This window comes from Pezoporus flaviventris, unplaced genomic scaffold (genome assembly GCF_033815535.1).
Source record: "Pezoporus flaviventris isolate CSIRO_AGI_PZ_B2104156 unplaced genomic scaffold, CSIRO_AGI_Pfla_v1 ptg000001l, whole genome shotgun sequence".
In the NCBI taxonomy this organism is placed as follows: Eukaryota; Metazoa; Chordata; class Aves; order Psittaciformes; family Psittacidae; genus Pezoporus; species Pezoporus flaviventris.
The window spans coordinates 46,868,280-47,086,236 of NW_026892549.1; the positions used below are offsets into that span (position 1 = coordinate 46,868,280).

At 40.0% G+C, this 217,957-nt stretch overlaps 9 protein-coding genes and 3 long non-coding RNA genes across 25 annotated transcripts; 5 read left to right on the forward strand and 7 right to left on the reverse strand.

Annotated features, from left to right (window-relative positions):
• Positions 1-12,201: 12,201 nt before the first annotated feature.
• STRADB (STE20 related adaptor beta) lies at positions 12,202-21,523 on the reverse strand. 3 transcript variants are annotated; one of them, XM_061456182.1, is made up of 13 exons: positions 21,394-21,523; positions 20,348-20,449; positions 19,153-19,209; positions 18,729-18,809; positions 18,258-18,357; positions 17,496-17,617; positions 16,917-17,025; positions 16,313-16,436; positions 15,574-15,745; positions 15,309-15,413; positions 14,861-15,090; positions 14,277-14,319; positions 12,202-13,797 (listed from the first exon to the last, which is right to left on the reverse strand). In XM_061456182.1, exons 3-13 carry the CDS (start codon positions 19,162-19,164, stop codon positions 13,645-13,647), a joined length of 1,251 nt encoding a protein of 416 aa, XP_061312166.1. In that variant the 5' UTR covers positions 19,165-19,209; positions 20,348-20,449; positions 21,394-21,523; the 3' UTR covers positions 12,202-13,644. The 3 variants fall into 3 exon arrangements, with proteins under 3 accessions (XP_061312166.1, XP_061312176.1, XP_061312185.1); XM_061456192.1 differs by lacking the exon at positions 20,348-20,449 and having other exon boundaries at positions 21,394-21,467; XM_061456201.1 differs by lacking the exon at positions 21,394-21,523 and having other exon boundaries at positions 16,917-16,995; positions 20,348-21,364.
• LOC133270710 (uncharacterized) lies at positions 14,474-18,868 on the forward strand. The gene is made up of 3 exons (XR_009743877.1): positions 14,474-14,597; positions 15,916-16,004; positions 18,732-18,868. It is a non-coding gene; the product is annotated as an uncharacterized LOC133270710 (long non-coding RNA).
• An 89-nt stretch (positions 21,524-21,612) lies between the features above and the next one.
• TRAK2 (trafficking kinesin protein 2) lies at positions 21,613-50,078 on the forward strand. 2 transcript variants are annotated; one of them, XM_061456159.1, is made up of 17 exons: positions 21,614-21,740; positions 28,705-29,028; positions 30,030-30,224; positions 33,858-33,911; positions 34,732-34,790; positions 35,438-35,554; positions 36,774-36,983; positions 39,278-39,356; positions 41,042-41,172; positions 41,359-41,433; positions 42,071-42,208; positions 42,734-42,813; positions 43,490-43,693; positions 43,830-44,128; positions 44,989-45,261; positions 45,479-45,578; positions 46,072-50,078. In XM_061456159.1, the coding sequence occupies exons 2-17, from the start codon at positions 28,992-28,994 to the stop codon at positions 46,748-46,750; spliced, it is 2,730 nt and encodes a 909-aa protein (XP_061312143.1). In that variant the 5' UTR covers positions 21,614-21,740; positions 28,705-28,991; the 3' UTR covers positions 46,751-50,078. The 2 variants fall into 2 exon arrangements, with proteins under 2 accessions (XP_061312153.1, XP_061312143.1); XM_061456169.1 differs by lacking the exon at positions 41,359-41,433 and having other exon boundaries at positions 21,613-21,740.
• A 3,927-nt stretch (positions 50,079-54,005) lies between these two features.
• Positions 54,006-69,879, reverse strand: CASP8 (caspase 8). 3 transcript variants are annotated; one of them, XM_061456221.1, is made up of 8 exons: positions 59,053-59,391; positions 58,408-58,513; positions 57,355-57,490; positions 57,215-57,271; positions 56,824-56,891; positions 56,167-56,302; positions 54,781-55,282; positions 54,006-54,498 (listed from the first exon to the last, which is right to left on the reverse strand). In XM_061456221.1, exons 1-8 carry the CDS (start codon positions 59,358-59,360, stop codon positions 54,363-54,365), a joined length of 1,449 nt encoding a protein of 482 aa, XP_061312205.1. In that variant the 5' UTR covers positions 59,361-59,391; the 3' UTR covers positions 54,006-54,362. The 3 variants fall into 3 exon arrangements, with proteins under 3 accessions (XP_061312205.1, XP_061312217.1, XP_061312209.1); XM_061456225.1 differs by lacking the exons at positions 54,006-54,498; positions 54,781-55,282; positions 56,167-56,302; ... (3 more) ...; positions 58,408-58,513; positions 59,053-59,391 and adding exons at positions 62,507-64,014; positions 64,789-65,278; positions 66,275-66,386; ... (2 more) ...; positions 69,217-69,322; positions 69,550-69,879; XM_061456233.1 differs by lacking the exons at positions 57,355-57,490; positions 59,053-59,391.
• Positions 69,880-72,832: 2,953 nt separating this feature from the next.
• LOC133270772 (caspase-10-like) lies at positions 72,833-88,725 on the reverse strand. Of its 2 annotated transcripts, XM_061456264.1 has the most exons (11): positions 88,390-88,725; positions 83,941-84,273; positions 83,703-83,802; positions 83,030-83,165; positions 82,187-82,275; positions 80,501-80,537; positions 79,208-79,296; positions 77,606-77,717; positions 76,465-76,749; positions 76,245-76,344; positions 72,833-74,651 (listed from the first exon to the last, which is right to left on the reverse strand). In XM_061456264.1, exons 2-11 carry the CDS (start codon positions 84,249-84,251, stop codon positions 74,480-74,482), a joined length of 1,431 nt encoding a protein of 476 aa, XP_061312248.1. In that variant the 5' UTR covers positions 84,252-84,273; positions 88,390-88,725; the 3' UTR covers positions 72,833-74,479. The 2 variants fall into 2 exon arrangements, with proteins under 2 accessions (XP_061312248.1, XP_061312240.1); XM_061456256.1 differs by having other exon boundaries at positions 76,245-76,749; positions 88,390-88,723.
• A 3,788-nt stretch (positions 88,726-92,513) lies between these two features.
• Positions 92,514-112,937, reverse strand: CFLAR (CASP8 and FADD like apoptosis regulator). 2 transcript variants are annotated; one of them, XM_061456276.1, is made up of 10 exons: positions 112,709-112,937; positions 104,653-105,084; positions 103,711-103,816; positions 102,645-102,780; positions 102,378-102,475; positions 101,290-101,341; positions 99,915-99,964; positions 98,763-98,841; positions 94,247-94,760; positions 92,514-93,777 (listed from the first exon to the last, which is right to left on the reverse strand). In XM_061456276.1, exons 2-10 carry the CDS (start codon positions 104,946-104,948, stop codon positions 93,639-93,641), a joined length of 1,470 nt encoding a protein of 489 aa, XP_061312260.1. In that variant the 5' UTR covers positions 104,949-105,084; positions 112,709-112,937; the 3' UTR covers positions 92,514-93,638. The 2 variants fall into 2 exon arrangements, with proteins under 2 accessions (XP_061312260.1, XP_061312270.1); XM_061456286.1 differs by lacking the exon at positions 112,709-112,937 and adding an exon at positions 112,537-112,655.
• A 4,934-nt stretch (positions 112,938-117,871) lies between these two features.
• NDUFB3 (NADH:ubiquinone oxidoreductase subunit B3) lies at positions 117,872-121,803 on the reverse strand. 2 transcript variants are annotated; one of them, XM_061456308.1, is made up of 3 exons: positions 121,567-121,803; positions 120,022-120,163; positions 117,872-118,122 (listed from the first exon to the last, which is right to left on the reverse strand). In XM_061456308.1, the coding sequence occupies exons 2-3, from the start codon at positions 120,159-120,161 to the stop codon at positions 117,966-117,968; spliced, it is 297 nt and encodes a 98-aa protein (XP_061312292.1). In that variant the 5' UTR covers positions 120,162-120,163; positions 121,567-121,803; the 3' UTR covers positions 117,872-117,965. The 2 variants fall into 2 exon arrangements, with proteins under 2 accessions (XP_061312292.1, XP_061312285.1); XM_061456301.1 differs by having other exon boundaries at positions 121,550-121,801.
• Positions 121,804-130,369: 8,566 nt separating this feature from the next.
• On the forward strand, positions 130,370-133,166 carry LOC133270803 (uncharacterized). The gene is made up of 2 exons (XR_009743912.1): positions 130,370-130,643; positions 133,061-133,166. It is a non-coding gene; the product is annotated as an uncharacterized LOC133270803 (long non-coding RNA).
• Positions 133,167-144,233: 11,067 nt separating this feature from the next.
• Positions 144,234-199,437, forward strand: LOC133270844 (hyccin 2). 6 transcript variants are annotated; one of them, XM_061456439.1, is made up of 25 exons: positions 144,234-144,362; positions 146,463-146,541; positions 149,525-149,626; positions 154,914-155,093; positions 157,254-157,334; positions 157,964-158,079; positions 158,681-158,776; positions 160,489-160,605; positions 161,297-161,384; positions 166,700-166,859; positions 182,702-182,845; positions 183,132-183,218; positions 184,520-184,609; positions 185,376-185,401; positions 186,551-186,608; positions 187,471-187,655; positions 188,209-188,307; positions 189,958-190,067; positions 191,926-192,058; positions 192,500-192,596; positions 194,289-194,435; positions 195,491-195,662; positions 196,000-196,061; positions 196,826-196,944; positions 197,601-199,432. In XM_061456439.1, exons 2-25 carry the CDS (start codon positions 146,491-146,493, stop codon positions 197,685-197,687), a joined length of 2,607 nt encoding a protein of 868 aa, XP_061312423.1. In that variant the 5' UTR covers positions 144,234-144,362; positions 146,463-146,490; the 3' UTR covers positions 197,688-199,432. The 6 variants fall into 6 exon arrangements, 5 of the variants coding, with proteins under 5 accessions (XP_061312423.1, XP_061312390.1, XP_061312415.1 ...); XR_009743940.1 differs by lacking the exons at positions 144,234-144,362; positions 146,463-146,541; positions 149,525-149,626; ... (5 more) ...; positions 161,297-161,384; positions 166,700-166,859 and adding an exon at positions 181,644-181,736 and having other exon boundaries at positions 197,601-197,802; positions 198,466-199,437; XM_061456417.1 differs by lacking the exons at positions 144,234-144,362; positions 146,463-146,541; positions 149,525-149,626; ... (5 more) ...; positions 161,297-161,384; positions 166,700-166,859 and adding an exon at positions 181,644-181,736 and having other exon boundaries at positions 197,601-199,434.
• On the reverse strand, positions 166,884-168,233 carry LOC133270880 (uncharacterized). The gene is made up of 3 exons (XR_009743954.1): positions 168,112-168,233; positions 167,493-167,574; positions 166,884-167,024 (listed from the first exon to the last, which is right to left on the reverse strand). It is a non-coding gene; the product is annotated as an uncharacterized LOC133270880 (long non-coding RNA).
• A 1,446-nt stretch (positions 199,438-200,883) lies between the features above and the next one.
• Positions 200,884-205,989, reverse strand: NIF3L1 (NGG1 interacting factor 3 like 1). The gene is made up of 6 exons (XM_061456452.1): positions 205,520-205,989; positions 204,631-204,796; positions 204,061-204,184; positions 203,557-203,695; positions 202,189-202,272; positions 200,884-201,258 (listed from the first exon to the last, which is right to left on the reverse strand). The coding sequence occupies exons 1-6, from the start codon at positions 205,953-205,955 to the stop codon at positions 201,074-201,076; spliced, it is 1,134 nt and encodes a 377-aa protein (XP_061312436.1). The 5' UTR covers positions 205,956-205,989; the 3' UTR covers positions 200,884-201,073.
• A 264-nt stretch (positions 205,990-206,253) lies between these two features.
• Positions 206,254-212,296, forward strand: PPIL3 (peptidylprolyl isomerase like 3). The gene is made up of 7 exons (XM_061456466.1): positions 206,254-206,272; positions 207,120-207,167; positions 207,885-207,959; positions 208,817-208,910; positions 209,498-209,565; positions 210,019-210,137; positions 211,824-212,296. The coding sequence occupies exons 2-7, from the start codon at positions 207,165-207,167 to the stop codon at positions 211,948-211,950; spliced, it is 486 nt and encodes a 161-aa protein (XP_061312450.1). The 5' UTR covers positions 206,254-206,272; positions 207,120-207,164; the 3' UTR covers positions 211,951-212,296.
• Positions 212,297-217,957: the final 5,661 nt, after the last annotated feature.

Consider the following 217,957-nt stretch of genomic DNA (forward strand, 5'->3'; position numbering starts at 1 on the left):
GGTACTTCCAAAACAAGGTATTACACTGTTTAACAATGTTCCAATTACTTGTCTTGCATTATTTATTCTACAAGGGAATGCTTCCGGCCACCTTAAAAAAGTATTCGTTAACACCAACAAATATTGGTCTCAGTAATTCAGAAAAATTTATTTGCCAGTGCTGTCAGTTGTACCAATTTGATTTCTATTTTCTTGAGACAGAGCTGATATTGTCACTAATTGAACTATGATATATAGATTCCTTCCTGCAATTTGTTCATCTAAGTATTTATACAAAGACTGGCTACCTCAGTGAGTTTTATTATGTTCCTCCTGAACTAGCGTCCAGAGTTGGTCAGGGGATTATAATTCTCCCATCAGGTATCTGAACCCAATCTTCTTTGTTTTCCTCTCCTTTGAGATCTCCAATCGATTTTCTATCCTCCTTTGAATATCTAGGTTTAGATTTCTCAATTGTTAGTTTGCCGTCAGGGATTAAGGGAATGAGTTTGGATTGTTAAAATCAGCCAAATTTCACCTTGGCTCGATACCCTCGACAATACATAATAGCTACTTCCTCAGGTAGCTGAACAGCTTTCAGTAGTCATAGCATGTTTAATCTGTTTCTCCTGTGTGTTCAAAGGTCCTCGCTCTTTCCAGATGGCACCATGTGCATGGACCGCACCAAATGCATATTTAGAATCAGTCCAAATATTTCTCCTTTTGTCTTTAGCCAATTCCAGGGCACATTCCAGGTTTCTTTCAAATCTGGCTGGCTTGAATATACAGTTTCATATAGTGGCCAAGCAGCTGTGTGTTAATATTTGCTGGATTGACAACATTAGTGACCACAATTTCTATATCATCGTGTTGCACAAGGGTGGCCTGGTATTTTAAAAAACATTAAGGAGATAACCAGTGGGCTTCTTTCTGTTCCAGGAATGCTGGTACAACACGGGACACCAGTACAGTAATTTTTGTCCCAGGGTAAATATGCGGGCTTCTTCAATATTCATGACAACTTAAGCATCCGGGCCATCCTTTGCTTGCTTCATTCAGCTGTTTTGAAAAATACACCACTGTTCTCTTACAGGGTCCTAGTTTCTGAGTAAAGACCACCAAAGCTATTCCCTGTTCTTTATAGGAATATAACCAAAAGGATTTAGTCACATCCAGAAGTCAGAGCTGCAGCTCTCATTAGCTCTGCTTTAAAATTTCTAAAGCCCTCCTCTGCTGAATCAGTCCATTCCAAAGAGAGAGAGGTTTCTTTTAACAGTTCACATAGGGGTCTTACCAGAACACCATAATCATGCATCCAAAGTCTGCATCATCCAGTCATTCCCAGGAATGTCTGGAGCTCCTTGATGGTCGACAGTCGTGGAGTTTGACAAGTGGCTTCTTTTCTAGCAGTTCCAAGTTTTCTCTGTCATCCTAGGTAGGAAACTTGGGTTTGGATTAGTTGGGCCTTTTGTCTGTTTACCCAATAACCATTCAGTCCCAGAAAATTCAATAATTCCCCCATTCACTGGACACATTCTTCCTTTGTTTCTGTGGCAATTAATAGGTCATCCACATATTGTAACAGAGTCCCTGTCTGAGTGGGTGGTTTCCATGATCCTAGTTCCAGTGCTAACTGATTTCCAAAAATCGTTGGACTGTTTTAAACCCTTTAGGTAATACTGTCCAAATTAATTGGGTTTTCCTTACTGTGTCAGGATGTTCCCATTCGAAAGCAAATAAATTCCGGTTTTCTTTGGCCAATGGTAAGCAAAGGAAAGAGTCCTTTAAATCCAAGACGGCAAACCATTTCTGATTCAATTTAGTCAATAAGGTATACGTATTAGCTATTACTGAATATCCTCTACAAATTTGTTGATTCCTGAGATCTTGAACCAATCTGCAACTTTTCTTTACTGGCAAGGTAGGAGTATTATATTCCAATTCACATTCAATTAAGAATTTGTATTTTAAAATTTATCAATGATTTTTTAATTCCCTTTCCTGCAATTTTAGGGGATATTGTTTTATTCTAATTGGGCAGGCCCCCTTTTTTATTTCTACTTTAACAGGCAAAGCATTTTTTTTTGCCTTACCTGGAACCTCAGATGCCATACTCCCAGATATACCTGGATTAAGGATTTCTTCTATTTCAGGGAGGTCCTCCTGTTTGCTTTTTCTGTTGAATTAAAGATAAGCTCAAAACTGCAATTAATTGATTTTTAACTCTTAATTCCATTTTGCCTTCTTTAAATGTTGCTTCTTGCCCTAATAAAGATTTTGGAGAATTTAGTATGCATAAAAAATTTATGCATTCCTATTTGTTTTCCCAATTTGTACTTTAAGGTTTCAGAAAGAATGCCTCTTTTTGCCTTTTTTTTTTTTTTTCTTTTCCTTGGTGGCCAGTAGCTCCCACATCTGTAACAAATTCTTTTCCCTCTGAATTAATGGTGAATAAGTTGCTCCTGTATCCACTAAAACTCCACTTTATTTCCCCTAGTCCCTAGTTTTAATTTAACCAGTGGATCTACTAGAGTAGATTCCCCAAGTCCCTTGTCAGTCTAGTTCCAATGCAGCCACCGGAGCCACCCCATGGCACTCCCCCCCAGGCAGTCTCACTTCCAACGTCCAAAACTTCTCACAGCACACACACACCGATCCGGTCCCATAGGAGAAGAACCCACTTCCCCCACCTTTGCCCAACATTCCTCCTCCACCAGTTTCAAAGCATTCAACAACTCCTCAGTCCCGTCTATCAACATGTCTGTTCCCACTTGTTTGCCTGCCCCAGCACTCATCCCGTGCTCAAACATAGGAGCTGTGTGAGCTCCCCTCCTTTCCCCCTTGGTTTTCCCTTTTTTTTTTTTTCTTCTCACAGCTGCTCACCCTGCTCTGCAGGGGTTACAGATGCCTGCCTCTGCAACAGCACTTCTGGTTTAATGTGAATGTGCTGCTTGTTGCCAGTGACAGAATCTCCTCCTCCTTATCAATATCGGATAGGACAGATATAGAGGATGCTCCTCTCAGAGGTATCTGTGATATATAATTTGTCTATTTATTTTCCTGATTATTGTTTTTTTAACTTTTAAACATCATTCCCCCAATATCACAGGCTGAACAACATCTCTCCAGCTTAGCTTTCTGGTTTTCCCTGTCCTTTTCCAAAGCCAAAATTAGGGATCTGGCAGAGCTATATTAATTTCACATTCTGTCTTCCACTCTGGGTGGTTTCTTAAAGTGAAAAACGTATCTGTATATAGTACTTCATTCCATTTTCCTGGCCATCGCAAAACCAACATTAATTTTAACAATGTATTATAAATTCAAAGTTCCATTTTTAGGCCATTTCTCCTGATCACAGAATTGTAGAATTAACCAGGTTGGAAAAGACCTTTAAGATCATCAAGTCCAACCATTACCCCAGGACTGCCAAAACCACCACTAAGCCATGTCATTAAAGGCCTCATCTCAATGTTTTTTAAACACTTCCAGGGACACTGATTCCACCACTTCCCTGGGCTGCCTGTTCCAATGCCTGATCACCTTTTAGTGAAGAAATTTTTCCTAATACCCAGACTAAATCTCCCCATGCCCAGCTTGAGACATGTCATTATGAGATTAAAATGTGGGTTTTTTTAAATCTCTCTCCTACAATTCAACCATTTTCATTGCTTTATCTAATTAAATTCACTAAGAGTTACCAGACAATGGGAGCTGTAGCCCCATTTTCTGATCTGACAAATTTAAAATAAATAAATTATTCATGTACACACTGCCGTAAAGGATCCTCTGCCTTAGGCATCAGACATCCTTAAAGAACTGCTATCAAACCCTAACATACGACAGACAGAAGGAGGAATCCAAGCCAGGGAAAATTCCATATCAAATTGGAAAAATGCTTAGCAATCTCCAGATCCAAGTCTGGAAAGGCAAATCAAACACATTTAATTAATATCACTGTTTCTTTATAGATGAAATGAAAGTTCAAGTATTGACCATGGGAAAGAGCTGTTTCATTGACACACTGTTCTCTTTCTATATCATTCCTGAATGTCTTACATTTTTTTACGGATGAGCATATAATAAACAGGGGGGTAATACCTGTCCTCTGCTACTTAACTTCAGAGACTTCACACCAAAATCCCAATTAAAACTTTCCCCAATCTCATAAACAATCACAAGCTTGGCAATTAATTTTTCAAAAGCAAGCTTTTTACACTCACAATATTTTTACAGATACAATTCATACACAGATAGGAACATCACAGTCTTCATAAAAAGACACACCTGCACACAAGACCTGATATTCCATACATACGCATCAAGTACTCAACTTTATCCAGAGAAGTTTCCTATCAAATTTTACAAATTAAAAATATCAGGGGTGTACATCATGCAAAATTACAGGAGTGGAGAATTGTAACTTGGTAAGTTGGCAACAGTCTAACTAAAACCAGGCATTGGTTACAATATTTTATCAACGTTTTCTTGTTTACTGAACCCCCAGAAGACCCTCCCAGGTCTTTCCAGTGTGCCAAAATGTAAACCAACAGGCTTTTCTTCAGAATTCCCTTGTTTTGCCCAGCTCCCATTTCAAACAATCTTTTACAAATCTCTATAGCTTCTCTTTCCCAGTGCTCTGCAAATGCACTTAAAAATATGAGAGCACCTACACACAAGTTTTATGATATTCTCAGGGGTTCAGTAAAATATCTCTGGGTTCTGCAGATTAACTCCCCTGTTCTTAGATCATAGTTTCGGTTCCAGCAAAATTTACACTGTCCTAGTATCCACAGCAGGTTCCACTGTTCAAAAGTTACTATGCACCCATATGTGAGGCTACAAGCCTCTGGTACTGAGTGTAAAGTCCAGATCTCAAGAATAGGACTACAGATATTAGAGGTTATACTTCTCTTATACAGCCACTGGGGCACAGAGAGGGAACTCTTCTTAACCCCCCCATGAGCCACAGTTTTGTCTACTCCTCCCCCACCGCTTAAAACACTGTAATCTTTAACACTAACGACAGACATATATACACACAAAGCACTTAGGCACAACACAAAGATGCTTCGTCCGTCTCCGGCCACTCTCATCACGGAGAACATGGAACTGTGGATCAGGACTCCACACTTGCTTTGTACCTATGCTACGTCTCAGTTGCACAGAAACACAAACACACATGGGATCCCGCACACTCACACTATGGTTCCGCCTTACCCTTCTCCTGCTTCTTATGGTAGCAGGTCCCTCCTGGTTTCCAGAATTTGAGATGCAGCGGAGACCCGGTGGGTTCGCCTACCCTTCACCTGCTTCCACTATGGTCATTAGCAGATCCTTCCTGGCTCCCAAAACTTGGGATGCAGCGAAAACCCAGACTCACCCGATCCACCCTCAGGATTGCTAGGGGCCGCTATACCGGTCAGCGGATCCCCTGCTTGCAAGCCCTACCTGCCAAGGGGAACTACGCTGTGCGCCAGACGTCTCTGCGCACCTTACCAGCAGCCCTGGGCCACGCGTACGCCTTACAGGCCCCCTAAATTTCAAGCTTACTGTTTCTCCGCAGCCAGCACAGGTTGTTGTCTGTCCTTGCAGTGAGCGGATGAGGAGCAGAGCTCCTCCAGGCAAGTGGCCTGGGGTGCCTAGGATGTCCGCCCCTCAGCCCCGCTTCCTATTATAATGAGTTAGAAGGTCCTTTGCGCCTGCACAGTGCCCCCTCTGGTCATGGGCAGGGGTCTCAAGATGAAGTAAATGAGTCTTCCTTCTGCTGGTAGGGGTCTTCAAGATGAAGTAAATTAGTCTTCCTCTTCTTGAACTTTTCACCTTTTAGTCTTCACATAGGGCCTTAGGGTTTGGTTGGTGTCCCAGCCATAAGCCATCTGCTTCTCCCCCTTCAGGTGTCTGCTTTTCCTTATCAATAGCTGCTTATCAGTAGAATCAGTCTGCTTTTCCTTGTCAATAGAACCAGGTGTCTGCTTTTCCTTATCAATGGATAGTGCCTTTGTTCTGCTTAGTAGGCATGATAGGTACAGACAATATTTTTGTTTAAGCAAGCGAATTCCTCTACCTCCCCCTCCCCCCCGTACAACCTGTACATTGTATTAACCCTGTATCACATCCTTGATCAGCGGATTTTCTTCTCCTCCTCCTCTGGGGACCTTTGGCCTTTGTTCAGTCATTATCTACCAAAACCAAGGCAATTCTTCTAAACCTTGACAGATATTTACGTAGCTTCTTCTGGGTTACATTTTGAGCTTCCTGGGGCAAATTCAGCATCATGCCCATGCAGCCTGAGCAGCGGTTGGACCCAACGGTTCTGGACTCCCTTTGAAGCAAAACTGCTCTTAATTTGCTTCTGAAAATGCAGTCATTTGAAATTTGGTTTGAATTCCAATTGTTATTCTCTTAACTCAGCTTTCTCAACATGAAGCCAGGTGGCATGAATTTGAAAAGTGTCTTTTAAAGTTGTGGGGTTTTTTTTCGTATTGCCGAAGTAAACTTCAGGAGGATTATGGTTAGGTCAGGATTATTGGCTTACATCTTTGCAGAATTCACATAAACGACTGAAGGCTTTAGGAGAATAGAATAAATCATCAGGTGTGTAGATATCACTACACCTTACCTTTCTCCTCCTTTTTCCTTATAGTGGTGGGGAAAGTACTGATCCGCTCCTCAGTGCGGTAGTGCCTGAAACTGGCCTGTAAGCCTACAGACATTTAAAGACCAAGTCTCTTTTTTCTCCTGGGTGTTAACGATGTTCCATGTCAACGGGGTTGCTCGCTCTCCTCATGGAGGGCAGGGAGGAGAGGTCCGTTGCCCCGACGGCTGCTGGTTCTCGGACAGGTGCTTCTGGGGATGTTTCCTCCCTGCCCCCGCCCGTCGGGGACAAGCGGTGTGTCGTCGTCCCCTTCCGGCTCAATTTATCTACCGATCCAGCTTGGCCATTTCCTATCCCGCCGCCTTCCACCTCAGCCCGGAGCCGCTGCCTTCCGCCCCCTCACGGCGGGTCGGCAGGGGGCGTGTCACGCGCGCGCAGCGCATAACGGCCGCTGGGGCCGCTGGCGGAGCCGCCATGTCAGTCCCTGAGGCCCGCGGCCGGGTTGCCAGCGGTGCCCCGACCACCGCGGCCCGCTGCCTTCTGCCGCCCGTCGCTGCAATCCCTCTGCCTCAAACGGGAGGGCGCCGAGCGGAAGGCGGCACCTTCAGAGGGATCCTTCAGGGGGATCGAGGTTAAAAGAGCAGCTTTATCCTGCACCACTGCGCCCAGAAACGGCCTTTCTCTCCTCTTACTGGGTGTCGTGCCTGCATGCCTGCCTTTGCGTCTGAGAATGCGAAGATTTCTTTTGTCGTGGGTTCAGAGCTGGATTTCTCTGGCTCTTCTATCCCGCTTCACTCGGTAATGGCAGCCAATGCATGCCTGTGTAAGTAGCTGTAATCGAAACAGGAAACTCAGTCAAAAAGAGAAAAATTCCCATATATGCCTACACACGAACAAAACTATTTGCTTTAATTCTGTATTTTAAGTTAATACAATTTTTATTCAAACTTATAAGTCTTCCCTAGCTATGGCAGTTTCCTGTACTGTACTGAATAAAATGGAAGAGAGCATGGCATTTCAGGTTGGTGCAAGCAGGCCCTCAGACAGATAAAGGAAAAAACCCATCTTGTGGGTAAATTTCCACACTACTGTGTTACCCTACAGAGTGAAAACCAGACAGTTTAATGTACTCTTGGGGAAAACAAACAAGCAACACCCCAGAAAAAAAACACCAACCAACCAAACCCACCGGCTAAACCCTGAAAAAAAAAAAAATCCCACCAACACCCACTTCTGAAAAAAGAAATGGCAAAAAAATGAAATAGCACCATAAAAGATTTTGGAATTGTTAAAGCAAAAGTCTCATGGTGAAAGAGCAAGAAGAAATACCTATGCCAGTAAATTCTCCTTCCATTTTTAAATGTTTGTGATGACGTTATTTAAGCAGAATACCACTGAATGGTATGGCTCACCTTTCCAAAATGCATCTTCCGACAAGCATGAGGAAAAAGTCATCAAGAAATCCTGAGTGGAAGTCAAAAGACAAGTGATGTAGTAAGGCTCCTAGGAAATGTGCCATGACATGCCACTAACATCTGGGATGAATATTTACAAATATACAATTTAAGAAGGAAAAACAAACTAATTTGAGAAAATGTAGTGATACTGTAAAGAAAAAACATGGAAGTATGCTGAACCAGCTCTTTCAACATCATATGCTCGGGGTCAGGGATTCAAAATCATCTGTGTTCTTCCATAGTAAGGAAAACTTGAAGCAGAAAGCAAAGCAAGAAAAAGAACATGATAGCGAGCCAAACAAAGCATTTAAGAATGTCTGTGATTGCTCCATCAGCAACTACAGAACAGCAGCTACCTCAAACCATGAAAGCATTCAAAGAAAACTTACCTACAAGTGGCTTTCTAGATTTCACATGGGCAAAAGGAAATTTGCCTGTAAGAATATTTTGCTTTTAGTTGACCACATCAAACATATGAGAATGAGAAAGATTTACAGGAAATACCATCAGCTTGAAGTTTGAGAATCAAAACATTCAAGCAGAGCATATGGAAATCAGTCTTAAGAAAAGAGTGAATAAAAAGGGTGGGTTTCTTGGAGAAACATTCCAAGATTTATTACTGGAAATTGTGACACTGCAAAATGACATGGGAATCCAGAATACCCTTCCAAAGAAAAGTGAGACGGCAAGGAAAATCTTATTTGGGAGTCTCACTTGGCAAGATAATGTTCTCAGGTTGTGATGAAGAAAAATAATAGAGTCATTAGTAGTAATAATGGTAGCAATGATAATAATAGTAATGTTCTTGCAATATCTTTATTGCATCTTTCACTTTAATGTGTTAACCAACATTAAATGTGTTTTCACATTGGTTACAGGTGTTACATAGCTTTTCTGGCTTTGGTTATTTGCAAAATAAGGAGTTGCACACTGTGCAATCTTAATCAGAATTAATTGATGTGATAAACTAACAGATTATGCAAAAAGACCAGACCATTGCAAGAAAAAAATTGCTTTGATGGAAAATGTGGTTTTGCTATCAGAATAACAAGATTCTGTTGCATTTCAGAGATGTAAAAGTATGGGAAAGAAAAAGTATGTAGTATTTAAAAAAATGAAAATATTTTCAAGTGTATTTTTTCTAATGTGGTTAGTCAACATTAACTACAGTATAATAGCTACAGTGAGTGAGAGCAACCGTTCTGAAGGTTCACAGAGTTCTTTCCTAGGTTTGTTTTATCTACTGTTCCTTTTTTATTATTAGTGTGTCAGTTTGCTTTGCCATAACCTAAATTTTGAAAGCCCTGTCACATGTGAGATTTCAGCTTCTATTAGTGTTCTGCTTTATTGCAGGTAGATTTCATGACAAGACACATACAGATTCCATGAACCTGGATTTGTGGGTAAATCCAGAAGTAATGGCTTATACAGTAATCATACCTAAAAATAAAACCACCACTCAAATGCAGCTAATTTCATATGAACCTTTTTAGTCATTTTTCAGGAATTTTGTGGGACTTTTGGATAAGTAACATGCATTTATATAATCAATTTATGGAGTTTTCATTTGGAAATGATGGAAGTTTCCACAGGAACCTGTTTAAACCTTTATTTCCTTCATCCTATCTCAAGTTTATGTATAAGTTTAACTATGCTAAATACCATTCTGCTAGCTGGTTATTAGTAGACCACTTTGATTTTTCAGTGCTTTCTTTTTAAAATTATTAAGTCTTTCCTGGTCTGTTAACAGCAAATAGCATTATTTCATAGTACGGTTCTTAGTTTTCTGAGGTCTGTCTGCATGGGTGTGTGGTGTGGTATCTCTGAATTTTAGTTTTAACTCATACATACAGAACAGGGCCATCAGGACAGGTCATTCCAGCTATCTTGGTTTAGATGATTGTTAGATAACCTAATATACTTTAGCAAAGCTACTTATTAGCATTAAAGATGGGGTATGTAAGTCACCTACTTAGGTGTCTTGCCTTTTGTCAGAGACATTTGGAACAATGATTTTCAAATGCTTTCCTGTGATTTTAGCCATTCTGTAGGTTAAAAACTGTTTTCATAGCACTTGAGGAGGGTGGGGAAAAGGGAGAGGTAAGGTAAAACTCCTATTTATTTATTTATTTATTTACTTTTGTTCTTTAAAAGCATTGAGTAGGAAAAAACATTATCTCTTCAATGGTTATTTATTGCATTGAGACTTTATAAAGTGAGTAGTTCATACAGCAGCTCAAATTGATTCTGAGTAAGTCACACTTTTTCCTGTGTTCGTCCATTCATTCACAGACTGCTGTGATATCAAAGCAAGACGGTAAGAAAAAAACTCAACATATTGAGTATACATTCAGGATGTTAATTAAGTCTTCTATTGTTACAGGTATTTCATTGTTTTATGTAGTGTTAAATTCTAGCAAATTTTTTTTTAAAAAAGGTGACAGCAAAAAAAACCAAAACAACCCTTTGTGTTGTGTATTGCAAAAGTAACAAACCTATAGATTTCTGTTTCAGTGGCTGTGAGATTTTGTAAATGTATAAGTGTTTTTGGAGGATAACCTGGGTTAAGCAGTAGTAGTCATTTTTCTCCTTCTTAGTAGCTGGTACAGCGCTGTGGTTTTGACTTTCGGCCTGGGAACAGCGCTGATAACACCAATGTTTTTAGTTGTTGCTAAGTAATGTTTAGTCTGACCAAGGACTTTCTGAGTCTCATGCTCTGCCAGGGAGGAGGGGAAGCCAGGAGGAAGCAGAGACAGGATATCTGACCCAAACCAACCAAAGAGGTATTCCATACCACAGCACGTCATGCCCAGTATATAAACTGGGAGCAGTTACCCAGAAGGGTTAGATCACTGCTCGGGTCGGGCTGGGTATCAGTCAGCTGGTGATGAGCAGTTGTGTTCTCTTCCCTTGTTATTTCCCTTACTATTATTGGTGGTAGCTGCAGTGTTTTGTGTTATACCTTAGTTACTGGACTGTTCTTATCTGAACCCGTGGGAGTTACATTCTTTCGATTCTCCTCCCCATCCCTCTGGGAGCAGGGGGAAGGACAGGGGGAGTGAGAGACTAGTGATTCCGAGTTACTGACTGGACTTAAACCACAACAGAGGGTGTGGAAGGTGACTTCTTGACCCAATTGGTGCGTAAGCTACATAGGGGAGATGCCTGGCTAGATTTGCTGTTCACAGATGGAGAAGGACTGGTGGATACTGTGATGGTTGGAGGCTATCTTGGGCAAAGCAGAACAAATGGCTGTTTCGAAGAATGTTTTTTTCAGAGGTAGTTGAAACTTCCTTAACAATATGATTATGCATGTTTTTTAATGTAAACTAATTATTTATTTTGCATTATTCCTTGATAGTATTACTATTAATGAGCAGACCAGAAGCAAACATATTCCACGTCCTAGTTTCAAGTATTTCTGGTTATTTTAAGAATTACTATAGGTTACAGTGTCTCTCAATTGCTTTTATTTGAAAATAATGAAGTTGTTGAAAAGAATAGTTCCAACAGGAAGGACTTGTGAGCTTTTTAACTTACAAAATGGTGTTTCATTTTCTTCTTAAAAGTTATGTCAGTACAGGAGCTGGACCAGTATTTAGAGGTATTTCCCTGCTCCCCCCACAGAGAGACACCAGCAAAGTAACTCCACTGGAACACCTGGCTGTTTAACTGAATTTACAGCGATTTTGTTACATCCAAATTCATTTTTATAGAGTGCAGGGCACTGTTGTTTCAAGAAAAGCTTGCACATACTAACAGTTAAGCTGCCTGAAATTTTCTGCAGTTTTTCTTCAAAAAAGTATTAATGTTTATTCAGAGGTATGTAATCAAAATATGTACAACTTCATGTGTGTTCTCACATATTTGACTCGGTTTTTACATGTGCTGTTAGTCAAAAGTTATTTGCAGATGCTACACATGTATTTGATTTGAAAATACTTGGAATTTGTAGTGGTTAAGAATGTGGGGTCCATGTCAAAATACTATCGTCTCTCAGAGTAAATAATATTTTTATGATCAGGTAAGTTTCTAGTTTAGACAACTATTTTCTTACCTAATGACTGACATACATAAATATGAAACTTCTCACCTGCAGTAACAGCAGCTATTATGACAAGACCAGTGAAAACAGAAGTACAAGAATTACAGAAATAAATGGAGACAGAGTAAGTTTATTGGAAGTTTTTTAATCTGAAGTTTCACATATTAAGATTTGAAATATAGAGCTCTCTCTTCACAGCATAATGAGTAGAATCAACTTTTTTGTTAATACTTTAATGTGGTCAGTTAGAATTTTGTGTCAGTCTCAGGCTTGTATTTCAGTCATTTGGTCTTCAAGGCTTTGTAGTAAAGCTCCTGACAAAACAGCAGTATTCTCAAGGCTTGTTGCAGACTGGCTCAGCTATGGAAAACTTAATATGAAATGCTGTTTGTTGAAAATATAAAATACAGACATTTGATAGCTATTTATACTTTTTTTTTTCTTTTTTTTCCTACGGACATAACTTGTATCAGTAAAGTACTAGTGGCTTTGGGACCCAACTTGCTAAAACACAGCTTGAATTGCCTGGTACAATATAAGAGATGACAACTTACTGAATTGTTGGGAGAAAGACAGTTTTTCATCTGACTTAAAACAGGTAAGTTCACTAGGATCCTAAGGAGGTTTATTAGGTTTTTGTTATGGGTGAATCTATCCATGGGAATTTAAGCTCTTGCTTGCCAGCAGCAGTGCAGTGAAGCTTAATGCACGTTACCTGTTCTTTTAAGAAAACAGTACTAGGTTCTGGTAAGTCCTGGTGAACATGAATACAGTATAAATAAAAATATGTACAATAACTTCAGATTTTTTAATGTGGTTCTTCAAACTTAACCCGTACTGTTGTAACTTGAGACTTTTATTGCATAGTAAGAGATCCTCAGATGAACTGCTAAAATGACAACAATAAATGGAGATGCAAACCCACAAATTTGTATTAAGAATGTAGACAAATGCAAGAGTATGAGTCACATTTCCAAGTACCTTAACTTCTTTGGGAAACACACAGTATTAAAACTGCATGAAATATTATGCATAGCTAACTTTCGGCAAGTATGACAGCACAGCAAATGATAAAAATGCCTTTTGGATGTATGAAAAGAGAAACATATATCTCCATAAACAATTAATTTGTGCAGTTTCAAATTTAGACTTGGAAGTGGAAGATTTCTCCTCACTAAAATAATTCAGGTGATAATGAAAAGACAGATTGTTTCAGCAAGATCCCCATCAAAACCCAAGCCTGAATTCAGAAAGGCACATGGAGTGCAGCAATATGAGCTGAAAATACAGCACACAGTAAGATTACAGCAGGAACTCTCTTAAGAAATATTCTGAAAGGTAGATAAGCATTCAGCTATTCTCTACATACAGTTTTCCCTATGGTCAGAAAGGGAGGCACGCTGCATTTCATTATGCCAACAAAATAGTTAATGAAATAGGGCCACTTCAATGGCATTTTCAAGTATATCTCATATTACTGTATCTTAACCATACAAACTAAAGCAGCAAATAAAAATCACATTTTCCTTCTTTGAAGCACAGGAGAGGTATGATTGTTTGGTATTTATTTAGAATTCCCAGTCTGTATCATCTTGATTTGCAGTAATATGTCCAAGTTCAGTCCCAACTGTTGCTGAGGGCAGTGCCAAGAACTCTGATCTGTTATTTTGAATAGGAGGTGGTAATAGAGACAGTAGTGAATTCTGCGTTTGTTCTTTTATCTAGAAAGAAGAAAAGTTAAAACAAGGCTGCACATAAAAGTCGACATAACCTTGCATGTGGCTTCATTAAAAGCATGTCAAAATCGCAGGCATGTTCTTGCATGTTACAATACTGAAAATAATAGGATGACGGTTTTAGTTTTCTTCACTCTAGAGTAAGTTGAATTAGTCTTTGAAGACTAATTACAATAGCTATGGAGTTTTTCTGCTTTAAATCAAGAATATTAACCATTATTCTTATTAGTTAGACTGTCTTTAGTTAAAGCAACTTTATCAAAGGGGAAATGGATTACTTATGCTTGCCATACTCTACCAAATACCATTTTGTTTAAGAAAAAAAAAAGTAGTCTGAAACAGATATGCTGTTACAGGATGGTTTTTGGCTCCAGCTAACTTATTTTTTTTGTAATCCAACTCTTAATATTTTGTGGCTTATTTAGGCTATAGCTATGTCATTTAACAAAATATAGTAAACTCACCTGTCTGAAGAACGTATGCGAAAGCAAACTGCTTGCTGATGGCCTGGATCATAAAATGAACAATATAATTATGTTTTTGAAATTAAATTCTGCTTCTGGAAAATGGGCCAGTCTCACAGATCAATTTAAGCCCTGTGTATTTTCATCCACAGGACAAATGTGAAGCATGAGAAAAGCAGCACAGGATTCCAACATTCTATGCCTCAATTTGTAGTGAACACACTACTAAAGAAACTATTTCAAAAGGCTTTAATGCCTCATTCGAAAGAGACATAGTACTGAAAACATATACTTCAGATTTCTGTTTTCTTCTTGGATAAAGTACGTGCTTAAAAATTAATTCTACTTGTTACAGAGTACACTTATATTACAAGAACTTCAGGAGTCAAACAACTTTAAAAGCATGGTTCCTTTAACAGACAAGGTAATTCTTAAATTACAAAAGCAAAGGTAAGTGTAGTGTTTTGCATAGTACTTTCTGGTCTGAAATTCTGACTTGAATGGTATTCAACTAACTACTGTACCCTAACTGTGCTTAGTCTTAGATCGAAACTACAGAAAATTAGTTTTCACCAGAATGTTACCTTTTCTCAGGGTCCTGTTGCAAGCAGAGTTCCACCAAGTTGTGGAAAGCAGGTGAAAACGTTTTGGAAAAGTGAATTTGTAGTCTTTCACTGGTCATTGTGTGTGTCATGCTCTCACCAATTCCAGAATCAACACCTGACCGGGAATTCTTTATCCTGGATTCCCCACGAGGAAATGTATTTATATCCCAAGGAGAGTATGTGGGACCTTTCAGCTTTTGCAGCAGCATCTAGTAGAAAGGAATAGCAGTATAAGAGTTCAAAAGCTATCCCGACCTATTCAGGCTAAGATGTGAAACTCCAGTAATGGAAAAAATTATTTAGTCTAAAAAGCAGCATGTGTACTTGAAGTAACAAAAACCAGCCACCATTTCAGCAGGAATACTACTGGTTTCTCTGAGTAAGACAAAAAAAGTTCAGTGTTTTGAAGCAGAATTTAGCATCATACCTGAGTGCGAGGCATATCTTGAAATGGAACATGTCCATTGGCTAATTCACATGCTGTAATTCCTACACTGTAAATGTCAGACTTCATGTTATACCCAGATAAATCCTATGAGAGAAAGAGATCTCTACTTGATCACTAATGCCATTGAGCAGTGCTGACAAAAAGACAAGAGTTGCCTTGTTTCAAGGCAAGATTCTAATACCCTGTTATCTATATGGGATTATCTACAGGACGGATTGAAAAATGAAGTGCAATTTATACTAACCTGTCTCAGTAGTTCAGGACTCAGCCAAGGAAGCACAGATGTACTAAACTGGGGGAAATCATATACCACCTTTGACTTTTGTCCATTGTTGACTAAACTGTAGAGGTTGTTTAACCCAGAGAGAGAAACCAGCCCATCCCGTGAAATCAGAATGTGGCTAGCTTTAATATTCCTGTAACATAAAGTGGTAAATTTTAGTTATAGGAATTACTCAAAGCATTACTAGAGTAGAAAGACTTTCATATTTCATTAACTTATAATAAGATGTTAGTGTGCAGCTCTATTTAGCAGATTATGTTCCTAGAAGTTCTTCACTCAGTATGAGTTATCTTTTTAATACAGCCGCAAGAAAGAGCGGAGATTGGAGAGGTAAGAGGAGGGAGCAAAGGCAACCAGAAGAAAGGGCCCTCTTTCCCTGCAAAGGGTGTAAAGTAAGGAAACCCTTTCTACAACTCTGATTCTCTTCTGCTTCAAAGAGACAAAGCCAAACAGATGTATAATCCCTGTAGCAACTGGATTTAAATAATGTATGAATACTGTTCTTGCTAAGCTTCTACAAACTTGGTTCTGCTCTATTATTGAAAAAAGAAAACAGAAAAGGTTCTGCACTGTCTGACATAAGAAGGTAAATAGAAAAAGGAAGGAGACAACACTAGCTGAAAATGAGTTTTGAAGCAAATCTAAATTCTTAATAAACTCGATGCTGTAATCTGTTTCTTACCTATTGACATTCTCCTACCTGTGAATGTAGCCATTCTGGTGCATGTAATTTAATCCTCTGATTGCACCAAATAGAATGTTCCCTATCAAAGCTTCACTCATCCCTTCAGGAAAATAGGTCTTCAGCAGGTGTCTAGCTGAACCTGGAAGTGAAAAAAAACTAGCTAAACCTAACAAGTCTTGTTAAATTACTCCTTTGTGCTTGCTTCATTGTATACATTCATCAAGAGTGGCATTCTCATTGTTACTTTGACTGTGGGACATCAAGAACAGTTACATGCATCCATCAGGCAAAGATCAATTCCAGTCATCATCAAACCTGTATTCAATATAGACAAGTTTTCTGTTGGCAAAATCCAAAGTTGCATAAAGTTAAATAAGTTTCCCAGTTACCATTCCTCATGTGGTGGGTGTTAGGACTAAGTGCAATTTAATGCAGTTCGAATACCAGTCTTCACTGGGAAAGAAGATTTTATACAGAAGGCTTCTCTAAAAAGTGGTTTGGGAAAGCTTGTTTTTTCTACAAGACTGGAGATGCTTTAAGAAAAACCTGTCATGGACCATGTGGCCAAAATTGTATCCACCTTTTTTACTATTCCAAAATTGCAATTAACAGTTCTTACCATAGGCCATGAATGGGGAGATGACCCAAAGCCAACTACCAGCTGTAAACACTGTCCAAAGCGTCATTACATTGGGATGCTGGAAAAAGTGGGATAAAACCACTTCATTCTATGAAATTAAATGAAAGTGGATTTGTTAATCACAAGACAACAGTCTTAAGAGCATTAACTACATCAATAATCAGTAGAAAGAACTGTTCCCTGTGTGAATTTATACAAAGTTGCAGGTGATGTACATAGCCTGCAATAGAAAAGTAAGTAACTTGCCTGTAATTGCATTTGTCTGAAGTAAATCTAGTTTGCTCATAGTCCAAAGTTTTAGTGTAAATACAGAGTACAGAACATGTTTCAAAGAAAAGGTTGTACAATTACAGAAGTATTTCTAAAACATTTGTCAGCTGTTTTCTTCAGAAAGCAACTCTCAAATTTACACATGCCTTGTGTTTATATTCTACTCCTTTGGAGGAAAAACTTGACTGAAATAAGACAGCACAAACACAAAGGCTACATCTGTTTAGTAACCTCATATAAATTCATCACTGTCTTCACCAGACTTGTGCAGAAATGCTGTTGCTTTACCTGTAAGGCTTTCAAATGCTCTTCAGAGCAATTTTCTAGGTCTGTGATCCTTACAGCAACTTGCATGCCTGTAGGCGTATGCCGTGCAAGGTAGATTGAAGTTAAGTTGTTGAACCTCCTTCCTGAAACCAGAAGTGGCTACCTTAACACTGGAAAATATAATAATCCACCACAATTTCCTTCATATTTAGAGAAAATTTTATATTCCTAAAACTGCAATTGATAGCAGCATTGCCTTTTCTTTAAGAATGTTGAGAACTTAAGTAGTTGCAGCAGAATATATCCAGCAAAATTAAAGCATGGCTCTGCTATTCTTACAACTTAAAAGTGTTGAAACACTTTTCAGTATCAATTACACATCTAAATGAACAACACTTTTAGCATGCATATTCACATAAACATATGCATGCACAGTAGGATTGAGGGCAGCTGCCCTTAGGACAATCACCTCAGGTAGCCAAGTGACAAGACATGATGTTACTTAATGCTGTATTTATTGTCCACATAATACAGATTTAGAAAATTGACATGCACAAAAATCAAGAGAAAAAAAAAGGTAATTACTGATTTTTACTGATATCTTAAAATAGGGATCGCAAATATGAGAAATGTTCTGCACTTTTCTCAACTAAAGAGACATAAGAATAGTTCTAGTCAGCTGATAATACATTTTCCAACTTAGTATTTACTGCAGTTAGCAATAACCTATTGAGAGCATGCATCTGCAGGCACAAGAAATATTTTAAGGTATGCTTATTTTACCTATTTGCAGCTGGAGTTCATAGTGAGAGACATTAGAAGAGCAAAATACCATTTCATTCCTTCCTACAGATGGGGGAATCCAGGCTAGATCAGAATCAGCCTAAAAGTGAGAAAAAACAATTCTCAAAATGACTATGTAATTTTAAACATTTGCATGTTAATGTAGAAATATCAGTAATCAAAATGCTAAGATCAAGTCTTCAAGTTGCAACATTCAAGCTGTTGCTTCTACCATTACACTGAGACTCAGTTTTATGAACTACTTGTTTTGTGTGTGTGTTTGTTTTTAAACTGGTACAAGATTGAGAGTAACACTTTGTTACCTATAGTCTTCTTCCATAGTGAAAGTCTGGAAGTACTCTGGTTACTTTTGCTATTAACATTTTAAGAAGTACCTCTAATAAGATTATTTTTAATATGTACCAGCTTCATATTTAATTCTGCCAGTTAATGTTTCTATTTTTTCCTTACTAGGCATTCATGGATGCTGCTCTCAGATAGCTCTTCTGGTCTGATTGATTCAACTGGTGTACGTAGAATACAGGAGCAGTCCTTAAGAACAGAAATAAGTGAATGTTACTGGAGTTGCTGTAATTTATTAAACGCAGGCATGGGAAAACATCAAAAAGTAACCCTGTAAACAGGAGTTCAGAAAGATTTCTGCTACAAGTCAGTCAAGCAAAAGGTTAAAAACCAGCACAGAACACATACATGGCAGATCTAGGGAGGAGAGGTACTGAACAGTCTCCTTCAGCGAAAGTCAATACCACGATGTTTAAATACCTCAGCACTGTGGAAATCCCCTCAAGCAAGGCATTTCACCAGAAGTTTTTCACATTAAGGTAAGACTTGGTAACAAGGTACAAGAGCTAAAGGCTTTTAAATACAAACTTACCAAACAAGACATGGAACCGCTTTAGATCAGGGGAAAAGACATACACACCCATTTATCCTAGAAAAAATAAAGTAGCAATGTAAAATTGTATATAAACCTGTGATAAATGTCTCTAATCAGAACTGTGAGGCATTCCAGTTGGTTAACACACACACAAAAAAAAACAAAACTACAGCTCTGGGAAAGCCTGCTTCTGTCGAGCCTTTAAGCAGTATATAGATTTCAAACTCCATACTGAGGATATGCAGTATATATTCAAACTCAAGCTTTCCTTTTTTAATTATGGGTTCCTTTTTTTAATTATGGGTTTAGAGGTGTTATTACCACTTCTGAACAGACAATTTAATTGCAAGTTAACTGCATAAGTGCAAAAAGTAAAACTGAATGGAATAATGAATTGCTGTCAGTTTGTAGGAAAAGAAATAATTGTCTGTTGTTTTAAAGGAGCACAGTTCTGCTGGTGAGATCTCGGCCCAGCTCTGTGCAGCTGAACTAGCTCACAAAAGAAAAACCTACCCAGAAGCAACTGCACTTTACATTTCACAAGTGAGAGAGGAAATACTATTGTAAGGGACTTGAGTAAAAAGAAAAAAAGGGGGGGGGAAGAAAAAAAGGGGAGCTAACTCTGATAATTTTCACTCCACTTAGAATACAGAATCAGCATTCAAACACCCTTACGTACCAGAGTAGCCACTCTCAAAGTCCTCCATCAGACTTTATGTCTGATGCTTTGAAAGTCTGAACAGTAAGGAGAGAGAGATATGACTATGTCCAATAAGCATATCAAGTCTTCTGAAGCATAGAAAGGACTAGTTAATCTACTTTAGCTACAAGCAATTCTCCTTCCGTAATGGATCCTACCTGGTGGCTGATGGAAGTCATAAAGTTCCATGTTAATATGCAATTATTGCTTGAAAGTTAACTTTCAAAAGGTGAACTACTATATCAGAAACTGATAATTTTATCAAGGAGCTAAGCTTGATTATATCCCACATTTAGGTATGCTATGTAATCAAGGCAACACTTTTAAAAAGCTAACAAGCTCCCATCCACTGCCTCTCCCAATCCTTAATATTTTTACCCTGAAAGTCTGTTTGAAGAAATACTGTAATTTCTTATTAAAGATAACAAATGGAGACAAAAGGAGATCCTTAATAAGTACTGGGCACCTTCAGAGGATCAGGGCTTGACTTACCCAACTTCACTGAGGAAGTGTGGCAGAGTACAAGAAAAGAATAAATGCAGGTGCTTCAAGATACTGTCCAGCACTGTAATGGCTGCAGCATCCTTCTCCTACCTGGAAAGAGACACCTCATTCCATTATACAAGATAATTTATTCTGTTTCTTGGAATATGAAACCACAAAAGCTAAGGTGAAGAATAGTGGCATAATAGCTATATAAACTGAGTCAAATCCTAGTAGAATTTGTTTAAGGGGGTATCGCCAGCCAACAGAATCACCCATGTTCCACAATTGGGCAAGTAACATTACAAATGTAATATTTTTATTTTTTTATCTAGTTTTAACATTGCTTCCATTTTTAATGCTGTTTTGGATCATGTCCCTACATAAATCTTTTCCCCATTTCCACATTTTTCTTTCTGTACTGCAGGCTTTTGGCTTTGTTTTTTTTTTTGTCCTGCAGATAGTGACGGTATTGCACAGCTGAACTCGCACATTCATTCCAGCCTGGCCAAAGCTTCAAATGCAGTGAGCGATATAGGGGAAAAAGAAAACCCGAAAAACATGCCTTTGAGCCGGAGGAGTGCGAAGGCTCTGGAGCCCAAAGCCCACGTACCGCGAAAGCACGTTACTCCGGTTCTGCTGACGCCGGGCAGCTCGAGTCTACTTAAGTGTTTGGAGCAACGGAGACAGCTCTCGATCGTGTATCTCGAGTTAGATGATCCGTCCGTGGCAGAAGTAACGGAACGCGAGAGGCCGACTCCCCGCGGCTCTCTCAGCAAAGCGCTTCATTGCTCCGTTACACCCGCACTCCGCGGCGAATCCCCTCCTCCCTCGCCAGGCGCCCGTTTATCGTTGCCCCCGCCTCTCCGCTTCCTCCCGCGGCTGCCGGGACCGGGATCCGCCGCCACTCTCCTCAGCCGGCTCTCGGGCTCGGCGTGCTCCGCTTCCCCCTCCCCGGCCCGCCTGGCTTCCCCCGTCGCCGTGCTGAAGGCGCCGCTTGCCGGGAGCCCTGGCGTGCCCGGGAGGCCCTGCAGGGAGGCAGGGCCCGCTCCTACCCGCCACCACCTGAGGTTGGGGTCAGCGGCCGGCGGGCCCGCCGAGCCGATCCGCTAGCCCTGGAACCCCACCCCGCTTCCAGCCCCTGAGGAGCCGCGGGGCGTATCGCGGCCGCCCGCGCCAAGCGGCCCGGCGCATTGTGGGGCTCGTCGATTGCGCCGGCGGGAGGGGGGGCGGGCGGCCCCTCGGCGCCGCGCGGTGAGCTGGGGGCTGTAGTTCGGGAGCTGGAGCCGGGCGGAAGCCATCGGCGTCCTTCCTCAGTCGCTGATTTATTACATGCTGGGCTATCGCCCGTCGGCCTCGGGCAGCGGCGGGAAGGAGGAGCGCCGGAGGAAGCGCGGGGCGGGTAAGAGGTGCTTGGCGGGTAGCTCTGTAGCCCCAGGGATGAGGGAGTGTACTGCCGCCTCTCTACCACACGCGTTAACCCCTTCGGTGCTGCGTCCTTCAGCCGTTCTCCCTCGGGGCCGTTCCCCGCTGGGCCGCGGCACGTCCCACGCTCCCCTGGGGAAATCCTCGGTGCTGTGCCGGCATAAAGAATTCTTGTTCCGTTCGTGTGTTGCAGCTGACGGAGCTATTTTCACGGTGGTAAGGTAGACTGGTAGTACATTAAGCTTTATGCGCTCAATATGTGTGCTTAGATAGGAGTCAGATGCTGGGCTTTGGCTGCGCATGATGGCTGTGGCTGCAGGCGCGGTGGCGGCGTGACCTTCAGCGAGCTCCGGAGTTCCTTCCTGCCTTGGGAGTACCCATGGCCGTATGGGCTGTCCTTGCAGGATTCTGCCTCTTAGGAGGCAAAGCTTGATATTTTAGTTGTGGTCCTGCTTAAATATGGATTTGAGGGCAAGGAGATGTTGGCTTCTGTCAGCTGTTTAATCACATTGTTAGATTCGGATCAGCTGATTAAACTGTAGTAAGACTATCAGTAAATGTCTTCTATCCTGTCAACTGTCCTAGTGAAAAAGTCCTATGTCGTGTTGCGTCCTTGTTGTTTTTTGGTGGTGGTTTTTTTTTTTTTAATGCAATCTTCGGTTGTGAGCTGTTGCATATGTGTTTGGTTTTTGGCTGTTTCAGAGTTACTGTTGACTGATTGCAAGAGTCTGATGCAAATAGTAACTTTTCACACAACATGCTGTTTAGGTTTTCTTTCAGATACTTGTTACCTTTTAAAAGATGTATTTCTGAGTAAAAATAGACTTCTCTTAATTACATTTACACTGAACCTAAATTGGGGGGAAATCGAATACATGGAATTTGTGAGCTGTAGTGGTGGTGTCACCTATTAGAGTTTAGTAATCAGTGTATCAGGTTTCTATTATGAGTATCTGAAAATGTGGCTTAACGAGTAGAGTGTTGGAAAATCAAAGACTTTTCTGATCGTGGTTTGCCTCTAATAATGGGCTTGAATTAGTCTTGTGTAGTAGTAATCTTTCAGGAATGATAAATGTAATTCATTGATTATTTTTGCAAGAAGATACAAAAGTAGCATTTTCACAGAGTTGGTTACAAAAGAAATGACTGATCCTTTTATCTAGTTAGGTTGGTAGTGATACTCTGGTGACTGAGATCTGCGTGGTTTATTCTAGTAAGTACAGAATTGTAATTGAAGACTGAGCACTAGCTGGGGTGTATTTTAAGAAACTTAAACTACTTCCTTGGGTGAATTCAGCTATGCATCAACTGGAAGTATTAATGATTTCAGTTAGCTTAAATGTTATTTTAGTCCACTTCAAGTATATAGAGAACAAGCTTCAACTTCAGCTATATAAGGAACAAGCTTCAACTTTAAAAGAAGCTTCTAACAACCTTTATAATGAAATAATGGCACACCACTTGCCTCAAGAGTATATATTACTTTATTGTACACTCTAGCCAACAAATGCTCAGTTAATGACAGTTCTTTATTTTCTGAAAAAAACCCAAAAGATTGGTTCCCCTGTGATTGTAACATTACTATACGTATACATCATTTCTTGCAGGTTCTTTTTCTCCAGAAGAAAAAATTCTACCTGAAAGAAATCATGTATACCTGTAGCAATGTTATAAGGGTGAAATAGAATTAGGAATTAATAAAACTTGATACAGGTATTTCATGTATGTAGCCTTCATAGTTTCAAAGTTAGACTTCAATTAAGCATATGCTATTTTTACACTGTGTACTAAACATATTGTAAACAACCTCCAAGCATGTAGGCCTTAAAAAGTCTTAACCATCAAGCAGTGGTATTCAACAGTGTACATATATACATAAAGCATATATACATGTAGTTAACAGGTAGTTTTGCCATTTACGGAAAGTATGGGTTATTGCAGATGACCGACAAGGAGAAAAAGTGAGTCTGGCTTGGCATAACTCTGCATAAATAGGATGAAGGAATCTTTTTGGCCAGCTTTATGACCCCCTTGATATTCATCATCCTCTAAGAAGTGTTTGTGGCTTCATCTTTACACTAAACCATACCACCCAAGGCATCATCCAACCTGGTCTTGAACACTGCCAGGGATGGAGCATTCACAACCTCCCTGGGCAACCTATTCCAGTGCCTCACCACCCTAACAGGAAATAATTTCCTCCTTATATCCAATCTAAACTTCCCCTGTTTAAGTTTTAACCCGTTACCCCTTGTCCTATCAGTACAGTCCCTAATGAAGAGTCCCTCCCCAGCATCCCTATAGGCCCCCTTCAGATACTGGAAGGCTGCTATGAGGTCTCCATACAGCCTTCTCTTCTCCAGGCTGAACAGCCCCAACTTTCTCAGCCTGTCTTCATACTAGATGATCTTGAGGTCCTTTCCAACCCTAACTGTTCTATGATTCTATGATTTTTGTTTTGTTTTCTTACAGTTCCTTTCTTATATTTTTTATGTTTTCTTACAGTTTTCTTACAGTTCCTTTCTTCAATTGTGATTGAAGGTCTGTTGCAGGTTTGCTTATGATTATTACACTTGTTATTAGGATTGTCATGGCATACTCTTTTAAGTGATGCTTTTTTTTTTTTCCTTACATGAGAGAAACTCAAGCACTAAGTGGATTTCTGTAGGGATAGTAGTGGCTGAAAATAATAGGTCTGAAGCACACAGCAGGTGTTAATTGTGACAAAGTTTGTGTTCACATAGATTTGTTTTTTGGTATATAGTCCTTTGTCCTTCATCTCATACAATATAGTGTTGAAGGATTTGGCCTCTGCTTCTGAGCACTAGTCATAGGAATGTTTTGGCAGCAACTCAGCATGGTCAGGTTTGCTATGAGAATAGAACCGTTTTATTAACCTTGAAATGCAAAATATGTTTCTTGTTATTAGCTGGCTTGACATTATCCCAATTGTAATAAAAAAGTACTGTGTTAATGACTTGATACTTCTTTTTTTTTTTTCTTTAATTGCATATTTACATAGCAGTAAAATTTGGCATCCCAGGAAAATTGACTCATTCAGTTTCCTTTTGGAAAATGGATGGTGCCTTCTCTCTTAATCATAAGCTAGAATCTTCTTTGCTTTTGAAAATTTGTGTTGGCTGTGGCCTGGTCTCTTGCACCCTGTAATTGTACAGAGAAGCAAATCTAATGTAGTCTTTCCATGTACTTGTGAGAAGTCAACTCATGTGTTGCTGCTCTCAACAAATGGAAAACAGGAGAAATAACAGGATATTTATGTTTGAGTTTTGATGTCCTCAGTATAGATGCCAGTATTCTGGATATGTTTTTAACTTTTTATGCACAAAGAAGTTAATGCATACATTTGTTTGTCTACAGTTTCCAATTGTAAAAGCAACTCATTTCACCTTTCTGATAATTCAAATTTGAATTAGAGCTCTCTAGAGGTAGAATGTCTTCAGAACAGCAGTCTGAAATAAATAGGCACAACTTGAATTGTTCAAAGAGGTAGTTATAAAGATAAGGCAATAATTTTTAAGCTCTTATAGCCATTTCAGTTTCTCTAAGGCTTTACTCAATATTGCTTTTGCAAGTTAATCTTGGATGAGATCTTCTGAGTCACTGAAGGAGAAATTAATAAAATCTCCTGTCATGTGGTCAGGAGAACTTATTTTATCTCTTTGTTATTTTGGTTATGCTTTCATTTTTGTACAGTTTTTATCGGGAGTTTTGTCAGCTCTTGTTACACCATGGGTGAACAGTAAGAATATTGCTTGAGTCGTAAGTGATAGCCCTCCACACTTTAAAAAGTACTTCTTGGTGTGAAGAGGCTCCAGCATTGCCTTTCTTTTTGAGTTTCTCTTTCATTTTCCATGCACTGATGATCTAGCAAAATTCAGAGCAGCTTGGATTCCATGGGGCAAATGCAAAAGGCCAGGGACTAATTCTCACTTCTACAAGGATCTTTTTCTTGAGAGAGCTATAAGTACTCCTGGTTTTAGCTTACTGTTTCAAGCCACATGATAATTGAAATGTTGTTGTGGTTTAAGCCCAGCCAGCAACTAAGTACCACGTGCTGCTCACTCACCCCCAAACACATTCCAAGTGGGATGGGGAGGAGAGTTAGAAAAAGTGTAAATGCCCATGGGTTGAGATAAGAATTATATTATTATAAGAATAATTTAATAAATAAAACCAATAATAATAATAATAGGAAATAAAGAGAGAGCAGGAGAGAAGAAGGAATGAACTCTGCCCACCCCAAGGGAAAAAAAAACTCACAACACAACCCCAAGTGATGCACAGTACAATTGCTCACCACCTCCTGTGATGCCCAGCCAGTGCTCAGTAGCAACCAGGCCTCCCCCAGCCAACTCCCCCTAGTTTATATACCAAGCAATATACTGAGCATGGTTTCTATGGTATGGAATATTCCTCTGGCTATTTCAGTTATGGCTGTGCTCTCTCTTAGCTTCTTGTGCCCCTCCTCATTGACAGAGCATGGAAGACTGAAAAGTCCTTGATCCTTGATAAGCACTGGTTAACAACTAAAACGTTGGTGTGTTATCGGCATTGTTCTCATACTAAAGCCAAAACACAGCACCGCACCAGCTACTAGGAAGAAAATTATTTCATCTGAAACCAGGACAAATGTGAAACACACATCATGGAATAAAATTTAATTTAGAGAGCACGGAAATATGCAGATCGAGATAGGTAAAATGTTGTTTGATACTTCCATTTCTCTTGAGCTTTCCCTGAAGAAAGCCACCTGAGAGCACCACTCCTGCATATAGGCCCTTCTCCAGTATTTGAATTCCCCTTGTTTTTAGTATGTTCAATTAATCTGTAAAAGATTCAAACATCAATGGGAAATTGGCATGTGAGGGAGTAGGGGGACAAAACTGCTAAGTACATCTGTGTGAATATAGTAAATTGACAGTTGACATCTTTATAAATCAAGTTTAAAAATAATACCTTAGGAAGTTTTGTGGTTTCTGTTTTGTGTGTGTCTTTCTGCATGATTTAATAGTTTTAATTTCTAGACTATTTTTTTATAGCACGGTCATGTATTTTAAAGCCATGTTGTAAATTTTATGGGTTTTATCCAAATGTATTTAATTATAGTTGTAACTTGTGGGAGAAATCTGCACGTAGGAAATGGTTTTATAGCTGCAGAATAAAAGGGTCATGGAGTCACTTTCAGGGTGGTACTGCACATTGCATTAGCTGACTGAATTTACAGAGAAGTAGTTGCCCCACAGCATACTAAACTAAACTGTGAGAAGCATTGGAAATGTGAGCATTAACTTTTATGGTGTTTGCTTATCTTCCAAGTTTCTCCAAGGTTTTACAAATGAGGTTGCCCTTTCAGTTCAATAGCTATGTGTTGGCCTGATGCTCTAGAAAACTTTGAGCCGAATTATTTTATCTTTTTCCTTTTTTTTTTCCCCTCTGGCTGAACTGTGATTGACCCACAATAAATACTGTTTCTGCTTTGCAGTACTGAGAAGAGAGATTAAATCCAATCCTGAGAAGATGTAACATGCATTTTTACATTATTAAAACTCAAACAAAAAAGATTCAGAGTTGTGAAGAAACTGTCCTATGCTGCTGAATTTTGTCTTGCTATACAGTAACTCTTTTTATTACATGATAACGTCATCTTGGTTGTGTGGATCTACAGCAGTCTTCATAAGCATATTCTGCTGTATTGAGTTGGTTTAGAAGGGTGTGGGTGCAGTTAATGCTTTTCAGTAATCCATTTAAAAAACAGCCTCTCAAAAAATCACAAACTAATGTTGGAAGCAGCTGTGCTTTCAGACAGCAGATGTTTCTGAAATCTCAGTCTTACTGGTTTTAATAATTTACATATGGATAATAATTAAAACTGGTAAATAAATTATAATAAATATAAAGAAATAAATGATGAAACAAGAAAATAAAGCTCACAAGTATGAGCTGATCTTAATAAAGTTCTTTTTTGGTCTCTGGCCAAAGTCTTCAAGCGGATAAACTGACAGGCTGTAGGCTTTCTTTAAAAAGCTCCTGCACTGTCTATTTTAAAATTGTCAAATGAGGGGTTGCCACAGACAGGGAGATGAACCTCTGATTGTTGTGCTTGGTGATGGGAGATCTTGAGCAAATTTGAAATTGATGTAAGATTTCAAGATAATTTTATATTTACTGTATATAGGAAGAGGGAAAATGAGACTTCAGTTCTCTTCCATTTTATTTTTTTTGGTCATCCAGGACTACTGTGGTATTTTACATGGGAGGTGATTGACCAGTCTTGACAAGGGAACAGCAGAATTATTACTTTATTAAACTGTTCTAATAGGTTATCTCAGTTAGTCATGGCAGATTCATTTCTGGCTTAAATGAGACCCTGCTGAACAGAAAACACAAATTTTGTCATGATCAACAAAGTAAATGTCTGATAGATCCAATTTCTAATTAACGGACTTCTAAAGGGGAAGAGATAAAAGCAAACAGTACTATAAAACGTTTAGGTTTTAAGGTTTTTTTTTTAACAATCAAAATGCTAGGAATGATGGGTTTGAAATCCTGCCTTTAGAATCCATTGCTTTAAATAAATGTAGTAGCCTGAAGAAAAATTCTGTTTAGATGAAGCTGCTGTCCTTTAGAGTAAAAGGGAAATGTCTCATTTCAGTGAATGAGCCTGTCATGCACTATTACATGGAAGAGGAGGAATAGGTAATTGACAAAGTGCGTGCGTGCTGAAGGTGACATGCTATGTCTGCAGGGAAAAGTCTGCAGTATTTTTAACGCTACGTTTTACATGTAATGTGTAAACTGGAAATTAATGTTCTTAGGGTGATAGTACAGGGAGGAAATTCAGACTGAGACATTAATTTACCTATCTCCTTTGAAAGAGCACTATCTGTTAAAGTTTGGCATTCTCTTTGTTTCATTTCTAGATGATGGCTGAGCTGAGAAGTTTGTGAAGCTTACATGAAATATACTATAGATACTTCTGATCAGTGGTAGCCAAGATGAAATAAGCATGTTCTTAAATAGCAATCGATCCGGAGTCCAGTCTACAGAAGTGAGCTGATGTCGAATTTAAGTGTCTCAGTGGCTTGATGGCTCTCATTTACTCTGTATTTAGACCAAAGCCATCTTTCTACCAAAGCAATAAAGGGACAGCGCACAATCTGACTATAGAATGCTATTTCCAAAGAAGTGAACTGTGAAGAAAGGACTCATGAATTTTGATCACAGGGGCTTGGAGAGCATCTCTGGTAAGTTGAAGAATTACTGTTACAAAGCATGAATATATCTAACATGTTACAGAACACCAACCTGAAAACAATCTTAAGTTTCACATTCTTTGTATTGCTTCTGTGATATAGCAAATGAACAAAAATGGTGAGTCCTTTACTAGCTTGTAAAATCAGCTTCCACTGTAAAATGTTGTTTGTAAAAATTCTCAGTGTCAGTAATCAACATTGGCATTTTTCCATTGAAAGTTACTGAAGATAGTGTTCATCTTTAGTGGAAATGTTGGAAAGAAAGTCATTGTATACCTTCAATATGCAGTATTTTAGCAACTTAGAATTAATGTTTCTTTGTGTTTTGTTTTGTTGGGGTTTTCCCCCAGTAATTGTGAAGGGATTAAGGGGGGAGCTTGACACAGGAAGTGGTAAACTTCCTTTCCTGGATTTTAAGTATCATGTTTCTTGGAGCATGACTCTGTATCATAATAATGGATTTTTATATTTGTTCCCTGATTTCAAGGCATTATTCTGTTCATTTTTGTAGTTACTTTAAGATTATTTACACCTGTGTTCCTCGCCAAACAAAAAGATAAGCAGAAGAACAAGAAAACTGAATTTCCTTCAGAAAAGGGAAGTGTAACTATGCCAAAGCCAATGAAACCGTACAAAGTCAGTAGTGGTAGAATGTAGTTCTGTAGTTTAGCTCAATGAAGAGGAAAGGCTAGAAATGGAAACTTATTCCATACATCCTATTAAAGAAGTCAGAGGGGATCATGGCTAAACCAGCTTTCCAGGAAGTTGTGGAATCAGTTGGGAATGAGGAACTTGCAAATATTACAATGTAAATCAAATGCTGATTTGGTAAGTATTCTGGTAGCTTGTTCCAGTATAGAATAATTATTTTCAAATTTACTGAAGGTTTAGAAACTATTTTACTGTATACAGAATGTATACAACTATAGCAATAGGAAATATATGTCATTTTTAATAGAAATGTACTATTATTGGAATTTATGCACTTTCAGATGTCTGCTCCAGTGAGGATCTTCCTGAGGTAGAGTTGGTGAGCATGCTAGAAGAACAGTTGCCAGATTACAAGTTAAGAGTGGACTCTCTCTATCTGTATGAAAATCAAGACTGGATTCAGTCCCCTGCCTGCTGCAGCCATCTTTCTGAAATCTCTTCTCCAGTTCGTGATGAGGAGCCCTTCCATTACATGAGTGAGTATATCTGGGCCTAGGCTATATTTTTTTCCAACTATTGAAGAAAAAACCCTATATATGAAATAATTTTTTTTAATATTATAGTGGTCAAATCTGGAAGGCTTTAGACAGGTGGAAGAAAAAGCTGAGTTCAGGGGAAGTGCTTGTAGTTCAGCAGTGCAATTCTAAAGGCTGACCTAGCATGTCCTACAAACTGCCTGATCATTAGATTTCACACAGAAATAAGAGTGGAAACATGTGACACTGAAAAAGGGGCAGGAACCTAGAACTGCAATAGATTAGATGCATTACAAAGAAATATGCAGTATGGAGCTCTGTTTTCAGGAACATTAGTGAGGCTGTGGTACTTTTGATTATGTTTGCCCTGAATGTTTTTGGTCAGTGTTGCTTTTGAAATGCCTTTAATGGTTTCTGCTGGAGACAGAAATGCTGTGAATGCCAGATCGGTGGGTACTAGATCAGTGTTGATCACTGCCTTCCAGTTTTGGAAATACTTAACTTATCCGTAAACCTAGCAGATCATAAGGAAGAAAACAGGCAGATTCCACTTGCCTCAAGAAACCTTTAATTTATTAAAAATCAAATGTATAGAAAGCTACCAAAAGAACTGAAAACTTACTTGTGTGTAGTTTCAAGTGTTTTCCTGTGGAAAGAGATGAATGCATTACAGTCACTTTAGAGAAATGGGGAAGTCCTGTTTCCACCATGTATTAGAACTGTTAGAACAAACTACTTGGGAGAGTCAACTTTGTATTTATATACAATCTTGGTATTTGTGAACAACTGTACTGGTTATATCTTCCTTGTACATTCCACCTCTGAAAAGTGTTTGTTGTCAGTTGTGCTTTAAGCCTCTACCCAGGGTATATAGCAAGTGAGTGGTAAAATACTACCTCCTAAGAATGCAGTATTTGACAATTTAAAGCAGACTTGTTACCAGTTGAACTTGCAGGCTTGAAACTCTTTTTTTTTTTTTTTTAACTGTGGAAAGTGCTTGGAAGGCTGCTTAATGGTTATTATTCAGTCTGATAATAATACTGAAAGCATAAATGATTCTTTTAGTTGCTCACTGGAAGCAGTTGCTTAGGCAGTGGTGTGTGTACTTGCATCTAAGTTTTAATTATAAAGAGGTGGGATCTGATTCTGCCAGTGCTGGAAGGAACTTTACATCAAATGTGGTTCTGCTGAAGCTCTCTCTCTGGTCAACACCTGCCATTCAAGCATGATGAAGCACAGAGCTCTGAGAGAGGGACTTTTCAGGCAGTGTGGGCCTGCATTTCCAAATGCAGTGGAAGGGTTTTATCAACAATATTTTGATGAAAGCAGTCATGTATTATTTGGCAGTCAAGGTACTACAAAAAGTGGTGTCTTTCTCTTTCACCTAGTAAGAAGTTCTTTTTAACTATAGAAAATGTCCTGTGGAAATAGTAAACTATTAGTGAGAGTTTTTTGACCAGTTGCCATAAATGCTTTCTTGACATTATCATAAATGAGCTGTCACAATAATGGCAATTAAGTTAAAAGATAACTGTTAGGCACTATATACAGAACACTGTCATAACTGCTGAGTCATATAAACTCAAGATAAATATGGCTTATGTGTCTCCTAGAAATTGTCCAAAGAGAATAAATGTAGTAATCATCATATTAGCTTACAGGGAGATATTGGGAAGATCCCAGACAAATACAGATATGAATCAAGATGTAGTTATAATCATTGATGAATAGCTTGTTAGGTGAAATGTTAGGAAATAAATGTGAGAATCATACTCTTGAAGCATAATTTGGGGGTTTTACGTATATCTCTGCCCCTCACCATATTGGTATGGAAACATTTTTATAACTTTCCTAGAGATTGTTAAATTCATGGTTTGAGGGAGTTTGTAGCTGACATCCAAGAGAAAAATACAAACCACCAACAACAACACAAGAGTTACTGTACTTGAGCTCCTCCTCTTTTTATGACTCCTGCTGCCTATTAGAAGGTTTATCCAATGACCAGTTGAGTTACCATTGACAGTGTTTTCAGTGAGGTGGAAGAATATATTCTACTTCAACTGTGATAGCGTAAGAAGCCCTGAATTACAAAGCATCTGTCTTTAGAACTACTGTGTGTGTGAATAAAGGGACATGGCACAACAGAATAAGAATATTAAGCAAAATGAAGAGTTGCTCGCAGCTTTCACTTGGCAAGGTGAGTGAAGAGAGATTGCATGTGTGCGTGTTCACAAGAGAGAATTAAACTATGTATAATTTTGATCCTGTACTGTGCGAAAATAACAAAGGTTGTGTATATATAGAGCTAAGTTTTGAAGCTCTTAGTTCTGTGATTTCATTTATCAGAGTAAATATATTTGCTTTCAATTTTAGGAACCTACCTACCTGAGTAACCTTGTGGGTAAATCTGTATTAAGGTGACTTAGCACTGGATAGATACTTTTAACTTGAAATCGTTTAGTAGGAACAGTTACTGTAGGAGAACTGGCTATAATATTCTGCCTGTAATGGCTGAAACTTATGTATTTGCAGTGAGTTTTCCTAATAGTAGTAAGCCAGATGAGTTTGGAGTCCCCTCTCAGCAACCAGTATCAGCAACCAAGCGATACAGTAAAAGTGACTTCCCAAATGCACATTATTCTACTGATAGATGAGTACTTTAAATTTTGTGAAGAGTTTCTATTTTTGCCCTGCTTAGAAATACAACTAGTAAATGACCCTGCTGTAAGTTCACAGCTCCTGAATAGTTGAAAAGCATGTGTTGGGTTTTTAGGTCTACTGATCTGATTGACAGAAAGTGTTTGTTTTGTTAGTATGATTTTTTTGTGTGTGTTAAAACCTTAGTGAAAGAATTAAGTAAACCTTTTTCTCCTACATTGTTCTTTCTGTTCTACTGTCTTTTAAGACTGCAAGACAATTTCTTTGTATGCTGAAACACAACTTGGCTTTGTTCCTAGCATAGCCCCTTAGTGTTATGTTTTAAAAGGTTAATTATGGGCATTATGTATATAAAGGACATACATAGCTCATAACATCTGTAAATAAATTTAGTGTTCATTTCAGCTTGGTACTTCACTATCTTGTAACTAAACATGCAGTTCTCAACAAGAACAAACAAAAGCTGTGAGCCAGTAGTACTGTATATTCAGAGTATGAATCAGATTTAAACAAGGTAGAAGAGTCAAGAAATCTTCAGAAATAGGTTTAGACCAAATCCATAGTAATCTTGTTTTGCAGTGCAGTGATGATGGAATTAGTTTCAAATCAGGTTAACTTAGACCTTCAGTTGAAGCAGATACTCTGTATTTGTTAAACTTACATTGCTGCCTTCTTTACTTTCATGATCTTGATTCCATAAAGCAAAAATAGCAGATTTCTCTTGGACTTAGACAAGGACAAACATCCATCACCTGCAAGTGAGATGTATAATTCTGTTTCTGAAGGGAATCGTGTTTAAATTGTTCTTTAAAAGTTCTAAGAAAGATTTACTAGTATAAAAACTGTGTTTGCACATGCATTTATTTTTTGGTGGTGGTGTATGCCTGCAAAAAAGTCACATATTTCCGTACATTTTAATTCTTTCTCCTCTTTTTCTTCCCTCCCTGCTGTATCTTTCATTTTCTGTCACTCTAGCTCTTATTGAACTTCCTTCCTCCTCCTTGGCTGGATCTCACGAATTTACACAAGGTAATAAAGATTTCTCCTTTACTAGCATCTTCTGTTTCTCAGGACAAAAACTAGAGCAGACCAGTTGCTTTGTGTTTCAGCACTGTGTTTTGCTCAGAGTTCTCACAAATTCTTCATGCTTTGGTTATTTTTCACTCAGTCCTGTTTTTCAAATCCTACTTGTTCCTAGTTCTGTAATAGTTTTACAAACTCTTCTAATGTCAGTCACTCTCATCAGTAAGATAGGATTTATAGCTACATTGAAAATGCAGACATACATTTTCCCATTTCTTTTAAGCTGTTTCCAAGAAGATCGAGCATTTAATAAATACATTTTCATGATTAGTCTCTGGGGTCTCAGTTCTTGTGTATAGATGTCACACATGCTAATGGGAGTTTTGTTTCAAGGGTAAAGTCTGCAGGTGTGTTCAGCTATATTTGCGTATGCTCCAATACACTCTTCCCTCTTCCACAGCAGGTTTGATGATTTAATAGTTTAGCTGTATTAAAAAAGTTGATCTTAAGAGATTTTTCTCCTTTTCCTAAATCTGAAGGATGTGCAAGTACCTCAAGTTTTAGCTAATATTACTGAAAGCTGTAAATGTTCAATACTTCACTGTATCAGTCTCTCAAATGAGCATTGTTTTGTATTTCTGAAGTTAAGATGCATTTTCATAGCCTCTGTTAGTTTCATTAACTAGGTAACTACTGTGTTTATATGTAAACATCATCCTTCTGAGTTTTAACTCTCTCCCTTCCCAGCAGTCGTCTTTAAGCTACTTTAAGCTACTCTTAAGCTACTTTAGTAAGTATGTTTCTCTCTTCTCAATTCTTGGCACAGATAATGTGGAGCAGAAAGCCTACAGTGATGCTGACATGGTGAAACATCTGTTAGCTGAGGTATGCTCATCTCTGTAATGCAATGTCAATATATTTCAGGACACGTACTTGAAGAAGGGCTTTTTCAGCTACTGGAAATTTTAGTTCAGTTGTCTTCAGGGGCTGCTTATCAAACATATAGGTAATGAGAAGCTGCCCATTTAAATAAAAATCAGAAAAACTATGGTCACTCATGGAGCCGGTGAGTGTAAGAAAGAAACAGCTTTCTTCTGCTTTCCTGTTGCTCCTTTGCTTTACCCTGTCATCATTATTCAAGTTGAGCAGCCTGTTCTGGAGAAAGTGTCACTTGAAAGACTACAGGTCTAATTTAATGTTGCTTCTTCATATGATTTAACAAAGCCCATATAACATCTCCAGTACTCAGGACAAAAAACAAAACTGTCCCCAGGTTTGGTGCTTTCCCCTCACCCTGTTACTGCATGTGATTGTCTAAGAGAATGTGCTGCATTAAGAAACACCGTTATGCATATGTTCAGGATCCAAATAATGAAGCATTAGTCCATTGTTTTAACAATGTTGCTCCATTTGAGAGTGAAGGGGGATCTCAGAGTAGTGATTATTAGACAACAGCTAGAAAAATCTAAAACTACTCTGAATGTAAACCTTATCTGATCAAAAGTAGACATCAGTTCTCATTTTATGAGCAGAAAGATCGGGACCTGGAACTGGCAGCTCGAATTGGACAAGCCCTCCTTAAGCGAAATCACCTGCTGACGGAACAGAATGAAGCACTAGAAGAACAGTTAGGGCAAACTCTAGATCGAGTGAGTGGATCTTCCCTCCCCCAACCCTTTGTGGTTTTGTTTGTTTGTTTGTTTTTGGTGTTTGTTTTTTTATTTTTTCCTTTTTTTCCTTTTTTTTTTAGTTAATGAAGGTAAGGCATTGTGAAAGCAGGTGATTGCAGCTCTCAAACTACAGAAGTATGCTTAGATGTCATTCTCCTAATTGTCATTGTTCAATCAGCTTTTTTAGTCCAAGAATTGACTGTGAAGACTACATATTGTAATTACTGAGAAATTATGAGAATGTTAGGTATTATTATGATATATCTACAGCAGGATTACATTTTCAAAGTGGTTGTTTTGACCATCAGTCAGATACCCTACCATTAAACTAAGAAGCTGATAATCTAAGTCAAAATAAGTGGCTGGTGTCTGATATGACCTGCTACGTAACAACTTCATAGGACAGGAAACGGCCAGAAAATGAGCTGTCTTAATGGGATGCTTACACCAAGAATAAATAGGTAAATGAAATGTAACAAAAACTGAATTCTGCTCAAGGTCTTTACTCCGTCTCTTCAAGCACAGATTCTCAATCTAATCTTTTCTTAGTTTTTCTTTCTTAAAAAAGAATAGTTGACAAATGATAAAGTATCCCAAGTTTTTTAACAGTGGGGTCAACAGATATAGTCTAAGTACAGTGAAATCAATTCAGCTGGTTGTATAAAACAGTTTGCTGGTAATAAAAACATACTCGTCAAACATACTTGTGATTAGGTGTAGGACAGTATGAACTTACGTATTTGTATAAAAATTTAGATATGCAATATAGAACATATCTAAATGAGATCTGTCTCTTCTCTTGTTTTTATTTGCCCTACAGTTCATTTAATGTATAGCCTGGGAGTCCCAGGAAGTTACAGTTCAGAAAAATGGTCATAATCAAAATGATAGTATGTTAAAATGTAAACATGTATTAAAGCAGCTGGAAAATAATTTTGAAGTAAATTATTAAAAAAGTAGGTTTTGTTGTCCAATTTTCAGTCTCCCTTACATGTTAAACTTGTGATTTTGTGAACTTCCTATAAAATAGAGGCTCAATCTCGTGTGCAAATAGAAATAAATTGATCATGACCTGTGAGTTATTTTTAATCACATTTTAGACTGAAGCAATGATGTTCAAGAGGCTGCATAATTAATACACTGCAATATTGTGTTGCTAAAGTGTATTTCACATGCTGGTGATCTTCTTTTGTCGCAGGTTAACCAGCTGCAGCATGAACTGTCAAAGAAGGATGACCTGCTTCGTATTGTTTCTATTGCTTCTGAGGAGAGTGAAACAGATTCCAGCTGTTCCACGCCACTTCGTTTCAATGAGTCTTTCAATGTACCAAATGATCTGCTGCAGCTGGATGTCTTGCAAGATAAACTCAGAGAGCTGGAAGAGGAGAACCTCGCTCTGCGATCAAAGGTATGTCATACTTACAGTGTATATCATCTATGCTGGGTCTACACCGGGGTCGCAGCAATCCCAGGCACAGCTACAGGTTGGGCAGAGAAGAGATTCAGAGCAGCCCTCCAGGAAGGACTTTGGAGTTTTGGTCAATGACAAACTGGACATAAGCCAGCTTCAGTGTGTGCTCGCAGCCCAGCAAACCAACCGTATCCTGGGCTGCACCAAAAGGAGCGTGACCAGCAGGTCGAAGGAGGTGATCCTGCCCCTCTACTCTGCTCTTGTGAGACCTCACTTGGAGTACTGTGTGCAGTTCTGGTGTCCTCAACAGAAAAAGGACATGGAACTGTTGGAACAAGTCCAGATGAGGGCCACGAGGATGATCAGGAGACTGGAGCACCTCCCGTATGAAGATAGGCTGAGAAAGTTGGGGCTGTTCAGCCTGGAGAAGAGAAGGCTGCGTGGAGACCTCATAGCAGCCTTCCAGTATCTGAAGGGGGCCTATATGGATGCTGGGGAGGGACTCTTCATTAGGAACTGTACTGGGGTAACGGGTTCAAACTTAAATAGAGGAAGTTTAGATTGGATATAAGGAGGAAATTCTTTACTGTAAGGGTGGTGAGGCACTGGAATGGGTTGCCCAAGGAAGTTGTGAATGCTCTGTCCCTGGCGGTGTTCAAGGCCAGGTTGGACAGAGCCTTGGGTGACATAGTTTGGTGTGAGGTGTCCCTGCCCATGGCAAGGAGGTTGGAGCTAGACAATCTTAAGGTCCTTTCCAACCCTAACTATTCTATGATTCTGTGATTCTATGCTGGATATGAAATAGATCAGGATGGTTAAAAAATCCAGCATCTGAGTTTTTCTTGATGTGTATAACTATTTTGTATCTCTGTACACAAGTCATACCCAAACACTTTCCTTCCACCCCCACATCCTTCTGTTTTCTTCACTATTCCTCATTACTTCCAGAGTCCTGTAGTAGTCCTTCCTTAATGCCCTTATGGTATGTGAAAGAATATGTTAACATATGTAAGCACCCAGCAAAAGTATACGGACCCATCAGGCCCTTAAGCTTGTGCAAGCTGTTTTGCTATAAATTGTGATTAGTAGTATTGTGGGAATTCCACTGTGTTGCCATTACGTTTTTGTCAGTCATTCAATTGTAAGGATTAATAAGGTTCTACTCATATTCTTTTAAAGACTTGGTTTTGTCAATATGATTAGTCTCTGTATTTTAATTGGTCTGTCTTGTGTATAAAACATGAATACGGGCACTGTGCCTTTACAAGGATACAGACTAAATGGCCAGACAAAATAATAGCTATGAAAGTCATGGAACCAACAGCTGGAGTTGAAAAGAGACTGCTATAAATCTGTGATACCATGTAACTTCCACTGACTTCAAATAGCCTTTTTTTCTTTTTCATGTGGTAGCATTATGTAAAGAAGTGTGTTTGTCTCCATTTGTGTAGCTGTACCTCTACTTGCTTGTATAATCTTTAAACCCATGTACTAAGTGTTTTGATGAGTCAGTGGTAAACAATCCTGAACAGAGAAGACTTACCTGAACAGTATTATCATAAAATCATAAAATCATAGAATCAGCTGGGCTGGAAAAGACCTTTAAGATCATCAAGTCCAACCATTACCCCAGGACTGCCAATACCACCAGTAAACCATATCACTGAGGGCCTCATCCACACAGTTTGTGAACACCTTCAGGGACAGTAATTCTACAACTTCCCTGGGCAGCTTGTTCCAATACCTGATCATCCTCTCTGTTAAGAAGTTTTTCCTAACATCCAATCTAAACCTCATATCATCTTCACAACTGAAAAGGAGGTTATAGTATGCTCAATGTTATTTAGACCTGTTGTGATACTCAGTCTCTGGCCCAGAAAATTTACACTCTAGACTATTTGGGGAATATGGACAAAAGCTGTTCTACTGAGATCTTTTCAATGCCATAAAGGATATGGCTAACATTATTCAGTTTTCAAGATTTCTTGCCTTAAGAAGTTTTGAAGCAAATTCAGTTGCTTACTCTGATTACTGTGTATTGGTTTACTTTCCCTACCAAATTGCATGTTTTTGCAACATTTTTTGTATTAGGAGCAAGAGGTCAAGTTGTGTTCATCTTGTCTGTCTTTCACTCAAAAGACTCATGCAATTCAAGGACGTGGGGCGGGTCGAGATTCATAGAAATGATAGAGGGGAGACTCTTCACTTTCAAGAATTTTAGAAATAAGAAATTATAACATTAATATATTTATAGCTAAACTGAAACTGGAATACCAATTATTTTCTTGAAGGCTTGTCATCTGAAGACAGAAACCATTACATATGAAGAGAAGGAACAGCAGCTGGTCAACGACTGTGTTAAAGAGCTGCGTGAGTATCCAGGCTGTATCTTGCAATGCCAAAATGGTATTTTAAATACCTTGTGCCTACAGCTTCGTAGTTATCACTGTAATTTATGCCAATTACTCAAGTTTTGCTCTTTACCCAAGTGCGAAATTGTCTCTATATTTCATAAGTTATGTGTACTGTGTTTAGAGAGAGAAAATGAACACAATAGTTAATGTCCATTAGATTGCTAAACAGAAGCCTACAGGCACTGAAAAATTAAGAAAATACGCTTCCTGAATAGAGCGTTTTGCAAAATTGACACCGAAATGTATCAGTGCACAGACTCTTAAATGCTCATTCTAAATTACTGTATATCTATAAACACATTAGTTTATTTTTTAAATACATATTGTGAACCAAAGCATTTAAATTGATGAGTGCTTTAAGTTTTCTAGAACACTTGCCCATATGTGCTGTGGGGAGTACTTATTTGCAAAGAATTGCAGCTGCTCTTATACAAATGCCTGTTAAGTATTCTGAAACAATAAGAAACAATCCTTTTGTGTGGTGATTGTGTAACCTGATGGTACAATCTTTTTATCTGTAGTCATTTGATGTGTGCTCCTTCCTTTGCCCAGAACCTTAAGCTTATATTTTAAGATTTCTTTTTTCTGTACAACCACCATAAAGAAGGCTGGGTTGCTGCTTGATTTTTCTTGTTCCAGATGACCATAAAATACTATGAATTGATGCATACTTGGTTGTTATTCTGTCCCTCTGAGAAAATATATATCCTTTGCAAACAGGAGGTGTTTCGTACAAGCTCACCTATGAGAATATCTGTGATTTTTGTTTTGTCTAATTCTGTAGCACATGTGGGCATCCTAGGTACTTTTGTCTCACAGAAACAATCTTCTCTTGAAGTATGTCTAGTCAAAATCTGTATCTTCAGGAGAAAGGTATTTGACTGTGAGCTTAAATGACCACAGGTCCATGGGCAGGATCTTGTTCTGCAGTAAACATGTGACGTACAATAACCACTAAATTTGTGGTATCACCTTTATGCAAGATTGGTCAAAATTAATATGACTTTGATATACTTCCAGGGCAAGTGTAGAAGCCAAACTAACTGCATAAAAATATTTTGGCTTTTTGAGTTGCTTTGTCATATCATTTGATGAAGTGCTTGCTCAAAGCAAAAAAGAAACGGGAAATTGTATGCCGTAGGTCTTTGGGGAATAGATAGTGACCAGAATCAAAACCTAGATAGGTGTATGTTAATAATCGACATGGTCTGACAAAATGCCTTTGCTTACAGGAAATCGTAGTTAATAACAAGATCAATTCAAAGGCTGACTTCTTCAGCATATTCCAAATCTGGCCTTGTCATGAGCCAGTATGTAACTTGACATTGTTTATAGGAGCTTACCTTGGATTTTATTATGGTCATTTCATATACTTGTGATGTGTATTTCAGGTTCTACATAGCTCTTAATATGTTACCCCTGCATTTGAAGTTACCTCTCTTTCTCCTCCTCCTCACCATTTAACTTTTCCTTATGGAAAAACCATAACAAAGACATCCAAAGACAAAGATTTCCTAGAGTATTGGTTATGTTGCAGATTTTTGTTTACTTTCACTGATCTTTTCTGGGTTTTGTGTTTGGTTTGTGTTTTTATCATATGTTAGGAAAAGCTCTCTATTAAATTACTTTTATGTTTTGTAGGGCAAACAAATGCTCAAATCTGTAGAATAACAGAGGAATTATCAGAGAAGAGTGAGGAGTTGGTTCGCTACCAGGAAGAGATCTCATCCCTCTTGTCTCAGATTGTTGATCTCCAACATAAACTCAAAGAAGTAAGGGAATTCTGATGAGAGTGTTTGTGTGTGTGTGTATGCACACCAGTGCTTACAGCCAGTAAAACTTGACTTGCAAGCCAAGGGGTTACACTGCAAGAGAGTGGCTGTTTCAGGAAAGTGTGGCAGAGGATCAACTGGGGGAAATTGGCTGAGAAAATGATGAGCACCTCTTTGTGCTTTCAGCATGTGATTGAAAAGGAGGAGCTGAAACTTCACTTACAAGCTTCCAAAGATGCTCAGAGACAACTCACAGCAGAGGTACTTAAGGCTTATACATATATATATATATATATATATATATATATATATACATTTACATAAATGTTTGGAATAGGATACAAGAGGAAGAAAACTAAGAGAGAATGGGAGCCACTGTTTTTTTATTATAGCCTTTTCATTTTTCATTGTGGTTGGAGTCATATGATTGGCAGAAAAGAATAATTATATAAGTCTACACAGATGCTTTTGTAGTTCAAAGGAATATGAAATGCAAGGAATGTGTTCCAAGTAGGGTGGTCTTACAATTCATAGTACTTATGAGAAAAAGAGCATTTTAGTATTACAACAATACTGTAGCTCATTAGATTTTAAGGAAGTTCTCTTTTTTTGCTTCGTTTGCTTCAGCAGTTACTGTATTTGCAGAGTTTTCTGATGTATTTTCCGATACTTTTGCCTCTTTCAGGTCTTAATCTGGATTTTGTGCTTCACCATTAAAATTGGTGCAGGTGCTATGCTAACTATTGTCCATTCCAGATGTTGGCATGTGCCATGCAGTTGGAAATGTATTACGGTGTTGAATCAGTTGTTACAGGTTTCTGTAGGAGTTAATTAAGTTTCACTCTGCCTTTTCTTTGAATGTTTCTGGCATCGTGTAATGGTCTCTCTTCTCTTTCAGCTACATGAGTTGCAAGATCGGAATGCAGAGTGTTTAGGGATGTTGCACGAATCGCAAGAAGAAGTGAAGTTGCTATGTAGCAGAGCCAGATCTGTTGCTTGTCTCTGCCACCCCCAGTCATGTGGAGCATTTCTTGTGGTAATAAGTACTGCTAGTATTGCATGCACATATGGGCTGTAGTATCATACAACTATATGAGTAAAACAGCCATTACAGGAGCTGCAGCAGTAGTAGGCAATGGTTTTTTAATTGTATGTACTGGGGAAACTAATCATTCACTTTACACATTGTGATATTAAAATTATTTTTCCTTTTTGTATGCCTTTTCTGTTAAATAAGGGAATTGGCATGTGCTACAGCTAGTGCTCAGTTTAAGCAGTGCTCTTAGCCTATCTTAAGAAACCAACAAAAAGACTACCAAGAAAATGAGATGTTGCTAATGAGAACTGAATCCATGCTGGTAATATATAGGTATAGTTATGGTGAATAACTACCGCCAAGTCCTTCCTTCAGAGACCAAAAGATTTGTCCAAAACATGCTGGTATCGGCGATACAAATGGAGATTTTTTGGGAGTATTTTTTAGAGGAATTTTCTGCTAAAATAGTTAGGAGGAAGACTTCAGTCTAGTTTGTCAAGTCTTCTGGTTTCCGTTTTTCTCTAGGATTCTCTTGCAGCAGAAATCGAAGGGACAATGCGGAAGGAATTGAGTCAGGGTGATGAATCTATTCTCTCCAAGCAAAAGTATGTTTTCAAATCTTTGTGCTATTTCAATATTTTTCCATATGCTTGTATTAAGTAAGATGAAACTCATCTCTGGAAATCTATAGAAGTGAATATTCCCTCTATAATAATTTTTCTACTTAAGAAAAGCTTTGTAGTGTTTGGTAATCTTTAAAACTTTGGTAGCTACTGTTCTTATTTGATTCTATAAGGAAGTTGGGAATTTGCTGAAAGGATGTTTTTTCATTCTTTAATTTGTGAGATTTTTGATGCAAATTCTCTGAGGCACAGCACTAATTTTATCCTTTTTAATACTTATAGAAAAACTCTTAGGCAAATGTAATTATAGGTGAAAGAGTGATAACAGTTTTCAAAGCCCTGAAAACCTCTTACTTCTGAGCAAGAAGTAATAAATTCTATATATGCTTCTGACATAATGTAGAAATTAAATAACTAAAATCCATGCTCAAGTGGTTATCAATAAAGGTCCAGGTCTTTCAGGTCAGACTAAGTGGTAATTCTGATATTTAATAGAGTACTGAAAACATGAATGTCTTAGGCAATCCTGCTTTTCTGGGCTTAAATCTTTTTAGTCAGGTCTCTGCAGACGTATGAAACTCTGGTTTTCAGAGCTTTTTCTTTATTATATCTTTTTAAAAATTGATATGAAAACCACATTTGCTTGTCTTTTCTGCAGGGATCAACAGAAACGAGTATTTGACACCGTCAGGGTTGCTAATGTCACTCGTGGCCGTTCCTCTTCCTTTCCTGCCCCATTGCCAATCCCTGGATCTAATAGGTCAAGTGCTGTTATGACAGCAAAGCCCTTTCAGTCTCGCATACACCAGTTGGAGAGCCATGCACGAATGACCCAGAGGAGCAGCTCTGAGAAGAATTTGAAGTAGGAAACACAGCCTGTTATCTTCTTTCTAAACTAACTGATTCAAAACTGAATCCAGAGTGGAACTCTGCTGTGCAGGAGAGAAATAGTTAATTTAATGGTCTTAATACGTATTATTATTTGACGTTTCTCACAGAGACACTCGTAATCCTGGCCAGCCGGGAATCCCTGGAGACAATGACTTAGTCACAGCTCTGCACAGGCTCTCCCTCCGTCGTCAGAACTACCTGAGTGAGAAGCAGTTCTTTGAGGAGGAATGGGAGCGAAAAATGCATTTGCTGGCTGATCAGAAAGAAGGGGCTAGTGGTTGTAGCACACCCACAGAAAGCTGTTTTTCCTTGGGCACAAACTCAGAAGTCACTGATCTCTCTACCAGCTCCAATAACCTCCGTGTTCTCCTACCAGAAAAATTGCAAATTGTCAAACCCATTGAAGGTAAGAGGATGGTTTTCCTTCTCTCATCAGCAGACAAGGATTTTATATTATTTTGCCAACTAAGTCGTTGTTGGTGTGTGTATAGCTAGGTGTGCTATGCAGTAAGAGGAAGTAGTAGTATATGGTAGGCTACTTGCCAACTAGCTCATCATCACTTTCTACTTGGCTTTTTTACATGGTGCTAAATGTTGGGCTTTTTCTTGGCAGTGCCATCCAGGTGTGTCGTGTACCACAGTGTTGACACCAGTTGGCTGGAGTTGTTCTGATCATGAATTCACTTGGAGCACTGTGTGCAGTTTTGATGTCCTCAATAGAAGGACATGGAACTGTTGGAGCAAGTCCGTAGGAGGGCCACAAGGATGATCAGGGGGCTGGAGCAGCTTCCGTATGAATTGACAAGCTGAGGAAGCTGGGGCTGTTCAGCCTGGAGAAGAGAAGGCTGCGTGGAGACCTCATAGCAGCCTTCCAGTATCTGAAGGGGGCCTATAAGGATGCTGGGGAGGGACTCTTCATTAGGGTCTGTAGTGATAGGACAAGGGGTAACGGGTTTAAACTTAATAAGAGAAGTTCAGGTTAGATATAAGGAAGAAGTTCTTTACTGTAAGGGTGGTGAGGCACCGGAATGGGTTGCCCAGGGAAGTTGTGAATGCTCCATCCCTGGCGGTGTTCAAGGCCAGGTTGGACAGAGCCTTGGGTGATATGGTTTAGTGTGAGGTGTCCCTGCCCATGGCAGGGGGGTTGGAACTAGATGATCTTAAGGTCCTTTCCAACTCTAACTCTTCTATGATGCTATGAATTCTTGTAACTCAATACAGTAGTGGGTGATGGCTCTCTGAGACTTTTCTCTTTTGCCTCACCAGGATCTCAGACCCTTTTTCATTGGCAGCAGCTTGCTCGACCCAACCTAGGCTCCATTCTTGACCCAAGACCAGGTGTTGTTACAAAAGGTTTTACCCCTTTGTCTGATGATGCTGTGCACCACATCTCTGACTTGGAGGAAGATGATGAGGAAGGAGGAGGTATAACATTTCAAGTGCAGCAGTCTGTCCCCCAGGAAAAGAAATGTACAGCAGCAAAGCCAGTGGCAGGGATTTTCCTTCCCCCTATTACTTCAGCAGCAATACCACTCACTGGTAAGAAGCATGGTTAGTGTGTTTTCCTCTTTTTATTTTGCAGTGTTTTTTTCTCAATGGAAAGCATTTGACTTTGTGACAGTGCTGTCTTTGCTGTCTTTGTTCTTTATTAAACAAAAAAAAAATAGCAGTGATAATAACATTATCTTAAACTTTGCTTTGGTTCGTTCCTATCTGTATCTTTACCCTCAATGGATGTAAATTCTCCACATTGCAGCCTCAAATCCAGGGAAGTGTTTGTCTTCCACAAATTCTACGTTTACCTTTACTACCTGCAGGATCCTTCACCCATCTGATGTCACTCAAGTTACTCCCAGGTATGATGACTGCTGCTACCCTCAGTGTTGTTGTGTAGGCTTAAACAGTTGCTTTCTGGCTTCTGATATGTGAACTGGTTTTAAAAGATACCAGGGCAGCTAGGCAACATATCGGATGTTACTCATACAGGTAGTTGTAACAAAAATGGGAAGCTTGAAATTGAATCCTTTCCAGTTCTGTCTTTTTTTTTTTTTTTTAACTAAGTTATTACTGGACATCTCTGTTGGTACTTTGTCTAATACAGTATATTACCTTCTGACCACAGAAGTAAATTCATTGGTACTTAGACCAAAACCTCTTTATCAACCTACTATCTTCTAAGTATTTTGTAGAACAATAATACAAAGTCTACTAAAGCTGAAACTGTCACAGTTAATAGCAGTAGTTTAGTTTTTCTCAAGCCTTCTGTATACTAAAAGGCAAATACAGACCAGAGCAGGTATAAAGGTGTCTAATGTGCATCTTCCCTGTTTCATTCTTATTTTATTTCAGCTCTGTGGGTTCCCCATTTTCACTTGGAAGCAGTGGCAGCAGTATTGGAAACCCTGTAGTGAGCACTCCAACCATGTCTTACAGGCTTAGTATTGGAGAATTTCTCACTAACAGAAGAGACTCAACCACTACCTTCAGCAGCACAAGAAGTCTGGCTAAACTTTTGCAAGAACGAGGCATCTCCGCCAAGGTTTATGATAGCCCCATATTAGAAAAACTGCCTCTGCTTCAGCCCCCTCGAACTCTCCCCATTCCTTCTACTCCACCAAATTCTCCCTCGCGCTCACCTTGTCCTTCCCCTCCACTGTTTGAGCCTCGGGTGCATCACTCAGAAAATTTCCTGGCTTCTCGACCAGCAGAAACATTCTTGCAAGAAATGTATGGCCTGAAGCCCTCCCGTAATGCTCCAGATGTAGGCCAGCAGAAGATGAACCTGGTAGACAGGCTGAAGAGGCTGGGTATTGCCAGGGTGATCAAGCCCCCTGAAACACAGGACTGCAGGAATGATCAGGAGCCAGAGGTTAGCTTGCGGAGACAGGACTCAGCTGTGTTTTTAAATGCAGGTACCAACTTAATGGCAGGGCTGAGAAGAAACCAGAGTCTTCCAGCCATGATTGGAGCATTGGGAGCTCCAGTTTGCACACAGTCATCAAAAATGGATATCCTAAAGGAGGACTGACTGGTCTGAAAAATTACTGACTTCTAGCATAGTAAATAATATATGAGGGAAAAACATCCAGTACAGGCATCATTAGATGTGTTACAGTAGAGTTGGGGAAGGCACGTGCATGTGAAAGATGTGGGAGAGAGAAGTGTTTGGATTGAGGGCTAAAAGCACATTGTTTAGTTTTGAGGAAGAAGGCTTTTGTGGAAAATAAGGAAGAAGAAACCAAAGCTTAGTTTTGAGGCCACCTTCAGCATCTGTCTTAGCTTAAGCAAATATAAAGACTACTGTAGACATTCTCAGTGTTTTAACCTTTTAAAGGGTATATGTAAGACCTGTCTTACAGGTGCTGTGATATTTTTTTTTGTTTCCCCATCATATGGCCGTAGTATTTTATTAGTTAGCAGTCAGGCTGTATCATTTAAATGTAACTTTAAGATAGCAGTCAGTCTGACCAGCATTATCGGTCCAAGTTCCTCTCTGTAGAAAACAAATATGAAAACTTGGATTTTATTTCTTTTATTGTCTTTTCCATTTCAGAAGCTGTACTCTTTTAAACTCCTCTCCACTTGGAGAAGCCAGGAGAGAACCTATAGCTCTGTGTAAGATACTTCTGTTTACAAACACAGAAACTGGTGGTCAGGATTTACATTTTGAAAGAGTGAAATTGTACTAGTGAGGTATTAACAGAAGTTGATTTCTTTCCAGAGCACACAGAGGAAGGTGCAATGAATAAGGATTAAGAAGTAAGAAAGTATGTATTAAGAGTGAATCATTCAAGCTAAGAGATCTTTCCAAAGTGTGCTGTGCATCTTTTTAAATGGGAGCATTTTTGCGTGCACACAAAAAATTCTCAGGCACGTTTCGGTGTTGCAAAAGGATATAAAACCTTGGTGCTTGATTCAGGGCTTCTTTTATTTTACATAAGCAGAGAGCATTTACTGTAAGACAAGTGTTAGAAATTCAGTATCCTGACTCTTCTCTTGACAGGTAGACATTATGTGTATTTGCGAGTTCTGCAGTAAACTTCATGCCTTTTTTGATCACTTATTTCTGATTTTAGGCAGAATTTTGTTTAAAATATTTCATTCAAAGCAAAATGTACTATTTTATATTTAGAAACAGGAAGATGAAGGCTAGCGTTCTTTCTAATGAACATCGATTTTGTCTACACTGAAATGCTGTGTTTTGATGATGGAGAGTGGTTCTGAACCTGTTTCTGAACAAAGATGAGGCAGACTTTCCATGTCAAAAAAGAAGTCCATTTTGGAAATCTGATCTCTTGAGTAGTAACCAGCAAACTATTACTGCCCTGCTGCTTTTTTGATTCCTTCCTGTCCAAGGTTCTGAATAATCTACAATAGATTTATAGTGTAACTTAAAGTTTCCATATGATTAGGTAAAATGGTCAAAATTTACCTCACTTGTTACAGTGTATGTGGGACATAGCTGGTACCTGTGCGTGTGGTGTGAAGCATCAGTATAATTACACTGATCTACATTTGCTGTAGGCCACATCCACCATAACAGGCACCCTTGTTGTTGCAGGGTTGAGTGGAGTAGGGCAGGAAAAGAAAGATTCTTTACAAATTTCCTATAAACCAGGTTATGTGGCCTTTCTGCTTTCACAGTTCTATAGATCTTGTGATGACTCTTTTGATACAACAGTCTTTTTTTAAAAGGAAAAGGAGTAACCACCTCAAACTCGCACAGGAATTCTTAGCAGAAACTTGTCTGTCAGCAGCGCACAGAAATATTCAGGAACTCCTGGAGTTGCCTTTTGCTCTCTAAGCAAAATTTTACTCTTATAAAAGGTGAATTTTATTTAAAGTATTATATACGGGTTAATTCTGTTTTTTAAATGAAATATATTTAATTTCCTCATGTAAGTATTTATGTTTGTATGTACGTCACTATGCATGGGGTCTTGCCTGGGTAAATGAGGTAAGAGTGACCGGGGGAGGGAGGCAATTTTGCTCTCCCATGAACCAAGACAAGTATGTCTGTGGTGTGTTTGTAACTCTAGGGAAACAACAGGAATGAGTTAACAAGATTAGATAGGTTGGTATCAACAGGGAGGTGTATACTGTGTCAAAAGTAGGTCCGTTTTATGTGTGTATATTATAGGAATATATGTAAGTTACAGAAAATATCTTGAAGGTATACACTGTGTTTCTAACCAGCTTCGTTAGATGGCTCCAGCCATTGGATCATTCTGTGTGTTATCAGCAGAAGTAGCAAACCAGCTAAATCAGAATTCCTTTGGCGGACCAGGTTTCAGTTAAAATTAACCTAAAAGCACAATTTGATGCATGTTTCTCTCTGGGACACTTCCATATTCCATAGCCAAACAATATCAACTGGTTCAGTTCAAACAATACTATGGAGTTGTTGAGAAGTATGTTTGTTTGCTGTAGGATCATGTATCATCAGCTACTTTACACAAGGGAAGAAGAAAATGGAAGAATTTGTATACCACTGTGTTTGTGTGTTTATCCAGTTGGTTGATGCTGCAGTGCAGTGCTGTTGAAATTCTGTCATGTATTCATACCTTTGGATGGTCACATGCATTTTGTACATAGAGTCATGGTCTGGGTTGGAAGGGACCTTCCCTTCTAATCCAACCGCCCTGCAATGAGCAGGGGGACATCTTGCCTAGCTTGCAGCAGCAGGGAAAATTGGTACTTCTTCCAAGTTCACTGCTTTGCACCACAACCTAGAAGATAAACTTTTTTGAACAACATGCATGTTTCTGAGAACATAGTAAAAGTTGCTGTCATTCTAGGAACTGATTGCCTTCTGTTGCCTCCCCTAAGAGAGGACACAAAATTGCATGACTAAGATAGCTGATATCCTGCACAAGTGTAATTTCGTTCAGTGGGAGGTAGAATTAGAAGGAATGGAGAACTGCATTTTGGAAGGGTTCTGTTACCTTGCAGGTCTGAGGCAAAAACAGATACTAGAAAGAAAGGACTTACCTTTGTGAAAGTTTCAAGAGACAAAAGGAAATTCTTGTAGTATTTACCTTTATTCAGGTTGGCTTAAACCAAGCACAAATTTAAATCTTTCTAGTTTCACTATCTTTGATAAACTCAGTGATGCCTGCATGCTCAGAGTACCTGTGGTCAAAGATAAAAGTCTACTGGAGTTAAACAGCAGCAGAGAGGGAAGGAGAATACTGGGTTGGAGCCTCATTTGGCTGTTACATGAAGGGATTACACACAACGTTTGAACAGCTCGAAAACTTCATGGTATTTTTTCCATCTGCTTTTTGCACTTACTGTTGTTTCATAGTGGAATATAAATTTGGTAATAAACATGTATAACATGTCATTTTTCAGTATATTCGTCATCTTGTGTGGTTTGTTCTAGATGTTATCTTTTATACTGTAGTGTTCTATAATAAACCTAAAACTTGGTCTTGGCGGGGTGGGGGGGGAGGTAAACATTGGTTGTTGTACATGTGCTTAGTGAATTGGTATCTGCACAAGTGGTGGCTGTAAAAAGCTGAGAAATAGATTGACAAGCTTGATCAGGCTGTTCTGGGCTGTTTGCTGTTGTTTGTACCTAAGCAGTTGTAGGTGACGTGCAGTACAAGCTGTGGTCTGACTGTGCAGTAAATGTGTGCTGCATAAAGCTAGAACAGAACACTTAGAGAGTACCTTCTGCTGCAAGCCTTTTACTTGAGAATGAAGAACTTCACAAATGAAGAATAGCTCATCAAACTCTAGGCAGAGTATTTTGAATGTGAGCCTTTAATGAATGTATTCATGTTTGCTGGTACTTTGGGGGTTTGTGTGGATGGGTGGTGTTTTGAGGTTTTTTCCTCCTGTTATTTTACAGCAGATAATATGTTCCTTTAGTATTATAGATAACGCCAATGTTGCTTTTCCATCTGAATAGCTGATGTCATGTCAGGCATCTGTGTTTGTGGTAAAATGGGGGTAGAGACTGAAGCCAACCTGCTTACCCTTGAAGATCACTCCCTCTGTGTAGGTCTCATTGAAGTTCTCTTGGCACAGAGGTGCCAAATTCTTGCCAGTCATGTCAGCCTGAGGCTGTGCCTACCACCTGCAAGCACAAGCCCCAAGGCTGGAAGGTTCTGATCATTTTCCCCAAAACACTCAGTTTCTTTAGTGGTACAGAATGGGAACAACGTTGATTTACAGTTAACAGGTTATTTGAATTAGTGTTTGCTGTAGTCATCTATGTGCATGACATCTCAAAGAACCAAGAATCACTGTTAATCCCATGGTAAGTATCCTTGTCCAACATGAGAAAAGGAAGGTCTTGTGCTCTCGTCAGACTGAAGTAGACTTTTCAGTTGTGAAGCTTTTCTTAACTGAAGCTTATGAGTTGGACACTTTGAGGAAACATTCTCTTCCCACTGTTCTCTGTAACTGTCACATCTGTCACATCTATAAATGGTCAGGCAGGATCAAGCTGCGAGCTGGAACACCCATTCAGAGCTGGGTTGCAAGAGATGTTGACCCTATTTCCCTCGCTAGCAAACAGGCAACTTACTTATTTACACAGTTTCCTAGTATTCACTGTACTTACACACATGAGAACTTAACGTGTTTACAGCTGTATTTGCATGTCCTCAGGACAAAGGCCTGTGTTACTGTCGTGGTTTAAACCCAGTCAGGCAACTCGTTCACTCACTCCCCCCTACTCCCGGAGGGACGGAGAGGAGAATCAAAAGAATGCAACTCCCACGGGTTGAGATACGAACAGTTTAGTAACTAAGGTATAACACAAATCACTACTGCTACCACCAACAGTAATAATGATAAAGGAAATAACAAGGGAAAAGAATACAATACCTCACCACCAGCCAGCCAATAACTTGTGTCCCCCCAGCCTGACCAAGCACCAACCGATACCTCCTCCAACCCTGCAGTCCCAGCCCTTCCAGGTAACTCCCAGTTACATCCTGGGCATGACGTGCTGTGGTATGGAATACCTCTTTGGTCAGTTTGGGTCAGGTGTCCTGCCTCTGCTTCCTCCCGGCTTCTCCTCCTCCCTGGCAGAGCATGAGGCTCACAAAGTCCTTGGCCAAACCAAAACATCATTGTTATCAGCTCTGTTCCCATGCCGAAAGTCAAAACACAGCACTGCACCAGCTACCAAGAAGGAGAAAAACAACTGCTACTGCTGAACCCAGGACAGTTACCAACATGATTAACTGATGTTACAGAAGCGTGCCCCACAGTGGGGAAGCCTTATGGCCATAGGCAGCTACATGGCACCAGAGGAAGGTTCAATATTGGTAGATCTGGGATTTCTGCCTATGTGCTCTCTCTCATCAAAGCTGTTCATGGTGCATATGGAAAGAAAATGAACATCAGTGTCCAAGTTCCTGCTGAACTCAGGAGATTTCAGCTGCCCTGAAAAGGCTGAGCCTGAGGAATACAGTTGGCTGTCACTCTGTACGCATGTACACGCTGTGTGAGAATGTAAGAGTCTGGAGAGGGCTTTTTTTCCCACTTTTTGTCCTGCGCTTTCCCTGTAGTAAGGAGAGTTGTAACCCCTTTGAAGATGCAGGAAAAGAGCTAGAGCCACAAAAGCTCAGGTGTACCTGAGAAAGGTGCAAAGAAGAGCTTCCTGAGAAAACAGGTTTATTAAGCCACCTAAGTCAATGGGACTTTTAGCAATTCCAAAACATTCTGGAGTGATTCTGCACAAATGAGACTTGGAAGTGGCTTGAATTCCTTTCTGGTTTTCCTTTCAGTTGGTGACACTGCTAAAAGAAATACTTTTGACAGGCTCCCAAGAATAAGGGCCTTTAAATAGCAATTTATACAAGTGAGAAGTGACTGCAAATAAGGCCTTTTGTATGGCTTGTGGAGTCTCCACTTGAAAATAGCTAAAACACTTGCAGTTGAGCTCTCAGTGTCTAGATACCCCAAGAGAGGCTGTGCTTTTAGCAGAAATTTCCAGTTTAATTGTAAAGATGGAAATCCCATGTACTGTTTTTAGCTGGAGTAGTTGATTTTCTTCACAGTAGCTGGTGGGCTCAGAGTTGGTAACACACAGATGTTTTCCTTACTGCTGAGCAGTGCTTACACAGTCAAGGCCTTTTCTGCTTCTCACTCCACCAGCAAAGTAGGCTGGGGGTGCACAAGGAGTTGGGAGTGGACAAAGGTGGGACAGCTGACCAAAGGGCTATCCCATGCCATACAATCTATTGCATTTATGATCTTAAAGGTCTTTTCCAACCTATGATTCTTTGTCATGCTCAGCATATAAAGCTGGGGGAGTAAAAACGAAGTGGGGGGACATTCAAAGTTCTGGTGTTTGTCTTCCCAAGTAACCATTACAGGTGATGGTGGCCTGGCATTTTGGAGATGGCTGAACACCTGCCTGCCACTGGGAGGTGGTGAATGAATTCCTTGTTTTGCTATGCTTGCGTATGTGGAGTTTTTTAATTACCTATTTGTATTTGCTGTATCTTTTTCTTTGTGATACCTAGGGGAAAAGTTATCTATGTGAGCATGCTGTCAGTCAGACACCTCTTGAGTTCACAGTCTCTTGCCTCAAGCTTTGTCAACAATGCAGACCAAAGAAGGTCCAGCCTCCGCCTCTAAGGGAAAGAGAACTGTGAAAGTTCAGTACTTGTGCTCTGCCTGATTCCCAGCTGGATCCTCAGTGTGACAGGAAGAGAGCCCAGGGTCTATGCACAGAATTGGAAGTTGCTGATGGACACAGGTGACATGTAGGAGGTAAAGTGCTGAATAGTATGTGTGGAAAGAAGGGATCAAGGAAGAAAACCCACAGGAAAGCAGGTTCCATTGATAATCCTACCCATGGAGTAATATGCTTGTTTGCTTATAGTTTTTATTCAATATTTAGGAAAAAGAAAATTGTTTTCCTTCACTTGGATTGCACATTTCTGATCCTATCCAAGTAACAGACAAATTTCTGTACATGAGCTATCCTCGCTTCAGCACAACTCTCAATGGTTTCACAATGAATCCCTAAAAGAGTACCATTAAGTCTTGGAAAATTAGTCCTAGAATTTGGAGGCAGAGATTTACCTGTTCCTGTAAGTGCTTGCTGCATCTGCCACTTGCTAAGGTTCTAATCAGTCTCACAGTCTATAATCTCTCTGCCCTTATTTCTGCAGGTCACAGCCACATCCTGCTGAGGATGCTGGAGGGCAAGTGCATAACTTTTCCTTGAACTGTACCAAGCCACCAAAAATGAATGATTTTAAGTGGTGAGAAAAAGTAACAAAACACACTGATGTAACTTGATAATATCCTAGAAAATTTCCAGTGTTCTCCCCTTTATTTTGCAAAAGTCAGGCATAGAAAATACAGAGCTTCGTAACAGGTTTTTTGAAATCTGCATTGGAAAGATACCTTACTAAAGCAACAGTAATGCGGTACAGCTGAAAAAGGAACTGAGCTAGTGACCCCCAGCTTGGGGCCTAGCTCTGAGAGGTTCAAGTATAAAGTGTGACACATAATAATAAAAACTTCTTAAGGCTGTACTTTGAATAAAAACATTGGCTCCTGTGGTAAGAGCTGACCCTAGTGATCTGTTGTTTTACCAAATTCTTGGCTGGTAACAGCCAATTCCAGGATGCTCCAGCTCCCTCTGCCACGCAATTCTCTCCCATTCAGTTGACAGGAAAAATGAGCCTTTTTCTCAATGTGAAAGTGGGTTGTGGCATCTGCTTCCTTGAATTTGGCTGGCACGTCTTTTTGCTCACCTCCCGATTCACTGCTGTCAGGATGGTGAGAATATCTTCACCTCTGCAAAAACAGAAGTATGTTTTGTAGTAGGAGGCAGTTAACATCAGAAAAATTACCACGTTCTCATTTATCTAATGCTAATGGCTCCTGTTCTAAACAGGCTTCAAAGCAGTTAGCTAAGCTGCTTTCAACAATCTGCATGGTGTTGCTCTGTCCTACGTTACTGTTTTTACTTTGAGCGGAGTGTTCCCACTGCATATCATCTCCCTCTGCACCCAAATCAACTCCTGTCATTCATAAGGAAAATACAGGTGTTGTCAAAAAGTTCATGGAAACACTTACCGAGGACAGCTGTGCTCCAAGTGGTGGCACAATGCCTGGATGTACCAGGTCCCATGGTATGGACTTCTGTAGGAAACGTAATCTTGCAGGGTAGCCATGCCCAAGAGGAAGTCTGCCTCTGTGGGGATGCACTCGAACTGAAATCTTGCATCTGTTTCTACAGAATCATCTGGCTCTTTAGAATCTGTTTCTATGTTCACACCTTCCTGGCAAGCATCACCTTGGCAGGCCTGAACAAAAAAGACTTTTGGTTTTCCAGCAAGTGAGTAGCAATTCTGCCCGGTGAAGGAAGTGGTTAGTTCCCGGATAGGTACTTCCTGCCCATCAACACCATATATCATGCCTTTTTTCCCATGAGACAGGATACAGCAAACAAAACAGTCTTTGTCCTTGTGGTCTTCGCAGCGGTAGATGTTCACAGTCTTACGGATTTCTTCTGCAGTGAGATCTCTATATTCCGCTATTGTAAAATGAAGCTTGCTAAAGACTCTCTTCAGAGCCCCTGTAAAGTAAACAGAAAGGGAATTGGAGACATTTCATTATATGAAAGTTGGACTCTGTGACTGCAAATTGTATTTCTAGAGAGAAACTTTTGTTTGAAATCCTACTACACCACTATTCAGGAAGCTGCACTCCTGCTCTGAAAATAATCTAGTAATCTACTAATTACACCTCTACCGCCTTCCCCCAACTCTCATTAAAAGGCTTCCTCCCAATCTTGCCTCTTACTCTGTCTGAAAAGTTCTGTATGAACTATTAAACAAGCTGTATGTCTTTCCCCCACCCATGTCACAGCTAGTCCCCTCTCTCAAGAGGACAAACTTTGCACTCTGATTCTTGAATTAACTTGCAGTTCAATTCAACCAGCTCCTTGATGGCTCTTCTCTCTTGCCATAGATAGTGCAAATACATTAATCTCTTAGCCGTAGGACCTGCAATGAGCTATGCCACAGCAGGACAGCCCACTAAAATCAAGGCCCCTGAACAGCAAGGTAAAAGTCCCTAAATTCCAACATCCTCCTTCTTTGACCACTAACCCCCAGTTCTGGTTCAGCAGCAAACGTGTTTGTGATTCTATGAATTTTAGAGGTAGTACGCGTAAGACTGATACACAGCTAGACTAGCCTGTAAAGTCCAGACTGAGGTTGCTGCTTAAGACTGCAATAAACTCAGTACAACTGCAAAATGATAGTGAATTTGTCCGAGTCAGTCAGTAAAAGCTTGACAAATTGATTAAGTTTTGTCAGCACAGGCAACAGAGCTAACTCAGCCTCTACGACAAAAGTATCTTAGGATGAAGACTGAAACTCAGACCTTTAATATGGAAAAAGAAATGAGGTTCCTATTTTTGAAGATATGCAGACTTATATTTGATGTTCACTATACCTGCGTCAACGTCTGTCCCAGTCCGATCATTCATGTCTTTCAGTTCTGGCACTCTTTCCCTGGCTTTTGCAAAACTGTGATTATTCAGGATGAGGCACACTCCCCGGGGTCGGCTGGTCATTTTGTAAGCTTGAACCTGTTGAAAAGAATGACCAGCAGTGAAAACCACTGCAGTCTCCTCCAGGTACTTTTCTGCCCTTGCTGATGGCACAGCGGGGTAAAAGAGAAAGCCAGCTGGCTTTTTCTCTAGGTAGGCCTCGCTATACAGCTTTGCTCCCAGGATCTGTCAGTGCACTGCCCCATGGCCTTTGGGAGTCTCTGCACAGCATGACAGCAGCCCTCAGCCCCACAGTCATGCTCAGCCCACATGGGTGCTGCACTCACCCACTTTCCCATGCTCAGCCACCTGCCAGCTATGTATTTCCTGGTATAATGAACTCAGCCTGTCCTACTGTCCTTGTGAATGTTTCTCAAGTTTTAACACTGCAGCGGCCACTGCCTGCAACTTAGTTTCACAATAAAGGTTGTTACAGAGTGGTGCGTTTTTCTTTTTCTAGACAGTGCTTTTAACAGTTGAGCTAATAATAACTGTTCACCTTCTAGAGGGACCATCACTTCTAAGACAAAATTATGTTTCTAAGAAACCAACTGGCTTACCTGGGAAGTTTCATTCTGTCTGTCGGGAAAATCAGGTGCCACAGATGACGCCAGGTATCTGTTATGGGCTGAAAACAGACAAAAAAGCTTTAAGTACAAAATGTAGGGCTAGAGGTAGAAGAGAAGCTCTGTTCCTATTCTCCATCCTCCCAACTACCTCCCAGGGTAAAAATTTTCTCTGAAAACTGAATTGTGTTTGAACAACTATTCTTGTTAGCTATAAACCACTAGATAATCAATTAAAAGGGAGTCAAATGTATTGTGATTGGTTAATAAGTGGATGCTCAACAGGTTTTAGAGAGGCAACTGTGTAAAGAAGATGCCAGTGGTGTAGTCTGAAAGCTGAAGAGCAAAAAACCTAAACATTAAGTTTTTTGAGAGTTTCAATTACCTTCAGTGCCTCCTGTGCTGCCCCTCTGTGCCTCTGTGACAACCATCTCTTCTTCACCTGAAAAGTATTCATTGTTAGTCCCGTGTGATACCCATGAGTCACTGCAAGAATAACTATGGGAAAGAGGCCTTTTGTTTTACCAAATTTCAATTCATACTCTTCAATTGTCTTCAACAGGCTGATGTCAATTTCTGCACAGAGACTCTTCAGGACACTTAGGTTGTCTTCTCCCAAAATCCCCTTCTTCTCCATCTCAGTGAAAACGTCAAGCATTGTCTGGGTAATCAGAAAGGCAGTTTGCTCTTAGGGCACATCCATCCTGCACTGTGAGGGAAGTGGCAGCATGTGCACCTAAGCTTTAAGGTACTGTAGCAGTACTTCTTGAGCAATGGCAAAAGTGGCTATAACCATGCAAGTATGGTGTAGAGATTGCTCTGAAGAAAAAGGGGACCCAAGGGACAGGAGCTCTTGCCAAACAGTGAGTGGCAGAGCACAGTGGTCACTCAAGGATCTACCAGAACAGCTATCATTAGATAGTTACAATCTCTCCTCTAAGAAAAGAGGGAAAATGCTACAAGTTTCATTAGACAGAACAAAAGAGCCAGGAGTCAGAAGTGCAGACTGAGATAGTATAAGAGCAGCTGATTGCCCACAAGGCTGTTTGTAAACTCCAAGCTTTCGGGCCTTAGCCTTGGTAAGGATCTGTTATTTAGATCTGTATTTTTCGAGTTTGGAAATGAAAAGAATAAGAGCATGAAGTAACAGCCACAGTGACTGATTTTCTGTGTCTGAGAATGGCTTAAAAAGCATCTAAAAGAAAATCAGTTGGGCAAGATGAGTGAATATGCTCATCAGTCTTTCACTGACCGAAGCCACTGAGTCCCCTAGAGCCTTATGTGGTGCTTGGACACGAAGGCTGCTCTGCCTGGCACAGTGCTTGCCCATGCTCTCCAGGCCTTGACACTGCTGCAAAAGCTACACAGGACACTAGCATAGACAAGTCCCATATGCACCAGAGAGCAAATAATCCCTTTCCAGGTGTAGCCTTCTCTTACGGTGTTTTCATCATAAGAGGGACACCACGAGGAAAGTGATGCTCATTCCCCTCACAGCAACCCAAATGCATCTATGGATTATAACACTAATTTTTAAGAAGAGGGGGCAGGGAGGAGAGAGTGTTAAAGAATTCTTACAGCCTTAGGGATTAGCCTGCATTTTGGTAGTTCTTGCCCCAAAAGAAACTTGAAAGACTTCAGCTCAGGTTCAGTGATGTCTTCTGACAGCTGAAAGAGCAGGTATCTAGAAAGAGAAGCAGAGAACACTGTTTCATCCTGTTCCCAAGACCGACCCTTAGCACAATTTGGCTCTGTGCTATCCAACCCCTTTAACCTTTCACTTCTGTCTTCCTCCCAGGCACAGACGTGTCTCTCTTATCTTTTAAAACGGGGGACGTGGCTCCCGGGACAGCTTGAAATCAAACCATTTTCAGCTGCAGTTAAAAAGATCTCAGTTTTCCTAAAATCAAAACCACGCTGAAACGTTCTGGAGTCGAGACCAGACTCGCACCCAGCCAGGGTTGCACCCGGGCAGGGAGGGAGGCCTTTGGGGCTGTACAGTATTCCAGAAAGGTGCAGCTTTAGTGTTCTGCCTTTTACTGGGCAGAAACTTCAGCTTTCCGCATGGCTTGTAGCTGCTTTCCCCTGCAAGATGCTTGCTTGTTTCCGAACCTCAGCCTGGCCTTGGTGCCGTCAGTAAAGGCTCACGCCGACCCCACAGCAGGGCAGACGGTCCCAGAGGGCGGTGCCAGGGGAAGCTCAGCCCGACCACCGGTGACTCACCTGTAGGGTGACACTTTTGCCCTGCCTGGGATCTGGAGCTCCCTCTCCATCTCCTGTCGGCTGGTGCCCAGGCGGGATTCCAGGAGGTCGATCCGACGGATCCGATAGAGCAGCTCCTTCAGGAAGAAAAGGTTTTCCTCCTCGATCATGCCTTTTTCCTGCAGGGCTTCGAAGAAGTCCTGTGCCTTCTGGATGGCTTCCAGCTTCCTCATAGGAATGTGTCCCCGGCTGAGGAACTTGAGAGCCGCCAGGTCGCCCTCGCCCAGCTCCTCGCAGACCATCAGCAGCCGCCGCCGCGGAAACTCCATAGCGGCGCAGGCGTTAGCCCGTGCCCGGGGCGAGGCCTCTTCCGCCCGCCGCCAGGATGGGGCGGGCAGGAGGCGGCGCTCGGGCGGTGCAGCTCCTCTCCGTTCGGAACGTCAGACAATGAGAGCGGAAGTCGCCATAGCTTAGCTTAGAGGCGGCGCGCTGGCAGAGAGGCTTCTCCCAGGCGCAGTTTAGCCCCGCCTTCCCCTGCCAGTCACACTTCCCGGAGCACTGGCTGTGCCCGACTCCATACTCGAGAAAACGGAACGTGGTTGTGCGGGGCTCAAGCTCTCACTTCGACCCACGCTTTTCCTGCAAGCGCCTCTCCCTGGTCTAAAGGCACAGTTCATTGCCTTTCAATAGACAGGGCGGAGAAGCTTGTAACGCCACTGATCTGACTTTACAGGAGCTAGCATGCCCTCAAGACAAGTTAAAACAAGTTCTTCCTAGTAAATAGGATGCAGGAGGTACAGATCCTCCTCTGTGCACTCATGTACCTGGGCAAATAAAGCCTAAACACAAAGCAGTTGTACAGATATAAAACTAATAATGAAAAGATCTAAGCCAAGCCCAGAAGACACGTCCATAATGATGTTCCACCTGTCTAGAAAAGTATTACAGTTGGTACCCAAAAGAGCCAACCACATTTGGGACCTGGGGAAGTCCTGTGGCTGTCAAAACCAGAATAGACACAGTAACAAGCAAAGGCACAGTTACAGAAAGGATGCAAAATTACTCACTGGGAATTCCCAAAGACCTCAACTGCATTTTTTTAGCACAACAACACTGTTGCAGATTAAGCGTGTCATTCTCTGTTCATAATTTGATGTATCTCTAGTGAAAAGAGGCAGATCTGACTGACTTCCATGAGTATATGGCAATCTTACTAGGGGTCAGAATAAAAACGGTAACCATCAAGGGCTAAACACCCTTAGCATAGCTTAATCTCCTAAATGGTGTGTCTTTTCTTTCCACTTCTCCCTGGCCTTCAAGATTTCCTGCAGGAACTCTTACAGACCACAGACACAGCCAACAGTTCAACTAACCAAAGTTCCACAGTACCTGAATATCTCACCACTTTGAGAACTAAGAGTGAACCTTTATATAGACGGTGGGAAAACACATACTTCCAGCAGCCCCTGTGATGGAAGAGGCCAGCAGTAACCTGAACACAGGCAGGCTCCTGATGTGTACCACTAACCCATCCCAACAGCAGCACATTAACAACTCACCCTAAACACATTACCATGGAGAAAATTACCAGCTTCCCAAGGTAAGTGGGTGCAAATAGCTCTCTGGGAAACTGATGTTAAACTGAACAAGTAGGCAGCAAGATACAAATGACTGGGCAGAGATTTATGCCACTGAAAACATTATTTCTGCCTCTGCACCTAACAGTCCCCCTGAACATTCTTCTAAGAATTTCCTTTTTCAAACAGCATCACTCTGGTTTTGCCTGCTTTCAGCTTAAGCCTGCAGGACTTCAACTCACCAACATCACTTTTCTACCAATCTTCTGACTACTTTTTGGTGGCAGTGCTTCTGCTGGCTGAAAACAAAACACAAGATTAAGTGCCAGGATTGTTTTGCTACAGCATTTGGTTTCCCAGCCAGGACTTGAAGGAAAGGGAGGACAGGCAAAGTAACTGTAGCTGAGGGCCTTCAGAGAGGAAAGGCGATTGCCCATCACTGTTCTCCAAGCTGTGCTACAGAGGAAAGTCAGAAGATTGCAGATCCAACTTCCTTGTTACCTCTCAGTTCTGTGGGAGGGCCACAGATCCGTGCAGGAACGTATCAGCCACAGGTCTGTGTGAACCTACTTTTGCTCAAAACCATAAAACTGAAAATGTGTTTTCTCCTTCCTTGACCACTGCATGAGCTACATATAAATTCACAGTATGGTTACTTCCTGCAGTCCTTTAGAGGATTTCAACAGGGTTTTATCTCCCTTCTAGTAGGTCTTCATCAGCAGGCAATAATGTTAGCTATGGAAGTGGCCTAATTTTAACAGGTAAAACAAACTCGCATGCCATCATGGTGAGCAGAGAGAGATGGGTAATAAGAATCGTACTGTGATTCGACCGTGTATTACAATTGCTAAATTATGCTTGTGTTCAGATTTCGGTATGCTGCCGGATCACTCTGCTAAATCAAAATCTCACGTAGCACCAAATACACCAAATAAGTAAATTTGACGTCCAGTTCCTCCTCAAGTGGAATATCTGAAAGAACTTGGTCTGAGAGTACTGAAGTCTTAAACAGAGAAATAGGAGAAACCAGAAATGCTGTAGATTCACAACTCCACTACTGGAGCAGCTGCCATGTTCCCGTAAGTTTCGCCTAGAGGAAACAGTTATCTCATTTAAGCTGTATTTCCTTATCATAAAACAACATTTACAAATCTAATTGCTACATTCATTTCAAGGTCTCATTTACAAAAATGTTACAAAAATGTAAATGAACTGTTGTCACATTTCCTAAATGGTTAACCAAATGTCAGCCACAGAATTGTATCATACCTGGCAATAGCTTCTGCTAACTCTTGCCACAAACAGCACTCTGCTTTACATAGATACAAGCATTATTATTGATGAAACCTGTGTGAACAGAGCTGTGATTCTAAGAACAAGCATTCTCCCTTTTACTTGGAAGATGAGAAGGGATAAGGGGAGCAAAATGCAACTGCCAACACATTGTGTGGAATTAGGAAAAAAACAGTTTCACCTCAAGAACACAAGCAGGATTGAACAAAAAACTCCTGCTTTATGGGTACACATGGATTTAAAAAAAAAATAAACTAAAAAAAAAAAGGCAGAAATTACAAAGTGTCTCCAATCATCCTTTATCATGTTATAAACTCAAAAGGAATACAGACATTAGAATCCCATACAGCTCCCAGACACCACCTGCAAGACGAAAATAGCCTCACCGGCATTAGCTGCCATTATTAGAAAGTGCTGAACTTATTCCTTCCGACCATCTCTCCAGCTCCTAATGAAGGGATATCAATATACTACCCCTTGGGGTGGCTGCCATCAAATATGTCAACATAAGCAAAATAAATACTTCTGCTGACATAGAAGTGTTTGCCATGCTGACTGTCTCTCAGTCAGCTCATCCAAAAGAGAAACACACCACAAAGGCGGTGTGAAAACCAACAGTATTTATTACGACAGAAACAACAGTCCACAGGAGCTATGGTCAGTTGCCAGGGGGAGAAGGCATCTCAGAGCAGTGGACCTAATTCTGCCGCTCTGCTCTGGTGAGACCCCACCTGGAGTACTGCATCCAACTTCGAAGTCCCCAGTACAGGAAAGATACAGTACGTACCCTCTCCTATTGGAGAGGGTCCAGAGAAGAGACACAAAAATGAACAGAGGGCTGGAGCAACTCTCCTATGAGGAAAGGCTGAGAGAGGTGGGGTAGTTTAGCCTGGAGAAGATTTCAGGGGGACCTTATTGTGGCCTTTGAGTACTTAATAGGAGCCTGTAAGAAAGATGGGGTGAGACATTTTAGCAGGGCCTGCTGCAATAGGATGAGGGGTAATGGTTTAAAACTAAAAAAGGGAAGATTCAGGCTGGATGTGAGGAAGAAATTCTTTACAATAAGGGTAGTAAAACACTGGGACAGGTTGCCCAGAGAGGTGGTGGATGCACCATCCCTGGAGACATTCAAGGCCAGGCTGGATGTGGTTCTGGGTAACTTGGTCTAGCTGAAGAGGTCTGTGCTTGCTGGTTTAGATGACCTTTGAATGTCCCTTCCAAACCAGACTATTCTGTGATTCTGTAATTCTGTAGTGGAGTGGGACCTTCCTTCCAGAAGTTAACAGCTATTCAAAACAGACTGTCCCCTCAGAGCTCTGGGAGAAAACAGAGTCAAGAACTCTTATTAAAAAACCTAAACAGCAGTGCTGTTTAGCCAAGTAAATTAAAACCAAGGGAAACCAAATATTTGGAGGAAAAGAACCAAACTTGTATTATCATAATCATCTCTTCTTTCTTTGGTCCTTCTGCACAAGCATGTTATTTTCCGTGAAAAATTACACAGCTTCCAGAAACAGCCAATGATTCACCTGTGGCCAAGTCAGTTACAATCTTGCACATGCTCCCTCGCAAGGGATCAGCATTCTGAATCCATCTGTTCTTTTCTGCAGATTTCAGGGACTTACAACAACTTGGACAGAATTAGGACTTCTGTTGCATTTAGTAACTCCTAAAAAAATCATTACACTTGCAGGTGCTTCCTCCCTTGAAGTGCAGATTGAACAGACTCCACTGCTATGCAGGACAGAAAGTCAGATCTGTACTCCTTTGTGGCCTTCCCAGGCTGCTGCAGATCCAGGTTTCAGGACACTGATTAAACATGGGAATCGGAAAATTTAGATGCAATGGCCCCTTGAATGACTGGGGCCAAATACATAGATCAGGATAATTTCACTTGCAAATTCCTTTCCCCATGAAAGCCCATTTCAGATGTGATTCCTAACCGAGTGTATTCTTGTTTTTCTCCATTTTGACTGACTGACATTATGGAATTTGGAAGATCAATTGCTTCCGTAGGGTTGATGTTATCTTTGGCATCTGCTTCCATCCATTTAAATCTTTTCTTCCCACTTCCTTGCTCACTTCTGTCAGGATGGTGAGGAGATCCTTGCCACTTGAACAAAAATGAAGAAACATTACATTGAGATACACGGTACTTGCGGCTAAGCCAAGAGGCTGATCTGTGTTTGGTCCAATAAAATGCTATCTCAGGGAAGGCTAGTATTTTCCTCTCACCCTGCCTGTCCTGAAACGGCACACTCTAATGTGTAACCACTGATTTCAGTGTGTTTGAGGGAATAAAAGCATCCTCCATGTAGCACTGCTTTACCAGCAAACACAGTCCCCTGCTTTGGTTACAGTTGGAAGAGCACACTAAGGTGAGACAGACTCAGACCTATGCATTCTACTGAATTCTACATGCCCTCTTCTGGAGAAAGTGATGTCTGAAGAGAAATTCTATTTTCTGAATTGAGTTTATGATGGGGACAGGAGGGAGGCAACAATGAAAGTTATGACTAAGGAACACTGATTTTTTTTTTTTTTCATCTGTGTAATCACTCAACAAATTTGCCTCCCATCAGGTTTCACTGGAAGAAAAATCATTTATCAGTCAAAAAATATTAAAATACATGCACACACATACACACACTTGTCTATAGGCAGTGTTCCAGCATTACACCCCAGATTCTTTCACAGGCAAACTAGGGGAATTCACTTATGCTTTGGTTCATCTCTAGAAGAATAGCAATGCCTAGTTCCAGAACAATTACTGCAGGTGAAAAGCATTTTATAGCACAAATGCAAAACACTGCTGTTTCAGCACAGCACAGTTATGAATGTATGCCTGCAGCACCCCAAATGTACATGGATTAAAAACAGTACTTACTGTGGGCAAAGCAACTTCATCTTTTCACAGAGGCATTGTATATAAACACTTCCAGTGTTTGTACAGCGATAGCACTTGTAGTGTTCCACTGTAGCCATGCCAACCAGAATATCAGCCTCATCAGGAATGGAAATCAGAGGGGTAGCATCCATCTCAAGGTGGCTATAAAAGTCTTCTTTTACTGTGACAGGTGGGTGATCTACAGAGCCTTGGCAAGCCTGGATGAAAAACAGCTTGGGTTTGCCAGCAAGAGAAGGGCAATTGGATCCACTGAAGCAGGAGACTAAATCTTTAATATTTACAAACTGATCATCAATGCCTTTTATTTTGTCTTTTTCACCATGGGAAAAAATGAAGCAAGCGAAACAGTCCATGTTACTATGATCCTTTTCACTGTATGTTTTAACTTTCTCATATATTTGCTTTGCTTCTAGATCCATGTGCTCAACTGTCTCAAACTGAAGCCACTCAAAGACCCTCTTCACAGCCTCTAGAAAAAAAGCCAAAAGGCACTTGTTAAACAGTGACAAGGAAAATGCTGAAACATCAGTGTTTGTGTGATAATCAGATATTACCAGGTGTTCAGATCCCAGCAATAAACTCACCTGACTCTTAGCCTGCCAAATCTGATTAGAAAAACCCAAATGCCTGTTTTTTAACACAACTGGGTTAAGCATCACACTATCTACCCCCCCCCCCCATTTCAGATTATCTAATTGGCAAAAGCTAGTAAAGTTTACAATGTTAAATCAAGCTTTAACTGTGCATTGCCTAATAATCTCAGATACTTAAGAACAACACCTAGCAATTTAAAGAGATAACTCTTTAGAATGACAAACTCTGCAATCTTAAGTGAATTAGGTCCCTCATCCTGTGAGAATTATCAATACAGCAAGAAGGAAGAGAGAGTAACCCTCTAACAAATGCTATGCACACTTATAATCAAATGTAGACTAAATGGTTGTGTGGGTAGTGACAAAGTAGCTGGGAAGCAAGCAGCTTGTAAACAGGCTGAATGGAGTTCAAATACCAGTGATGTGTGCTTTCATGAAACAGATTTTACTTTAAGATAAATTTTTGTTTATTTTAAAAGTGACTCTTGCAAGAAGACAGGCTTTAAAGAAAATTATAAAGCAGTAGCATTTGAACATTAAAGAGAATTTAAGGACTTAAAAACTTAACTCCATAATAACTAAGAATTAAAAACAACCAAAAAGTGAAAAGGCACAATAGTAATGCCTCCTTCACTATTTGGATGATGCTTCTTACCTAGAACAGAAAACAGTTCCTTCTTTTAAGCCATCAGCTGAACTGCTGGAAGTGGCACATTTCTGATTTCTACAGTGACTGTCACTCCAGTTACTCTGGAGGCAAAGGAACTCAGTGGACATGATTCTTCTTCACAGGAAAGTTTAGATAATTCTGTTAGAGAATTATTAGAGGAGAAAACCAAACAAACCAGTAACTGGATTAAAAAAGTATTTACCTCCATCTTCAATTGTTCCTTGTCTGATTTCACACGCATTTTGAAAAATGTAGTTGTTAAGAATCACACAGTAACCATGAGGGTTATTTTTCATTTTATATGATTCCACAGACTGTAGAAACAAAGAAAGTGGATAAGAAAGCAGTGCCAAGCATCCAGAAGAGAAATATGCTATACACAGATTGTTGGCCCTTCATGTCCAAGAGCAAAAGAATTCATGAGGGCCAAGATACAAGAAAGGAAAAGCCTAAAACTAAAAGCTAGCTACAGGAGAGAGAAATCTGCTTTGTCTTTCTGAATCCTCCCTCTCCTTTCACTCTGTGGTTAGGATATGATTTTGGCATGGGAGAAAGCAAGTATCCAGAAAGGTAAGTTGACATGTGCAGAGGAAAAGTTCCTGCACCTTACCATTCCCTCTAAAAGTCCTGGTGGGTTTCTAGTGAGGTAGCAGATTCTGCTGTTCCCTTCGCATATGTCCAAGAATGTCCTGAGCAGGACTTCAATATCCCAGTCTCCATTATTCTTAAGATCAGTTTTTTTCACACAACAGCTACTCCTTCATTTCTTGCCAAAAGATTGCTGACAGCCAGGTCCTCAATATGGAACAAGGGTTGGTCTTGTTTTGAAATGAGGAATTGTTACAAGACCTACATATAAAGCCAGAATCCCTAGCTTTCAGCTTGTCCACCTGCTCAGTCTTAAGAATTTATATTGCCCCCTCCCAGAACTTGGATAAATACTTTAAAAGTAACCTTGAGGTATTTCTCACCAGGTGTTGTGTCTCACTCTCTGCTGTTTGTTTTGCTGGATGCACAGATACAAGCGCCGCATAGTGGAGTTTTTCCTTAGGATCATTTTCTATAAGGGAGAAGATAAACAGAACATTTTAGGTCTAAAACCATAAATCTTCCACTGTGCATACTTCAGCACTCAAAAAAAAAAAGTAGTACAAGGAGTGAGCTGGAGAATGGTTCCCACACCACTGAGACACCATCCTTTTGTAGAGCTGGGCCAAACATGGTCCCAGTTTCACAGACTACTGGTTATTGGAGCTCTGCAGAACTTTGTTCTTCTTCTCTCCTCTATTACTGGTAGCAAGATAAAGGGCTGAATGTCAGTAAGCACCCCAGGCAAGCCATTCACTACCATCTCCATTATGGGATATGTAAGTAAAAGAGGAGACGCATTTTTGCACAGTGATATACTACAGCTAGTTCGTTTACTTCTGATGCCATTGTCTCATCTCCAGAGAGCTCTACCGTTTGGGTGGACACACCAAAGATGCAGAATACCTGTATAACAGAGGATCTCCTCAAAGCAGCAAAACACTTCTTCAAACACAAGTGTCTGAAGTAAGTGAAGAAATCAAACCAATGACTTTGAAACAAAGGAAACAGATTTTTTTTTTGGCCTTTTACAAGTTACACATATGTGTTTAAATGGAATTTAATTATCAGGGCATCAAGATCTATAAGACATGTTCTTTTTCTGCTTATCAAGGGGGGCAAAATAATAATAGCAAGACTAAAAATACGTTCCCCTGACAAAGGGCTTAGCAGTTTTCTTCTGCTCTTTTACAGACACACAAGCACAGGTCAGCAGTGCAAAGACATGCTGGGGAAACTGGCTTGTGTATCTGCAGTAATGTGTCTAAGGAAACACGTGACCTGAGTCATCCAAAAGGCGGTTCTGAGGAAAAATTTAGTAGGTCTCAGCTGCTGTTGGTCGATACATCCTGTTTCCCAAAAAGAGAAGACCCACTTGTGGTGGAAGAAGTCACCACCTCACCTGCAACAGCCCAGATATACTTAAGTCTTTGAAATCTCACATCTAGTACAGAAAGTTAATGGTTACACACTAGCTAATGGTTACAAGAAACAGAAAACTTCAGAAACTGCAGGTACCAAGAGCCACTCTGCCTACCCTAGGATATTGTAAGGTCTCTCTCTTACCTCTGGACTCCTAAGCTGCCAAGGATGAAGCCACAAAAATCACACACACAAACATAGACACACACAGACACTAGTTCTACTCTGAAACAACAGGTTAAATAATTTACCTTTTTTTTGTTCTTCAAAGGTAACAATTTTTTTCATTATGTCAGCTCTAAATCCCTTTAATATATCTTTCAGCATTGACAGGTCATCTTCTTTAATTAACGCTTTTCCTTCCATTTCCAGTAAGACCTTCAACATTGACTGGTAAAACAAACACACATAACCCAAACTCATACAGCGACCGTCATTAACTGCAGTATCAGGCACATCTGGACAAAGCAGAAGATATCATCATTCCCAGAGACTGACCAGCTAAAGACTGGGGTTTTTTCCCCTTCAAACCTCATTAAAACAAGGGTTGGGATGCAATGCAACCAAAGAAAAATATCACTAAGGTTGCATTTTTATAACAGATCATTAGTTGCAATACAAGTATTAAACAAGCTCATCAGATCTCTTCATACTTTTGTGGGGGAGTTAACAAAATGCTGTTATCCCAAATTACAATAGAGAAGCAAATGTACGCAGTGACACACAAAAATTTACAGCTGAACTCGCATTAAAACTTGATTTTTCTGTCTCCCATTGTTTTTCCTCCAGCAAACATCATTCTTCCTAGATACAGCAGATACATGTCTTATAAACGCCAAGCAAAGATGAAATGAAGAGAATGATGGATTTTGCAAGAAGAAAAGATTAGGGAGACTGGTGATGGTGGGAACACAGGAAACAGAAAGCAAAAAAGGGCAGAGAAAAAATACAATGAGGAAAAAAGGGTCCATTCTTTAACACAGCACCTATCAGCTAACATCACAGTTGATCCAACAACAGATTTTAGAGAGAGCAGACTGCTTTCTCTTTCCTTTCTTATAAGACCTAGCAAACTCTTGAACTAGCCTTTCAAGAAACTTAGCAAGATCACTTGAGCAAGAACACTTTGCATACAGCATTATCCTGGAGTTTGCTGTTGGGTATTCGTTTTCGGAGCAGGAACTTCACGCACTTTACATCTTCTGGAGTCAAGTCCTCTGCAATTCCATATAGCAGTTGCCTGGCAATAAAGAATAGAAAAAGCCTAATTATGAAAGTTATGAGAAGTAAACACCACAATTACACATGTGAACTGCAAAATGTAAAACTCACAATGGCACATAGTGGTGTGGCGATAAATACAATTCTGCTGGGATATTCATAAAACGGCGGTGCAGACAGAAAACAAGACAGGACACAAAACTGTTGTACGTTTTGCATGCAAAGCTTTAATACTTCTCCGCTTACCTGTAGGCTGACACCTTTGCCCTGCCTGGGATCTGAAGCTCCCTCTCCATCTCCTGTCGGCTAGAGCCCAGCTGGGTTTCCAGGAGGTCGATCCGATTGATCCGGTAGAGCAGCTCCTTCAGGAAGGACAGGTTCCCCTCTTTGATCATGCCTTTCTCCTGCAGCTCTCTCAAGAAGGCCTTGGGCTCCTGGATGGCTTCCTGCTTCCCCATGGGAATGTGCTTCACGCTGAGGAACTTCATAGCCGCAAGGTCATCTGCGACCAAAGCCTCAGAAATGTCAAAAAGGAGTTTGTAGAAGTTCGTACCCATTTCACACCAAGATTTGGATCTAAACACAAACAGCAGTTGATTTGTCAGTAGGAGTAGCGCAACACATGGTTATAAAAGGCATCACATCATTTAGAATAGCCTAAAATAATAACATGCTGTCGAAAGTACTTCAGTGGAGAGGGGCTGTCTTGCTATCACAGACTCTTAGCTGCTGTTTTAGTTTTGACTGGGTTTTTTTAGGTTTAATCCCGTTTGGGAACATGAGCCACTTGCCAGTCTCAAAACCAGAGTACGTGGTAAATGAGACTGTCAGGTTTTACCCCATAACAGAGGTAAGATATATCTACCTAAGAATCCACATGAGTAAGTCTTCTAAGCTATCTGGCTTCTCCTTTCCTTATACAGTGTTTCTGACCTTGGTCAGAACAGCTAAAGCACCTCTTCCTGCTTTGGATTATCTGCATCAAATCAGCTCTCAATTTCTAATATTCAAATAAAATACAGGTCAGGATTCTGTTAGCAAGAGTGAACATAGAACTGAATCTTAAAACTTTGTCTATCAAAAACCTGATAAAATAGCAAAACATTTGCCTTGTGATAGAACATGCGATTCATGCTCTGCCCCCAAATACTGTTCCCTTTCAGTTCATTCAAACTAACTTTTAAACAAACCAGAATCCATACCACAAAACCATTAGTACCTGAATGAATCATACGTGCTTAACCTCACAATTCAATTATCTCAGATCTGACTGTATTATTTTCTATGATTCTATTTCTATACCCACACAGGAAAAAAGAATACTTTTTTGGTACCTAGTTATGAAATGATCTTCTTTCTCACATAAATCATGTGTTTTGTTTAAGATACAAGGCATGTGCTTATAAAAAGTAAGTCTGTCTGGTAAAGGAAGTTTTCACTTTTATTTCTCAAAGGCTGTTTCAAACCCACAGAATTATCACAATTAGAACAGATGTGACACCTACACTCTCTATTTAAGGCTGCCTGTAAATATAGGGAGCACACTAAAACAATGTTCAATTGCTTCTTTTTCTCTCACTCTACTAAGATAAAGACACAACAACCAAACTATTTAATACTAATACTACTACTAATAATAATTTCACATCAGTTACATACAAGGACAGGCTGCAATTTCTTGGATGATTATTTCCTAAATTATTTAAAAGTCAACTATTAGTACCAAATTCACTAGCAGTGAATACAGGGAATTGGAAGGCTAAACATTCCTTTGAAATTACTGACATAATATACTTCCCTGTTTAAAGTGAATTTAAGCGGTAATAATTAACTTTTGGCATTTTCACCCTCTGAAGCACAGAACTCTGGCTCCTACGATAAGGTTCTGAGTATGACCTGCTGGCCACCACAATTTTCCCTGCAGCAGAAAATATATGATTAGCAATCAGTACAACTACCAGACACTGAGGCTTGTGAAGTCAGCATTATAAAAAGAGACAGGTAGGAGAACCAAAATCTGTTAAAATTTTGCAAGGAAAAACAAATCATTCATTGATTTCCATCCATCCATCTTTACAAACTCAACATTGTAACATACCCTTCAATACGATGAGGTGTGCAAATTCCTCCCCAAAAGTGTGTGCTAGTAACAGGTCAGAAAACGTGTGACTTATTTCAGTCCAGGAGTTGTCCTTTTATCCAAAGGCTGGGAGCAGTGCAGAGGGGCACTACATGATCTTCAGGTCCAAAATGGTTCTATTTCCGTGTCATCCCATGCCTCAGTGTCTCTCTCCCTGAATCAGTTCCTCTGTCTTAACTGAATCAAGACTCCAGTTTCAGTTTGAAAGATGAAGCATGCTGAGAATCAGCACTGTGTAAAGTATTTGCAGACAAAACCAAGCCCAAGTTGGCTCTTTCTAGATGTAAGTTTCTCCCATCATTCTCCAGTTTCGAGGACCAGCCCTTCTGGCACTGCTCTTCCGCTTTCTCTTTTCTGTTTCACTTCTTCTTCTCTCACCCTTCCCCAGAATGTTCCTCTCCTTTTGTTAACTTGGTCTCTCCAACTTTCCTCAGCTCTCCTGCATCCAAATCTTGTCCCTCCAACTTCCTCTGGAAGTGTCTCAGTGACCCAAACTATTCCTTGTGAAGAAACCTGTCAAAAATTCACCTCTCCCAGAAAGGCTGGTCTTGAGGAAGCAAAATGCTAAGGCTACTTGGCTACTCAACAACTGTAGTGACTGTGGCCTCTACTGGCACAAGGCAGGATAGACATTCTCCTGCACAAACACTGAGTCAGGAGGGACTGGATACCAGAGACTCAAAAATAAATAGGGTAATAAACCCTCCTTTAAGATCATGATCTATCTAAGCTACAAACTTCACAAACAGACTTTTACACTAGTCCCACTTGTATCTGTCTAAACAAGGCTTGCACAAGTCACAACCCTTCTTTAATCCTGTAGGTGGAGAGCATGCACAAGTGCCTATGCTTCTGTAGAGAAGAAAACCAACCACTTCTGTTTGTTTGTTTGCGGCTGATTTCCTTCTGGCACAGCTCTACATTACCATAGATTACACAGCTATGCAATCTGCATTACGCAGTAACACTGAAGGTGTATACTGCAGATAGCAAGGAGTAACTAATATCCAAGTTGCATAAAGCCCACCCACTTTGCCCAAGACTTTCAAACTGCTACCTTAAAATACACCACAGGAGATCAGGCAGAAACATCCAACAACACTGCTGAATGGCAGCTGCAATTACAGTGATAAGCTTACCCCACCTTCCACCTTTGGGCTTGTGCTGACAGAGTACCGCTGCACACCCCACGTATTACAGTGTTCAAGCCATACAAACACAACCCTCAGCACACCCAACCAAAATATTCACACTGAATAGTAAATATAAATCACGGTAGTGTAAACTGTGTTTGAACAAACATGATCAGTGAGGGAGACTTTATCAGTTTTTCCTATTTCACGAGTGGTGGATCCCTCTCCCCAGGTAACTCAAGGCAGAACTCAGCTCAGACTCTTCTGACTGCTTTTACTTACATACGATTACACTTGAGATTACCCACACAGAAGTCTCTACAGAGAAAGCAAGACGACACAATGATGTTCTCTGTCCACCAAACTTAAAAATGAAAGAACCCACAAAACAAGGTCAAAATTATGTTTACTCTGTAGTGATAAAAATTCCACTGTCACCCAAACATACAAGAGTGCACCAAGTACGAGCAGTAATTTTGAGCCAGAAACTTTGTGATTCTACTACAGTATGTTATAAATTCTACTAAAAGGTAAACCATTTTCTGTTTTGTGGCACAGATGTGACTTCAAGCGTGGCAGCTCAGAAGACTCAAAATGTGATGGGTCACATACTATCATGATAAAAAAACAACCATTACGTTTTGGCAACTGGCTGCATTTCAATGCTGTGTACGATGCAAAGCTCCCCTCCTACAAATCCTGAAGAGTACAAGCTAAAAATTGCATTCAACAGCACTACACAGCCCTCTTTCAAATCTTCACCCTAAATTACAGTTATTAATCATCTACAACAACCAGTGTTTTGCTGAAGTTTCACCTCAGCTTAAAGCATGAGGTATTTAAAACCCACAGACTAAAGCAGTGCCCAAACGTGCAGGGGCCAGTCCAAAACAAAGATAAGGCTTACCCCAGTACATTATTTTTACCTCTCCAAGCTCTCAAAAAGAAGTATGAATTTAATGCAGTAACAAACAGGAAGGGCACAGGCATACGTAATAAATACTCATAACAAAACAGCGTGACAAATTTCAGTTAACTCACAAAATGCTCTATTACAAACTTAAGCAAAGAGCTCTGTTTCTCATGTGGCTGCATTTTAGATCTTAAAACAGGAAATGATAATCAGAAAATTTAATGCTTAAGATAGTTATTCAATTTGATAAACCTATACAGATACGCTACTGAATATCATATTGCACAGTGTGCAAATCTTCTACCCTAACTCTTCTTCCAGAAGTGATGGGCGAATGACAGTTCACAAGGTTTCACAAAGGAAATACTATGTAGCATCTTGGCTTTAATCAGTTTTGGAAAGATTTCGTGGTACATGAGGTTTAAATTAGCCATTAGATTGTACCAGTGTGCATCATGTAACAAACTACTGATCTCAGTACTTGACTAGTTCTCCATTAAGTAAAACATAATTTAAATTAAGATGAAAGTCCTTTTCCACTTACTAATTAAGCTTTCTCCTCTTCCTTCCCACCTTTGTCTTTCTCTGTGAATATACCTAGTGGATTTGAAGGTGGGATTTGAAATTGACAGCCTGCAAACTAAATCACAATGAGCCTAAACCAGACTGCTAACAATCTTGGACTAGATATAGAAAGCTACCTGCAACCCTCCTGCTGTCAGAAAAAACACTTTTGTATCTGTAATCTTTGCAGGTACAAAAACATTTAACATGACTGAAGCATGTTTCTCCAGCCCTGATATATAGATGATGTAATTAGCTAGCACATGGATTGTTTTAATTGCATCTCCTCCAGTTTCCCAGGATGGAAAAAAAATTATGACACTTTGTCTTGAAGCTAACAGTTCCTCAGGATTCTGGATACCTGCCTTAAAACAGGTCGTGTGGTGAATTGCATTTAAGTGAAATGCACTGATAAAAGGATGTATTTCAAAAGCCTCCGTATTCCTGTGAAGGAGGAGGGTCTCTAGGTATTGGGAATATAAGTTTTCTTGTTAAGGTATATGCTGGTAGGGGCATCTGCTTCTTTGTGCCTAAGCGGTCAACACGTCTGGCCACATCTTCATTAACTTCTGTAAGAATCGACAAAATATCTTCACCCCTAGAGACATAAGGAGAGCAAAAGCAAAAATAAAAAATAGTTATTAACAAGCAGAAGGCACTCCATTGAACACCTCCCAGATCACCTAGAAGGTACAGTACAAACATTTAAAACACAAAAACCAGATCCTTTCCTCCAAATTTCTCCTCTTTTGTTCTCAAGTCATATGAAAAACAAAAGACCTTTTCTTCCTGGCTTGCTTGATTTAACCAGTAAAGAAAAATAATGGATTAAAGTATTTTTACCTAAATCCAGTCAAGAAACAGACGTTTCTGCCTTAAAGATAGGAGGTTTAGAGAATTTTACAGTAAACTTCACATCCCTCAGATTATCTCTATGGCACTAGCAGGGTTAATATTTTACTGTGTTTATGTGGCAGTGGGAAGGGAGGAGTAGCTACAGGGGTGGCTTTTGCGAGAAGCTGCTAGAAGCTTCCCCTGTGTCCAACAGAACCAATGCCAGCTGGCTCCAAGGCAAACCCACCTGCAATAGTGGTAGCATCTCCATGAGAACACATTTAAGAAGTGGAAAGAACTACTGAGCAGCAGCAATTGCAGCTGGAGAGAGCAGCAAGAATATGTGAGAGCAACAGCTCTGCACACTTCAAGATCAGTGCAGAAGGAGGGGAGGAGGCTCTCCAGGCACCAGAGCTGGGATTCCCCTGCAGCCCCTGGGGAAGTCTGTGGTGAGGCAGGCTGTGCCCATGCAGCCCATGGAGGTTAATGGGAGAGCAGATATCCACCTGCAGCCCATGGAGGAACCCACACCAGAGCAGGTGGGTGCCCAATAGAGACTGTTTCCATGGGAAGCCTGCACTGGAGCAGGCTCCTGGCAGGACCTGTGGATCCATGTTCAGAGGAGCCCAGGCTCGAGCAGGTTTGCTGGCAGGACTTGTGAAGGCGTGGGGGACCCACATGGGAGCAGTCTGCTGCTGAAGGACTGCACTCATGGAAGGGACCTATGCTGGAACAGTTCCTGAAGAACTGCAGCCATTGGAGAAGCTTGTGGAACACTGTCTCCTGTGGGAGGGATCCCACATTAGATCAGAGGAAGAGTGTGATGAGTCCTCAACTTGAGGGAGAAGCAGCAGCAGAAAAAAGATGAACTGACTGCATCCCCATTCTCTGTCCCCCTGCACTGCTGCAGGACAGGCGAGAGAATTCAGGAGTGAAGGTAAGCCCAGGGAGAAGGGAGAGGGGAGGGATTAAGGTCTGGTTTAATTTTTTGGTATCCAATTCTGCTCTGATTGGCAATAAATCAGATCTAATTTCACTTAAGCTGAGTCTGTTTTGCCTGTGGCTGTAATTTGTGAATTGATTTCCCCCTGTCCTTATCTCAACTTATGAACCTCTAATTATACTTTCTCTCCCCTGTACCACTGATAGAGTGGCTTTGGTAAGCACCTGGTGTCCAGCCAGGGTCAATCCACCACAAATGTAACTTTATCAGCGCAAGCAAACAAATCATCAGTTTAAGTAATACTGTCCACCTCAGAACACGGGTTAGAGTTCCTATGTGAATTTCCCTTTGGAGTTAAAGAGAAGGGCGAAGTTCCTCCCAATTCTTCATGGAAGAGCTAAGCAAAGTATTTACCTTGGTACCAACAGCTGTAGCTTGCTACATAGGGCCTGAATATACCAAGCACCCTGTTGAATATGCCGGAAGGAGACATATCCATCAATTGTGGCCATGCCTAAGAGGAAATCAGCCTCTTCAGGAATACTTTCAGAAGGAGAAAAGCTCTGTTGCATGGAAGACGAGTCTGGAATTCGTGCATCAGTTTTAACAGGGACAGCACACTGTATCTCTTTACCCTGGCATGCTTGGATAAAGAACAGTTTGGGTTTTTCTGCCAGCTGTGGACACTGTGTTGCAGTGAAGTAGGACATGATTGTGCGGATCGATACAAGCTCCTCATCTTTCCCATAGACTGCTCCTGACTCTCCATGAGATAGAATACAACATATAAAACAGTCCCTGTCTTTGTGATCTTGCAACTGCTGCCAAGTTTGCATGAGTTCTTTAATCTTCTGAGATGTCAGATCTGTGTAAGTCCTCACATCCAGACCTAGCCATGTGAATACTCTCTCCAGTTCCTCTGTAATTTAAAATAAAGATAAAAGGAGAAACTGAGGCACTAGTAAACAATTTTATAAAGTCACTATGCAAATTAATATGAACCAGGAAAGACCTTACACCTTCTGCAGATTCACCCTTACACTATATAAAGGGTATGTGTGTGTGTATATATATATATATATATATATATATATATATATATAAAACCTTTAGGATCAACTAAAGGTGTTATATATATATATATATATATATATATATATATAACCTTTAGGATCAACTAAAGGTTAACAGGAATAAAAAAAGATGGCATCAGCTCAGAGTTCCTGGGTTTTTCTAGAAAAGTTTCAGAAAATATAATGACATTTTACAGTGTATAATGACATACTAAGTGAGCTCACAAATGACACCGGAAAATATGAGGAGTCCCCCCATCACAGTTTCAGTTAAAATTCTTCAAAACCTTCCTCACATCATTACTTTCCAGTTGCAGTTTAGTGAAACTAATATTAGAGTTTCATACACAATAGATAAATAAAAGGAACAGAATAAGAAGTACGCACAGAGTTGCTTGATTATGGAATTTTGCATTATATGATGTAGAACGATGGCTTTAGTTTTAGTTCCTTATTATATAGATAAAGGGTAAGTAAAGAGATTCTCAAAATTATTCAAGAATGATCCAACTGCGTCAGAAACTGTAGTTACTTTTCCTTTAACCCTTTCTCCCCTAGGATACACAAATGACAAATTAACATATATCATTTTACTCTTTCAGAATATTAACTAAAATACAGACAATAAAAAAACAGAGCAATATTTGACTCGCATGGCAAAACAGAGACTCATCTTCCAAAAATCACACTTCAGTAACTTACCAGCATCTTTGAAAGAACCCTTCCTTTCACTAAGAGACTTATCGAATTTAACATTATTAATAACAAGACAAAATCCTCTGTGTGGTCCATCCATCTTGTAGTTTTTCATCTTCTGTAGAAAGGAGAGGAAAAAAAGCTTACAGCCTCAATTAATTTATTCAACTTACTCCTATTTCCTTAATACGCCTCAAAATTGGCATCCAAAAATTAGAGGCACCTAAAACTGTACGCTACTTTTGAAAAGCTGCAACTCAATGATGCGTTCTTGTGTGAAAAGACATGGGTGAAACCTTGAGCACACTCTGTCACCATACTATCAAAGTGCAGAGGAAGGGTTTGGCAGCTGGGTTGGTCATCTGTATGGAAAAGGGAGGATCCAGCAGCCAACTCTGCAGTCTGAACTGGTGATGGGGACAGAAGTCCCCAATGTTTCAAAGGTCATGACAATGTTTTAACTTCAGATGGCAGAGGGCTCACAATGAACCTGTATAATGTTAGACATCTGAGTTGTTTTTTTCAAAAGCAACCATGAATACGTGGAGATGGTGGCTCACACTGATCCAATGGAAAGGCATACAAGCAGAACAGAGGTCACACAAGTGCATAAACATGCTACGCTACCAGTTTTGCTAAGACTTAAAAAGCCACTTCCCACTCTTAAGAAAGAACATTTTAGAAACTGAAAAGTCACCAGAACTTCAATGACCATCACCATCTCTTCAAGTTCAACCTCGGACTGAAATCAAAAACTTTCACCACTCCAGTTCCTTTCTGCTCACTAAAGAGCAAAGCACACCTGCTTTTGTGCATTTTAGTAGAACAAAATGAAGGTAGCACTCCAAGCTCCTGCAACAGCAGGAACAAGTACCTTTGCTACAGAAGTCTAAAAAGCAGTTGATGAAAAGATATGTTACAGCACAGAACTTCAAAAAATTAAATGACTATAAACCACCACAGCAACTTACTTCCTCAATATCCATGCCAGAGAAAAAAGCTAGGGAGAGAATTCAGTGGTTACACTGCTGTGCAAGGTTAATGAGTGTACACAAGGCTTCTAAGAAGGGATCTCACAGAAGAGGTATTTTCTGCTGTACCTATGTTTTACTGAGGAAGATTGTTATAAGCCTGCAGTAGCTTACTAAAAACTCTTGCCTTCCCTTATTCTTCTCACAAGGTCTTTGCATACTACCCCTTGTGACTTAATTTCAAGATGTTCTGAAGCTTTTTCTAAGCCAGATTCAGAAAGAGAACTGTGAAGCTACGTTTTTGTCTTGCCCATTCTGCTGCCATCTCCAAAATGCACAACCTAAGAAAATGCCACTGTTTTGCCTGTAGCAGGAAGACAAGCAGGTGCACTAATGTGTGGATAATGTCAAAGGTATTATGCCTGTTTTGCCTCCACCACACCTTCCAATACTGGTAAATTTCTGGTCTCCAAGGTTAAAATATTCTCTGACACATTCCAGTTGACCAGACAATTCAAAAAACTTCATGAGACACACACATATCTCACGTGTCCTTGCATGATCAATGTCATTACACACCTAGACCTCACACACCCAGGTATTCAAAAAGAGAAAGATTTAAGAGATTGTCTCAAACCTTGGATTCACTTTCTGCATTGCTGAGTCCTCCAGGTGGCTCCACCCTTATTTCAGAGAAGCCTTGGGTAAGACATGCTTCTTTGTTATCTAGAAAAAAAACAAACAAACCCATCAAACCAAAACAGCACAGATATTTATGAAGAGAAATCCAATATTGGTGGATGTAGCAAAAATGAGTTTAGCTATTGTACTGTATTTTTTGTATTTGAAATACTGTTTCATTGAAAGGAATAATTCCTCCATACATGATAGCATCATCATGTCCAAAGGACCTAATCTGAACATGTCTCCAGTTATTTTTTTTATATATATTATTTTTGTGACAAAGGCAAGGTTTCTATTTGTATTGGCATTGTGGAACAAAAGCATCCATGGTATAAGGATAGACTCTGAGACATTCAAATTAATTTTTCATTTGCAAATCAGCTTAGAAATTAACTGTCTTGTAAGAAGGATCTGCAGTGTAAACTAATGAAGCTCCCACTAGAGATATGCTTTGTTCTGTTTTGTTCCCAAAGCACTGATACCAACTCTCAGACTGACTTTCAGAGCAAGGCTGCACTGACACAGCTTAAAAGAGGATAAGAGTTGACAGACATTGTACTGCTACACTTTGCAGCTGGTCTATTTGATGTGGAGTCACAAAGATGAATGCAAACTACTCACTGTTATTTGTACAGAATCTTTTCAGGGAGCTGATCCAAAAATGTAATTTTATTTATTGCTGCTTCATTTACTTCTCCTTCTGAATGCCCTAAAATGCTTGTTTCCCTTTGTACAATTCATACTCTAATTAATGCGGTCAAAACCATCCATCTTTAACATGCAACAATCCCAAGCTCATCAAAGTAACAATCCACGCAGCAAAAAAAGTTACAGGTGAAGACCTGCACCCAAAAAATTAACATCACAGTTTTATAAACAATCGGAGTGTCCCGTTCTCTTGTCCTCCCAGCCATATTTAAACAAAAAACTTGGTTTTTGTTTTCAGGAAAGAAATAATCTCTTTGCTTCTAATCAGACCACCGTTATTTCACTTTCCAGAAAACGCATTAGTTTCTAGTAAGTGACTGGCAAAATACAAAGGATTTGCCAATTTTCTCCTGCCTCTTTTCTCTAAGAACTGAAATCCTTCACATCTATATGTGCAGGAAGCAAAACAGCCTTCCAAGAAGACAGCAGAGTAAGTGCGTTGCATTTATCCAAATGCTAGAAATTTCCCAGAGAAAGTAAAGGGATGCAACATTATGTAAAGAAAATAAAAACAAAACATACTTTCAGAAATCCTTACCATTGATATTGGAACCGATAGACTTGATCGAGGTCTCCTGTATTTTGAATATGGGGAATATCATGTTAAAAATCCTTATTATATGTAACAAGTTTTCATCGCAATTTTAGCAAAATAGGCTTAATACAAAGCTTTTTAAGTAGAGAGTAGGAAAAATACTGAATTCCTAAGAACAGTAAAGCATTTAATAATGAAATTACAAAAGAATTCCCAATTACAGCAAATCTCACAAAGGTGGAAATAACTATGTTTTTTTTCTGAAAGATAAAGGAAAACAGCAAAGAATTTTCTTTCACTTCCAAATGATTCTCTCACTCTAGGTATATGCAGTCACTATAAACAAAATGAAAGTCCCAACATGGTCCTATAAAAATTGTCTTGGATAGTGAATTCTATAAAAATATAGAATTCATAGAATTCTATAAACTGTTCTAAGTAGAAACATCTTCTAACAGTAAAGTGTCAATGGTTTATTATACAGCATGGAAAAAAATGTATGAGTTCTCATCATTTGAAGGACAAATCAAATACAATCATCAGGATTATGGAAACACTCACTTATTCTTTTAAAATTCTTTTAAATCTATGCTTCCTTAATAAAACTACATTTATTTTCTTACTGTGCCAAGTGCCACGCATGAAGGCTTCCCCAAACCCTGGGGACATGTAGAGCAAATACAGCTCAAAGCAGAAGTAATGCAAACCCTTCTAATATGAAACAGCCTGCTTTCCTCAGCTCTTGTCTACTAGAACTTCACTGCTGGGAGGTATCCTTAGAAAGATCACTGGGTTTCCTCATCCACAGCTGGACTGACACCCCCTCCTTTCCTCTCCTTTTCCCCAAAAAAGACATCAGTTATAGCCCTGGTAAATTTCCCAGTGTGATTCCTCATGTTGCAAGAACGGTTTAACTGATAGGACCGGTACACTGAAAAACTGGGAGTAGTAATGCTGACCCTAAGTCAAGGACTTCTCAGTTTCCCATGCTCTTCCATGGGATGGGACACAAGAAGCTGGGAGGGAGCACCGCCAGGATAGGTGAGCTGAACCAGCCAAAGGAGTATTCCCTAGCCTAGAACATCAAGTTCAGTATATAAACTGGGGAGAGCTGGCTGGGGAGTTCTTGTTCATGAACCGGCTGGGCATCAGTCAGCAGGTGGTGGGCAATCGTATTGTGCATCAGTAGTTTTTCTCGGGTTTTATTCCTCTCTCTTTTTCCTGTTATTATTGTTATTTCCATTTATTTCAATTATTAAACTGTTCTTAACCTATTAGTTTTACATTTGCCTGATTCTCCTCCCCATTCCACAAAGCAAGGGGGAGAGGAGGGAGCAAGTGGCTTTGTGGTACTTAGCTGCCAGCTGGGGTTAAACCACAACACAGCACCAACTGACTAACCCATTCTCTAGAAGGCCCCATCTAGCTTTTGCTCTCAATCATCTCTCTTTCTAACATCATCCCACCCCCCCAGCTGCACATGACCAATAGTGGTTTTGGCTTCCACTATTTCATATTATATGCAACTGTATTTCTTACGTGCTGAAAAAAATACGCTTTTTCCATTCCTAAACTAAGTAAGAAGATTTAGCAAAAACACAGCCAGTATGGTTTCAAAATTAGGGCAAAAAAAAAACCCAACCCCTTAAACCACTAAAACCCAAGCTTGCAATATGTAGTGCAGTGTACCTCTGAGAAAGGGAATACTTTGATATCTCCAGTGTGAGACAGTGAAATTTCCTCAATGGGCAGAGTGTTCTCCTGCTGAGGCAGAGACACTAAGAGCAGAAAGAGACAAAAAGAGAGAAGACAAGTGCCTTCTAGTTAAACCAGTATGAATCTGCACATTAGGCAAAGGTGTACCAATGCTTACTGAGAGATATATTAAAATAGAAAGCAACTTTGAAATATGCTCAGAAAGCACATGGGAATGGAACTCACAAAACACTTGGTGCTGTTGCATCTATTGGGGTGCAAGTAGCTTTGTATTTCCCAGAACTTGCTTCCCAGTGCTTAAATAAATAGAACATTTTCCCCAGTATGCTTATAGTCACTTCAGGATGCTAAATGAAGGAATATTACAAACTGCAGTATAATCCCTGATAATACGTATCACACATTTAATAACAGAGCCTACCACTTCAAATACACATGCACACAGTGTGCTTCACTGTCTTATTAGCAGGCAACTGCCTTGTTGTAGTGCATATTCTTAAATCATTTCAATACTATTCATAGGGAAATGGAGAAGTGCAACAGAACTATAAATAGATTTTCAGTTTTCCAGCCTGTTCTGTATGTGCTGGACTGCTCTATTGGGCCTCAGATATTCCAGTATGTTGCTACAGGAATTCAGGTAGGAAGTAAAACAGGCTAGAGACTGTTAAGACAAATTTGTGCTTGAAGATGTGTGATCCCTCTCTAGCTCCTGTTCCAGCAATCCAAACATAGGATCTTGAGGTTCAGCTGCCCAAGCCCTTCTAGTACTTCCTGCATTCTAGCAAATGTACTTCCCGACTCTGAATTTCTCACCTTTTGCCCTTTTGTAGCAGTTTACTCTTTCCAGGAGATTGGGTGAAACATGCATACAGACTTCCTCCAGTATCTGTACATTGTTCTCAGTTAAAAGGCTCTGTTTTTCCAATAAAATCAGCAATTCCAGAGCAGACTGACAGCCAGAAAGAAAGAATTTGGTTATTGCTCCTTAGAACTCAAAACCTACACTATTATATACTTTGCTTCCTACGAACAATGTCCAAAGGGTCAGTTTTACATCACTGTAGAAGGTGGAAATATTGCTCCATGGAAAGCTACTGGCTGTGTTATTATTTGATATGGTCTTGTTCAAACAGATTCACCCGAACCATTTTAATGACTCTTGGCTTTAAGAAGGCTTCATTGCTGGGAAATGGTACTAAAGACATACAGACATGAATCTCCTTTGCAGATGGCTCAAGTCGGGCGAAGATTTGATTTGCCACCCTTCTATGATCTGTGGATTGTCAGTGACTGACCTTGGCACAAACCACCAAATTCCATATTTATCTGTCAACAGAAACCTCCTTGCTAACCCTATAAATACTGACCAGCCTAGCTGCAGATTATGCCCTATTCCACCAAATACTTTTCTCTTCATCCTTTTCCTCCTATTTCCCCCCTGCTTCTTCCATTCTCACCATATACATATTTGTCTCTCTTCACATACCAGAGTTACCCGTCGCTTTGGAAGACAGTTTTTCAGGAGGAATATGATATCCTTCAACATGTCACTGGTAATGTTCTCTGACAATTCATACAGCATCTGCCTGTAACAGAGATCCAGTAAGATAAAAGCAGAACAGAAGATGGTATAGAAACTAAAAGCTATCTGAGAATTTAAAAATGGAAAGGGAAAAGTGTGGCATAGATGGAATGGAGAGAGTGGAATCCTGCAGCAAGCTTACCTGTAAGGAGACACTCTTCCCTTCTCATGCAGACATTCCTGCACTTTCTCCTTGGTATAACCAAGTTTCTTGAGCAAGGAATGACATTTAATTGTGTATAAGAGTTCAGCTAGTAGGAAAGTATCTTTCTCGTTCAGATATTCTTCAGCCATGAGAAGCTCAAAGATGTCCACTGCTGACTTCACCCTTTCTAGTTTTCTGAAGGGGAGAAAGTCAGTACAGAGAAATTTTAAAGCTGCTACATCTTCAGCCACCAGACTTTCATCAATGAACAGAAGCTGCTGATGGAACTTCAAACTGACATCATCCATGTTGCTGGAACCAATGGTCTCCCTAACAGAAAGCAGAAAGCAAATGCTAGTAATACTAGAATCTTCAATATAATAATCCTTGTAATAAGATTTCATCCAACACCAGTGTGGATGAAATTCTCTGAGGAGTTCCCTTTCAAATAAATTTGAAACTTTCTTCTCCAAACACACGACAACAACAAAGACCAGATTTGGTCTTTGAATAACCCAGCTCTAAATTGGAAGTCAGCCCTGCTCCAAGCAGAAAGCTGGGCTACATGACCTCAAGAGGTCCGTAGGTTCTATTGTTTCCTTCAAACATCTCCCATGCTTATATCTTTGCTTCTTTCCATTGTAGGTGGAAAGAGTCCTTGCAGTTACTTTATTACAGCTCTTAGTGGAGAGAGCACGGTGGTTCACACTTGTTCCTTGATGTGCAGTCCAAGGGCTCATTATTCTCGGGCTGTAGCGGGGAGGTGTTCCTCTGTTACAAGGCTAACACCCAAGAAGGCTCCACACCATGAAGCTGCGGAGCATCCAAATATTCCCAGTCACATCTTGCTACCAGACAGTATTTCACCTTTGGCATAGGAATACCATAAAGACTCCCTTATAAGTATGTGAACAAAAACCTAACAGCATTCAGCACTCAGTTTTAGGATTCCTTGGTTCTGTCAAACCTTGTTTTCATAATTGGGCATCTGGACTCGGGGATTATATTTTCTATATGCCTCTGAACACAAAAATGCAACAATCTCTTCTATATCCCCAAGTCACAAGTCAGAGCCTGTGCACCGAAAAAATGATAGACTGCTTTTCCTGTACTTGGTCTCCCATAGCTCAATAATTGTTCTTCACATTCCTTCTCTACTCATATGAACTCCCATGTGTAGTTACACCCTCTTCACTTAAGCTGCTATCAGAAAGGTTCAGATCTCAGCCTGTTAGCTTGTCCTGGGTTCGGCAGTAGCAGTCATGTTTCTCCTTCATGGTAGCTGGTGCAGTGCTGTGTTTTGACTTCCAGCCTGGGAACAGTGTTGGTGAAACCGATGTTTTTGGTTGTTGCTAAGTGATGTTTACCCTGACCAAGGACTTTGTGAGGCTCATGCTCTGCCAGGGAGGAGGGGAAGCTGTGAGGAAGCAGAGATGGGGTGCCTGACCCGGGCTAGCCAGGGAGGTATTCCATACCACAGCACGTCATGCCCGGGGTGGGGGGTAACTGGGAGTTACCCAGAAGGACAGGGGCTTCCGGGTGGGACTCGTTTCTTGGCCGGTGGTATTGTATTCTCTTCCCTTGTTATTTTCTCTTATCATTGTTGTAGTTGGTAGTAGCGGTGGTGATTTGTGTTGTACATTGGTTGCTGGACTGTTCTTGTCTCAACCCGTAGGAGTTGCACCCTTTCGATCCTCCTCCCCGTTCCTCCGGGAGCGGGGAAGGGGAGAGCCCCGGTGGGGGGGGGGCCTTGATGGTTGTCAGCCCAGCACCACTCACTGGGAGTGAGTGAACAAGTTGCCTGACTGGGTTTAAACCACGACATAGCTATAACCAGAAATTATGTAACTTCACAGTAAATCAGACTTTAAATTTGTTTAGCTAAAAGCTACTTCAAAACCCTATTCACATGCTTTAATGAACTACATTTAGTAAAATAACTTAAGTTGCATTGATCCTTGCCTAAACAAGCCTATATAATCCAGGTACAAACTGAATTATGACTGTCCTGGGTTCAGCTGTAGCAGCCATTTTTCTCCTTCTTTGTAGCTGGCGCAGTGCTGTGTTTTCAACTTTAGCATTAAAACAGTGCTGACAGCAACAACTAAAAACATGTGTTTTGTAATGTTTAGTAAGTAATGTTGTTAAGTAATTTTTACTCTGACCAAAGGCTTTTTCAGTCTTGTGCTCTGCCAGTGAGGAGTGGCGCAGGAAGCTGGGAGAGACAGGACACCTTACCCAAACTAGCCAAAGGGATATTCCATACCACAGCACATCATACCCAGTATATAAACTGGGGGGAGTTACATGGAAGGCCCAGATCGCTGCTCTTGTCGGGCTGGGTCAGCAGGTGGTGAGCAATTGCATTCTTCCCTTGTTATTTCCCTTACCATCATTATTACTGGTGGTAGCAGTAGTGGTTTGTGTTATACCTTAGTTACTGGACTGTTCTTATCTCAACCCGTGCAAGTTACATTCTTTCCATTTTCCTCCCCCTTCCTCACAGAGTGGGGGGAGAAAGAAGGGGGAGAGTGAGCAAGAGGCTGAATGGCTCTGAGTTACTGGCTGGGCTTTGTACATGACAACGACAATTGAGAATTTAGAGTAAATTACTGCAGTTGAGTCAAAAAAAAAAAAGTTTTAAGAAAACAGGGGCAAGTTTCATTGTAATTTTATAGTTATTTCATTGTCAAATCAAACTGAAGCAAGATCCAGCACTAACACCAAGCTGTGTGGTTTGGTTGATACACTGGAAGGGAAGGAATGCCATCCAGAGGGACTCTGACACACTTGTGAGGTGGGCTGATGCCAGCCTTATGAAGTTTAACCATGCCAAGTGCAAGGTCCTGTGTCTGGGGCGGAGCAATCCCAGGCACAGCTACAGGTTGGGCAGAGAAGAGATTCAGAGCAGCCCTGCGGAGAAGGACTTGGGGGTGTTGGTTGATGAGAAAATGATCATGAGCCAGCTTTGGTGTGCGCTTGCAGCCCAGAAAGCCAACCCTATCCTGGGCTGCATCAAAAGAAGCGTGACCAGCAGGTTGACAGAAGTGATCCTGCCCCTCTACTTTGCTCTTGTGAGACCTCACTTGGAGTATTGTGTGCAGTTCTAGTGTCCTCAACATAAAAAGGACATGGAACTATTGGAACAAGTCCAGAAGAGGGCCACGAGGATGATGAGGCGACTGGAGCAGCTCCCATATGAAGACAGGCTGAGAAAGTCTGGAGAAGGCTGCGTGAAAACCTCATAGCAGCCTTCCAGTATCTGAAAGAGGCCTATAAGGATGCTGGGGAAGGACTCTTCATTAGGGACTGTAGTGACAGGGCAAGGGGTAATGGGTTCAAACTTAATCAGGGGAAGTTCAGATTTGATGTCAGGAGAAAGTTCTTTACTGTAAGGGTGGTGAGGCACTGGAATGGGTTGCCCGGGGAGGTTGTGGATGCTCCATCCCTGGCAGTGTTCAGGGCCAGGTTGGACACCCAGGTTGGGTGACATAGTTCAGTGTGAGGTGTCCCTGCCCATGGCAGGGGGGTTGGAACTTGATGCTCTTAAGGTCCTTTCCAACCCTAGCTATTCTATGATTCTAATTCCTTTAAAAGAGTTTCCAAGTCTGTGTTGCTGCCATTCTTGGAAAGAGATTTTCATTTCAAACATTGAAATACCCTTGTACATGTGCTGCGTTTACTAGCCGTCTGTAACCTCTCTTCCCCAGCTCTGCACTGAGGGCAGGCTGGGCTGGCCCTCTCTCCCAGCACTACAATGAAAAGAAACACTGCTCACTCGCCTGCACATCCCCTGCTCAGCTTACTATTACACTATTCTTAGAACACTCTACCAATTCATGCATTTGTAAAACACACGGTAAAAAAAAAAAAACGACGACAGAGTCCTAAAGCAAAGAAACAATCAATCAATCCCTATTCCAGTAAAACAACTTGATGCTAAGTACTAACACACACAGGGCCCAAGACCTACCTGCTCCCTAGGTTTGCCGCGGCTCACCCTAGTATTTACATGTAGAGCTAGCAGGACATTAGCGGACAGAACATTAACACGCAGAAAAATGATGTATCAGCGTTTCCAATTCATGTTCCGCAATATACCCAGGAAAGAAAAATCACACAAAATAAGTAATAAGGATTCTGAGAGTTACTGGCTTTTTTTTTTTTGTTTAAAGTTTGACTGATTGGGGCACTCCCAGGCAAAAATATTTCAAAATATATTAAAAAAACCAAACCCAACCCAAACAAAAAAAACAACCCGAAAACATAAACTAAGGGGCACAAGGAATCCTGAAGCCCAGCCCCACAACCAAGGGGAGCAGGTGGCTCCGGCCCCGCGGGCAGCACAGAGGCAGACACGCAATACCGGATGGAAGTGGCGAGGTTTTGGATTCGGGAGCTGAAACCTTCCTTCATTCCCTCTCCACTTCAGTCCCCCCTTCTTACCTCCTACGTGAATTTAGACAGACACCGTTCCCTCTCCCAGCAGCGACTCTAGGGGCGGCGCTCAGCAGTTCCCAGTTTATTTCCCGGCCAGTCGGCGGTGCATACCGAAGTGCTGAGTCATGATCCCGGCACTCCCTGCGGAGCGGCGCTAAACTCTACGCTCTGCCGAAACCGGGATTGTCCGCGCCACCAACCCGGGGCCGTGCAGGAAGGAGGCGGCATCCCGGTGCAGGGGGCGGGAAGTGGGACAGCGTCCATCTGGGAAAGGAGTTGGGAGAGCGTCCGCGAAGGGTTACACATCGCTGCGGTGGCTGGCCGGGCTCGGGCTCCCTCTCCCTCTCTCCCGCTCACGGGCAACCGGCCGGGCCCCTCGGAGCACTCGCCCTCAGGGATTGTGAGGTGCCTGCCCGCCCCCCGGCCGAAGAACTTCTCCAGGTAGTCTGAAAAATAGCCACGGACACCGTTTCCGGGACGAAACCAGCAACGCTTTCGCCATGAAGCCATTTTAAAGCACGCTACGTGGCACAAAAAGGCCCCGACAAAAACCCCGACAAAAACCCGTTTCTGGCAGAGGTTTTTTTCACCGACAGGCAGCTTGAGAGTACTGCGTGCATGAGAGGCCTTCAGTGCTGTTTTTATGCGGGTGTGTCCCCTCCACTGCCCTGCTGCAGAGTAAAGGGAGGAAGAGGAAGGTGAGGAGTGCAGTATAGCTGGCTCCTCGGAGCTTTCACCATTTCCAGCGTCCATCTGTATCCTGCCATACCCTCGGGTCAATGGAGCCAGAACAGTAATGGAGTCTCCTTGCTTTTGCCGAAGAGCTCCTGTCCAACACACCAACAATGGCCGAGTTGTCTGTTGAAAATAAAAGGCTTGCTGTCCTTTATTCAGTCAGCTCATTTTTATAGAGCTGTAAAACTTCACAGACAAACTTAACGAGCTGTAGAGGTCTACAAGATGAGTTGACCAAGAATTTCAGAGTTGTACTGTGACCTAAGAGACAGGGACAGCCAGTCTGACTGCATGCAGAAGTTTTCTTCAGAAACTCAGCCTGAAATACAGCATTTATAATTTAGTAGTAACAGCACCAGTTTTTCTAAATCATGCTGTTTTAGTAATGGCACCGATTCAAATCACATTTATGATCACAGAATCATAGAATAGTTAAGGGTTGGAAAGGACCTTAAGATCATCAAGTTCCAACCTTGTGGGCAGGGACACCTCACACTAAACTATGTCACCCAACCTGGGTGTCCAACCTGGCCCTGAACACTGCCAGGGATGGAGCATCCACAACCTCCCCGGGCAACCCATTCCAGTGCCTCACCACCCTTACAGTAAAGAACTTTCTCCTGACATCAAATCTAAACTTCCCCTGATTAAGTTTGAACCTATTACCCCTTGCCCTGTCACTACAGTCCCTAATGAAGAGTCCTTCCCCAGCATCCTTATAGGCCTCCTTCAGATACTGGAAGGCTGCTATGAAGTTTTCACGCAGCCTTCTCCAGACTTTCTCAGCCTGTCTTCATATGGGAGCTGCTCCAGTCGCCTCATCATCCTCGTGGCCCTCTTCTGGACTTGTTCCAATAGTTCCATGTCCTTTTTATGTTGAGGACACTAGAACTGCACACAATACTCCAAGTGAGGTCTCACAAGAGCAAAGTAGAGGGGCAGGATAGAAAGTGTAGAAAATGAGGATCAGTGTAGAAAATGAGGATCTGACATTCATGAATGCTGTGCAATACATGACATCCCCACAACTCCTTCGTCATTAAGAAGGCTGTGACCACTTCTAACCCAAGCAGCCAGACACAAAGAGACTCCCTTCTTCACTGCAAGGGTTACTTACAGGAGCCTCTGGAGTTTTCATTGTCACTTCTTAGGGAAGGGGTCATGCACCAAGGTGAAGAACACGTACACTTCATAATCCCCAAACCTACATAGTCACAAAACTGTCAGAAACATAATATATCCTATTGGTAATATTTTTAAGTAAATGGTTGTATTTGGTGACACTCAAAAAAACAACCACCAATCCACAAAGCCCACCACATCATTAGATCCTTTAAGGACAGCTTCTATTGTTCTTACTTTCTGCCTTATCTCCTTGTTTTCTTCTTTCTCCTTCCAGGACTGATGTTGTGTTTCTCCTCCAAATCTTCTTTTCCCTATTTGTTCTTCTCTTGGTCCTCCCTGCCATTCCCCTTCTTGTTCTTAATTGAAATTTTTGTATTTCTTTCCCTCATCTCTCTGCCTCCTCTTTGTTCCATTCTCCCTGCTTTTGGTTGTCTACAAGGCAGCAGAAGTGCTCATCGCATGCAAAAGCTAATAAGGGAAACGGGAAAAAGTGAAGTTAATTTATGAAAGACACCACATTTATTAACATCACGTTGCTACATATGGTAACTAGGAATCCTATCTTACTTCTACAACCACAGGAAATACTTGTTTCACCATTAGCTTCATTTGCCAGCCACTCCAGGAAGTAACTTCTAAGAGTCCAAACCTGTCATTTTATAATCCTTCTCTTACCCTATGAAAAATTAGCAAGGTATAGTTTCAAAATTAATTTGTTCCTTATTCTACGATAATGTTATTACGTATCTAAGTTATTAAATATTCAGGGTTAGAAATTAATGTTATTTTTATTACCTATCACATATAATATAGACCGTTCTGTTGATGCAGTGCAGTAAGTTCTCTACTTTAGTGTGTGGAATATATATGAACGTAGTTTTAAGACACAAGTATTTTTAAAGCCAGAAGCAAGATGGCACCAGTTTAAGAAAAAGACCAGTTCAATGGGCCCTTTCTTAGAAAACAATAAAATGGAAGAAAGACCTGACCCCTCTTCCTGTCCCACTATGATGCGTTTATTTCCACACCTAAAACTTAATGCAATCGGATTTAATATTTTTGCTTTAATGTTCATAGGGAACAAGCTTTTAGAGAATGTCTGAATTTTCCAAAAAATTCTTTTCTGTTTTTCCTCTTATGCCTGTGCCTACATAAAATTTCAGTTACACAAATAACACATTGATAACATGAATTTTTGGTCTACATTTCCCAGTTCAAAGCTGTAACAAAAGTATACAGAAACTTTTTTAAAGAGGACACTATCGCTTACTAAGTGGAAAAAGTATGGAACGCATAGGCTTGCAATACAGGTGAGTTACTTTTCTAAATTGTGCAAAAATTTCTTTTCCTCACAACCGTGTATGTAACTTCCTAGAGTTAGCATGCAAATAAAATACAAAATAAAAAGAGCTGAATTTTTAATCAAAATAACATAATATGTACTTCATATGTAATACAAAATAGTACATTAATATAAATAAATATATATTTTAATAGTAACATTTTATGTGGATAGTTAAAAGATTGTAAGTTAAAACCTGTTCAGTGGGTTTCTCCTCCTTGTATGCTCTTAATCTGGCTCTACATCGCATAATAAGGAAGGGCTCCTAAGCACTTTTTAAATTTTGATATCTACTCTTTGCCACATAAAAAAGATTTTTAATTTCAATTATAGTGGCTGCTTGAAAACACATTTGTGGGTTGTTGTTTTTTTTTTTCCTGAATGAAACTTAAGAAACATGGTTTTAAAAGAAAGTTGATAAAACTGACATAATTCTGTGTAAAGCCAACATCTAAGTACAACATAGTATCAAGGAATAAAAAAAAAATTACTGTTATTGGAGTAAATTTACTGGCCAAGCACTCCTAATTATTCTCAATATACTGACATATACTGATAGTATACAATGTACAACGTATTCTATCAATAAGCTAGCTGCCTGATAGACTTGGTCTACAATTAGAAGTATTGTTGGTGAAGTTACATACAAAAGCACACTTGTTTTTTGCTCAAATTAAATGCAGCTACTAGCAAAAAAAAAATCTTTTTGCAGTATATTTGCTCAAGGAACTAGTATATCCTGCATTAGCAAAACCCCCATTCTGCTGGCATGAAACACATGCCAGAAGGATGTACGGTGTGACTACACAAGAAACCAAGCAAGGCATGCCAAGGCCTTTATTTTTTTTCCTGGACAAGACACTGCATTAGGAGTATTAAAAGTTGTCAAATGGTCTACTTTAGGAGGAAAGAGAAAGCCATAAATTCAGTGAAATTAAGTTTTAATACAGCTCATTGAGGTTATACTGTTATATAACAAGCAGGTTAACTAACTTGTGTCAGGCATCTGCTCCACTGGAGAAAAAATTCTGTATTTATAGTTTTCAGTCATGCCTTTTTCAGAAGAAAAAGAGCAACTTGGAGGAAAAAAAAAAGAATCAATGAAGAAAGACATACACTTTTTCATGAGCAAAAGCAGTGAGGGTGTGGTGTTTAATTCACTTATAACAGCAAGTGGCTGCACACAACACAGGTTCAAATATGATAGAGTGGACTTTTACAACTATACCTGGTCAACAAGTGTGAATCATGTTTCAGCTTCCACAATTCCTGCCAAAATCCCACATTTTTTAACTGTGTGGTAGATTACTGTAAAGTCCTGCCACATGTAAACTCATTTCTGCATCACCAAAAAACATAGCTAGCCCACAACATGGCAGACCGTCTCATTTATTAACATAGAACAGAACCCTTGTGTGCTGTGGATAGTACTGACAGTAGTCCTGAGTGAGTCACCTTTAATGCAGCAAGCAGATGGAATACAAATTATTTAAAAGACCATCTCTCTTCTCCTTCTGTTATGCTGGTCTGTGAGGGCATGCAAGCCAAAACTTGTTAATGAAGAACTGGCATTGCTGGGTAGGGATTCTTTCCCAACGTGTTTTCCATTATTAGGTGCTGGGGAGAGTACCCAGTGCTTTTCAGCAGCCTGCACTGGCTTGTATTTGTTTTAAGTATCAACAGAAGAACCTAGATCAGTGCACTGCTAATAGGTATGCTAAAAAGAACCAATGAAATAATACACAAAACCCTGGGAAACCAACAGGTTTTTAGAGCTCCTTCCAACCTGTTTACCTGTTATATATGTTGAAAGATCTGTGGCAGTGCTAAATGATAGCCACCATTCTCCTCCAAGCTTTAAGAACCTTCTGTATTAGATTATAAATCTAGTGCCTTAACACACTGAAATGCTTCTGAATCTCTGGAGTTGGAAGCAACAGGCACTTTAGACATACATGCAGTAACAATGCATAAAGTAATAGCATGTGTGAGGACTGTCTGGATCATAAGTGTTTCTCATTAGCCACCTCAGAGATATACTTTCCAACAGCAGTTAAGTGGCAGAAAGAAAAAGTTTCTTCCTCAGTGTGTGCTGGAGCAGAAGTGAATATTGTTGGCTTGGGTCAGCAGTCTTATTCCATTCATAGACTCTTCTGTTCAGTTCCGTATGGATATCCAATATAGAGAGCTTCCTGCAGCAACAAAAGTAAAAGCTTTCTATTAGAGAATGAAATAAGACATCATTTAAGAATCCACAAGTGAGAACACAACTTTAGACTCAGCAAGGAGAAAGTTTCAAATGTTAGTCTTTATTGCAGAGGTTACACCTCTAAAACCCAAGGCTGAATATGCATTTTGGAGACAATCTGTTACAACCCAAATCACTGTTGTGATACTGGTTATGCTAATATGATGATCTGTGATTTCATTACAAGGTTTTAGTGTTTGTAAAAAGGTACTAAATGTTAACGCCATAAATACCTTGAAAAATTTTCCTGTGTCATTGTTCCAGGATCAGGTATACCTGTCTTTTAACTGATGACACAGCATAACAAATGACACTTTTCAGGATCAGACAGAATGACACCTCAGGTTTCTCTTTCTGTAGGGCAGCAGGCTGTCATAGGAAAAGGGTTGGTTTTTTCCTCTTTTTTTATTTACCTTTTATGAGGACTGCAGAGTAGCTCAGCCAGGCAACGCAGATAATATGAGGATGAATTTGAGGATTTTTCTAGTGTAGACACGTTCACCTTGCAGTGACTCCAAAAGATGTCTGCTACTTGGGGAATAGTGACTTTCCATGGGGTTTCTGCATGAGCTAAGAAGTTCTCATTATTCCCATCTACTTCCAACAAACTAGTACATTCTTGCTCATTGTCTGGCACAATGTAGTTCTGAATAAAAAAAAGCTTCGGTTTTCCTATGAGTTCAGGACATGAGTCTGCTGTGAAGTATACCTTTACTTGTTCCAAAGGGAATCCAGAAAAAGTATGGTCTGTACAGAAGATACTCTTAGAATTTCCACAGCTGACCAACACGCAGATGAAGCTGTCACAGTTTCTATGCTTCTGCAACCTTGCAACTTCAATCAGTGTTTGATTCATGTTCTTCGTATTTAAATATTTGTGACAATGAACGTCATAGCCTAAGCATCTGAAGGTCTTTTCCAGCATATCTGAAAAAAGCAAGATGTAATTACATCATTGCACATCAAGACTCAATCTCAAGTATCTCGAATTACAGTATTTACAGTATTTCACTATTGCAAATAATTTATGTAAAATGCCTTACAGCCACAGGAAGCTGGGCTGTTCCTGGACTTCAAGTTTAACAATGCCAAATTTTCAGAGGCTATTTCAGAGCTAACTGGCAGCAAAGCATAAGTTGTACTGTCACACATGCCCATAGTGAAAACAAGGAACACAACTTTTAACTTTCCTCAGCAAAATACAAACTATACTATAGCAAGGTGCTAAACTGGAACTAGAGAGTTTCATTACAGTTCTGTTGGTCTGATTAAATTTTGTTAAATAATTAAAAAAAAAATCTGGATATTTTTTATTTGGAATTAGAAAGGAAAATCCCCTATATTTTAGGCAATTAAAAATCCTCTTCAAAATTCAGGTGGAAGATTCAGTATTAATACTGTTGAACAGTTATATACTCGATGAAGCACTTCATCCTTTAGAGGATAGTACGTATGCAAAAAGTTACAGCAACGAGAGCGCTTTTCCTGACACACTCTTAAGTGTCACAATTAAAAAAAAATTAAACCAAATAATCTTAGAGCTGGTACCTTTGTTTAACAATGAAACAGAAATTATCCATGGTAAGCTTTGGATACAGCAATTTTACCTTAAGGCAAGATAAAAGCTACATGCTGCAGCTTCAGATCACAAAGCATGTTTCTTCAACAGTAACCATCTCCCAGTAAACTTAAACTCACTTGGGAGCATTTCCACTCTACATACAAAATTTATAGTTTCCTCCCCTTGACTGTTTACAAGGTAAGGGTAAAAACTGGCTTCCAAGTGGAAAAGTCAAAAGCAGCTATTTACAAAACAGAATGGGCATTGCAGTTTGAATTTTATCAGCATGTATTGAGCACTACATTATTTACACTGAACATTTTCAACTGCTGGAATCCTTGAACATGCAGGATCTATTATTGGTTCAACTTTCTCAGACTGAATCTTGGGATAGCTACAGACTGTAATGCATACCACAGATAGAATTCTTAGTGTTCTCCCTGCCCACTTCTCTTTCTCTTCTATTTTCAGACTTCAGAAGTAGTGTTGCACAACTCTACACAGTAGTGAATGCCTTTCTAACAAGCTCCTTTAAGCAATGGTGTATATCCTGTCTCTCCTGAATTTCACTAGCACAGTAATTTATTTAAGTGAAAGTCTTGCTTTCTATCATGTTAAAATGCTGATGATGCACTGGTGACATTAAATGTCTGACACATATAGTGGTTTAACTGCTTCTGCATCCACTGCAGAATATGCATGGAGACTGAAGCACATTAAGACTTGCTTTGGGTGGTTTTGGCACAACAGCAGCAGAGCCATGATTTGCTAGTGTATACGACATGCCAAACACTAAACGTGATCTATTTTTATCCTCTCCAGTCAGCAGACTTCCTCTGTCACACTTACACTTTCTGTTCTTGTACAAGGACTGAAATGACTGTAAGAGCTCATGAAGATCACATGCAGTGGGGTTTTTTTTAATTTTTATTTTAAGCAATCTTTGTATTTAGTAGCAGTTACCATGACAAAGGGGTCTGCACAGTATAGTGCCTGTGCAAAAGATCTGTGCCTTCTAAGGAAGAATAGATCTAAATTTATGTATCCATGACTACAAACTGACGAAGTGGTTCCTGTTTTCTCCAATGTACACACCTTACCTGCTTTTGTACTTTGTTCCATTTAAAAAAAAAAAAAAAAAAAATCAGACTTGGCATAGTAAAACATTTTTGTTCAATAAACCAGGTCAGCACAAGCTCATATGCTGTTAGAGACAATTAACTTTACAGAGGGTTTTCTCATAAACAACACTGTTTCTACACCTCCTGTTTTCTTTAACTCCCCACACTTGTATTTCCCCAACAATCTTTTTTACATTTGCTTTTAAGAAACAGAATTACAAATAATAGGTAATTATTTTGGTATTGGAGCAGACTATTGTGCTACCTTTCAGATTAAGGCTGTATATCTTTCTTGCATCAACAGGGCTATTTGTTCTCTAAAGCTACCATAGAAGAGAGAAGAACAGGAAAGTAAAGAAGCAGGCAACAGGACAGAGCAGAATGTTCTCACGAGCTGCTCTCCTGCCCCCCAGGTTTTTCAGTCTTTGGCAGGTTGTCTTTGTTGTAGTTTCCTATTGGCCAAAGTCAGCCTTTTTTTTGTTGACAACAGAAGTGAAGAAGTGTTCTAGATTTTTTGTGTTCAGCAATTGCATCCTTTTTCTTTTTTTGGCCAGAGATGATTGATGTACTTGGTAGGACATACCGAAATCAGATGCCAAGCGTGCTTCCCAGTTTCATGTAACTGACTGAAGTGTCTTCTCTGTCCTTCATGTTCATTAATTGTGGGATTATGAATAAATTCCTGTTATCCTAATGACAAACTGTCTTGTTTTATATAATCTATGATCATCAAACATAAAAATTTTACTTTCTGTATCTATGCTCTGTATACACAGCTCCTCAAAGACTACATCAATAATTTTAGGTTGGTCCATCTGCTGGACCATTAGTTATGAGAAAAAGACACACTGACAAACCCTCTTCTTCCCCAACATCTCCTATCTTATTACAGAACTAACAGCAAGTACGCTCTTAATTTTTACTTTAGCAATATTTTACAATTATTAGAGAGTGGGTCTTTTTTGCTTATGCAAACATGTACTTTTTAGTTTATATAAAGGTAATCAGGAAAAACCCACATTTTAACCATAGCACTGACTATCTTGAATTTTACATGCAAATTGTTGGGCTTTTCTGGGGGGTATTTTTTGTTTTGTTTTGCGTTGGTTGGTTTGGGGTTTTTTAACTAAACCAAGAGAGAAGGAAGAAAATTCCTGTAGAGCTGTGGTGACGCTTTCAGTTAAACTGTGCAAGATGTGACAGAAGCACATTTGCATTATTAATAATAAATCATGTGCCTTCAGCTGTTCAAAATCTGTAGTGTCCAATATGATTACACTTCAAATCCACAGTTCTGGTTTTGTTAACTCCTTGAAAATGCCGCCTTTACCATCTCTGCCAATAACCTGCTGTATGACTGTACCTTAACTATTCTGTTGGTCTCTGAACATCCTTTTTCTCCCTCCCAAAATTCAGTCTATCTTCCTTACAAGCTCTTTCATTCAGAGATTCTGTGCCAAAAGCCAAACAAACATTGTCTGCAATAATTAGGATAGTTTGCTTTAACTTCAGATTGCGCCTTCCAACTGTGCTTTAGAAGACTTACTACAATGATAGACTAGCTGACTAGGACAATATTACTCTAGCCTGGTGTCCTGGGTTCAGCAGTAGCAGTCATGTTTCTCCTCCTTGGTAGCTGGTGCAGTGCAGTGTTTTGACTTTCGGCTCGGGAACAGAGCTGATAGAGATGTTTTGGTTTGGCCAAGGACTTTGTGAGCCTCATGCTCTGCCAGGGAGGAGGGGAAGCTGGGAGGAAGCAGAGACAGGACACCTGACCCAAACTGACCAAAGAGGTATTCCATACCACAGCACGTCATGCCCAGGATGTAACTGGGAGTGAGCCGGAAGGGCTGAGAGACTGCAGGGTTGGAGGAGGTATCGGTTGGTGCTCGGTCGGGCTGAGGGGGGGCAAGTTATCGGTCTGCTGGTGCTGAGGTCTTGTATTCTCTTCCCTTGTTATTTCCTTTATCATTATTATCATTGGTGGTAGCAGTAGTGATCTGTGTTATACCTTAGTTACTAAACTGTTCTTATCTCAACCCGTGGGAGTTGCATTCTTTTCGATTCTCCTCTCCGTCCCTCCGGGAGCAGCGGGAGGGAAAGAAGGGGGGGAGTGAGTGAACGAGTTACCTGACTGGGTTTAAACCACAACACCTGGCTAGCAAATGTACATCATATACTTTATGCTAAATTGCTTTAATTATCTGAGATTAAGAAAATAAGGAACTTAAGATTCCACAGACTTACCTGCACTGTTCCCAATACAGTCTATTATCAGGCATATTCCTAGAGGCTGACTTTGCATTCTGTACTTATCATCAAACACCTGAGGAATGTGAAGGACAAGTTCTTAGTATGTCACTCTCAACTTACAGACTTGATTCTTCTCTCACATTTCACAACCTCAGGTCTATTCAATCACATTGTTTTTCCACAGAATAGCTAGCAGAAGTCTACTGAGGTGCAGTATGTCCTATCTACACAGCAATAAAAAAATCAGGAGACATGGGCTAATGATTCCCACCCCCACCCCCCCACCCCCCTTTCTAGTACATGCTTTAATTTTTGCACCCTTGTGTTATGAAATCTTACTACCACAATGATCCTAAAACAAAGACTAAAAAAAGCAGCTATATGGGATGGAGAGACTTTTTAAAGACCTGGACTATGACAGCAATGACCCTTCTATAGTACTTCCAAATTAATTTCTTTAACTGTAACTGCTATTTAGATGTGAACTATAAGCTTCATATTGCCAACACAATAAATGTAGAGTGCTCTTCAGGTGTGCAAGCAAGCACTGCTTATCAGAAAAACATTTATTTCCTTATTCAGTGGAACAACCTCCTTGTTTCTAAATAATCTGTAATGACAATACCACAATACCTTTTCCCTTTAAAAATTACAATACTATTGCTATAGGTAATTCCCTGGTTCCTGGCCTACAGGGGAGGTAGTGGAAACAGCAGTCATTCATTCTTATCATTAATACCCAAAGTATGTCTGTCTTCCACCTTGAGAGCAACGGGCAGGGAGAGAATAAAGAACAAAATTTACTGCATGCAAAGAAGCCCTGCAATTTCTAATGCATACAGCAAGAGGTCTGACTTCCAACAAGTTTTGACTTAGCTTCCACTAATAAATACACAAGTTCTGTGTGCACATCATATGTACGTGCATTTTGCACACTCCTGCTTCTGAAGTAGTAGTAGCAGCAAGTATTTTATATTAAAACTATATCCTGCAAAAGCAAGTCACAGAACCTGTTTAAGGCTGAGGAAGATATGGGTGTACACATTGTTCTGTTTGCAGGCAATGAAAAGGAAATCTCAAAATGAAACAGAAAGAAAACTAAGGTAAATACCTGCTGAGGATTTTATTATATGCACAAGCACATACCTCATATGATGCTGGTCCTGATTCCTGAATGGACATGTGGACTGGTTCTGCTGCAGGTGAAACATACATAAGTAAACTCAGTACGTAGGAACCAGTGACATTTCTTTGACATCAGATCACCTGAAGAGAAACCTACCTAGTTCTCACTCATCTGGACTTCTCAGTTTCTATGTATGCTACTGAAGTAAAGAAAACCCCCAAAATTTCACTTCTAAAATGTTATGTGGATTGCATTCTATATTGTTTATAACTAGAATAAACAAACAATCTCCTACACTGAGATAATTCAGCCAACTGCTCTTCTAAAAATCAGCGTATTTGAGAGGAACTTTGCATTTCCATAAAGAACACAACACAGATGGTAAGAACCTGATACTCACTGGACAACTTCCTGGCTGGCCTGGTGGAGAGTTCACCACTGAATTGACACAGAAAGTTCCTACTTGAGACTTCAATTGCACAGCTACACTACATGACCTTCCAGAGTTGGCTAGTCAACCTCTTCCATGATTTTACTAACAAGCTATTTATTCTGCTTAAAAGCTATGAAAGTGGAAGCCCACAACAATTTAAATGAAGATCTGGCACAAGCAAAGCTGTCCTAGGTTCAGCAGTAGCAGTTATTTTTCTCCTTAGTAGCTGGTGCAGTGCTGTGGTTCTGACTTTAGCTTGAGAGCAACCCTGATAATGCACCCATGTTTTTAGTTGTTGCTAAGTAATGTTTACTCCAATCAAGGATTTTCTCAGTCTCATGCTCTTCCAGCGAGGAGGGGAAGCCAGGAGAAAGCAGAAACAGGACACCTGATCTAAACTAGCCAAAGGGGTATTCCATACATAGCACGTCATGCCCAGTATATAAACTGGGGGGAGTTACCCAGAAGGCCAGATGGCTGCTCAGGTTGGGCTGGGTATTGGTCAGCAGGTGGTGAGCAATTGTGTTCTCTCCCCTTGTTACTTCCCTTATTATTATTATTATTATTGGTGGTAGCAGTAGTGGGTTTGTGTGACACCTTAGTTACTGGACTGTTCTTATCTCAACCTGTGGGAGTTACATTCTTTCAGTTCTCCTCCCCATCCCCCTGGGAGTGGAGGAAGAAAAAGAAGGGGGAGTGAGAGAGCAGCTGCATGGTTCTGAGTTAACCAGCTGGGCTTAAACTCCAACAAAAGCAAACACAAGAGCAAATTTTCAGTATTTGAGTATTTGGGTATTAAGTATTTGGGACCTCAGTTTTCAGAGGTCCCAAATACTCTCTGCTGCTGGTGTTATCAACTGTATTAGACAAAACCACAACTATCAAACAACAGTCCTATTGATACAATTAAATTCATCTTTTGACGTTTTTAGATTATCAAAACTCAGATATAATGGTCTTACCCAGAATACGACTTTGTCCATTTTTTGATTTTTCTTTGTTCACATTCTGGATCTAAAATGAAGAAAAAGGTATCTTTTTCCTCTCTTGTTCAAGAATGTTCCAAAATATAACACAATAGTATTTTTTTTCCTCAATAAAAACATTGCGTATTTTAGATTCACATATATCAGCTAATTATAATTACAAAATAACAAGTAAAACAACCCCAGACCGTTACTCCTCAGAAAAAAAACCAAACCAGCTTGACATGAACAGTGAGGAAAAGCTTGTTCCCTAACATAGGAAAACAAATAAAAAACATCCTCTGAAGATACGAATTTTGTTTCCTATAAAGCAGCAAGGAGGAACTTCCACTGAATTAGAAAGGAAATAATAGCAATATTATCATAATATGGAAAAGTCAATGCAAACTCTTTCCTGTTAAGTACTCTGGAAAACAAAGGTGCTATGGCCTTGTTAGTAAAGACAGATTGCATTACTGGTGTCTTGTATGTGAGCTTTATACATACACATTTACTGAACACATGACAGAAATAATCTCATCAAATTAATTCAGCAAGGCTAAATACTTTAAGTAAGGTCACACTATCACAATATCAGACCTAACCCAAATATAAAGAATATTACATGCAACAGGATTTGATGACTTTCCACATACCAAGATTAAATTTCTTAAAGTAAGATTAAAACCAAATTAAAAAATATAAATCTGAAAAGTTCTCCCTGACCTTCCTAAGTTAAAATACTGCTTTTCCTGCAAAATCCAGAAGTACAAAGAGTAATATGTTCTGCAAAAAACAGTCAAAGCAAAACTTTTCGCTCCCTAGAGTAGTAGAAAAACTTACTCAAGATGCAATTTTTTTCATCTCCAACTAATAGGAAAAAATTCACAGAAGCTCTTCAAAGGGGACCTATTTTAGTCAGAAGATTTAAATCAGACCCTAAACTCAGCAAGTAACAGGAATAAGAGAAATAAAGTAAGTAGTATTTTTGTTCCTAGCAATCTCTCATTCCTGAGCCTCTGCAGAGATGAATCCCCTTTCAATGTCTGGCAATATTTAGGAAAGATCTGTCTATGTATACTTACCCCTGAATGATAAGGAGGATCAATCAGACTGAGATTAGGGAGAGATGCCTGAAGTGCGTTGACATATACTGGCTGAGAATGAGCAGAATATATTACAGCTGAAAACAGAAACATACAGAGAAATACACCACGATATACCAACTTGTTTTATGAACCTAAATCCATGAAGCATGCAAATACTCCGACTTGTAACTCATAATTTTGTCTTCAGTAAGAACACATCTGATCCTTGCTATCAAGAGTAACCAGGGGAAAATAAGATCTTACCTTCATGTTTGTACTTCTGAATCTTGTTAATCAGGTCTATCCTGTGAATGCTTCGAAAACAGTTTTCTATCAGATCCAGTTGATCAGGAGCTACCAAATTTAGTTTCTCCAGGTCAATCACAAGAGCTAGAAAACTCTAGAAAAGCAAGAGAAACCTAAACTGTCATATCAGTAATTTGTTCTCTATCAGTAAATAACAAAACAAGTCAGACAATAACATGTGGAGTTCATACAGGTTGTATATTCAAGAACTAGTGACATTACCTTCTGAAACACTAAGAAAATTATCTGGAAGGTGTAAGAATTCTTGGTATTACCGTAAGAGTAATGGAAGCTAGAAAGTCATATTCTCAAAAAAAAAAAAAAAAATTCTTTTTGAGGAAATGGGTTTGCATTACCTTGCTATAAGGATGACTTGTAATGTGACCTCACATGCCACAAAGCAAGAGGTAAGAAAAGCTTTGGTGAATTTGCAGGACCTCTTCTTCTTTGGGTAAAGAGAGAAAAAGGAAAAGAAAAGAAACCACAAAGGAAGAAGACAGAAATATGCAGTCTTCTATGCACTGTTGACAAGTTTTCTGAACCCTCTCTACTGAATCTCTGCTTTCTCAGAGCACTTAAACATTCAGATCACAAGTGTACAAAAAAAGATCTAATTAAAATAAAACTGTTCTTTTCTAAGTGAAGCAGAGCATGAACCTAAAAAGTGACCTTGTAATTCAAGATACATTTCATATGATTATTGGTTTGAGATCCTTCATATATAAACTTACTGATCAGTTACACTAACGAAAGACTTTTTTTAATGCCTTCTGCATGTGAGGATCATGCTAACAATATTCACTGTAGCAAGTCTTCACTGTTCCCTCTTACTGTTTCTCATGCATCTTTCCTTGAATTGAAAAACAAAAATTGAAATAGAAGCCATTACTCCTTCACTTCCTGACTTCTGTCTGCACCTCACAGCCTCACCTACCACTTTCTTTTCTAGCTACTTCTCTTTACACTTTAACCTCTCCTCTGCTGGTCTTCTCTTGCCCTAGAGAAGACCACCAGAAAAACGTACCTTATCTTTTGCCATTTTCATACGAGGTGCATAATCTCTGAGCAGAAAAATAAGAGAACCCACTTCTTCTTTTTCCAGATTCTCATTAATCTCCACCATTAGTACCCTGGAATAAAGTTGACACATTTCTGAAGGATTAGCTTTCAGCAAGATCCCACCCTTGCCCAACTACCCAACATCTCCCATGTTCCAATCTTAACGTACCATTTCCAATTAAACAGGAAAAAGCCAACCCTGCTCCAAGATTAAATTTTAAAATCCCTACTTCTTGCTAATCAGCACCTGCCATTACTCAGACTGACTGTGTAAAATCTGCTGCCAGGAAAACACAAGTCTTCTTAATATTTCAATAGGGATGAAGTGAAAGAATGAGGCAACAGAACACATTTGAACTTTTATGGCTAGTAGCTACAGGGGTTTTATTTCAGTGAGAAGTTAATACAGCAAAATCTTCCTTATGAGTATATGTAATTTTTCCTGAAGCCTCTCAAAGAAAATAACTGGAGCTTCTTAATTTAAGCCTCTTAAAACTAGAGAGTAAAATGTAGTAAGAGACACGTCCCCTGAGAAAAGCTGTACTACAAGGCTATGTGACCAAAGCAAACTAGAAAAGTATCTCTAACTAACAACGTTCCTCTAATGCATCATTTCTATCTGGTGATCTAAAACCGTACAAATATCACTGGTTTTATTAAACAAACAAATTTCTTAAAGATAGATGCTTCTAATGAAATGACTTGAAAGAAGCTACCAAGCCTTATTTTAGGGACTAAACTTGACATATTCTTTTCACTGTTACTCTAGATATAATGCCCTTTTCTGCTTTTCTTTCAAGACCTATTTAAAAAAAGAAACAACACATACACCCCCCAAACTCCAAAACAACTCCCACACATTTTGAACAAAATAGAATAGCCTTGATATCTGAAATAGATATAGTACCTGTAATCAGCGACAAGTCTGAGGCTCCTAGAAAGGTCAGCTTCCACTGTTGCCTTCTCAGTCTTCAAGATCCTCCTCAGCAAGTCAAACCTCTTAACTCTATACAACAACTCAGACAAGCCAAGCAAAGACAATTTCTCCCTCTCATTCAAAGCCACCAAAAGCTCTCTAAGGTCAGCATTGGCCAAGTCAGGAGCAAGGTCTCGGCACAGAAAAATCATAATCTCTTCTTCTTCTTCATCCAGTTCTTGTTCAATCTGGTGAATAAGGGCAGCTGGCACTTGGCACCTGGTCATCACTTTGTTGCTGTCCCTTTAAAATTGCCAGCCTACTGTTTTTTTAAACAGAAAGCCAACATGACATGAAGCACACTCTACCACAGCAGTTCTCTGGTGTTCATTCTTAACTTGATTCATTTTTACATAAGCAGTTCTGAGGAAGAGAGTTAAAATGTACTAAATCAGTGATCTGCAGCACAAGTTCACAGTTAACTCTCCTAGCTGATATATTTCACTTACAACTAAAATACCAACAGTCTATACAGGCCTCCTGTTCTCTAGGGGTTCTCCGAGCTGTTCATTGCAGAACAAAAAGTATTTGGTCATACTAATCAGAAAGAAAAAGGAAGTTATTTTAAAAGTAAAACCTTAATACAACTCTGAAAATTCCATAGGAAGTGAAAGATTATCAGCTTGCTGATGAGTGATATTTCAAGTGCTTGTGGAAATTAGTTAAGTTCCACAGCCATTTAAGTCTAAAGCTCTGACTTCTTCCCAGCAACCATCCACCTCTCTACTACGACCCTGTCTCCCTAAAAGTCTCAAGGCATTTTTCAGGAAGAGTTTTGGGAGCTAAGAGGTAGTTTAACCATACATTGTAGGCAAACCACTGCCATCACAGAATCATAGAATAGTTAGGGTTGGAAAGGACCTTAAGATCATCAAGTTCCAACCCCTCTGCCATGGGCAGGAACATCCTGCACTAAATCATGTCACCCAAGGCTCTGTCCAACCCAGCCTTGAACACTGCCAGGGACGGAGCATTCACAACTTCCCTGGGCAACCCATTCCAGTGCCTCACCACCCTCACAGTAAAGAACTTCTTCCTTATATCTAATCTAAACTTCCCGTGTTTCAAGTGTGAACCCATTACCCCTTCTCCTACCACTACTGTCCCTAGTGAAGAGTCCCTCCCCAGTATCCTTACAGGCCCCCTTCAAAACATGAACATGCTTTGCTTTAAATGCAGTCAAAATAAAAGAAGTATTAACAATCTAATATGTATCACAGTATCACAGTATGTTAGAGATTGGAAGGGACCTCGAAAGATCATCTAGTCCAATCCCCCTGCCGGAGCAGGAACACCTAGATAATGTTACACAGGAATGCGTCCAGGCGGGTTTTGAATGTCTCCAGGGAAGGAGACTCCACAACCTCCCTGGGCAGCCTGTTCCAGTGTTCCGTCACCCTCACTGAGAAGAAGTTTCTTCTCAAGTTTAAGTGGAACCTCTTGTGTTCCAGTTTGTACCCATTACCCCTTGTCCTATCATTGTTTGCCACTGAGTAGAGCCTGGCTCCATCCTCGTGACACTCCCCCTTTATATATTTATAGACACTTATAAGGTCACCCCTCAGTCTCCTCTTCTCCAAACTATAGAGACCCAGCTCCCTCAGTCTTTCCTCATAAGGGAGATGCTCCACTCCCCTAATCATCCTCGTTGCCCTGCGCTGGACTCTCTCCAGCAGCTCCCTGTCCTTCCTGAACTGAGGGGCCCAGAACTGGACACAATATTCCAGATGGGGTCTCACCAGGGCAGAGTAGAGGGGAAGGAGGACCTCTCTCGACCTACTAACCACCGCCCTTCTAATACACCCCAGGATGCCATTGACCTTCTTAGCCACAAGGGCACAGTGTTGGCTCATGGTCATCCTGTCGCCCACTAGGACCCCCAGGTCCCTCTCCCCTACACTGCTCTCTAACAGGTCGTTCCCCAACCTATACTGGAACCTGGGGTTGTTCCTGCCCAGATGCAGGACTCTACACTTTCCCTTGTTATATTTCATCAAGTTACTCCCTGCCCAACTCTCCAGCCTGTCCAGGTCTCGCTGGATGGCAGCACAGCCTTCTGGCGTGTCAGCCACTCCTCCCAGCTTAGTGTCATCAGCAAACTTGCTGATAGTACACTCAATTCCCTCATCTAAATCACTGATGAATATATTAAATAATACCGGTCCCAGTACTGACCCTTGAGGCACTCCACTAGTTACAGGCCTCCAACTAGACTCAGCCCCATAGACTACAACTCTCTGGCTTCTCTCCTTCAGCCAGTTCGCAGTCCACCTCACTACCTGATCATCCAGTCCACACTTCCTCATTTTAGCCGTGAGGATGCTGTGGGAGACTGTGTCAAATGCTTTGCTGAGGTCAAGGTAGACCACATCCACCGCTCTGCCATCATCCATCCACCGTGTTATTTCCTCATAAAAGGCTAAGAGATTGGTCAAACATGATTTCCCCCTGGTGAAGCCATGTTGACTGCCCCTCATAACCTTCTTATCCTTGATATGCCTTAAGATGGTATCAAGGATAAGGTGTTCCATCACTTTCCCAGGGATGGAGGTGAGGCTGACCGGTCTATAGTTACCCAGGTCCTCCTTCTTGCCCTTTTTGAAGACTGGAGTGACATTTGCTTTCCTCCAGTCCTCAGGCACCTCTCCCGTTTCCCAAGACTTGGTAAAGATGATGGAGAGTGGTCTAGCAATGACTTCCGCCAGTTCCCTCAGCACCCGCAGGTGCATCCCATCTGGACCCATGGATTTATGGATGTCCAGATTGCTCAACTGGTCTCTAACCCATTCCTCATCGACTAAGGCAAACCGCTCCGTCGACCTGACTTCATCTAAGGTCTCAGGGGTACAGGGCTCTTCAGGACTGCCCGCAGCAGAGTAGACAGAGACAAAGAAGGCATTCAGTAACTCTGCCATCTCTTTATCTTCTGTCACCAGGGCACCCATCTCGTTCATCAGTGGGCCTACATTGCCTCTGGTGTTAGTTTTGTCTGCCATGTATTTGAAAAAGCTCTTTTTGCTGTCCTTGACCCTTCTTGCCAGGTTTAATTCTAAGGAGGCCTTAGTCCTCCTAGCTGCCTTCCTACATCCTCTAGCAGCAGCCTTATATTCCTCCCAAGTGGCCAGCCCCTCCTTCCATGACCTGTAAACTCTCCTCTTCCACTTGAGCATACCCAGCAATTCCCTATTTAGCCACGCAGGTCTCTTGGCCCTCTTCCTTGACTTCCTACGTGTCGGGATGCTCCGATCTTGAGCACGGAAAAAGCAGTCCTTGAATGTCAACCAACTATCTTGGGCCCCTTTACCTTCAAGCAGCCCTGCCCATGGGATTTCCCCTAGCAATTGCTTGAAAAGGCCAAAGTTTGCCCTGCTAAAGTCCAGGGTTGCAATTCTACTTGGTATTCTACTAGTCCTGCCACACAAGATCCTGAACTCCACCATCTCGTGGTCGCTGCAACCAAGGCAGCCCTCAACCCTTACTGCTTCGACCAGATCCTCCTTGTTAGTGAGGATGAGATCCAACAGCGCTCCTCTCCTGGTCGGCTCATCCACCATTTGCAGGAGGAAGTTATCATCCATACACTGGAGGAACCTCCTGGACTGCGGCTGGGTTGCCAAGTGGTCCTTCCAGCAAACATCAGGGAAGTTAAAATCCCCCACGACAACCACGGCCTGTGACTGTGAGGCCGCTCTCAGCTGCCTGTAGAAGGCCTCGTCAACTTCCTCACCCTGATCCGGTGGTCTGTAACAGACACCTACAATAGTATCCCCCCTGCCAGCCTGCCCCTTAATTCTCACCCACAGACTCTCAACTCGCTCATCATCTGTCCCTGGACAGAACTCGGTGCATTGTAGTTCCTCCCGCATATAAAGAGCAACCCCACCACCCCGCCTGGCTGGCCTGTCTTTTCTGAAAAGGACATAGCCCTCCATGACTATATTCCAGTCATGTGAGCTGTCCCACCACGTCTCTGTAATTGCCACCAGATCATAGTCTCCTGACTTAACACAGGTTTCCAACTCCTCCTGCTTATTTCCCATGCTGCGCGCATTGGTGTACAGGCATTTCAGGGAGCGAGCTGAGCACACCGATTTCACCCTAGGATTGTAGGAGGCCTCCCAGTCTTCATTAATTCTGGAGCGCTGCCCCACTGGGGCAAGCCCAGCTACAAGCCCATCCCCCTTCGAATCTAGTTTAAAGCTCTCCAAATGAGCCCTGCTAATTCGTGCCCCAGCATCCTTTTCCCTCTCTCACTTGTCATTGTCCAGACTGGTGCCCTATAAAACCAGCCGTTATCAAAGAATCCAAAGCCCTGCCTGTAGCACCAGTCTCGAAGCCAATTGTTCATGAACTGAATCTTCCCATTCCTTCCCACATCAGTGGAAGATGGAAGGAGAGAGGAGAAGATCACTTGAGCCCCAGACTCTTTCACCATCCGCCCCAAGGCCCTGTAGTCTTTCTTCATCCCCCTCAGACTGCGGGAAGCAGCTTCCTCCCCACCTGTCTGGAAGACCAGCAGCGGGTAGTAGTCTGTTGGGTGCACCAGGTTGGGGAGCGCCCTGGTGATATCCCTGATCAGGGCTCCAGGCAGACTACACACTTCCCTATGATGAGGGTCAACTCTGCATATCGGGCCCTCTGTTCCTCTCAGAAGGGAATCCCCTACTACAATGACCCTTCTTTCTTTCTTAACAGAGGCAGTCCTGAGGTGCAAAGTCGACTCCCTTTTCCTATGTGGCCTTGTGGGCTGGCCTTGCACCACATCCTCACCTACCTCTCCTTCAAGATCCAGGGCCTCGAACCTATTACGGAGGGACACCTGGGGAAGCAGGGCAGGAAGGGGGGAGGGTTTCCCACGACGTCGAACTGGAACTCGCTTCCAACCCTCGTCGTCTTTTTGGTCCCCTACCTCTGCGCAACAGCTACAGGGCAGGGGGTACTTTAACAAATTATGACTAAATTCAGGAATGTGTGCATATTCTTATTTATTAGCATCATTTAAAGTGATTCCAATCTGAATTAGTTAGTAGGGTTTTAAGGATTCCCCACACCCCCTCTCCATGTTCAGAAAGATTCAAGAGCCACACAAAGAAAAAAAATCAACCTTACGTACACAAAATGGCTAACTCTGAAAGTATAGATAAGCCACAGACTCCTTTTCATGTGACATTCATGTTTCACCATACTGAAACAGAAATTAAAATTCAAACCTAGGAAAAACCCCACCCTCGTGATTAACATATTAAGGAGGGTGCTATGCTCAATTTCCACTGCCACCAACTACGGAAATTCTCTCTCACCTTCTCTGATCCCCATTACCTACATGGGGAAAAATGAAATGAGCAGTATGAAGACAAATCTTAGTCATTCCAAGCAGCTGAGTCACTATACTGCACAGTTTTGTTTAAACCATTCTGAAAGGCAAAAAAGCCCCAAACCAATTTGACTTCAAAGCCTAATACACGGAAAGATTCTAGCACCTGGATAACATTTTTAAGCATTTTCAGCCTTTTGTTACACATTCTGTGAGTGACAATCAATGTCACATACTATGTCTGTACATCAAAAAGAATGAAACTCATCTACAAGCCTTTAATTCCAATGTTGTTTAAATGAAAAGTAACTCTATACATCCACCTGACTTTGCTCAGAGTGAAGAGGAAAGAGAAATGTACCAATAGTCTGTGTATTCATGTCATGTAATTTGCTGCAAGAAAACACACAGGATTTTCCTCTCTAGTTCAATGGTTCATGTATTGAGTAAAGATTTCGATGTAAAGCTTATGGATCAGGAAGAGGGTTGAAAAAAGAAACCTAAAGTACCACACATTCTCATTTACGTTCTTGATTTATATGAAATCCACAATCATCCTGAATACCTGAAGTCTAATAAAACCCCCACTGTAAAAGGATACTGCAAGATCATGTGAGTATGAATGGGGGCAGGCCTACACATGGAGCAGCAACAATCAAATCTCTATTCCTCCTGTATTCAAAGAACCAGGAAAACCTCTGGCACACTGAGGGAAAATGGCTGGTGAGGGGAGAGTTTACTGTCACCCAAAATTTTCACAGAGAAAGAGCTCTTCTAGGAAATAGTCTTAGGGTCTCTGGTAAGGAAGTCACTGAGGAAGAGCTCTTCCAGGAAATAGTCAGGGTCTCTGGTAAAGAAGTCACTGAGGAAGAGCTCTTCTAGGAAATAGTCTTAGGGTCTCTGGTAAAGAAGTCACTGACTCTGGGGTGACTCATCTGTCCTCTTCCCACAAAAGACATCCGAGAAAAACCAGCTCAATGAGATAGTTCCAAAGTGCACTTAAATACAACCTTCTGGGTTTAGTTAACTTTCAGACTTTCCTGACATGTATGACACTCTCCAACATGTAAGATTTTAAAGCTGACTGATTTTTCACATACTGTACAACACCTTTGTCACAAGCATTAGACTTTAAGTCTGCGCTAACTTTTGAGCCTGGGTATTACACTGTAAACAACGTTCACAAGAAGAAACTTTGTAAGGTAAACACCCGAGAATATTAACAAGCCTATTTCCTCCTCAGACCACAAATAATTTCTGTTCCACACTAAAACAGGCAGAAAAACATCAGTATGTTCATTAGCTTCTGTGAAGCTAGTGAAGTTGTTTATACTCCTATGTTTTTTTTACTGTTTCACACTGCTCCCAAGCCTTACAGAATACAACCAAAGTCAGGGATGAATTTCCTCCTCCCTCCTCAAGGAGCAGGAAATAACACACTAAAGCTTCATGCACAAAACCACACAAGGCTTCAGTTAACTCCCTGCTAACAAGTGGAGAGCAGTATGCATGTACAAGCCTCAAGCAGTATTACTGTTTGCTGTTTTCATGACTGCAACACAAATGCTGAGCATACACAAATACCAATGCAATGATCCACGACAGAGAAGTATTAAGAGAGAAGGTCTTTCCAAGAGAAGCAGGGAAATACCTCACACTAAATATGGTCTGCAATGAATCTGTAATTTCTGGCAGCATTTGTTCCTTGAGAATTTCACATAAAGTTCTGCAGCAGCAAAACCATGATGTAACATTCGTGGGTGTGGTTCCGATCTGGAAATTGTCTTTGTTTTACCAAGATGAACTCATGTGAAAGCCTCTAGCGAGGAGCTTACTTTGCTACAGGAGGCACTAGCTGTGCTTCCAATCTTCTGATTTATTTGAAGAGGTAGAGGTGCTGCAGTGACACAAAGACGACTGCATTTTGAGTCTGTATCATCTGGCATTTTTCAAAGTAGTGAACTGTTTGAAGCATGCTCCACAACTTCCACATTTCTCTATAAAAGATTTTCTTACGAGATACTTAGGGAAAACAGGGAAATCCTGCAGTAATTCTCTCATTTCTGTATTAGGCTTAAATATTTTGATCTCAGCGTAGACAAGCAGTGACCACACTGATTTCTATTTGGAGACGCACTAGTTTAACACCCCAGTCTTCCTCATAAAAAAAAACAACAAACCCATGCAAACTAAAATTTGTTTTCCCGTAGGGTGCTTTCACAGAAAAAAAAAAAAAAAAAAAAAGTTCCACGCAACTTTCTATCACAGTTGGAAAAATTACGCGAGAGGGAACCCGCTTCTCAACAAACAGCTCGGGCGGACCAGCAGCGTCGCCTCACGAGAATGGTCAGGCGCCGTCTCTCCGCACCCGGCTAAGCCCGCTCCCGGTGCGGAAGAAGACTACAAAAAAGCACCCGATTTCGAACTACAGTGTGTTAGGACACCTACACTGGGAGCGCATGTTAGTGTCAGGGAAAGGAAGAGGGGAAGGTATAACGCACCCAGACGCGCCGGGGAAGTTTCTTCTACAGCAGCTGGGCTAGGTCCGGCATTGGCAACATGGAGAAGCAGCGGGGGGCGGTGCCGGGAGAACAAACAGGCTCCCCCAGCACCAGGCGTGGTTTTAAGATTTGCTTTGTCTACCCATCGAGAGGCAGAGTTTTTGGTTCCTACTTTTTCTGACTGCTGGAGGCACCTGAGCTGCCTCTGAGCGTAGACAGCACCGCTGTTTAAGACAGAGATCTCGCCAAGGGATAAGGGAAGTGGCTTTAGCCGCCGATCATTATACATCTGCCGAGCCACGTTCACTAACCCTTAGAATGTCATCGTGAGTCCGGCCGTTAGGTACTATGCTTTCGGTTTTGATTTATATTCTGCCTCAAGATATAGGAGTCAGAGAAGGCAAACCCATCGCCTCAATACGGCAGCGGAGCCCAAGATTGGCAGGAGAGACGTCTCGTCCCGCATTAGCGCGGCGCCTTTCGGTATCGCTGTCGCAGAAAATGGCTTCCGAGTATCTGTGAGGAGAAGGGCTTGGCAGTAGTGTGGTCGTGAGTTCAGTGCGTATACAGACGTTTATGAGACTAGGCGTTTTATACGGCCGCTAACATGAGAGAAAACGAAATCTTTTTTTACCAGCTCCAGTAGGTATCGATAGTAACAGACGGGTTTTCAGCGAGTAGTTGGGGTAAGTGTGGATATGTGTTCTCGCGAGAGTTTATACACAAGAAAGCGTTTACTTGGTTCATGTTCGGAGTTCGTTCATAGAATGATACTGTACAGGTGCGGGAAAGTTGTGTGCTTCCCATTTGTTTATATCTTCAGTAAATTTTAAGTAATGCCTTATCCCTGTAAACTGGGTGTTGTGATGCCCCTTGGTATAAACCAGCAATTTGTATGAAGTGACTTAGTCTGGTGTGCTAGTATTGTGACTGGAGTTGCTCTCTTAGAGGCTTAAAATCTGAACTTGTGGGCCATTTTATCTGCTGAAACGGACAAAATTCACGTCCCCATGAAGTGAAATTAGACTCATAATAGATAACTTTCACCTCAGTGGATTTGAAAGCATTTATAAAACAGTACTTTTTTTTTTTTTTTTTTTGGTGCTGCTAAATATACAGCAGTGTACTATGGGATTGCACACTTGTGCAAACTCTGTCCTTGGAACTGCAGGGAAAATGGGCGGAAAGTAATCACCTACACTAGGATTTGATCACTTTTTGTTCTGACAAAGAAAAAAAGCTGAATTCTTACTGAAATAGTGTGGTCAGGCTCTCACTTTAATATTAGTCATTTAAGGGCATTGCACTATCCTTGCTATTAAGGTGTAGCATTGGATAGGTGATGATTCATTTGGAAACCTACTGTGAATCAGTATGTACACTTCCTCCTTGGATCTATTTTATACAAACATACCGAAGACTTGTAAAGTCTAATAGAAGCAGATGGTATAGTTGCAGGCTTATGGAAGATTTTTTTTTGGTTGGTTGTTGGTTAGTTTTGTTTTTCCCCAAAATCATAGAATGGTTTGGGTTGGAAAGGACCTCAAGATCAACCAGTTCCAGCCCCCTGCCATGGGCAGGGACACCTCAAGCTAGACCACGTCACCCAGTGCTCTGTCCAGTGTGGCCTAGAGCACTGCCAGGGATGGAGCATTTATCACTTCTTTGGGCAACCTGAATAAATGGTTGAGTGAATGATGTAGCAATTTAACACAGCCACTCCTTAAGCGATCAGTATACTCTCATTTACTTTTTCACTTACTCCTTAATTTATTTAAATTTTATATGCTTATTACACAGTTTTCATGATTTTCATATTTATAGGCAGGGTTTATGAATTGTATACAAGCTTTTTCATTGTTCCACTGTTTCAAAGCTAAAGTACTACATTGGCTTCATCTGTAAGTTCTCATGTAAACTGAAACTGTAAACAAATATAATGTAAAACATACAGCATACCAGTAAAGTTAGATGTGATTGGGAAGAGATGGTACTATATGTTTCAATTTAGAGAGCGTTGCTTATAAATCTCTGTTTTGGACATGTCAATTGTGATATGCCTTCATAATAGGTTTGATCTATTTAATTTTGTAGATTCTCCTAGTTATATAGAACAAAACATTTTAATAATGCCTCTTAAAATATGAACTTTTATGCTGTGTATTTCAAAATCAGAGTTGGTAGGGTCAGGGTGAGTGCATTCCATGTGTGTATATAAATGGTGTCACTAGTTTTTCTTGTTATGTGTTGGTGTTGCTTTCATTATTACTAAAAGGCTAAGTCACTAAGGGAAGAGGCTGTTGTAAAGGGTTTTTCTTTTCCATTGGAACAATGGTAAAAGGATTATCTAACATCCAGATTTCAGATTTCCATTTGGCTTACAAATGAGAATAAAGAATGTATAGAGCACCTGTAAAATCAGTTCCCTGTCATACATGTTCTACCCATACACGTTTTCATACCCAAGATGAAATCAGTAAACTTAATTGGAAGACAAGCATGTTCCATGTAAAACCCCTTGAGGCATACACTCCTAGCTGCATGTAGAAAATGCACTTGCATTGATGTAAATAGTCTTAGCTAATAAATACTAATCTGGGAAAGATGTAATTGTGGGGTAGAAGCTTGTAGTTTTAGAGCTCAACAAAGATTTTTGTAGGAAGGTTTTCAGGAGAGATTTAAAGGCAGATTAATATCGAATGCACACAGTTATAGTTTGCTGTTTAAACTGCAACTGCCTCTCATGATGAAATGGTTAAGCCCTGAAATAGGAATTCCAGAGACATCCAATTTATACTGCAATGTAGTCAGTACTGTATTTTGCTACTTCTCTGTAATATACAAATTTGGAAGATTATGCTAATGATGTAAGTATTAAAGGTAGCATTAGCAAAACCAATAGATAAATCACAAGTATCTTTGCAGGTGAACAGAAACAGGTCTTTGACTACCGATGGAGATGGGATTTCTACCTGCATTTCAGAAAATGAAGCATCATCAGTTCTGGTTTTCAGAACTTAAGATACAGAAAGAACTTGCTGATTGTGGTGTTACAGTCATGTATGTTCCTCACCTGCGGGTTCCACTGCTGTTTGTGACCCTGTTCTTTGCACTATAAAATATCTGTGCTGGTAGAAAGGCTGTTCTAATGTAAAGATAGTAATTGTTATGGTTACAGTGAAGACAGATTTGGTACTATTATTTTAATACACAGGAAATACTCCATCCCCAGGCAGGATTAGTGTTACAATATTGAAAAAATTTTACTTCACAGGTATTTTATGTATAATAATGAGACATATTTATATTCTACAATATTGGCAAAATATATTTATCATAATTCTTAAGCTTCTGCAACAGCTGAAACAGAGTTGGGGTGTGGGAGCAGCTAGTCAGCATGCAAGTACTGCACGCCAAATTCAAATTATAAAGAGCAGCTGAAGTAAGCAGCACAAATCCTCCACATCTGTTTTTCTGAACAGCTATCTAAAATTCAGTTACCTTAAGTTGTTTAGGCTTGGGCTCAGACAGAAAACAAGCAGTGAATGCCAGCCTTTTAAAATGTGTATCCTGGGTGGGACTGCCTAAGGGACAAATATTTTGTGCAATGGACCTTACCCCGTAGGCTCTTGATTTTTTTTTTTTTTTTTTTTCATTCAATAATGCAACTGTATAGGGATTCTTGAGAAAGAATTAGGCAAGAAAAGTTTGCCCTATGAACAGTGCCTTGAGCAATGTCAGATGTGACAAATTCCACTGAACAGGGCAGTTGCACTCCCAAAGTAACAGATGTTGATGATTGGCTCTAAAAATAAAGCCCTGTTATGTATTCACACACAGCCTTCCTGAGCAAGATTTTATATATTAACCCACCCCACCCCCCACACTCTAGCTATGTTTGGTAGGACTTTCAAATCGTATGTAAACCTGCAATTTGTGACGTAACTTTACAGTTTCTTCACCATGGAAGTACACTATGTAATTGAGTAGTGGCATTTAGTTTCTCACTTGTTTGTCTACCAGTTTTGCTTTTCTGTTTAGTGACACTGATAGCCTGCTGTTGGGATTGAAAAAAATACATAGTACACCCTGCTTAGCTTATGTTAGTAATGGCATAACAACATTTACAATATGATATTTAGCCAATTCTAATTCGTAGTGCTGCAGAGGACATACACTGTAAACAGGCCCTTTTCTACTATAGTCCCCATTCCAGGCATTTTTAAAGTACTCCAAAAGCTGCTAGATAATTTAAGGAAAAAAAAAAAAAGAAATGTGAAACAAATTACTGACTACGTTCTACTCTGTTTTGTGAATATGGCATTGAGGTAGCAATATAATTTTTGGATATTATATAGCAGATTATTTTGATGCATAGTGTCTGCCAATTCTTCAACAGGATTAAGTATAAGCTTTAGTATTTTCATATAGCATAAAGGTAATGGTTCTTTTTACTTAGAGGCACAGGAGTTAATAGTAACTGTCATGGGTTCAGCAGCAGCAGCAGTCATTTTTCTCCTTCTTAGGAGCTGGTACAGTGCTCTGTTTTGACTTTTGGCCTGGGAACAGCACTGATAACACCAGTGTTTTTAGTTGTTGCTAAGTAATGTTTAGTCTGACCAAGGACTTTCTGAGTCTCATGCTCTGCCAGGGAGGAGGGGAAGCCAGGAGGAAGCAGAGACAGGACACCTGAGCCAAACTAGCCAAAGAGGTATTCCATACCACAGCATGTCATGCCCAGTATATAAACTGGGGGCAGTTACCTAGAAGGGCTAGATCACTGCTTGGGTCGGGTTGGGTATCGGTCAGCGGGTGGTGAGCGGTTGTATTCTCTTCCCTTGTTATTTCCCTTATCATTATTGGTGGTAGCAGCAGTGGTTTGTGCTGTACGTTAGTTACTGGACTGTTCCTATCTGAACCCGTGGGAGTTACATTCTTTCGATTCTCCTCCCCATCCCTCCAGGAGTGGGGAGGGGAGGAAGGGGGGAGTGAGAGAGAGACTGTGTGGATGGACTTAAACCACGACAGTAACAACTTCTAAGAAATGACAACTCATTCATTACCACTTACTAGGAAATAAACATTATTAAACCTGTAATTAATACAGTACAGTTTTTTCTCTTAATAACAACATGCTTCTCAATTTCATTTAATAGAACATTGGCAGGGCTTAGAAGAGCTGTCCTGATAGTTTGCTCTGTGCTTTAAAGGATGGTACAGAAAATCCAAAAGCGTATGTATGTCTTGGGCTTTTTTCCCCTGACTGAAGTCAGGTAAATTGCTCCAGCAATGTTTTTTGATCCTTCCACAAAAATATAATAAAAGCAAAGAAAAATGTTTTTGGCTGTGATAGTCTTTAATATGCATAAGTACAGAGTGAGACGCATGCTTATATATGTTTCAGCTAATTAAGTTGTCATACTTGATCTTCAGTGATGGCCCCCATTCTTCTTTGGAGGAAACAGAGTATATTCAATACCAAGAGCGATGACGAAGGCTGCAAATCCCCACTTAAGTCCCCTAGTAAAGACTTCTGTTAAGGTGACAGGTTTTGCAAAGCCACCCATGTATCTCCAGGCTTCATTACTAAAAGAAAAATAAAATCAAAAGAGTAAGATCAGTGGAGCCATTGTGATAAACATTAACAAGAATATCTTTGTTCCGGGAAAAAAAAATAAAAAAAAAATGAAGGTGTTTCAACTAGATACACATTGAGACTGTACCATTTCTATCACTGAAATATCATTTAAGTAACAGGAGTCACCACATGTAAAATACATATTATTAACTATAACCCTTTATCCATGTAATTTGAGACACAAGCAATGCCAGCAAACAACATAATTGTAGTAAGCTCCCCCTAATTCTCTTCTCTTTTTTATTCTTGCTTGAAACAAAATCAGAACCTGCTAGCACAGGTATGGGATGGAATGACTGCAAAGGTTAGTTGTTGTACTAGATGGTATCTAGCATAGTTAAATCTTAAAAGGGACTATTTTTTCCAGTCATAGAAAACATCATAATCGGAAGGCACTTTCTGTTTTACAATACAACACTGAACTATGTTGGCATCTGAAAAGCCTACTAAAATTTAAAAAAAAAAAAAAAAAAAGGAAAAAGTGTATTTGACTACTAAACTACAAAATATTTGAACCTTACACTGTTTTGCCTTACTGTTTTCAACCTATAGTTACTGAAATGTTGGTCACTCCTATAACTGATTAAGTATTTATGTGTAGCACAACCAGTGTAATCTATAAACAGTTTGTCTCTCTTAAGGAGTGAAAAGTCCTTAAGAAAAGGAAAAAAAAACATTTGCACAAAACCAAGCAATAAAGTCAGAACCATCATTTCAGGAGAAGATACAGATTTTTTTTAAATAAGGTTCAAATACTTATATTCATAAATAACCCCTTGTGCAAGTGGCTTCTGTGACTTGGGATGAAGGCTTTTTGGCATGGAAAGTATCTTCTAGATGCTAATACAGGGTACTATAGGCTTAGGTTTCCAAATATGACATCTTTCACACAGTTTATTCTGTATTGAATATGTCCATTAATGTGTGTTTGCTACAAAGGTGGAAAGCTGATCCCCTGTTAAAAGGGATTTAATATACCAAAAAAGGGAGCCCTAGAGAGGGTTATATTTTCAAGACTTCTAGTGCAAGATACTAGTAATGCAATCTTCTAGATTACTGAAGTAAATAACTTCATACTTTAATTTCTCCTTCATTAAGGAAGATTGGCACAATACTTGTCCTATGGAACTGGAATATTACTTTACATAGAATTTGAAAAGTTCAGGAGGAATCATCTCATGCTTTGAGAGTTTGACTTTGTTCCTTATTTCAGCTCTTCATGTAATTGGCTCAATTCCCTTCTTTTACCAGAGAAGCATTAATTAATTTTTTATCTAGGAGGGGCAACAAATATTACACAAGCTCTTTTCCATTTTGCCGTTTTGCAGCACTTTGTGAACTTGGAGGTCTATGCACTAAAAGTCAGGTTAATTGACACTAGATATATGATGTTAAACTGTTCATTTTTTAAAAAATGTGAATAAGCCTACAACAATTTTGCCTGAAGCAAAGGAGGAAAAGAATGAAAACTAAACTGCTTGCACTCCCACGGAAATACAGGCAACGTACATTACATCAACTTCAACAAGATCTGAGCACACAACTTCTTTGCTGAAAAGGTACAGACTTACTCATGTGTGCAAGACCGAATACTACTTACATGTTTTAGTGGAGGAGGTCATCGTGCCTGTATCATCATGAAAGATCACAAAGTGCAAGGGTGCCTTGCAAAATGAGGCTGGTAAAGGTGATGCAAGGTGTGACCTCCATGCAACAAAGTAAATAAAAACTGAAGTGCTGACTAATGTATTCTAGACACATTTTCAGTATTTTTAGTAAAGAATAATCTGTACTGACCCAGTCCAGTTGACAACATGAAATTAAAATTCAGAGGCTCTTGCACTTACCGAGCCCATGGATCCCTAAGACCCCGCTTAGCTAGCTGTTCCTGGACCTTCTCTAGTGGAGTACCCTCTATCTTCCATTGCCTGTAGTCAGGGAGTTCAATTTTGCTGTGGCCATGGCCATGTTCATTTCCATGCCCCATACCTACAAGAAAACATTTTTTTATTTCTCGGACAATATCAGATTACTTTCACACACCTGTAAAGAACAATACACTGTACAGGAAAACCAGGGAGGTTACAAGAAGTATTCCAAAGCAACTCACACTGCATACAAAGCATCTTCTGCACTGTACACAGTGCAGTGTAGAACAGAGAGCTAAGAGACTTTGTTCTGCATTTCAGAAGTTCATGATTAAGCACAATAAAGCAAACTGTGCAGACTTCAATATTACTGTGTTGTAAGTCACCACCACCATTACATTTATGAAGCAGATCTGTAAATTGTCCTTGCCAGAAAAGTGTCAGAAAAGTGTCAGAAAAATTACTGTTTCCAGTGTCTGTGAATGCTTTTTAGCAACACCGGGGCCCATCAAGTTGCAGACTTTCTAGAGTACATCAGAAAGCTCAGAGTTCAGTTTGGAAATATCCAGTTTGGGTATGGCAGAGCTATGATCACCAAGCTCTGAAGGAAAACATAAGACAAACAGAAGACTTGGCTCCTCAGCTCCTGTTAAGTTGCCACCAATTTAGTCAAACATCCGTGGCAATGAAGGGCAAGGAGATGCACCTTACCAGGCATTTCATGAGGCTGGGAAGTACATGCTTTATTTAGGTATACCTTTGAGAGAACTATGAAAATATTAAGGTTCTTACTAAAATGTGATAAAGGCAGATGGGAAGGAAAACATTTTCAGTGTGATCATGAAGGACTGTAAGAAAATAACGGCTTTTAAGTCTTTATTTTCACAAAGCACCTGAGACTCTTTGAGTCGGTTTCTTTGCCATTTTAATACATACTTGGTAGCAGATTCAATGTCCTTAATTTTTTTCCAAGAATTGATTGTAATGTAATGGTGCAGAGAACACAGCTTTAAAGCTTGTAAGTCTTGAAGACACCAATCGATGGAGACAAACACCGAGGATTCTCTTGCAGAAGGAAACCTGAAGACGAGCCCTAATGCAGACATCCCCCCAGAAGTTCCCACCGCATTAAACGCCAGAAGGCCCCTTTCCACACGGCAGGGGGGAGCTGCGCCCATGCGCACCAGCTGGCACAGGTTGCACTGCAGTACGGGCCGGGCACCCCATGCCACCACCACCAGGGCCGAAAGGGCGCCCCGGGATGGGGCGGGCGCGCAGGATGCCAGCGAGGAGGCCTGGTAGCCCGGACGGCCCGTCTAACGGCGCCCGGGGAAGGGCCACGGCGGCTGCGCGAAGCCGGTCTGGCTCAGGCGCATAGCCCGAGCCGGGCAGACATCGCCGCCAGCAGTCCCTCCACTCCCCTCCCCGCACACGCACACACTCTCGAGGAGGTCAGGGCGCGGGCAGATCCCAGAAGGCGCCCAAGCCGGCCCCCTGCCCCTCTCACCGGCGGGCCCTGAGTACCTGTCCGCTCTGTGACCCTCCTTCAGAACGCAGCCGTCACCCGGAAGCGGAAGTCGGAGGGAGGACCGCCGCTACAGGAAGTGTAGCCAGCCACGAGGGTTCCGGGCAGGTTCCGTTCCGCTTTCTCCTGTGTCCTGGTGAAGGCAGCGAAGCTGTTGCTTTCCCCTCTGCTGCTGGCAGCGCTCCCGTCGCGGCTCAACGAGGCAGGTCCCGCACAAGAGCGCTGCCCAAGACCTGGGCGAGAGGGGGACGGAGACAGGCATGGAGGAGAGAGCGGCCAATCACTGCGGGGTTTGTTGGGGGCGGGAGCGGCCCAATGGGCGGGTGCATTGTTGAGTTGCGGGGTTGGCAGTGGCTGGAGGTGGTGGCGGCAGCGGAGGAGGAGGAGAAGAAGGATAAGAAAGAGAAGAAGAGGGTGAGGGGTTTGGTACCGAAGCCGTTGGGGGTAGTGTGGTGGCGTTGACGGCGGGCGCGGGGCCTGGGCCAGCACCAGGGCTCCCCTCTACCTTGCTTGCTCTTCGTTTGCCGCTGCCCGCCGGTCGCTACCGGCTGCGCAAGCAGGGACGGAAGCCCGCGGGGTCTGTGCGTGCGGGGGCGCCAGCCGCCGTTTCCCCCCGCCCCCATCTCCTGCTCTCGCCGCTCGCCGGGGCGCCGCGCTCGTCCTCCCCTTTCCCCTCCCTCTCCCCTCAGGCGGCGGGGGGAGCATACCCGCGCCCGGCGGTTATGTAAGCCCCGGGCCCGCTCGCCCCCGGCCCTGACAGGGGAGGGCGGCGGAACGGCCTCGGGGGCTGGGGCAGTACCCTCCCGCTGCCTGCCTGCCCGTCAGCCCTCAGGGTGCCCCTCGTCAAAGCAAGAAGTTTTAGGGAAATCGGAGGTGCTCGCAAGCTCTGGCATCAGGAGCAAGCTCCTGTTTTCCAGTGAATACATTTTAAAAGAGCATCGCTCTTTGTTTCCGTAGGAGAACTGGGGAGACGTCCTGAGATTGCACTGAAAGGTAAGTGGAAGTTAAGAATTCTCTTGACAGCTGCTTCTTGAACGAGAAGGTCGCTTGGTTCCATTCAGCACCTGTCTCTGGGGAACTCGGCATTTTGCATGCTGTGCCTATGTAATTGTGAAGTGTCGTTTGCATTGGTATCGGGATAATTCATTTTTTTTTTTATCTTCCCCAAGGTTAGGTACACAGACCCTTTCCTCTGAAAAGAAGGTGTTCAAAGTTAACTACTCAGTGACTTAAAAAGGTTGAAATTATTCATCAATTGTTGATGAATCGATAATGCTGTTTCTTTAGAGCAGAATGCAAACTCTGTTATCTTAATTTCTAATGCTCTTAATAAGGACAGGAATAAGCACTACAGATTATGCTGGCTGAATTTTAGGATAGGCGGTTGTGCCCTTTTTTTTTTTTTTTTTAATATCCTGATGTAAAGCTGCTAGGTTTCAGGGTTTATTTTTTTTATAGGGATCCTGGGAATGCATGAGAAGAGTTCCAAGGGGGAATGCAATTATCATGTTATTAACAGTGAAACTGTTCTAAATAGTGTGCCATCTGTTTAATCCAGACTCCCTCTGTCTGGTTTCAGCATTGAATGTTTTTTACTGCAAGATCAAGTCTACAAGATTCAGAGCAGTCTCATCTCTGCAGATGCAGTGTCGGAATGAGAGGAGACACATTTGTTTTTCTGTAATTGGGTGGGGTGGAAATGCAGGAGGGCTTTTTATTCCTGAGGTGCCTAAATCTCTGTCTTATAAGGGATGAAGTTCTGTCAGATACCTGCAAAGTATTGCTTGTTTCTTAGTGTAGCTAAAAGTTAATGGGTATGTGTTCAAAGTCCAGCATTGCTGAGGAATGTTAGTATTTTCCTCAGAGAAAAATTTCAAATGACTCATAGACATGTTGGATGCCAGGCACTTTGGTTTTATATTTTGAATGAAAAATACAAAGTCCTGGGTTTATCTGTGATTTGTTTGTTTTGTTTTCTTCCTGGAGCTTGGAAGCATGATTTGATTATTTATGCATGAATCCATACTTGACTGGTATTGCTGAGTCTATCAACATGGTATTCAGTTCTTATCACAGAATATTGACTGTATGTGACCTATTGTGGCTGAGCAGAATTGTAGCAGAGGAGTGCACTCAGTAAGATTTGTCTTCAAGTATGCTATCATTTTTAAGGTTTAACCAAGTTTTGGGTAGCTGTTTCCCCCTACCCGAGTAGTTAAAAACTCTTCATAGGAAAAACTGTGTGCAGTTGATAGATTTCTTGAGGTTGCTTAATGTTTTGCTTGTTGAATTTCCTCTTTTTTCAGCATGGACCATACCCTTTTCTTTTAAAAATAAGATTGCAAATATGAAGGATGTGATGCTTTGGGAATATAGGAAGCTTTTTGAAGCTCTGTCCTCACCAAATAAGTGAGTTTGCATAATTTCAAGGGGGTTACAGTCTTGCTACAATCTGTTTTTGATAGGAAATTTCACCATAATTGTAGTGTCAGCCTGAAGAAATTAATGGTATGCAGAAGGAGCTAACATAAAGGAAAGGAATTTTCGTCTTGTGTAGAAAATGCTGTATGACCTTTAGGAAGGGAAGGTCATTTGGACTCCCTGTACAAATAATCAGTACTTTCTGTGATTTAGTCAGTTGCTTATTTTATTTTATTTTATTTTATTTTATTTTATTTTATTTATTTTATTTGTACTATTTATGGAGGGGACAATTACTGAAAAGATTAAGTGTTCTAGGATACAGTTATGTTAGCAGGTGTCCAGCTATGCTTAATAATGATTAGCTGGGATTCCTGCTTATGTTCTAGGTTAAAGGAAGATGGCAGGGCTTTCTTTAATAGCTTTCAAAAGCCCGTGTTTCCAGAAATTTGTGTTGATACGCATTCTGGATTACACATTGTGAGATACAGTATGGGTTCTGTTCTTCTCTGCCTGTGCATATAACATTCTTTCTAGCATTGACCTGTGTTTAGTGGTATGCTCTTCATGATTGTTTTCTGGAGTAGAGAGCTGTGTGACTGACAGTGACTTGCAGTATTTTCAGTTTGGGGATGACAAAAAATGGTTGTGGGGTTCTTTGGTCTTTTTGCATGTTTGGGTAGGGTTTTGTTTGTGTGTGTGTGATGTTTTGTCGTCATGTATTGTTCCGTCCCCCGCTCCCCGTGTCCTAATATGTATTTGAACCACTTAACCACTGTATCTTTTTTTGCCTGAAATTTCATGTTACTTTCTCTGGATTTGTATTAGTAGTAATTTGTAAGTCATTGGAAGCCTTTTGTCAGTTGAATGAAATGGTCAATCATGCTTTAATTACAATAATGATGAAAAAGATCTTTCTTTAGTGCACCTTTGTTTCTTTGGATGTTTTAAAAAAAACTATGAAAAGTGGGGAAGCAAATTATTTTCTCCATTGGCATTAGAGAGATAAATATTATATAGTTGCTATCACAGTCTCAAGTCGCTGTTTCACCTCTCTTTTGGAAAAGTAATGTGCTGGTGCAACAGTCTTAGTTTCTTTCGAAGAACATTCTGCACAGGAGCAGCCATACTGGACTAATCTGCTGTTCTCTCTTGAAGTTTAAAGCTCTGGGATCCTGGTATGTGACAGGACTATCATTTCAAGTTCTGCTTGTCTCCATAGCTAAACAGTATTTGACAGTCAGTGCTTTATTCTTAAGCTTGCTTTCTAGGCAAGCATGTAGGGTTATGCCTTAGGTCACCTCTCCCAGTCTCTCAGTGGGGATGATGTTTTGTATAGCTTTTTATTCCGTGGATATACATCATTTTTAAACCCTTTTGAGTTGTGTATGAATTTTGCATCTACCGTTGTTTCTGGCAATAGGCACCATACTTACTGTGCTATGTGAATAAGTCATTCCTCTGTTCCGATTTGAACCTGTTGTGTGAGAGAACTTCATATGATATTCCCTGTTTTTTGTATAAGGAGGAGCAGAACTGTTTGGTTCTTTCCCAGGCAGTTTGATATGAGTTTAGAATCTTTAAAGATCGTGGTAATGTGTTCACTCAAACACTTGTCTGGGTAAGAAAATAATTTTAGGTTCCATTAATTGTCCTTATGCTTATTTCCTCATGTTAAGATACAAACTAGTATCAGGAAGCGAAGCTGGAGGCTTCCCTAGCTGACTCTTCAGGAAGGACATCAGTGCTACAGACATGGTCATTTAAGAGGTCCCATGGCTCTTTTGGGTGGAAGTTGATCTGGGCAGGGACAGTCATCAGTAGTAGAGTTTGACTTACTACTTCAGTCAGTTATTGTCATTTGCAAATAGAATTGTGAGAAGTAATTCTTGAGTTACTTAATGCTGTGTTCCACAGTGTTTACTTTGCAGTTACTTACTTGAAGTAGATAAAATTTTATGCAGAGTTGTGCCCAAGGAAACATTAATGTCAGAGTTGTACAAATTGTTCAGACTTTTCATGTAGGCTGTAAAGGCAACTATAAAAGAGAGACAATGCCTTTAAAAAAGGTTTGCAGGTGTCAGGTACTGTCTGAATGAATTCTTGTTTTATTTTTTTCCTGTACCTTTCTTCTGTTGTCTTCTTTGGCAGAAGTAAAGATTTTAAAAAATGGAATTTCAGGATGGTTGAGGTTTAAAGGGACCTCTGATGATCAAGTAGTTCAACCTCTTTGCTCACAGCAGGGTCAGCTAGGACAGGTTCCTTGGGACACTGTCTGGTTGGATTTTAAGTATCTCCAAAGCCAGAGACTTCATGACCTCTCTGAGTGACTTGTTCCAGTGGTTAAATACCTCATGCTAAATAATCTTCTTCTTGTGTTTAAGTTGAATTTCTTACATTTCAGTATGTGCCGAGATAGGGTTCTTTGAGAGTAAGAAAGTATTCTGAGTTTGTTTGTATAACTAATAGTAGATAAAAAGATAAAATAGCAAGTTGGTTGAATTTTTCTCTCTGCAGTTTGGCTTGGATAATTCATGCTTTTAATAAGAATAATAATTTAAAGTGTCTTTTAACTTTAGTCACAGGAGATATTTATGGAGTTGCTTACTACTCTCCTTGTTTTGTGTAGAATTCAGACTTCAGTTCCTAAACTTGAAATACAAGGTCAAGAGGTAAAGGGCACTTCTGATGAAATAAAATATAGTTATGTAGTAAGATCATACTGTAAACCACAATTCTCTTTTGCCAGCAATCCTACAGAAAAGAGAACATACAAACCATGACTGGGGGCTGGGTAAAGTAATACACAGTTTGCAAGCTGTTCCAACACATGCTGCAGGTTATCAATAATGGTAAAATTTTTGTATTGTAAGGAAAATTGCTGTGTGGCCATTAGTCATTCTTCTGTCAAATGTTATGAATTTGGGCACAAACTTTTTAATGTTCTGCTTTCCTTAGAGCCAAATAAGATAGAAATTGTGTGCTACATATGTCTGTTACGTGACATTTATGTTAATTTATAATGTTTGAAAAAGAATAAATTATGTGGTCATGGATCATATTTGTCTAATAAAAACTTTTACGATAATCTGCATATTTTAATTTTGTGCCACTGTAGAGTAATTTGCATCTCATGTACCCTCATGAAGGATTAGGCTGAACTCCGCAGCAACATTACTGTCACCATGAGATACCGTTTTCTCTGAAATCATGTGTTTCTCATACTATGGATTATATTTGAAAATATTAATGAGAGAATCGCTTGTGATTACTAATAAAATATTATTGAGGTAGATAACCATAATTCAGATGAATTGTAAAAGACAGAATTGTCGTTGGCAAGTCACCTTTTTGGTCTTTCCTTGATTCTGTTTTGCTCTTCTGCAGGCAGTCCAGCCTGCCTCTGCTGCCCACTGCCTATGTCAGATCTGCCACCTTGACCTCCTCATGTGATTCTGTAAGGCAATGGCTCAAATTTATTAACTTCCTTTTGTGTGAAAATAAGAAAGCCAGAGACATTTGGAAGGAGATCCCACTAGGGTAGTGAAATAAAACATCAGATGAATAACAATAGCAGGTAGACTATTTATTAAATTATTTATTTTCTCTCAGGATTGAATAGCATTAGTGGAAAGTTCCCTGGCTGCGTAATGCTGTTCAGCATAGGACCTGATGGAGATGGCTGGAACACTTCAAACCTGTTAAAACTCTTCCACGAATTCATTCTTTCTGCATATTCTGTGGTGGTTTTTTTTGTTTTGCTTATTTGTTGGGGTATTTTTGTGGTTTTGTTAGTTTTTTCTTTTTTTTCCTACAGAGTAATTAACAACATGTAATTTGATATTGTGTAAGTTCCACAGGTGGTTTGACTAACCATGAATTGTGCAGTTCAGAAATGCTAACTCTGTTGTTATGTGTAATCTCCATAATTTAGTTAATCTTACAATGTTTTTATTTTACTTACTCTGATTTTTCAGAAAACTGAATTGGTTAGGTTTGTTAGAATACAGATTGTCTGTGTGATGTACGGTTCATGAGTTCTTTAAATAGTTACACCTTTTCCTCTGAATTATATTTAAGTGAAATGTGTGACATGGACATTTGTGAAGGCTACATGGCTGGTTTGCTGATTCATACATGGCAATGTTGATAATTCTGGGATCTTTTTATATTTTCATTCCCTACATTTAGTAGTTTATGAACTTTTAAAAGTCATTATATTTAGAGTCTTCCTCCCCTCTTTTGCCATGCCTTGACCCGTATTTGGGCCGAGGGAATTATTCTGCGTCTACATCTATCTGGAAATACAGTGAGACAGTTTAAAAGAATGATCTTATTTTTCATGGCCATTCAGCTGAGAAGATACTGGGTTGGGAGATAATGAAGTGAAACATGTGTAAAATCTGCTTGAGTGTTCTTTGGTGGGTTTTTTTCTCCCTCTTGGCTTCATTTATTTTCTTTTTATTCAAATAATATTATATGATAATATGGTTATTTCTGATATTTGTCACCATATTTCTGAGAATTCTGGTGTCTGTTTCTTCTTTCCATCTCCTCCTATTTTTTGCTACATCCTTTCTGTCTCCTTTAGGTTTATGAATATCTTGAACTTTAGAAGAGGCTGGAGTGCAGCCCCTCTGCATGCCTGACTGTGTTCTGATTTGGAATAGGGCCTCAAGGTAGAAAACTTGATTTAGAAAAAAAAAAATCTGAAGCTCATTATAGTTGTTTCAGTGACTTTCTTGAATAACCTAAGCACAAGATTTTGAAGATGTGTCTGAACTAGGATACTTCCTGCATGTGACAACAAATTAGCTAGAAATTCTTACTTGTTTTTCAAATACTTTAAAAACATGAACTTTGTGAAAATCTGATACCTTACGACCAGCGTACCCCATGTGTAAGCTACACTGGTAGTTTCACCACCTGCTTTAGACAATGTGGTAGCAACATTGTGATGGCTGAACATAGGAGGGTCAATAACCTTTTAGCTGAGATATGTTTCAGAAAGAAGGAGGCTTTTATGTAAAGTTAGTTATGAAGGGTATGGAGTGACAAATTCAGCAAGCATCCTAGTGCATTCCATCAGAGTAGGGCAAAGAAGAAAAATCTAAATGCTCAACTTTTGAGTTTTAATATTGCTATATTACTCCAGGTTAGCAACATACATTTTTTTAAATAATGTGTTGCTTCTGCATACAACTGTTGTTGCTCATGCCTTATGGTTGAAAACACACGTGCAGTTAAAAACAGTAATTTACAAGAAAGCCGCCTCCTCTAGAATGGTGGTTGTAGTGGTCTTCATTATCTGTACATAACTTAATGTAAGATGTCAGGTAACGACAGGTATGGATACCCACTCTCCAAATTTTACAAATGAAAATTCTTCATGCTTCTGGCACAGTTGAAGTCAAATTGTACTCATTTCTTCAAAATTAAGGTTAAAGTGTGGTTTTCCAGGCTTCTGCTGTGAATGTGTTGCTTTGCTGAAAGATGTAAAACTGAACTTAGCAGGTACAGCTAATGCATGTGTTTATAGTTGGAACCTAGTCTTGATAGTCTTTGTACAACAGTGGTAGTATAAGAGTAAGAGGGGGTGGTAATATATTTTCAGACTCTTAATATTTTAGTAACAGCAGTGAGATAGATGATTGGTTGAAGTCCATTTACTGTAATGAACTTATACAAGTAGTGATTGAGGAGTTCGTTAAGTAGCAGTAAGGTGCCCTTTTACATAGATGTGTAAAGCACGCTGGCAAGGGATTTATCCTAGCAAAAGCTCATATTTCTCTGTGTGTAACAGTAGAGAACTTTCCATTGCATTTTTTAAAGATGTTCAGTTGAGCTCAAGAGCATAGAGACGTGAGCTAAATATGGACATAGAGGAGAGCAAAGGGGGTTTAGATGTGGAATGGAAAAGTGACTAGTTCCTTATGTGCATGTATTCCCCCCCCCCCCCCCAAGCTGCTTGTTTCTTGTTCTTGGCATAGAACAGGCTTTAGACAAAATTGCTGAGCTTCCAGAGCTGCTTCCCAATTAAGTGCGTCTCCATTCTATTTGATAATTATGTAACTGACAGACCACAATACCTCGTGGTCTCTCTTCAATGTTGCATCTGTGCAATAGTTTCAAATAGCAATATCCTTATGTTTCTAGAAGTTACTAGACCATATTTGTGGTAATTTCTTAGGAAGATTGACAGAAAGAGGTGCTGGTTTTGTCAGACTTCACGTGAGCCATTTTAATAGCTTAATTCATGTTAATGAACTGCAGCAGATTGCAGTGCAAATCTTACCATGTCAAAGTAGCAAAGTCTCTTAAACAGTTAAGTGTTACGTATGGAAATACAAGTAGGGATGGGAATTCTAGGCTGGAGAATGAATGTAGAAAAGAAATACTTAAATTACAGAACTAATTTAAGCTAAGCATTCATAAGCTGCATTTCTGTGTTGTTTATTTTCATAGACATTGTTTGACAGCAACCCTTCCTTTAAATCATCACTGTCACATGCATTTCATGATTCTCCAGTGAACAGGATGGCTACTAGCAGGCTGCTACCTTTTCTGTTTGCTTAAGTCTGTGCATATGCCAAGGCTTGTTTCATGTGCTGTGACTCTTCAACTTTGCCTTCACCCAGGTTAATGTAAATACCAGGTGAGTTTGAGAAGTCTGCTTGTCTGTGGAGTAAGAGAGCTTCCCAGGTTGCTTTTTGTTTGTCTAGGGAGAGAAGGAGAGAACAAGATTTTTCTCTCTCCTCTCCATAACGAGTGTTTGAATTTTGAAGCAGTGAATAAAAATTTAAAAAAAAAAATTGACCTGACTGTTTGCCCAGCTGTTTGCTGGAATGTGAAGAGTTTAGGCATGGCCTTTTGGCCTTGAGTCTTCAAAGGGCCGGTTTCAGAAATAACTGAGATGACCTTTTGCGTGTGCAGGTGTTAATTGTGTTATGAATTGTACTGAGAATAACTGCTGCCATCGCAGAATGTGTACCTTTTCTGCATCAGTGGTGAAAATACATAAGCAGTTATTCTTTGTATATACTGAAAACAAGCTGTTGGATTGTTAGAGTTGCTTCAGCCATAGAAAAGTATTTTTGAGGCATCTGGATGTTTAAGTCATTCAAATGGCAGTTGTGTAATACACACATATCTTGTGCTCCAGGAATTACTGCACTAAACTCTTTGAAAGAATGTGTGCTTTGCTTTTTTTCCTTTCTATAGGTTAAATCCTTTCAGTTAGCTACAACTCTACTATGACTTTTAGTAGCTAATTTTTGCACTCAATATGGCAAAACTGAAACTACTGCGCTATTTTATTCTTTTAATTGAAATTAAAATGTTAGAATGTTCTGTCTAGTTTTTAAATTGCCAAGTTTCCTCAAACTTAAACTCTGGGTTTTTTAGGAAAATTGCTGGAGATGCTCTAGTAAAGTCCATAATAATGCTTATACAATAACTTGGTAATTTTACCTTCTCCTCCTAGCTACTTCAATATTTAAATTGATTGAAGTTCATGCTGCTAAGGCAGAAAAGTAAATGTGCAACAGTGGGGTTTCACATTTGTTGTGCACAAAGTTGCAATCTGGTTAAAGTCTGGATGGATTTGGCTGGTATACTAATTGGCATTGATGCTTCTGAAATTGTGTAATCAGCTATTTTGCTGATTGTCACAAGGTGTTTTGTGTGTGTGTGTCCCTTTACTTTAGCTGGCAACGTAGAATTAACCAAGTGTTCAAAGGTGTTTGTTGTTTTTTTTATTTCCTCTGTGCCTCATTTTCTCAGACATGCAGATACTGGTCTGTGCTAAAGACGGGACACACTGGGCTCAATGTAAGAAGGGTGGAAGGAAGTTCAAGGAAATTTAAATCAAGAGCAGGGTGCCTGTAGATGTAAATTTCATCTAATAAATGCAGAAAGCTTTAAAATAATCTGTTGTTCAATAGGGCTGGTTTTGTTTGGTTTTTCCTAGCTGTTAGGAAAGAGTTTCTTCAGTGTGGCTGCTTGTCATTTTTCTGAAATGTTTTGTAACACACCACATTTGGCTGGTGAACATGTGCGAGGGTGTGGTAGTGGTCAACTGCTCTTTTCTACTAATAATACTGCCATGGATTGTAACGTGCTAGAGACTGTATTTGATAACTTACTTTGTTAATAAATTTTCAGTCTTTGAGAGAGAGGAGGAAACAAATCTTAGATGGACATTAACATGCTAATTAGGAAACCTTAATCACTATTTAATAAGTTTTAAGCTGTACCAAGTTTTTGAAATATTTCAAATTCATATTCCAATGAGTAGCTTTTGATAGCCAAATATTTTTTTTTTTCTACATATACTGGCTTTATGCAAAATTCCATTGATAGTTATAGCTATTTCTATGAACTGTTTGGGCATTCTGCTTTAGTAATGTGTGCTGGATTTATACTAAATGTAAAGCATTTAGTAATGCTTTGAACGGATTGTCATGATTATCTTTCTGTCTCTGTGAATGTAGACTTTACCTTTCTGAAATGCATAATGTTGCTGTAAATAAATTCTGCATGTTTATTCCTATGCACCCCACCTATGGAAAAAGGTTTTTATTAGCATTTACTTTTTTATTGCAGGAGAATGTTTGAAGTTACAATCTTATTTCTTGGTTTTAATTATTTAAATGTAACAGCAATTTTGTTTCCTAATCAGTTCTAAAATATTATTACAAATGTCTTTTCTATGTGCCGACTGGGTAGCTGGCAGATAAGGCAAAAGCATGAGGATTTCCTCCCAAGAATGAAACTCTTGCTGCTCACTGATAAGGGATAATTATTACATAATCATCTTAATTTGCAAACATGTACATAATTGCCAGTACCAGGGTGTTAGGTCTGGATTTGTATTCTGTTCAGAACCATTTTCTCACATACTGAAGTAGTCTCATGTGGACTGTATAGGCTGGTTTTAGGTTGGTGGGGTTTTGTTGCTGTGGTCTTGAGTTGGGTGGGTTGTTCTTCTTTGTTTGCTTATTTGTTTTTTGTTTTGGCTTTATACCTGATCAACCCTACTTTTTGAGAAGTTACTTAATGCTCTCTCTGCAGATCCATTGTCTGCATTCCACTAACTTCAGTAGTTCTAAACCTTCTGTCTAAGTTGCCCTTGAAAGGCTGCACTTGTTTTGTGAAGCATGCTGCATGAAGGATGTTAGATGAGTATACTTCTTACAACAAAATTGTGTAATCTAAGAATTTCAGGTGCCTGGTGCTTGAACTTTGATAAATGCTGCTGCTTTCTATCAGCACAGTTGTTTAGGGAAGCAGAAAAGTGACACTTAACAGGCTGTTTAATTAAACTCGGGCTTTGATTAAAAATTTTTGATGATGTAGTTAAAGAGAATGAACTGATTTTGCAGTATTACCAATATAATTAATGAAGTACAAGATTACACGTTACATAGTTGGGCAGTGACACTTTCCTGTAAAAGGATAAAGAAACTGTTCATTTAGTATATTTCATGTGGATGTATTTCTGTTTCAAGTAGATGTAATATATAAACTCTGCTGAGGAAGATTAATGTTGCAAAAAGCAGTATAGCTCCTTGATATGGTTGCGTATAAGGCCATCTCCAGTCTTTTTCCAAAGGTGACTTTAATTAGGAGACTTGAGAGAAGAAAAAACACTGTCCTGCCAACTGCTTTTGAAATTTGTTTTTTAGCAGGAAAACTATTTAGTATTATAAACAAAACCCCAAAGTTCTCTGTGTAGGGGTGAGGTTATATAAAAATGGCTGAAGTTTAGAACATTGAGTCCTCAGTAAGAATTTCTGCTATTGTTTTGTTTGAGTGCAAGAAAATATGTTTGAAAACCCAAAACATTTTAAAATTGACCGTGTATAAATAAATTCCATTCCTCCCTCCACACCAAACAAACTTGAGGAATGGTACCCATGAAGCTCCATGGATTTTCAATGCCTGTTAAATCTGTAATTTTTCATACTCTTGAAACACTTCCGCATCCTGAATGTACATTAGGGCAGTATTTGACAAAAAACTGTAAATTTTGTTCAGGCTATATGAGTAGAAAATACGCATTACAATAGTAGTATGCATCTAATATCTTGCTCTTGGTCTGGTTTCCCCAGTGTTAGGGAGGGAGAAATAGGTCTGTGCATTTCAGTAGAGGTCATGAAGTCTATGCCTGTGGAAGGCTGCTTTTTTCTGTGGGTTGTGGTGTTTTGTTTTGTTTTCTTTTGGTGTGTTTTGTTTGTTTGCATGTGGAATTTTTAATACTTTAATTTTTTTAATACTGATCTATATCTTACATAAATGAAAAGTATTATGGAAAGTGTTACCTAAACAGGGTGCATAAAATGTTCTTTTAAGTTTTTTGTGATGGGTTTACATTATGTTCCTAAGCAAAGTTTTGTACCAGAAATAAGACTTTAAGTTTCAGATTAAAAAACCACCACAAAACACAAACACCCCCCTCATCCAGTTTGGTACTAATATAGTGCTCTTCACTATTTAAAAAATCTAGTAAAAAATTTGCTTCACACTAAAATATTAATTAGTCCTTCCTTACAACTGGTCAGTCTATTCTGTTCTAATACTGTTTTAACAGTAGAAGACTTAAGACTCTGTAAACAATATGCATTGTGTTTAACTATTCAACAGTGAAGATTAATAATTAAACTCATACCAAGACAAAAGGGAAGACTGGTGTAGTTGTTGCACTAGTTTACATTTACTACTGTTTTAATTCTCATACAGTTATTTCACAAAAAGGTATCATACTTCCATGTCGTAGGTCAGAGAATGCCAATTATTGTAAGCTGAGTTTTGGCATATCATGAGGGCTTCTAATAAGGTGATTAAAAAAGTCTGCACTTTCTTTAGAGGCAGTTTCTTTGCCTGTTTGCTGTGAAAAGGAGAGAGTCCAATAAGGGCCATGTAATTTTGTTATCTGGACGAATCCTAGTGAAATTAGAAGGTTTGGTCATGAGCATCAATTTTTATACCACAGTCACCTTAATCAGTTGGGTCAACTGTGGATAGTGGATGCGAAAATGGCACTTAATGGATTGTTTTGTACAGACGTAAAATGGTCAGGAACATGCTTCATTTCTTATGTGTGGAAGTACTGATTTACAACGCAAAATAAAAGTGGTTTTCATTTTGTGAGATTGTTCTTTGCAGTTTTAACCGTTTTCTAACTTTCAGAAAACAAGTGTGAGATTGAAAATGACTGCCACTGAAATAATGCTGATGTATGAAATGGAGGAGAAGTTGTTTCCTGTGAAATAACAATTGGAAATTATTTTATCCTTGAAAGCCATACATCTTACATGTGAATGATTAATCTGAGTCACATGTATGAAGTTTATGGCATTGTGCAATAAAAGGAATACTTTGTAATGATCGTGGATCTTTAACTCTGGAAGTTTATATTGGAACTTCCTATTCATACTGTATCATTTTTAAAAAAATCAGTAATATGACAGTTTTATCTATAATTGAAGTAAATTCAGTTAAATTTGAAGATTCCACTCATTTAAGAGTTTGTGGATGTTTAAGTGTATGGGTGGGGGGAAATCAGTCGCCTCAGCTTTGTTTACTTCCTAGAGCTGAAAGCTTTACCATTTGGAAGCTGGGAAAATTAGAATGAGGGATTTTGTTACTTTCAGCAGAGAATCCTGTAGGTTAGCTCTCTTTGGGAATATTTAGGGTAGAAGAAAGGAGGTTATGTAAATAAATTAATGAATATGTAGCCTAAATGCCAGTTTGTGTGAATTACAGTTGGTGGCAGATACTACAGTGAGAAATATGTATTGGTATTTTATTAGTCTGGAATTGGTAGAGGACTTCACTTTTCATGTCTATTTTCATAACGTAAGACATTTATTTCTATCAAGTGATGGTTTTAAAGCTTAGATACAGGAAGCTGCTTAGAATCTAGAGTTTGTATTCCTAGAATAATTTCTGCAAGCCTTTCTTCCCTTTGCAGGCAAGACAGTGATCTTTCTCAGCATGTTTGCAGTCCTGTTCTACAGTGTGTGTTGAGGGGGCTTTGGTGGTGTGATTTCTTTCTGTTGGTTTATTTTGTTTTGTGTTTGAGTTTTGTTTTGTTCCCACAGAAATTCTGTTTCAAGATTTCTCCTAGGTCGTGACTGTTCATTTTTAGTACTTAGCACTGTGTGTCCCTTAACTGTGGTTTTCAAAGTGTTAGTTTGCGGTTAGATTTCTCTACCCCCCTCCCCCTTCCATTTTTACTATGCATTTTCTATCTTTAGTTAAGTGTTTCTACATTTAATTTACTTCATGAACCAAAACTGTGAACCAAGAAGGTGTTTGGGAGCGGTAGGGTTACATGGAAAGTAATTTGCATGGAAATGTTTTCGTAAGTAAAGAAATTCATGAGCTGCAGACAAACTAGCATAGGAAGAAATATTGCATATGAACAGATGCAAAGGGAGGATAAGGCTGTATTGTTTAGCGTAGGATGGGTTATTACACAGGATCCTGACAAGAGAATGTTTTAGGTTTAGTGTAGGATGACTACATGAAGTTGTTTCTAAGGAAACTGGTGCTAAGAGAGTAAGGTAACATTTCTATGGCTAACCTGTGTGTCTGTATGTGTGTATGTATATATTTTAAGTGTGTTGAGTCTCTATAATAGGATAATTGACAAGTGTCTTGCTGTATTTAAGGCTGCAGGATAATTTCTTTATTATGATTTCCCAAATCCTGTAAGTAAAGTAGAGGAGTGCTTTCGTCATACACAGAAGATAGATGTCTCCTTCCACATTCTTGATTATCTTAACTCTTCCCTTTTCTGCTTCATTCATTTCATGAACTCCTAAGAGGGGACTTAGCTACAAGTGTACAATTGGTTTTATTCAGGTTCTTAGACTGTGATGCAAACAGGGCTTAAATTTTTCTCTAGAGTCACCTGACTTTCATAGCTTTCTACAACTACTCTGTACAATACAGTGAAAACATCAGCTTTAAAATTCTTTTAAAACTCTTCATAAAAGTGTTTCAGTGTTGTTTCTTCAGTCACATTGCCCTGTTTGTCTTCAGCAATTTTGTACCTGCGAAGCACGGTTTCACTGTAGTAATTGTAGAAAGAGGATTTGACAGGTGAGTTTTCTGGTGCTTGAAAAGGCACAGAAGGTAATTTAGGGTTCAAAATTACTTACAGGAGGCTTTTTGGAACAGATGGGTTGTCTTTTTACCCCTTTTTTTTTCTCCCAGCAGCTGATGTAGATGTAACCTATAAGAAATGGAGCTCACTGTGCAAGTATGGTACTGTGAAAGTTTACAGAAATATTGTCAATCATCTTTGACTTCGGTGTGGTAAGGCTTTCTCCCATAGTTTTCACATGACTTTGTTGCTGATACCCAAAAAGAAAGTTTTTTTTTAGGCTGATTATTACTAGTGAGTCAGAGTTGGCTGGGAAGAAATGTCTTATCCAAGTTGTTTTGCATGACTAAGGCTTTTCTAATGAGGCTGGCAACTAAAACCCACATATAGAATATGTCAGCATTTATATTTTAAAGTTGGAATGCATGTCTGTCTGCTTAAGCTTGCCTATAAATTACCTAAGAACTGGAGTTGGAAGAGGGCTCTCTTTTTATTAAAAGAGAGTACTTGAGCTGATGATTGAAATTAATAACTGTTCAGATGTTTCGTTTCTTCTTTTGTCAGCTTTGTACCTTGTAGAAGTTTGTTTCTCTATGCTGTGGAGCTGTATGACCATGAGAGTTCTGGCAGAATGCTTGTATGTGTTTCTAACGCCAAGTTGCAGTTGTAGTTCAGATTGTTGTTCTTTAAAAAATTTATTTATTTTCTAATGTCCTTACCAAAATGTCAGCTTATATAATTGTTTATTAAGTCTCACTGTGATAGAATAGTATGTTTATATAAATGGATAGAAGGGATATGTTTCTTTTAAGAAATATATAATATAATACATTGTACTTTTAAGTAAGTACAAGAGGTAATCTACGAAAATCAAATATTCCCGAGGCTGATCTTACTTTCTCTTGGGATCAGATTAGCCTAGGAGTCAACCACTTCTCCATTGTGGAAATCAGACCATACCTTGGCTGTTTAATATATAGTCTAGTATGTAACTTGACAGTAGCCAAATGAAGCTGTATCTGCCTATATACTGAGCAATTAAGGAGGGGTATGCTTCTAGGAGAAGCTTTTTTGTAAAGCATGTCAATTAAGTGCTAGTTTGCACCAGTAAGTTTTCTGTCAGTTTTCTTGTTCGGCAGAAGAAGGAATTATGTAAACCATGTTTTATCTAGAACTGTGTTTATCCAGAATACAGTCTTTTTTCCCTCATGGTATTTTATGATAATGAATTCTACTCTGGGTATGAGAAACAGTATACTGTTGGCAGACTTAAAGTTTCTACCTTGCTACATTTAAATGTTTTATTTTGTATTACTGTGTTACAAAAAAATCCATTCTACCTTCTCTACCACTTAATTACCTGTCCTTCTAAGACATGGAGTTTTGATTTAGTTTTGCTCTTTTCTTTGAATTTTTAGAATTATTCCCATATCCAGTTTAGAAGTTGTTTTTCATTATCTTTGTCATTAACTGCCTTTTAACCACTTTCCTACCTTATACATACTTTTTGGTTTTAGGTTGCTTGAATCAAATATAGGCCAGTATTTCAAATAAGAGCATGTTATCAGTTTTGTATGTTCTACTAAAATGTTTTCAGATTTACTTTGTACTTCTGTGTGGTCAAACATCTTCATTTCTTTTCTGGATGCTGATGCGTTCCTGAGCAGATGTTTTCATTAAGTTGTTGAATGTAGTACCCAGTCTTTTTCCATTCTGTCTTTTAAACCTCTGCACTAGGGAACAGCTCCTCAGCAGAAATTAAAATTGGGGGGTTTTGTGCTTGTTTGTGTGTTTGCTTGTTTGTTCATCTGTGTAAGCATGTTGCCTGGGTTCCTTTCTCCAGAGTTCATTTGTCTTGTTAAAGTGTGCGTGTGGTGGGGAAGAATGTTTCCTGTGTATTTCTGACCACCTTATCATGTTGTCTTTCCCAGAGTAAAGGCCCTGGGGGGTGTGCTGATTGAGGGCCATTGAACATGAGCCAGCTGGTGCCCATGCAGCCAAGACCAGCAGCATCCTGGCCTGTATCAGTAATGGTGTGGCCAGCAGGACTGAGGAAGCAATTCTCCCCCTGTACTCAGCAGTGATGAAGCTGCATCTTAAATACTCCATTCAGGTTGGCCTGTCACTACAAGAGACATTGAGATGCTCAGGCGTGCCCAGAGAAGGGCAACAAAGATGACGAAGGGCCTAGAGCAAAGGTCTTGTGAGGAGTGGCTGAAGGAACTGGGGTTGTTTAGTCTGGAGAAAAGAAGGCTCAGCGGAGAACTTACCACTGCCTACAACTACTTCAAAGGAGGTTGTAGTAAGGTGGATATTGGTCTCTTCTCCCAAGTAACAAGTGATAGCACAAGAGGAAATGGCCTGCAGTTGCTCCAGGGAAGGTTCAGATTGGGTATTATGAAAAATTTCTTTGCCAAAAGGGTTGTCAAGCTTTGGAACAGGCTGCCCAGGGAAGTGGTTGAGTCATCAACCCTGAAAGTATTTCAGAGACCTGTAGATGCAGCACTTAGGGATATGTGCTTATGGTGGACTTGGCAGTGTTAGGTTAATTATTGGACTCAATGCTTGCCTTTTCCAACCTCACTGATTGATTCTATGATTTGTGTGCATATCATGAGCTAGGGGAGTGCTTTTCTTGGTAAGATTCTGTTTAGATTTCAGCTGTAATTGGCAGATGCATAATGCAAGGCTGACTTCCTTTGAGAACAGTATTGTAGCTTTAATTTTGAGCGTGGATATTCTGGGTCCAATGATTTAACAGCCTTATGTCTTACATTCTGCCACTTTATACCAAATAAATAAATTCAGGAAAAAACTTTTAAATTTTAGTTTTCAGTGCTTTTTGGGGGAAGCTTTTCAGTAATTGAATTTTATGTTTGATTTTAACACTGAGTGGCTGTGTTTCCACCTGAAAAATGAATGTGAACTTGTTTGCTCATTCAGTGTTTAAGGGATCTTTATCAGTCCATAGCTAAAATATTTTTTAGTATATTTAATTATTACTGTTTCTGATAACTAAATTTCTGCTTAGATATTATGGGTCCTACATATTATAAGAATTTTTGAGCCATAGTAGGAAAAAATCTAAGCTTTTAAAAACCAACATGAGAAATATTATATTCCCTGTGTTTTGTTTGCTTTGGGAGAGACAGGAACAGTATGGAAATGAAATAGAGTACTCTTAGTTCAGGTGGCTTCTACTTTGAATAAATATGCACAGGATTTAATGCAGCTAACCAGTTTATTTTAGAGACACATGGTGCTTGATTTTTTTTTTTTTTTTTTTGCGTCCCCTACCCCCCCCCCCCCCCCTCAAAGCACAGCAAACCAGGGGTGAATGTAGGCACAAGGTGTGCTTTACAGATGCATATGTGAGAATCCTAGAGTACAGTCTGCTGGGGCAGAATGGGGCAGTACTTGGAGGGTGTGCACAGCCACTGGGCACTGTGCTAAGATGCTCACCGTGCCTTTGTTAAATGTTCATGTGGGGGATCAGTGCAGTTAGTGTGCTGTAAATCTATGACCTGACTATCGTGAGTGTTTGTGCAAGTCCTTACAAATGTTTTTAATATCCAGGCAGATGACACGAAAGGGAGAGATGGTTTGTCCTGAAACAGAACTGGTAGAGTAATCCTAGCTGGAATAGGTGTGGACTGTATTTGTATTGATACAGCAGAACTATCTGCCTGTATCCTTTTTGAGCCACATGAGCAAAGCAGGCTTTAACATCTGCAGAAGTCTTCCAAGAAGGCTGCAAATGCAGCGTTGGAGTAATGAATAGGCTGTATTTATATATGTTTTTTTCTATAAATGTGGTGCAAGACTGACACATAGATAAGGTGCTTTTCCTCCTGGAATATAGTTCATATTATTGGTCTTTAGTGTACACCTCATCAAAAGCATTCTATAAGCGTCAGAACAACTGGCTGTATTTATAGGAGCAGCCACACAAAGCTGCATGTGGAAGTGAGCCATTAACTCAAAATGGGTAAATTGTACAGTAGGGGTGGCCCAATACACTTCTTCAATAGATGTCTATTGTGTAAAACTCTTTTCTCCATTCTCCTAACAAATACACAAAAAGCACTATACAGTGTCCTTCAGAGATGAACAAGCACCAGATTCCTGTGGAAGTTGCCCTGTATTCTAATCCTTCGCATACTTTGGAGATTATCACATATAACGTTGAAAATTCTTTGCTTTTCCACAGTAGAACTGTTAAAATCTTACTGTATTGCATGTAAGAAGACACTGTGCATTGGGTTTTGTTTCTGGCATTGATCTTAAAGGGTGTAGAATGAGCTCTGTGCTTCAGCAGTTGTTCTCAAGTTGCTGATTTCCTAGGCAGCAGGTATAGCTTTGGTTCTGAATCTCACTTACACTGGAAGAAGTTCCCAAACAGGGCTTACTTGAAAGTCAGTGCATGGCACAAACATTGAGAGAGAATTATGTGCATTACTGGGGAGGGTTAACTTCTCCTTTTTCGTGGTTGCCAGCCACTAGATGGGCTTAACTATGATATCAGACTGCACCCAAATTGCAGCGCAGGTTCAGTTTTTAACTTTATGTGAGTTGAATTGTTTGACAGACAGCTGTATGTGGACTTTTTCTAAGGCTTAGTAGACTTCTGTAGGAGGAGTTAATTTCTTAGGTAGGTTAGATGTTACGCTGTTACGATACTTGACATTTTTGACAACATATTAGGAACATTGGGGTCTCTACAGATTTTGCAGTAAAGCATTTGAATCATTCTGGCAACTCCTTGGTTTTGTAATTTCTTTAGATACACCAAGTTCAATCCTGACTCAGGAGAATTGCTAATTTAATTCATTGATTTTACTTACTTTGTAGTATTCTCTTACTCCAAACTACTGCATTTTTACTGGCCTGATGCGTATGTTTCTTGATAGCCTTGTGTGTTTACTTATTTCTGCAAGTTAGCCTGCTTAGTGTTTTCCTTGCAGTCTGAATTGTAATGCTATAGGGCAAAGAATACTTGCTGCTACGTAAAATATGCAATAGTATTTGGTATAGATTTATCAAATACATGTTTTGCTTTTGTTGGAGCTGTGCTATAGTTTCATACGTACCGTTGTTCATGGAGCATAAAGAGAAGGGGGATTTGTGTTTTGATGGGATTTTTTTGTCATTGATTTTTGGTTAGTTTGTTTTTAAGCATAATCTTAATTCCCTCTTGGAAGGTTTCTCCAAGGAAATAGTCAATTTCATACGTACTTGATGTAATCTCTCAAGTTGATATATAGTGCTGGAGGAGAGCAGCTACTTGCCTCCAGGTTTGAATAGGATCTTCCAAGATGAAGTAATCACAGGGGAAATTTTGGCTGTGAGTTACATCTGATGTTTGCCTCTGATTTAAGGACAGTAATTTACTGTTCTCCATGTATAAAATAGCTTGACCCACATCCCAGTTGTGATGCAATGTAAAATGTTTTTTTTTAATTATCTTCTTCTTAAATTCAGTTCTAGAAAACCTGTGGATTTGGTTTGCAAGCAAACTGACAAGTTAATGAAAAATTTTGAACTGTTACAGCCTGATTCTCCAACTGGATCTGTGCACTTCTACTTATGCTTAGTCCTTTTGTATAGAAGTAGAAATTCCCATGTCTGATTCGCTGGTATATAACTGTGATTCTTATTTTGGGGCTAAAATAACTCAAGTTCCTATCAAAGAAAAAATGATGTCTAACTTAATGCAGCTGTGGAGAGGCCTACCTGGTGAACTTCCAGGATCTGTATCTTTGGTTTTGACACTACGGTTAGCAGGTTAAGTGCAACTGAACCTCTGGTTAGCAAGTGTGATAACTTAGAGCTAGATGAGACCCCATGACATTTCTAGAGAATGGTGTATACAGGCATCATGTCTGCATGTAAAGGTTTTTTCTAGCCTGTTGTAAAACTTGGGAAGTTTCTAGAAGTCCTGAATCAACTCTTACGGACCTGATAATCTGTCTTGAAGATGTGTCCCTGATAATTACAAGAAACAACTGATAATTCAGTTAAATAGATACATATGTATTTGTCTTTCAGGTCTTCTCTGCATGTTTAAAAATCTGTAGGTAATCAGCTATAGTGTGCCTATCGGGTAGAAATGTATGTGTTTTTTTTCAAACCTCTCAAATATTGCCAGGGAAAGAAGATGACAATTTGAATTTAATTAATTCACAACTGTTATTTAAGATTTCTGCAAGGAATTGCATTAAAAAAAAAAAACAACCAAGCACAAAATCCCAGAACAATAGCTGATTTTTGAAAATTCATAGAGGACATTGGTTTGTTGTGTACCATCCTGTGATAAAAACAGTCACAGTGTAGCCTGAAAAGGATGGTACCTCCTGTTAACCTGCCTCTAGTTAATAGGGGAAGTCTTTTAGTAATTTAAAAAAAGTAATTAATTGAATAAGCTGTATGGAATGGAATACACCAATTGTTCATGTACTTCAGTTTCCTATTACAGGTCTCCATATACTGAAATCCTCTAACTTACCTAGATTGGGGTCATTTGTGTGGTGTTTACCTCATGCTCAGCATGAGGGAATTGTTCAGTGAAAGGTGAACTCTTTAGTGTAATACATGATTTTTGCAATGACATTGAAATTTTGGTTTTGTAAGGAATAGGTATTAAGAAAATGATAGTAAGGAATAGTCTTCAATATATTCCAGTTAAGAGGAATTTGTTCTCCAAAGTCAGGGTATTGGTTCAACTCACATTTTATAAAAATATTACTCTTTTCTTTCATCTTTCTTGCACTGTTCTTCTTAAGACCTAGTGCTTCAGTTTTCCTTTCTAGTGTGCTTGTAGTACTGTGCACCTCAAATGGGTTTTCCGCATAGGTGACAGTTGTATTTTTAGATGAGGGCAGTTCCCCCTTTCTGCTGAAATGATGAGTGGTTTTATTGTCTGTGTTTTTTTGTGTGGGTTTGTTGTGGTTTGTGTGGGTTTTTTTTTGTTGTTGTTTGTTTGTTTTGTGTTTTTTTTCTTCTTTTTCACTGCAACTTCCTTTCTTACAGATGGACCTGCATATGCTTTAATGAATTTGATGAACTTCAGTTTTTAAGATCAAAAAATATATGCATTATTGTTGCTTTACTATATTTCTCCTTATTTGTGATCATCAGAGTTTCTTTTTACCTTTCAGAAAACAAGGCAGTACTTGAAGACTTGACAAATGTATCCCAGGTTGAAAAACTGCTGCATTCCTCCTCCTCTTCCTCCTTTAGAAAACTGACTTCTTAAAAGAGGTAAAATTGAATGTTGCACTTTCTGTAGAATTTTTTTTTTTTGCCCCCAAGCAAAATGAACTAAATCTCAGCTTCTTCTGTACCATGTCCTGTGTGGTTTAAATTAAATTAAATCCATGCCTCATTTTGATGACTCGTATCTGTTTCCCTATCTATTGAAAAGGATGTCTTGGGAAACCTTTGCAGAAATCTACTTAGTTTTGTGGTGTTATTTTATTGAATGATTTCTCAGCACTTCTGCTGCAGTAAGTCCCCCAAGTGTCACTTGAATTTAAATTAATGTTCTTTCTGAATTTGGTATCTTTCAGGATATTTAACCGTGCTTTAGTAATGTGAAGCAGTTCCTTACCCACAGGAGTTTGTGTTCTCTGAATGACTTGCTGTCAAGGGCCATGTGAGATGCTGCATGTAGCCCTGTTCATACAAGGTTGTTAACATTGAACTTGCAGCTTTCTAATAATTTTTTTATATCTTACTTCACTTTCCATTTACTGAATACCTCTCTATTTTTAAATACAAATCTTTTCAAAAATCAAAGCATGTATGTTCTGAGACCAGAACAAGCGATTCCAGTCATGTAGTCTGGCTATTTAAAGGCCATTTATCATAGGACTTCCACGATGTAACTTTTATATCAAACCAGTAATTTTTGCTTGAGCCTAAATTTTCAGAATACAATTTAAAAGAAAACTGTAGAAAGTAAATAATTCACTTCATGTTTACCTGCCTTTTTCCTATAAATTTTACAATAAATTCTACAAATAGTAGCACTTAATATGTTCTTTACATTACTTGTATGAAGTTGATAAACAAATGTTTATGGAATTAAACATGATTATAGCAGTCTTCATCTTGTTATATGGCTGTGGAAGTGTTTCTTTTCCCTATCTCAGGTTAGGAATGTCAGAAAAATTTGTATTGAAGGAAAAAATATTTATTAAAAGAAGCAGGCTTTGAAGCTGATGAATATTTGTAATTTTTAGGAAAAATATAGTGAAGATACATGACTGTGTGACAGCTTTGTGGCATATTATTGTTATATAGCAATATCACCAACAGCGATATACCATAGTATCTCTTAAAATGCGGTGTCCCTTCAGGGATTTTCTCTTTCTTGTTTCTGTTCAGGCAGCTGTTAACCTTCAGGTCCTCTCAAAAATAAACTTTTGATGAAACCTTAAGTCAGAATCACCACTTCATATGTCTAGTATGGCTTCAAACTGATCTTATATTTTACTGTCTCCTCAATTTATTCCTTTTCAGGTCACTATTATATTTTAGTCTCTAGGTTTAGGCTATAGCTTCATTTCACTTCCTAAGATGAAAATTTTCTGGGACCCTACTGACTTCCAGGCATTGTCAACCTTTTCTCAAAACAAGCAGAGAGATAAAATGACAGTTGTTGTTTAGACTTATTTAAACATCAAGCAAAAGTGTCCGGTGATGCCTTGTATTGTAAAATTCTTGCTATTGCCTTGAGAATTAAATCTATGGGAAATTGAAAGATGTTAGAATGACTTGTGTATGAAATAGAAAATAGTAACAGCAGTTGTCCTTGCAAGTTTCCTGTGTTTTAGTTTCTGAGAATTCCAGCATGCTTTTAGAAGAATTAAATCTTGCTGTTTAATGGGAAGCTCCAAATTCTGTAGGAATGAGGTTTAAGGAGTAAAATTCTGCTGTTAGGATTTCTAATAACTGGTTTTAAGAAAATTCTTTACTACAGTCTGTATCTAGAATTGTCATTATAATGTCTCACATGATTTGTTCCATAATGCTCTTTACTTTGTCTTTTCTTTGTAGTATATTTGGTAAGGAAGCAAGAATGGGATGATGTGTTTGTCTTAAATAATGTGTATTTTGGCCTGAAGCACTCAATCCTTCTTTTTCTTCCTCCCCCATTAATGCGCAATACTTTTGACTAAAACTCTGAGTTTAATCATTGTTAGAAAATGGGACCAGTTGTCCAAAATGCAACTTTTCCTGTTTAATGTTATATAATTCTGTTGGAAATATGTTAACAACTTTTCATTGGTGTAGGAGTTTACAAAACTAAGTTTTGCTGCTAGAACTCTTTAATTTCTTTTTTTTTCTGTTCAAAAGGTAAGAGAAAAGCAAAAGTAGTAAGAAAATGCTGGGATCAGAACGAGGTGTTGTGGAAGAATGGCTGTCAGAATTCAAGGTCAGCGGAGATGAATGATAGTTACAGCATTGACTTTATGCCACTAAACACTGTTTTTTGTTTTGTTTTCTTAATATCCATTGAGTAACACTTTAAGTATCTTGCTCTTTCAACTTACAATGCTTAAAGCATGGAAGGGTCTGTGTAAATTAGTCAGCTGGTACATAATAAACAAATTTATTTTTATTGTTGTAGAGCAGAATGTTGCTGTAACTATGTGGCTGTTTTAAAAGCATATATTTCTGTATAGATCAAGCCTATAGAATTTAACTGCCAGCTGGATAATCTTGCCTGAATTTCTAATTGCGCAACTTTTCCATTAAAAAACACCCCAATCAACCAACCAGAAAAGCCCACCAAACCAAAAAAAAAACACCACACCCAAAACTAAAAACAGTAGAAATGTTTGGAGTTTAAAAAAAATATTAAAGAAAAATATTTCCCTGCTGGGTTTTTTGTTTGGTTTGGTTTTTTGTTTGTTTGTGGGTTTTTGTGTTTTTGTTTCTTTTTTGTATGGTCTACATAAAATTATGTTTTCATGAAGAATGTGAAGTATTTTCTAAGGCCCCGTTAGAATTAAACTTAGCTAGAGGTATTAAAGATAACAGGAAGGGATTCCACAAGTACATAGCAAATAAAAAACAGACTAGGGAGAATGTAGGCCCCCTCAGGAAGCTCTCAGGAGAACTGGCTACACAGGATTTGGAGAAGGCTGAGGTTCTGAATGAGTTCTTTGTCTCAGTCTTCCCTGGCAAATGAGCTGACCACACCACCCAAGTCTCAGAAGGCAAATGCAGGGACTGCGAGAATGAAGACCTTAGGCCCACTGTAGGAGAGGAACTGGTTCGAGACCATCTTAAGAACCTGAACATGCACAAGTCCATGGGACCTGATGAGATCCATCCGCGGGTCCTGAAGGAGCTGGCAAATAAAGTTGCGAAGCCGCCGGCCATCATATTTGAGAAGTCATGGCAGTCAGGTGAAGTTCCCGACGACTGGAAAAAGGGAAATATAACCCCCATTTTCAAGAAGGGGAAAATGGATGACCTGGGGAATTACAGACCAGTCAGTCTCACCTCTGTGCTTGGCAAAATCTTGGAGCAGATTCTCCTGGAAGGCATGCTAAGGCACCTGAAAATCAACAAGGTGCTTGGTGACAGCCAGCATGGCTTCACTAAGGGGAAATCCTGCCTGACCAATTTGGTGGCCTTCTATGATGGGGCTACAGAACTGATGAACAGGGGTAGAGCAGTTGATGTCATCTACCTGGACTTGTGTAAAGCGTTCGACACTGTCCCACAAGACATCCTTGTCTCTAAATTGGAGAGACATCAATTTGATGGATGGACCACTCGGTGGATAAAGAACTGGCTGCATGGCTGCATGCAAAGAGTTGTGGTCAATGGCTCAATGTCCAGCTGGAGACCAGTAACGAGTGGTGTCCCTCAGGGATCGGTGTTGGGACCGGTCTTGTTCAACATCTTTATCGCTGACATGGACAGTGGGATTGAGTGCGCCCTCAGCAAGTTTGCCGATGACACCAAGCTGTGTGGTTCGGTTGATACCCTGGAGGGAAGGAATGCCATCCAGAGGGACCTTGACACACTTGTGAGGTGGGCTGATGCCAACCTCATGAAGTTTAACCATGCCAAGTGCAAGGTCCTGTGCCTGGGTTGGAGCAATCCCAGGGACAGCTACAGGTTGGGCAGAGAAGAGATTCAGAGCAGCCCTGAGGAGAAGGACTTGGGGGAGTTGGTTGATGAGAAAATGAACATGAGCCGGCTTCAGTGTGCACTTGCAGCCCAGAAAGCCAACCGTATCCTGGGCTGCATCAAAAGGAGTGTGACCAGGAGGTCGAAGGAGGTGATCCTGCCCCTCTACTCTGCTCTTGTGAGACCTCACCTGGAGTATTGTGTGCAGTTCTGGTGTCCTCAACATAAAAAGGACATGGAACTGTTGGAACAAGTCCAGAGAAGGGCCATGAGGATGATGAGGCGACTGGAGCATCTCCCATATGAAGACAGGCTGAGGAAGTTGGGGCTGTTCAGCCTGAAGAAGAGAAGGCTGCTTGGAGACCTCATAGCAGCCTTCCAGTATCTGAAGGGGGCCTATAGGGATGCTGAGAAGGGACTCTTCATTAGGAACTGTACTGATAGGACAACGGGTAACAGGTTAAATCTTAAACAGGGGAAGTTTAGATTGGATATAAGAAGGAAATTCTTGTTGGGGTGGTGAGGTACAGGAATAGGTTGCCCAGGGAGGTTGTGAATGCTCCATTCCTGGCAGTGTTCAAGACCAGGCTGGACGAGGCCTTGGGTGATATGCTATAGCGTAAGGTGTCCCGGCCCACAGCAGGGGGGGTGGAACTAGATGATCTTAAGGTCCTTTCCAACCCTAACTATTCTATGATTCCATGATTTTTTTAAGATGTCTTGCATATTGATAATTACTCAATGAAATACAGGATAATGTATAAACATATTTCATGACTGATATGAGATTAATCTCTTACTTAAATTAAGAATGAATAATTCTTCACAGAGTAAGTCGTTACATGCTGTTGAAAATTTGCTGAGGTGCCAAGGGTGCAAAATCAACAGATGTGGTTGCTTGGTGGGACTTGAGGCTGTCCATGCACATTCTAGATTATCCACACCTCTTAAACAATTCATGTTAATTTGATAAAGACTTTGAAAAGTGCCTTTTAAATACAGAATAGCAAGAAGGAGAGTGTGTATATTAAGTTGGTGCTAATGGTTTTGTGAAAGTTAAATGTGAAACTGCTTTTGGATTTAACTCTGAAAATTGGTGTGTGACCCCAAATTCTGTTTGTGTGGAGAAGAACTTGTGGTGAATGAACATTTACTGAACTTAAGGAACTTCTTCTGAATATTGGGATGAGACTAAATCCATTGTGGAGGTCTTTAATGCTTGGAAGCATTGATTTATCTGGGTAACGTTTTTTTGTTTTTTTTTTCTTTAGGTGTTACCTGAAACACAAATTTCCAGCTATGCAGCTACATTGCACCGAAAAAAAACACTGGTACCAGCTCTTTATAAGGTCATTCAAGACCCAAATAATGAGGTATGAGACATTAAAAAAACATTTTTTGTTCACATACTTATATCTTTACCTCTGAAACTAAAATTAAAGTAATTGAGAAATGGAGATAAAGAATAAGATACTTCAATTCTTCCTAATATAGTTTAACACAGGTATTGCTCCTCTTTTTACTTTCTTGTTTTTTTGACAGTTACTTTAATGACTTTCTGGTAAAACAGACCCTCATCTGCTCCCAGAAATACAGTTTATGCTGTCTGCTAGTTTTTACTTGCACAGCTGACTGTTACACTGTGAGGTTTATTTTTTTCTCCCATAAAATGCCTTTCAGTCATAACAGAGAAAACTAGGCCTTACAGTGAAACTCAGTAAGATCAGTGTGCTTTCACCTGCTGGCTTATTACAGTGGAAGATGGAATGAATTTATCAAATCCTATTAAAATAACCAGATCATCTTTTGCTTATCATAGTATCATGTTTGTGTAATTTGGTTTTACACTGCTGTAAACAAGAGCAGAACTGGGACCCAAAATATAAATATACACAATGAAAATTTAGCTTACCCTTGTATGTAATTCATTTTGCAAATGGCATTAAACTGAGCTTTCTGTTCCATTGGTTTCTGCTATGAGCATTTCTGGGAAATTGTGTGAAATACAACTTCTGAAAAAATTGTGCAAGTGTGCTGTTCTCTGCTTCAGATAAAATGCTTCAAAACATTTTATTTATCATCTGTGATCTCCTGTATATTTATAAATTAAATGGCAAGTGTACATAGTAAGGAAGTTCTTTATTCTTCTAAGCACAGTTTGGCTGCTTCTGGAAGCTGAATGCTTGATTGAGCTTAAAGGAGATTGCATAATGCTTATGCGATACAGAAAAACAAACCAGCAAGCTTCATAGCTGTCAACTTGATTTCAGTGGTACAAATTACTTGCATTGTGACCTTTTTCTTGGTATTGAAGAATTCTCTTTCCAACCTGAAGCCACCATTGTTCCTGTTGTCTTTTGGTGTGTATATGTATAATTGTGTGTGTATACTTCTGAAAATGTAAAAGCTTTCATTTGCTTTGAGAATAAGCATTGGAGTAGTTTTTTTTAATGATGGAAAAAAAGCCCGACCCAGATTTGCAAAAAGAGTATCTTCTTGAGGGTGGAACAGTAGCCTCAGGGTATTGCATGCTGCTTGTCATGTATTGCTCTTTGGACCTGCTGTTGTTGTTTGGGCCTGGTTCTGATACCAGGTGTAAGATAAGCAATCCCAGACTCACAGGTGATAAATTTCAGGTTCTGCTTGTTAAGGAATTATTTCTTTGTTGCACCTCTTCCAAATTTATTTGCGTACAAGGAGTATAACAACAATAAACTCACTATTTTGCATAATTCTGTGGCGATACTTGGCTTTAAGTGAGGGATTTTTTAAAAATACACTTTATAGGGCATTTTGTTAGAAGGATAACTGATTACTTATGAACATTAAGCTTATGGGTAGACTATGCTAAAAATGTACTTGCTGGATTCTTAAACTTGTTGGACAAGGAATTTCTTCAGTACAGCTTAATCATAAAGGACCCATTTTTTAAATTTTCTGGAAGGGGCAAATTGTTTATGGCAAACATGAGTTTTTCTGCAGTCACCCAATTTTGTTTTAGGACTAGTAGTATTAATTTAACATGGAACCAGAATGCTCTAGGAACCAAAACATGTGACCAAGGTTTTTGTCTTTTTTGACAGCTGTCTACCAGTTTGAGAGCTATCAAATGGAAGCAAGCATACTGTCAGGTTCAGTACAGTTGTTACAGTTAACATTTTAGGAAATTCCCTGACTTTCTTGAATATGGAGAAGATACTGACTGAAACAGAAAGTTACATAAAGAGTAGAGCGTGATCTTGCTCATAAACAGCTTATTTAACTGAATAATGTATTGATTTTTGCATAACATTTGAATTTTAAAGTAAAGTACTGTTGAAGTATTGGGTTGTTGGCTTTTTTTCAGATATTTTAAATTTTTGGAGTTGCTTTATTATTGTAGACCTAAATGCTGTGTGGATTTTAAGTTAATAAAGTACTGTAATTTAAGCATTTAATATTCATGTGGGGCTATTTAAATTTAACCAGGAAAACTTAGTCTTGAAACAAAATGGGATCACTTTTGCAATGCCAAGCACTTCCCTGACTCTTCAAATAACTAATTTCACCCATTATGTTTTAGTTACGCCTAAAATGAGCACATTATTTTCTACCACTATTGAATTCATCAGAAAGGCAAGCGTTTCAAATCTTTGTTGTAAATTTTATAATACATCATATTTAACTTCAAGAGATGGCTCTTAAAATATGGCAAACTTGCAAATTAAACCAAACTAAAGCTATTCATCAGGTGTACGGTTATAAGAGACATTTTACTTGGGATTCTTTGGCTGACTGCTGTGTTACTACTCGGTTTCCTTTGACTTTGGACTGAAAGATCTCCTTGGTTAAAAAAGCATGTGCTAGTTCATGTATACACCCAATACTGGTGACAGAAGCTCTGTTTCCTCTGTTTATCCAGTGTCTTCTCAGTATTTATATTCAGAGAAAATTAATTGGAAGAGGCTGGTTCTCTGAAAAGCCAGGTAACTAGGATGCAAGGAAAATATTTGTTCTTTCTTACAGTGTCAAGTTTTGTGTTTCCAGGTGGGAGATGATCATACTATAATTTGACAAGATAAACTTGGGTGTTTGTGCCTTTTCCATTGTAGCATTTTTTTTAGGATGGCAGCTTTTTCTTGTGGACTTAAAGCTCTGAATGTACCAAAAGTGCTATAGTAGTTGCTACAGACAACTTTCAGGTTTTCATCTAAGTAATTTTCAGTTGTTAAACCTTCTGCACAACTAAAATGATTACTGTGAGAAATGAGGAGTATTTACATGCTTGCAGCACCAGTGACTGGATATTGCTGGTATCTTTCTAGGGAGTATGGTTTCGCTATTTTTATTGAAAAAAAATTATAAAATATTTGTTTGAAAGAATGTAGAATAAACTCAGTAACTGCTCTGGTTGAGTCTCATCTGACTTTAGCAAAAATTAAATTATTCTCTTCCGCTGTTTTTAATGGCTAACTTCAAAAGGAAACAGCTTTGGGCTGCTGTCATCTCTAATCTAATAGAAGCACCATTTATAGCAATGCTGCTGTATATGTCTGGTTTCTGGTAATATTTGTTTAGCTTTTCTTGCACCTGTTATCTCTTTGCAAATATTTTTGTATCTGTTATTTCCATAGGTTTCTACTTCTTTAAACTAGCTTCTTGCTTTTATTTTCTTTAAAAGAAAACCTACAAATGCATTCAGTGATCTCTGAATTATTCATTAACCATTTTATTTTTATTTTTATTTGAACATCTAAAATGTGCTGGGCCTTTCATAAAGGAAAGATAGAGTTCTGTCTCTGAGGATTTGAACATTTACTATAACAGTTTTAATAGTGTCACTTCTAGATAGGAATTTCTACTAAGTAAATATTAAGAAAGAATATACTTATGCATCTCTTGAATGGAAAGTGCTATGTAGGTATGAAATACACACTCTACTTGATAGAGAAAACCCTAGCATCATTTTACTAAAATGATTGCAATAAAAAAATTATGGGCTTCTAATTTAGTGTAGATCCCAAAACAAAAATTAAGTGGAAAGGTATTTTATATATATGGCTTGTAAAAAATTTTGTGCTTCAGATGACTGGACTTCTCTCATTCTGTATCAACACTGTCAGTATCACCTTTCTTCCTTCCCTCTCATGTGTGAGTCTCCCATTGCTTCAGTTGTAAAAGCAGGCTTCTAGCTAAGAGTAACTAGGCTGTTAATCAGAAGCCTTGTTACACAAGGTACTTATACCCTGAGCCTTGTATAATAGGAGATCTGTCTGAGAGCAAAGTTTTATTCTAGATGTCATGTTATGGCTTATGTAATCAGTGGTTTAAAATGGCATGCTTCACTGACAAGAATACTGTGTTAGAAACAGACCTAATGCAGTCACCCTTTCCTGGGTGATGCCCTGTTAAGGCGGCTATTTTGATAGAAAAATCTGTCAGATTGATGTTCTGTATGTTTAATATGCGAGAGTAACATGTAAGTCTACATACGTGTATGTGAAGTTGCACAGTCATACAGATTTACGGCATTGCATGTATACCAAACATTGAAACTAATCATCTGTAAAAAAAGTCTGTCCCTCTGCTGATAGCAAGGGACTTCTTCAAAGTGTTTTTTTCTGAGGGGATGGATGGTTCACAACAAACTGCAGAAGTACATCTTCATACAGCATAACAGAAGAGTGACAGTGGAATCTACAGGAAATTCTGGTTACTAAAATTTTGATGAATAGACAAATTATGGAAAGAGCATTGCTCTAAAAATGATATATGTAATTTAATTTTAATATTAACATGGTAAGGCACTGGAACAGGTTGCCCAAAGAAGTGATAAATACTCCATCCCTGGCGGTGTTGAAGGCCACGTTGGATGGAGTCTTGGGTGACACGGTCTAGTGTGTGGTGTCCCTGCCTGTGGAAGAAGGGTTTGGAACTAGATGATCTTGAGGTCCTTTCCAACCCTAACTATTCTATGGTTCTGTATATGTATATGAGAGCTGCATAAAGCATATATAGTTATAAAGAACAGAACACTTAGTTGAGATTCTGGCCTCTATTTTCTATGTAATTCTTCTATATTAACATAGATGCTTTAGGTTACATGGATGCCCCCATCTTTCTGGATGCTGAATTCCCTCAGTCGCCACCCCCCCCCTTTACGTTTTATGGATGCTTAACTAATAGTTTGTCATTATAGACTCTTAAAATAGCAGGGATTTTCTTGTGCTTATATCATACTGACTCAATAATGGCCTTATTTGATTCTTGTACTAAAACCAGCTGATCTTTAACCTTTGTACTTCTAGAAACATTATAACAGCACCATAAAAGTTTTGTGGTGCACGTAGTTCAAGCTGCGTGTCTGTCACATGTCTTAAATTAGTACATGTATGCAAAATAAGTCTCATACTGAGGAATGATGTTCTCAAAGTACAAGATTGTAGTGTTTGTAGTAAGACCACATTTCCCAGTACTGCATACCAGTGCACCTTGGGTCTGTCCTTACAGATTTTCTTTAAAGGAATGCAGATATCATTTTGGTTCATTCACTTGTTATCAAGGAGCATCTTTTTTACTGGCTGCAGTAGCTATATGATATAGCCCCTATATTTTCTGTTTCATTCTCCCTTGTTAGAGAAGCCTAACAGTAAAGTCATTAGCCTTTTTGCCTTTCCACAGCTCCTGGAGCCTGTTTGTCACCAGCTGTTTGAACTGTACCGTAGTTCTGAAGTTCGGCTCAAGAGATTCACACTGCAGTTCTTGCCAGAATTGATCTGGGTATATCTGCGTCTTACTGCCAGCAGGGATAGGCAGAGTAATGGTTGCATTGAAGCACTGCTGCTTGGCATTTACAACTTGGTAAGTGAGATGAGTGGGAATGCATGAGGCAAACATTGATCTGAGATTTTGTGTCACTGACCACTAGGAATAAAGTAAATTAGTGAAACAATATATTTGAAATTATAATACGCTTATGTGAAAGCATGTTTAATCTGCAGAAAAGCACAGTGTAATGAAGGTTTAGTAAGAACATGTTTGCAAGGGTTTTTATTATTTTTATGGTAATCTTTTGGGTGCAGACATTTTAACTAAAAAGGATCATCTTTATCGGGCTTTATTGATCTGTCTTATACTTCTGTTTGTAAGGAAATCAAGTAGCCCTCCTTAATGTGGAAAAATACAACTTTCTATGGAGATGATTATCAGGCCAATATGCTTGGTCAATCTTCATGTGCCACTTCCCTCCATCCCCCCTCTTAACTCTGAGTATGTTTTTTTAAGCGTAATTTGAAGCTGAAACTACTGTGCATGCTAGTGCTTAGGTACATGTCTGTGTACATTTGAGGTAAATAGTTGTCTTGAGTGGAACAAGTAAGTTATTTTAAGAATAAGTTAATGTAACTGTATGTGGGGGTGGAATGTATCCAAACTGTCAGAGATCATGGGAAGGAGAAACTACAGCTGGCAATTAATGTACCTCTGGGTTCGTGCCTCCATCCTCACAACTGTAGGTGATAACATTTGGCTGTTAAATGTAAAGTAATTTTTTATATCCTTACCTTAGCTTGGAAATGTTAATTGTTATAATGTTATGAGGCTGTTAGATAAATTTAGGAATACTGCCAAGATAGCCATTCTCTAATGGGAATTTCTGTGTTCCAGGACTTAAAAACATATTGTGCTGAAACATCGCTCTTCCCTCTACTAGGAAGGGTTTACTCCCTAGGGCACTCCTAGTAAACCCCTCCTTTAAACTGTGTTTTATGTTTCTACGTACCATGAGACACAGAACAGTCAAACTGTGATTCTTAACAATATTTTAATGTGTCTGTAGATCAGTTCTAACTGGAAGATCCAGTTAACTTAGATTTATTCAGCTAGAAAAAAATACTGAAACTGCTTGCTGCTTTTTTAGCACTGTTTGCTGGGTTGAAGTAGCACGTTTGTCTTTGTTAGCCGTTTGAGAAAAGGTCCTTTTGCAGTTCCTATAAAAGTCCTGTTGGTGATTCATATTCTTTTTGAAAGACAGTGATTTCTTGATTCTCTTGAGATTCAGGAAGAAAAAGACTTCAAAATCAGCAGTGGCTCGCACTGTTTTGATTATTTATTTATTTTTTTTTCCTCTGAAGTTGTTGCTATTTTTCTGCACGTACACTGAGACTGAAAGAGGGAAGTTTATTTTCTTAGAAAGCGGAAGACAAGGATAAATCTTTCAGGTTCTGCTGAATTCTATCAACTGTCCTCCCATTCTGATCCTTAAAGCCTGCTGCAAGTACTGTGCTACCTTGGACTAAGTTTTCACATAAACTGGAATGACTACAGCTCATTGTTTGGAAATTTGCTGTACAAAGTGAAAAGGCAGGATTTTAGACTCCATTTTGGTATAGTCTTATATAATTGCTCTTAGTATGTTTGCTTTAAAAACTGCTGTGTTTGCTTATCAAGTAGCCTAGCAACTAGAAAATCTGACCAGTTTTGAAAGCCTTTTGAGAAAACATTCTGTGTGTTTCTTACGGACAGAATGCCTGAAGAAACTTTGCCAGTCCCCTTGATGTCACCTTCTGTCTGTGACGCATTTATTATGAGGTACTCCCATTGTCAGCAAGTGATTCATCAGCCCTCATTTGCCTGTATCCATTGGGCTTAAAGTTTATCCTTGCTCTACTATCCAATTCTAGTATAAATAAATATAATAATGTAAAGGTGATCTAGAAAACCTTTTTATTCTTTTTTGGTTTTGATAAAGTCACGCTGGTCAAAGAGCAGTGCTGGTTTTACTAGGTGTTGCAGGCTGATTCTTCAAAACAGTCTGTGATATAGGTCTTTCTCACTTACAAAAGCTATATGTAAATTCGTTTGTATTCTGCAAGTGTTCATAGACCTTGGGGTGTGTATTAAGTCTTACTACATCACTACACCTATCTTACTTGCTAAATGCCTTCTAAGAGTTGAAAATTATTCCAATTCCTATCTCCTTACATCTGTTTGGCTTTTGGTTTTGTTTCTTTTTTAATGCAGGAAATTGCTGACAAAGATGGAAACAACAAAGTTTTATCTTTCACCATCCCTTCATTATCTAAACCTTCAATATATCATGAGGTAAGAGAGCTGCTGTAGTAAATTAGAATTGGATCTATTAGAGGAATGAAAACTGGATCCATTTGATGCAGCAGACCTTTTTAGATGCATCTTGTTGCAGTAAGTTTTCAATGTCAGTAGCTTGCAATTAGTGTAATCTAATTCAGTAGCATTAGAAGAAAATGTAAATGTTGAAGAATCTCTGTTGATAGTGCCCATTTTGAACAGATTTTAGTTGTGTTTAGTTGCGACTATTTTTTTGCCTCTTATGTGTTAGTATAAAAGTAGTCTTCCTTCTTCTAACTCCTTAATACAAGTTTGAACTTGGAGTCATGTTTTTCCTTTCTCTACTGTTGCTATATGAGAAGTCTATGCAATTATGATAAATTTACTGTAAATGGATATGTGAATCAAAGTTGAAAATTGCTCTCACCTGCTCTATTGCTGTAAGCATGGAAGCTGTTTATAATAATGAAATCAGGTAATGTTTTTAGATACACTGTATTCTGGAATAATCTTCATTTTTAAAGGTCACAAGACAAATGAGTCTTTTGGCTTGGGTATTTAGAAGGTTTAATGCTTTTGGGGGCCTTTTACTTACGACTTGATTTCTCCCTTCTCCCAATCCTTCTCCCTTCACCTACTACTAGCCCTCTACTATTGGATCCATGGCTTTAACTGAAGGAGCTCTATGTCAGCATGATCTCATCAGGGTAGTTTACAGTGATCTTCATCCTCAAAGAGAAACCTTCACAGCACAGAATCGGTAGGTGGGTGTGTTCTGACAGTAGAGGTCCTTCACTAGGCAGACAAGTCCTTAAACATGAAGACCAAATGTATTATCTGCTCAGTCCTTTTCTCAGCATTAAGTGCTTGGAAATAAATCTAGGAACAGTCCTAGTAATCTTGAGGTACAGTATTTTTATTGTTTATTCCAACTTTCTATGTTTTTCTACTAGTTAATTTAGAAGAGAGTAACTTCCCTGTTATTTCTGCATCTGCCAGGAATATCTTTGCTTTATGTCTGCAAACTCAAATTTTCCTGGAAGTATAACAAAATTCAGCTTTGGCTCTGAGGCTGTGATTGCTTTTTCCACAGGAAAAGGGGGATGGAGCGAAGTGGATAGATAGAACTAGGGATGAGAAAAATTGCCCTGCTGTTGTATGACTGCCTTTGTCTAAAGCCAGCTGTGGGGAAACTAATAAAATAATTTTGAATGCATTGCAGACTTGTTCAGCTTGTTTACCCCTGACACTTTTTCCTGTGGGATATTTTTTTGAGACCAAGTTGTACAATTTTTGTGTTATATTCTGATGAAGTATTAAGAATTTAAACCATGCAAGGTTTTGCTCTTGTCTCTTTTCAGGTTTGAGGTGCTGAGCTTTCTTATGCTGTGCTACAATTCTGCTATTGTATATATGCCTGCCTCTTCTTACCAGTCGCTCTGTAGGATGGGTTCCAGGTGAGACACTTGCCTTTGAAATAGTTGTTTGCAGGGTTCATCTAGACTTCTAAATATTCATCCAGCAAAAAAAGAGTTAATTTTTGTTGCATTTAGTAATGTAAAATATTTAACTCTTGGTCAGTCTTGCAACTTAACAATAAATTTGTAGGCATTTGCCTACAGATAAAACATATGGAGCATCTTACTGCTGCATGGGCTTACATTCTAGTTATGTAACTTTGTTATTTGTAAAGGAAAAAAAGGCAGGTTTGGGGAAAATTATTTGAAGCAACTCAGGCTGTTTTCATTTTTTGGGTTTACATAGCTTTCAACCATTTTTCAGTATGATCAGCTTAAAAACACTGTGAGGAATACCACCAGTTTCTTATATTGTTTCCCAAATACTAGTTTCTTGCTTCTGAGGATGGTTTATACAGAATGCCTGTATGGTGTTCTGGGTTTTAGTGGTCTGTTTGGGGTTTTGTGTGTGGTGGTTTTACTTTTTTCCTTTTTTTTTCTTTTTATCTGATAACAACATTCCACTTCCTAGAGAATTCAGTTCTGTGATTTCTCAAACTCTTATACATGCCCTTTATATAACCTTCTACTTGAATAGTCTTAGAAGCATCTGGTTGGCAAAGATACCTGCTTTTTGTTCTGAAAAAAGCTCAGTTATATCTGATATTCTCATGTGCCTGTTTTTACCAGCATTTTTTACTAAAATTAGATAAATTCTCTCTCCTGCTACCCCTAAACAGAAGAATCTCTTGAAATGTTTTTTGATTTAGCTTGTTTGTTTCAGCATAGTACTGCCATGAAAGAAAAGCATTACATGCAGTTGGGTTTTTTTATCAAGAAGGATCAGACTAGTTTCTAACAACGTACATTCTGTAGTAACACACACATCCAGTTAAGATTATAGTCTGTTTTCTTTCCGGTGAATTTTTGGTATGCTTCCATCATTTTGAGTTCAGGCTACGCTAAATTTGCCAAATATGTTGAATTTTCCTGCATCTGAAAATTAGGTCCCCTCCTTGGGTAGAGAAGAGAGACAACATTTTATAGGCTTGGGATTTTTTTGTTACTGTTTCTGAAGCAGTGCAGCAGTTATTATATATTAGTTGGCATGTGTTGCTTCTTTGAAGATTCAGATATTAAAGTTATGAATAAATTATTCTGTTTTTTTACAGAGACTCAGTGCTGTGCAGTATATGGGAAGGCAGGCCTTTTTTCAAGAGTCAGAAGTTTTTTAGAAGGCAGCTGAGGGCAGTTCTCAGTGCAGTATCAAGAATACAGTATCTGTGTTACCCAAGTTTAGGTAACAGGTGATTGCGTATTGGCATCACAATTTAGATGGGAGGTGACATACTTCTCTTCTGTACCACTGAAATCTTTCCTTTAAAGAAAGTTGGGTTTGGTTACTGAATTTTTGGGAGAGTCTCCTACTTGGTGCCTGGCATCTTTCCACCCTCATTCCTTAGAAGCTGGTATGATTTGAAGAAAATGGAGTTAGTGGCTAGATGGGAGTAACACTGAATTACCAGCACACTAGATCTCAAGGCACTGTTACAAAACTGCTTTAATTGTTGGGAGAGCAATGTAGGAATGTTCCGTGTTGTGCAGTTACATTTTGAAAAATGAATTTTGAAAAATAAACTAAAATCTCTGTGATGTGGACATTTGTAGTCTTTGTGGGGTTAACATTTTGTTACAATGGTGTGTTTTTTCAGGCTGTGTGTGAGTGGATTTCCACGGCAGCATGAGAAATGCTGGAAAGAACACTGTAGTAGAGTGGTGTTAGACCCTGACTTCATGGTGCAGCTGCTCACAGGTGTTTATTATGCCATGTAAGTGGATGGGGGTTTTGTATAAAGAGAAATGTCTGGTTTCATATGAATTAAAAGTTAAAAGCTATTTGGTTTATGATTGGAAAAAAATGGTTAAACTCATGGTGCAAGTTTATAACTCAGTTAATATATTTCGCATTACTTGCTTACTCAGCTGATAATTTGAACATGTCTGCCAGCACTGAATTAGGTGGTGCGGGCCAGCAGTAGGTGCTGAAGAGAGTTAGGCTTCTGGCTTCATCTTTTCACAAATTTCTATTACTACCAGACACCTTCTGTTCACAAGTGTAATGAACTTGGATGCCAAGATAACCTGATGAAGTGCAGACCTCTTGAATGTCAGTAGTTTCTAAGGTAGCAAAATCCATTTCTGGTGGAAAATCAGTTCTGCTAAGTAGCATTAACCTTCACATCTTGATCCTATAATTTTTTTTTTTTTTTAATTCTTTAAGTTTGTCCTGATTATGTCCAGCTTGGTCTTGCTTGGAGGTGACAGGGAACAACAGCTTTTTTGTTGTACCAACAAAATTAATAAAAAATGTTTTGTCTATCCTTTTAAAAGAAGTGCAGGGGTTGAGGTATACGTACAGTCGGTGAGCTTTCTACATAAGCAAATAATTGAAGTGCTGCATTTTGGCAGAAAAAAGACAAGTTTGAGTTCATAAGATAAATAGCTTTCTTTACATTTTAGATATAATGGTCAGTGGGATCTTGGCCAGGAGGTACTGGAGGACATAATTTACAGAGCACAGCTTGAACTCTACTCACAGCCTCTGCTGGTAAGAAACAATGCATTTCAATTTATGGCCACGATAAAGGGGAATAAGGATGTGTTTCTGAAGTGGATTGGTAATGAAAGCATTTGTGGGCATTTACTGCAGTCCCAAATACAAGTGGTTGTTAACAGCTGGTGTTTTCAATGTAGCTATTTATACCATGATTTTTCTGCTTGAGTAATAAGCTAGGGTGTTGGGATCTCCTAGGACTCACTGATGCTGAAAGCTAGGATTTTCTAATGTATTACAGTGGGATCAAAATGTATGTTGTTTTGGCATAAGTTACCAATTAGAAACTCGAAGAAGCTTAACCAAATGGTTATATGTCATAGGACACTGGTTACAAAAAAGGTGTTTCCTTTGCTTCTGGACCTTCACCAGGGGCTGAGAATATGCTGTGTGGGTTAACTAGTAATACAGTAAAAAAAAACAAAAGCAGGATAGGTCTTAATCTTTACCTTCTTTGGAGGAGCAGAAATAGAATGGAGTTCATCTGATTGATTGGGGTTTTGTCAGTTTCCACTATACTTGCTATTCTGATCATAAAAAGAAATGAAATGGGGAAAGAGGTGAAACTGGGCTGGATGCAGGTGAATGTGATTTGGAAGGATGAGAAGGTTGACAGGAGGAATTGAGATATTTTGGTTTTTGTCAGGTGTAGAAATGAGGATCAAAATAAGAGGGAAAGTTAAGCAGAATAAAGTAAAATAGAGTATTGTCTCAGTTGCTGCATCAGAATTGTGGTTGGAAGACTTTAGTGCTCCTCTGAAATAACAGCAGTAAAATTTTACTGCTTTTACATAACTAAGAAAGGAGTGGATTGGGAAAAGTCTTTTTATGTGGCCATCTGAGATACTTCTCTTCTGCAATAAATTGCATAAAATTATTCTCTTGATGAGTTAATATTGGCTGTAAAATGTACCTACAGGCTTTCTGACACTGCTGCATTTTAAATGCTTGGTATCCATTGAATTATTACAATAGTTGGTTCCTTTTGGAAATGACTCATCGCTCCATCAGACTGAAAGCTTTAATTTAAATACTGAACCTGCTGAATTGGGCCACCCAATCGAACTACTACCTTTAAAAGGTGTGTAGGAGGGTCTGGAACTTGATGATACGACAATTTTCAGACCTCATTGTTCCTTCCTAAGCGGTTTGTTCTTAGAGATTACTTCTAATTGTAAGAATCTTTTAGAATGTCTTTAAGCTTTTCCAAAGCTATTGCCTCTCTATCCCATTACCTGGTGTTGCTGATGTCATGACATCAATTTTTCCCCCTTCCCCAGTTACCAGGTTTTTCATGCATCCATGTGCATGCACAAATGTAGGGTTTTCTTCTTAATACTCTCATCACTGCGTTGCTTCCTATCTTGTTTATTGTAATTTTTTAAAAGCAGCTTTAAGAAATTGGCAGTTTTATAAAAAAGTGACCTGCATGACCTTGGCCTCATGCTATATATTCAAGGGATTTGACATTTTAAAATGTTGGAGTCCTTTCACCTCACTGCATTCTCCAGGAGATGTGTAAAATTAGCAGCATTATAAAATTCTGTATATTAAATATAGAACTATGGGCACCAAATAGAATATTATCTGTGCAGCTTCCCAGCTAAGTTTCCAGTTCAGCCTCTGCCTAGGATTTCCTAACAGCAGCAAATTCTTTGAAGTCCATTTAATATTCAGGCAAATACCTGTTAGGATTATTTTTAGGTATCTATGCTGAAGCTGTTATGTAATTATATACAATAAATGGGAATACCATTAGTCATTATTGCATTGAGAACTGTCACAGCCTCTGTGTTTGGGTATGTCTCTTGGATAAAGATTTTTGACAATATACTGTATCTGTACTCTTTATTTAAATAGTTTTAGGCTTGTGGAATTATAAAAACAAAAAACAAAACAAAACCAAAAAATGGAACAGGTGCTGAAATAGCATCAGAAAGCTATGAAATATCTGTAATGGAGTTAAAAAGCTATAATGTAAGAGTGGTCTTCTTTCACTGTTACCCAGAGGTGCACTAGAAAGGGCAGGAAGTAATGCTTTTCCCAAGAAAAAGCCTTTCCCTTGTATTGCTGTTAATCATCACTGGTTATTGGTTTCATAGTTGTTAGGCATCCTAATCACCAATACTCAATAGTACAACTAAGCTCGTTTGGACCTGGGGACTAGCTCAGTTCCAGTCAATCTTTTCCTCTGAAAGCAAGATTTCTGCACTTGTTTCAGATAGAAATCTCCATCTTCAGTGCAGAGGCACACAGGTTTTCTTAGCTTGGTACACATGAAGCATGGTGAGCAAGTCCCTGTTGTGACAGAACCTTTATCTAGTGTATTTTATTGAGGTACTTACTGCTTTTGTTGGATGTGGTTTTCATTAGAGCTCCTTTCTGATAGGCAAGAGTGGATGTCTGGCCTGAAACCAGCCCTCTTTTGTCATCAGTACTTGCAGACTTGGCTTGCCAAGTCTGAATTGTGGTGTTTGTTTTCCTACCTTTCAGTGCTGGATTAGACATAGTGAGAAAGTTGTTACCACGTCCTGAAGGAAAACAGTCTTGTTTTTTTTCTGTCAGAGAAGAGGCATGACTCATTCAAACTGGTTTAGATTGTTCTTCTGTTGTGCTGATTTTTATTTCTATAGGGTTCTCCTCAGTCCCCAGAAGTACAATTTGTAAAAGATTCAACAAGCAGAAGTACTGTCACTTTTCTGATCCTGTTGCAGAAGCTTTTTGCTGCTAACTTGTAGATTTTAATTCTGCCTATTGAGAAGGTTACCTGTTGAAAAGAAGGTGTAACTTTAGCAAGTAGAAGATGGGAAGGCAAATCAGTGTATACTGTTAATCTGTTGTGGTTCAGTAAAGCAGAAATGACTTTCTGAAGTCTTTAATGTGGTCTAGGATAGGATGAATGCAGTTTGTACCAGTTCAAGAGGATGGCATGGAAAAAGGCCTATGTGTGAATAGAAGAGCAGTTCACAAACAGATGTCGAGGCTGAGAAAATCGGCTAGCAAAGGGCAAATTAGTGTTGGACAAGTGGAAGGCAGAATGATAAGGAGCATTTCTGTGATGATGGCAGTAATCTTTTGTGCTGGTTAGAAGTCAGACAGGAAGGCAGTGGAGGAGATGTTTAATGGTTAGTTACAGCATCACAACAGCATCTGGAGATCAAAATCAGATATATAGCTGCCATTCCAGCTCGCAGGAAGTGAAAAGTCTTTGATTTAGTTAATATTGTGCAGTGTGTGGTTTTGCTATTTGACACGGTTTAATTTCTTCTCATGGTTGATGAGTGGTTTGCCTTTTGCGACTCGTAGGAAAGCCACTTTTACTTTGTTATAATGTGAATAAACATCTTTAATTTATGGCATGCGTGCCGTATGCATTGGTACAGTGTTTTTATCAAATGTTATCAGAGATCTTCACAACACAAATTTCTGCCAATAGGGTCTGTTCTAGTGGTTTAGTACATTTCTCAGTTTGTGCGAATGCTAATGAAAAATGACTTATTTAGTTAATCAGATTTGGTATATGTATGCTTTGGGAGTTCAAGGAATTTGTTGGATGTCCTTAACGTTTCCAAGGCATCGGCAGCCTCAGAATATCAGCAAAACAGTGATGATGTTTAAAAGTGCATTAATTCTGTTACTGGGTTGACGCAAACACATGCAAATGTTGCTTACAGCGTAAAACTAGGAAATGCCTAGTTGTAATAAACAGTGGATAATACTTCATCGGCTACCCACAAATTTTTAAACAAAAAAATGTCTGTTCTAAGAAAAAGAACATAGTCTAAAAGGAAGAAAAATGTATGCATGCATTGTCAGAAAAATGGAGTATTTTGCAAAGATGTGTTTTCTAAAGGAGATTGTATCTCATTTACGTTGACAAAGCAGTCAAATTTATAGTTTTATCTGCATCTTAAAATACGGCTTACATGCCTTGAGCTAGTAAGTAGACTACACAGATTTAAGACATGTAGACCAGATGTATTTAAATAAATGTGTTTTTCTTGCCATATAGTGAACTCTGTTTTCTCAAGTTGCAAAATCAATTGTTTTCTTTTTTTGGGGTGATACAAGAGAAAATCTATTAGGAGGCAACATAAAGTTGCTTTTCATACTGCTTGTAAGCTGTAGTGGAGAGAATAGCCTGCCCAAATTACAGTGGAAGCTGTTGCTAGGTAGGATTTTATAGAGATTAGCAAGTTACATTTTCCATAGTTGTTTTATTTTTAGTCTAGATGTTTCAGACACTCTTATTTTATATGCTGTCTTCATTACATGGGGAGTAAAGAGCATATAGGAAGTCAGATGTCTGTGAAACATATGAGATCTATGAATGATGTTAATGTGATGTTAAGTTTAAAATGTGTCTAATACTTTTATTGCTGCTTGGATGTATAAAGTCAATAAGATTTTGGAAAAACAAGGTGTTTTCACTTTTTTTTAGGTTCTAAATCCTACTTTGTCTGCAGCAACTTCATTATTGTTGAATACTGCACATGCCATAGAGACCTGGCTTGCTTTTCAAGAGCTGGTGCATAAGTTCACTTTTTGGAACAATTTACTTGTAAATGAGGAAACTTAAAGTTGCTTTTTCATTTTCTTAGAGAAAAATTTTAATCCCACACTGGCATTTTATGGAAGATTTAAAGTAGTTAAAACATGAGAGCCAAAAGAGTCATTTGTCCTCCTCAAAGCTGCAAAACAAAACTTCTGACGTTATAATAGCCTAAGAATTTGATCTAATAGAGCTGAATGTATTTTAATGATTTGATGCTCATTGCTTAGGTTGAAATCTACTTATTTATTTATTTGAATTTTGCATATACCTGCAGTCTAATCCCCTTGCTTAGTTTTTTTTTCAGGGGAATATGGTGTAAGGGGAGCAGAAAATGCCCTGTCCCCATGCCATACACAAGGCCATATGTTGTTTACATTGGCTTGGCCTGTGACTTAATTTTATGATATTCCTGACATAAAACATAAATGTTATTTTCCTTGTCATTTTGCAGTCTCTTTTGAATGGAGACTCTCCTAAGTAGATTGTTACTTCTGTCAACACAGATGGCAAATGCGGAATGAAATAAATCACCTCAAAGAAAATTCAGCTGTATTTTTGGGAATAGGCTTATGGTGAGCTTTTCAATGTAATTATCCGTTATGATTGAATCTTGGGGATGAGGCCATTCATCTGAGGGGATCTGGCATAATTAACAATTCTTGGTTGTTCCCCTTTTAGTATCCAACAAGAAATCTAATATTGCCATTAGTGCAATCAGGAACAGTAATAGTGCAGCATTTTACTTCTGTCTTAGGTTGCAAATGCCATGAAGAACTCACTGCCCTTTGATGCTCCTGACGCATCTCAGGAAGGCCAGAAAGTACTGAAAGTAGAAGTTACTCCAACAGTGCCGAGGATTTCTCGGACTGCTATTACAACAGCTTCTATCCGTCGTCATCGCTGGAGAAGAGAAGGTGAGCTCTCTCTGCCAAGAGCAAATACTGTAGCATACTGTACCCATCATCATCACTGTAATTTGGCTTCTTTGGATGTTTGCAGAACAGTTGGTTGGTTTTTTTTGTTTGTTTTTGAAAAGTGATACTCCATAACGATGTATAGTATTTTACATCTTCAGAGCACTGCATGAACATGAACATCTGGGGTGTTTGTTTTGTTTATTGATTTGGCAATAACGCATGAGGTAGGTGAGAAAATGGAGAAGCTGGAAAATGTTCAATAAGGCTTCTTTTTTTTCTTCATGTAACACGGCATAAAATTGTAGGCTAGAGTTTGGCTTAGAATTTTGAGTTCTTTCCTTAATCCACACTAAAACTCAAATGCCTCCCATTATAAATACTTTAGGGAATGAATGGTATTATCCAGACCTTGATAGGGTTCCAGCTACCTAAAGCTGCTGAAGGCAGTGGGGGAGGGAAAAGCTGAACATCACAATCCTACCATTATGTGGCCCAATTTAGTGAGGAGCCATGATATAAAATAGCTATGGATAGCTTGGAATAAGTCCTTATTTTCCTCAGTGAGTACTTTGTCATACGAAGCATGCCTGACTGTATAAAGAAAAATAATAAATACATAGCAATATTTACCTTGATGCGATGCCATCTTCAGTGTAGGTGTAGCAAAAAGCTTACTTTGAAATAATTTTGTCATAAAGCTTTGTTGCTGCATCTGTAAAACATTGATTAAAAAAAGCTGCATAAATGGCTGAAGGTAAAAGGTAGAATAACCTAAACATAAACCGAGGGTAAAGTCTGCATATAAAGATTACATGTTTTCCTGTGGTACTCTGGTTTTTGTTTGGCTTGCTTTTTGTTTGTTGGGGTGTTGTTTGTTTGTTTTTTTTCCCCTGTATCATATGCAAAAGGATTTGATGACCTGAGGTCTTCAGCTGAATCACGATGTACAGGACACAAGTAGCTGTATTCTGTTCTCAGAACTCTGGGTCATGTTTGTCTTCACTGTAGTTATCATTATATTCATTTGGTAGTCTCTGGTCTGCAGTATAGTCCACCTGTCCCTTTCTGTGGGTGTTCTCACAACTTCTGACTAAGCATGGATAGTGTTTTGTTTGTTCCTTGTCCACATAAATCTTCTATTTTCCCTGCCTGGGTTGGAACACCAAGACAGGAATAGAAAAGCACTAAAATGTTATATGTTGAATCCCAGATGGCTTTGACTTCTCAAACGAGGCTGACTCAAGCATACCTGGCTCACCGATCCAACACGGCTCCACAGACGTAGGGATCAAACGTGAGCAAGAGGGGGAGGTGCTGATGCGCAGGACCCCTGAGCATGGCTTCCCGGAGCCCACCTTGGCAACAGCCACAACAGAGGGTAGGACAGAGATGAGGAGGCAGAAGTCAGTGAGGCAGTTGCTGGAGGAGGATCCTGGCTCCCTATCCCCAAGCAGAACTTCTTTCCATTCTAGTGTGTGTTTCCGCTATCCCAGGGTGTATTAGCTTCTCTTTGCAATACACGCATCCCCTATATACCTAACATCAGGTCAGGTACTATCTTTTGTTATCACGTGGGCTGGCCTGGGGCTTGCATCTGTGTGGTGAAAGACTGCTTGGCATGGCAAAAACAAAAAGATGGGTAATAACCAAGAGCTTTGGGTTTGCTTGGAAACTTTCTATTACTGAGCATGTTTCATATTCAGAAGGAAAAAAATGCACCAGATGAAAAATAATATAGAGTACAAATGGATTTGGCTACAACTTAGTTGTAGTAGTGTCTTGTTAATCTGCAATTCTTAAATTTCTAAGAATGAAACTTCCTGTTCCAGTTGAAAGTCAGGCCTATCTGAGACATGTATACAACTGCTGATGTTTTTACTTGCCAGTCATCCTTTAATTGAAAATTCATACATACACATGAATGAGCTGGTTGCTCGAAAGGCAAGTACCAAAAAAGTGTTTGTGTTTTCAAGAAGAAAATAGGTTGTCATAGTTCTAAAGACTTTAGAAACAATTACTGCTTTCATTCTCAATGATGCTGGCCATACAAATGCTATGGGACTTCATTTGTCTGCTTTGCAGTCAAGAATAGCAGAGTAGCTGGCAGAAATTTATTTTTCTTGAGTTTATCTATTAATTTTCTTATCTTTACTCCATAAAGGATATGGGTTTGAGTACTGAATTTGAATCATGATTTCTCCTCAGAGATGAGAATTAATTTCTTTTAAATTTAACTAAACATATTTTCAAGTGTTCTCCTATCTTAAGTCTTCTTTTCCATATGAACATTCCTTTGTTATTTGCAGCCTCTTTAAGCATACTGGTTGATTATAAATGAGATTTATGTGCACATTTAGATATGGCTTACATAGGTTTCAGATTTGTTCTTCTGGAAACAATCATCTGGAGAATTTGGAGATTTAATGTAGTGTTACCACAGAATCCTTGCCCTTAGAGTTGCTATCAAACAATAAAGGCATTGTGCTTCTGTAGAAGATAGTTGCATAAGTGTTTAGTGCAAATTTATAATCCACTCCTTGGTGCATAGCTAATTTGAGCATGCTCAGTAAATGAGTCCTGTCTTCTAAATTCTCTTGTTCACTTGGTTTTATTCCATTTTACTAAACTTTGCATGTGCATGCCCTGAAGGATATGGAGAAGTCTTCAGCTGCAGAGAACCTTCTGGGAGAGACAGGAAGTGGGAAAGAAGTTGATAAAGATGTGGCCTTCTATATGATGGACACCTATATGATTTGGCATGTTGCTGGATAAGCATCATTCCACATACTTTACTTCAGTAGAAGTGAATCGAATACCCTTCTGTAACATTAGCAGTGTATAATTACATGCTTGGGAGAACTGAGTTCTGCCAGTTGATGTCAGCTGGGAGAAGACCAATGAATTAAGTTCTGTTTGATTATCAGCATAGAATTGTGTGTGTATATATAGTGGTCTATTATTTTACTGATGCTGATTTCACAGAAAAATTCAGCTAGCAAATTCCCTCTCATAAATTTCAGTTTGATATCAAACAACATAATGGGAGACTAATCATTTCTCGTGACTTTTTAGCCTTCAGGTATAGCAAGGATAAACAGTAAAAGTTACTTTAAAAAGCTATATAAAACCCTTCTTCAGATCAGTGTTTTGACCCAATAAATAGAAAAAGGCAGAGGGTATCAAGACTGACTCAGTAATGTCTTACAAGGTATTCTGCTTCTGGGTGGTAGCAGCTGTGGTTATGTGCACTATTTTGGATCAGTGGAGAATGCTGTATATTCATCTACGGGATTAATTACGTACAGCATCAATAAAGAATTATTTGGGGACAGACTTATTCTGATAGGAACAGTGAGAGTCCTGAATCACACGTAGTGCAATTCATATGATTTATGTCAGGTTGCACCGTCTCTCTTCTGACCTGTAGAAGAGTGCTTGGGAAACATAGGGTTTTAGGTTTTGTTTTCTTTTTTAATTGTTTTATTGGTCTATTGAGGGGGGAAAGGGGGAAGAGGAAGAAGAGAAATTTATTACTTCATCCTGTTTTCCCCTCCTAACAGAGTAAGTAAGGACTCAAACATTTTTTTATTGTTTCTGAGGGCAGTTTTTAGAGGAAAAATAACATGTATTGGGAAAAGAGTATGTGTTTGCTGAGTTACTTCAATCCCACTGAGAACTTCTGTAGGTATGTGGACCTGACTAGACAGAAATTCTCTTGCATGTTGTCTTCTCTACCTTCTTCATTTTTGAGCACTGCTGAGCTGCTTGGGCCTCTGTATAGTTGCAGCATTCAAAAGTTTGCAACAGCCCCTCTCAGTCATGTCTTTAAATTCTGTGGATAAAAGCCACTTTTTCAGTGTGACTATTCTGCTTCACTGTCCCTGAATAGGATTGTCTGGTTTAGCATCCTCTTAGCAATGTTTTAAAGTAAACTTTGAAGATGACTGGTGTACTTGTAATAATAAAACCTTAGGCATATTGTCTGGAGAAATTTTTTGGGCTTGAGAGGGGACTTCAGCTGCTGCTATTGCTGCCTGTAACCAAACACGCTTTCATCCAGCTTTGCATGAAAGGAAACATAAATGTTGGTTTGTTGGAAAAGTGCTCTTGCTTTCAGTATGTTCCAATTCTGTCATATTTTTATTAGCATTTTTGATTGTGTGTGGGAAGGTTGGGGTGGGGGATGGAGATGTGGTGGATTATGAATAAAAGATGTCACTGTCTAATGTAAGAAAATATACTAATGTCTCAATGAAAAGATGAAGGCCTAGTTTGACCAAATGGGGTTGGCAGGAGGGGGGGGGGAAGTAAACATATTTTAGATATAGTTACAGGAAGTTAAAGTAAGTAACACACCTTCATGTTAATAATAGCCCTTGAAACATGAGAAACTTCCTTTTCTAAGGCTTTACCAAGGAAGGAAGACTGCAGTAACATGAACTGTAGTCAGCAGAACTACCTTTCTGCTTCAGGGAGGCTAAGGAGTCAAACAGAACTACATAAAAACTGCATAATAAGCTCACATTGCTTTGTTCTGAGAGAGGCCTGAGAACTGTCTGATTGGAGATGGTTAAATGTCTTGTAAGCTTCTTTTGTTTCCTGAAAAGAAGTAAGTTAGTTTAAAACAGAATAATAAAACCTCCTTTAGGATTATCTTGATTTACAGTTCAGAATATAAAGTTGGATCAGGCTACGCTTCTGCTACATAGAGGTGGCAATAACAGTGAAAGCTTGCCATAATGTAAAATGTTTCTTAGCACTCTGCTAACAATTAGCGTGAAAGGATGAGCTTCCACTCAAGTGTTGGATTCTCTTACATCCTTGCCACCGCTTTTTCCCCATTCCACAAAAGAGATTTAAACATGTTTGCTTGGTGGCAAGCTGAGTTGAGCAAACTGCTAGTAGAGCAGTACAGCGGCTTTAGCTTGGACAGATCCATAGGCTTTGCAGATTTCTTGCACATAATCAAGCTCTGTAGCTTTTTATAAAGAAAAGCAAAATTCTTGTAGCCTGAATGTCTCCTGTTTTACTAACATGGTTAAACTTGGCTTTTTTTTTTTCACTAAAACGAGGTATGTGGAGCAAAACCTCAAACTCTATTTCCAGTTGTGAAATTTGAATGCTGTTCAGTTTTCTACTGAAACAATAACTGTGAGTACTTGGAGCTTATTGGAGCTTAGAAGAAGGATTGGAATAAGATTTAAAAAAAAAAAAAAAGTTGCCCTAATAATATTATAGACCTGAAAACAAGGATTTAAGAAAGAAGTTTGTCAGGCCTTTTTTTTCTTTTTCCTTTGAGATACCAGTCAAAACCATAGTATCTCTTCTACAACATGAAATGTTTCAGAGATTACACTTCTCTTAATACAATGGTTGGTTGTTGAGGTGTTTTTTCCCCCTGGAAAATCCAGATGCTGAGACAAAAGCAAATATGGTAGAAGCATTGTGCTAGGATTGCTGGAAAAGCATGGAAGATTGAGCTGTGGAGGAGGGAGAGCTAGGAATTGGGTTAGTCTCCAACAGAAAGTATAGTCACGTTATTTAATACGCTAGCTACAGACAACAGAAGCCTTGTGACTGTGGTTGCTGGCTAGGAAGGAACCTAATTTTTTTTTTTTTTCTTGTAAACACATCCAGGAGGGGAATAGGCACCAGCGTCTGCAAACAAAACTAAAATGCATTAGCCAAATGGGGCCTAATTTTTATTTCTAGACAAAGTTCACGAGATGCTCTGACTGCTAACAGTGATGTAGAGGAAAGGCAAACCAAGCTCGGGGACTACTTACTGTTAGATTCCATTATTATGGTAGACATGACAGGAAAATTATTGGCTGCAAATCAGAAATTTTTAAGCAAGTGGAAACCAGGTGGATTAGCAAATGAGGTTTGTTTGGACGTTCTGTGCACATCTTTGTCTTCATGTAACTTGAATGCTTACTCTTTGTTCTGATTGTTTTGGGATTTTTTTGGTTGTTCTTTCTTTCTTAATAGATACTGAAGGTGTGAATGGAAGAGAGGAATCCGTGAACCTTAATGATGCTGATGAAGGATTTTCATCAGGAGCTTCACTCAGCAGCCAGCCAGTTGGGACCAAACCCCTATCAACTGTATCCCAGAAGGGCAGCTTAAGGAAAACAGCAAGTGGCCATTCTGCTAAGGATAAAGAAACCTCTTCTGCAGCAAAATCCAATGAGAGCCCTCGAGATCCAGTAGCTTGGAAGCAGTTCATGCACCAATCCACTGACCTTGGTGCAGATATAATTGAGATGACACCTACGAAGAAACACCTCAGCCTGCCTGCTGGGCAGGTGGTGCCAAAAGCTAACAGTTTGAGCCTGATCAGGACCGCCAGTGCTTCTTCCAGTAAATCGTTTGACTACGTGAATGGCAGTCAAGCAGGCTCCAGTGTTGGAGCTAGTACAGAGGGTGTTACCAATCTAGCAGCTGGCAACACCAATCGGTTTTCAACTATCAGCCTACAGGAGGACCGATTAGGCCAAGCTGGGGAAGGTAAAGATCTCCTTCCCCCAGGAGCTCCCCTAACCAAGCAGTCTCGATCTCCAAGTTTCAATATGCAGCTGATATCCCAGGTGTAACTTTGACTCCCTTCATTAGGACTCCCACTTTTCCCTTAATCCCCAGGCAAGTTCATCCTTAGGCAAAACACAAACCATCATCCCGCAGTGTGAAAATACTGACTGTTGTGATCTTGTTTGATTTGGTTTAGCTATCATACTGTATTACTGAAACAGCAATAATTCTTCCCTCACTTTCATCCTCCCTTCCCACCCCCACCCCTTGTAAACATGGTTGTGAAGCAGTATATAATGTACTGTATGCCTTTTTCCATGCCTTCCTTTTTCCTTGGGTGATGTGCAATCCATCGTAGGCTGATCAGTCCCATTTCAACACTGTGAGACTGGAGACACCGGCGGAAATGGTGAATGTGATCCCTATGAGATGATGCTTTGGCTTTGTTAAGAATTAGAAACGGGTTTGTTTTCTCCGTCTACAGTACTGCAAAGACTACTGGATCATGACTTTTCTTTCTCAGAACCAGGAGTGCCTCAGAGATTCTAGTGTGACTTTGGACCTCTCTGAGTCTGTGCAATCAATTCTGGGGAGGGGATTGTCATTGCTGCTCCTGGCTGCCTACAGCACTTTTTTCATTAAAGTAAGGGTAGTTGTTTCTTGCCTGCCCCAGTCTCTCATCCCAGAAGCTTTTGATGTTCAGCAACTGAGATGTGTATTAACAGGTTGTTTCCCTCAGCGTGAGGATTCTTAGTAGATAATATAGGTTACAATGCACTTCTAATGGCGTTGTAGCCATTTGTCATGTTACATGTCTTCCCCTCCAGGATACAGGGTCATTCTGCATACAGACTAAAATTTGACACCACCATGCTGTTAAATCAATTTGGTTTGTAAGTGGGAAGGAAACACTATTTTCCCAGGAACTAATGGCTAGCTCTGCTCCGTTTTTGTTGTTGTTGTTCTTGTGAGGTGCTGATCACTGAATTGAAAGGTGTATTCGGGTAAAGAGTATTTCTCAGGCTGCTTTCTATGGTATCATGGCTGTTGGACACCCCTGGCCCCTCACACAGCTGCTTTCTCAGTGTCCCTGAATTCAGTCATGGAGTCATTTGAAGAATCCTGCAGTCCAGACAGACCATACTCTTAAGGGTCTGTCTCAGGGATGGAGACAATAGTTTGATAGAAATACTGAAGCTTCAATGTGAAATGCTTTTCTAGAAACACCATTTGTGCAAAGGGGTACTGACAGTCCTTTTTTTCCCCAGAAGGATCACGCTTCATTGCCTTGGTATATATAACCCATTGTGGTTTTTTAACTTATTGTAGTGGATTGGCCCTACTCCAGAAAATTCAGAACTCGTGCCACTGAGCCAAGCCTTGAATGTATATGGCTGGTGTATGGGCACTGGCTGGCAGTTATGCTAAAGAACACTGCTTAGAAGCACATTTCTGGTTACACAGGAGAATGTTTGTTATTTTCTCTCCATCTCTAACTTTTTTTTTTTTTTTAATTATTAGAGAAGGGAAAAGTTCATCATCTGTGCTTCAGATATGTATGATATCCTGGAAGTTGACAAATTGTAAACCCACAGGAAAGAGTTATGATCTTTACATGGGCACTTTGGTTTCACTGTCACTGTGAAGGATAACCAGAAGCAATTATAAATAGTAGGCTATATTTGATAGTCTTTGAGAAATTCAGGACAATGATATGATGTTGCATTGGTGGTAGATGGTTTTAGGTTTGGGTGGTTTCTTGCTTTTGAATTTATTTCAAGGAGAAATTTTTTTTTCAAATTTACATTAAAATTCATTTAAATATTTGAAGGTTTCTTTTGTGGTTTGACAAATCACTTTAGCAGTCTAGTCTTCATATCTTACATTCTATAGTGAATTAAATGGCATCTAGACACGCAGAAATTCATTTAAAAAGTAAATAGAATCATCATCAGAAATCTTGCAATTTCTAAATTAATCTTGAAGGACCACCACAGATGGAACTAAGGCAGAGTTGCGATAAAATGTCAAAAGCTATATATGATTGAACTGTTCTTTATTTTATAAAGTTTTACAAGTGGAGACAGTTGGTAAGTCATGGCTGTACAAGGTTTATATTTTGTAAAGACCATCATAAAGGAAATTCTATTGAAGAGTTATCACTGTAGATTAAGAAGGACCAAATAATTTGCTGAAGTCTTTTAGAAAAAGAGAGTTCAAGAGTGTCAGCTAATTTTTTAATAGTTATTTTAAAGCATAGAGCTGTTCATTAGCAAGGTTCTCTACTTTCTACATTTGCTATTAGAAGCATTCCTTCAGAAGTTTTAGACACTTAAAAAAAATGGCGTTGGGCCAGATTTTACAACTTGTTAAAAATATTCTTGTTTGTGGGATCCCACACTATTAACCTGTTTCAGGAAAGTGAGACAACTCGGTGACTTCAGATAGCGAAGTCAAATGTGCGTGCATAAATTCAAATTGCTCAAAACTTAAACTACCTTTTGAAATACTTCTACAGTTCTGATTTTGATGATGTGCCTCTTGTTATTTTGTCCATTGTATTTTGGTTTGTTGTCCTGTATATAAACCAGTTCTGTATAAGGTTTTTTAAAGAGTTCAAATTTATCCCTGTGTAAAAAAGAAAAAAAATTCCTACATCTACAACTTCTGAAAATTACCCTTTTAGTGCTATGATTCAGTTGTGGGAGCTTGTTTTGTCATTTTTCAGACAAGTGCTGTTCAAAAATCTTAGAAAATTACTCATCACTAGTATCTACAAACCAGCTGTAGTAACAGGATTTGCTAGTGCTGCCTATCATGTTTATCGTTAGTGCTTCTAGAAGTGTCTCAAACTATGCCAAGGTGCATTAAGATCAAGGCAAAACTTACGTGCTGAAGTTCAGTACATTTCAAAGTACTGTGGCAGAAATAAAATCAGAAATATCTGGGATATGGGTTGAGGGAGTAATCTGCTGGCTTTCTGTTTATATATGCTAAGTACTAAACAGAGTACAAAACACACTTAAATTTTCTGACAGCTGTGACAAATATTTAGACTTAAATCTCTATCCTGAATTCACTCTGCTGTGTCTTGTTTAGAACATTTGGTACTTGACATGAGGCACTAGATTTAGATTTCTGCAGCGTTTTAGTGCAACTGCAGCATTAATAGAAAGTTAGAAAGCAGAACAGTATGATTTTTCTCAGTGTATGTGCACATGCAGGCATATACATGTGGGGAAGTGTGGGTACTATAATTCGATGTGTATATGCATGTAAGTAGGGATCAATGAATTATTCTTTGGTACACTTTTTACCACATCATATTGTGCTGCCATTTTGCAACATATTTTTTCTTGAGCTTTATAATTTTAAGAAAATATGAAATGTTGGGATTGATAAATCCATCTTGATTATCCTTTTCAGGGGCTTATTGTGAGCAGCTTTTTGGATGAATAATGCACCATTTTTTCATCCTGCGGGCAGCAAAGTGATGAAGTTAAAAATGCCTGTTAAAATGAATGTTGCAAGATGACAGTTTAAATTGCTGTATTATGCATTTAGTTTTCATTTGGGGACTTTGTATGTCACTGTCCATTTTAAATGCAAATTTCTTTGAACACCCTTTCTGATGTGAATTTGGAAAAGTTTATTAACAGCATATGTCATTGTGCAATGCTGAACATCATGCTGCAGCCAGTAAGCATTAGAATCTAGTATTTGTAGTTTGCAAGTGTGTTGGTCTTAAACGCTACATTTCCAACATACTCCTGCTAGCTTTAACATAATTAAAATTACCCGTTTTAACATCAAAATAGTGAGAAAAATTCTTTCTGATGAAACATTTATTTGCACTACTTACAAATACTGGAGTTTACTGGGACAGGGTTTTTTCTCACCATGTGAGGTTTACTTGTGTGTGGGTAGGTACATACATTTGTCACGTGTTGACAATCAATTGCCTCAACTGTGTGTATACTGTATGTAAATATGAGCATATTTTTCAAGATTAAAGGGGAAACCTGCATATTAATGGTGGTAAAACTACGCTGTAGTAAGGTGACCCCAACTCTAACCCCTTTTTTGTCTCCAGATGCTGTGTGGCTTATTTTACTTCTTTAATGAAGATTATTAGTGTTCTTGGAAAATTTTAGCTCCACAGAAATTTTCCTCAATATTTAATGTATAACATGTTCAGAGAATTATATTTTGAAGAAAAAAAATTTTGAAATAGATAATTCTATGCTATGGCTGTATTTTAACCTAAGAGTTTAAACTTGTCCTATTTTATTGTGAACCAATGGCTATCTCTTTTAATCGTTCAGCATTTTAACTTTGGTCACAAACCAGAATTTTTTGTTCATCTTGGCTTACAAATTTTAATTCATTTGAAGATTCAGTGAGAACCAAGAATAGCTTTTTGAGTAAAATCACAAAAATCAAGAAGACTGGGTGCTGTACTCATAATCCTGGAGGAGGTGTGGGAAAATATAATGGAATGTGTTTGGATGAAATGTATGTACTGCACACAAAACAAAGATGGTTCTGATGTTAGTAAATTTAATAATCTGATTCTTAAATTCTACAGTTCTCTCATTGCCAAAGATATTGCTACCTTGGCATATTCAATATAGCACTAAAGCCATTAGCTAGGTGTCATTTGTAACAACCGTTCACTTCATAGGAATAGTTTGCATCAGAAGAGTAAACATGCTCCTTTTTATTTATTTATTTAAATTTCTTGTTTAGGATAATTGCAGGACTAAAGTTGCAAAATATCACTTCTTTCCAAGCATGGTAAGCGAAGAAGCCAGATCCTCTGTACTTGCATTGCATTTTTTGTTTTATATAAGATTGTTAAATATTTTATATTTTCCTTCAGTATTTTAAATGCTGTTTGTTTCTAGCGTATGGGCCTTAATCTCTTCGTTATTTTTTAGTTTGTTTTCTCACTGCACTCAGATAAACTTTGATGTGGAAAGCTTTTCTGTAGGTGATTCAGAGTGACAGATTATGACATGGGTGTTGTGTTAGTGCGTGAGTCTTATCAGTCTGTCAAAATTTGCATGTTGTGACCAGCTGAAGAGCCAAAACACTCACCTCTTGTGCAGTAGTGGCAAGTGATGGAGAGCTGTGAGCAACTCAGTTCTTCAGTAGTTCCTGAAAACAAGCAGTAAGTGGATTTTGCAAGACTGATATGTATGAGGATTTCCACATAGTCATTATGACATTTTATTTAAGATTAAACTCATCTTGGAACAACATTTTGAAACATAGCAGCTAGCTATTTCACTTAACTTGCCTAGTAAGTTTGGCAAGCGTCAGGGCCTGTGACGTTAAAATTTCAGAAGCAAGCTTTCTTAAGGGTACCTTACAGCTTCCAGAAATGGATTTAGTAAAAATCTGTCCCATATGATTTGTCTGTATTTAATGAAAAAAAAACCAAACTTTTTTTTCTGCCATTCTTGTATTTACTTTTCTCTGGTCTACCCTCTTCCCCTGATTTCTTCTTTTATTTTTTTTTTTTTTTTTCTTCCTCACTGTGTTTTTCGGATTTTACCAAAAGTAGTAGCCGAGGGACCAAATGACTTTAAAATGGGTCCAAAAGTTACCCCTCCTATCATAAAGAATTACTAAGCTAGTCCTGTGAGGAGCTGTTGATGGGAATAGATGTATAGTAAACTCTTGTGTCTGTACAGTAAAACCTTGCCCTGTATTTTAGCTTGTGCATGATAAGCAGTGATGAGATCAAGTTTTATTAACCAATTACTTGGTTGTGAGCTCCCAGTGTTTTACAGTTGATAAAATGTAGAGCAATTTAGAGTGGAATATCTTTGCATTCTGATAGAATTCCTTAAAGCAATTTAAATTTTGACACTTGACAAGATGCTTAATCACTCGTTAAAATGTGATACAGAATTCACACAGGTTTTTTGGTTTTAGAGGGTAAAATAGGGGGGATTTGTCATAGAAACCTCCTTACAAATTGCTAGGGGATCCTGCATGTTTGAGTCCTCATCCTCCCCAGAACTGATCACAAAGCATTAAAACCAGGCTGAATGAAGAAACCTTTTACCTTTTGTTCTAAAATAAGGATGACTTGGGAGTGACAGAAATACTGGCTATTGACACTGTTCTTTCTGTTTAGGCATTGATGTTGTTGTGCTAGACTTTCATGCCAATAGTTTATGAAAAACGCAAATAGTAAAGACTTTGTGGCTTCAAGTATACAGTAGATGTGAGTTAACAATCACTCAGGATAAACCAACATGTCAGAGTATTAATAGATTCCTAGTACTGGGGTGTGTCTGTGTGTTTCTGTGTGTCAGTGTTCAGTGATTCCTTTGAAAAAGACTTCTTACTGTTTTCTTGCAGGTAGTGAATACTTCTGGGTTGGATGTTGCGAGCTGGTTATTTACGGAAAAACACAGTATGATTAAACAGAATTGAGCCATTTAACATTTTTTTCCATATCAAAGATTCCAGGAGAAAGCTAGTAAAGATTTTTAATAATTAAATCAGATACTCTCAATAGGTTTTAGATTTACTATGGTAGCTTTTATTTGCTATAAAAAAAAAAAACAACAAAACAACCCAACAACTAAATTGAGGTACCCCATGCTGCATTTTTTTAAATTTGTAATTCCTGTACTTTGCAATGAACCTTTTGATCTGTTTTCATCCTTGTATGAATACAGGCTATGCTGTCAGTTTTACTAGCAAAAAGAGAACATTCTGCAAGGGTTAAAAGTTTATTTTCTTACTTTTTTCTGTCACACTAGGTTTGTTTCTCCAAACTAAGGTTTCTGAGGATTTTTACTACTTTAACATTATGTAATCTTATCTCTGTCGTAGAAGGAGTGTAAGCAGCAAGTAGCCCACTTCTTGTAGCAGGGAGGTGAGGCAAATAGCCATGGATTGGTGGTGGGAGCCCCTCTTTGCCAGGACAGCCCTGCGTGCTGGTACAACCCCCAAGATGTCTGAGATTCGGTACTGGTGAAGGACTAAACCAAACGGGTTTCTAATAAACCGTGACCTCTGCTGTATGCTGTCCTTTAACCTGAGACCAGGGAAAAATCTTCGTTCTTAGACCTGAAGATGGCACGTATCGAAGATCATGTTATTGGTGCATGTAGGCCATTATCTTAACTGTCTCACTGAGCTGGTTAATGCTGTTGACTTGTTGAAATGTGAAATGTAGTTACTATTGACTTTGTAAATACCTGCCAGAGATGAAATATAATTATTTTAAATCGTTGTAAATAGAGATGTATAAAACTTGACACAGTCTGCAATGCAGAAAAAAATTATATATATATAAATATATAAAGATGTTAAATAAATATTGTGCTGTTTCCGAATAGAAATAGTGACCTTGTGAATTGTGGGGTTTTTTAATTTGGTGGTTGGTTGGTTTTTATTTTGGGGTTGTTTGGGGGTTTTTTGCTTGTTTTTTTGTGCGTGGGTTGGGTTTGTTTTTTTTTTAATGTTTGTTTTTTTGGGGGTTGGTTTGTTTTTTGCTTGGTTGGTTTGGGGTTTGGTTTGGCTGAGGCTTAGGTTGATGGTGGTGTGGTGTGTAACGCAGGCCACATGCGCAGTTTAACAGCTCAGAGACACCACCCACCCCCCCCCCCCCCCCCGACGCCAGTGCACGGGCTGGGAGGCGGGAGGCAGCCGCTGGGGGCTGCGTGTGAGGAGTTAACTAGCCCCGGAGCGCTCATGGCAGCTGCTGTGGGGTGTCTGCGTCTAAAGCAGCGAGAGGCCGGGCCCGGACCGTCCGGGAGGCTTCACGTCGCTACGGCAACCCCTGCCGCCCGGCGGCGGCTGCGCGCATCGCTGGCAGCGGAAGTCCCGCCCTCTCTCCGCGCCCGCCGGCGGGCTGTGGCGGCAGAGAAGAAGGTCGCCCATTGGTGGAGGTTCAAAGGTCAGCTAAGGTGCGGAGGCGGTGCTCAGTGCCCGCCCCGCTCGCCCTCAGGGCGGCCGGTGTTTTCGCCCGTTGTCTGGCACGTGAGCCCGCTTCCGCCTCCTGCCGCCTCCGTCAGGGGGTGGCCGGGAGCCTGCGGGGAGGCGGTGGCACGGGGAGCGGGCCGGAGCCCGAGCCCCGGGCTCTCCGGAGGGCAGCGCGGTGAGGTGGGAGGGGGGCGGCTGGGGTGTGTTGGTTCTGACGGGCCTTGCGCCGCGCTACCGTGCTCGGTTGTGGCAGTCCCACCCCCCGGCGGCGGGGCTAGGTGGGCGCCACGTGACTGACCGCCATGAGGCGGCACCCTGGGAAGGGTCGCGTCGCCCTGGAGGTGAAGTTCGTGCCCGACGAGGAGGTGCTGAAACACATTGCTGACGACGCAGGTACGGCGCTGCCCGCTGCTCCTTGGACCCTGCGAGAGGAGTCCGAGCGGCCGCGGCTGCGAAGGGAGCCCTTCTCCAGTACGCGGGGTGGGTGAGCGCCTCTGGCGGGCTGCAAGGCAGGGTGAGGCCTTCAGCATCCTTCTCCTCCCACTGCCTTGTCTGCGGTTCATTTCTGTCCCCACTTGGAAAGGGGCATCTGCGGCAGCATGGCAAGTGTCTTCAGCTGGAGGTGGCGTAGATATTTGCTGTCGGTACTAGCGCCCCAACTCATTACACGTGTGTGTAATGACCTGGGAGAGGGGGTACAAACAGCCTGGCTAACTTCGCAACCCCTGAAGTGGTTAGACACAGAATAAAATAGGAATGAGGTTCGAGATAGTTGCTACAGGAGTCTTTTGCTGCAGTTTTGAGTACTTTTAAGGTTTTGGACCTCTGTGGAGATGCTTAAAATTGGTTGTGCAAGGCACAGGGCACCCATATCTTGAGTTTGCTGTTGGTCCTGCTTTGAACAGAAGGTCAGATAGATGGTCTCCAGAGGTCTCAGCCTAAGTTCTCACATGAGTGTACTGACAGCCTAGAGGCCAGTTCCTCACCACTTTTTCCCCTTTGCAAGGGAAGATGGGGGTGACAGATACCATCCCCTTTGCATGCACTTTGATACTTATATGTGTGAGTCCCTGTTATTTCTCTTCCAAACTATGGAAGCTGGGGTGTGTTGAAATGGGCATCTTGTCCGCATGGACTTGTAGGAGTGAGCTGCTGTGATAAAGGAGGGCCTGATGGCTGTAGAGCCAGCTGACCACAAGAGCACAGACTAGCTATTCTTTTACCAGGACATCTTTTCAGTGTTGTGTTTGTTTAGTGATTTGCAAAATAGGAACATGGTCTCTAAATGGGGTAACTGCATGCTATGGCAATAGAAGTAATAAAATATTAGGAGGTTAAAGCTTTTGTTGCAATCCTAGGCATTAAACTGCGGAAGGACAAGGCTCAGCCATCAGTCAGTGTGAAGAAATTTGTGAAGAAGCTTGAGAATATCTCAGATGATGAACCTCAGGAGATCCTAGAAGAGAAGGACTATGTTGCTGCTCTTGGAATATGTGCCCAAGGTATTAGGAGGGCAAACCTAACACAGCTGTGACTTTGGGAGATTCCTGTAGTGTCAGAGTTGCACAGTATTGATAAAATTGCCTTTGGGGCCTGTCCAGCTCTGTGCTTGTGGTAACAGGTAGAGGAGAGGATAGTGATTCTAGGATTTTGTTGTGCTATTGATTCATAACACCTGCAATATAAAGAGTCCTTTGAGCCAAATAGTAAAATGTTTCATTCCATCTTCTTGGGTTGGGAATACACCACTGCTTTTTAAATAGCTACAAGTAACATTTGTTTTCACAGATCCAGTAGGAAATGGCTCAAATGTAAGTGGTGGTGAGGTTTATTCCTTCAAGACTCCCAAACGCTCCAGCAGATTGGCAGAGCTGGGTATGTTTTCTTCTTCTTTCATTCTTGCTCTGGCTGTGATCTTTTTTTGTGTACTCTGTGATTTGTCTCTCCTGTTTATTCAAAATATATTGAAATACTTTGCACTATTTCAGTAGCTTTTATCTGGCTCTGAATCAGTCTTCCTCAGAAACAAAAGCACAGGGCTAAGGCAAAGCAATGGTCTGGTGAGGAAAACAGAAGGAAAAGTAGAAGCTTCTTAATGCCATCAGAATGGCATTTACATGCAGACTAAGGATGGCAGACATTTTATTTGTTTAACTTAGAGGGATATGAGAGTAACTCATCATGTAGCAAAGAGTCAAAAAAAATGGAGTATTAGTTTTGTGTGTCAGGGGATTTCTCCTACTCAGTGTCTGAGTGTGCTTGCTAGGCAAACTGTGGACTCAGGAGAAGCAAGTAAAAAGTGGCAATACAGAAAGGGTGAGCTGTTCTGTTTCAAAGAATATGCTTAAGCCCTGCTGCTGGTATGTTTCTTCTCACTTGAAGAGTCTGTGTGCCCAACGCCATCTGAACTTCATTAGTGTTTGGCTGTCACAGCTACTGATAGATCCCATGGAGGGTGATCCAAGGAAGAGAGAGGGGTCATCCATCTGTATCAGTGTGTAGAAAGTGGTGTCCGTAACTCCTTAGTTCTCTTCCCTTCTGCTGTGTCTTGGGAAGTTGTGTGTTTCTTACACCTCCTGCAGCAGGGTAGGTTTCACTGGTGCTCCGTCTTGGTGCCATGACTCAGTTTGGAAACTGAGGCAAGTCATACAATGGAAAGCTAGTTTTTTTGAGAGACTGGTAGCAGGATATGGGGGCCTTCCATTTCCAGATCAGTGATTCAAGTTCTGCTTTTGCTGTTAAGTAGTAAAAAGAGGCTGGTAGAATACAAGAACCCACATCCTAGGGAACTGATGTGTTTACTATACCTGATGCTTTACCAAGTCCAGTTCAGCAGTTCTAAAGGACTTAGTGAGCTTGACCTCATTGTTCTGATTCAAAGACTTGTGGTCTCCCAGGGAGTTAAGTGTACTTTGCCATTGCTGCAGCTATACTTTTAAAATTAATTAACTGAGGAGTTCAGTCTTTGAAAAACCTTTGTCAAGGATTACATGCACCATTAAGGTTAGAAAAAAAAAAAAGATGGAAGTATCTGGTGCACTTCCTGACATAGCTAAGAAATTAATACTTAGAGAGTGTTTCAGGTATATGGCTGGCCTGTATTCATGGCTGACTAGCCAGAGCTGGGAGTTTTGTACCTGATATGAAACTTCTTCCCTTCCCCCTATTTCCTACAGCCTCTGAATTAGCCCAGACACCGGGACAGAGTGTTGCACCTGATCACTCCAAGTGCCCTGATAAGACAGCCAAAGCCCCTCAAAACACCCGTAAGTTCTGTGATGCTTTGCGGAACTGAAGCTGAGCAGATGGGGGTTATGTTTCTGTTTGGGTAGTAGAGTGGATGCTTGAGTGCCAGCTTCTGTCATGCTTGAGTATTCTACTCAGCTCACCATAGTAGACTGAACTGTTCAGTATGCATGGCCTTGGGCTCACCTGGGTGTCAAATCTTTTATTCTATCTTGGTGGTGTTGAGAAAACAGGAACTCTTCTGTTGCTGTGACACTTAATGATTTCCTCTGTGTTCAACGGAAATGCTTGCAGTTAAGAGAGTTATGAGCTGGGCTGAGGTGTTGAGCACAAAAATGGTAGGATTGTGTGGGTGTTCATGTGTAAATTCATGTTTTATTATATAATATTCAAGCACCCAATGCTGCAGGGAGAAATACAGGTAGGAAAAGTCAGTGCAGGTCAGCCGGCAAGAGCGTATTACTTTGTGCTCAGAAATTGAGTCTGATGTGCTCAGGGAAAGGACATTAGCTCATTTTTCAGCCTCTTCCCTCCTGCTGATGGCTTCCCAAAGTTCTGACCAGAATTAAAAGCTGCCTTTTGTGGTAATAACATTGACTGTCTTTGTTCTGTCTTTGCCTACCTGTGAGGAACTAGAAGCTTCCCTCACAGGATTCACCACCCATGAAGCTGATATTCTGGCACAGTGTATCTTTGAATAGTGAATGTCTGTTTTTCTAATGGACCATTTTGTGCCACTGTTGAAAATACCCAGTATTCTGAACAATGCTGTTTCTTCCTTTGCAGAACGCTCAAGCAGAGTGCAGCAGAGGGTGAGTTATGACTCTGCCTTTCTTGGGGGATTTTTGTTTTTATTTTGGCTTTTTGTGTTGTGTTGGTTTGGTTTTTGGTTGTTTGGGTTGATTTGTTTTGGGAGTTTTTTGGGGTTGTGGTTTTTTGTTTTTATATATTTTACAACTTGAACTGGCCAATTACTACAGTTCTGGAAAGGAAGGACAGTACAAATTTCTCTCCTAATCCATCTGGACAGGAGAAATCAAGTGAGAACCAGAGCTACCATTATTCGGGATTATGGGATTTAGAGTCAGTGGGTGAATAGCGGGTTTGATTAGCATGGGTGGAGACAACTTCCTTGTACCACACAAATGAGGATGTTAGACAACCACTTAAACTCTTAGCTTTCCAATTTTTCATCAAACGAAGAAACAGCCTTAATTATAAGGAATAGCATTAGAACAGGAATTCAGGAACTGTGGTGTTGCTGAGTTTCTTTAGCATTGTTTTATAAAAAATAAGTTGTGATAATGAGGGGAGATGTAAGTTGATGTTGTCTTTTGTGATGCTACAGAGAGATACAGTCCAGAATTGCCAGTTGTGGTGGTTATGAGGAGGGTGCTGTGAAACACTTGGCTTTCTAAAATGGTATAGCATCATACTAGAAATGTGTGCACAGCTTTTTCTGGTATAAAGTTCCAGGATGAGATAGGCCTGTAAGAGATGCTGTTTTGGTATGGCATTCATTCCTTGATGATTCGATATCTACCTTGATAAGTTTAACAAAAATGTTTCCTAAGTATTGCAGACTTGATCTGGTGCCTGAGTTAGACATATGCTTTAAACTTATGTAAGGAAGATGTGCCACTACAACTTGATGAACCCAGGCAGCTTGGGTTCCCTTTGCTGTGCTTCTGGGCTTAGTATTCTAAGTGGTCTTCTGTCATTCTCGTAGTTGTTTTCATAGTGGACTTCCCAATGACTTTGAGTAGACAGTGTGCCCTCCTCTAACTCTGAATGGCAAAAACAAAAGAACTCTCCATACTTACTGCCTCTGCTTTCCCAGTTTATTGTGGACTGAAATAGCTTGGAAATATAGCCAGCTTCTACTCCTTGCTTGGCAGAGGGCTGTTTTGAGGAGGTATATGTTTCTTCTTCTAATGAATGTTTTTTCTTTGCTGTTACAGAATAAAAAGAAAGAATTTGTGTCTACCACACCTTATAGACTCAGGAAGAGGCTAACAGGTAAAGAGCAACCTTTGCAGTCAGTCCCATAACCGGTGAGGCACTGTGTTCATAGGATAGTGTTTCTCCTGTTGTAAAAATCTGATTCATCCTGCAGAGAGTGTAGAAATGTCCTTAAGGAAATCTGTGTAGACCTTTTTCCTACCACAGATTGCTGCTTAGGTAACGGGTGGGAGGATTAGAAGCACCAAATCACTGAACTTCAGTAACATGATCAAAAGAGACAAAATTCTCAGTAACTAACCTGTGCTGACACTTGCCCAATTGGTTGGTTAATGCAGTTGTCTGGCAATTGCTTGAACCAAGTTATAAAACTTTTTTATGATGGCTGGAACATTCATGGTAAAGTATTTTGCATATGTGGTTGGTTATATATGCTCAGAATGAATGTAGAGAAGAGTTTAGTGTGGGGTGTTTCTAGTTCTTTTGTGTTGAGAGACCGAGACTGAGCCAGATTCTGCCTGTGCTCTTCAATCAACACTGCTAACAGAGCTCTTTTACAAAACCTTTTTTGCACTCAGCTTGCATGGTTGGCATTTGGGAAAACTGACATGAGATGCTAAGAGAAACAGGGACTCCCACTGTCCGTTTTTAGTAACTTTTTATGGTAGGGTTATGTTTCTTAATGGGTATCAAGGAGCAAGGTTTACTAAACAATAAATTGTAAGCCTAGAACTGGGAAAGAAATGACTGTGTATGTTTGCAGTCTTCTTAAGCATTTATTTTAATTTTCTGTGAAATATATTTAAGCATCATATGCTTGAAAAACATCTAGAGAATGTGTGTGAATGAGAAAGGTGGTGCAAAATGTGTTCTGTCTAAGAAGTCGTTGCTAGCTTTTAACTGTAAATTTATGCTCTAGCTCCAGTTCCCTATTTAGAAAGTGAGAGTGAATATTCTTCTTCCTGCTCAGAGGAGGAGGATGAAGAAGACCAAAAAGAAGACAACACTGTTTCATCAGGTCAAAAGACCCCAGAAAAAATGAAGGCAGCATCTACGCCTCCTCCCAGCAACACCCTAGCCAAAAAAAATAAGGAGAACAAGATGGTAAGTATACAGAAAATACACCCCTAAGCCAGCAAACATGAGGGAATGTTTAGTGACAATAAGATGTGGGTGACCACACCTAACTAGGGAGGAACTGCTAGATTCATTTCAAATGTAACCAGCTGGACTGGCTTTTGCTGTACTTCTGAGCAATGCCTGTTGGACAGGCATCATGAGAGCCTGTGGGCTAGTCTGGTCTCTATCCTTAATAGCTCCAGAAGGAGAAGTTCTAAGATGTCCACAAAGCAGGAGACCCTGTACTGAGAAATGATGAAAAAGGTGACTCCTATAGCACCAAAAGAAACACATACTACTTTCTGGCTTAGTGTTACGTTCTCTCAGAATCTCCTCTGTGTCTTCAGAAAGAACCACCTGACTGTTGGCTTTGGCAGAATGCCACTGTAGAAACCATTTTTGCAAATATCTGCTGGCTTTCTATTCATCCTTGATCGATGTCTCATATTGGCCATCTTCAAACGTGTTTGTGGGTGCAAAGGGAGAGGGGTAACTTGATAGCAGAAGGAGTGTGGCTGATCTTGCCATCCCTTTTTAGAGCAACCTGGTGGAGGAATACTTTGAAGCTCACAGTAGTTCCAAAGTGCTCACTTCAGACCGAACGCTGCAGAAGTTGCGGAGAAGAAAATTGAGTCAGGTACACTTTATAATGAATCTCACAACTCTTGGAGCTTCTGCTTTCTTTGAATATTTCCCTCATCCAAATTTCCTAATATTGCTGTTTTCACTTTATTTCTGCTGATTACATTGTTGGTGGTAACACTGATTTAGGTAGCATTTTAAACATTATTTCTCCTCTGCTGCTCTGAGCAGGGACAGGGCCCAGTTGTTTCAACCTGAGACACTATTGAAATGCACTTGCAAAGTGAGCAGATAGTTGAAAGCTGCAGTTACTGGCTGGGCTTATACCACAACACCAGAGCAAGTTAAAATTTGTTTTTGAGGAGGAGAAGAGGGAGAAGCAAAGTGGCAGAGGCCTGCACTAAAAATTGTCGCCATTAACAAAAGCATTTTTGTTAGTGAAGTGCTTAGGGAAATTACAAGCTGTATTGACTGTTGACGTGTAGAGGAAATGGAGAGAGCGCTTTTTATCTGAGCATTATTGAGTCAAGCCACATGCAGGACTAGGAGAGTTCTAAATGTCACCTAGTTTGTGAAATGCATTCTGTCTCCTTCCGATTTCTAGAAGACAGGAATGGTCTAATTGTGGTAATTGAATTACTGTATTATTTTTCATATGCAGCTTTTACAAGACAGTTCAAAGTAAGCAGCTGTACCCTACAGAGATAGGTACACAAGAACAGGTGCCGGGGAAGTACGTAAAATACTTGGAGCTCTGGTGTCTGTGACTGCTTTTTGCATCCATCTGTGTTTTAAAAGGTGGCATATATGCAGGTTGCCTGATGTCTCTTGTCTGGAACTGCTATCCAGAGAAACATCTGGATTCTTTTGTAACAGCCTTGGAAGGAAATCAAGTATTAAATCTGCTGTCTCTGAAGAAATTGAAAGCTTTGCAGTTCTGTCAGTGCTATGTTTGTCTGATACATTGCAGCTGTCTTTGTGTTCTTTCCAGAGTAAACTATCTTCTACTGAAAGAGAGTGGAAAGCAAAACTGTTAAAAATGAAGAGGAAGGGAGGCCAGTGTAGATTTAATGTCATTTGTCATGCTACTATGCTGTTGAAACATCAACATCCCAGCATACCTTTAAAGCTGAATTAATCCTTTGATTCTTTATGTTTTTGAAATAATACTTTTTCTACGATTGGCTGTCAGTTGCAAATGATTTCTTTTCTTTCTTTATTTTTTAAGATGACGTTTGTGAGCATTCTCTTGTAGGGACAAACACCTGAACCATTGCTAAGCATGTTGATTGGAGCCCTTGCTCCTGTGAGCAGGGTTGTGATGTTGGTATCTTCCTGGTACAGCACTGGGTTCTGTGTAAGCTCTGAGTATTGTCCATTATTTCAGTAGTGGTTTTCCCATACTCAGTAGGAAGAGCTAAAACACAGTTTGATACCAGTTCTAGTCCTAGCCTGGCTGCTGTTTCCCATTAAACAACTTTGTTATCTGCTTTGTTTCTCCAGTAGCAAAACTGTGCTTAGAGGGGTCTTCATGGGTGGAAAAAAAAAAATTCCAAACCAGCATGGATTGAGTGCACTGTCAATGAACAATATTCTGCTTCCTAGCTAGAGAGCATAGTAGATGGGTATTTGTAAGGAGCCCAGGTTCATGTCTTGTGTTTTCTCCACTTTAACTGACTGTCATCTTACCTCTTTCATAACACAGCAAACACTGCATGACCTTTTGAAGAAAGCTCCCCTTGCCTATGCTGCTGAAATCGAAGAGCTAAACCAGCTACATGAATCCCTGTTTTCCAAGTGGATGCTGCAATTACAGTAAGTATCCAATGCAAATCACTGAAGAAGCCTCATAAAAAGGCACTACCAGTAAACTTACACTCATGTCAGCAGCATTCTGTGGATGAGTTGTGGTGCAACTCTTTCTTTGATTGATTGCTTGAAATTAAAATTAGGTGACATCAATTTAGTAGAGTGTTTCCTATAAACCAAATCATACCTGACTAACTCCTCATGTCTGAAGTGACGTGAGGTTGCTTTCTGTCTGGCTGGTTGGCCTGTGCCTCTGTAAACCAAGATAAGCGGGTGTTCACAAACAGGGAACATGAATAAAGAGTAAATGGGGAACATGACTAATGCAACTAGTGTCCTTTGTAAACAGTTTTGCTTACAGCAGTGTCATCAGTTTCTTCAGTGTGTGGCTATCCCCAGTGGTGTAGCAGTTACCTTTGAATGCCTACAATACCTAAGGATCTAGGCATGAAGAAACCTTAGCAGTATAATTTTTATCTGGCTTTGTGTGTATCTTTGTGGGAAGGAGAAAAGACCAAGCATCCAGGAAAGTGAATGGGAACTGTAGAGATCTGTCAGATGCTGGAGCACCTTTGAGAAGGCAGGCCACCAAATCTGAAGTTCTGAGTCACGAGCAGATGTTGGTGAGGAGAGAAAGCCTCTTTGAAGCTTTGCAGGAGAGTGGATGGAACATAAAGAAATTTGTGGTCCATGGGGAGTAACAGAGCATATGAAAAACAAATTAGCTTTGAAAGTTGGAGAGTTGCAAGAGGAGGAGTTCTCTGGCTTGGTGATCTGGACAAATGGTTAGAGATGTATGTGGCAGGGCAGGAGGAACAAATCCATAGATGATACTGAAGTCAGTAACAGTTGTTGAACACATTACCTTTGCCCAGTGGTGTTTGAGTGACCTGATACACTTCTTTTTGGTCCTGATACTCTTCTTTCTGATTTATGACAGATTGATATTATTGAGATGATAGATTTCCTGCTTCTCAAAAATAAACAAAGCTTTGTGATTCCCTAGCATATTCTCTTTATGCTTACCTGCCTTTTTCTCTGTGGAACAATTACGATCAGAAAGAGATACGAGAACTGTTTAATTTTGCTTTGAAATTGTGCTTGTGGATGAGAGTAGAAAACCCCTGTGAAGACTTGCTTATCTTCTAGTAATTTCTGTGACTCATGGTAAGCATTGAATATAATCACTGGGGAGGGGTGAATGAAGGCAAGCCTGGAGCTGTGTCCTGGTTTCTGCTGGAGGAAAGATAATTTTCTTTCTAGTAGCTGGTGCTATGTTTTAATTTTAATATGAGAGTAATGCTGATTAGCGTAACGCCAGTGTTTTACTTGTTGCTAAGTAGTGCTTACCCTGCTCAAGGACTTTTCAGTCTCTCATGCTCTGCCAGTGAGCAAACTGGCCAAAAGGATATTCCATACCGTAGAATGTCATGCTCAATATATAAGCTGGGGAGAGTTGGCCAGGGAGGGCCATTTGCTCCTCGGGGACTGGCTAGGCATTGGTTGGTGGGTGGTGAGCAATTGTATTGTGCATCACTTGGGGTTTACTTGTTTTATTCTCCTCTCTCTTGATTTTTTTATTGTTATTATTATATTTTACTTTATTTCAATTATTAAACTGTTCTTACCTCAGCCCATGGGGTGTTAACTTTTTCTCCAGTTCTCCTCCCCATCCCATGGCAGGGGGTGTGAGTGAATGGCTGCTTTGTACTCATTTGCTAGCTGAGGTTAAACCATGACAAGTTGATGAAATACGAAATTTTGAGAGGCAAGACTGCAGTGGATTATTTTGCTTAATGAATGTATGAACCTAAAGAGGGACTTGTACTTTTTTGATTCAGTGTATTTGCTCACATTTCTTCAGCTTGGGTTTCAATATTGTGCTTTATGGACTGGGCTCCAAGCGTGATTTGTTAGAGAAGTTTCGTACCTCCCTGCTCCAGGATTCTGTTCACCTTGTGGTTAATGGATACTTTCCCAGCATCACTGTGAGATCTGTAAGTGTGTGAAAAGTGTATGGGTTTATCTGATCATCCTGTGTTACAAATACCTCTGAACTCCTCCAATGTAAAATGTTAAGGAAACCTGCTGCATCCTATAACAGCAGACTCTTGCATAAAGAACAGTTCCTCTCTCTCTTTTGAGAGTTTAAAGAAATTGGCCCATCCATTTTCCAAGGAACTGCATTAACTCCCATCATTAATAGATGGGACTAACAAGATACTCATTAATAAATATTTATTAGTCTAAAGCCTTACTTTATGTCACTGTTTTGAAAATGGGTAGAAATTTTTGGTATATATTGACTGTTTGGGGGATTTGATGGCAAAAATCCAGTTACCTCCCTCCATGACAGTCAGGGGCTCAGTTTCAGATTTTCTGCACAAGGTCCTTCGGTGCCAGAGCCCTTCAGAACGGACTGTTGTTTTCTTTTTCAGATTCTCAACTCCATCACAGAGGAGGTACTGGACCATACAGGGACATTCCGCAGCCCCCTTGACCAACTTGACTTCATCATTGAAAGGTTTAAAGAAGGTAAAGCAACTAACCTTATACGTAAAAATGTTAGAGTCCACTTACTGTTAGGAGGACCTGGATATATTCAGGAAGAATATTTTTCATGCGTGCAGTCAGTTTCTTATAGCTAGTATATATTTTTGCTTGTAATTTCTGCCACGTACATGAAAACACATATGCACCAGGAATATAAGTGTACATGATCCCAAGCATTACCTTATCCAGCGTTTCACACATTAAGTTCTCTAGAAGGGGAAGGAGAAAGGCACAAGTATTCCAACAAGACAGAGGCTCCTCAACCCTATGGAGGAGCCATAAATGATAATAATAAACTGAAATTATCACCTCCCTTGCATTTAGCATGGTGCATTTTTGCCTTATTTACATAATGCTTCTGTAGCCATGTGTTTGCTGGTGCAAGACAGGATAGGTGAACTCCAGCTACATGAGGAAAGATGGTTCGTAGTGGCTGCTTGAGGACCTGATACAAATCTTGCTGAAATCAACAGAACAAAGAACTTGCAGTTTGCAGTGACTGTTGCTGACCGATATCAAGTCCTTTGAGCTCCTCTGGAAAAACATGGCCTGAGGGTCTTCCCATAGATTTCAATATAGGCTGGATTAAGGCTTTAATGTGCATGGTTTATTCATTTAAATTTAATGTATGCAAATACTGGCATTAAGATGAAATAAAGGTCAGAAGTGTTGTACAAACATTGAGTTCAAAAGCCAGATGAAACTGGTATTGCCACGCAGAATGCTTGCCGAATTGTTTTTGAATGTCTGTTTCACTGCTTATGCATACATACAGAAATTGCTAGGGGATCTGAATTGTGCATGTTGTGGGTGTTTTAAGTATTTACATTCTGATTTCCATCATTACCTTATGAGCATTTCAGGTGGGACTAAGTGAAAAAGACTGGTTGATGGCGGTACCCACCTGAATCTACATAAATCAGTCTTGTGTAGTACACTATAGCTGATCTGACTGGGAGTCTGAGGAACTTTCAGCTTCCATTGGCAGCTGAGTTATGTATTCATTTGCATAAAAGCTGTCTACTGTTCCAGAATTGTTTCTGGACTCAGAAAACAGCTGTTCCCAGGGATAAGTACCACAGCAACAAGCAAGCTGGAAATTTTAACTTCTACCATTTGCATTATCTAAGCTAAGTCTTTGTAACTTCCTTTGAGGACTTAGGGGGCAAGATTTCCAATGAAGTTTATATGCTTTGGATCCAAGCCTAATTAGAAAATGCATTTGCATTGTGTGAGGAGGATCGTAAAGGTCCCAGTCGTGTAACTCAAAAGGAGTTGAACAAACTCTGCTTAGACTTCCATCCAAAAATACATTTGAATGACCTTGAATTGCAGGACTAAAAGTCATAGCTAAAAGGACAATTTCTGGTAAAAGCCACAAGCAAGTGGAAAGTGGATTTTGCAGTTTAGGCTTAAAGAGAAGAGCTTAAACTGAAAAAAGAAAGGTAGGTGTGATAAAAACTGTGATACACTGAACTGAGAAATTTTAAGTGCTCAGAAACATCAAGTGTGGGATAGAGATCAAAGCAAGCTGTACAAGGAAAGTGATTTAATATTGGAGTGATGAATATGGAGCCTGATGGAATAGACTATCCTAGGCTGTACTGCAAATAGGAAACCACTTAGTGTGCAATTTCTTTTATTGGTTCTCTGCTGGTTTTTCTGATCTTGCAGATTCATCTTTAGAGCTCTATGTCCTCATTCATAACCTGGACAGCCAGATGTTGAGAGGAGAAAGAAGTCAGCAGATCCTTGCACAGTTATCCTCTTTGCCTAGCATTTACCTCATGGCCTCTGTTGATCACATCAATGCTCCTCTCAGTAAGTCCCCTTGGGCCTGATGTAGCGAAGAGAGAAGAATCTGTGTTTATGCAGCTGCCAAGCCTGTTTCATAAGCTCATGTATTACTGTTGATGTGTAAAATGATCTCGTGGTGTATGTTTGTGTGGTGGTAGCAGCTAGAAGACCCAATTGGAACTGTGGCTGTATTGAATCAAAACTGTAGAAAGATACTAAGAATTACCAATCACTGTTCATAATATACAAACAGACTTCAAGCTTCTGGTACCCTCTGATTTAGGGACTTACTGAAATGGAGATGAGATGTTATGTCCATCATTTCATCTGAACAATTTTGTTTGTCAGCCAGAAACTCTTTGCACACTGCTGACTCTGGAAGGATTGACAATACATCATAGCATGTATGAATGTATGTATGTAGAATGTATGATGATAGAATGTATAGTACAGTCATAATTCTAAATTCTAACCAAACAGACTGGTTTGGGTTGAAAAGGACCTTGAAGATCATCCAGTTCCAAGCCCCCTGCCATAGGCAGGGACACCTTCCACTAGACCAGGTCACTTAAAGCCCTGTCCAGCCTGGCCTTGAACACTGCCAGGGATGGGGCAGCCATAGCTTCCCTGTGCAACCTGTGCCAGCGCCTCAGCACCCTCACAGTAAAGTATTTCCTAATACCTAATCTAAATCTCCCCTCTGTCAGTTTAAAGCCATTACGCCATGTACTGTCACTACATGCCCTTGTAAAAAGTCCCTCTCCAGGTTTCTTGTAGGCCCCTTTTACATACTGCAAGGCTGCTATAAGGTGTCCTTGGAGCCCAGCTCTCTCAGCCTGTCTTCATAGGAGAGGTGCTCCAGCCCTTTGATCATCTTGAAGCTGGCATGAAAAAGGGATGTATACAGATGTTTGGTTGCAGAGAATTTTTCTTGCATGAACTGCTAGTATCTGGGTGTATGTACAGTGAATTTCAGAAGGATACATTGTTTTCTTAATCCTACAGTAGAACTTGCTTATTTAACATCTTAGAAAAGCTAAATCTCTGAATTCAGTCTGCTCTTTTTTTTTTCTGTCTAGTGTGGGATCAGGCAAAACTAAGCCTCTACAACTGGCTTTGGTATGAGACAACAACATTTAGTCCATATGTGGAAGAAACATCTTATGAGAACTCTCTTTTAGTACAGCAATCTGGATCTTTGGCTTTGAGCTCCTTAACACATGTCCTGCGCAGTCTCACTCTCAATGCCAGGTAAGACACTGTTACACTTCAGGGTAGCACTTGCTGAGGATCCAGTCCTTGCTAGGTTACGCTGATCTGTAATTGCCAGGAGGCAGTCCCTGTTTTCTGACAGCAGTGTTCAAGATGAAGATGGTAGGACTGAGTTCTAATTGATTGGTTATTTTAAATGAACAGTATTTGGATAGCAAATAGTGTCAGGATCCATAACCAGGACTTTGTACTTGAGGGAAAAATAAGTTAGTATTTTCTGTTGAGGGTGTGGGAGAGTTGTGCTTGTTGATTTTGTTTGGGTTTGGTTTTTGGGTTCAGTTTTTTTTCCTTTTGATTTTCCCCTTCTTTCTCTTAGGGGGATATTCAGATTGCTTGCTCAGTACCAGCTGGAGAACAAAGACAACCCATCTTATCCAGGTATGTACTCACCTTTTCTTATCTGTTCGGATGTTGCCATTGTCAGCTCAGTCATAGCAGCACTGGCTTTTGATATGCATTGTATGTCACCAACAACAGAAATGCTGTAACTGCTGACTCGGTGAGACATAGTGGCATAGACTCTTTCTAGTCGTCCTGTGTCTGAATGACAGGAAATCAGTAGACTGGCTGGTTCTGGAGGACCTCCTCTTACTGGTGTCTGCTTTGATGTTTAGACATGAACGAGACAATTCATGGGGGACTGTGAAGTTAAAGCATTAAAATAAAGGAAGAAAATGAATTTGCCTAACTAGCACATAAAAGACCAGGGAAAGGCAGGAGATTCTGTTCAGGTGCTGCTATATGAGTTCTCATGTGTCCCTGCTTTCTAGGTACACGTGGAATATTCTGTCACTGTCTCTAAGAGGTGCTGCAGGGGATATGAATAACATGTTAATAGTAAAGAAAGTTGGAAGTTAGATAGAAGAGCTGGAAATTAAGAGAGATTAACCTTGTTGGGAAGTGCATTTAAAGTGCTACTAAAATGCCATTAGGCAAACGGGGTGACTGAAATGTTAATTCATCTGTTTTCCATTGATTACTAAAATATTAGGTTGACTGTGTACTTGAAAGAAGTGATGTTACTGTAGCCAGTGCAGTCTAAGCCAACGGAAGATTTGTAGGAGGAAACTATATATTGTTACACAAAAAATCTGTGAATCTTACCACTTCGGTTTCTTGTTCTTGCCTTTTTATATCTCCAGGACTGTCTTTCCAAGACTTCTATCAGCAGTGTCGGGAGGCTTTCCTTGTGAACAGTGACCTGACACTCAGGGCACAGCTGACAGAATTCAGGGACCACAAACTCATCCGGACCAAGCGGGTGAGTTGGGGGAAAAAAGATAATTCTGGATATTCTGTCACCTTAAACAAAAAGAAAAGGTGCTTACTTGCTACCAAGTATCCCTAAGGCACCACTCTGCAGCTTGCAGTGAGGCTGTGCTGTTTGAAGCATCTAGTAACCAATAAAGGGCTGACATTCTGTAATGCAGCACTTTCCATGTCTCCAGTTCGTCAACATCCTTTACATGGATAGGGAGCTGTAAAAATACAGCATGCTTTGGTTACTCAGCAACCTACAGGTCTCTTCTTCCTGAAAACCTTGAGAAGTAATAGACTCTGGAGCCTGATAATCTGCTTCCAATAGTTAACCTGTATTTGCATGAGAGAAGAAAGCAAGCTAGTCCTAATAATGAGGCAGTATAGTAGTTCTAGACATGGGGACACAGTGTTGAGGAGCTGTGTAGTGTCAGACTAGCATAGCCCACCAGAAGATTTCTTATATACTGACTTTTGTCAGTATTTGCTCATTTCCAATGTTGCTCGAGTGAAGTATTCCTGGTTTTTAGCAATGTCGTCCTCCTGAGTGCTGGCCAGCTCTCACCTAGACTGCAAATAAGCATTGGCACTGCAGTGCTGTCCAGTGGCTTGCATTGCATTGTGCACTGGTGTTAACAGAATGTATATGTCTATTCTCAGGGAGCTGATGGTGTGGAATACTTACTTATTCCTGTAGATGACAGTACCTTGACTGACTTCTTGGAGAAAGAGGATGAAGATGTGTAATGTCTCTCTGTTCTCAAAGCATCTATGGCAATTGCTCTCGAGGGCTGCTGGAGAGGGGCCTATGCTCAGATCTCTCTCCCTCCAACCCCAAGGCTGCTGGGCTACTTACTGAAATGTAATAATTGTAATGAATGATGCTCATTGTTATACTACTTCAGGTAGTTTGAAATGTTGACTTTTGTAAGCAAGGCATCTCTTGCTCTGTAGTTAGATTTGTCTGGGTTGTCTCTTAGTTCAGATGATGCCTTCTTCATATCTATGCAGCCACCCTTACAGCCAGAAAAACAAACTTGGTAAGATTGTGCCTTCTGCTCTTACCTCACCAGCCATGAGGATTTGATTGGAGCAGTTTACTTGGGAAGTGCAAATCTCTAGAAGGTCAGAGCTTTAGTTTGTAACAGTGGTGCAACTTTTCTCAACTGAGTGCTTTCCAGTACTCCTTTACCAGTTGGATAAGACTAGTTTCCAGTGTATGAAGAAGCCAAGATTTATAATGCTAAGAGATCCTGCCTTGATTGCATGAGAGACTAGTGGGATTGGGACACACTGTGAGTAACTTACTGAATTCTGGCAACAGAACTGAAGGACTTGCCCCAAACCCAAGATAGTCAAAACTGTCATGGACTTGAGTCATTGCCTCTTGGGGAGGGTGAGAGGATCCAGCTTCTTTCGTCTGCTTTCCAAGTTTAAATCCAGGAATAGGAAGAGGCTATGAAGTTTTTCTGTTGATTTTTTTTTAAAAAGCTTGATTGTATATATATATTTTTTTTTATATCAGGAGAGTCTTCTGATCCTGGAGGAGGCCTTAAGTGCCACTTATAAACTCCCTTTTTTTAAGCCCTCAGAGGCTGGGAGACTGCTGAAGTTTGACAGCTTTCCTTCGCTTTTTTTCTCAGGTATGTGGGAGTAAGCCCTATAGTTCCATCAGCTGAAGTCTGCCAGCCAGACTTCAGGGACTTTGTATGTCTCATATTTGGTAGCTGTGTTACAGCTCAGTGTTGTAATAGTTCAATCAAATAAAGTACTTTACTAATTTTCCTTAGCTTGTCTTGTCTTCCACAATCTTTTTATGTTATAGGAAGACAGCAATACTTGTAGCAGTTGTGTGAAAGCCTTATTTGCATTATTATGTCAAATACCTCTTCCAATCCTTATGCAGAATTCAAGCCAATCAGTAAAAATTTTTGGTTTTTATAAGGTATCAAAATTAAAAGTAATTTAATTACCTTTTAAAACCAGTATATAGCTTTTGAAAAGAACCAAAACGTGTGTTCTATGATTCTATCATATGGAGTAACATTGTTATCTGGTCTACCCCTCACCGACAGAAGCAACAGGTTTTACAGCCTGACTTTTGCGTGTATTGAAAACAGGGTATCTCCTTATCCGACTGAAAATTTGATTCTTCAAACATATGACCTAATTAGCTTTGTTGGAGAGTCTGATGGCGAAAACTGGCACATGCCAGCAGTACTATCTGGCTTCCTCCCCTAGAGCATTTTCCAATGGATGTTCTCTTCTGGTCGCACTTGCATTTGCATTTTACAGGCTGCAATTCCAAAACTTTGCAAAATGCATCAGATCCTGCCTGTCACTACATACGCCACCATCAGAATCACTACAACTGGGATCAAAACACGTCTTACCTGATGTCTGAGACTAAATGTACAGTTCAAGAACAAGAACTCTGCCACTTGAAGAGATGTGTTCTTGGGGAGGGGGGACAGGGACACAACGGGGAAACCATGCAGTCCTTTGACTCCACAGTTCCTGTGAAACTCAATGAGTACATATGGAAGATGCCACCTGATGTGTTTGCAGATAGCAATACTGTGGTGCATTTTCAGTGCAATTATGTCTGGTTTTCTAGATGTGAAATTTACTTTAATGAAACACTAAATCATCCTGAATTCAGAGTTCCCTGCTAGCAGTTTTGGTAGACTACCAGGTGTCCATGAAGCCCTCCTTTTGGCCTGTAAGAGATACCACACATCTGCTAAGAGAAGATGGAATTTCAATTGTTTTTTTTTTGGCTGCTGATTCTATGTCACAAACATGCAGGCTAAAGAAAATTACTGTGAATTAATTCCTGTGGGCTTTGTGTTCCAAAGTATTTTATCCTGATTTCATCATGTTTCTGGGCAATTGCCCCATCTATGTATTAATTTTTGGTCTCAAATTTTGTGTATGTATTAAGGTAATAGCATTTGAATGTCCTCTGTAACAATACAGAACTGTTGGATTTGGAGGGATCATTGCTACAGTCCTTTACTTGGGAAAGAAAAAATTTCTTTACACTTCCTCAACTTAGTGAGAGTTTTGCCTACTATTGATAAGAATAATGGCCTTTATATAGCCTCAGTAGCTTCAGATCATACTGGAGTCATCTTTTTCCCACTTACACTTTAGACAAAGTTACACAAAATTAGGCAGTAAAGATGCAGCTTGATGAGCCAGTTTTATTAACCAGAAAATGGTACCAAGATCTTTACAAACTTGCAATGGAAATATTTTCATTTTGTTTAAATACTCCTGTGGTAAGCACATAATCCAGAGATGGTAAGGTATGTACTTGGGAGACTTTTTTTCTTAGAAGAACCCAAACAAATACACCACAATAAGAAGCCCAACTTACAAAATTACAACCAAGCTTACAACCAGTGGTGAAAACGCTACTTGTTCAGTTTTAGTAATACTGTAATTAAGAGCCATAGTTATAGAAACTGTTTTAAAAAGAAAGTAACAAAAGCACATTCAGTTCATTTACATCTTTGTTAAGGAATTGAGTTTTAACCTTGCAAAGTTTTTCAATTGAGAGTCCCTCTATTAAAAAGCCTTAAATCTGCATTTACGGTAGACTGTGCAATTGAATACTAGTACCAAATACCCAAATTGTGTTCTATATTTGTATGTGACTGGTGCCTGCCTTCAAAAAACTGCTAATGCAAATGGGTGATCCGTACCCTTTCATTAATTACTATCAGATTTATTAGCTAAAATATTAGTGACTAGTACTGACATGATCTGACATAACTGCAGTAGGGTAGAACTTGTAGTGTAAGCTTAAAACTGGAGACAAGTCAGGTTTTTATATTTCACCCAAACCAATCCTTGAGTATCTTGTTATAGACTATGCAGTAACAGTAAATTTATTTAAGTGCAGCCCACTAATTAAGCCCAGTAATTAAAATCAGCCTTCTGTAGTCCAAACCAAGCATTTATTTGACAGATGACAAAATACATCTCAGACTCTAAGGGAACATATAATACGATCATTCTGTACTGAACAAATTTAGAGCATCTTCATTAAGCTTACAATTGGACTGGTCTGTGCAAGACACCATGAAACTCTTGACTGAATTCTCTCCTTTGTTGTTTTCTTTTCCTTATAGCACCTTGAGGGGATCTCTGTCTGTCTCAGACACGATTATGTTGACTTTGTTCTGTAGGTGGATAGCTAGCATGTCACGCAGCTCTGTCAAGAAGCCTCGCTCAGTGTTGCTGTGCTCACACAGAATAACACTTATCCCATTGGCGACTGCATCCAGAACATCATGGTGGGACATCTCTCCTGCCATTTGGAGGAAGAAATGCCATGTACATCACTAACAGTACAGTTTAGGTAACCAGTTCTTTGCAATGTATACAGAATCTTAGCTAGAAGCTGGGAAAATGTAACTGGGGATATAGCCCATAGGGAGGAATGCAACACCATCTGCTCAGTGTAAGAACATGGAACACTCCTGCTTTAGTGCCCCTTGAAGGACTTTCAGCTGATACTCCCACATACAAGTACGACAACAACAGAAATTATTTCCTCTCTTTGAACAGATTCTGCCATTTGGGCAGGAAAGAGTATGAAGAGTCATTTGGAAAGTGGACTGTCTGGATGACATGTGGGTTGCTGTGATGCCAGCACAGCAATTGAGAAGCCTTGTGAAGAAGTCTGAGGGTCAGCTCTCCAGGACTGTGTGTTAAGGGGGAAATGGAACATGCCTTACCAAAGAACTTGCCTGAACTAAGGAAGGCAGACTTCACATTGTTGAGCAAGGTGTAGGGATTAGCTATCCCACTGTTTGAAAAGAAGATAATGGACTACATGTCCCTTTGGTCAGATATACTATGGGGTTCCTTTGCAAGACTCTGTAGACTACATTATATTCCATTTTCCATTAGAGAATTCTGTAAAGAACTGAGGAAATACTTCGTATCTTGCCAAAGGAGAAACACACTGAAAGTTGCAGCAGACTGCCATCAACACTGATTCTGTGTTGAAGTAATGTGTGCATAGCAATGTTTTAATTTAAATAATCATCACTATGCCTCACAGCCATCTGATCCACATTATTTCTACTTTAATGTTATTATTTTATCATTTCAATAACTGTTTCTCAATTATTACAGGCAATTATGTCCAAATCTTTCAACAGCCAGTCAACTCTTTTTTGCTTTCTTCTCTTCTAGTGACTGTTTTTATAAGGTAACAAACATAATCTTTTACCTGTGAGATAGAGGTCAGCTTCCACTCCCTTCAGGACACTGCTCCCAGAACCAGCGCACAGAGCAGTTTTCTTAACTGGTGATTCTGCAGGATATAAAGGTGTCACAGATTAACTGTGTCCTTCTGTGCAGCTCTCACATCAGTATTGCTACTGATTGTTTCACAATAATTCTATCTTGCTTTTAGGGTCAAAGTAAATTTGTTGGAGAAAGAGACACATCTGTCAGTTTGAAAGAGTCATGGGCCTCTAACATCTCTGATATCAAAAGCAAAATCCTCTGTGTGCTAAATGGATGTGTAGATTTTCTTTTTTCTTTCAAGGGGTAGGAAGGTTTGTGGAAAACTACAGCATGGAAGCTGGCTGCTGGCTAGTTCTCTCCTACTGAGGTGGTATTTAGTGAGATTTCTGAACCCTTTAATAGGCTGGTACCCTTTCCAGGACTCTCATATTCCACCATCATTAGTCTTCCAACTAATGATGCCACTAAGGAAGGATTTTGCCTCTGAGATAACTGTTTTCTAACTTTTAGCTCTCAAAAGACTATCTCAGTGCTGCTCCATGAGAGCTGCTCCATGCCATTAAAAATTTGCCCGTTTGCTATGATTGATGATTCCAAGCTATTACATGTGTGACAATGCCAGGGAATTTAATTGTAGTGGTCACACCACTACAAACCCACACCATAATGAGAGGGTTCAAAATAGTTCAGGGGGGTTTTAATGCAACTGATAGTATGAGAGTCTTCTAGTAAGACTTCTCTCCCATAAGTTACAAAGAGTTCTCAATAAATTTGCTCTCACAAATTCTAACAGCTGTGCTTCTTGGAGATTTGGACAGGTAATTGGGATATGAGGATGCTTGCTCCATGTTTACTAGTGACCCACTGTTTGAGCTAGGATAGTTCACCTTCTTTGCCACTATTTCTCTTTCATCAAAGTGTGGATGGTTATGTGTTCATGAAGCGCCTCATTATTTTAAGGTGCTTTGAAATTTTAACATTCACAGAAGGGAGAGTAGAATGAAATGGTAGTCATGTGTGTCCCAACGTCCCAGGGGGAAAAAATCTTAGTCATTTCACAAATTATTATAAAGGATGTCTCATATTCAACTTCTGCTGTCCCTTCTTCACAGTAACATCCAGCATAATCTAGACCTTCCAAGTAAAAAACACACATGAAATTCTTTTTGTGTGATTGCGTCACCTAACTACTAAACTGCTGTTTCTTGTCTTTTAACAGTGCTTCATACTACCTGGAAGTGAAACTATCCAAGACAGCAGTACTTCATACACTCATGCTCACACTCACACTCCTTATCCTGCTGGAACACTAGTGCTAACAGATAGTCTCACTTGCAGGCCTGTTTACCTAGTGTCTTGCCCATTCCCACGGCTAAGCGGATGTGTGGTAATTTTAGGTGGCTTTTGATACGCTCAGTTATGTCCAACAAAGACACTGGCTCGCTCAGTGTGCACAGACGTCCCATTCCAGTATGGGGAAGCAGAGGCTGAAAAGAAATTAAAATTACTGTAAGAAAGCTGACACCAGAACTACCCATCTCTTTCCATGTTGTCCACATATGAGTATCTTGGGCACTCAGGAATGTCTAGAACTTCGTATGTAGTGTTCTTGAATGTAACGTACAAATTACACCAGATATGGAACTGAACTAGCATTAGTGTGGGCCATGCAGCTATTTTCATTGCTCTGGAAAATGTGTGTGGCTTCAAATCCCCACAGAGCAGTATTTCAGAGCACTGATGGGACAGCATAGGAAACCTATGATGCTACTGACTACTGGATTTCAGTGTTTAGAGTGCTCAGCGCATGCAAGTAGTACATTCCCTGGAAGCAATACATTTAATTTGTTACCTTTTGTAATAAGAGAATCTCGGTCCTCTCATAAAGGCTGTTCTGGGACAATAATGCCATCACCTTCAACAGTGCTTTCTGAGAGCAGTTCAAACTGACTCTTATTTGCTCCTCACCTTCAACCCTGAGGAAAGATACGGTTGGTAGATTCTAAGAAACCAGGCAGAACTTCGGCTTCATATTAATTTAAACCAAAGCTATTCTATCCCATGGCTATTCTACCACAGAAATGAAACAAGAAAGCACTGTAATAGCCTAGCCCAGTCTAGTCTACTCTCATGGAAGAAACAGATATGGGAATTTAACTCAACTGTCCTCTTCAAATTTCTTGTTAATACTCATCTTTACCATCTCTAACCTATGTGATGCTACACAGAGTCACTGTTATCATTTAGTAGAACATAGATTGATCAGAAAGGGATCTTTATCCCTTAAGTTTCTAGGTCTGTTGCTGAAAAAAATAGCAGCAAAGCAAAAGGAGCAAAGAGATTACGACAGTAAAATACAATTCCAGCAACTTACTCTTTCAAACAACGGAAGGAATACAACATTAGAGAGTGAAGCAGATACCTGGCAGGCAGAGTAGTGAGACATGAGATCTCTTGGATATCTTTGATTTTGGACAGCACCGTGTCTAGATGCTCAGTGTTGTCTGTGCAGAATTCTACCCGGTGAGTGCCCTCAGCTGGATGGCTTGGTGCAGTTGATGGACGCAGCGGGACAGAAGTACAGGCACCTGAGAAAACAGTACAAGACTGCTGCCTTAGAAAGCTGGCCAAGTATCCTAATACCGATCTAGCACATACAATAAAGAGATACAACAAAAAGGTGCAAGTTTTGCACAGGAATCCATTTTCCCTGATCAGAGCTGAGGACTTCCTGCCTGGTTGTCTCCATTAGGCACAATCTATTTTAAGTGCAAAGCAGCTGCTGCGATATAGAATTCATTCATTCATTCTTAAGGCCATCCACTTTATCCTAAGAACTGTACAAAAGCAAAATAGTTTCTGGCTTGAAATTCAGGCTGGAAAGGACAGAAATGTTTTCATTTATGAACCTCGATACAGAATAAAAATCTTAAAAGAATTTCAGATACCCTAAGTCCTTTGCAAACAATGAGATCTTGCCCTTTACAAATTCGCGGTGGTGATTTAAAGTCAGTGGTCTAAACTTTGCAACCAAGATAACAATACTCTGCACCAGTTCTGACAACATTTAATAGTACAGTCGTGCATCTGAAAAGCTCTTCTAGTGTTTGTGTTTGGTTTTCCTCACCAAGCTCTGTTCTGTATACTTGGGATACTCAAAAGAATTCAAGATTACTAGAGGAATCAAAAAAAACCCTCTCCAAAGCATACCTGTAAAAGCTGGAAGAAAGCAAAGTGAGGAAAAGCCCGACATACAGTAGCATATACTGATTAACAATGTTAACCTGTTTGTTTGTTTAACAGAATCTCACCAAGTCCCTTTGCTAGCCAGTCATTGACTCCGTGAGGTATGGCATCGTATGCTGTATGCGGAGAGTAAATCCCAATTCTGTGCTCCAGGGCTCGGACAACCAGCCGTTCCTTCCAGGTCTTCCACGTTACTCGCTTGAGTGGTGTGAATACAGGAGGGTGGTAAGAAAGAATAAGGTCTGCCTTTTTCTGCACTGCCTCTTCCATCACTTCCTCACTGAGATCGTTAGTGAGGAAGAGGGTGTTCACAGTGTGGGGAGGACTTGGTTCCACCAGCAAGCCCACATTGTCCCAGCTTTCAGCCAGAGAGAGGGATGCAAAGTCATTCAGGGCTGAAACGAGCTCACCGAGATTCATGAGGGAGCGTGAGGGCAGGTGTCCCAAAGCACGGATGCAGCGCAGAGGGCGGTGAAGCAGCTGCGTGCCAGGCAACAGCATGCAGCAATCTGTAGAGGGGGTAAAACCGGCAGGAATAATCCCAGGTGACCGAGCAGCAGAAACCACAGCGCCGAGAACGTTTACGGTGCGACGGAAGAACGGCGGCTCCGCTTCCTGCAACTGCTGCCGGGAGGCTCCGCCCTCCTCTAGAAGCGCGGCGGGGCCGGGGCTGTGCTGTGGCCCCTGCGCTGAGGGGGTTAGGGACAGCCTCTCAGCAGCGCCGTGCCGGGGGCGGGGTGCGGCCGGAGCCTTCCTGCATGCGAGAGGGGAGCCGCTTCCCGGCGATAGGGCGCCTGGCTGGGGCCCAGCCTCGGCAGGTTTGTGCTAGGCCTCCGTATGGCCGGGCGAGGGTGAAGCTGCGGGGCGGCGGCGGAGGGCCGAGCGGGCGGCCGCTCTGCGGTGGGGATTGCGGACTCTTCCCGGCCTCCCGAGAGGGTCGCTCGGCTGTGGAGAAGCCGGGCCCCGCGTCGCGGGGATGGAGCGGCGGGCGGGCCGAAGGGAGAACGGGGTGAGGGGTGAAGAGTGAAGTTGAAGGAGGCACGGCCCGAGGCCGCTGCTGGCGGGTCTCCCGGCTTCAGTGGGAGAGAGGCAATTGCCAAGCCTGGGGCCAGGCAGGGAGGGCAGAGTACGGAGGGGAAACCGGCGTGTGGAGCTGGTGGTTCCTACACGACTGCTAGCAGAATTCCAAGTGCTTTCTTTGGAAATCGCGCTGAGGCAACGAAAAGTTTGGTGCTGTGTTTGTATGCAGCTGCTTGTCTGTTGCAGGCTGTCGGAAAGCGGCTCCAAATCACACTTCTGTTTAGGGACCGGCATGTGGCTTCTAGCTGTTCAGTTCAGACCTTCACCAAACCATCATCTTTGAGACAGCTGTGATTGCTTGGTATAAGCATACATCTTAGGAAAGCGTGGTTTTTGCCCCCCATCCCCTTTCTTTCTTTAAGCGATTTTGTTTTACGCTATAGGATAGTGTAGAACGAAAATAAATAGAACTAGAATTCTGGTTACGTGCTGTGCACTTGCGTAACATAGAACATTTATCCACAGAGTTGCTTGAATGTAAAACTCTGTGCTGTAAAATCATAGACCCACACAGATATTTTAGATCCAGTAGAGCTGGGAAAAGGTGAAAAAAATCCTAACAAATTTTCTGCATTTTCTTGGCAGGAAATTGCTGTACGCAAATCTACCTGTGCTGTTTGATGAGCAGACATGGTGAGAGCAACAATACTTTTTTATATTTTCTTTCTTTCTGAAACAGTCATCTCTTGGACAGTGAGTAGCTACTCTGCATCTCAGAGAACTGGGTGTTTTACTGTGAAGAATTTCTAACCAAAAGCTTAGGTTTCCATTTCAGTTTTGTAACAACATATTGTGAAAAGGGAAATAGGTCACTTTACATCAGTATAAGATATAATTACATTTTTGGTTCTAAGATACTACATTTTAATCCCGCTTTGGCTAATATTTGGTAATCTAGTTGTATCACAGGAGTGTTATTTGAGTTGCAAGCACATATTCCTGCTTGAGCATGTGTAACCTTCTGCACTTGCAGGCTTTTTAAAGTTGAGCAAATCAGGAAATAAAGATAAGACTGTATGTTTTGATTCTTCAACTTGGCAGTTGAGTGACGGGGTAGGTCCAGTTTGCAAACACACACTGTATCTCTGGAGTGTAAGGGTGTGAAACAGAGCTTCTGCATTAGGATGGCAAACTTGATTTGTCCTGAAACTAAATGAAGCCAACCGCTTTCTGGTGATTTCCCTGGAAATGTGGAAGCTTTGTGACATTAGCCTTGCTTGTGGCCAAATCCTGAGACAGTGGTTATTTGCAGTGGGAACTTGGTTGTGTTCTTGGTGGGACTGGGAAATGAAACTGAGTCTGCTAGAGTTTCATTGCTGATTTAATTATTATTTTCTGCCTTTTGCTCAGGCTGTCACGCTGCATACTGATGTAGGAGATATTAAAGTGGAACTGTTCTGTGAGCGTACGCCAAAGACTTGCGAAGTAAGTCGAGTTACAGGAGCAGGATTGCCTGGTGCTGAAACAAAGCAGTAGAAATAGTGAAGCCTGTAAAGGAGGAGAAGTGGCTTTTGCAGTTCATCTTTTCAGATACTGGAATAGAATCATAGAATGCTTAGGGTTGGAAGGGACCTTAAAGATCATCTAGTTGCAGCTCCTAACATTTTAAGCTGGTACAGTGCCTGTTCCACTCGTGGAACTGTGCACTGTGTCCCACTGCCTAGAGTTCTGCTGGATGTTGCTCACCAGATAAGGTTTAGTTAAGGGCCCCTGTTCTCCAAGTTCCAGCATCTGCCAAAGCATCCTTTGTCCTTAATGGGAAGTACGGCACATGGCCTGGGATTCTCAGTTTCCTTGGGTTTGCTTGCACTCACACAGATTAGGCGATACTTTAAAAGTGAGAACTGCTTCCTGGTTTGTCAGAGGTCCCTGGTTTTGCTTTCTGTGATAAACTTAACCTTAGATTGAAATCAGTTTTTTTTAAACTAACTAACAAAGCTGAGGCATGAAGTTATTAATTACAAAATTAGGTTTACAAAATAAACATGTTGGATGAAAGTGATACTTCTGAGTATGTCTGGGGCTGCTTGTTTGTTCCTCAAGTCAGGCAACCTTCTGCTGTCAGGCATTTTGTTAAATGCTCTGATCTGTGACATTGTCAAAAGAGCATATTGGCTATAATTCATTGATGGCTATTCTGTGGCAATAGTGTGTGGAATTCATGTGGTCACAGTGCAAAGCAGAGCAAAAGGGTTGGTCTTGCTGTGGCCAATGCTGTCATTTTAGTAAGAGGATACTATTTCTGTATTGTTTATTAATAGAATTTGTTTTCCTTTCCTTAGAATTTCCTGGCTCTTTGTGCTAGTAACTACTACAATGGATGTGTATTTCACCGGAATATAAAGGGCTTCATGGTTCAGACCGGGGATCCATTAGGTAAATTCTTCTGTCCGGTTCTCTCCATAGAAAAAGATACATAAAAAGAAAATGTAAGTTAAAAAAAAATCCTTATAACTATATATATTAAAACCATCAGTAAATTAAAATACAAGAATACTGTATTGTTGATGGAGCTATTTCTGATGGTATTAGCTTTCTGTGGTGAGCCAGAAATGAGAGAGAGCAGCTGTGACACTAGTTCTAAATAATGGTGCAGCAGCAAAGCATTCTACAGACTTTAGCTGATCCAGGTGTTTCCACTCAGCTATGCTGCCCTTAAAGTATTTGGGGAAAGTGTCCTAGAGAGTGTCAACTGTTTGGAAGAAGATCTGATTCAAGTGTGTGTCTGTTTGTAGTAACACTGAATTAAATTTGGGGCTACATCAGTGGTTTGTTCTGCTATGTAATGGGTGTTCCTTCTATGTTTTGTCTCTGCTCTGTATCAAAACATGAGAATCCAAGGTCTTCCTCAAACAAATTATGGGCTATTGTTTGTGTTGTAAAATGTTGTAAAAGAGCAGTATATAATTTATGGAATTTTCTGTCTGAAAATGCAGTAATCTGTTTTGGTGCTTCTTTGTCAGGCACTGGGAAAGGAGGTAACAGCATCTGGGGCAAGAAGTTTGAAGATGAATTCAGTGAATACCTAAAGGTATTTCTGTGCTCTCAATATGCAGTTATGTTTTCATCCAAGTTTTCTTTACAGGTTGGAGAATGATCAGCATTGTGTTGTGCTGTATTAAATGCTTCTTTTGTAATTGTAAAGCAAAGTCTAATCCTGCAATAGAGGGATAGAAAGCTTGTTATTAAACTAGGAACAGGCACTTCTGTACTTGGCAAGTTAGGTTTGAGGGTTTTCATCACTGAAAACAGAAGAAGAAGAAACTTGTGACGAAGTAGTTTTTGTACACTGAAGGCAAGGAAGTGATTTTTCTTTGTAAGAGAGTTTGAGGAGCTAAATGTTGACTGTGATGGAATATCTTAGCAACCATGTCCGGTTTTAATGATGGTATTAAGGCAGAGTCCTAATTCACAGAGCACTTTGTATATGTTACACATCTGTGAAAGCAAGGCTTGTTTCATGTGGACTTTTTTCCCTTTTCAGCACAGTGTCCGTGGGGTGGTTTCAATGGCAAACAGTGGTCCAAATACCAATGGATCACAGTTCTTCATCACTTATGGCAAGCAACCGCACCTTGACATGAAGTACACTGTGTTTGGCAAGTAAGTGACCCAACTGTATGCCTCCTCACTATAGTGATCTGTGATGGATCTGAGTATTTCAGGACACATGCAATGCAAATTTGGAAGCTTCTGGTTCTAAAATCTTTAAAATATTGGGTGTGTATATTTAAATGTATGTTCTTTTACTGTCAGCAGAATCAGTTGCTCCAAAATGCTGTCCCCTTTTTCTTAGTAGTAGTAGTAGGGAATTAGTAGTAGGGAGTTCAGTGGAGAGAGGTGTATTCAAAATTCCCTCAGGAATGGAGCTTCCCCCCTGACACACACGCACACACACACAGAGGGAGTTACTCCAGCATGCCTTTTAATCCCTGCCCATACAGCAGGCTTATTTTAAGCCAGCTCCAGAAGAGCCCAATACACACAGTTGCAGAGTTTACCCAGAAGCAAGAATCTGATCTGGGACGGGATCTGGGGTGGGTGTGGTAGTGACATGGTAATGTTTCTGTTTAGTTGGAACTTCCTGTTGGTCAGATTAAGATTTATGGAGTTGACAGTATGTAAACTCAGGTGAGGTTGAGGTGCATCATTATTTTAAAACATTCTGATGTTAATAGAGACTACTGATACTATATCATCCTTAAAGCAACTGCTTGAGTCTTTTGGATACTGCTTTTTCTATCTGGGAATCATGGTAATGTCTTTTTTTCCAGTTGTTAAAACTCTCTAGTGTACAAGTGAATTTGCTGAGGAAAAAGTTGCCTTTTATTAAATGGAATTAAATATTTAAAGGAAACTACTGAAATGTGAAAACATATTTTCTGCTTCTTGTTTATTGACATTTAAGTGTTTCTTTTTCTTTAAATTTTTGAGTTTGTTTAGAAGTGTGATTGAAGGTAGGCTTTTTTAGACCTCTTTCTTACAAAAGAGTAGCAGCTCTGACAGATGAACTTTGCCAGATGAACTGCCAGTGGCACTTCAAAATAGTCTTGCCCCAGTTGCAGTACCAGCAGAGCAGCATATGTGTCCCTATTGGTCAGCAGTCCAGTGTCCTAGATTCAAAGAGGTGATGCATCTGACTGAATTGAACTGTGAACAGCACACGTTTTCTACCCATTCATTACTGGGCAGAAAAAACCTGCCAAGACTTACCAGAGCTTTTTAGAGAGAAAAGTAAGAGGTATATTAGAGCAATCTCTCTTGACACTTCTGCAGCCAGAGCAGAAAATCTGAAGGTATAAACCTGTTTGAGTCATTAGATTTACACAGTTGTTAACGATTCTGTCCAATCTTGTCTTTGACTCACAAGGTTAGAAGTGATAATCTCACATTTGGAAATTGATTTTCCAGCCATAGGATTTTAGGAAGTCACAGTGAGGTTTGGCATGGCCAGCGTCTTGCTGCTGTTTAAGCCTATACTATGATAGGTCAGTCCTGCCTACCAGGAAGTGCAGCCAGGGTCTTTACACGGCTATGGTTGGTATAAAATATGATGATACTGTCATGTCAGTGGGAGTTACTTGTATAGAATCTGTCATGGATGCTTACCATTTCCTTTCAAAAGACATTATGTGCCATACATAATGTATTGACTGTGTTACTTGTATCATTTGCTTCTGAAGTCCTTGCCCTGTGACACTTTAACTGTAAAGTGCTTTGAGATATCTCAGTTATGAAATTTAAATCATTAATAGAAGGTGATTCCTGGCACTTCTGCTTTTCTTCCAGAGTTATTGATGGCTTGGAGACCCTGGATGAGCTGGAGAAGCTGCCTGTGAATGAGAAAACCTACAGACCTCTTAATGATGTTCGCATTAAAGACATTACAATTCATGCCAACCCTTTTGCTGTGTAGCTGCAGAGTGCTTCGACACATTCTGTAGGGACAGATCAGATTGACTGCTGGATTATGGGGTTTAAAGTATCTTTCAAAAGGGTTACCTGAGGTGGATCATACCATTGCTCATTGAAAACAGGATCTTCAGGAGCTGTGATGTTTAAGTGTTGTCACAGAGGAATCTGGTGTTTTAGAAGCCAGTTTTCCAGGATTTTGATTTTTAAACATTGCTTTTTCTACTGGTAAAATAAAGATGTGAAAAGATACATTTTTTTGCAAATATTTTTCTGCCTTAATTTTCTTAGTGACACTGTGTTGAAACAGTGTCCTTTGCTACAATTTCATGCTAATGGTTTCTTGACCCTTCCTCGTGTAAATTCTAGCCTTCCTTCCTTTGTTGGTATTTAGAAAAGTGAGTAAGAGACACTGTTTTTTTTCCCTAGGTGAGAGCAGTGATGTAGATAGATGAAGCCTTTCTCTCCTAGAGGATTAAAGACCGTGTTTAGAGAAGTGATTGCTCTTGTCCTGCTGCATTGAGATGGTAACCTCTTCAGCCTCCCCAAAGTGTGGATTGGAACCAGTCATTTTTGCCTCTGGCACAATGCTTTTGATAGGAAAGAGTAAGTGTCTGCATCTTTACACAGCTGTTGATCAAAACTAGGTAACCATGGGTTTACTGTAACTTGTTTTACATCACTTTATTGCACAAGCAATGGGTTAAGCACAACAGAAGAGTAGTGACAAAAAGGCTGTGGTCAGGCTTCTAATCAAAAACATCCAGATCCACCTGAAATCAGAAAAGATACCTGTGGCCAAGATGATGTTGAACAAATGAGAGAGCCGTTGTTCAGTCTTCTTTGAGACCAAATGTTGTTGAACTTGGATAATTCCGCAAGAAGGTACCGAGATACTTGGACTGTTGAGTGGTAAGGAAGAAAAAATGCATGTATACATATGTGGGGGTGTGTGTATATTGCTGATCCTGTGTTCAAGGCAGTACAGAAAGCATATAATGACTCAAGCAGGGAAAGGTGAATGATTTGTAGACATCAGAAAGGCAGTTCTGCACCTTGGGCATACTGGGAAAAGCCATGTTCTACTCTTCCTTGTTGTAGATTAAATAGCGCATTTTGGCATCCCTTTGTTTTTGTAAAGCAGGAAAAAATCAATTCCCACAGAGGTTCACTCTGACAGGGTAATACGTAGAGGGGAGAGGGCATATTTGTAGTTCCAACTGTGCGTGGCCAGGGGATAGTATCTGCATCCAATTCCTGCCATTCTGGTCTTCTCCCAGATCCTCTTTGGCCTCAGACAACATCACTTGGCAAAGTCCATTCTCATATATATATGCCTTGTAATCCTTGAGAGGTCCAGGTGCAGCTGACTTGCAGTCTGCTTCAGACCACTATTTCTCATTTGAGACTTTGCCTCCTAAAATAAAGAGGAGAAACGACTTGCAAGAGAAAGGCAAAGGCATGCCTTTGAGCATGAGTTAATCAGTACTCTGTATCTGGGACAAAGTTTCTGTGTTCCTTATGGAGTGCTGCTTAAAGCTCCTAGCCCTTGCTCCTGACTTAATACATTTTACTGTAATGCTTCAGTCAGTCAGGTAAAGGATTTAATTATTTTAGCTCTGTGCTCTTTCTGTCTCTTCCATATAACCAGTGGTAATAGCAAGTGGACAGAAGCATGCAACTGCACGTTTAACTGACAGTACCGTCATGCAGAAGGAAAGACATGCTGGAGACTTGCCTGTGATGCAAAGGAACCAATAATTTAAAATGCTGGCATCTAGCACTGAACTGGAAACCATTTCAGGTCTCCTTTTGTTTTTTTGGCTGTTTTTTTTCCCCTCCCCAAGAAGAAGGCTGTTTTACCGAATGTGTGAAATGCAGGGACACCACGCAGTTGGCTCCGGAAGATAAATTTAGATCCTTTCTTTCTTCTGTAAAGCTGTGTATTGAAAGGAGAGTGATTTTATGGGACAGGATTGCGTACTAATTTCTCAAAATTCTATTATATCTGTTTTCCTGTTTGTGGCTCTGAAACTCTCCCAGGTTCTCTCTGACAACCTGGAATACAACAGGAAAATGAATGGCGGGGTTAGTCCTTTGCACTTGTTGAAGAGCAAGCAAGATGGAGAGCAGGCAGTAGCCCAGCTGTGCAAATGTGTGGCTCTGGCAGTTGCTGGGTATGGCATACAGTTTAGTTCTTGCACTGTCAGCTGTTGTGTTACCAGCCATTTGGACTTTTGTGATGTGTCTAATCCTTTAAATAAAAAAAAATGTTGCAGACTGGCTGATTTTGTTGCTGTTGACTTGTGCTTTATAAACTCCTGTTTACTCCCATCAGTCTGGTATTTTCTCACAAACACTAGAGCCACCAGGTGAGCTCTGTCGAAATAAATCTACCCAGGCATAGAAAAAGTGTGTCCCTTAACACAGTAGTCTTACAGTAGGACTGAGATGGAGGGTCTCATCATGTGTATTCTAGATTGTCTCTGGCCTTTGCTGGCATTCAGAAAACAGTAGGTAAAGTTTGTGTTAGAAGTCTGTCATGTTGGGAGCAGTGCTTACACCAAGCTGGAGAGCAATGGACAAAAAACTAACGGTGCATTATCTATGGAGAGCGACAAAGTTGCACGTGTCATATACATGCTATGTGTTGATCGCACAGGGTCAGTTGGGGAAATAAAAACAATACTAAGAGTGAGGAGGGTCATTTATCAGAGGTGGAATTGTTTCAGAAAGTTTAGCGCTTCCCAGATTAAAAAAATGATTGGGCTTTAGGGAACTGATGTGAATAGGCTGTTGTAGTGTTTCAGGACTGTTACATCCTCAGATGCTCTTTTTGCACCTGCATGAGATTACATGAGATGTTTCATTGTTTGATGTGGGTTTGGAGGACCCAATTTCTGGTGTAATGTTTGGATAGCTCTGCTGGTGGAGAGAGGGCTGCAGTAAGGCACAGGGGAGGTGAGAGGGGTGGCTGGGACTGTTGTGTGCAGTAGTTGTGAGCAACAGAGGAAGTGTGGGTTAATCTTGCAGGTTTATGTATTTTTCTGGACAATCTTGGTGCTGTTCCAGATGCGTCCTTGAACAACCAGGAGTGCAGAGGATGATGTGAATGGCCACCTATCTGTCAGGGAGGAGATGCAGTGAGTGCAAGAGGTATAGACTATTTGTCAAAGTTTATTAATTTCTCAGATAGAGTAAGTTCTTTTAGCATAAGGTGTGAGGAGGCTCTGGCAGTCTTTCTGCCTTGTGTTGTTTGAGGGTGGGGATTGTTCTTTTTGTGTAGGACTTAATCCCTCTCCCCAAACAATAGTAAATGAAGTTAATGAACCTATGAGATCCTAAATGTGCCTTGGTGAGAATTGTCCGCTACCATCTCTCAAACTAGGTATTTACAGTTTGAAGGAAGCACAGTCTATAATAGCCTCAGTGATAGCTCGTACTCTGTTAATTTTGTTTGCTTGTAGTATTGGGTTTTTGGTGTTTTGTTGTTTTTTTTTTTCCTAATAGCTGAGTAATTTCACAACTTCTGTGAGTCAGAGTTCTTTTCTTTATAGATGAGGTTGTTGCTATTTTGGGCAATGGTGCTTATGAAAGAGTCGTGGAATGCATTATTGCTCATGAAGAGTGAGTATTGAATACAAGTAATTTTTCCTACTCACAGTGTATTCATGAAGTGCTTTCTGATCATCCCAGGCTGTACCTTTGCTTCCTCTTTTCCTGCGCCATGTGTACTTCCTTAAGGCTGCGGCTGCAGTTCCCAAACACAAGCGTCTGTTAGTACATCATGCTAAACCCAGCGCCTTGACAGGAGGGTTGTGCAGCACTGGGGGATGAGGTCATGGGTGCTCCAGCCTGGGAGGGGTCAAGGGCTGGCAGGGGGAGGTGACCTGGATGATGTGGGATGAAGCTGAAGCCCCATTCCGGGGCAGTCCTGGGGCCTGCACCGCCCACCCCAGGTCTGTGTAATAAGGAAAGTCTTGGATCTGGGGTCTAGCAGTGAGCATCTTGTAACTCAAGACTCTGGTTTGTGTTTGATGTCAGTTTTGCTGTGTGCAGATTATGAAACTAGGTTGTCTTTCTCGTGGCTGTAGAAAGCACTTGACCCCTCAGTTACTTTTTCACTACTAAAACAACAGGAGGTGGCGTGTCATTTATGACCGTGGGTCCTGTTTGTTAGGCTGCAAGATGTGGAAGTTTCCCCAGCAGTAGCCCAGCATCTATAAATACAAAGGGGAAGTAAATGGGGCCTTTAACCTTTAAGAATACAGATATATCAAGTATGTTTGCACAATTGAAAGAGTAGATTTTAGTTGTGTTTTTGCACAGATGAGCCCTGGTTACACTGTATGTAAAGAAAATAGCTTTTCTGATAAAGCTGTAGTCGCCGTAAACAACATAGATGGTGATAATTACTGAATTTCATCCTAGAATTGTGGAAATGTTTTGGGTTGGAAGGGACCTTAAAGATCACCTTGCTCCAACTTGAAACTCCTCATTGTTCTACCAACTGTTAAAACCTGTCTTTTCAGGAGAGGCAGACATGTTGCTGTGAAAACAGTCAGAAACGTTGACGGGTTCTCTGAAGCGGCTTGTGCAGAAATAAGAGTACTGCAACATTTAAATGCATCAGATCCCAGCAATAGAGAGTACACAAAGCCACCTGCACTTTGTTCTGCTTTGAGATTCCTGTGCCGTCACCTTCTGTAATATGCAGCATCTGTATCTCCTTGTTACGCACCCTCCTACTGCAACACATGCGTTTTCCTGCTTTTGTACTCAGTGTGCCCAGATGCTGGAGTGGCTTGAGTACACAGACATGTCCGCATTGTTTGAGCTACTGGGGCTCAGCACCTTCGACTTTCAGTCACTGAATGTGGAGCGCATCAGACAGGTGACATACCAGCTTTGCCAATCTGTGAACTGTATGTTTCTTTTGCTGCATTTGTTAACTTTTTGTTAAATGTGCCAACTATACTGGTTATCTTGCATACAGACCTGAATCCAGAAAACATTTTATTTCTGAGGTCTGACTCTGACACAGCAGAGTATAACCCCAAACTGCTAAGTAAGTTGCTCTCCTCTCCCTGCCTCCCCCCACCCACCGTCTGGGTTCATTTGGCCACTTGCATCCCACTGTGTTTCATTTCAGACACGCGATGACCATCAGCTAAAAATTCCAGACATCAAAATTGCAGACTTTGGGAATGCCACATATGAAGATGAGTACCACAGCCCTGTCGTGACTACTAGTGCATTCCCAGCTCCAGAGGTTATTCTAGGTCAGTAGAAGCCTGCTGTGTGAAAGATCAACCGAAGACTTATTGTATGCTACTGAAGCGTGCTTTAGATGTGGCACATGGTCCTGCCTGAGCTCCTGCACTGTATACTGTGATCAGGTATAAACATGAGCCTTCTGAATCTTTTCACAGGACTGGGATGGTCAGTAACCTATGTAACCTGTTGGAGGAATCAGATGCCTACTGCCTCTCTTTTCTCCTTCACTTGAAACTGATTATGGGGTGCAGGCTACTGTTAAAATCAAAGTAAACTGAGGTTAGTGGATGGTTCCTGACGCCTTCTAACACTGAACAAAAATGTCCACCTTGATTTCCCTCCAGGCCTGTAACAGCAAAGAACACCTGGCAATGATGGAGTGAGTACTGGGGGCTGTGCCAAGGCACACAGTACAGAACAGCAGGTAAGGATGTTTTTCCATATCTGCACTGCTAGAGATTAATAAATACAGATATTTTGAGCTCTGGTTTAATAGCAGTTTAACAGGAAGTTTCATAAACTCAGGTTCCTCCTCTTGCTCTATTAAAAAGCTGTGAACTTACATGCCAGTAAACTTCTAGTGAAGGGATAAACCAGGATCTTTGAATAACAAACTGTGGTCTAAGGACTAACTGTTTAAGGAAACGCAGGTATTTCACTCGGAACCAGCTGGCCTGGAATGAAAATACTCCTGCTGGTCAGCGCTTCTCAAGGCTCTATAAGCCATGGCTGAT

Excerpts from the sequence above, each read along its gene's own strand:
- STRADB (XM_061456182.1), bottom strand. Across the intron at positions 15,414-15,573 it reads GTCCTGAACTACTGAGACAG|GATTTATCTGGGTATAACAT; the intron begins GTTAGTATAAAT and ends TTTCTCTCATAG. Across the intron at positions 13,798-14,276 it reads CGCATACGTTCTTCAGACAG|ATAAAAGAACAAACGCAGAA; the intron begins GTGAGTTTACTA and ends TCTTCTTTCTAG.
- TRAK2 (XM_061456159.1), top strand. The coding sequence starts at position 28,992 with ATGAATTTTGATCACAGGGGCTTGGAGAGCATCTCTG. Across the intron at positions 36,984-39,277 it reads ACCTCGCTCTGCGATCAAAG|GCTTGTCATCTGAAGACAGA; the intron begins GTATGTCATACT and ends ATTTTCTTGAAG. Across the intron at positions 42,209-42,733 it reads CATGTGGAGCATTTCTTGTG|GATTCTCTTGCAGCAGAAAT; the intron begins GTAATAAGTACT and ends GTTTTTCTCTAG.
- CASP8 (XM_061456221.1), bottom strand. The coding sequence starts at position 59,360 with ATGGAGTTTCCGCGGCGGCGGCTGCTGATGGTCTGCGAGGAGCTGGGC. Across the intron at positions 55,283-56,166 it reads TGGGACAGACGTTGACGCAG|GGGCTCTGAAGAGAGTCTTT; the intron begins GTATAGTGAACA and ends TTTACTTTACAG. Across the intron at positions 54,499-54,780 it reads TTGGAGCACAGCTGTCCTCG|AGGTGAAGATATTCTCACCA; the intron begins GTAAGTGTTTCC and ends CTGTTTTTGCAG.
- LOC133270772 (XM_061456256.1), bottom strand. The coding sequence starts at position 84,251 with ATGGATGATGTCAGTTTGAAGTTCCATCAGCAGCTTCTGTTCATTGAT. Across the intron at positions 83,803-83,940 it reads GGAAGAGTGTCTCCTTACAG|GCAGATGCTGTATGAATTGT; the intron begins GTAAGCTTGCTG and ends TCTCTGTTACAG. Across the intron at positions 83,166-83,702 it reads CAAAGCGACGGGTAACTCTG|TCTGCTCTGGAATTGCTGAT; the intron begins GTATGTGAAGAG and ends TCTGGCTGTCAG.
- CFLAR (XM_061456276.1), bottom strand. The coding sequence starts at position 104,948 with ATGACCAGGTGCCAAGTGCCAGCTGCCCTTATTCACCAGATTGAACAA. Across the intron at positions 102,781-103,710 it reads TGAAAATGGCAAAAGATAAG|AGTTTTCTAGCTCTTGTGAT; the intron begins GTACGTTTTTCT and ends TTGCTTTTCTAG. Across the intron at positions 98,842-99,914 it reads CAGGACCAGCATCATATGAG|GTGTTTGATGATAAGTACAG; the intron begins GTATGTGCTTGT and ends CACATTCCTCAG.
- NDUFB3 (XM_061456308.1), bottom strand. The coding sequence starts at position 120,161 with ATGGGGCATGGAAATGAACATGGCCATGGCCACAGCAAAATTGAACTC. Across the intron at positions 118,123-120,021 it reads CTTAGGGATCCATGGGCTCG|TAATGAAGCCTGGAGATACA; the intron begins GTAAGTGCAAGA and ends TTTTTCTTTTAG.
- LOC133270844 (XM_061456439.1), top strand. The coding sequence starts at position 146,491 with ATGCTGGGATCAGAACGAGGTGTTGTGGAAGAATGGCTGTCAGAATTC. Across the intron at positions 182,846-183,131 it reads TCTTGGAATATGTGCCCAAG|ATCCAGTAGGAAATGGCTCA; the intron begins GTATTAGGAGGG and ends TTGTTTTCACAG. Across the intron at positions 194,436-195,490 it reads TCACATCAATGCTCCTCTCA|TGTGGGATCAGGCAAAACTA; the intron begins GTAAGTCCCCTT and ends TTTTCTGTCTAG.
- NIF3L1 (XM_061456452.1), bottom strand. The coding sequence starts at position 205,955 with ATGCTGTTGCCTGGCACGCAGCTGCTTCACCGCCCTCTGCGCTGCATC. Across the intron at positions 202,273-203,556 it reads GGGAATGGGCAAGACACTAG|AATCACCAGTTAAGAAAACT; the intron begins GTAAACAGGCCT and ends TATATCCTGCAG. Across the intron at positions 201,259-202,188 it reads AGCTGACCTCTATCTCACAG|GAGAGATGTCCCACCATGAT; the intron begins GTAAAAGATTAT and ends TCCAAATGGCAG.
- PPIL3 (XM_061456466.1), top strand. Across the intron at positions 209,566-210,018 it reads AATTCAGTGAATACCTAAAG|CACAGTGTCCGTGGGGTGGT; the intron begins GTATTTCTGTGC and ends TTCCCTTTTCAG. Across the intron at positions 210,138-211,823 it reads AAGTACACTGTGTTTGGCAA|AGTTATTGATGGCTTGGAGA; the intron begins GTAAGTGACCCA and ends CTTTTCTTCCAG.